This window comes from Peromyscus eremicus, chromosome X (assembly GCF_949786415.1).
Source record: "Peromyscus eremicus chromosome X, PerEre_H2_v1, whole genome shotgun sequence".
NCBI classification, from domain to species: domain Eukaryota; kingdom Metazoa; phylum Chordata; class Mammalia; order Rodentia; family Cricetidae; genus Peromyscus; species Peromyscus eremicus.
Window position 1 is genome coordinate 86,706,571 of NC_081439.1, and position 287,976 is coordinate 86,994,546.

At 38.0% G+C, this 287,976-nt stretch overlaps 3 protein-coding genes and 1 pseudogene across 3 annotated transcripts; 3 read left to right on the forward strand and 1 right to left on the reverse strand.

Moving 5' to 3' along the window:
- The first annotated feature begins 23,127 nt into the window (after positions 1-23,127).
- On the forward strand, positions 23,128-130,168 carry Nrk (Nik related kinase). The gene is made up of 28 exons (XM_059250356.1): positions 23,128-23,184; positions 30,404-30,469; positions 70,715-70,771; positions 72,014-72,085; positions 75,730-75,855; positions 77,408-77,518; positions 79,012-79,102; positions 81,510-81,640; positions 84,546-84,600; positions 85,945-86,023; positions 87,002-87,177; positions 88,955-89,018; positions 89,447-90,605; positions 93,058-93,156; positions 96,514-96,581; positions 98,894-98,988; positions 101,279-101,376; positions 102,622-102,983; positions 104,138-104,438; positions 106,295-106,475; positions 107,286-107,357; positions 109,291-109,434; positions 112,810-112,968; positions 115,741-115,841; positions 117,730-117,879; positions 120,830-120,965; positions 124,021-124,160; positions 127,198-130,168. Exons 1-28 carry the CDS (start codon positions 23,128-23,130, stop codon positions 127,291-127,293), a joined length of 4,446 nt encoding a protein of 1,481 aa, XP_059106339.1. The 3' UTR covers positions 127,294-130,168.
- A 34,123-nt stretch (positions 130,169-164,291) lies between these two features.
- LOC131900122 (small ubiquitin-related modifier 1-like) lies at positions 164,292-166,508 on the forward strand (annotated as a pseudogene).
- Positions 166,509-201,274: 34,766 nt separating this feature from the next.
- Serpina7 (serpin family A member 7) lies at positions 201,275-208,397 on the reverse strand. The gene is made up of 5 exons (XM_059251590.1): positions 208,391-208,397; positions 204,250-204,897; positions 203,027-203,300; positions 202,235-202,382; positions 201,275-201,478 (listed from the first exon to the last, which is right to left on the reverse strand). The coding sequence occupies exons 1-5, from the start codon at positions 208,395-208,397 to the stop codon at positions 201,275-201,277; spliced, it is 1,281 nt and encodes a 426-aa protein (XP_059107573.1).
- A 69,500-nt stretch (positions 208,398-277,897) lies between these two features.
- Positions 277,898-279,200, forward strand: LOC131900123 (glutamic acid-rich protein-like). Its single transcript, XM_059251500.1, has 2 exons — positions 277,898-278,378; positions 278,910-279,200. The coding sequence occupies exons 1-2, from the start codon at positions 278,145-278,147 to the stop codon at positions 279,198-279,200; spliced, it is 525 nt and encodes a 174-aa protein (XP_059107483.1). The 5' UTR covers positions 277,898-278,144.
- The last annotated feature ends 8,776 nt before the right edge of the window (positions 279,201-287,976 follow it).

Below are 287,976 nucleotides of genomic sequence, written 5' to 3' on the forward strand. Positions count from 1 at the left end.
AGCTTTCGCTATGGCCTGCTAATAGCTCTGACCCCCAGGCAACTTTATTTATTAACATACAAATAAAATCATATTTCAGTACAAATAAAATATCACCATAGTAGGCCTGAGCTAATGACCAAGCAGTTTAAATAATATAAGCATCTGTGTGTTTATTTTATAAGTGGGCTATAGGATTGCCGGAGCTTGGCGGGACTCTGAGAGAAAAACTCAAGCTACAACAAACTGTATGGCCTATGGCTCAAGCTTCTGGTTAGCTAGCCCTTTCATCTTAAATTAACCCATTCCTATTAGTCTGTATGTTGCCATGTGGTCATGGCATTACCAGTATGCTGGCATCTTGTTGCTCCTTCCAAAGTGGCTGGCATCTCCCACAACTCCACTCTTCTTCTATATCTCTGCTTGTATTTCCCATCTGGCCACAAGCTTTCTTGCCATAGGCCAAAGCAGCTTTATTTATTAGCCAATTGGAGGCACACATATTCACAGCATACAGAAAGACATCCCACAGCACCCAATCATAAAATTATTTTTGTTGCTATTTCATAACTGTAATTTTGCTACTGTTATGAATTGATCCACAGGTTGAGTACTGCTGCCTTGGAGGGAGTAAAAGAAAGGGAGAATGAGGTGATTATATTATAATCTTCAAAAAATTAAAACAATTGTAAAAAGTGTAACCTTCCTTAATCTCAGTCTATTCATCCACAAGACCAAAATTTTGACAAAGGCTTCATGGTGCTATTATAAAAATGAAATGAAGTAATGTATGTAAAGTGACTGGTTCCCTGATTCAGAGGAAATGTTCAATGAATGTTAGTCCCGTTTCATTCTGTGTATCATTAACTGATCTTTCAGTTAAAGAAGAGTATACCTGCATTGGGGAAATTATCCCCATTTCAAAAAACTGTCCCACACCAAAACCAGTTTGAACTTAAAATACGTCAGAGTGAAGCAGAGCATAATTAGCATATATTACTATCAGGAAAGCACTTCTGTTTATAAAGACTTTGGCCACTTTAGACATGGTAAGATTCTTTTAATACTATCCATTATTACATTATCCTAGTCTTTATTCTATTATTAAACTAGGTGAGGATATGTCTTGGGTTGTGAACTATTCTTAATATAGCCCTGCTTTCTTCTACACTTTTTATTTCACTTGTCAAAATATGCTGTTATTCTATTTGTCTAATTGATTTTCATATCATATATACAATTATAACTTATTACATGATATTTTACAATTACATCAATAAACTTTCCTTAAATGAACAAATCCCAGTTTTTTTCAATAAACTGAAATACTATTCTGTGACCAGTTCCTTCCTACTTGCACTGGTGCTTCAGTCTATGAAATTATTGCAGGTATCTCACTTATCCTACTTACCAAAATCACAACCTCCCCTCACTCCATACATACTTTTATGCTCCTTTTTTTTTTCATTTTTTCCAACGCCACAAACACTTCTATTCTACTACCACTGGTAAGTCATATGCTTGAACTTATTTTAAGTTTGTGGTTAAAGGATTTTATTAAACTAGTAACAAACTCTATCTTGTGAAGTAAGATTAGATTTTTATCACAGAGCAGAAGATAGTCATAAAGTCTGAAATTCTAGAACATAGTTAAAGATGCAGATTCCTAAGAAACTATATCCAAAACTGCAATTTTATTTACCTCCTTCCCCGTAACTCTTTTTTAAAATGCAAAAGGGAACATAAAGCTCAACCCTTCATACTGTAAAGAACTTTTCTCTTTGCTGCTGTGAGAGGGTAGCAATAGGCAACCTATGATCTTCAAAGCATATACTAGCTCAAGCCATACTCTGAGGTATTGACCTCCAGACTTGTGGAGGGAATTTTCCAGGCTACCACACATTTTTCTCCACAAAGAACATGCTTCAAAAACAGCTCCTGTTTTTCTCCTCATCCAAAGCTTGGTGGGATGCTGGCATGGCACTTGATCTTACAATGCTTTTAGGAAATGCAAGTACTTAAGAAGGTGCTAATTTATGTCTTAATTAAACACCATCAGGATGCATCATTTATAGTGGCTCTATGTATTATAAGGAAACTTAGAAACTTAGTCAGTCCAACAAGTGAGTGCTGTGGGATGTCTTTCTGTACACTGTGAAAATATGTTGTTCCCATTGATAAATAAATAAGCTGCTTTGGCCTATGACAAGGCAGATTAGAGGCAAGTGGGAAACCCAAGGAGAGCGACAGGAAGAAGAAAGGCAGAGTCGGGGAGATGCTAGACTTCCAGGAGCAATAGGTAATGCAATGCAGGTAAAGCCACGGAACACATGGCGATACATAGATTAATAGTTATGAGTTGAGTTAAACTATAAGAGCTAGCTATCAAGAAGCCTGCCATAGGCCACACAGTTTGTAAATAATATTAAGCCTTTGAGTGATTATTTTATAAGTGGCTTTAGGACTGTGGGGCTATGTAGATGTAACCATTTTGTTAAATAAGAAACACACAGACAATTGCATAGTTAAAAACCCAAGAGGTCAGAGCAAAAAGCTAAGAGCTAAAAACTTTACCCTTCACTGCCACTGCTGTCCTCCTCAGCAAGCGACCAACTTCCTGTGTGTTTTTCCTTTTTATTGACTTTCTATTCTGCCTTCTCATTGGTTGTAAACCCAACCACATGACCTCCTCGTCACTGCCCTCATACAGACCTCCAGGTCTTCTATGGTTGGTATTGAGATTAAAGATGTGTGTCTCCATGCTGGCTGTATCCTTGAGCACACAGATATCTGCCTAGCTCTGCCTCCCAAGTGCTGGGATTAAAGTCATGCACCACCACCACCTGGCCTCTGATATGGCTTGCTATAGCTCTGACCCCCAGACAACTTTATTCATTAACATACAAATAAAATCACATTTCAGTACAAATAAAATATCACCAGGGCCAGGTGGGACCAGAGAAAACTTTTGACTACAAGTATCTACTACGAGTCAGGTAATAGGCTAGGCAGTAAAAAGCAAGGCCTTTGCTACTCTAGATCTCTGTGTAGAGAAATTCAGGACAAATAATGTTGAAAGACACCAGAATGGGAAATAGGACATCTCTTGGCATGCACTGTAATGTCTTGGGGCTTTTTAGTAAAGTTGCCCATTGTTGAAATCATTAACAATCATATAATCCTTCAATCACTTTAACATTAAAAAGTCACATATTTGTTATTTTTATAAGACACATTAATTGTTGTGTAAAAGATGCCCCCCAGCTGTTGGAGGATGGATATATTATAGAACAAGTGTTGGCAAAGTGGACAAATTGTTGGCATGGTGTGAGAAATAAAGAAGAGCCAGGTTAAAAAAAAAATCCAATAAATACAGGCTTGTTCAGTGAATGCTGAATACTTGAATAGATCCTTAGAAAAGGATTAGCTGGTGCCAGATAAAATCTGTACATATACAGCACTGAATAGAAAAAGTAGCATCAAAAAAGCTTAGATATGTGACTTAATGACTGACTTATATTGAGGTATTAAGAAAATGTATGATGGTAGAATATCTTTAGGTTTGTGGTTTTGTGTATGCTCTCCAAACTTTTAAGATGTCATAGACTAGTGGCTGGCAAATTATGGCCCCACACACTAAATCTGGCCACCACCTGTTTTTCTATGATCCACAAGCTAAAAACGGTTTTTACATTTTAAGTGGTTGAAAAAAATAAAAATAAGAATAATATTTCATTACAGGGAGAATACTGTGACACTCAAATTTTAGTGTCTGAAAAAATTTCCACACGAGCAGTTATGTTTATTTACTTATGAATTATTTCAGGTGGCTTTGGGGTTATAATGACATAGTGAATTATTTACAATAAAGACTATATGGTCTGGAAAGCATAACACTTTTGCTGTCTGATCATGTGTAGAAAAAGTTTGCTGACCCCTACCATAAAAGATAATACCTATGAAGTTTCACAGAATTGAATCTAAGACTCCACTCACTAAAGAGCTGTGAACATCATTTCCTTATATGAAAAGAGATGTTAATAGTACCCCTACATAATTCAAATGAGGTAAATAATGAAAATGTTAGCACAGTGCCAGTCATCTTTTAAACATTAAATAAATGAAGATTACTTATTACAATTCTGACTTATTCTAAGAATCAGAAACAAAAAGCTTGGAAGTACGGAAAATGAAATATTGCTAAATGGAAGTTCTGATGTTTTTGCTGAGATGCATCTGACAGAGAAGATCTTGGCCTGAAATCTGAAGAACTGCCCAGTACTTGCAATCAAGTCATCATCAAAACTGTATATAAATAAGCTGCTGACATACTGCTGTAAAGATCATTCCATAGGAAAATGATAATTTCTCATTCTAGTCTAACTGGATGCTGTACAAAAATGGTGACTTCAACTTTTAGTTGGCATATTAGTAGTGTTAAGTGAAAGCCTTATCAGTCTGTTACAAGGCTAAGGTGAAGTCACATACAATGGTGCTAGCTGAAATAAAGGATTCTGAAGAGACATGAAATGGAACAAATGGCAAGCCTTGGAATAAGCCTCTTTTCTTCCCTCCCCCCTTTTATTGAAAATAAAGTCTTCTCTCACACAATATATCCTAATTACAGTTTCCCATTCCTCTACTCCTCCCAGTTCCTCCCCACCATCCCTCCTATCTGGAACCACTCTCTTTCTGTCCCTCATTAGAAAGAGCAGGCTGCTGAGAGATAATGTTAAATATAATAAGATAAAAAATAAAACCTATTACTTCAAAGTTGGACAAGACAGACCAAGAGAAAGAAAAGAGCCCAAGAGAAGGCACAAGAATCAGAGGCCCACTCATTTGTGCACTCAGGAGTCCCGTAAAAACACTAAACTGAAAGCCATAATATATGTGCAGAAGACCTGGTACAGACCCGTGCAGACCCAATACATGTTCCTTCAGTCTCTGTGAGTTCCTATGAGCTTTGCTCATGTTGATTTAGAGGGTTCCATTTTGTTGGTGTCCTCCATCCTCTCTTGCTCTTACATTATTTCTGCCTACTCTTCCATGGTGTTCCTTGAGCTATGAGAGGAGGGATCTGATGGAGACATTCCATTTAGGGCTGAGTATTCCAAAGTCTATATGTCTGTCTGCCTACTCCCCCCTCTGCATAATAGTAACATCTGGCCGTGGGTCTCTATATTTATTCTCATCTGCTGCAGGAGGAAGCTTCTGTGATTGTGGTTGAATAAGGCACCAATCTGAGTATAGCAGAATGTCCTTAGGAGTCATTTTATAACTATGTTTTGTTGTTGTTGCTGTTGCTGTTATTGTTTTAGACCATAAACATTTGGTTTCACCTTTGTCCCTGGAGATCTAATCTATTGTTCTTAGTCACTCACACAGTATTGGGTATGGGTTCTAGTTCATGGGGTGGTCCTTTACGTCAAATCAGATCTTGGTTGGTTACTCCCACAATTTTTATGTCACCATTGCCCTAGCATATCTTGCAGGCAGGACACAAGATCAAAAGGTTTGTAGCTGACTTTGTGTTTACATTTATCTTCTGGTAGTGTGTAGAGTACCTTCCTGTACCAACGACAATAAAACTTGGGGTAAAGGCTCTATTCTATATTCAATGAGATGTGTAGGTGTTGTCTTCAGCATTGTCACCCTGATGTCAGGTTGTGGAGAGCAGCTTATTGTCTCAGCAACAGCCTGGGTTGTTTGGGGTTTCTCATGGGACCACTTTGGCCAACGAATAAATTAGATGTAACTCAATCTTAGTATTGGAAGTTTCATTTGGTGACAAGAGATAGCCAGTTGAGACTCTGTCTCCCCCATTATTTAGGCCTCTTTTTTTAATGTCATCCTCTTTCCAATAAACCCATACACCTGAGAGAAAATATTGAATATCATGCAACTTCATTAAGGCACACACAATTGAAGAAAATACTACTTTTTATTGGTTTTAGTTTAAAATAAGAATTAACCATATCAATTCATTGTAAAGCATTCTCCATAATCAAGTGTGCTTACAGTTCTGCAATGAAGAAAAAAACAGCACAGAAATCTTTTTTTACTTAAAGAAGAAAAAGGAAAAAGATGGAAAGGAGGAGTGACAGAAAGAAAGGGAAGGAAAGAAAGATGGAGGAAGTGAGTGAATGAAGGAGGAAGAAAGGAGGCAAGGGAGGAAGATTGGTGCATCTATCAGAGCAAAGCATTGGAAATATAAGAATTCTTGGTAAGCAGCTAGTGCAAGCATGTTTGCAGCAAGCATTCTGTAAATTTATTTAGGTATTGTTAAAATGTAGAATATGCATACATACACATATTATATATGTTTATATATGCACAAAGTGATGGAAGAAAACATAGACAATAACCTAAAAGATGTAGTTATTGGATAGAACTTTCTGAATATAACTCCATTTGCAACAGGAATTACAGCCACCGGTTGACAAATGGAACCTCATGAAACTAAAAAGCTTCTGTTCAACTCAGGAAGCAATTAGTTCAGTCAAGAAGAAACTCACAGAGTTGGAGAGACTCTTTACCAGTTATACACATGACAGAATAAACATCTAAAAACACACAAAGAACTCAAAAACAAAGAGGCAAGGAAACAAATGACATGATTTAAAAATATGGGCTAGAGTTCTAAACAGAAAGTTCTCAATAGAAGAAATAAAATTGGCTGTGAAATGCCTCAAAAAGTATTCAACAACCTTAGCAACTAGAAAAATTCAATTTTTAACAACTCTGAGATTTTATCTCACCCCAGTCAGAAAAAATAAGGTTAAAAAAAACAAACAACAAACAAAAACAAAAACAAAAACAAAACCCTGACAACAAATGCTAGTAAGATTGAGGGAAAGGGGAACCCTCATTAACTGCTGGTGTGAATGCAAACTGGTACAGCCACTCTAGAAATCACTTTGGAGAATTCTCAAAATACTAAAAGTAAACCTGTCAGGTGACCCAGCTATATCACTCCTTGGCATATGTCTAAAGGACTCAACATCCTACTCACAGATACTTGCTCCGTCATATTCATTACTGCCTTATTCACAATAGCTAGGAAATGGAAACAACATAAATGGCCTTCAACTGATTAATGGATATAAAAATGTGGAATATTGTAGCTGGAGTTTTCCTGTGTCCACCCGGCTCCTGCAGCTGCTCAGACCCAAGTAAACACACAGAGATTTATATTACTTATAAACTGTATGGCCACTGTGGCAGGCTTCTTGCTATCTAGTTCTTATATCTTAAATTAACCCATTTCTATTAATCTATAAGTTTCCATGTGGCTTGTGGCTTACCGGTACTTTTACATCTTGCTTCTTCTGTGTCTGGCTGACGACTCCTGACTCAACCTTCCTGTTCCCAGAATTCTCCTCTCTTTTTGTCCCGCCTGTACTTCCTGCCTGGCTGCTGCCCAATCATCACTTTATTTATTAACCAATCAGAGCAACACATTCACAGCATACAGAAGTATATCCACAGCAGAATATTATCTGTAAAGACAATTGAAATGAAAATTTCAGGTCAATGGATGGACCAAGAAAATATTGCATTGAGTGAGGTAGCCCAGACCTAGAAAGACAAATAGAGGAGTAACCACAGAAACTAAGTGGGAAGAGAGAGACCTTGAGAAGGGAATAGGGAAATAGCAGGACATCAGTGATATGAAACAGCAAATGGAAAGATGGGGAGGGGGCCTCTAACTGGGGAGTGGGAGGGAGATCAATACAGAAGGAATAGGAGGGAGGAAGTGTAAATAACATCAAGGTTCATTGATAAGGCCTCAGGAGTCATAAATAATTATATTTACCTAAAATTATACTGTAATATATATACACACTTTATGTCACTTAGGCTGACAACTCCTCACATGTACCATAGACTAACAAAATTTCCTATACCAGTCACAAGAAACTTCCTTTCAAGTTTTTGCTCAGGGTACTCCAAATGACTCCAAAAACAATATAGGCTATTGCTGTTGTGCTTGAATGCCACTTAGAAGTTGAAGGTAAGCCCCTATTGCTGAAAATGCAGCACACATAGAAAATGGGACTTGGATTGTTCAACATGACTGTAACAGAATAGCCTCCTTCCTACAGTCTATATTCTGTAGTACCAGAAAGTACTATTCAAGCTACCAAGGGAAGGAAGAAATTAACAGTCCTATCAAACTGGGACATCAATGAACCATAAAAATGACCAATATGGTAAGATATCCATAAAGGTCAATAGTGGCACTAACATGTTGGTGGCAACCAACAGCTATCTAAATGGACTTCATGCCTAGTAAACAGGACTCCATAAACAATACCTGAAAAATGACAACGTCAATAGACATGTTTTGTGGTTTGAAAAAGAATTGCCCCAATAAGCTCATATATTTGAATTCTTAGTCACCAGGGAGTGGCACTATTTGTGAAGGATTAGGAGGTGTGATCTTGTTAGACAAAGTGTGTCACTGAAGGTGGGCTTGGAGTTCTCAAAAAGATCACATAAGGCCCCCCCCTCCCCCCCCCCTCTCTCTCTCTCTCTCTCTCTCTCTCTCTCTCTCTCTCTCTCTCCGTAGCTAGAGTTTTCCTGCCTGGCCCATAGTCAGGACAAATCTCTCTCAACTGCCAGTCCCACAGCTGGTCAGACCTGACCAAGTAAACACAGAGACTTATATTGGTTACAAACTGTATGGCCATGGCAGGCTTCTTGCTAACTGTTCCTACAGCTTAAATTAATCCATTTCTATTAATCTATACCTTCCCACGTGGCTCGTGGCTTATTGGCATCTTCACATGCTGTTTGTCATCGTGGCGGCTGGCAGTGTCTCTGACTCAGCCTTCCACTTCCCAGCTTTATTCTCCTCCTTGTCCTGCCTATACTTCCTGCCTAGCCAATGGCCAATCAGTGTTTTATTTATTGACAAATCAGCAACACACTTGACATACAGACCATCCCACAGCACTTCCCCTTTTCTTTTCTTTTTTTTCTCAAAAAGGAAGGTTTTAACCTTAACAAAGTAAAATTACATATAATTTGGGAATTTGGGCATAGCTTCTCTTACTACTTCCTGCTGGAGGGGGGCGCTGTATCTTATGGGGACACAAACAAAATTTTAGAATTATGGAATAGTCCATGAGGCTGTATTGTCTGAGCCAGTTGCCTTCAACCCGACCTGGACATTGGATTATCTGGGCCATGGTGTCATCAGAGACCTTTCAGGGGGTCTTGGCTGGTCAAACCTGATGTATCTTAATCTGGAACAAATCCATAGCCTCTGGCTTTCTGTGGGAACAAAAGCAGAGTCTCCTTTCCAAAGCAACATATCCTTATATCCAAATTTTGAAGTCAAGGTACCTTTAAAATATATATTTTGGCATAACTCAACAGCTTTTATGATCAAATGTTTTTCTGCAGTTAAAAATCCCAAAGACAACACAATCCAGATTCTCTGTGTAATATCCATTTTTACATGGCTTATTTTTTATACTACCTATACTGTCTCTTTAAAGACTTTATTTTTAAAAACTATTTATTTCTTTATATAACTGTATATATTCCTTTCTCTCTTTTAAGCCTACATACATTTTAACACACATTGTAAACTATTACATCTGAATCTGTTTTATTGTGAATCTATTGCTTTAAACTGCAGCAGCTGTGGCTGCTGGCTCCGCCCACCTCAGCTTCTCAACATGGCGGCAGTATGTTTACAACCAGCTCTGGGAGCTATCGTGGGTCTATGCTTTTATCCAAGCAGCGTATAGCCCAGAAACCTCTCTTCTTGTTTTGTACTAGCAAAGACTAAATCCACCACACAGCTTAATGTGCCACTTGCAAAGGCCTCATTCCTGCCATACGGCAGGTCGAGCATGCACGCTAGGAACTCGCCAGTAGCTCAAACCGGCAGCTGCCGCTCATTTGAGAGAGAAAATTAGGAAGCTGTTTTTAGCTCCGTTTTAGAATCTTTTTTCTCAGTTTTTAGGTGGAAACTCTTGCCACCACGTTGGACGTCATTTGTAGCTAGAGTTTTCCTGCCTGGCCCACAGTCAGGACAAATCTCTATCACCAGCCAGTCCCACAGCCACTCAGACCCAACCAAGTAAACACAGAGACTTATATTGATTACAAACTGTATGGCCGTGGCAGGCTTCTTGCTAACTGTTCCTACAGCTTAAATTAATCCATTTCTATTAATCTATACCTTCCCACGTGGCTCGTGGCTTATTGGCATCTTCACATGCTGTTTGTCATCGTGGCAGCTGGCAGTGTCTCTCTGACTCAGCCTTCCACTTCCCAGCTTTATTCTCCTCCTTGTCCTGCCTATACTTCCTGCCTAGCCAATGGCCAATCAGTGATTTATTTATTGACCAATTAGCAACACACTTGACATACAGACCATCCCACAGCACTCTCTCTCTCTCTCTCTCTCTCTCTCTCTCTCTCTCTCTCTCTCTCTCTCTCTCTCTCTCTCTCTGCTTGCAGATCAAGATGCACTCTCAACTGCCACATGTGCTACCATATATGCTGCCATGCTCTTATCCTCTTTGCCATGACAATGATGAACTAACTCTCTGAAACTGTAAACAAGCGCCCAATAAAATACTTTCTTTTATAAGAGTTGCCTTGATCATGGTGTCTCTTTGCAGCAATAGAACAATGACCAAGACAGACATGTTAATGCAAAAGGATGAAAATCTCATGGGGTCCTGTCCCTACATGAAGCACTGCAAGCAGCTAATGAGTTCTTAGAGAAGGAAAATGAGTCTCTTCTGTGATGAGCCCCATAATTGTTTATCTAATACAAAGTTGTAATACCTGAAACCATGTACATATAAACAACACATGTAGACTCAGTAGGTTTTGCAGAATATAATGCAATTTTAATAAAAAAAATGATCTGGATTTTGGCAGATTGACTAACAAAATGCCCATAAAATTTTTAAATGAAAAAAAAAAACAGTAAAGTGATACAGGTATGATCTTTATTGAAAATAACCACTGATAAGAGTTTATATGTGTTTTTAAGTGCACAGTAAATTTTAAGTTAACTGGTATTCCTAGTTTACAGAGAGTGGGAATATCAGTGTAAAGATAAGGCTAAAATTTTGTTGTTGTTGTTTATCTATCCCTCTATACAGTTTTACTTTAGTGTGTTTTGAAATGAGGTTTTACTATTTTTTTAATTTTTAGAAAATTGGCTTTTTCTTTGTATTTCCATGACTACTAATGAAGTTGAGTAGTTTCTCACTTATGTATTGTCATTTTACAAATCTACACACTGAATGTTGTAGTTTTATCCAATTTCCATTGAGCAGATTATTTTCTCTCTTATTTTGTAAATGTTCTTGTCTATTGAGGATATTAATGATTGGTCATATGTACTGTAGAATTTTTTGATGTGTACTCAGTACTTTAGTTTTCAATATAATCAATACTAATCATTTAGATACATTATTTATTTGAACAAATTAATTAATTTTTACAGCCCTACAGCAATTTCTCCTGCCTCCTTCCAGTCCCTCTCCTCCACCTTCCCACTTCTCAACCCCCATCTACTCCTCCATTTCTCTCCAGAAAATGGCATGCCTCCATGGTTATCAACCAGCCATGGCATATCAAGTTTCAATAAGAGTAGGCACCTCCTTGCCTATTAAGGCTGGACTAGGCAACGTCGGAAGAGGAAAGAGTCCCAAAAGCAGGTAACAAAGTCAGAGACAGGCCCTGCTCCCACTGTTAAGAGCCTCACAAGAAGACCAAGCTACACAAGTGTCACCTATGTACAGGAGGTCTAGATCACTCCCATGAAGGCTCCCTAGTTGTCAGTTCAGTTTCTGTGAGCCCCTATGAGCCCAGGTTAGTTGATTTTGTGGTTTTTCTTGTGTGTGCTTAACCCCTCTGGCTCCTACAATCCCTCTCCTCTCTTCTGTAAGAAAAACTGTAAATCTTTTCTTGCATTTTTTTAAAAAACTGATGTCAGTAATTTATATGAAATATGATAAATCAATGATAACAAATATAGTATATTCATACCCTCCTAATCTTACAAAATACAGGATAGCAAACTATCTTTGTATATGGTTGCATATATTAGTGTGATCAAAAATAAAGTTATGGAAATGAAAACCCTAAACTATTAATGTTTATTATCTCAATTGAATAAGATGAGGGCAAGGGGAAACTGGCATTTTCTTCACACTTCCTTGTATGACTTGACATGTTACAAAATCAATAAAAGTATATATGGCCATGAAAAGTGTAAGTGGAAATGTCTGAAAGAGCACCACTATGCTTTCAACATCCTTGGGGGAAAATGCATATAATGTGGGGCAAGCACCGATCTCTGAACTTGAAAGCACTCAAAGATAAAGAATCAACTAGGTAGGTCCTGTAACTTATGGTTGGACATGTAGCACAATCATTTAGACACATTTCCAAAGGTGAATCACCACCCACCTCTTTCAGATATGCACTAGCAGACCTTGAAGACGCTCGTTAATGTTGCAACACTCCAAAAAGTAAAACAGAGAAGACTGAAGCAGTAGATATTTGCAGACTGTGATAAGAGTGTTCTTAGTATGGTGATGCCTTGGCATGGTGGGGGTTAAGGAGAGAGGGAAGGAGTGGTGGCGATGTCTGCATTGCTTGGTGCTTGCTCCATATGTATAAATAGCCAGCTATGCCTCTTCATTCTAGCCCATGTAGCATTTGTTCTGTGACCCTACATAAAATATAGTCTCCTGGGTGTGACTTAAGGATAGTACATGCCCTTGCATTAGAAATAGAATTGCAGTGTCCTCTGGATAAACAGCTCAAGACCACAATGTGCAGTACAAAAAAGGAACAATAATACCATAGCTTCAAACAATTAGAAAAGTCGGTTTCTTTAGTCTGATTTATCTTTTAACCCACCTTATTTTCAAGTGCAAGTCCAAGGCAGATATTTATCCAACTTCAGCTTGAAATAATTCCAGTTTTAGAGAAATGTCTCCTTTAGAAAACAGCTATTTACAGTGACAATCATCAGAACTTTCGTTCTTTAATTGCTCCAAATTTTACCTGTTTATAACATCTGTCTGATAATTCTTTTTCTTTATGACTTCCCATTAAAAGCATCCAAAGATGGCTTCTGAGCCCCCTCCCCATTATGCAACATCTTCCTTTTCTTAGTCAAGTGACAGCTCTCCTTTTTGAAAAATGCAGCTCTCTGGGACAGTTACTCCTCCTAAGGGCTCTTTACATAGTTCAGCAAGCAATTTAGACAATTGCCCTAGATCTGGGTGTTTTATTGGCCTGTGTTATCACTGTAACACCAGATTAATACTACCTCTTTAGAGTGGGTTTCTGAGATTCCATCTTTGTGAACTTTTTTTCTCAGCTCAGCTGCAAGAGTTTTACTTATATCTCTGTTAAATATAATTTGGTTGGTGTAAGCCAATAATTCTAGGCTCTTGAACAGTGTGATTCTCTTCAAAATGGAGCTGCAGTTTTAATGTTCCAGCTAAAGCCCAGAGAAAATGCAAACCATGCGGGAGAGGAAAAGTGGGAGGAACAAGGAAACAAAAGCCAGCACAAACTGCCCTTCATCTCTGCTTATTCCTTGCTCCATTTCAATTCGCTCCCTGCCTCCCTGTCTCCCTTTCCTAACCCCTTGCTAATTCATCATTCCAGTTTCCTGTCAGCCCTGGTCTCATCTCTAGTTTTATCTTCTCAGCTTTTCTGCTTCACTGCCTCCCAAACCTAGGTCCAATTTATTGCTTCTCTCCTCTAACCTGTTTTGGCCTTGGGACCCTTACGTTTGAACTAACCCTAAAGACGACTTCATGACTCAGCCAAATCACTTCTCTAGCTCTACTCCCTTCTTTTTCTGACCATAGTCAGAAAAATACATAAATCTGTAAATGAGTAATTCTGCCAACTTTGGGTTCATCAAGAAAAGTTATATCCATGCCTTTCATGTTCCCACCGAAAACATCAATGAATAAGTTGAACCATGAGCCAAAAATACAAAATCTGTTTCACATTCCTTTTAGAATAGCTCTGCTTTAGAGTCTACTTCCCATTTTCTGAAGTTTAGTGATCTAATATCTTAAGACCACTATCTCTATTGGTCTACATAGATTTAATTTTATCTTAATATGAGATACTTTTGAATTTTAATTCAATTAAGCCTCACATTCTAAGCACTTGGTCACATGCTTTTACGAGCTATCATAGCTGTATAATATAGATACAGAGTATTTTCAATTATACAAAAGTTCTTTTGAACAATGCTATTCTAAAATGTTTGATTATTCTAAGAATAATCTTTTTAAACGTTTATTTATTTATTTAGGTTTTTCGAGACAGGGTTTCTCCATGTAGTTTTGGTGCCTGTCCTGGATCTCGCTCTGTAAACCAGGCTGGCCTCGAACTCACAGAGATCCGCCTGCCTCTGCCTCCCGAGTGCTGGGATTAAAGACATGTGCCACCACTGCCCGGCTTAAACATTTATTTTTATTTTTATTTCTGTGTATGATTGCGTCTGTGTAAGTGTATACCTTATACATGCAGATTACCAGTAAGACCAAAAGAGGACATCAGATGACCCTGGAGCTAGAATTATAGGCAGTTGTGAGGTACCTGATGCGGGTGCTGGGAACCAAATTCAGATCCACTAGAAGAGCAATACTACCAGTTCTTGACCACTGAGCCATTTCTCCAGCCCTTCTTGCATTTTTGTATGAATATTCTAAGTTCACTTTATTTTACATTGATTCATTTCTTTCTGTTAAACTGTTTTCTTTTGTTAAGAAGCCTTTAATATGCTCATTATTGCTTTGATTCTATTATTCTATTTTATTCAATAATAGATCATGAAATCATATGGATATGTAATATATGTGTAGTGTGTGTGTGTGTGTGTGTGTGTGTGTGTGTGTGTGTGTGTAATGGTTCACTTGATAAGTAACCCAGGCAACTAGTTATTTGGTGCTTCATAATATGTCATCCCTAAAGTTAATTGCTTAAAAAATATTTTTTTCTCTCTCATGTTTCCTATATGTCAGAAATTTGGGAATGTATTCTTAAGGTTTGTCATGTTGCATTTGGATGTTGGTTATTATATTGGCTTCATTGGGAACTTAAAATCTACTCACAAAGTGGTACACGGCTGCCAACTTGGTGGCAGCTCTTGGCCATAGATTTCACCGTAAGGTAAATTTCAATGTCCTTGAGGTTTAGAAAATGGCTTCCATCATATTGTACAATCTGGAAATTTTAGACATCTTTGTGGCCTGATTTTACAAGTCATACATGAGCATGATCTCCATATTCTACTGACCCCACAAGGTCAGATATTAGATAATGTGGGAGGAGATTACATAAAGTGAATGCAGATGTGTAATTTATTAGGAGCTGCACTGAAGACTAGCAATTACACCACTCAAAACAAGAAAGGAACTAGTTGGTTTGTCATAGCCCATTATAGGTAAACTTTTGCTTTCTCCTAGGGAGCATCTCTTAGGAGCCATTCTTATAGTATTCTGTGAGAACGCCTCCCAGAATCAACATCCAATTTATTATTCTATACTTTCCGGAATCCATCTTTTTTTTTTTTTTTTTTTTTTTTTTGGTTTTTCGAGACAGGGTTTCTCTGTGTAGCTTTGCGCCTCTCCTGGAACTTACTTGGTAGCCCAGGCTGGCCTCGAACTCACAGAGATCCGCCTGGCTCTGCCTCCCGAGTGCTGGGATTAAAGGCGTGTGCCACCACCGCCCGGCTGGAATCCATCTTTTTGTCCTGTTGTAAATTTTGAATTTTGCCTATTTCTAGACTTGTGCCCCTTCTATTATGCTTCAAAGAGCATAACTATGGAAACCATAGTTTTTGTTGTTTTTTTATTGTAATTATATTTTATTTTCTGAGCCTAGAGATTTGTTATTAAACACACACACACACACACACACACACACACACACACACACACATACAAATGCCCCTACCAATTTTCTTTCCTCTTCAACCTCTGTATAAAACTATGTCACTATATTTTTTGGTTCAGTAAGTATTCATTCAGAAATTGAGCTTTAAATCCTCTTAATTATGTTTGGCTGATTATTTAAAACTGAAATATTGCTTCAATGATACAAAATAGTACATAGGGAATTATGCTACCTTGTCTAATCCATGGGATCATTATCACTCTACCATAAGCTCAGCTCCCCCAAAGTATGTGATTCTTCTTCATAGTTCTTTTTTTACACAAAGCATGCATGTACACACACACACACACACACACACACACACACACAAAGAAATTGTGTTATTTTCCCAGCATTTAATATATTTAAATTATTTAAATATTATTTTGGTTTTTTTTATTAGGAATTTTTCATTCCTTTTACATACCAACCACAGATCCCCCCTCTTCCCTCCTCCTACACCCCCAGCCTTCCCTCTCCCAACCCACCCCCCATTTCCTCCTCCAACAAGGTAAGGCCTCCCATGGGGAGTCAGCAGAGCCTGGTACATTCATTCAGAAGAGGCAGGTCAAAGCAGCCCCCCCCCCCCCCCCCCCCCCCCCCCCCGTCCAAAGGGTGAGCAAGGTGACCCATCATAGGTAGTGGGCTCCAAAAAGCCAGCTCATGCAACAGGGATGGATCCTGATCCTACTGCCAGGGGAGCCTTAAGCAGATCAAGCTACACAACTGTCTGCTTATAGCATTTAAATATTTTTAAGAAACTTGACATACTTTTGTTTATCTGATGAAAATATATATGAATACATGCATGTGTATTTTAAGTATGTAACAATGAAGAATTTACAGTAATTTATTTTTTCCATCACTCTTGGATCACGTTTTCTTAAAGTGTATCTGCAGAGGGCAATTTATTGATATCTACATATATATGCATAAATATATTCTGATTTTGAACAAAAAATATCCTTGTTCTTAAAAATTGATTTTTGTTGTGTGTGTGCATGGTATAATTACTGCTTCTCCCACACAGTGCAAGGATCTGGAATTAGGAACATCCTGTCCAGCTAGGTCCTTCTATCAGTCTGTAGTGTAGCCCCAACAACAATGTTATGTGTTTCCTGTATCCTTTATCTCCAGAGTAATGCTATCCATCCTGCTTTTAGGATAAATTCCTTTTCCACATAGACAGATAATTTCTTGAAGTTAAGTGCTAGAATTCTGTGGGCTTTTCCTTTTTCAAAAATATGTGTTTTCTAACTTTGCACTGCTAACATTAATTATTTTTTTAAAAAATCCTGACTGGTATTATTGGAGATTTTTAGATACCCGTAAATTTCAAATTTCCTGTGTTGTCAATATGTACTGTGCTCTCAGCCAAATCCAAATTATTAGGTCTGAAACTGTCAGAATTTAGGGAACTCACTTAAAGTGGGAACATAACAATATCAATACAGTATTACTAGACTATCCTAAAACCTTAAGCAATAGTCACTAAAGCTCACCATTTGTTAGTGGTTCACATTAACATGTTCCTTTGTGTATCTGTATCAAGCAACAGCAAATGTGTATCCTGAAGTTAGTAGGCTAGGGATTTGAGGTGTATCTTCTAAAACAAAAAAAGAAGAAAAGGAAGCTTGGCGGTGACTTTCAGAAATCTGGCTATTGATTTTGGTGTCCCTGCTTTAATTCTCTTATAAAACAATTGACTTTATTTTTAAGAGTAGCATTCCAGTTTTCAATAGCAATGAAATCATGTTCATCCAGGATCAGGTTTCCAGGGCCCCATTTTAGAAACAAGCATATCAGACCAGGCTGAGGTTAAGAGTATTCCATGACAAGCACCAGAAGCTCTGCAAACTATGGTCCGAAGGAACATTTCATGACCTTTAGCCTGACAGCTAGTGTGCGGATTGTTGCTTTATCCCCAGAGGAAGAGCACATAGGAAATATAAAAAAGCATGGTAGCAAGATTGTTCAGAACTGTTGTAGAAACTGGAGCACTGCAAAGATGTCTCCACAAGCAAAATCTCATCAAGTCTTTAGCACAGCATTTCCCAAAGTTTTCCTCCCCTTACTAGGACTTCTTGAGACTTTCAGATAGATAGGCTGCCCCATGTTAATTCGAAGATAATGGACCAGTAGTGTTGTGAATTGCATATGTATGGATCTTCTTTTCAAGAGGAGTGTTATATACCCTTGCTTTGCTATTCCTTCTTAGGACCCTGTGCTGTACACAATAAACTTACGCTAATAGAAGTTTTTAAGACATTAATTCATTTTTAGAAGTGACTTCCTAGAGAAAACCTAATAACTGACAGACGTTTTGTTTACAGTAGTAACTCTTAATCTTCAGTAGCTTTCCATGGCTTCACTTAACCACAGTGAGCTATGGTTCCAAAGTATCAACTGGAAAATCCCAGAAATAACAGATTTATAAGTTTCCGATTACTTTCATTGAAGGATGTTATTATAATTGTTCTGTTCTGTCATTAGTTGTTGTTAATTTCTTGTTCATAATTTGTCAATTCAACCTTATAATAGGTATCAAGTACAGAACAAGAATAGGTATCAAGTATAGGAAAAGAATAATAAGTGTGTATAGAGTTCAATAATTGCCGTGAGTTCTGACACCTACTGGGGGTCTTGGAACGTATTCTCTAAAGACAAATGAGGAGGTATTGTACTTAAAATTTTTAATAAAGAATTTTATAATATTCAAAAATTTTAAAGTAACATTATATATCTATTGGCATATATTCATGATAGTAAACACATAAATGAAAGAAAAGGAACAACTGAAAATCCTTTTTTTTTTTTTTTAAGATCATCTTGCCTCTGCTTCTAGAGAGATCTGGAACCTCTTTAGAAATTACTTTTCATGAAATATGTCTGTGTTTTTAGTATTATCGTTCGTGACTATTGTAATTAGCCAAGTCTATGAAGAAAATGAATATGTAGTTCCTTTCACAACGATGGAATTACAGATTTGGAATTTGATTTTCTATTAAAAGGCACATTGACTTGTGAGAGAGGAGATGTTATCAAGACCAAGGAAGACAGAGATTCACACTGGGCCCCTGGGGGATCAAAACCATTCTTTACATCACTTTACAGTGTTCTTTTCAAGTGACTAACTAGTTAGCTGTTACTTTGCATTTAGTGCGGCCCATCTGTTAAGGAGGGTTTCTCACAAACACAGCCTCCTTTCAAGCCCTCACTGAATACAGTTCATTCCCCGCTCAAAATCTCTCTGAGAGAAATGTTAATGGATTTCAAAAATATTTTTAATTATTCTTTGAGAATTTCACACATGTATACAATGTATTTTTATTATGTGGACTCTCTTCTTCAATTCCTCCAATATCCCTTCCACCATGTCTCCCTCTAAACTGCCTACACTCTTTTCTTTATAATCCACTGAGTCAAATTAGTGCTTCCCTTGTGTGTATAAGTGTAGGACCTCCACTAGATCTTGGACAACTTACCAGGAGCCATATCCAGGAAAAAAAAAACTGGCTCACCCTCCCCCAGCAGCCAACAACTGCTAATAGCTTGTCTCCTATGGGGCTCATGAAGCCCCACCCCATCTGTGGTGGAATTTCAACTCAGAAGCTACGAGTCTTCCAGTGGGGGGTTTTTAGGGCACTGAAGGGTGCTTGCGAATTTTCTGGACACACATTCAGCTTCAAATTCATGACATTTCCCTATTAGGTACTCCCCTCCTGGTGCTCTTGGTTTCTAGGCTTCGCTTGGGCAATGCCTATGTTCCATTTCTTTTTATAAAGTCCAAGATATTTCTGTTAGGAGAGCTTGAGGGCTAAATAGGGGAAGGGGAACTGGATAGCTCGGGGGCCTAGCTAGTGTCATCTGATCTCACATACCCTTGGGCTTCCTTGAATCTGGCTCCTCTTCACACAGTCTCAAAATATGCACCAGCCCCTTCCAGAGCCATTGACAAGTGGTCTCTGGAGGCAGAGCGCCTGAGTTGGAAGCCAGGATCATCTAATTACTACCTGTGAGGCTTTAAGCAAGTCAGTTCTTCTCTCTCTGCCTCAATTTACCAAACTAAACAATGAAGACTATAATGAATACATTAGAAAAATGTTGGCAAAATTAAGGAGATAATACATGCAGAGCTATTAGTGTGACGCATATGGTAAACATTTTTAAAAATTTAGTTATAAAATACGTCAACAACCAAAAGTTTAAAAGGGCCTAGGATCTTAAGAAAACATAATGGGTTAGAGGAAGAAAGTGTGGAAAAATGTGGGACCTAAAATGTGGGCAGAGAGATCATTTCTGGGTAAAACACAATCTGACAAATTCCTGGACCCTGGACAAAGTAGGATTACTTTTATGGCGGTTGAGGTCAGGAGGGAGGGAAGGAGGAAGGGAAGGAAGGAGAGGGAGGGTGGAGAAACATGTGGGAAGAGGATAGGGAAACTGCGGATTGTGGGGTGAGGGGAAGAGAAGTCCTCAAGTTGGAAAACAGGTGCTCTGTTTCAAGACTGAGGTCTGAGCTGAGCCTCCTGTTCGGGTGCTATTTGTATCTGCTGGTGCAGTAGTCAAGTTGACTTTCTCCAAGTGAGCCTCAAAAATCCCCATAATGCCACCTTAACAGGCTAAGTGTTCACATTCATCCTTGCCTTCTTTCTCCTTGAAAATTATAACAAGGACAACAACAACAACAAAAAGTAAAGGTTTCTCTGTGGAGTTCTGGTTTAACATCTAGGTTCTGCTCTCCCCACCCACAGGAGTCCATCCAGACACTTTAACTAGACCTGTAGAGTCAAGAAGTTCCTGCAGCTTCCAATATGCGACTAGAAAGCACAAAGATCTAGTCTAAATTCTCTTGCTTGGTCCCAATTTGCTTTGCTAGGCTGAAACAGTTGGCCACGGGAGCATTTCCCCACCCCCCACATTCAACAAACAACATCGGAGGTAAAAATGTCAACTTGTGAACATGTCTTCCCTTTAACAAAGAAAGATTGTCTTAGGATAATCTTCAGAGTTCCTTTAATTGTGTTTCTTGATTTTCCTGGCTTTATTTTTTAAAATAGTACATACATACAAAATTGTAATTTTCTATGAACTGCAAATCTTCCCTTTTAAAGTTATGAAATGTTATTTTTCCAGCTTACACTTAGGGAAACGCAGAAGCATTTTACTGGTCATTGAGGAAATCTTAAATTGTTTTAAAGAAATTGTTTTTTGTGTGGCAGAGTTGTCAAGATTTGAGTTCTTTCAATGTGTAATTTATGTGAATACACACACACACACACACACACACACACACACACACACACACGTAACTTGGTTTGAGAAGATTCGATTCAGAACACCCAGGCTTGTTATTTTGGAGGAGGTGGTGGTTGATTTATTCTGTTGCCGTTAACAGAGAATCTTTAAGTAGCGAGACCGGGTTCCTTGGACAAGCTGTAGCCATTACAGAGCTCAGGGAGACTCTGAGATAAAGGATCGTAAAGAAGTCAAACTCTAGCGTTGAAACGGACAGAAAAATAAACAAAATCCATTAACATATAAGAAGAATAATTACAAAAGTTCGGAAGCTGGGTCAAAAATGATAAACTCGAAGCCAGTGGGAGGAATTGTTCGTATAAATCTTCTTAGGATAGGTAACAAAATTTGTTCATTAAAAAAAGAAAGAAAGAAATAGGAAACAAATTCCTAATAGCATTGCGACTTAGTGTTCGGGTACTCAAAGCACAGTAAGCTAGCTCCGGGGAATGCAAGCAGCTTCAGGACATTTTCTAAAGTGTTCTTTGCAGTGCGCAAGAGTTTAGAATGCGGTTAGTTTTATGCATTGGCTCCCTTTTCTGTAAATGCTTCAAGAGGCAACTCACTTAAGGCTAAATCACGTTTGTCTTGTAGGAACCAAGTGTCAGCCTCCTTGCGCTTTGTGGGGAAACAGGGGCGCACAGCTCCGGAGCCCTTAAAAAGTTTTGCAATGAATGAGTGAATGAATGAAACCTGACCGAAAAGCTGAAGGCTGGAAAGCAAGCAGAAACTTCCTGGGCTCACTGCGAGCTCAAAGCCTGCAAACTTAGGACCCAGGACAGCCAGGGCTGCTGACACTTGGGTCCGTGTCCCTTAACCCAAACACCTGTTCATAGGTGTGGTTTTGACTAAGCAGCGTCAGCCAGACGCCAGCTAGCCCCTGGGCTAGAGGAGATGCAGATGTCTCCAGGGGGGGTCGAAGGAACTTTGGTTGTCCTTTCTGTACTTCCTTGAGCTGCTAGGGGCTTTAAAGATCAAGTTGTGGCAGCCCTGGGGACTCCGTTTCCCCCTTCACAGTAGGGGATACCCAAGTCTGATCCCTAATCCAATGGGCGAATCCTTTCCTTCTCGATTGATTTCCTTTTTTTTTTTTTTTTTTTTTTTTTTTTTCAACCAAGGGAGCAATTACATTAGAGGGAACGAGAAAGAGAACCCAGACCACTAGGAAAGTTACAATGTTTCTTTGGGGGAGATGACGGTGCGGGTTGTTTGGACTGTGGCAGAGCTGTGGGGCCCAGACTGGGAGCGGCGCTGAGAGGGACCGGTTTTCCGGGGCTGGCAGCTGCCTAGCAAAAGTTTCCTGTGGAACAGTGGCCGGCGGGGGCGGGGGCGGGGGCGGCAGGCGCAGCCCAGGACCCGGGGGCGGAGTGCAGGCGGCTAGGGGCTGGCCCGAAGACCGTTACAGAGCCTCGCTCGGCCCCGGGGCCCCCTGGCTCGCCTCCCCGCTGCGCGGCTGCCCACCTGGCGACGTGACGCTCCACCAATCCCCTTCGAGCTCCTCCGGGCCCCTTCGCCTTGCACCGCCCCCCTCCTCACCCTGAAAGGCGCACCCTGACCGGACCGCCCTGCGCTCTCGCCGCGGAGCACCCTTCTGGCTTCTTCGTCTCTGGACGGACGGACGCTGGAGCTCTTCCCTTGCCCTTAGCCAAACTTACTTTCCCGCCTCTCGAAAACTCTTAGCTTCTCTCTCCTCCTCCCTTCAGCTCGCTCTTTTCCACTCCATTTCCCTCTCCTCTCCCACGCCACAAACCCACCTCCCCTCTCCTCTCTCCCATCCCCTCCTCCCTCCCCGGGACCCCCCCCCCCCCAAACTCTTCTTCCTCCTTCACCTCAAAGACTCAGTCCTAGCGCGCCTGCTGGGCTCGGTCTCCTGCTCCGGTTCTTCTCGAAGTCATGGCAGGACCTGGGGGTTGGAGGGACAAGGAGGTGACAGATCTGGGCCACTTACCGGTAAGTAAAGGACTCCGGGCCATCGCCCTCCTAGTGCGCTTCTTTCCGAGGCTTTGGAAGCCTGGGGAAGAAAGCCCACACCCTCCAGCAGCCTAGGCCAGGACTTCGACGGGCTGTGGCTCAGGATGGGCCAGGGAAGCGCCTATGCACAATCAGCGTTCCTGGGCTCCTGGTTGAGGTGAAGGCCACAAAAAAGCAAAGGGACACGGTGAGGTTGGGGAGAAAGAAGTGGGTCCTAAAGGGTGGGGCCCTTTCTAAATAGAGCCCGCTTTGTCTAGCAGCGCCTGGGTACTTGTAATAGCAGCGTTCCTGGAGAGGACAAGTGGCTGACCACCCCCTTTGCTTCTTTTGCCAGTGGAGATCTCTACCTATGGGTGACCCCTTTAAAAAAAAAAGTAATGAGCACTAGAAAATTGAAGCATTGGAGTCACACTGCTCTCACTTTGTAGTAGCGGTTTCTAAAACTTGATTCTCACCAGTAGAATGTTCTCGATTTAGTATTGCTGGAGCGAAAAGAACTCGACGCCGCCTGGATAAGAACTGAATTCTGTACATGCCTTTTAATTTTTAGAACAATGTATTATGTCCCTTAGATGACGAAATATAATTCTTTGTTCGTTGTTATCGTGTACAGGGTTTTTTTGCTCCATGTCCAGTTGAAATTGATTGGTGAGCTATTAAAGTCATCATAAACAGCAGACTTACTACTGTAACAACACCGTTTATTTCATTGGCATCTGGTTTCTGGCTGATGCTGGATCCCACCCAAATCCATTTTTCAAGTTCCCTTTTTAGATTGGCATTTCACTTGCACCCTCTCTTGAATGCAAAGGGCCCCTGGACTCTCCAAAGGAGAACGATGCAGGCACTGTGCTGGAAGGATCGCCAAGCATGTGTTGTTCAGGGCATTGGCCTCCGTGCCTTGAGAAAAGCTAAATATTAACCGTGCAGTTATAGGACTATTCAAAGTCATCTTGCCTTAATTAATTTTGTGGAAGTTTGGCATTTAAAGATACCTGTTGTTAATGATGGCAGATACCTGCCTCCCTAAAAATGGGACATTCCCAAGGCCTCCTTTTATAATTTTGCAGATGTGGTATGGTATGTGGTAAGGGGAGGTCATCTACTTGGGTAATATTTTAGCAAACTATTTCAGTCATTAAAGGACGTACTTCAATACTAAACTGTTGAATGGCAGCTGGTAGAATTGTTATTGTTGCAACTTCATAAAATAAGACGAAAGAATTAAAAAATATTCAACCATTTTTCATCCCACATACACCTGAAATCATTTCTTTTCCAGGATGTATACATGAGATTTCTGGATTATGGAGGCTTCAATTGGCGGATTGCCTTCTGAGCAGAATTTTCCTATTCAGACTAAGATTGATTTGGTCCTAAATAAGACTGTAAAGTCAGTGAGTGACCTACTCCCCTCCTCAACATTCTCAGGCTGTGTGTGTGTGCGCGCGCGCGCGTGTGCGTACGTGTGTGTGTGTGTGTGTGTGTGTGTGTGTGTGTGTGTGTAAGCACACATAAGCAAGCTGAAATAAACTACTTTCTAAAAATGGTTAAATTGGGGGATGGAAAAGACCTTATAGAAATGATAACACAGGGAGTTCCAAACCCAAAGAACACAGACAACAGAAAGTAAAGGTGCCTACCCACAAATGTCAGCGAGAGAGTCCCTGGATTAACTAACCTGGTCATGGCTTTGGGACATACAGATCATGAGGAGAGTCCATAAGAGAAGCCAAAAGGCTGAAATCTTTATATTACAATTCACTAGAACATTAGTGTTCTCAAGATTAGATTGAGGGTGGCCATGGGTATAGGAGACAAACATGAGATTGGTTTGTAATGTTGGGGAATATGGAAAAGACAAAAACATAGGGTACAAATTATATTTTCCCTCATTTTAAATCGTCATGGAAGGTTCAATTTAGGAAAATTATATTTCAGAATTTTATTTTAGAGTAATTTTCTGTACCATCTGAACGAATCATGGGTAATTCTGCCCTCTCCCTAGATCCAAATTCCAAGAAAAGAAATATAGCTGAAGAGCAGCATGCTCTTCAATATTTTCTTTATATCAAATGTGTAGAGATTTAAAGTCATTGTTTCTTCGGTCACCGAGGTGTAGTTCTTTGTTTTGTTTTACATTTAACTTACATCCTGAAGACTTTGAAGTAAATGAATAGATGAACTGGTAAGTTAGATAGACATTTGCATTTTGATGCAGAGAGACACGATCAAGCAAAGAAAAGAGCATAGGGCGGTGTTCCTTGTAATAGTTATTTTCAATAGGACACATATGAAGGACAGAATATTGGCATATGGCCCTGCTAAGTGTAACAGTTTGGAAACAGCTAGATAATGAGGAGATATTCAAACCATGACGTGTCAAATTGGTCAAAAAGAATCTTGGAGGCCTGGATATAGACTGGCTGAGCTGTAGAGTGCATGTCTAACACGCACAGGCCCTGGGTCCAGTTCCCATATTACACAGGCACACATAAACGTATGTACAAATCTTTCAGAGTATAGAAGTACAATTAAATATAGGTTTTGGATTTATATATTACGTACCCTTTGTGATTGGTCAATTAAATGAACATAAACCAGAAGCCCTGGAGGGTACAAGCTTGGGCAAGAGTACAAATCGGAATTTAAAGAAAGGGATAGGATTTGAGTCATGGAAGCGGAAGGACCATGACTTTGGGGCTAGTGCAGGCTACATAGGGAGTTCCAGAATAGCCTGAGCTTCCAAAAAGACCCTCTCTATAGCACAAAACAACAAAAAAGTGATATAAATTATTTGGTATTTTTAATTAGATAATATTTTATGCCTAAAACATTAAGCAATAGTGAAAGTAGAGGAGAAAATTACATAAATTTCACACTTGTAAATGTTCTTTTCATGTAATTATAAAGCCTTTTGTCTAGGGCCTTAGACACATAAAGTAAGAAAGCCATTAAATATCAAGGAATAGGTCAATTTAATCATATTTACTCTTTGTTTTTAAGATAGGGTTTCATGTAGCCCTGGCTGGCTTCCAACTATTTATATAGCAGACACTGGCCTTGAGCTCCTGGTTTTTCTGCCTTTCTTTTCTAAGTGCTGGTAGTAAAGATGGGTCACCACATAATCATACTTGTTAATGACCTGCTCTAACGTTTCCCAATTTTTAACTGAATATATATTTCTTATAGGAGAAGAAAAGTACAGAGGTTTGTGGTTTATGCTTCCTTTCTTTGCAAAGAGAGTTGCAATGTTGCATGTGTTTAAATTATTATATATTAAATTTGTATTAATTTATAATTTATTATATATGTATGTATAATTAGTAAGCCTGCATAACTCAATCTTCTTCATCTCCAAATCTAGCTAGTCTTTCACTATGATTGTTCCCCAAGCCTTCTCTGCCCAGTATGGTAATGACATTCCTTGTGGCTTTGGCCTTGGTATTTGACACTCCCCTGTGTACTCCTAATCTATATTGGGGTCAGGATTAGACAGGCTTTGAGGACAGTAGTGGCAGAGGTGATCTGAAATAGTACATGATCCAAACACTATATTTGAAATACATTAAGCTTATATTTAAATATAACTTCCAGTTTTCCCAGTCTTCACTAAGAAGGCAAAAACATGAGTTCCGCATTCAGTCACGAGAAGCTTCCCACTTCAGCAAATCCCTTAGCTGCTTTGTGGAAGCCATTTTGCCTTCAAGGGCGCAAGGTTTGACATATCCTGCATACCATCCATTGCACGTAGAATACTGCCTCAGCTTGATGTTGCAATCCAATCCGTTTTCTAAGCCACATTCCCTGTCTCCAGGACAGTGTTTTTTCCAGAGGTTCGTGCACAGAGACAGAGTACGTGAGTTGATAATCATCTAGGTATCTTAAGAGAGTCGCCCAAGGGAACTCTGACTTCGTCATTCCATACTAGCCCTAAGGATTCTTTATTTTTAAAGAGGATTTCTAAATGAGTCATGTGGAGAGAATATTTATGAAGTAGTCATCTATAAAGACTCTGATTCTATTGTGAAGCTCATCCCTGCCACTATCTCTCAGTTTCATTCTAGTACTTATCTCATTAGAACCAACATTTTAGGAACTCTAGCCACAAGTTCTTTCCATGATGGAAGAAAATCCTCTGCTGTCTCTCTCTGTATACTGAAGTGTTTATCCCACTCCCCTTGCTGTGTAATCGGTGGAACATGTTCCCTAACCTTTATGTGAATGTAAGTACATTTGAAACTTCTTGCTACCTGTGTTGACCATGTGCGGCTTTTCTCTCCTCCTTTGTATAGGCGCATTCAGCTTTATTGATCAGGCTACGACTGTGTCTTCCTTGACCAGGAAACACTGCCTTCTAGTGGTTCTTTTGCTTCCTTCTTCTGTACCCTTAAGAAATTGGCCACTGGGGTGCTCAGCCTTTCCTTCTCTTCCTGCCCTCAGAAGAAACAACTCTCAAGCTCCAGCTTTCAAGGGCAACTCAATTAGGAATTTTAATTTGCTAGAGATAATTTGGATATATAGAAATATGTAAAAAATATTTTTTTTTAAAATTGCCTAATCGTTTCTGGCTTAGAAGTAAATTGACTTTTTTTTTTTATCTCACTTTTTAAGAGAAGATCTAGGAATTTGGGTTTCTTATTTTATAGTCCCAAATAAACGTGGGCTGACTGAAATGGAAAATGAGATATAAAGATTGTGTATTAATTTATAAATCAGCATATGTCTTCCCTCTTTCTATCTGAATTTAGTAAGCATTTAGTTGTAAAACAGAGATGAGACAGATTAACAACGTCACACAAAATGAATGAAAACAATAGCTTTAAAACATAAGAATACTAAGTTTGACATGCTTTTAAAACTTGAAATTTAAAAAATGTGCTATTTGATTTAAGGTGAGCAGTAGGGTAATTAAGATGGTGTCATTATTTGTGACTAGTGAACAAAAAGATTTCTGACATTAACGAAGCTAAAATAAGATTTCTGTGATTTGCACAGTACAGTTCCTCATTTTCTCTTTTGAGTACTTAGATACTTGACTTAAAATCTCACTATAAGATTGTTGTTGAAGGGCAGAAAGAGGATAAGATAAATTTCTGACTTTTTCTGAAGATTCAGAGATACCAGCTCTATCAACAGACGATATGAGAGTGCCCTAACATGGTATCTTTATCACGTTAACACAAACATACTTATAAAAATAATAGCTTATCAATAAGAGTTAGCTAATTTGTTTAATTGTTTTAAGAAGTAACCCGGACCTGCAAGATGGCTCAGCAGGTAAAGGTGCTTGCCCCAAAGTCTGAAGACTGGAGGTCAATCCCCGGAACCCACAAGGTGAAAGAACGGACTCCCACAAGTAGTCCTCTGACTTCCACATGTGCATTTATGGCATGTGTGAATGTGCCCACACACAGTACAGAATGAGTAAAATACACAAATAAATAAATGCATTTTTAAAAAGTGAGCAGTTGCTGTTTCTCTTAAATTGCTAATGGTGTAAACAAACTTCTCAATGATATCTTGAAAGAAATGTGCTAAACCAATAGTCCCTAAAACCTGGTTCTTAGTAACTCCTTTGTTGCTTACCTCTTCCCCATACATATCCAAGAGAGTCATAGCAAAAGTTATATACTAGATATTAAATATGCTTTGCTTATCAAATAATAAAAGCTGTCATTTAATTTTTTTTTTTTACTTTCAGTAGGTGGATGTACCTTGATCTATTTGCTTCTAATCATGACTTTATTGTGTTATTAATTTTAATGAGTGTTTTAAGAAAGTATAACTCTGGGTTGCTGCCCTGACAATGTTTTTGTCAATCCTGTGGAAACATTTGGATTTTAGGATGAAATAATCTGATATTTTTCCTATAAAATATTACAACTCAGACAACATTAAATATAATGCCTTCGTTTTCCATGTGTGCTAATGGAACCTGAGAGAATAAAGAAGTTTTCCAGAGTTATATAGTTAATAAAAACAGGTCCCGGCGGTGGTGGCGCACGCCTTTAATCCCAGCACTCGGGAGGCAGAGCCAGGTGGATCTCTGTGAGTTCGAGGCCGGCCTGGGGTACCAAGTGAGTTCCAGGAAAGGCGCAAAGCTACACAGAGAAACCCTGTCTTGAAAAACCAAAAAAAAAAAAAAAAAAAAAAAAAAAAAAAAAAAAAACCAGCTCTGGAGCTAAAACTCAGTTTCCCTGATTCTCCATCCATTTGGATACTTGTTGACTAAGATGAATTCAGAGTTGTCTTTTGCCTATGACAGTTTTGCTAGATCACATAAATATCACACTAATCTTAAGAAATCTATGACTTTCTTCACATATGTTCCTTTTACTAAGATGCTTTCCGTTTATTCTTTATTATAACATCATTAAATATTTATGTTCTATATACTTTCTGGATTTCCAAGTATTTGTTAATTTCTCTACCATTCTTGTATAAGTTGACATCTACTCATGGTTCATACAAAATTTTCTAAAATCTCTACTGTTGATTAAAAAACAAGTAAAATGTATGGAACCATGTTTTTGGTGAATAGAAAAACAATACTCACATTACAAGGTAAGGGCATAATCCTTGAGGATGCGTATGGAAGATTCAGAACTGTATCCAAAAATACATTTTCTTAGATATGAAGAGTCAAGAGACTATTGATCAATTTGTGCCATGAAAAGACACTCAGTTGATATAAATGTGAATGTAAGAAGCAAAACCAACACTAGCTGCTGTTTTTAGTTCAAAACTTCTAATGCCTTGACTTTTGCTTTGTTATGTGTATATAGAGATAGTAGTTATAAGGGTTATAAATGAGTTCATTAGACTTTGCATCCGATATCTACCTCTCATTCATGAATGTTAAACTTTTTAATCTATCTAGTTAGAACTCAAAAATAGGTAATGAGTGAATACTTCTTCAACAAGTGCATGAACTTATATCTATCTTACTTACCTATGTCATTTACTCAGAATTACTTACTTGTATATATTTTACAGTATGGTTGCATGAGTTCTTAGTGTTCTTTTTTATAAATGACTATAGTCAATCTAAGGACATTGTTACCTATTCTTTTGGGAAATGGGGTCATGAAAGAACATGTTTCAGGAGTGCCTTTTATTTTGTAAATTCCAAAGGAACAATGCAGATTGGAATCGTTTTTAAGAAAGCTGACCATTTTTGTTCTACTTTTTGTAGGACCCAACTGGAATATTCTCACTAGATAAAGCCATTGGTCTTGGTACTTATGGGAGAATCTATTTGGTAAGTGGAACTAGGTTATTTATTCATGCTTAATTTTTTTAATAACAGTAATTGTGAGTCAAACCCCAACAATGCAAATAAAATACTGCTAAAATATAGTGCATAAATCTGAGAGGTGAAACAACTTGAATATATCATTGAGATTTTAAAATTTATTGTTTATTAATGCAAAAATGGATTGGAAAAACTATGCTGAACCAATGAACATAAGACGTAAAATTAATAAACGGAAACTCTTTGATTGAAAGGGGGAAATCAAATAGAATGTACCAAAATAATTATATTACTTGTTTTATAACATGTATCAATGGCTTTTAGTTATCTATATTCAACTTTAAATTGAATGTTTTATTATTGATAGGCAAAGTTCATTAATTTTCTATAGTAGTTCACATGAGTCTGCAAATGTGTAGATAAAGTTTGCTAAAGAATTTCTCAAGAAAAGCTACACTTATTTAATAATTATATATTATACACTAAGTATTCCCCTAGGAACTATGATAATCTCTTGGGATGAAGTAATAAATATAACAAGTATAGTTCCTACTCTTCTGAGGCTTACAATATTGAAACATATCAGTAAGTGTGCATATGGATAGAGGCTTGTTTAAAACACCCACGTATGATATGTAAGTAAACGCACAGCTATGTAATTTTAATTGTCAAGTATTAACTGTTAGGAAGTTTATAGCAATATAGATGTATAAAACATGGAAATTCATTTAGATTGGAGGATCAATGTTGACCTACTTCCTGAAAAATTAAAAACTGATATCAGGAGGATAAAAATGAGGTGTTGTTGAGGTGGACATTAAGACATTCCAGAGGGTAGGACAGTAGTAAGGACTTGCAAGTAGCCTTGTCACCTTAGTCAAGTCTGCTTCTTGTACTTTAAAATATGGTAAACTTCTATTGTCTCTGTCTTGTAATGTTATAAAATATAAGGTTCTGCATAGGGAAGCATTCCTTTTTCCAAGGCCTTTCCCTTGAAACCAATATTACTGTCCCTAGGCTAACCTTACTGCCCACTGAATTCAGATCATATTTATGTGGACTGTGTAGCAATGCCCTGCTATAGACCTAAAGTAAACATCTTCTTTCCATCAAGACAAGGGTACCCTCTATAAGGACATGTTTGGAGCAGCATCTTCCCAGTGAGACTTCTTCTCTAATTTATCTGCCTATATTGGAGTGAGAGATGCTTTTTAAAAATATTCACCAAAGCACATTCCACATAGTAGCAAGAGCAATGTAGGCAGGCCCTAAGTATAGAAAGAAGCTTGGCAAGTACAGGGAACTGAGAGAGTGACAATAAAAAGGACAAAAGTTTCCTTTTCTTCAAATAGTTTTGATCTTACACATAAACGGAACTGATTATCTACAGACAGTAATAATGGCACAGAGCCAAGTATATATTGCTTATGCCATGTTTCCTGTCATACCTTTTATGACAGACACATTTATAATATGCATATTATAAAAATATTTCAATTCCTGAGGTGGGTTAATATATATATATATATATATATATATGTATGTGTATGTATATATATATGTGTGTGTGTGTGTGTGTGTGTGTGTGTTTGTAATTTTTTTAAGAAGTATACAGCCTTCTTCATCACCAAATGTTGGAAATAAGGTAAGAATAAAACATTCGTCAGAGCTGTGATGTCCTCACCAGAAGAGCAGTCAAAAAGGTAAAAAGGTTATGCATGAAATTTTTATTTTTTTGAAAACTATGTGTCTAGTATATAATTAATAAAATTCACTCATGAGTTAAGCAAATATTTATAATCATATAGCTATCACCACAATGAACATTTAAGTATAGATGTTATGTTAATATGAGCCAAGGAATCCCTTTACACTTAATTGTGTGGTATACCAGATGATGTGCAATGATTATGATTATTATGAATTTTGTTTTTACATATAATAAAAACCTATAATTGTGCTATAAGTTTATTTATATTGAATATACTCATTGTTTCCATACTTACTGGGATTTTTGGGGGGGATGTTGGGTGGTCAACTTCTTAGACAAAATACAAATAATGCTTTTATATCAACATTTAGTTTAACCATTTCTAGAATTTTAATTTCTTTTTTGAAAATCCAATTTTATATCTGGTATGAAGAGCTTAAGACTGAAGACCTGAATGTTCCTTACAGTTTGAGGTTTCCACTAATGAAATACATGACTTCTTTACTTCTGGAAGATATTTACAGGCATAGGAGCTCGATTGACATTTTCTCTCAGCAATATAAACATGTCACTCCATTTCTATCTGGTTTCCATAGTTTCTGAAGTGGTGTGTGTGTGTGTGTGTGTGTGTGTGTGTATGTGTGTCCATGTCTGTGTGATTCAGAGATGTCCTCTCTCATTTTCTTGCCCTGCCCTTCGTTTTGTCTGAGCCATAAATCCACACAGATGCCTGTATGTCTGTAATTTCAAATTTCATCCTGTATCTCACTTTCCAAGACTTTTGCAAATTCATGCTTGGTGCTTAGTAATTCACTTAAAAAATACATGATTTCTTCATGTCTGCTTGTATTTCTGTTCCCCCTGCAGCCATAGGTGAGCCCATACCTTTCTTCAGACTTAAAGCTTGTTGATTGCTTTGAAACTTCTCTCTAGATTCAAAAAGTATGATTTTGTAGATAGATTTTTTTTTTCTTGATGTTAGGCTAGGAATGGTTCTCTCTGGATTTCGTATCCTCATCCAAAGTGAGAAGTCTATCTAAATTTCTTTTAAATGAATGCTCATGATGCAGTCATTAGTTGTATGGTAGAACACATCAACTTCTAAGAATTTTATGTGAACTATTTAGATCCAGAGGTTAAAAAAAAAAAAAACAACTTTCCACTGTCCGATTTTCTAAGCAGAACCCAGTTTCGGGATGTTGATGATTAAAGCTCTATTTACAACATAAAGATTTCTTTCTGTCACTCACACGTGACTTTACTATTTTTCATTGTATCTCAAATTAATTTCTTTCTGTAAAAAGATACATTAATATTACCCTCATAGAAAACAATATGGAGTAAGTAGTCATCAGTTTTAAATTGATTATCCTCTTTACACTAATAGTTCTACTTTTAGAAGTTTTTAAGAAATTACTCCCAATTAGAAGAATAAAGACGCTCCCTGCAGTGGAGAGTTGGCACATTGTGGTGACGACAGCTCCTTTGAACCAGGCAGATCTAATTAATTCAACGCTTAGAGCTATGACAGGGAATCGGTCATTTAACCTCTGATTACACATTTCCTTTTGTTTATAAGACACAGTTCATCCTACTTACCTTGCAAACTTGAGTGAAACTTAGAAACAGTATTTAGAGAATGTTTGACACATGGTAGATCTATTAAGATGGCTATTGCTGCCATTATTGTTGCTATTATTTTCACAAAGAAAAATTCAGTGACACTGTAAATAATATAAAAAAAATTAATGGAAAGGAATTACCTTATATTTAGTATTTCACTGTTCTGTAAAACAGTATTTAGTAAAATGACAGAAGAATACTTACTGAGCTAAGTAACATAGTCATTATTACACTTATGTCTTAAATATGCAGATGAGAAATATTGAATAAAACTGTTAGATTAATAAGATATTGGATAATTTTTCTAGTCCATATTTTTGCTAGATTGTCTTTTCTGTCTATAATATTACATAGTTGAGATAAAAACATGTGTCTATATTTTACATAGATATATACATCTATTATATATTAGACATTACCAGCTGTTAAATAACTAATCTATACAATGAAATGGAGATATGATACCATTCAAAGTTAATGTAAGAGTGACTCACAGAGTCCTCTGCTCTTTCGGTACTGCCAACCACATCCCCTGCTGTTGTTTGTTTTGGTTAAAGTCTCTCCAATGTCTTCCAGCTTGTTTCCAAGGCCTCCTTCTCTGGCAGGTTTCCAGCTGTCTGCTGAGGTCTGTGCACCTAGAAATGAAGACTAAGTTTCACTCAACTCTACCTAGTAACTCTTTTCCCTTCCTTCTTCTAATTAGTCACCTATCTTCCAACCCTGTCCCTCTTCCCACCAACACAAGCTTCACTAGAAAATGTGGGTTTCCTTTTCCTTCTTCATTTTAGGAGAGAGAGAAAAGTACTGCTCTTCCCCTTTTCCCCAAGTGGGGTTAGAAATGGTATTTTCTCTCTACCTTTAACTACTAGTCTCATAGCTTCTGATTAGTAATTTCAATTGGAAGAATATTTGATATTTGGCGATGGAAGAATATAGCTGCAAAAAGAAAATCGGTTATGGCCTGGTAAGATGGCTAAGTGGGTAAAGGCACTTGTACTGTAAGCCTGATGACCTGAGTTCAGTCCCCAGAGCCCTTAAGAAGGTAGGAGAGAATCCAATCTACAAAGGTGTTCTCCAATCTTCCTATGTACCTATGACACATGAGTGATGCCTCCCACCCCTCCAGAGAGGGTAAAAATCAGTTGCAACTCATTCTTCAGTGAGGCAGGATACAACTCAAATTTCTCAAGGTGCGATGGAGGTGCCACAGTAATTTTATGAAATATTAAACAAAACACCAAGACCCTTTAGGGAGGAAGGGTGGAAACTGGCAACCTGACCATCTTAACTTCCACTAAGCATGTTACTTGAATTTTCTGTGTATTTATTCAACAATAACATAAATGTTCTAGACATGGTAATTGTCAGAATTCCTTGTGGCACTTCACATAGTGCCTGACACCACATATAATGTAAGCAAGTCTGACTATCATCAATATAATGACAATAATCTTGTAGTCCCTTTACCTTCCTACACACTAGAAGTTGATTAATTATTGGCTAATGGTGATTCATTGGAGTAGTTCCATGTTTTAGACCACCAAAGAAAATGTTCTTCAGCCTATTTTTCTGTTTCCTCCTCTATTTCACCACATGATAGGCTTGATAATGAGCTGAGTAATTATTATCCATTGCACAGGTAAAAGTTGGCAGTAGGAATACAAAGAATGCAAAGATGCATTGGTATGTAATATTAGTGAAACAGTCAACAGGATTTTCAGAGTGAATAAAATGACCTTGACCTTCATGAGATCTCAACTGCTAACATCTGAAACTTGTTCCTACATTACCATTTAGATGTGATGAAGACAATAAAAGGAGCTAAATGATTCAAGGCAACCATTTCAAGCAAAGGAAAATTCATCTGAAATATAGTAAAAATTTATATAGATGGTTCTGAAACTGAGGCTTACCTTGCACTTTGATCCTTAGAAGAACTTAGTGGGGAATTCTGCCACTTGGTAGTCAGAAGGTTAATTCAGGTAAATAATAGTGTGGCATTATAGTCATGAGCAAATTCCTGACTTGTTTTTGCTCTGAAAATGCACCACTAATTGTGGACATCTTGTTTAAAAACACCATCCAATGCATGGCTCTTAAATTTTAATTTTTTGTACATATTGCTAGACACATTGCTTGTATTTGCAAACCTTACCAAACAGGTGAGATTGAGCTTTATTAGTTACATTTTCTGCATTTGAATTTGGAGCAAGGAATGGGAAAAGAAAGGGAGGAAAGAAATGTCTTCAAAGTTGATGACATACAATTTATGATATTTAAAGTTAATTTCCAGAAATATGATGCTGACATTTGAGTTGCCTAGCCACTAGGTCTATTGGATGGGAGAGTGAATATTTTTCCTTTTAGGCTGAAATTATACTGTTTATTTGCCTACCAAATGTCTAGCACTGTGAATGCTTTCTTTTTAGGTAGGAAAGTTTCCTCACATCCTTGCCATTTTGCAAATATAGCTCAATTAAGTCAGCCAACAAATATGACTTGAGTGCCCACAGAGAACACAACACTGGGTATTTTATCATACATTGCAAGCCTCTGTAGCAGGAGCTGAAGCTGAAGCTTAATTGAAGCCATAGGCCTATCAAGCTGTTGTGTCTTCTTAATACAATATCCCAATTCCAGAGCAGTACCATGGTTCCACCTCCTTTCTGTGATGTTGCCCCTTTTTGATAATATGCCTCAGATGTAAGGATTGGTCTTTCTCAAGTAACATCAGAATGATCTAGCATAAGAAATGTTAAATGAATCTATTACAAAAAAGACATTGTTTTGAATGTTTAAAAAGTTCATGATAGAAATTTCCAAAATGTTATTGAATACATGCTATGTCTCATATACTGTGTTGAGGAGAATGTGATAAGATAATCAGAAACCTATTGGCAGACATTTTTCTTGGTTTACTTAACTGAGACCTCACATTCAATGAAGGAATAATTATAAGAGGAAGAAAAAAAAGAGAGATGAATTAGAGTGGGCAAATGAAAGGATAAAATAGGAATGTTATTTATTATTTTTTACTGGTTGTAGAGAGTATAATGAAGCTTTTGGTCAGTGAGATTCCAAGAAGAGTTTTTTTTTATCTTCAATAAGAGAACAGAGAGCCAGGCGTTGGTGGTGCACGCCTTTAATCCCAGCACTCAGGAGGCAGAGACAGGCGGATCTCTGTGAGTTCGAGGCCAGCCTGGGCTACAGAGTGAGTTCCAGGAAAGGCGCAAAGCTACACAGAGAAACCCTGTCTCGAAAAAAAAAGAGAGAACAGAGATTGAATATTTGTAGTGTGATGGTGAAAAGGGCCAAATAAATTGAGACTCGGGAACAAATTAATGGAAAGTACTGAGTCTAAAAGGCCTTGGAGAAAAGGATGTGTTTCTCTCTTGGCAATGGCATCTCTCAAACTGTGGGAAAGGATCTAGGCCTCTGAATTTTAGGTTTGCCTTGTTTTCCTGTTTCATCAAAACTTCTGTATCTCAGTCTTGAAGAAGGAAGAAGCTGTTAGTATTACAGAACAAGTCATGTATTAATTTCTGCCTCTAAGATATCATTAATGTACTCAATATAATATATGGAAGAGCAAGTTTTAAGCATATGTATAAATCACGTGCATATTCACAGAGCAAATTCCGTTCCTTTGGTTTTGTTTTAGCCGTTAGTATTTTCCTACTTGGTCACCATCACATCTTCTTAAATAAATGACAGTTTGTAAGGTAACACTTGCATTATTGAAATAATGCAATGAAATAAGAATGAGTCCCAATTGGTTTTCAGGCTTCTCAAAAGTCTATCATATTTGTGTACCCATGTCTAAGGTACTGTTGTGAGTGGTGCCAACTCTGCCTTTAGAAATTGTGTCATTGTCATTCTCTGAGGGTTGTAAAAAGAAAAGGAGAAGCTCTCAGAAATTTATTTTGCTCAGTTACTGCAGTGGTAAAAACTTACAAAGAAGCCTATCAGCAAAACTAAATGAAAAATATAAAGGACAACCAAAATATACAAACAGGTCTTTATGCTACAGTTTTATTTTCCCCTGCTTATCTACACCTATGTTATAATAAATTGCTCCTCTACCAAAGCATGAGAAAGGATGGGAAATGAGATATGAATTGTTGTGCTATTTAAGTAAGAGACATAATGGCATCATGGTGGTGGCTTATGCGTCATTTTTATTACAAAATAAGAAAGCATCTATAAGGTTGTCTTTTTTAGGCAGAGCCCCTTTATGAATAGGAAAAGAAGGTTGGATTGTTCAGAGTTCCCCTGAGGGAGAAAAGACTGATTATATTCTAAGCACTGCCAGTGGCGTTTTGTATAAATCATTAACTCTGAAGAGCAAAAAGCAGAAAAAAACGCACCACCATGATCAAAAAGCACAGGTCTTAGAGTACTCAGAGAAGGGCAGCTTTTCTTGACTTTGAGAAAAATACTGTAATATGATTTAAATACCCACTTTTAGTGACCTGAAGGTCTAATCAGCACATTTATCCTTAGTTCTGACATTGTCCCTTACTTTTCATTATTACCTTTAAATCTCCTAAGAGCACTGTGATATGAGTACCTTGTCCATTCACACATTAGGAAACATAAGATGGAAGAGATAATGAACAAACTGACAAAAGTAGTAAATTAGAAATGGCAAAGTAAACTCAGAATTTCCCCAATCTTTAGGTGTGTGCACTTAGAATAAAATCATTCTATCAGACATTAGGTAAAAATAGATGTTTGCCCCAAATGCAAAAACACACATGTTTACAAAACACAGCGCTCAGGTCACAATGAAGACCATTAAGGATGTATCCCTGGAACATACTTTGTTACCTTCCTGAGGAGCCTTAAGACAGTTAGTCTTTGGGCTTTTTCTGGAACTCAATAAAATTTCAGAACTGAATGAGCACAAACAGGTAGACTTTTAAGGGCACTCAAGTTTGTGACTGCATTCCTCCTTGGACTCTTAGAAATCATGGGATAGTTGAAAAGCAGTTGTTGTCGCCACTTCCTATTTTCTAGTGCTCAAAGTCATACTTCTGAGGCCACGAACATTTTTTCCTCAGCTACTGTTCCTACTGGTCACCTCCAGGAGAAAGGAAAACACTAAAGAGTCATTTAAAGGTAGGGCCTTGTGGATAATTGGTTTGTAATTGATGGGAAATTCCAACAAGAAAATTCAAAGGATGTGACCATGAAGTCCCATCCCGAGCTAGAGAGCCATTAGCAATTGATAGCTCCTGAAAGAGGGAGAGTCAGTTTCCTCGTGTAGCCTCTGGTAGACTGGTCATGTTCAAGTGGAAGTGCACATATCTAAGAAAATATGGGCAACACAAATTTAACTTGATGGGTTTTTAGAAGAGGGGCATAATGATGAGTAATGGGTATGGAAGGAGTTGGGGTAGGGCTCAAATATGATCAAAACACATTAAATGGGATTCTCAAAGAACTAATAAAAATAAAATTAACACTTTTAAGTGTGTATATTAAATATATCTATTGATGTACTTCTAGTCACATGTATAAAGATTAGGCTGTAGAAAACTTAGAGACCCTTTTATCTGCTTAAGGACATAAATTCTCCCAGGAAATACAGGAAAAAAAATTGCACATAGGGGTTACGTGGCTATAGCTTGGAAGGTTAGACAGTGGCAGAGGATGAGAGGTGAACAAGTGGCCATAGAGAGTAAGGCTTCGGCATTGCAGATGAGAATCGGGTGTGCCTTTTGAGATTCCCCTTATATTGTTCCCTTCAGATGGGGATGCAGGTTTCAACAGAACTTACTGCTTGAGGTTTCCCTAGTGGTTAACCTCTACAAGAGTTGTAATCAGCCAAATTCTTCCCACCTTGTCACAAAATAGTGTTGCAATGACAGTATAAAACCAGCTAGAAGGCTTCAAATGGATGTCTAAAGATTAAGTAGTCTTTAAAAGTGCTATGCAATTTCTATAGCGAGCAGGGCTCCAGGTGTATTTTTTTGTTATTTTGACTGTACTCCTGGAGTGCCTAATAAAGTGAATGGCACATGGGGGAGGGGGGAAACAGCAGGAATAAATAACAAGGGAAAATTTCCTGGTCTATTTTCTATTGTCCATATTTATGTTTGCATTTTATCTTAAGAACTATCATTTAGCAAAGAGATTATGATTTCAAAAGGGTGCATCCAGAAAATCAGTTTTAACCACTTTTGCGGTCTCTTTGGAACAAGCGTGGCACCTTACACACATGGTGCTTAGTGCGTTTTCTGTTGGAACTCGGAGGATGTGTACAGAAGTGACTTCCTCTCAAATGGCCCTTTATTGGGAGCTCTCTGCAGATGTACCTCGATGGAAAGAACTAGTGACACCCTGCCTAGCCTTTCAAATTATACCACCTAAGTAACTCTCTATTCCGACTTTTTTAAAAGGCGGTACTGTGTAGAGATAAATATTTCCAAAGGATGGAAATATTAGCCCTACTTTTTATTACTCTCTCCTGAATGAGTCATTTAGGAAGCTTGAAAGAGTATATTTTTTCTCAGGATACTGTAGTTTGCTGTAGTGCTGTTGGCATGGCCAAATAAGATGGTTTCAAGAGAGCTTCATACCTTCAGGAAGATGTCTAGAACATGTACAAATATTTCCTGACTTGGAAAATTGGCAGCCATTAGAAAGAAAAACACATATAAATAAGAACACACAAACGTCCTTGCTTCCCTTCACCTTCTACCCATGCTGGCCAGTTTTTTTAACTATCTTAAATTTTATTATGCTTTAAAAGAAATTAAATGGCCCAAAATATTAAACTCTAAAAGATTTAGTAGTGTATATATATATTTTTTTAGCTGCTCTCCTCCTCCCTCCCTCCCCCATTCTGTTTTGGTCTCTTTCGTTCCCTCTCCCTCTCTTTCACTCTCTTTCCTGCTCCCTTTCTCTCTATTGATAACAAACTTGTCTTGGTTTACTGGTTACTTTTCCAGCCGTAAGGTCCTGGGAGGCTATTATTAGTCAGTCAGTCAGTCTCTCTCTCTCTCTCTCTCTCTCTCTCTCTCTCTCTCTCTCTCTCTCTCTCTCTCTCTCTGTGTGTGTGTGTGTGTGTGTGTGTGTGTGTGTGTGTTTATGTATGCTTGATTTATGACTCTTTCATACTTTTAAATATATTGTACTTGGTATTAAAATATCCACTCCTGAACTGCACTAGCTGCAGAAATAATCATGAACAAAAGGGTGCAAATTAGTTGAAGTGTAAAATAGAGTAATGATATTGGTAGAGTGCAGAGTCTGTGTTTACTCCAACCAGTGCAGGGTAGAATCAGTTCAACTGATTTCTTCAACAATGCACTACCACCCCTGAAAATACACAAATCGAATTAAATGACATTTGAAGAGATAATCTGCTCAGTCTGTATAATGTTACTTGTATGTATGTTTTAAGTATTAGAAGGAAAGGGTCTGCTTTTTGTTGTTATATACACCTATAGCCTTACTAAAATGGAACATAGATGTTTTATATGCACCCAAAATGGTTTTGGGTACTTCTCAGGCACATCTGAATGCCTAGACTCAAGAGAAGGAGATTCCAGAACAATTACTTCCTGTCAGCTTCCTTCCCCGAGGCCCTTCAGATGGGATGCTCTGATATGAGGACAGAAATTTCCAGATAAACCATCCCCAATTCCTTCCACACATTTGAAAGTACCAGTGACATGTGCGAGTATGTGAAGTCAGGAGAGTTTATAGGATTCCTTTGAAACATGGCTACTTAACCTATGCAAGATAATGTTCAGAAAAAAAATAATAAAATAAATACACCCATTATTCTGTTAAAACTGTTATAAGGCCTTTCAGATGCTATAAAATAGGACAATTTGTATTTTTTAACTTTCTTAATTTTATAATTATTTATTATAATTTTAACAACAATTCTGCCTTTCCTTTCCTCCTTTCAAACACTCTCATATAACCTCCTTGCTCTTTTTCAAATTCGTGGCCTCTTTTTTCATTACTGTTGTTACATGCATATATGTATAAATATGTACATGTATATTCCAAAAGATAATTTGCTCAGTCTGTATAATGTTACTTGTATGTGTGTTTTAAGTATTAGAGGAAGGAAAGGACCTGCTTTTTTGCACCAGTTTTTATGTAGTCATGTTCAACTTTGCAAATACTAGTGGCTTCAGGATTCTTTTGAGTTATCTTTTAAGTTAATTTGTCGAGACTGCTACTCACTTGATGGAGAGTACAATTCAAGTGCATGAGTTATAGAAATAAAGATTCATTTCCTGAGTGCATATCTCTAGGTTTATAGGACTTCCTGTCTATTTGCCTTAAAACATGCAGAATGAGAGGTAAGCTAAATGTCTTCACTGATTCCTAATTGAGACTTTCATTGGAAAACAGCCGTGAGGACAAGGGCTTGATAACATGTATCATTTCTTTAATCTTCTCTGCAGAAGCCAAAACAAATTTGTTGGCCAATTGTATAGTTTCTGTTTTTCTTTATTTAAATATTATATTTTAATGACTTGATGATCAGGTAAGGAGTAAAAAATAAAGCATGTTGGTAAAAGGACAGAAAAAGAAGAATTTAAGAGTCTTTAGAGTTAGAGTTGCCACTTTGGCCCCCAAATGCAGAGTATTCAAGTTAAATTTGAATCTTATTGAATAGAGAATAATTTTGAGTGCAAGTATGCCTCAAAGGTGTATACTTATACTAAATGGACAGTTGTCCATCTGAAACTAGAATTTAGCTGGGCAAGTTCTGTATTTTACCTACCAGCTTTATACAGAACTAGCTTTACCCGGTCACAAATTTATTGTTTGCTAGCTCTGTATTAAGAAGTAAGAGGGGCCCTGTCTTACCCACCTGCTATGGTATGACAAGGAATGCTGAATCAGCTTAACTAAAACTGCTTCCAAAGAGTGGGGAGGGTTGGTCTTCTAGTCCCCAAACAGCTGCTACTCCTCCCTGATTCTAGCAAATGTTGTCTTGTGCTTCATTTGGAGCTCCATAGCAAAGCTGCTTTGCTGGCAGCTGTAGGGGGCACTAAGTCCAGGTGAGTAATTCTTTCCTCACTGAAGGGCTGAGTCAAGCAAAGGAGAGTTTTCACCTTGGCATACCAAGGAGAACATTCGCCTGCTCACTCTACTAGGCTAGAGAAGACAATCAAAGTTAGTCTAAATTATTCTGTGTTTTTCTTTTCCTTACTGTACATGTAGACAGGCTCTGGACTGGTGAACTCATCAGGATTTGTCTAGCTTAATTGCACCTGATATGGGTCCAATCACTTAGTATGATTGCAACAAATATAGATCAATAATGTTGATTTTTCTTCTGCTGAAAGACCATATATACTATTACAGAGATCAAGTAGACTGGCCACCAATGACTAGTGTTGTTTAAGACTCAATTAAATACAGTCCATTTTGTTGAGTTGTGATAAATCACTTTTTCTACATGTGGTACTAGGACCTTTAACTTAAGGAAACGTACATAAGACGCCATTAGTTTGTATATAACACAGAATGGAGGTAGACTAGCAGCAATGCTGTTTAAATCTAGCCATTACATCACCCCTTTCAAATATATCAGCATGGTCCAGAGATGCTCCCTCAAGTACAACTGACAGTCTCCAAAAGAATAGCAGACCTGTGAATTTTAGGAAAAATCCACAAGGAGGTCTCTAGTTGATGTGACACTGCTAGTTATTCCGTGTGGGTATTTGGTGAGTCCCAATGGAAAGAGAAAAGAACCCTGAGCAGTGTCACCATCCCAGGGACATTTGTTGGGCCTTCTACCACCATTAGTTCTCTTTCTAGTGGTTCATAAAAAATAGTTCTCAATTTAAAAGTAGAGAGAATTTATCAAGGTGATATGTAGATACAATTAATAAGTTTTGATTTCTAGGTAATAAAAAATACACAATAACTTTAATTGCTTACTTTATACCAGATTTTCTATACACTTTGTGGGATTTAAATAATTTACTTTCTCATACCAACCCTATCAAGTAGTTTTATGCGTGTTGTCTGTTTTCTTTATTTTTTTTTTTTTGGGTGTGTGTGTGTGTGTCACGCACATGTGGAGGTCAGAGGACGGCCTGCTGGAGTAGGCTCTCATCCTCTGACATGTGGGGATTGGATGCAGGTCTTTTGGCTTGGTAGCAAGCATTGTTACCCATTGCTTTCTAGCCCTATATATGCTATTCTTATTTGATCTATAAAACTGAAGGGTTGTGAAGTGAAATAAGTTACCTAAAGTCATGCAGCAAGTTGCTAAGTCAGATTTGCAACAAAAAATGGAGCTTCTTACTCCTTGACAGCTCAGGGACAACACGAAAGTTGGGCCACCATGGCCTCATGGAAGGCATGATGAGGCTCGAGTGTATACAAGTCTCCTGATCTCTATAGACTTCTTTTTTTTTTTTTTTAATTTTAGTAAGTCTCAAAGATTTGGGCCTGTCAAACAAAGATGAAGAATTAGAGAATTAACTTTTTGGTACTTGATGAAGTCAAATTACCTGGTATATTTTATGGAGGATATGGGGAACTATGTGAGAAATTACGTAGCCATTTATGACATGCTTATTCTGAATGGTCAATGTTTAGGGATTAAATTTTGTCACAAAGAACAAGCTTTTTTTAAAAGAATAAATTTTATGTGAAACAATTCAACAGCAAATTGTCCAATGCACAATGTGTTTTGAAACTATCCAGAACAGAAATAAATTAGATATGCTATTAATATTGTATAGCACCGTTTCAAAGGGAAAAGCTTTCTTCCAAATAATTAGACAGTAAATATATATATATACTACTTAAGAGACTAATGTTCTTTTTTTTTTTTTTTTTTTTTTGGTTTTTCGAGACAGGGTTTCTCTGTGTAGCTTTGCGCCTTTTCCTGGAACTCACTTGGTAGCCCAGGCTGGCCTCGAACTCACAGAGATCCGCCTGGCTCTGCCTCCCGAGTGCTGGGATTAAAGGCGTGCGCCACCAACGCCCGGCTGAGACTAATGTTCTTGATAAGAGTTCTACCCAGGAAGATAACTGTTTCATGAATTAAATTCCATGTCACTAACAAAAGTTAATGCAAGAACTTATTTTGACTCACCTTTATGTAATCAGATTTATTCTAGTTCCCATGCTACAGTGGAAGCACATGCTTTGGTATCACACTGGCCAGTATTTAACTTTTTATGAGTTAAGTGGTTTCTTGAGTAAATGGCTAGAGGGTGGGTCATTTAACCTCCTTTAAGCTGAGTTTTACAAAACAATAGGAACAGGGAAATTCATTATGTAATGTAGTTGTTATTATCCCTGAAAAAACTTGCAAAAACTTTTCTCCAATACTAGAAATTGTATAATAAAATATTATTATCATTGAGAATGGGGGAAATGATAGAGCTACAGACAACTAAGGAATGCTCAGAATGGAAAACTTTTTCTTCCCCAGGGAAGACTACTACAAATGGTTGTCTAATACCAAAGGTCAGCCTCAAAAAATACATACAAGTAACAGTATGTAGACTGAGCAGGTTATGTTTAGGAACATATATGTATATGACAACAATTAATTAAAAAGAGGTCATGAATTGGAGGGAGCGAAAGCAGGGATATATGGGAAGGGTTGGAGGAAGGAAAGAGAAAGGAGAAATGATGTAATTGTATTATAATCTCAAAAATAAAATGAAAAATACTGCTGTGAAAGCTGAAATAGATTGGGAAGCATCAGACTCTACTGCAGGTCAGAGTGGGAGGAACTCCTGAGACCCTGTAGGTTCACCATTTATTTACAAATAAAAAACCCAAGCTCTCAACATGGAAATTACATGCTAAAGGTCAAATAAGTAAGTATGTAAAACCTCATACTTTATAGAAAATTCATGTTCCTAGTCTTTACTTACACTCAGTTATTAATACTCGAATGTGCAGGCAGCTGTGATCTACATATCCTGCCTCTTTCCAGAGAGCTGAAATGAAATATCTCACTTTTCCCCTGCTTCTGTACCAGATTGTCAATCATTAAAACACTAGTACAGGCTGATAGTACTAGCTTTTATTACTCTACCAGGGGAATATAATTCTTTGGAAATTAGATGTGATTCAAATGTTTCTCTGATATCTTTTGAACGATAGCCACAAGTAAACAATATTAATCAACTTATGTAAAGAAGTTTTATTGATAGTCACCAAAATTCAATGAGAAAAAAAAGAATTTTCCATCTTGGGCACACATTATTCCCATGGCATGCATCTTTCTCTGGATAAGTTCTTTTGTTTTGTATCTTCTCTCCTGAGTCTTTTCTCTCTAGATACTAATACTGTTTAGTGCAGTGAAAAACTTCGACTGCCATGAATTTCTTCAGATTTTCTGGAAAGAATCTGAAAATATGGGAAGAAAATTCGTTCCTAACTTTCTATAGCCTCTTTCCACCACGTTTATGTCCATATGCTATGTATTATTATGTCAAATCTTAGGTAATTTGTCCTAGCTAGTAGGACTATAAGGCAGTAATAGAGGGAGAATGAAAGATACAAAATGGACTAAATTTTAGTACTTCATTCTTTCCAGAGTCATCCACAATTTGATATGAACTAAGTAACTGTTTCAGCAACATTGTAAGCAGAGTCAGTAGCAGGCCTGGACTTGCATCCCTCCAATGGAATATAATCTCCTTATTCTTGTCCTGCACAAGTTCTTAAATTGGAGTGCACACCAAAATCCCCTGGAGAAAGCCCTTGCACAAACACATGTCCAAGGTCTACATGAAAATATTTCCGTTGGGAACTACTGCTAAGCTCAACTTCAGATGTGAACTAGAAGTCTCAGAGAGGGCTTATTGACTTATTCAGAAGCCAGGAACCTTAAGCATAATAAGTTTTGAGAACGTAGAGATCTGACTCAATGTAGTAGGATTTGCTGGAAAGGTAGACCAAAATCATTTCCCACAGAACAACTTGCTGCATTTCTCCAAATTCCCATCGTTGGACAGTCATACACTAGGTCTTCTTGCCAGAAATCACCTTTTCACATGCATCTTATAAATTAAGAACTGCATTAAGCCACTGATTAACAGTTTAGTGCATGAGATTAGTTCTCACCTTAATCCCAAGGGAAATGAGGTCCATGGCAGGTAAATTATTTCTGATGGCTGTGTGAGAATTAAGAGGGAGAATTTCGTAACAAGGAGAGTTGCTCCCAAGAAAAGCAAAGCCAGATGTAGCACCTCTGTAAAAGGAAAGAGCCTTAAGGGCTATGTGGGAGGGGTGGGGGATGAAGGCAAAGTACACTTTGCCAGAGGTTATCCAATTGCCCTTGAGGAAGGAGCCTGGTTCTCTCACTCCTACAGGCTCAAGTCTCTTTTGCTTAGAATGACCCTCCACTGACCCTAGTTCATTTAAATGCAAAACAACCAAAAGAGAGACTGAAGGACTTAATCCTAGCCCTTAAATTACAGAGTATCAAACAGCTGATTTGTCTGACCAATTCAGAGAAGAGACAACACACACTGTATATTCAAAGCAACTGTTCAAATTTATTTGTCATTTCAGAAAAATTGACTACATTAAGCCAATGGAGAAACAACTTTCTCAATCTCTTTGAGCACAGTATTTTATTTGCTTACCTGAACCTCATTTTAGAGTTATGAGGCCTTTTCATTCTCTTGTGGAAAGGGGAATTGACCATTGGGTCAGATACTTTGAGACCTTTTTGATACGGTGAAAATGTTGAAGTGGTCACAAGCTAAGGATTTAAACTGAAGGATGTAGAAAATGGGGACATGGCCATGTAGATTAGGTTGTTTTAAATTAACTGTTGAAGAGAGAAATGCTGAAGTTCTGTTTGTGGGTATAAATGGAATTTGGAGACTTTGACATTGGTAACCATAACTTTTACTATCACCTTTTAAATCTCTCTCCAGTTATCAATAAAGCCTGTTTTTCTAGATGTCTTCAGAGTACATATAGTTCAGAGACTATGTTCCCTTTCAAATGTGGTTTTGATTAATCCATTCTTGGATCATCCAGTTTCTTTTTGGTCAGTTAACTTGAGCCTTGGACTTTAATATTTTTTCCTTTTCATATTTGGCCATGTAAAAGGAGGATTAAAGCACATATCAAATCTAAGCAGCAGGATTTAAACCAAGCCAGACTCATGGACTTACTCCTCCCTTCCGATGTTAGACATCTATTCCCTAAAGCATCACCAATGTTTTCAATTAAGGAAGCCAGTTTAAGTGGCATGTGGACCAGTTTCTTAAGGGAAGCCCAGAAGCCAGTTCTAAAGTCTTGGCAGATAATAAGACAAAATTAAAATCTATTCACTTTGGATTTACTGGAAATCTGCTGAAACTTCTATGAAGCCCCAAGACGTTAACAGTCCTGATGGTAAAGGAAGGAGGAATGCAGTGTCTTTCAAAAATTTTTGAATACCCCATTACATCCTTTGGAAATCTATCACCAAACTAATGGAATTACAGAAGTGGGTATTTACATGTGTTTATTTCCCTTCTCTTCTGGCCAAGCCTGTAACATTCATTGCCCCATCGTGGTCATCCTTTTAGTTTTTCAGTTATGACCGGTGAAGTGGTTAATTAGCAGATTCTACTTGCACATATTAATTCCTTTTATGTTGTCATTTTCAAAGTCAGGCTACTGGATCACCAACAGCATCAGTATCACCCCAAAACTTGTTAGAAATGCAGAAGATTTGGTCCATTCCAGTAATATTGAAACAAACAGAGTTGGGAGTGCCAACTGGGTGAAGCAGGCACCTTGATTTAACAAATGATGTCACTGATGAAAAGCATTTCTTAGTCGTAGTCCACCCTTGAAGCTGACATTTTTCCTCTCATGATACATACAACCTTCAGTTAGAATCAGCTACTAAACAGAGGAAAACACATTTTTCTTGGAGTTTCAATATCGTTTGGCAAAACTTACTTAAACTCCCTCCCAATCTCATGACTATGCAAGACACACAAACTCAAACACACATTCACAACACACACACACACACACACACACACACACACACACACACACACGCACAAAGATGCAGGTTAGAAAACAAAAATGTTTATCATTATTTAAAAATTCCAACATTCCATGAAAGGGAAAGTGAATTGTCTTCTTTCCACTTGGAAAATCTGAAGAAAAAAGATGAACTAGGCATAAAATTTTCCAGGTTAAGATCTTACAACATATAGATTTAATGAAGAAATGTAAGACTCTCCTTCACAATAAAAATAAATTATAAGCCATGAAAGTATGTCTTTGGGCATGGATAAAAGCAAACACCCTGACTCTCCTGCTCCCACAAATCCCTAAAAGTTTAGAAATACATGCGGCCCTGGTTTTGATTATAGAATTAGTTACTTTTCTCTGCTTGGCATATGTATTCTGTTAGTGAATTGGAAACTTAAGCAATTTGTTCCTTACATCTTAATACACAGTCGAGTAGCATTTTGGGACAGTCTTCACAAAGTTCTTTCTTGGCAAGTTAGTGATGGCAGCTTAATGCACTGGTTTGGAGTAGTGTAACAGCATTCTGCAGTAAATTTCTCTGTGATGATGGCTTAGAATGTACTAAATGTTTCTGCAGAGCTTTCAGATCTGGAAACCTGGGCAGGATTTTTTTAGAAAGGGCAGAAGTTGACAGTAGTGATAGAAAAAGTTGTAAGCTCTCATGGTAAGATTTACAAAGAGATAATTTGGAGATGATTTGAAGACTTTTGTTATTTTCTTGTCAAATATATTCATCCATTGTTCCAGTCAACTTTGTGAATGCATTTGAGTAAATAAGGGAATAAGAGAGAAAGAATGTTTGTCAAACCACGTGTTTGACTAAATTAATTCTTGGTTAGCTTACACTGGCTGAATATATCATTCAAGACACATAGCCTCAAGCTACTGCTGAAGTTTTATATATTCCTGTTAAGAAACTGAGGCAATATTAACATCTGTAAGCCACATGAATATAATATTATATATAGTTAATGAACTTCAGATGAAACATACTCATTTTAGTCACAGAAAGTAGCAACCTTTATATACTCTAGAATATGTCACCTATGTTTCTCCAAACCTTTACCCAAGTTGACTGAATCCAGACTCACTATATTCTGGTATATAATATCTTAAATGGGTATGCCATTTGATAAAGGTTCTTAAGTTCTCTCGGAGATTGGCTTTTGGTAATTACAGGAAAATATCAGATTCCAAAAATATGGATATTTGACAATATTTGCATATAATAGCTTTGGATTTATATTGTGATGCACATGCTAGTTGTTGAAGAATATTCATGGAATCAAAAATAATGAAAGAGTCAGGCGGTGGTGGCATATGCCTTTCATCCCAGCACTCAGGAGGCAGAGGCAGGTAGATCTTTGTGAGTTCGAGGCCAGTCTGGTCTACAGAGTGAGATCCAGGAAAGGCACAGAGCTACACAGAGAAACCTTGTCTTGGAAAAAAAATAAATTAAAGAATATAAATGTTCACTATACTACAGGCCATTCTAATTTTGGTAAAAGGGAATAAAATAGACCAGACTACGATTTAATTACCACAGTACTACTGTCTGTGAAAAAGAAAAAGAGTAAGGAGCTAGGGTCCACTTACAGTGATAAAAAGGTCCAATTTTCTTAGACACAGAATCAAATACATTTGAGATTAGTCAAGAACCTTAACAAATATAATTCATTAAACATATGGTGAAAGGAAATGTTACATAATGATTGAAAACTTGAGATATGGAGTCAGATATTTTGGATCTATATATTGGTTCTGTCACTTAAGTGATTTTACTTTCCTCATCTGCAAAGTGGGTATAATGATATGACTTGGCCTATCAAGTAGTCATGAGATTTAACTAAGTTTATTTTTGTAGCAGCTTTTAGAACTAACATGTTATGTACTAAGCCATCAGAAGTTTTGTCATTGATGTTAATTGAATCTAATGACTGTTTGACATTGTACAAATCTAGGACAATACAATATCATATTAAACATACTAAAGGAATGTAAAGTGTTTATTTCCTTTCTAAAGCAGTTATTTTATTGATCTATTCTGTTTTTTGGACAACAGATTTTTTAATGAGGGAAGAGAAAAGAAGATAGGGTAATGGAATATATGTTCAATGAATGTAGAGAGGGGCTATTAAAGAGAGAAAAAGACCAGCAACAGGAGAGCCAGGTGGTAGTGAGGGAGGTGTAAAAATAAGACAAAAGTATGTATGAAACTGTTATAATGAAACCAATTACTTTGTATACTAACTTAAACTGGTAATAAAACGGAAAACAGTATTGCTCTATCTTTGGTTGGTATCTTAATCCTCTAAAAATACAGGCAGTTGGTTAAGAAGCAGAAGCTTAATACAGATCCTGTCTGTGTTTCACAATGCTCTTCATAGCCAGCTATCAAGCAGCTGGATGTAAACAGCTTAGAAATCCAACCCTGCTGTTTGTCAAAGGACTGGAAGTGATTTATAATATTAATATGTGCAATGTCAAGGTGAGGGATGAGAAACAAAAATAAAGGGAATTATTCCAAGAATCTAACATAATAATGAGATGAATAGATAGAATAGAATAGAATAATTTTAAGAATAAATTTAAGAATAAATCAGGCACCACTTAGTGATGGTGATACAGTCTGAGAGAAAGGCCCTTAGTGAATGTCTTACATGTTAGAACAGTGCTATACACACACATTTTAATTTTATGGGGCCCACTTCATATATACCATCCAACATTGGCAGAGGCATCATTATGAAGCAGATTAAAACTCTTTTATGACATTTATATCAATTTACAGAGAACTGGTATTTCTTCATAGAAAAACAGCTAATTGTTTTGTGATCAAATCTTAATTGGTTAAGCCCAATCAGAAGGATTCATTGTCTGGGCATAGGTGTTTTATTACATAAATAACTTACGAAACAAGTAGAACGACAGCAAAACAAATTAAAAAAACTATTTGCAGGTATTTGTGGATAGGTGGGCACCAATTCAGCTGCACTTCTCATAACCTCTATGACTGTAATGAATAGTCAAGACTGGCATTTCAAAATATGTAAACAAGGCACATTCGTGGTGCCACTTCTATTGCTTCTATGCCTCTTCTCTGTTCCTTTCTTCCTCCTCTGTCTTTTTTGTTTGTCCCCATTGCTCTCTTTGTTGGTGAGACTCTGACTCCTCTCTCTCTCACTCCTCGTTCCTCTCCTCACCAGCAAATGAACTCTGACATATTAGAAAACATTCAACAAACACAGGATAATAAAATGTTTTTGGTGGTCCCTCCATTAAGCTAAAGATTTAGCAAAATAGAAAATTCAATTAACTGATATATCAATTATCAGAACTGTAATATAATAAAACATACTATATATATATGTATATATATATGGTAGTAGTTACATGATTACATATATTTCTTAAAACTCATAAAAATACACATTAAAATGTATGGATGTAAATTATCCCTCAGTAAACATATCCCAATTATAACCCAGTAAGCCTATCCAATAATTGTGCACCATGGAGCAAGGAATGTTACATATCCCTTTAATCCCAGTACTTGGGAATTAAAGGCAGGAAGATCAGGGATTCAAGGATAGCCTAGGTTACAGAAGACCCTGGAGAAGAGTCAAATAACCAGGAGATTTGCTGCAAGATAGTATCTTCTATATATGACAGGGGAGTTATATCCATGAAATCTCACAATACAATTGCCTAAACTTAACTTGAAATATAATGCCAATTTGACATATCAATATAGATGGGGGAAATCCTACAATGCCCCACTCCTCCATGAAGAGCTATAGGCAATTAATGGCTACTGAGAGAGGGAGAGGGAGAATCAGTCTTCTTCAGAGATATGCCCCCTGTATAGCTTATCCAGTTGCAGTGGTCATCCCTAAACACATGTACATATAACAACATTAAAGGGATTCAACTGGCTATAATTATAAACACACACACACACACACACACACACATACACACACACACACATACACACACGTAACAATTATAATTATAATTAAAGAACAAGAGGCCATGAATTTTAGAGTGATGTGTGAAAACACTCAAGGAGTTGGAGGGGGAAATGATATCAATACAGTACTCATATATGAACTGCTTAAAAATAAAGAAAAATGAAGACATGAGACAGATGTGTAGATGAATCTTCTCAGGTAACAAATAGGAAGGCTGGGAAGGATTGCTTTTGCCCAGGAGTTTGAGGCCAGCTTGGACAAAATAGCAAGACCCCATCCCATAAAAATAAGAGATAAAATTTGACATGTGAAAGAATTGAGACTGAGGTCCCACAGGCATAATTTCATGCTTAGCCAGGAACATACTTCCTCCAAGTGACACCATCAGGTTACTTTCGTTTTCTGTAGTTTGTTTATGTGTGTATAAACTGAAGGGGCTTGATTAGAATCTCATTAAGCTAAGGCGGTTCTCTGTTGAAGTGACCTGATTTGCAGGGTGATGGGGGAATAGAATTGTTTAAGTATCAGAAAGTAAATCATCTGTCAGAAAAACAGGTGGAATGGATAATGTCATGCGAAATTTGAGAAACATCTGTTTGCCTATAACAGTGCCTGGGTCAAGATGGAGCCACCTGGCTGAAATGATGTATCAGGTTACAAAAATCAGAATCTGGTTGACACAGGACATTTTGGGCAGTGTGGGGGCGGGGGGGGGAGACTTACCAGTTTTATAGTTTTAAAGACTGTTTTACTTTAATTTCTGAGGTTTTGTTCCCATGCTAGTATGGAAGAAAAAAGTTGAATTAATGAAAAGTCACCATCATTTTGAGGATTGTGCTCAAAAGAATAGATTGTAGCTAAGATGAGTAAGCACTGTATTCTGAATCTGAATCTTTTACTTTCTTGCTTTGCTACATTGGCTTGCTCAAACAGCTCTCTTTCATATAGGGAAAGGAGAAAAACTCGTGTGAAATTTGAATGATTAATGCATTTATGTAATTTTTTAGTTATGTTTTACAGAACTGGTTTTACTTTCCTAAGCATAACACAAGCATACACAAAATAAAAACTGTGATAAAAATGATGATTTTGAAAAGGAAATAATAAGAACCAAGGCAAAGTACATTCTCTGGTATATACTCCCAGAAAGCTTTTCCAGTGATGAGTACACTTATTTCAATGACTTTAGAAATCATTTTCCAAAGCTGATCCCATGGATTTTCAAGTGCCTCAGGTATTCCCTGCTGTATTATGTTCACTTAAAGACACACAAGCAAAATCATGTTACCACATTCTATAGTATTTCTATGGGCATGTAGCACAATATATTTAACTTTTGAGTGGAAAAGAAATAGTTGGGGATTCATTTTCAGGCAGAAAGTTTAGAAAGAATACAAAACTGGTTGGTGGTAATTTTGAAATACTACTTGATCTTGAATGGAGTCCTTAATTTTATTTTGAAGCTCAAGCCAGAACTTGCATTGAATGTAGTAGTTCTATTTGATTTGTCATGGTTTAGTGCTTACTATCTATGGGACAAGCACTATGACACTTTTTGTATTTATCTTTTTCTTTCTAATTTCTAAAACAAACCTCTGTGGAAAAGTTACTCCTTTTTCACAGATGAGGCAACTGGTAATCAGGAGGAAATGAAGAAATTTGCCTTTCGTATAACCAATAGTTTTGAATACCTTGCTATGAGCATATTTATTTCTTGTGTATCTTTCTTGAATAATATATTTAAATATTTTATCAATACAAGTCCATGAAAAGCTACATAATTATCTTCTCCTATTGCATGAATTGTCTTTATACTTCAGTTTTCGAGACAGGGTCTCATGTAGCCCAGGTAGGCTTCATACATACTATGTAGCCAGGGGTATAATTGAACTTGTGATCCTCTTGCCTCTGCCTCCCCAGCCTTATAGTTTACTTTTTATAAGTTCAATTTATCTATGTTTACCTTACTTCTTTGGGCTTTGGGGGTCATAGTTAAGAAGAAATAAGTTTCCTTCTACTATTTTTAGTTTTATCTTTTGTATTTAGGTAGTTCAGGCATTTGGAGATACTGGCTATATAGAGTAGAAAGAAGAGGAACTTTTTAAAAACATAGTTTTAGTATTATTTGTTAAAAGAATTTAACAGTTTCCATTGGCTTGTGCTGCTGTTCTTGTCATCAAAACCCAATACACTATAAATATAAATATTTTAACTTATTTTGTGTAATTGTCTGTGCTGTTAATTACGCTTGCTGTGGAGTTGGTTTAGACATGTTACCTCCATAGAAATGAGATAGTAACACACAAAGTGGGCTTACTTGCTTTGAAATAATTTCATATTCACGAAAGAATAGTGGCTTTTAACACTGAATATAGTATGGCCAGAAGTGGTCATTCACACTTGCATTACTACTGCTTTGAAGACCAATGCAGTATTGCTGTCAGAATGAAGCATGCCTGGATAACAGAGTTACTTTCATGCTATGTTGGGCCATAAGGTGAAACCCTGTCTCAAAATAAGCAAGCAAAACAAAATAAAAACAAAACCATGAAAAAACGAGAAAGAAAATGTAGTTGAGTAATAAATTAATTTTCTCTGCCGTAGTTTAACCTTGAATTTGGATTTAGTCGGGAAGCTAGTTTGGAAAAAATATATATATGTAAGTGTCATCATTGGTGCCGTCTGTAAAATCCAAGAATTCCTCACTGATTAGCCACTAAAACTTCAAACAGGAAAAGAAAAGGAAGCCAGATAATTATCCTGTACTAATTAAACCTAATCATAAGACATTTCATAAAACAAGAATCACAGGAAAGTCATCACCCATATCTAAAAGGAAGAAAAATGTATTTTAAAGTCTCAGACATACTTTCTTCCTCATGATTTTCCTTTGACTGAGATTATCCAGAGATGTATTTCAAAGGATAGCGATGGGTGACAGAATATTTTGGTACCAGGATATGGATCATTTGATGTACAAACAAACTATATAGAGAAAAAGTTAGCTCCAAAATGAATGTATTTGTGGCTTTAACTTTCCTAAGTCAACATTTGTGATGAACACAATTAGTGACAGATGTTAGACCCAGTATAGGGACGGTTGTATTTACTCCATCTTTAACACTTCTCAGCAAATTTGCTGAACTTATTTCTAGTAGGCAATATATTTGTGGCAGAGTAGCACTACATAGTACATAGCAAGCTCATACTTTTTTTTCAAACTTTCTGTATGATAAATGGTTGGTTTGAAAGTAAAGATGTTAGTCATTAGAAAGATAAAATGTAGCAAGAAATATTATATCCCATTCATTATTTGGATTGGCCTGGGGGTGGGAAATTGTATTGTATAGATGATAGACAAGGAAAAGTAGGTACTTTGTGGAATGGTATAATATATAAATTTTATGAAACCCCAACCCAAGTCATTGCATCACATTAATTACATTTGCTAAATATCATGAAAAAAGTTACTGTGAGGACACCAGGGATGATTTTAAGGATGCTAAAGTTGCAAAAGTTAAAGGGGCAGTTTTGTTGTTGAATACTATTGAGGAAAAGAGCCCAGTTGCAACATCCACTATTAAGACTGACCACCTATCAGTCTATTGGGTTAGTTGAGCAAACATAAATATATGCAAAATTGTCATTTTCAATAACTCCTTACTGATGTTTAGTCAAAATATTTCGTACTTTCAGTAAACCTGTCTCATTTTTTTTTATCAGTTTGCTATAGTTATAGCAGCATTCAAGACCTTCTATGTACTTGAAGACAGTCTTCAAGTTAACATTGGACATTTTCTCCTTGCAGTGTAACAACACTACTACCTGCAAACTTCCTTAGAAAGACTGTCAATTCAGTAATATCAGCCAGCATAACATTCTTCACTTTTAATGATGATAATATTCAAATTGATTAAAGTCAAGTCTATTCAGGAAAGTCTCACTTTCTATAATTTCTCAGATGAAGTAAGGAGCCTCGCAATCTCAGAATTGTATCTAAGTGACTTTTCTTTTCAACCTGAATATTTTTCACAGTGTCATCTTTTACCACCCCTCATAGTGATTTATAAGAATTATATAAGCAAGGCTTATATCGAAGCATTTCCTAGACACTTTTACTATAGAAGTCAATTTGGTCTTGAATGCTTGAGTCAATTTTTGCAAGAGAATGATCTTCTAAGGTTTTACCCATACAAGGGCATTCTGTGGCATAAACATACTTATCATTAGTGTAGAGATTTAAATTTGGACCTTAAGGTTTTTCTATATTATTACTATTTTATTTAGATTATATACTTTAGAGATACTGTGAATTTAATTTCTTCATTAAAGGATAGACCATACAATTATCAATACAATATGAAAGATCCTACATTTCTCAGTGACAGTTAATAATCAGAGATCTAAGTGAAACACGAAAACATTATTTAGCATATAATACTGCATAATATATTTAGTTACCTCATAAACATAGAGGAGATCTCGAGATTTCTACAGGCCAAAGTCCAGTTATGACTTGGCAGTTTTGCAAATCAAGTCAATCTGTTTATTAGTAAAGTTCTCAGGTGTTTTAACATCAAGTTTCTAGATCCTTTAAAGTTAAAAGAAATAAAATATTAACACAGAATATCTGAAACCATCAAGTGTAATCATTATAGAAAGAAATCAAAGGCTCATAGAAATCATTATTTGTTTTAACTAGTGGCAAAGACAATTGTTTCTGTCTTTGTGTGCAAAGTTAAATGAATATATACATAAAAAGTGAAATGCATACTCAACACATGTATATTTATATTTCTCAGTGGTTGAATAGTTTTCGCTGTTTCAATTTGATGGTTAAACTTGTCAAAACAATACTAGATTCTGATTGACTTTCTATAAGGGAACACTTGGTCAGGACAGAATTAATTTAGTAGGATAAAACTAAGTCATTTAGGGAACCTAGATTTTGCTAAAATAGTAGAGACATTTCATAAATTCAAAACAAAAAGAGCCAGTTACATGAGTTACTTGGCTCTACACATTACTCAGTCTCCTAATATTCATCAAATATCAGTTAACATAAAAACCACAACTCTGCCTGATTTTGTCTCTTTCACAAGAACGAAGCATTCCCTCCTTTCTCCTCTCTTCTTTATTCCTTTTTTCCACTCTGGTTCCCTTTCTCCCAACTCTTGTGTCAGGAAGGCAGCTTATGAATAGTCAACACTTAAACAGTCCTAAGTTACCCAGTCAGAGTATAGAGCTGTCCCCTTTTACTCTCCTGTATAGCAGTGCTTCCCTTCATCCTTGTGAGATGTTTCCTGCCCATCTCCCCATCTCCCGTTTGGAAATTGCTTATTGTATTCCTTTGCAGCTGCATAAAGAAACATTTCGCAAGGATTCTACTAAAGCAATGTAATAATAAAACAATGCATCTAAGTCATTACTTGTGATTGTAGAATGAGAATAGTGAATGCGGAAGCAGTGGGAGGCAGAAGTACATTCTGAGGAGAGAATATTGATTTTTGCCAGAAAACAGAGTCATTAAGGAGGCCTTGAGCTCAGTCTTTCAGCCCCATGAAGGCTGTAGATATTCTTCAACTTGTCATAGTTTACAATTAAATAAAAGTATACAATACACGACAATAAGAACAACCTCTAAACTACAATGCTGACAGTGACTCATGACTCTAATACTAGCAAAGACCCTTAGAGACAAAATACTTTTGTGTTAGATCCCAGAAGTAGACTTAGTGAGTTGTTTTTTTAATTGCCCTGTTGAAGTAGAAATATAGCAGTACGTTCCAGTAGCTCTTAGGGTATGCAACAAATGTTGAGGCCCATACAAGTGGCAAAGCCTGATGCATTGCAGTTTATGGAAAAGCTGTAATTTGGCCTGGAACTTAATGGATTTGGTATATTAATATACAAAATCAGAGTGCTGAAGTAAAATAAACCATTCTACTTTGTCACCTTTCTTTGTAAGACTCTAGCTCTATTTCTGTATCTGAAGAAGACTTGTTTAGGAAGAAAGTAATTAGTCTTGCAGCCTTATCAACATGCCTGTGGCAAAATACATGGCAGAATCTTCCCTTCATTTATATCTTGCCAATACTGGCATTCTTGGGGGGGGGACCTTGAGGGGAAAATACACTTCAGTCTTATTTTCCTCAAAAAAAAATAGGCTCAAGGAATTCCTCACTTTGTGAGTATTCTAGGTGGTACAGCTTTCTAACAATAAAAGTTAGACACGTTTTTTAGAAAGGAAACAAATTCAGAAGATACTTTGATGAGAGTATTTTACCTCTCTTTGTGAAGTCTCAAATGGATTTGCTTTCTTGGTTTACATTTGACTTTTATAAGCAATAAGGGGTTTAATACATAGTTAAATACTAAGGTTTATTGTTCTAATATTAAAGTACAAGAACTTTTAGGCAAAGTAATAGAAAATATGCCCTAAAATAAGTGAGATAGAATTAGTAAAATTACAAGGAGATACTAATACAGTACATGCAAAATTACAAAGGAAGTCTTTGACCTCTGTCTCAGAATTTTTATAGATCAAGATGGCAAAAATTGATAAGAAGACAATTAGGATGTTTGATCTCTTTGAACTATGATGAATTCTGCTACCAACAGGTAGAGAATAACCATTCTTTACGTGCACATATGGGACATTTAAAAAACAACTATATAATTAAGTATAAAGAAAATATTACATTTCAGAGAATCAATATCCTACAGAACATACTCTAGCTAAATTCAATAAAATTTAGAAAGCAATTTCAAAATGCACTAAAAATCTTTATGATGCATTCGGAAATGGGACACATGCCTGTGTCTGAAATTTGGAGGCAAATTACTACTTTGCTATAAACTCAAAAGCTTGTTCTCTCAGATACTTATCCAATCCAAGAGTGTCTTTTGTTTGTGATAGTGCATATCAAATAATAATAAATTCACATCATAACTCATAAATATTTGCTGAAGGCCTGGATGAAATATTGCTAAATATATTAGTATAATTGACTTACTTGTAAGGAGATTATTTAATCTCCTTGTAAAAAGAGTTTTGTTCAAATTCTTTGGCACCATTAGATTATATATAACACATCTGGCTTGCTGCATAGTTTAAGGGGGATATGCAATAATTTTTAAAAACTACAGAGACAGCATGAAAAAATAAAAAATAACACCAGAATAGGACATGATTCAGACTGTGTCTTGGATCTGTTGTTCATCCTGTCACTGGTTGTGTAGATTAAAAGTTTGGGGATTAGTAGTGAAGAAAATAGTAAAAAAAAAAAAATTTGACACAATTTGAATTTGGAAAGAAAAATCTCAAAATTTTGAACAAGGCAAAGTTGTACTCTACATGCTCCCATGATATTTTATATCGTTCTTCCTTTATTCCAAATCTGAGAATGTTTTCGCATAAATGTGTGCTTCTTTTGGGTGATTGTCTTAATCCCTTTATAGTACCTTGCGTTTCAAGATTGCCTTACTAAATAGAACCACCATTCCTCAGTGATTTTCTTAAATAAAATCTGTTCCACCCCCACGTAAAAATTATTTTCTGGAAGTCATAGACACCCTCTCCACTTCTGACATACTCAGGGTTGTTGTGTTTAACCCTCTATATGCAGACCTGGTAGAGTTAAGGCTCTGCTTTTGAGTGGGTAGATTGTAAGGCAGAGCTGCTGCTTTTGGTTGTTGTACCCTCTCCTCACCCATCACCCAGCTGTTTCAATGCTTTTCTTTCACTAGTTGGGCTGCTTGATAGAATTGGAGACACTGTACCTCACATCTGTCGGAACACATGGAATACATTCTGTGTGAGTGTTAACTGATCCATACATTGCATAAAGAAAGCAGTTTTATGTTCAAACATTGTGACAGTGTGATAAAGCATTATCCATTCTGTGCTAGAACCTGTGCTTATAAGGGATTTGTTTCTTTGCCCTTGCACATGCCCTGACACAATGTCTCATGGTTAAGCCCAGAAATATCGTAGTTAAAAAAAAGTAACAACTCTGTGACAGTGAGAAAAAATAGTAACAGAGGAGGGAGGGGAAGGAAAGTGAAAAATCAAGTGGCTTCTGGTATCCAAATCCCCTCTTATTTTTGTAATGTGTTGTACTTCTGAGGGGAAAAATCATTGTTGTAGGCTTAAAAGCATATACACAGAGAGCTATGTAGTTCTCTTTTACTTCATCATGTTCTCACTATTTTAATGAATAATGATGCTCAGAAGTGGATTTGAGATAGTGTGGGCCCTAGAGTCATCCATGTCGTAGTTTTCTTATCATAAAAATGTCTAGATTGTAGACTTGTCATTTTAAAAGACCCCCCCCATGTTTATGTGTTCATAAACATGCCATGTATATGCAGCTGCCAGTAGGGACCAAAAGATGGTGTTGGAGTTGGATCCCCTGGAGCTAGAGTTACAAGTGATTGTCAGCTACCTGATAGGGATGCTAGAAACCAAGCTCAGGTCCTCTGACAGAGCAGCTAATGTTCTTAGCCTCTGAGCCAACTTTTCATCCCTGTGGACTATCACTTAGAATTTGTGTTAATGGCCCGCATTGAAGGCTTTATGATGCCACCTACTTGTAAGAATGAACTTCAGTGATTTTGTATTTTTGTCACCTTTAGACCTGGCTTATCATGTATTGAGGGCATCTCTTAAGTTACCTACTAGCCACTATTCACATATTTCTAGTACATACACACACACACACATACACACACACACACACACACACACACACACACACACACACACAATTTTAGCCAAGTGTATTGAACTTTATTGTTCATTTTGTGCAATTTGTTGTTTGAGTGCTATACTGTCAGAGAGAGCAGCTCCATTTGCAAATGATGTTACTACATATTTTGACCTATTTTTCCCTGCAGGAGTAATAACAAGGGTAATAAAAGTCACTTGAAGCTGCTGTATAAGCACACATAACTGCCTCAAATTACAGGGCAGATCCTAAGCTACAAAGCCACTGGAACCGCAAAGGCCCTCTTCCGACTGTTTCACAGTTCTAGTGAGCATGACCATGACTGTCCCAGATTTCTGGAAGAGGAAAAATATTAATCTGTCTGGTTATTCTGGTGCTTCTGTAGCTTTTTGCTTACAAAGTCTGGTTCAGTATGAATCCATTTACTACAGCTAGCCAAGGTTTGTGTAACTGAATGGTTTGCTATGAGAGAAAGAGGTGAAGTACTTGGGCACTCTCACCACTTCAGGCTGCTAGACTTGATCATGTGTATATATATATATATATATATATATATATATATATATATATATATATATATTGTATCTCAACACATATAATACACATATTATAGTCTAAATTCTATATAGTATATTATGTTATATATATTATATACTATATAATGCAGATAGTTAATGAAGGTTTCAGTATAGTAGCACAGATGAGGATTAGGAAATACTACCTGACCAACCTTGTGTGGGTTTGACAAGAGCCTTGGCTCTGCTTACTTTTAATAGGTCCCTGCCCTCTGACATGGACTAGCATGTATCTTTCCAAGCCCTGAGGCTTTCTAACTTAAGAAAATTGCTTGGAACTTTTAGTGGCCTCACAGTGGAACCACAGAGAAGATTATAGGGTTGAAGAAAGGAAATTCACCTACTGATAATCAATGGCCTTTGGATTCCTGGAGTACCGTGCAACACTGCAGCATTTAACAGCCTGTGTCTAGAAATTTCAGTGTATCGTTGTGATTATTAGGCACTACTGTCTCTCTAAATTTTCTCCTAATTTGTATGGCATAAAAAAGTTATCTATAGCCCCACCACCACTCACATGTCTACACTCACCACTTAGCCCATCCTCTTCCTTTTTAGAGGCATACTGCAATTAAGTTGGTTTAGCCCAATACCCATTTGCTGAATGCCTGTGACCTAAAATTACATAAAAATTAAAATTGCCCTTAGACATCTGTCATCTAGTAGTAGATGGATAGGTAAATGATTCTTTAGGTAAAAGGAATGTATGAGATCTCAGACAATAAAGTATCAAGTCATTATATAATTTAAGTTTACGTAGCTTAGGTAACTAAAGTACAAACTTACCTTCATTTTATGCAAAGATATGACATAGCTTTGTAGTGGCCTGTAAATAACTGTTTCATAAGTAATATTTATAATAAGTAATATTTATGATGCTTTAAAACAGTTTCTTCGTTAGAATTCTTAAGAGAAAATGACTCCTTTTTAACCTCACCCTTTAACTTGCAATGCTTGCCATGAAAGTTATAGTAGTTTGATTGTAGAAGTTTTACATCCTAAGGCTTCTGTAGTTTTTATTCAGTTTCAGGCTCCATCTGCTTCTAGCCACAATCATTTGCCTACTCTGAGTTTCTTTAAGGTGGGCAGGGATCACACCTAGGAAGACTTTTCCAATTTTTTTCACATTATTAAGTCTTTAATCTTAGATTTTAGGCAGAGTTAATTTTTACAAAGCACACATTTCTTGAGTACATTAATATTCCTGTTGTGGAATCACTGGCTTATTTTCCAGATTCCATTTAACTGAATATTATTTTTTTTTTTTGCAATTCAATTCAGTTCTATGTATCAGCCACGGATTCCCTTGTTCTCCCCCCTCCTGCCCCCCTCACCTTCCCCCCAGCCCACCCCCCATTCCCACCTCCTCCAGGGCAAAGCCTACCCCTAGGACTGAGATCAACCTGGTAGAGTCAGTCCAGGCAGGTCCAGTCCCCTCCTCCCAGGCCGAGCCAAGCGACCCTGCATAGGCCCCAGGTTTCAAACAGCCAACTCAAGCAATGAGCACAGGACCCGGTCCCACTGCCTGGATGCCTCCCAAACAGATCAAGCCAATCGACTATCTCACGCATTCAGAGGGCCTGATCCAGTTGGTGACCCCTCAGCCATTGGTTCATAGTTCATGTGTTTCCATTCGTTTGGCTATTTGTCCCGGTGCTTTATCCAACCTTGGTCTCAACAATTCTCGCTCATATAAACCTTCCTCTTTCTCGCTAATTGGACTCCCAGAGATCCACCCGGGGCCTAGCCATGGATCTCTGCATCCAGATCCCTCAGTCATTGGATGGGGTTTCTAGCACGACAGTTAGGGTGTTTGGCCATCCCATCACCAGAGTAGGTCAGTTCGGGCTGTCTCTCGACCATTGCCAGCAGTCTGTTGTGGGGGGAACTTGATACACATGCTCTGCCAAAACCTTTGTACCAATGAGATGTTCATTCAAATAGAGTAACATATTCTACATAATGTTCTCTGGCAGCCATTCAGTCTAATGTAATGATCACCATGTGTGTTCTTTCAGTATACTAGGCTTTGTGGGAATGAAAATGGATGAGTCTGGATAATTTTGTCATTTAGTAATTATCACTTATCTAATAATACCTGTATATTTGAGTCCCTTAAAACATATTTTAAAAAATCTAAATTTGAAGCCCATAAAATTCATTTTTCTTCCAAAATATACTACAGATCCTTCTTGGAGAGTGATTGATATTTCATGTATGGCCTCAGTTTTCACCCTCTTTCTTCAGTATGTCTTTGCTGATTTTAATCACACCTCAATTCTCACCCTCTGTCTTCACCATAACTTTGCTGATTTTAATCACGGCTCAGTTCTCACCCTCTGTCTTCATGATATCTTTGCTGATTTTAATCACACCTCCAAGCACTGATTACTCTGAACACATCTGCCAATTTGGGCTTCTTGAGCTACTTTGTATGATGGAGGGATAAAAAGGAAAACAAAATGAGAAGATATCCATGTAAGAAACAGTACCTTTATTACCAGTCTGACGTGATAGTTACTGGGAGGATATGCTTAGAAGCAAGAATATGACTTGCTAACCTTTGAAAACCCTCAACCAACTACATGCTCTTATATTTCTGCATAGATCTGTTGATAGAAACTATTCTATTAGCCATGTTATCTCAACAAGCACTCCAAGATACTGCTTATGGCTGCCCTGGTGGTGGCCTTCAAGGGTCAGTTGGATGTTTTCCTAGGGATCAAAACAGATGATGAAGGATAAAACTATGTAAAGGAAAAACAAGTCACACAGTTATAGAATGGACATGAGTAGTCTTTCTCCACCACAACCCCAACTGAAAAGAAAGAATGCCATGGAGATTGTATGGTTTCAGTTTGCCAACTGAAAGCAAAACAAATAACTGGAGGAACTCTGAATGACTGAAGAGAAGGAAGTTTTTCCACAACAATTTCTTTAACTACATAATATAAAAATTGTCTAATGAAAATTACAAGGCCATCAAGAACTATCCTATATTCTTTCTAGGGGAAAACATAGTAATTAACAGTTGCAGAATGATGGATTTTACCAACACAGCTGTCACAACTGCTATTTTAAATCATTTGTTATGGTTTAAAATGTATAATCCCCAAGAAATTGATCATTACTGCAATTCAGTGCTGATTTTTCAGTGCCTTACCAATTTTGAGGCTTGCATCAGACTATTAGCTAACAAAAGCCAGTCATAAAGTACACAACTAATGGCTTATTTTGTCAGTGATGTCTTCTCTCTCCCTTTCAGTGAGATTCTATTTTTTCCACTGACATTTCTGATATGACTAAAACAGGTGTGCTCTGACATTCCGTTTTCATTTTTCTGCTGTATGGTCATTCCCCCATTTCCTAATTTTTTTGTGTTTAGTACGTTGAGTGTTCCTACTCAGCATTGCCTGACAGTATTTACTTATGAAGTTCTATCCACTTGAGACCATAATTTAATCCCCGATTTTTTTTCAAATGATGTGCCATATTCTGTAGCTATAGTTTTCTTGCCTGGCCCACAGTCAGGACAAATCTCTCCTACCCACCAGTCCCACAGCCGCTCAGACCCAACCAAGTAAACACAGAGACTTATATTGCTTACAAACTGTATGGCCATAACAGGCGTCTTGCTAACTGTTCTTATATCTTAAATTAACCCATTTCTATAAATCTATACCTTGCCACATGGCTCATGGCTTACCGACATCTTCACATGCTGCTTGTCATGGCGGTGGCTGGCAGTGTCTCCCTCTGCCTTCCTGTTCTCTCAATTCTCCTCTCTGTTAGTCCCGCCTATATTTCCTGCCTGGCCACTGGCCAATCAGTGTTTTATTTATTGACCAATCAGAGCAGCACATTTGATATACAGACCATCCCACAGCACTTCCCCTTTTCTTTTTTTTAAAAAAGGAAAGTTTTAACTTTTACATATCTCCAAAGCCAGCTTGGTATATATGGGAATTTGGGCATAGCTTCTCTTTCTACTTCCTGCTGGAGGGGGGCGCTGTATCTTATGGGCACACAAAGAAAATTTTAGGATTATGGAGTAGTCCATGAGGGTGTATCGTCTGAGCCAGTTGCCTTGAAACCATTCTGGATGTTGGATCATCTGGGCCTTGGTGTCATCGGAGACCTTTCAGGGGGTCTTGGCTGGTCAAAGCTGATGTATCTTAATCTGGAACAAATCCATAGCCTCTGGCTTTCTGTGGAAACAAAAGCAGAGCCTCCTTTCCCAAGCAACATATCCTTACATCCAAATTTTGAAGTCAAGGTACCTTTAAAGTATACATTTTGGCGTAACTCAACAGCTTTTACAATCAAATGTTTTTCTTCAGTTACAAATCTCAAAGACAACACAATCCAGTTTCTCTGTGTGATAGCCATCTTTACGTGGCTTATTTTTTATATTACCTTGAACCTATTGCTTTAAACTGCAGCATTTTAAGACTGAAACAGCACTGTGGCTGCTGGCTCCGCCCACTTCAGCTTCACAACATGGCAGTGGTACGTTTTTCGCCAGCTCTGGGAGCCATCAACTCTCAGAAATAGTGGGTCTATGCTTCTATCAAAGCAGTGTGTAGCCCAGAAACCTCTTTTTTTGTTTTGTATTAGCAAAGGCTAAATCCACCACGCAGCTTAATGTGCCACTTGTAGAGGCTTCATTCCTGCCATACTGCAGGTCAAGCACGCACACCAGGAACACGCCATAGTAGATAGTAGCTCAAACACGCAGGCTGCCGCTAACTTGAAGGAGACAACTAGAAACTGATTTTAGCTCCGTTTTAGAATCTTTTTACTCAGGTTTTAGGTGGAAACTCTTGCCAACACGTTGGGAGCCATTTGTAGCTGTACCATTTCCATGAAGGTTTTCTAACTATTCTACTGGAAATCAGCAAACAACTGGAAGAGACATTCCTCTTCACCTAAACAGCCCCAAAGGCAAAGGGAAGAATTTAAAATAAAGAGGAAGAAAAGCTTATGGAAAAGATCTGTGCCAGCAGAAAGGAAATAAGGGCTTGGAAAGGTGGTTGACTTACTGGTCAAATAGAAGCTGGTAAGGCTAAGTGTCAGGTGATGAAGACACTGAGAATTCATATATTTATTCTGTAGTTATAAGTTCAGCTAAACTTGCTTTTGGAACCTTAGTGTTTAAATTAGCCTTACTTTATTATTTTCAAAAGACTTCCCAAATTGTAATTATTCTTTAGTATAGCAATTGAAGGAGTCTGACCACGAAGTGGTAGTGCAAGTTTTCTTGTAACCCTCACCATTGTGTTCATGACTGCCCCTTAAATTTTAAGAATATCAAGGGGTAGTCTTCAATGAAAGAAATAGTATATACACTTATATACATATACAATATATATATATATATATGTTTGTATGTGATCACTGCCTTAAATTTATGGATATGTAGCATTTTCTATTAATAAGATATGTTAAGAATGCTGGTACTAATTTTCAAGCCATTGAAAACCAACAGCACAATAATGAACACTGCTTTTCCCAGAGGAAGCAAACTAAATAATGCTATTTATTTGATTTCTTAAATTAATTAAGAACACAAATCTTTGCCAAGTTGAAATTAGCATACTGAAGGATTTATGTTCTCTCCTGAGTTATTTCACATAGATCTGTGAAAAGAATACAGGTTTAGTTGTGAAGGCATTATAATTTGTTTAGGACAGTTACTTGGGACCTTATTTATGTCTATTTTTATGGTAGCCTGTATTCATTGTCTTGAACCCTTTAACAGATTCTATTATGGATTCAAGACATATACAAGTAACAAGTCTCTGAATTTTCTTTTCCCTGTTATAGGCATATAAATTTTAAAAATTGTGACTTCAGACAGTTTATCTTTCTAGTATTTTTGAGTATTTTATATTTTAAGAAGAATTATTATTTCAGTACAACTAGTAATTTCTGTATATTATTGATATTTCCATATGTAAAGTGGACAACACAATCCAATTTATATTTGGGCTTTTCAATACTCAGTAGAGCTGAGGAAAATTCTTAATATTTTAGAGTACAAAGCCTATCTGATTTCTTAGCACTTTCTACATATATTTACAGAAAATTTCACATACATAGAACACCAATTATACCTGAGAAAGTAAAGGCCACACTGAACCCCACATTACAAATGCTGCACTCCTCTCACTAGGGCAAAGCTTTCAGCCTTTATCAGCAAACAGCTTCCACATAATCAGCAAACCACAAGATGGCACTACTGAACAATTAGTTTATTTCAAAAAGGTGCTTCAAGATTCTGTAATGGCTGGTCAAGAATAGCAGTCTCCTTCTTCAAAACTAATGTCAGTCACTTCCAGTGAATTACAGTATGACATGGAGAACAGTGACTTGATCATGGAGAAACTTCACAGGTCTTACATTAAGTGATCAAAGTCAAAACATAATTGTTATGTTGTAATACTCTTTACCCTGATACATGTGTATTGTTGTTTGTTTTGGCTCTTTGCTCTTTTGGGGGGCCTGACACCCAGCTCCCAAATAGATCACACATGGAGGCTTATTCTTAATTATGAATGCACAGCCTTAGCTTGGCTTAGTTTCTAGCCAGCTTTCCTTTTCTTAAATTAGCCCATCTACTACCTATGGCCTATGGGCTTTTCCTGTTCTCTTACTTCTGAAAATCTTACTTTTTATCTGTGGCTTGCTGTGTAGCTGGGTGGCTGGGTGGCTGACCCCTGATGTCCTCCCCTTCTCTGGCTCCTAGATCTCCCCCTTTCTCCAGTTTTCTCCTTCTATATATACACTCTGACTGCCAGCCCCGCCTATCCTTTCTCCTGCCTTGCTACTGGCCAGTTCTTTATTAAACCATCAGATGTTTTACACAGGCACAGCAACACGACTTCCTAGAGTTAAACAAATGCAACATAAACAAAAGTAACACACCTTCAAACAATATTCTACTACACATGTGACAAAAGGGACACTTCATTTATTTGTTCTTCACCCCAAGTGTGCAGCCTCAGTATAATCACAAGAAAGCATCAGATAAACTAAAGCTGAGGTACATTATTCAAAACAGTTGACCAAAAAAATCACAAATAAACCGTAATAAAGTTTAAAGGAGTATCTTGCCAATATTGACTTTTAATTACTATACTATGGTCAGTGTAATATACTAACATTATAGAAAGCTGAAAAAGAATACATAGGAATTCTGCATTTTTAAACTAATCTCTGAGTTTGAAATTATTTTGTAGTAAATATTTAAATAAAATCAGTGTACAAGGGAGAATTCTGAAAAGTTACCTTAATAGCAACAATTTATAATTATGTATTTTTGAATATACTAGACATCTATGGAAGCTTGTAATGATTGTGTCTTAACCTAATAAATGATTTCAAGACCTAGGGTCTAGCTAGTTTCCCTTCAGGAATAGCAAGTAAATTCTTGAAACTTCACTTTAGTGTATAATTGTACTACAAAATAATTGTGCGCAATTATAAAATGAGCATCAATCAAGATCAAGAGGCTATTAACAAATGGATTCTTTAGACCATGAGTACCAGCACTCACTGACATTCAAGTACCTCACTAATGTGTGCCTACAAGTATGGTGGTGATGGAGTTCAAATTTTGCAAGGTTTTAAATTTTACTCTCAATCAGAGAAGATGATACATGATTAATATCTTTGCTAGTATGCCAAATGCTTTATATTTCACAGAATAGTAGTATGAACAGAATAGCAGTTTGACCCATGAATAACCTCTTAGAATCAAAGAAAGGAAAGTTGTAATTCAATGTGCCTTCGGAGAAATGCAGGTATAACCAAATAAGGTCACAATCTGAAGTACAAGGTGAACTTGGAATTTGTAAGAATACTGTTCAACCTAGTATATAGTCCAAGAGTAATTTTCTGCTAGAAAACTATCATATAAGGCATTCCACTTAACTTACTCATAGTAACACTGGATTGGAATTCTTTTATTACCACAGAATAAAATATTTTTTTAAAAATCAGCAGCCACAAAATAAACTCTAACTAAAAAAACTATATGTTCACATTAACACTATTATAAATCTATGATTTGCATTTAGGCTAAGACTGTATTGTTAGAAATCAATTGTGATTCCAATAAGAAAAAATCTTTCAGAACATATTTCATAAATGTGTCACTCTTGCCAGTGGACATTATGGAAGAAATTGTGTGTGTGTGAAGAAATACTAATAGGAAGATATCTCTGCACAGTGCATATACATGTAGGTCAAAAAGTATAGAGTAAAATGTCTTCTTTTTGTTGTTATCTTCAATTGAAGATTTGTACTTTTCATATGGGTTCTTTGGTGAAACACAAATTGAGACTATTACTTATATTAAATAAATAATAATTTTACATGATCAATTGTGTCCACAGATTAATATATGCACAAACATCTAAGCCACCCAATAAACTTGCTTCATTTTCAGTGAAGTGCTTTGGATTTATGTAAATGTTGATAACAGCTATGTTCACTACAAACACATATACCTATTTATTAGCATGCTATGACCTTGACTTTATTTAATTATAATATATTTCACTTTATTAGTTTCTTGATAGCTGAGTAAATAACAAACATTTGACATTTATCACTATCCTTTCTTTCAGGGACTCCATGAAAAGACCGGTTCGTTAACGGCTGTTAAAGTAATGAATGCTCGGAAGGTAATCAATACTGTGTCCTCTCTGTATTCTGCATGCTTAATACACTGTGTATATGGGATAAACAACTCCAAAAGTATTGTTTTGAAGTCATGATTTTATATATTAGTGAGTTAATATGGAATAATTACAGTTATGTAATCACAGTTAATAATGTATTACACTTACTGGTTAGTTTTATTTCCACATTAAAAATAATTCACTCACACCATAAATTCCAAATATTTGATATTATAAGCCAGTTGGGGAAATACCTATCTTCCCCTCTATTTTCAGTTGATTATCAATTGTTGGGGATAGCAAAGACGGTATTTCCTTTAGTATTGTGTTAATACTGTTCTGCTCTGTCATATATTTTTCTCCAATAATTTCTTTTGAGAATTGAGGCCATTAGATCCCCAATGACAGGTAGAAGAGAAGAAGTTGTCAGAGATGCACATTTTTCATATATTTTCTGACAGATAAGCAAGAGAGACAATTTAATTGGCACTGTTCCTGCTAACATTCATAAAATTGTGGCACAGTTCATAATTTATTGTCAAAGAACTTGCAAAGGACTGATTTCTGCCCTCTTTCTTTAGCTTGAGTAATTCACTTTCTCAAAATAATATTAACATGAACATAACAGAAGTTAAGAAATTTTTATTGCATTCTATCCTAAAGGAAAAATATTTGAAAGACTGTAGTTTAATGGAACTGCTCTATGCTACAATGACACGTTACTTTGAAATTAGTGAAGAAAGAGTCAAGTACTTTTCTTTTGCCAGTAAATGTCAAGTGTTGCAGACCAATGTGTGAGTCAAGGGATTTGTAGGTTTTGCAGATTTATAAACCATAGTTTCCAAATAACCCACCATTTTTTTTAGTAAGACTCTATAAAATACTTAATTCCTTGTTTTAGCTTAGGAGTTCTAGAACCACATTAAATCTTTGTTGAAATATTTAAAAATTAAGAATGTAGATACTTAATATTTATTGCCTGCGTTTGTAAGAGGAAAATAACACTTTACTATTATAAAATTACCATTAATGTGTCAGTTACATCCATTAACATGAGTTTAGTGACCAGTTTACACATGTCATAAGAAACTAAATTTTTAGATTAATACTATTATTGGAAAGCAAAAAAGGAATAAAGTTTTATTGATCTACAATTTAGTGCTAAAGCAGCACAAATTATTTTGGCATAAATGATTGTAAAATCATACTAGTAGGTCTAATAATATTTTCTTGGTTGTTTTCCAGACTCCTTTGCCTGAAATAGGAAGGCGGGTGAGAGTGAATAAATATCAAAAGTCTGTTGGATGGAGATACAGTGTGAGTACTAAATGTCTTCATTAGCACCTCCATAGTCTTGACTTGAATTTTAGGTTTCAGCTCATCGTTATCTCTACATGGGCTCCCTCTAATATGCTCCTGCTAGAAATGATAAAGTGTATATCTTCTACTACGCATATAGTAGTTGAACACTAACATCTGTCAAAGAAGAAGGTGTAGTAAATTATTGGCTGTAGGGGAAAATTAGAGTGTGTCTACAGAGTATAGAACCTTCTCATTGGCAAGCAACAGAGGAAGAGCAGACTGTACCAAGAACGACTTTTTCCTAAAAGTGACCTTAACAAAGTCATTTTTACATGTTACACACCTTCTTTAGAATGAATTTCTGTTGTCCAACTATTTTGATCACAGACATATTGCATATGAGCCAAATTATGCTTACTATTTATATTGCAAAACTAATAGTAGAAAGCCAACATGGTCCCTATCCTAACAATCTTCAGACATTTGTCCAAAATACTTGAACACAGGAAGGACTATGAAACACTTTCTCCTTGCAGAATTTTTGAGATCTCCCTTATCCCAATGATGACTGGCTTTAGAATAAGTTCAAGCATACAGAATTATAGTTTTCAAAAGACCTTGTTTTCTATCAAAATATTATATGAGCCTAAAACCAAAATTATTGTACATATCAATATAAATCATTGATTAATTTTTCTAATTTTCTCTCCTGCAGTCAAATAAATAAGGTTCAGATATTTTTCAGCCTTTATGCCTTAATAAATATAGTGTCATGTACATTAAAAATAACTCTTTCTAATAACACAAACAAACTCATTTAGAGTCTTTCTAGGTATATGAAAAAACCCATTACCAAATACCTTCATGATTTATCTGTTACACAACAGGCTTTTTTGTTTATAATGTATCATAACAGGAAGCAGTTATAACTGGCTTTAGTAGATCAAAAACCCACTAAACAAAAGAAAACTAGAAATTATTTGGTCAATTCTGTTTTCCTCAAAAGTTTATATTAATAAAAAGATTTTAAAATCTCCAAGAACTTTCTGGTATTCTTTCCATATAAAAAGGGGATTTTAATTGTAGCATTGGTAAATTTACAAAGGGAATTCTGGCATCCTTGAGCTGCCTTCTGACAAAAAGCAGGGTATTCAGACTAGTCTGGGATCAACTGGCACAGGGCCAGGAAACACTGGAGCATCATATTACTGGGAGATGTGTGAGAGTTTTAAATTACCCACTTGGCCTGATGGATATTATGTACTTGTGTGTTTCTTACAAGCTCAACTTCCCGTTAATTGAGAGTGGCAAACACACTAATGCTTTCCAAACATATCTGATCTTCATTTATTTGTTTTGGGAGAGTTTACATTTATGTGGGAAACCCACTCTTGGAAGTTTTATTTTTTTTTAAGTCATGTATTTTGAATTCTGTGATTATGTTTTAGTAAAGGAACATCGTTGCTAGCTAATCAGTTAGCATCTCTAAATCAGCTTGATTACTTTGGCTAAAAAGTGTGTTAGTTGCACATACATAGATCTCCTATGAAGACAGAAAAATGTTCGTGTCTTCTACGGTATTTTTTTAAGTAAATGGAACCTTGGGAAGATAAGTGGGTTTCCTACTATGGAAAATCAATGGTAAAAAGAAAAGTATTACTAATACTCTTTTCTAAGATCGACTTATCTTTTGATAGAGTTGTCTTTTGAAACTATGCTTTTCACCTCAATGATCTCACCTAATCAGGTGGATTCGGTTATCAATAAATTGATAATTCTTAAAAGGAGTGCTTCAACATCCCCTAAGCACCAGAACGATATCACCATTCTTTATAATTGTATGCTGCCCACCAAAGGATATATAAGGATTCATTGCTATTGATAGATGTGTTTTATGTATTGATAAAAATTTTGAAAGAAAAAACGCAGTTGTTTAGATTAAAACGAATTCCACATATGCATCTCTGTAGCTATTGTGTGTATGTATCATATATTACATATATGCCTTGTGTATTTATCACTTCAGTCTCTAGCTACTTTACTAGCATGCACAACTCTGACAGAATGTGTACTACAACCTTTTAACAAGAATCTATGAAAATAATCAGTGAGATTGGATCATTACATGTTTTACAGACATGATGATTAGGAAAACAAAATATTTATAAGCTTACTTTACAAGATTAACATCAAGTGAACCCATACCTTTAAAATGTATTAAAGGCTAATCACAACTTTTTCTACTAGCTCTATAAATGTATGAGCAAAAATCTGACTGAAAATAGATCAAATATATTAACACGAGAGCTATAAAATGCTTTACAAACCATAACATGATTAGAAAATAACATAAAAGTAAATACTTCTGATTTTGATTTGATGAATCTTTAGATATGAAACCAAAAGTACTAACAATAAAATGATAATACGTTGGATTTATCAAAAGTAAAAATGTATGTGCTCCAAAGAAAACATGAAAGTGTAGGGCAACTCAGAGAGTGGGTGAAGATACTTACAAACCCACTATCTAGTAAATAATTTGTATCTATAATATCTAAAAAAGAAACCTTACATTTATATAATGAAAAAACAACCCAACATTTAAATGTGCAAAGAATTTTTTATTTCAGTGTTTTGCAACACACACACACACACACACACACACACACACACACTCACACACACACACTAGCCAATAAGAAATTGATAAGATAATTTGAAACTACTTTTTATCAGGGTATTATAAATTAAACCACACAATACTATCATTTTACTCTCAAAGAACAGATATAACAACTATTATTGGTGAGTGTGGAACAATCGGAACTTCCTATATATGTTATGTTGTTAAGATAACGTGATGCAGTTGCTGTTGAATATGAGTTTGGCATTTCATCATAATATTAACTATACTAGAATCATCAGAATGAAATGAAAGCATGTACATTAAGAAATTTCACATGAGTGCTCATAGAAACATTATTCATAGTACAAAGAAGGTAGAAATAACAAATGTACCCATAATTTGATTGATTGTAAACCAAAATAAATGAAATACTAATACTTTATGAGTGGATATGTCATGTATAAACCTCAGAAATAGCTGATCTGAAGAGATTACATATTATAAAATTTCATTTATGCACTTTGGATATAATGTAAATTAGTGGTCTCTCAGAACTAAGATGAGTGTGGTAGAATTGGGTGTAGGCTATGAACCAAAGTTTATGGAGTTTCATTATAGAGGAAAAAATGTTCTATGATTGCTGTGATGATATTAATATATTATCTAAGTTACTAAAAAATTGAGTGTTGCATTTTAAGTGACCAAAGTCTATAATATGTGAATTGTATCTCAATAAATTTAGAAAAATATTAACACCACTTATTGAATACTTTCTTGAAGTGTAGTGATGCTGTTCTAGGATTACATTTTAAGAACTTATGGACTATGAGATCTTTAGTTCATTCTTTCTTTTTACTCCCAAATTATAATTTTTCAGAGATTTCCATTCACTGTTAATTCTTGGTCTTATTTTGAATCACTATAGAATAGACTGTTACTATAGTATTTTCCTTTATAAATATATTATACTTTTGAGACTAACTGCCACCAATTTACATAGCTTAAAGCTTTGTTGTCTGCTTTTACTGCTTAGGATGAAGAAGAGGATCTCAGGACCGAGCTCAATCTGCTGAGGAAGTACTCTTTCCACAAAAACATTGTGTCCTTCTATGGTGCGTTTTTCAAGCTGAGTCCCCCTGGCTATAGACACCAACTTTGGGTATGTTTTTCTTTGCCTTTGTCTTTTTCCATAAGAAAAGTCCAGTGCAATGTGATATTTGTTTTCCTACTAGAAAACTTAAGCCCTCAACTGTTCAAGACAGTATGGCAAAATGTATTCTGACTCCTTTAGACAACATAATAAGAAATGGAAAGAGTAAGTTAAATGCCCGCCTAAGAGCTTTCTGATTGGATGGAGGAGGACCAAAACAAACACTGTTAATTTAAAATGCAAATTGTAAATTACAGCTTTGCTCTTTTTCCTTTTTGCTGGTATCCAGGTGGCTTGATGGGCTAGAAATAATAAGCAGATGAGGATAAATTTGAATTAGCAATTGACATGAACAGATAGCTACATGTTAGGTGTTTTGACATATGTGCACTTATGTATAAATATAACTAAATGGTTCATTAATTTGTCATCATGGTTGGACTATTATAAATTCCAGATCAAAAAATAGAAATTTCAGTAACTTACTGGAACCTAGTCTAACTAATACACAGTTACTAGAATTTTTCCTGTACTCTACTATCTTAGATAATGAGTTTTAGTCAATGATATCTTTAAAAACAGAGTATTTGGGACATAAACTGGAATAACTTTTTTTAATAATTATAAAAAGTTTTCAAGATCTTCTAGTGTCAATAAAAAGTCCTACTACATTCTACATAATGGATTTTGGGAATTTGGACAATTGACGATAGAGAAATGCTTACAACAACACATTACAATGAAATTCAAATTTTAGCATGAATCAGGAACTTCTGGAGAACTTTCTATAACACAGAATGCTGGCCCACCTTCACAGACATTTAAATTGAGTAATTCTGGAATATGTGTGAAGTGTGGACTTTCTAGTAAGTCCATAGATGATAGTGATGCTTCTAGTTTAATAACAGCATTCTTAGAACCACCAAATTTAGAGATGTTCAAATTAACCCTGTTTTTCACAGATGTTCAGGGAACTTGAAGTATGTATTCTCTGATAATCATAGTTAAAATTTTATTAAATAATGTTCCACATCTTCATGGTTACTATATTTAATATTTCTGTGCGTATTATATTTTTCATAAAATATTACAAATTTAACTTTCACACAATATGTAAAGTTATTAGAAATATTAACTCGTTATCAGATACATTAGTACTCTGTTCATTCAGTCATTCTAGCCCATTGAGAAATGAAAACAAATCTAATCTTAACAATGAGCTGTAGATTCTTTGAAGACTTTCCACATCCAGGCAAACTGGTCTCTCAAATATTCCTTATTTTATTTTCCACTCCAGTCAACAGTCAGGTTTCTTCTCTTCACAAACTTCTTTTTAAGGTCAAGGGCATTTGTTCTTTTATATATATATATATAAACATAAATTATCTTCCTTCTAAGTATCTCAAACTGCAACCTACAAAATCTACATGCCATGGATTAGTTCAAATCCCACCTGCTAATGAAACATTCAAATGTGCCTCCTGGTTTACCTAATTTCACAAATTCTCATTCCACTGTTGTAATTTTAAAAATATTTTATGGTTTTATGGATCCTCTGTAGATTGTGATGGAGTTATGTGCAGCAGGCTCAGTCACTGATGTGGTGAGGATGACAAGAAATCAGAGTTTAAAAGAAGACTGGATTGCTTATATCTGTCGAGAAATTCTTCAGGTAAGTATTCAAATAACCCTTGCCCCTAATCTTAAAAGAACCTAGCTCCAAAACACATACATACATACACACACACACACACACACACACACACACACACACACACACACACACACACAAATGCGGGGGCACATGCACACACATGATTGTGTGTGTGTGTGTGTGTGTGTGTGTGTATGTGTGTGTGTGTATTTATACTGTACACCTGACTAAGAATTTTAGACATAACCTGCGGATATGGAATCCTCAAAGACCCAAAAGCTCAAATCATAGTCTTGAATGGCTCTCTGTGAGATTCATGCTACTATGTTCATCAAATCATGGGACTGACATTATGGCTTAATTATTTTTTAAGCATAGTACTATCATCATAGATTAAGATGAGGTCTAATCAGGAAAAGTTAGTGTTCTACAATGTGGCCCCAAACCATCTGCAGCCTTTTAAAAGGGCATATATCAATTTGAAAATAGCCCCACACTTCTCCTTACTTCTCACATTAAATTGGATGAAAGCAATGAGCTTCTTGGTCAGCCAACTTTAATCGGTGTTCAATGCTTAAGTCATTAAGGGTCACCAGAAAAGGATATTAATAAAATGAAGATTACCCTCAACACTTTTGGAATGCCATTCTTCCCATTTTGTCTGAATTTATTTGCAATAACAATACAAATGCATTAAGAGTGCAAACCATATACCAAGTTGGGATTTCAGTTCATCACATATCAGTTGTGTGTGACCTTTAATCAATTTCTTGATTTCCCCAGGTCTCATTTTCCTTACCCATAACATAGGAGGATAGCATATTTCCCAAAGGGATTCTAGGATAACTTAGCAATGACTCCATCTAAACATTTAGCACAATGTCTGGCACAGAATAAAATCTCAATAAATGTATTATTAATGCCCAACTAGTATGTGACATGATCTCACTGAAGTGCAACACTGCATACCATGGCATGGTCTAGCCAGGTCATGGGGTTCTTTCCGTGGTGAATGGGCTGCAGCCAACATGGTAAGCCAACACAAATTGTACACACTTTAAAATGAATTTCCATATTCCCTCAAATTCTAGACCTACAGACCTCACCAGAAAATAGTTTAGACTAAACAAATGTTTGGATAAGAAACAGAACAAAACAGTTCATAGTTAAGATGTCCATGTCTTTACTGTCATGGCTAGTCAGAAATATAGAGACTATAAAGGAGGATAGAGTTTCCCAATCTATATAAATATTACTTTTTGGTGTTCTTTTTCTTTCATAAGTATTCTGATTTATTTTCCTTTCCTTATAGCCAAAAGTAGTATTTCTGGGAACTGGTTGTAGTCATTCCAGCCTAAAGAAAGAATTTTGTTTGAAAAACCAAATGTGGACCATTTTTCTTAACAAAAGCTTTTTTTCTCCAAAAGCACTTAAAAGCCCTACTAGAAAACTGAAAAAAAAATACGTATCTATATACTTACCTGACTTTTAAAATGTGTATGTATGTACAGGGCTTAGCTCACCTTCATGCACACCGAGTAATTCACCGGGACATCAAAGGCCAAAATGTGCTGCTGACTCATAACGCTGAAGTAAAATTAGGTAAGTTCACTCTGGCAAGGGTTAGATGAGGTAGAAAGTGAAGAAGAATGACTTTGATCATATAAGTGCCAATATATTATTTGGGCTTTATTGTTTGGCAGGAAATCGGCATTAAAGTAAAAAGGATATGCCTAATGATTTCTTTGAAAATGAAGATAAACTATCTTTAAATATAATATGAGTTGTACTTTTTGGTCATTTATTGCTTTAAACTATGTTAGAGATAACTTTCATACTTATTATAGTGATTGAATCATAGTAGGTGTTAAATATTTAAAAAATATTCTTGCCCATAATAGAGCCGTATTTTGAAGACTATAAATAGCTTTCAATTGTTTAGACCTAAATTGCTTATTTGCATTTATTCCTTGAAAATATGTTGTCCAGGCGGTGGTGGCGCACGCCTTTAATCCCAGCACTCAGGAGGCAGAGCCAGGCGGATCTCTGTGAGTTCGAGGCCAGCCTGGGCTACCAAGTGAGTCCCAGGAAAGGCACAAAGCTACACAGAGAAACCCTGTCTCAAAAAAAACAAAACAAAACAAAACAAAAAAAGAAAATATATTGATCAGAAGTGAGGTTGCAATAATATGGAAACCAAATTCTGAATTTCCCATTTTCTTGCTACATAAACAGACCAGAGGAGAGATTTTGGGCATTAAGAATATTTTATTGAATATTTGTGGAACAAATGAGATAGTAATTGTGTGTTCTTGAAATAACAGTAGTTTTGAGAAAACGTACCATGTCTCATTTGCATAAGCTACAAAACTGGCAACATCAACTGCACTGAAACACACATTGGAATATACAGGATTGGATACTGCACTGTCAAGCTGTATGTACCCTATATTCACATGCTTGGGTCAAGTTGCTGGTAATGCCAAACAGTCTTAACATGAAACAGAAATTGCATGAACAAAGTGTCTTAAATATCTGTTTCAAAGTCTATTCACTAATGTAGATGTACTTTGTTCATGAGGCAAATCCTTAAACACTTTGATATCGATTTTTCAGATAACTTCGTTTTAAGCAATACACATGAACGTAACGATAGCCACAGAATTGACAGCAGGGAAGACATTATAAAGTGATAATAATATCCATAATATATTCCTTGTATCATTAAAGAAAATACAAATGATTCTATTGTTGAATTTTATTTTGATTTTGTTCTTGTTGTTGCTGCTGTTGCTATTATTTTGAGACAGATTCTCTCTGTGTAGCTCTGGCTATCCTGGAACTCACTCTGCTGACTAGGTTAGCCTTGAGCTCACAGCTCCTCTGGCCTCTGTCTCCTGAGTGCTAGGATTAAAATTGTGCACCACCGCACCCAGCTTCATTGTTGAGTTTTCAACTCTACATTTTATCGTAATTTTTTTTCCTTTTAAAAGCTTGTCTTTTCCATGATTTCTTCTAGATTTTACCCACTTGCTTTCCCTGCATATATGGGATAGATCAGTTTATGGTCTTCCTAGGTGTTTATTGGCTTTAAAGTTGGCTATTAGAGAGAGTAGGGAGGTTGAGCTATTCTGTAAAGAAATATTTTTTTAAAGTTTAGATAGAGACCAAAGATCTTCAGAAATATTTGGAATATTCCTCCCTCTTGTTAGATACCCTCTGAAAGACTGCCTTAGACTATTAATTTTGTTTCATTTTTCTTTGATTCCACTAAATTATTCAAGCTGCTTTTCAGTTATTTTGTTCACCATCTTCCAGATTCCCAGAAACCATTATAAATTTGAAAATCTACTTCATATTTCATCCCTGCCTTATTGTTTTTGGAATTAATAACCCCAGTCTACTTCAACCCTTTTCTGTCTGTTTCTCAGGATACCATACTAAATATTTTCTTCCAATGTATCCCACAGATGAATAAGAAACTGAACTTTTATAACACAAAACTAAGATATAGACAGTCTGGATAATTCTGTACCTGATTCAGAAGACCTGTGTACTTATGTAACTTACATCAGGAAGCTCGCTTTTCCTTATCAGTAGAATTGGAGTTTCAGGTGTCAAGCATGAGACTTCCTTCCTAACTGTTAAAAGTACTTACATTACCAAGATGTGGCTTGTAGTGCTATTTATCCTGCAGCTTGGTGGCAGTTCCAAGCTCTACATATGCCGTATGCCACATTTTGCTAATCAGTGGAACTTTATTTTTAATATTCATGATAAACATTTATCCAAACCTACGTTAAATTTATAACAGCGCTGTTGGGTCTCATTCCAACATAAATAGCAGCTAAAGCTCATTTTCCAGTATTCCTGGAGAAGACTTCTTGGTAAAGTTTTCTGGGCCAGAAAGAAAATTTGTTATCCATTGCGGCTTTTGTATTGCCTTTCCAAGTTAAAGCAATAACTTATTGAGATTTGTGTTCCTGATTAATTATTTTGACATATGTAGTGGATTTTGGAGTGAGTGCCCAAGTGAGCAGAACAAATGGAAGGAGAAATAGCTTCATTGGTACACCATACTGGATGGCCCCTGAGGTGATTAATTGTGATGAGGACCCAAGACGCTCCTATGATTACAGAGTGAGTATCATAGTTCAGACAGTGAGGATTCAGATTTGAAAAAAAAGTTTACATTTATCTTATTTTATTTTTTTAAGATTTATTTTATTTATGTGTGTCTATGTGTCTCTGTGTGTGTGTACACACATTTGTGTGCAGGTGTCCTTAGAGGACAGAAAATAGCATGGAATGCCCTGTAGCTGGAATTACAATTAGTTGTCAGTCAGGTAACCATGAGTGCTGGGATCTGAATCCAGGTCCTCATGATTAAGCAGCAAGTGATTTTAACCACTGAACCATCTCTTTAGCCCCAACTTTGTCTATTTTAATGATAAGAGGATAAAAAGTAGATCTTCCTTTTAAATAACCTCTAATCAGAAATAGTAGTCTCTATTCCTATATGTGGTTTCATAGTATGCATAAGAATAATATTTTCTAATAATGAAGACAAAGTAGAACATTGGCACTTTTTCAGACTCAAGAGGGAATATCTAGCTCAAGTTGTTGGCAACTTCTTTATAAAAATATATTAGATGGCTTTATTTGGAAATTTAACTTCCAAGAACAGAGGCATTTCTTTTTTTTTTTTTTTTTTCGAGACAGGGTTTCTCTGTGTAGCTTTGCACCTTTCCTGGAACTCACTTGGTAGCCCAGGCTGGCCTCGAACTCACAGAGATCCGCCTGGCTCTGCCTCCCGAGTGCTGGGATTAAAGGCGTGCGCCACCACCGCCCGGCCTACATTTCTAAACTCAATAAAATGAAGCCAGGACTGGGGTCTCAAGACTGTAATCCCAACTACTTGGGCGGTTAAAGCAGGAGTATCAGGCCTGCTTGAGCTACAAAGTGAGTTTAAGGTCAGCTTTGTATCAAAATTAAGAGTGAAAAATATGGTTGATGATACTGGCCAGTAGGTCTAACATTCATGAAGCCCTACGTTTAATCACCAGTTCCACATGTAAAGAATAAATGTAAGGCAAATAATTAATCCTTGTAAGTTCAAAAATAAAAATAATAATTTAATTACTTGGTGTACTGGAGAAAATCTTTGGCATTTGGCTCATTTCCAGAACCACAGAAAGTCAGTGGAATAGACAAATGAACATTTCTACTGAAATCTCAAATTGAAATGCACATGTCTACTTATATATATACAAACATATATTCTAAAAAGTCAATATGGAAAGGAACAAAAGTCCCCATTTGCTAGAAACTAGAGAAACTTCTCTCACTTGCCACATCATAAGTCTTCCAAACAATTCACTGTGACCTCTTTTTACAGAACTTAGGACTCCATACTTGAAATCAATCAATTTACATTTCATCTCTGCCATTTCCTCCAATGCCCTTTGCTTGTTCTGTAAAGTAATTATTTACTGAGAACCTATTGCACTTTCTGCAGTACAGTGGGATCTGGGAAGACTATAGAAATAAATCTCTTTAACTCATTTACTGCATGACTTATATCTGTATCAATTTTACAGACTTTCAAGTAATTTAATAATCAAAAGAAAACTTAAGATTGCAATATCTTAAAAAGCAAAGGTAAGGTATCTATAAACTGAGGCTCCACAAATAGTGGTGCCCTTTACCCTTTCCTAAAGCTCCATTTTATTTAAGTATGGCATCTGTGCTCATTCACCTGCATGCTGTGTGCACAAACAGGCACACGAGTAGAGTTCGAATGAAAACTTGTAGAAGTCATTTCTCTCCTTTCAACATGTGGATCCTGATGATTGAACTCAAACTGGCAGGCCTGGCAGCCAATGTCTTTACCCACTGAACCGCCTCACCATCACCCTTTTCATACTTTGAAAAACCAAGTACAATTGATAATGATGGAGATAATTTATCAGAGCTTCATAATGACTCTAGGTTGAATTGATAATATTCCAAGAGCTAATGAAATATGTATCCAATGATTTATATAAAATATATCAGCAAATATGGTTTATATGTAGCATAATTTGTATGTTAATGTTTAATAAATTATTAAATATATCTACATGTTTATTAAACATACATATATGCTACGTGTACATATACCCATATATGTGTACATGTGCATGCATAACAATCCTATGAAATGGTGCAATTAAAAAGCATTCTACGGGCTGGAGAGATGGCTCAGCCATTAAAGGCTAGGCTCACAACCAAAAAAAAGCATTCTACAATAAATGAAATTGAGATACACAGAATTAAATTGCTGGACAGTGGCGGTGCACGCCTTTAATCCCAGCACTCAGGAAATAGAGGCAGGCAGATCTCCATAAGTTCGAGGCTAGCCTGGTCAACAGAGTTAGTTCCAAGACAGCCAGGACTACACAGAGAAACTATGTCTCGAAAAACCAAACCAAAAAAAAGAGAGAGAGATAGAGAAAAGGAAACAGAATTAAATCAGTTACTCAAAATCACACGCTATGGTTCTCCATATTAAGACTTCTTTATAAAAAGTTACTTTTTATATTTAAAGTGCAGCAATAGTAGAACTGTAGCCAGGATGAACTTTCCTTTCACTGAATATCGTTGCTTATGAACCTATGGTATAGTGAGGTGCTGGCTGGTCACAAACTCAGATAAAGCCTTTCTGTAACTTCAGTCTCTAAAGAAGCTTTATTTTGCCGGGCAGTGGTGGCACACACCTTTAATCCCAGCACTCGGGAGGCAGAGGCAGGTGGATCTCTGGGAGTTCGAGGCCAGCCTGGTCTCCAAAGCGAGTTCCAGGAAAGGCACAAAGCTACACAGAGAAACCCTGTCTCAAAAAACAAAAAAAAAAAAAAAAAAAAAAAGAAGAAGAAGAAGAAGAAGCAGCTTTATTATAGAAAACCGATGACATGGCTCACATGGATATCCCATCCCAGCCAATGGTTTTGAGATTCTTAATACTAATTTCCCATTTTAATAGTAGCTTTCTTGTTGTCATTTTTAGAGTGATGTGTGGTCTGTGGGAATCACTGCTATTGAAATGGCTGAAGGGGCTCCTCGTAAGTACAAATGTTTGATATAGTTGATCTACTTCAAAGACTGTGCAAGTATATTTTACAAATCTGTCTCTCTAAAATGATGCTCACACTTGGGACAGTCAGCTTTTATTTAGCTACACATGTGACATATCATGTACCAAACCATAAATGGTCATGTTTTCAATGATGAACAAATGCTTTTGTTAAAAATCACCATGTGTAAATATATGATATATATCTTATTATTTTATGTTCCTTATACCTTATCCTTTGATATCTACTTTCTGTCCATCTCTTCAAATTTGGAATGTGATAGTTGGCATTAATTCTATTTTAAGGTTTTAAGTAACAGAACAAAAAGGGACCAAAGAGCAAACTCATAGGAGGGCAGAAGAGTTTTGCATAGAAATGGAAAATGGCAAGCTTCTTTAGAAAGTTGAGTGAGGGCCAGGAGATTTTGAACTCACAAGGAGATAGGCCATCTGCCTAGATAATTAATGAAAAGTGCTTTAATCATGAGCAACTCTAGATAGCCTCCCTATCAAAACTTTCTCTTTCACTGCTATCCTTTATTGCCTGGAGTATTTACTCTGCATGAAAACGATACTCGTCAGTTTAACTGCAGCAATCTTCTAGGTTATGATAATTATTATCTCAGAGGGGATAGTTTTCCAAAACCACAATTATCAGATGGTCTTCCAAGATTTAGGTAAGAAAATTATCATCCTTTGATCTTTTGTACATCAGGCTCTCCCAGAGAAAAAGAGAAAACGATGAAGAAAAACTTAGTAGGGAAGGGAAAGGGTGCTTTACCAATAGAAAACAGAACCTTTTTTAGTTCTCAGGTTATATGTGGGAACTTAAGCACATGGGGCTTTTCCACTGAGGCTGGAAGATTTGTAGTAGCGTTCAAACATCATAACACCACAGGCCACAAGTTGAAGAGATGTGCTTCTAAGCCTCTCCCTTTTTTTGTGACAGTGTGAATCTTCTGCTTGATGGTGAGCAGAATATGGACAAAAATTCCTCCTGTATACCAGGCCAGTTTACTTACATCTGGACCATATATTTCCCTAGCTTTGCATTCTCCCGGACATTGTATAAAGCATTTTAATATTATTGACCATTTTTCTAATAGCCATTTTTTAATTGATTTGTTAAACCTAGTAATGGAGACAGTGACTTAATGTAAGGTTTTTATTCAAACAAATTTTCCTCTTAGTTGTTGTACATTTATTTATAACTGTTCATCTCTTAGTGTTAATTTAACAGGATATGTGAGTGAACACTGAGCCTATGGACTGAGCAGTAGGCTCTGCAGTTGCCCTTTACTTTCTTTCTGAATTCATCTGTTTCCCTTAACAGCTCTGTGTAATCTTCAACCCCTGGAAGCCCTTTTCATTATTCTACGGGAATCTGCTCCCACAGTCAAATCCAGTGGATGGTAAACATGAATTTCTTAAATATATTGATTTAGTATTTTATAACAAAGTTTTCATTAATTTGGTCATTCTTGTTTCAACATTTTTGTCCTGTATTCCAGTATCTTAACATGGATGTCTAAACAGCCAGTTTTCATCAAGATTTGATTAGCTAGAAATAAGTAGTATCCTCTATCCTTTTTCATTAATAGACATTTTCAGCTGCTTCTATAGCAATGAGGTAAAGCAATGGCACCTGTAAGTGATATTTTTCATGGTGTCTAGACATGCAGTCAGTAATGCAGATATGCAGTCCTATTGGTTAGCCCATTATTTTAAACATCCATAGACTTGAAGAACTCCCTCTGCATTGCTACAGCCCAGGCAACCATGAGAATTCTGTTCTATGAAGCTGGTTAATCCAGTTAAACTCTTGCTTAATAAAAATATTAGTAAGAGATGAGAATTGTTCTTTCATTGTTGGCACTTTTTCTGAACTTAACTCTTTACATAGATTTAAACTTTTGGACTGTATCGCTTTTTATGTGCCATTTTACAAGCTTAGTTTGTCTTGGTTATCGATACCTTCTTTTGGAATCATAGTGAAGCCTCTGTGGTAGTAATGGTTTGAAGTAAAACATTCTGACTCCAGAGGATGCCTGTTACAGCATATGACCAGTCCACATTCCCTGACAACATATGCCACGTTAATCTTTTAATTGCATCTTATTACATGAGCTTTACCATGTACATGATGCCAAATTCATTGAAATTTCTATTGCAGAGTAGAAAAGTCTGTTGACTTGACTTCTGTTTCTGAAGTTTAAATAACCTCATTGTATAATGTATATTGTTACAACGCTGGATATTTGCTAATTGAAAGACAAATATAAATCGAACATGTCTTTCAGAATATTTGACCTTGAAAGTAGCACAGTAGTAGGATAGGAACAGTGCAGCAGGTGACAATGTCTTTCATCTGTATGCTTCATTTATTTCAGGTCCCGTAAGTTCCACAATTTCATGGAAAAGTGCATGATAAAAAATTTCCTATTTCGTCCTACATCTGGAAATATGCTTCATCACCCATTTGTTGAGAATATTAAAAATGAACGGCACATTGTGGAGTCATTGACAAAACATCTTACTGGAATCATTAAAAAGAGACAGAAGAAAGGTAGAGACAGCAAAGTTTTGTATCATTCAGATAAAAGATTTAATTTGTGGTTTTTAGTTTCATATTTGTTTAAGAATTTAATTGATGGGGGCTGGAGAGATGGTTCAGCAGGGAGGGGTAGGTCCTGAGTTCAGTTCCCAGCAACCCTGTCACATGGCTCATAACCACTTCAACTCCATCCCAAGTAGATCTGACACATCTGGCCTCTGTAAGCACCCACACTCACATGAACTTATACACACACACACACACACACACACACACACACACACACACACACACTTAAAAACAATCTGAAAGTTAAAAACACAGAGCCTTTTGACATTTATATTTTCAGTGCTATATGTCACTAATTCACATGATTATCGCTTTTGTGAGCATTTATCTATGAAGTTATTCACCTTTTCCTATTATACCTATCAAGTATTCATATTTACAAAACTAAGCCTCAGATTCAAATAGAATTTTGTATTGTGGCTATATTATTTTAAGTAAACTTCTAAGTAAAGAAATTTAATCAACTCTTTGGAAATAAATGTGTTCATAATTTGCACATTTAATGACTTAGTTTGAAATAATTTGTATATATCATGTGAAGTTAATTTTATGTACTAATTACAAACTCTGAGATATAATTAAAGAAGCTAATTTATGTACACAAAGGTAAGCTTGCACTTATTGATGCCAAAAGTGACAAGATTATTTTACTCAATGTACGAGAAAATACTCAGGAAGCTCTAATTTCATATTTTCTAGAATTTTCTGCATTTGATTTCAGGGACTATAGACAGGGTCCAGAGTAACTAGGGAGTGAAGAAGAGGGAACTTGAAAAGGATAGAAAGCATGCTAAGATCTAATCAGCTGTGGCAGTGACTGCAGTATTGCTTGTCCCATCTACAAAATTATGTGTCCTGTTTTCAAATGGGGACCTACAGGGCACTTTATGATCATCTGATAATGAAGTTATTGGGACCAGCATCATACAGGTCAGCCATCGCAAATTGCTACAGGAACATCAGCCATAATTTACTGAAATCTAGAGTTACAAGATTTCAAAAAATATTACCTACAGGAAAGTTCCATTTATTTGGAGATTACTCCATAAATGTAATTATAGCTGTCCTAAACAATTTAAAACGGGGAACTGAAAGAAAACTCTTCCATTTGTAAGATTCCACATTTCAGTAGTAACAGCACAGCTGATAGGAAAGACGAATGCTATATGTTAAGTATAAAACAAGCAAAGGCAGACTGCTTAGAGCCTTACATAAAGAACTCCCTCAGTCAAGGTGGTTACCTAAGTGAAAAGCACTTAAACAACTTCATGGACAGCCAAGGTGTGTACGCCACTACAGGCTTGGGATCCTGCATGTAATTCAGCCTCTTCTGGAGCAGACTCGGGAGCATCAATGACCATATGGGGTAGCCCAAATGTTCAAGGCTCTACAGGTCAAACCCACACCATAGAGTTGTTCTTGTCCCTCCCCACCCTTTTATTCTATTCTGCCTTTTATCTCTTTAGAACTGCAGCAATCAAACTGCCAGAAAATTTCTTTCTTATGGCCAGAGAAACTAATCTGCCTGAGGTATCTCTACTGGGTTTCAAAAGTATAGCTTGAGAGTTGACACCACCAGCAAAGTATGTTTGAAGAGCTGTCTTATTTGTTACTGTCTTACCTGTGTGAATGCACTCTACATCCTGAGCCTTAGAAGCTGCTAAGCGACTAAGGAGAATCACACACTGTTTATGCATCCTTTTCTCTTTTTCATTATAAGACATACCTCTGGTCTTCGAAAGAGAAGCAGCTATTGAGGAACAGTACGCCACAAGGAGATTCAGGTGTGTTGGGAAAACTGAATATATAATTAGATAGCAGCATGTTACCTAAGAAAATAGGTTTAATGCTATTGCCTTCTGCTCAAAACAACTTAATCCTTTCTGGTATAAAACAAACAAATAACAAAACCAGTATACTTCTGTTTCTATGAGATATTGTATGAAAATATTAGAGAATTTTTGTTACTATTCCAAAATGACTTCATACATGTCAACAGAATGATCATGTGCAATACCACCCTACATTAAGGATTTAATCCATTAACGTTACACATATTAATTACCTAGAGACTATTTCAGACTTTGCAGGAATTATTTGTTATCTTTGTGGAGGGGGGCTCTATCTTTTAAAAGTTAAATCAATTCTCATGCATGACCTAGTTCCACTGAACTCTCTTATTATATGACAGTCATCTGTGTGTTTATTTTAGAGGACCTTCTTGCACTCGTGAACTCCTGAGAATGCCAAGTAGCAGCAGATGCAGACCACTTAGAATCCCGTATGGAGAACCCCCTCAGCCAAGGTGGTTACCTGATGAAGAAGAGCCACGGTTCCAAGCACTTCAGCAGCTGCAGGGGGCAGCCAGGGGGTTCCTGCCTCTCCGTGCTGAGGAAAATACACCCAGGCCTTTACAGAAGCAGCCTCAGGCACCACAGCGCCTCCTACATGTGGCAGCTCGGGTGTTCAGGCCATTACAGGCTCAGGTTAAAGCTAAGGCATCCACACCTCTATTCAAGCGGATTCAAGCACCTCCCCGACTAAAGAAAGCAGCCCGGGTGCTCATGCCACTCCCTACTGAGGATAAAGAACCAGAGATGCAGGCTCCTGTACCCAATGAACAGCAGGCCCAGCCTGAGGCCTTAGAAGCAGGACAGCTTAAAGATTTGGACCAGGTGCCAGAAGAATTTCCGGGGCAAGATAGAGCACCTGAACAGCAGGGGCAGGGCCAGGCTGCTGAACAACAGCAGAGGCAGAATCCACTTCCTGAGCAGAATCCGGAGCAGAATAGGGCACCTGAGCAGCCAGAGGTGCAAGAACAGGCTGCTGAGCCTGCACAAGCTGAGATTGAGGATAAGGAACCTGAGGTACTCCAAGTACATGCCCAGGTGTTCCTGCCTTTATTGTCGCAGAACCATCATGTGCTCTTGCCTCTTCACTTGGACACACAAGTGCTAATTCCAGTAGGGGAACAAAATGAAGAGTCACCTCAGGCACAGGCCTGGGCTCTAGAGGCCTCACAGGCTATTGGTGCAGTTCAAGCACTGATAGAGGGACTGTCAAGGGACTTGCTTCAAGCACCAAATGCATTTATCTCAAAACCACTTGGTCCACTGCAAATCTTGCTGGAAAACTTGTCATCAGATGCGTTTTACACTCAACCAGAGCAGACACGGAAGAAAAAGTCCAAAGTTGCTAGTCTAAAGCAAGCACTGGTGAAAAGATTATCACCCAAGAGGTTCAGGGCAAAGTCCTTATGGAGAATTGAGGAATTTGCACTTTCAGATGTAGAAGCCAGCAGGAGACGGCGCCAGCGTAGATGGGAGGACATCTTTAATCAGCATGAGGAGGAATTGAGACAGGTTGAAAATGTAAGAGATTTTGATATTTGTCCTGAGTGAAAACTATTAAGAAAATGTGCTAGTTAGTGCCTACAATTTTCCTCCCTGAAGCACAATGAAATAAATACTCCATGCTCTACCAAAGATTTACTAATTTGCACTTCAAATGAATCAGTCTGAAATCTCCAGATAGTTGTGATCAAAAGAGGAAAAATTGCTTTAATAATACAAGTAATGGTTTAATGTATCTCTATAGGAGTTTTGCCTTAATTATTAGGGGTTTGTTTTGTTTTACCAATTACTCCTTAAACCAGTAAAGGGACAGCATACAAATACTTAAAATAATTATTTTGACTCTTGAAACATTCCTAATTTAAAATTCCAAAGTTGCCTCCATTTTTATTCCTCAATATATAACTTTGTGGGACTAGAATACAGCTCCTCAGACAAGAGAATTTACTGCTCCTGCAGAGGACATAAGTTCAATTCCCAGAACCCCACATAGCAGCTCATGACTGCCTGAAACCTTCTGTCTTCCATGAGCTTCTGCACACATATGGTGCAAACGAATTAAAGTAGACACATACACATAAATCAAAATAAATTTTCTTTTCATTTGAAGTTGCTTATTTGTTATTTCTTGCCATTGAATGCTGGACTGCACTGCATGTGTGAATTGCATTTATTTGTACTTTGAGACATTTAAATTGAGATTAAATAAAAACAAAAAGTCAGGACTAGAGAGCTGACTCAGAGATTAAGAGCACTTGCTCATTCAGAGGACTCAGGTTCAGTTCCCAGTACCACATGGCATCTAACAGTGATCGATAACTTCAGTTTCAGAGAAAATCTGATACTACCTTCTGGTCTCCACAAACACTATGCACATACATGTTGGTAAAAATACATATACAAATAAATTAAAATAAAAATAAATAAATCTTTTTAAAAATTAGAACAAAACTAATTTCCAAAATGCTCTGTAGTAGTTGTCATATTTATTACTTATCTTCTTAATGCACCCATGCTTTTATGCAATTATTCAATGATGTGACTGCACAGACCAGAAAACAAGTAGAACTTAACTTCTCATTTAGGATCAGTCAATAAAACTTCACTTCTTCAAACTCCCATATGTAGGTGAATAAAATTTGACAGGCTTTGTTGAATTTTATCTGGCAATATTAATCTGATATTGAATAATCTGTAGGTTTGACAAGCAAATTAGTAAGATCAGGAAACAGGAGAATAGTTGTTTTCTAATAATTTTTTACTATTATTTGTATAAAAGGAATTATTATATGATGATTAAACAGTTAACCACATCCACTTAAATAATAACTAATGTAGTGATTACAACTGAACCTTGCCTGAGTATCTAGATAAGTAATTATTTAGGTGTGTGCACATTAAATCAATTAAACAATTGATAATTCCCTGGCACATTTACATGAGACAAGATTTTAAAAACCAGAAAAACAATGACTCCAAAGGAGAAATGGATGCATCACTCCCAGAATATAAAGAGATAGAAATCATATGCAGAAGAGGAGACATGAGTCTGAAATGGTGGTATGTAACATGAATTAAGGCATCTAACTGCTAATGACTGTTCTCAATGAGCTCTCTTAACCAATTAGAGCTAATGGGATTTGCATCAGTGAACAAGACTTGTATTTATCCTGGAAATATGCTTAATATTAACAGAAGAGAACATACTTACTCTCATTGTTTTGGATATGTGTGTGTGTGTGTGTGTGTGTGTGTGTGTGTGTGTGTGTATGAGAAGCGATTTCAAAATGTAAATAAGTCAGTGAACAATTGTTACCATCCTATGAGCCTAGGTTCTTACATAGGCATTCATATCTTTATATGTATTCCTTAAAAATAACTTAAAAGAAATAAAATTCTTCATACTAAAGACATAGTTCTTTTGAAATACATGAATATGAAATATATGAAATTTAATTAGAATTTAGAGACATGTCTGAGTGCTTTGCTATACTAGAAAGGAAAATGAATACATTTTTCCTTATAATTGGACTGGATAATGGTGGTTGATTCATTTGATTGAACAATTTCTTAACTCTGAGAGCTTAATTTAAGGAGGACTATTTGTACCTCTGTATCACAGATCTTCCTCTACTCAGGACCAAATGTTAGACTTATAACAACTCACCAAATGTGAAAGTTAGGTTGTGATTATGTGCTAATCAAGTGGTAAATCAGGATTCCTAATTTAGAACCCCTAGATAAGCTTCAGGAACCTAACAGTTCGCCTGCAAAACTATCCAAATGTGTGTGAGCATTCGGTACCCTTCCTCAGCTTGAAAAGGGATCCTTAACCAAAAACTGTTAAAAGCTCGTGTTTAAATAACTTCATTTGGAAATTATTCATCACAGATTAAGATGATGATTCTGTTGTTCCTATCCCTTGCACTCTCACGGTCATTTAAATATTGATATGATTTTTGTTTCAAAGGATAAAGAAGATGACTCATCAGACAATGATGAAGTGTTTCATTCAATTCAGGCTGAAGTCCAAATAGAACCATACGTTCCAAATCCTACAGGAAATGAGGTAAATTTCTCAATATGAGATGTTATGACATTAATAAGTACCTAGAAAAGTGCCTCTTAAACTTAATGCTCTCAGGATCATTTTATAATCTTAAATATTGAGAATTCTGTAAAGCTTTTTCATTATGTCATTAACTACCTAACTTACTGAAAATTAAAATAAAAATAAAAAGGTACAAATACATTTAACATGGTAAATAAATATAAATGAAAAATATTTATCTTGCCCAAAATATTATTATAGGGGTGTCATTGTCTCATATTTTCAGATCCTTTTAATCTGCCTTGCTTAATAGAAAACAGCTGGATATTCATATCTACTTCATAATTCAATCTGTGGCCATATGGTGTTTTGCTTGAAATATATGTGTAAGAGCTGGCTTGTTACTTATAGATTGCTAGAAAATTTTCAGATAATTGTGACTGTTGTAGATTTTCCTTCAGATACTTGTGCATATTCTTTGGTAACATGCCCAAACTAGACAAATGGAATCTAAAATCATATTCATAAAATTTTGTATAACTAATTAATTTGTATTAATGTAATTAATTTGTATATTAAAATCCATTGCAATATCTTGTACTATGAATAGATATTTCACTTTATACATGATTTCTAAATTCATGTATTCATCAAGTGGAAAATATTAGTTCACAGATTCTCCCAAATGTTTACATTCCATTTTACAATATCAAAACAGCACTACCAATTTTACCAGAAATGTAACTGAGTATTCATAAGCTGTCAAGTACTCAGTAACAGATACTAATTTACAATTTTACCTTGAAAGCTCATGTTTTTATCATTGCTGGCAAATGGCATCACTTTGATTTTTCTTAAGTTTGCAAACTTATTTCATTTAAAATATCTAGCATATGCACATAGTTCAAGTAAGAATGCTTTTCAGTGTTTTTTAAAAATACAATATTTCATATCAAAATGTCAGTAGTTCAAAGTGTAAGATAACCAAATGTCATCCTTATCTTGGTAGTGTCTGTTCTTGGTGCACTATTAGTTACAAATCTGGGTCAGTTAATCTATGATTCATTTTCTCACACACACAAAAATTAAATGATTACATGTCAGGGTGACTTCTGTTTTGATGACCACATCAAATAATACAGTATTCATAACACATATTTGTGAGACTGAGGATCTGAGTTTACTTGTTATTTAGATATGGTAGCATTCTCATGACTTGCATTCTTAACAGCCAACATCCCAAATTATTTTTGGTCACTGAGATTATTTAGTACATGAATAAATAATACTAAAATTCCTCTGGTGACGGTAGTTTAGGAGTCACATTGTTAACGATCAGCACAGATACTTCACAAGAGTCTACTATGAAATTTTTCAAGACTTTTGAAATATAGTTTCTTAGATACTAAGTCTTGATTGACTAGTTAAGATTATTGGGGGAGTTTTTTTTGGTTTGTTTGGTTGGTTGGTTGATTGGTTGGTTTTTCGAGACAAGGTTTCTCTATGTAGCTTTGTGCCTTTCCTGGAACTCACTTTGTAGCCCAGGCTGGCCTCAAACTCACAGAGATCTGCCTGCCTCTGCCTCCTGAGTGCTGGGATTAAAGGTGTGCGCCACCACTGCCCGGCAAGATTATTGTTTTATAAGTACTAAATATTTACAGAAGGAAGATAAGTGGGATTGTGTCAGTTAGTGAGAATAGTCAATAATATCTCCCTTGCTGCCTTAACACATGGCTTTGCTTGTATTCCCAGATGGTAGTTATTGACCCTGAGCAAGACATGCAATGAATGAGCGTTGTTTGGTTTGGAACATGTTTTGTCTTAATATATGCAATTTACACTAATTATTTTCTGTCTCCCATTTTTAATAACAAAGAACGTCAAGTCATATTAATCCTTGCCTTTTCATTTTTTGCTATTATACACATTTAGTGTTTTTTGACATTCATTTAATAAGTATCAGTTTCTTGACACTGCTGTGGTGACATTACGTATCCGTAGTCTCAGCTATTGGGAGAGGCAGAGGCAGGAGGATCATTTGAGCTTGTAAATTTTAGGACAGCCTGGGGAACATAGGGAGACCCAGTATAGAATAAAAATAAAAATATTTGAATAAAATAGAAAGTTCCTGATATCATCTTCATGAAAGACATAGAGTTGATCAGGATAATACCAATTGTCTAAACTCAAATAAGAAAAGTTATTCAGGAAGATGTTCATCATGCATACTGCAAAACATCTGGTTACATTTGGAATTGCTTGTTAGCCAAACATGAAATACCTACAGTGTTTTTGATTTCTCACCAATCTATCTGTTGAAGTACAAGGACAACTTTGATAAATCACTTCATAGGGCACACTGATGTATGAAGGCTAAGTACAGTTCTAGGAATCAGAGGAATTTTTTTTTTTTTACAATATGCTAGTTTGTGTTAAGTGAAACATGATGCAATTTCCTCTTTAAAGAGTCTAGTGACTTTTTTTACTGCATGTTAGAATAGCCTATTGGGGGGCATAGCAGAAAATTACTAGGGGTAAAACTTAGTGATTTAAACCTAAATGAGACAAGGCAACAGACTATGGATCTGCCTGCTATTGTTAACAGAAAGAAAATCTACTCCATTAATGTAAGCCAACATTGTATGTGCTCTTTCTTGAGTATTTTATTATAGTAAATGAGTGTATGGTTATAAAAAAAAACAAAATAATTTACTTAGAGGCAAAAAGTATTTGGAACACTTATGACATACTTTCTCAAAGAAACTATAACGAATTTTATGTGTGAAAATTTAGAGTTAGTTTAGACAGGCATGAGATTGAACTTAAATTCTTAATTTTTGGTTGAAAAGTAAACTGGTTTTAGATTTTTATTTTGACCTGTAAATTTTTAGAAATGTCATTATCTTTTTCTAGGCTAATGACGACTCAATAATAAAATGAAAAGGGTTTTTTTTTGTTGTGGTTATTTTGTTTTGGTTTTTTGAGACAGGGTTTCTCTGTGTAGCTTTGGAGCCTGTCTTGGAACTCGCTCTGTAGCCCAGGCTGGCCTCAAACTCACAGAGATCTGCCTGCCTCTGCCTCCGGAGTGCTGGGATTAAAGGTGTACACCACTACTGCCCAGCTAAAATGAAAAGTTTTGATTACATTGTTTCCAGAGTCTGCACCTATGCTAATGTTCAAAGAAAACATCAGAAATTTTGGTCAATAAGTTCTAAGGTTATATTTATAAAAAAAAAATTGGTTTAAAAATTGTGTTTTTAAGTTAGATTTGGGGGAAAATATATGTGAAGAAATTAATTTCCTAATAAATTAATAACACAAAAGAATTTATGGTCAAGAACTTCATCAAACTATTGATTTTGTTGCATCTCTAAGGTCCAAGAGAGATCGGCTTCTATTCCTTGCAACCGGAATCGTACACACCGTGTGAAATTTTCTTCAAGGTATGTGTTTCTGTTTGTAAATTACTTGTGAGGTAAAAAACAAAATTTTGTTTCTTTGAAATTAATTTCCATGTGCAGTCAAAACTAAATTATCACTCACATCATGACAATTTGCCAAAATTGGCTTACATTTAAAAACCTAACTGCAGTGATCCAATAAGAATATCTTCCAGTAACAGCTTTCATAGTCTAGTCCATGTGACTCAATTCAATAATTACCTAACGATTTTGAAAATATAATAAAAGAAGTAATCACAACAACTTTATTTGATACTATTCATTTAGCGGTAGGATTTAATAAATGCCAGGTAAGTTTTCTTATGTGTACAACATATTAAAATAAATTATCCATATGTTCAGAAGCTAATGCCACAGAACCAGAAAGCCTGAAAATACTCTGAAGTCAAAATCAAATATGTGAATCGTTGTCCTATAAATAAGATGAAATGTGCAACATAGAAACTGTTCATTGTAGTTTTAATCTTTGTAGTATTGTTGGATCCAGTAATTTTTAAAGATTATGTTCCATAAGTCAGGTGTTCTGTGCAATGCATTATATGTGAAAGACAATTTTTAAGATGGACCAAACTCACATGAAGAGACCTTAGCCTAGGTTCATTCAGTCATTCATTCAGTAAATATTTATTGAGCATTCCTTATATTAAAGATTTTAGACAGGGCCAGTGAGGTGCCTTGGTGAGTAAAAGCACATTGTATCAAGCTTAATGGCCTGAGTTCAGTTCCCACAACCCACACAGTCAAAGGAGAGAACCAGCTTCCATAAGTTGTCCTTATGATTTCCACATATGTGACATGACATGTTTGTACTTCCAGGTGTGTGCACACGCACACACACACTGAAAAAAGTATGTCATAATCAGTATTCCAAACATTTTGCCCCTAAGTAAATTAATTTGGATTTTATTAATTATATACTCGCCACATAATACAGTAAAATGTTCAAGAAAAAAATACAAATGAAATAAAATTAAAATTAAAGATACTGCACAGTATGGGCAGATGACAGAGAATTCATATATAATAAGCACAGCCATATAACATTGTTTTTTAAAGCTTTTGACTTTATATCTTCACATGAAACCTGAGGGAGAAACTTTTAAAAATTAGAAAGTAAGATTGGGAACTCTTCTTCTCTATACTCAAAACCTGAGTTACCATGATACTTCTGACCTCAAAGAGAAAAAATCAGATTATTTTTAATAGATTGTTAGTGCCATCAAACATAATTTTAATACAATTCCGTATATACAACTTAATGTTAATTTGAGAGTGACTGGTAAGTTTACAAATGGATTAATTTATTATTAACAAATGTGTTTCCTTTAAGTATGTTTAAATTTATAAAAAGCATAAAACTATAATGAACTCACAAACAAAAATAAGTTTATAAAATTACTGTAAATGAGTCGAATTTTTTCTGAAGTGATGGGCCATACTAATGTCTTTTGTCTGTTATAGAATTAATTAACAAAGGAAATTCGTCCTAGATAGAAAACTGAAAGCAAATAAAAGTATCTACACTGGCACTTGAACTTAATAGTAAAAATGGATGTGTTTATGTATCCAAACTTTTACCTATTCAACCAGGAACAATATATTTAAAACATGAATTATGGGAAAATAAAAACAGGCTAACAGTGGAATATCTGTAATTAAAAAAACTCTTTGTACTTGCCATATTAAAACTCTATTATGTGGGCTGGAGAGATTGCTCAGAGGTTAAGAGCACTGGCTGCTCTTCCAGAGGTGCTGAGTTCAATTCCCAGTACCCACATGGCAGCTCACAACCATTTGTAATGAGATTTGGTACCCTCTTCTGGCCTGCAGGGACACATACAGGCAGAACACTGTAATAAATAAATAAATAAATCTTAAAAATAAACTCTATTATGCACTAGAAGATTTTGTTTGCTGATGTTATCTGAATAATTTTATCTGAATATTGCTATGAACACTTACAGAAAGTATATTCTATGTGAAAAAAATGTATACTATATTGAAAGGTGCTTTCTTTTATTTGTTTCCACACATGGAAACTGTTTATCATAGATAAACTAGGTTTCAGAAGTTACAATTTGAATATAATATCCAAGCTCTACCTTTTTTCAGTGTGATATATAATTTTAAGAAAATCTTTCTGTTTTGAGTTGTATGTGCTCTTTAGCATTTTAGGATGTGGCACATGCCTTCCTGTCTTTCTTTTGTTTTTAAGAGATGAAGGTAAAACATAATATGCTTATCATCATTATAAACACATCTTCGTTAAACCTTTTGTCTGTTCATCATTTTAGTGTCTCTCAGCATCCTCTTTTTGAAGAAGTTCAGCAGCCCATGGACGTCAGACAGAGGAGTTCCCTATATCCTCAGAATTACCAAGCAGCATCAGGTGATTCAGAACTCAAAGTTAAATACATAGGCCTAGTATTTAACAGCTTATGTTTCAGAAGTAAAGAAGAATTTCCAGAAAGAATAAATGAAAAATATTAAGGAGACCAAGCAGTATTAAGACAAGCAGTTGGTTTGATTCAGTATTTGAGTGGTTAATGGTGACCTCTGAGAAATGGAAAGTGATCATTTCATTTAGTTCCTATACAACATGAGATAATATGTTAAAGAACTTGAAAGACTATTCAACTAGCCAAAATTTATTAGCCTACATTTACAATATAACAGAATAATTGTGAGAATAAGCCTTACTTGTCATTTTATTTCACCTCTCCAAAATATGATAGACAATATCACATAAATATTTCTTACATGATACAAAGTGATGGCTTTATTCAAAATACATGAAAAATTAATTGATCAAGTAATACCAAGAGTGCTTCTCAAATTTTGGTATCAATTTCAATCAAATATTTTATTGATGATGTGCATTTAATAGACTTGAAATTTATACATTTTTAGACATTATGAGAAATCAAAAAATTGTGCATTAGGTCATAAAAATCTGACATTTTCCAGTTTTAAGCATACAAGATAAGTTTAATTAGAGGACATTTCCTGACCAAGCCTTCACATTATTTATAAAAATTGCAGCATACAGATTTTTGCTAAATGTTTATATCATAAGGGATATAGAATACCAAATATTCAAATTTCTGAATTTTAAAACCCTATTCCAGCTTAGGAGAGTAATATGATGAAAGAGTTCTTTTCATACTGTATTCTCACATAGAAAGATGTTCTGAAAAGGTAAGGCAAAATACTAGGAATGTTTTCCTTCTAGTTTGGTCAGGTATAAATTTGCTAATCTATGGCAAACACATCAGTTTTACAGTTCACTCACTTGCCTTTCTGAAATAAAATAATCCATCAACATAGGAGAAGGAAGCAGTACTATGTCTGCAAATAAGAGCTACACCTTTCAGGGCTGAGACTCTTGTTGTGTGTATGACACAGAGCATCTGAGATTCCCAGCAGATTAGGCTTCCTCAGAGAGGAAGTCACCTCACTGTCAATGTGCCAGAGAAATCATCAGACACTCCACCTTTGCAGTCGGTCTCCTTCTGCTCTAAAAGACTTGAAAGAATTACTTCCTGAAAAAATAATAAACAGCAAAACTGCACATTCTAAGATATGGAGTATAACATTCTAAAAAGATAGCAGCATTACAAATGCATGGGTTTTAATTTGTAGTGTTTAGACTTTGACTATATATAGTTAGTTTTCAGATAAAGGAAGGGCAGTAATATTTATAGTTAATATCCCTAGAAATAAACATGGATCCAGTATTCCTTTGGTAAACCTTTTTATAATAAGTATGTTCACCTAGACGCCACTGATTTCTGAACCTATTAAATATTCTCACTGGATTTTTAATGCAACTTATTATTTACCTCATCAGTTTTCAAAACCTATATTGACAAACTGGAAGAACTTGTATTTTAAATAGAAATATTATCATAATGGAATTATGCTGTCCAGTGTGACAGTAAATAGCCACACCACATGTCATTATTAAAATGAAAACTAAACCAAAACTGAAATAAACATTTGAACAGCCTATTTCTTAGGTGCACTGGCTACGTTTCAGATGCTCAGTAGCTCCCCTGGTGGTCTAGTGGTTAATATTCAGTACTCTCAAATGTCCATTAGCCAAACAGTCACAGAATGTTTCCAACACCAGAGAAAGTGGTTTCACAAATTATGTGTGGTACATTAAGTTTTATAATTTTCGTTATTTCACTCTTCATCTTTATTGAAATATTTGGAGGCCAGGTGGTGGTGGCGCACACCTTTAATCGCAGCACTCAGGAGGCAGAGGCTGGCAGATCTCTGTGAGTTCAAGGCCAGCCTGGGCTACAAAGTGAGTTCCAGGAAAGGCACAAAACTACATAGAGAAATCTTGTCTCGAAAAACAAATATATATATACTTGGGAAGTCATAACTTGGTTAAAACCAGGAAGGTTAATAGATTTATCAAATATACACTAAATATTGAAGACAAAAATGCCTTGTAATTCTACAGCGTGAACAAAACTTGAGCCTGCTAGTACCCTTGAAAGCAGAACTCAGAATAACAGCCACAATAGGTTTTAATATGAGGTGATATTTCCATAACAGAATGACAATGGCTGAAAGAAAAACAGTAATGTGTTTAATTGATCCACTACACACTGAAGCAGTTGTGAAATCGCTGTTGTTACTAATGTACTTTTTTTGGCACTCCATAGAGTCATCTTCTGAGGAGGAGAGTCCTGTGACTAGGAGGAAGTCCCAGTCATCGCCGCCTTATTCTACTATTGATCAGAAGTTACTGATTGATATCCATGTAGGTTTATCTCATGATGCATTTATGCCTATTTTTAGTATCAGTTTGGTTTGGCCTATTCTTTCTGACCTTAAAACATGGAGGTTAGGCATGGACAAAAGGCTCGACTCAGCACTTTTTTTCAGAAGATTAGGGTTTGTTTTCCAGAATAAATACGGTGACTCAAAATATCTGCAATTCCAGTTCCAGAAGATTTAACACTCTATTCTGGCCTTTGCATATACCAGGCATGTACAAGGTGCACATACATGCATACAGACAAACACTTATACACATAAAATATTTTTAATGGAAATATAAAGGAGTTTAAATGTGTCTTATAATCTTTATTTTTAAAGATCACATTGTTAGGCAAGTACTCAGAATATAAAATTTTGAATTTAAAATTGAAATGGGAAAAAGCACTTATCTGATTAAACAATATTGTATTTTCACATTTTTGTTAGAATGTGTTGATGAGAGGTGCTGAGGATATAGTCTGGTGGTAGAGTGCTTGCTTAGCATACTCAAATCTCTAGGTTCAATCCCAGTACCACACAAAATAGAGAGAGAATATAGGGAAAGAAGATTGACAAACATACTTCCAAAAACTAAGCTATGACCAAGAGATATAAGTTACATTTTCAACTGTTGTTTAATAGTGTTCCTTAGATAATGAGACAAAATATTAATGGAAAAATAGTGTCTTCTGATTGTAGAAGTAAAAGGCCTCCCTAAACTTTTTCAGTGTGCTTTCAGATCATATTGTTTTATTCTCATAATACTCTATCATATACATGTTTATGCCTAACATAAGAATTACACTTGTATTCATTAGCTTTTCGGAGGCATTATAAATAATTTAAGATACTATATGGCATATATAGACAAAACTGGGAAAATAACCTATTTCAAGAGTGATACTTTAATCTCAGTGTTTGGATAAACCAAAAGAAAAATCAGATTTTGTGTAGAGCATACTGTCCAGCATCAAAAGCAAATGTCTACTCTTCAGCAGGCAGTAGGGTTAATAAACAGTGAGTAAATTTGCTGTGTGATCTACAAAGTCCACTACTAATTACTAATGTTTGGATTTGGGCAACTCATCTTCACTAAAATATTTGCTCTGTGTATTGGGTGGACATCTTTGTTTCAGTAAAGAATATAATTTTAACATGTTTTAAAATGTCATTTTGGAAACTTCCAATATCTAAAAAAAAAAAGAGAAGCTATTAGAGACTACCTTAACCTTTCTTGTGCACACAGGTTCCAGATGGATTTAAAGTGGGGAAAATATCACCCCCTGTATACTTGACAAATGAATGGGTAGGCTGTAATGCACACTCTGAAATCTTCTGGGATGACTGGTTAATTCCTGCACCTGTCGTTCAGCCACCTGAAGAAGATGGTGATTATGTTGAACTCTATGATGCTGGTGCTAATACTGATGGTGATGAGGAAGCTTCTAATGATGCTTATGAAGATACCTATGACCATTTCAATGGCCGTGATGACTTGAATAACCAGGTTGATCAGGCAAATGTCTGTAAAGCCCGTGGTGCTGGCTATGATGCTGGGTCTGTTCGTGACATAGATGATAATCTTGATGCTGCTACCAATGGGCCAAGGTTCGTTTGTCTCTGTCATTATACCATAGATGCCTATAAGTTCAGAACTATTGGCATATTTGATTTATTTTTAAATGTAACATAACATTAAGAGAATTAATTAATTGTACTTACATATTGGTAAGTGTTCGGTATTGTAATTTAAATTTTTCTGGTGTAGAACATGTAACTGAGCTATTTATATACAATTTAAATTCAATTATTTATTAGTTTCTTGATAACTGGGATTGTCTCAGTGTTTCTCTTTAAATTAATGCCACTAAATCTCCCTCCCTATAAAATCACAATGAGAAATGGGGTAAAAAATGAAGTGTTCTACTACTATTTGAAAGAATTGCTAAGCATTTCCCAGAGAGTTGAGATTTTGTCATGTATCTAAACAGTTTAGGATAGTCTTTATTCGTTTAATTGGTGAAGTTACCAAAAGTCCTTTTGTATATTTTCCCCGGATATAAAATCTAAAAAGAATTCCATTTTCGTACAGATTTTCTTTTATAATGACCATAGGTCAATATATTTAATATTGTCTTCCATGCAAAATGAAGTATATTGGGTATTTAAAAGACTTAACATTTATAACCCCTGATTATGTGATTATCTTACTCATCCTCTAACATATGAAGCCTATATCACTTGAACTTTCTGGTGAGAGTATTGACCAGGGTCCATAGCAGAGCTCTTGGTATGTATGTAAATAAGTGAAAGCATATGTTAAAATTAACATAGTATAGAATGCTGAAAAATGTTCTAATATCACTGTGATCACTAAGATGATGGTAAGTTATTGATAAACTATTCAATTATTTAAGAAAATGAGTATTTCCTGCACTAACGGGTCACGTGTACCTAATAGCAAAGTGCAGTTCATTTTTCTCTGTCACCACAATGATGACAAAGAATTGACAATGGCTATCATGTTAATTCAGTATTTAATATTGGCAAGGAGTTGAGGAATTTTTCATGTGTGTATATAAGACCAAAGCATTCACATCATATAGCAAAAACATTCCTGAGCATAATGTGAGTGTGTGTGTGTGTGTGTGTGTGTGTGTGTGTGTGTGTGTGTGTGTAAAATCTGATTTCTCTTTCATTTTCTGGCTTTGATTTGTGTTTTTATTGAATGGCCTTCTTTCATTAATATGTCCTTATAACAGAGCAAGCTATCGCAGAGGGGGAATATTGAAGCACACTGGTGGAGGTAATGTACAGCAGGGGGCTTTCAGACCCTATAGAAACAATGGAGCCAAAAGTTACCGTGGCAACTCTGCTGGGGAAGCGAGTGCAGCCTTTAGAAGCCAGGATGGACATGGAGCCAGTGGAGGGAACAGATATAGAGGAGCCAATGGAAGCAGTGAAGAGCGTGGAGCATTTGGATTTGACGAAGAAATTCACTCACAGAGGGATGGTGCAGGACTGGATCAACATATATTTCAGGATTTTGAACATGTACAGGAGGTAATGAAGCATTTGAAGGCAAGAATGTACTTCTCTTTTAAAAGTATATCAGCACATGTTATGTAACATTGCAGCTGTTCGACACTGATTATATTCTTGTATCCCAAATACTGAAATAACTAAAACAATACGATTAAATTATAAGTGCATGGGATCTTCACTACATACAATTTGATGGTTCCTATATACTTTCAAGAACAAAAACCACTGTTTTATTTTGTCATTTTAAGTTAGATCATACACTTGGGGAAATATTTCAAGGTACTGGTAATATTATTCATAGCTGTAGAATACACTAACTGAAACTTTCCAAGTATTCAAATCGATAACATTTTAGACACATACAATAGTGTGCAGCCATTAGCATTAACTATTTATTAATATTTTGTAGCACATAAAGTGATGGATTTCATTATGGCATTTCCCTAATACTTAGTTTTTGTTGGTCCCCCTCTTCCTTTCATCCCCGCTCAACTATACATTTTCCCTCCATTCAACTCGTAGGTCGCATGTATTCTGTTGACCCATTTCCCCCATTACTCTTCCTTAAAATCTCTCTCCCTCTCACTGACAATCTCTTCTGGTTCTATACTACATACACACACATCTATACTACATACATACATACATACACACACACACACACACACACACACACACACACACACACACACTAAAATCTAGCATCTGTGTGTTTATCATAAAGAACTGGAAGTATGTTTTCCTCTGAGTAGAATTATAACCCTTAATATAATAATTTCCACACCCATCCATTATTTTGAAATTTTCATGACTTCATTTTCTTTGTGGCTGAATAAAATCCCATTGTGTATGAGTACATACCACATTTTTGTTTTCCAATTAATCAGTTAGACATCTAGGCTGGTAGATCTTTAATCTTCACAAATAATTAACTCCTAATTCTTCCCCCTGACCTTCAATAACCTCAACAGAGAGTTGATAATTTTTTCACATATTGAATATAGAATCATAACACTTGGAGGCTTTTATCCTTGAGTGTCTACTCCATCAATGGAAGCATGAAATATGTTTACTCTAGGATTGTTATAAGTTGATTATTTTTATATCTTTTGTTTGATCATTTGAACCACATGCCCCTCATGGTTCTTCTTACTATCAGTTCTCTTAAGCCATCTTTTTTTGTTTTGTTGTGTTCTCATTTTTTGTTTTGTATTGTTTTGTTTTAATTTTTTTACAGTTTTAGGACCAGGATCTAGCTCTGTAGGCCCATGCTAAATCTGGAACTTATTATATAGCCCAGGCTGGCCTAAGACTCATGACAACAGCCTTGCACATGCCAGGAATATATGCATGTGCCTCCAGACCCAGTTCTGTAGACATCTTAAATTAGTGGATAAGATATGCTCATGGTGTGCTCTTTTTTCAAAGTGGTTATTTGGCATATACATTTTGGGATTAGATTCTTTTCAATCTTTAGATCCCCTACATACCAGCTCTCTAATCCAGAAAACTTTTAATTTCTCTAAGATTTTTTCCTTATAGCAGAATCAGAGACAATAGTATTTATTTTTTTATGTTGTGGTAAATGTTCATGGAGATAGATAAATAAGGGTACTAGCATAGAACCTGGTAGATTTCCACAAATATTAGATCTAATATTGTACATTTGGCAACTTAATGCTCCTTCTATTTCTCCCTTCACATTATCCCAATAATAGCTTACTTCTCTGATGACACTGCTGATACATTTTAGTAAATATGGAGTTTTAAGGATGACTATATTACAGATTTTGCATTCAAATTTTCAAGTCACCCATAGCATGTTTTCCTGATATTAACCAAATAGATTAAAATGGCCTTTGGTCTCCTTACAGGAATCAGATGTTGGAACTGAGACCTCAGACTCAATTGTCTTGGATAACGCATCCCTCGCACTTGATGGTGACAATCCCAATGAGATATCAGAGTCAGCAGCAACAGTGGGTTTTCCTATGGTCCACTCATCTTCCAGAGGGTCTGCTTCTGCTTCTGATACCGACATTGCGAGTGACACCTGTAAGTATGTCTGGTATGATATGATCTTCCCATGCTGAATACTTATACTTGCTCGTACAGTAATTCATGGTGTGTGGTAAATCAAAGAATTTGAATATTGATTTGCTATAAGATAAGATTGATGAATGCCTTTAAAAACATTATTCCTCAGGCTGGCAAGATGAGTTGTAAGGTAAAAATATTTGCTATCAAGCCTAACAAGTTTATTCCCTTAGACCGACATGGTAGAAGGAGAAAACCAACCACAACATATGTGCTTAAATAAGTAAACCATACATAAGTTTTTTAAATTACTCCTCAGTGAAATCTTTTCTTTTTCCTTACATTTTTGGGAGTCTCATGTAACCCAGATGGCATTGAGCTCATTCTGTAACTGTTATTGACACTGACTCCCTCATCTTCCTGGGATCACAGGCCCTTGCTATCACACCCAGCTATCACTGAATCTTTATGATGAGTAGATTTGACCCGCAATTAAGAAATTGAATCCTTCATTCAATTATTGGTTTTGCAATATAATCAAAGCCACAAATCACATCCATACTCAGCAATGTATTTTAACCACCACGATTTGCATTTTCTAAGGAGTTAAGAATTTACTAAAACTTACATAAAAGATGAAATACAATAAGGAAACCAAACTTTGAGGGCCATCTCCGTTATGGAAATACTTGGCACATTTAGTATATAGATCAGTGATTTGTCCTAATGCCTTTCCATTTGTACTATAAGCTGGATTTGTTGAGGTGCCTGAAAAACCCCCTCAGCTAGCATCTGAAGTAAATGTTAACCCACTCTGTGTCTCCCCAGCATATAACAAACCACTAATCCATGTGTATGAAAAGGAGTTCTCATCTGAGATCTGCTGTGGCTCTTTGTGGGGTGAGTTTGAGTTTGGTTTTGTTTTAGATCCATGTTCATGTAGAGAACTCGTGAAGCTTGTAGAAGTAAAACATTTTACCATTGCCAGTCGATTACAGATGAATTGATAGGAATTGCTTCAGGGCTGCTCTGGCTTGTTGAATTAATGTCTTCCACTTTTTGCTTTTTAACTTGAGTTACCTGGAGGAAAATACAAAATTAGGCTTCATTATGGTCATTTGACAATTTGAGTTTAATGTTTTCTAAGTTAGTACATACTTATTAAAAGAAAGATTTCTGCAGGATCTTGCAATTTTTAAGTACAGAGGATGCCTGAGTTCTCTCTATAAAATCTTAAATTTGACAGACTTTTTCAACTCTTTGTTTCTGAAAATTATGACCATAGCAATAGAGCTGAGATTATATATACATTGTCCCAAACTAGTCTGCATAGTACATTGCTATAAAATAACTTAGTACAACCAAGGTCCAAAGTAAACATCAACTTCTAACTTAACATTTCATAGATTTTCGCCGGTGTGTGATTGAACAGAAAACGGATTTTAAAAGAAAAATACAAAGAAGTAGGAAATTTAAATTTAATAGGGACTGAGCCCTTAGAAGAAAATGGTCATCCTCAATGATTTTCTAATTTAGTGGCTCAGACAATAAATAATGCATGAGCACTAAAAATGTAGTTGATGTCTAGAAAATGAACCAAAATTAACTATATAGAGAGAGACTAAATTTGCTTAAAGGTAATATTCAGAAGGTCTGATTTGTAGATGAATTGCTAAATGGTCTTATTAATAAAAACCCGGAGCCAGATATTGGGGTGAAAAACTGAGAGATCAGAGAGAATAAGACAAGCCACAGACAATCTCACCTCACCAACACCTCAATCTCCAAAGAGATCTACTACCTGTATGTCCACACTATATGCCTTTCTGTTTGGCCATCTCATTTCCTCTCTCTGCCCAGCTACATCACTTCCTCTTTCTGCTCAGCTCTGTCACTTCCTGTCTGTCTATACAGACCTCCAGACCTTTATGGTTAACTAGTGTTGGAATTTAAGGCATGTTCCACCACTCCTGGCTTTGTTCCCAGTGTGGCCTTGAACTCACAGAGATTCAGACGGATCTCTGCATCCCAAATGATAGGATTAAAGGCATGTGCTACCATTGCCTGACCTCGATGTTTACAATCGTAGCTGGTTTTTTCCTCTGATCCTCAGATAAACTTTATTGGGGTATACAGATACAACGTCACCACACTGATTGATTCTGGAAATGTTTGTGACAATTAAAATATAGCGCTATGGTATACATAATATTCTGTATGTCAGATAGCACAATAGACAGCAGGCAGTAGAATATTGCTAGTATGTATGGACATCTATTTACACATTTTAATGAAACACACACTGTTAGGAGTATACATAGTTGAATAGTATGAGATTAACAAGGCTAATATTAGCCTGAAATTATAAAAGTCATCTTATATCGACTAGCAAACTGGAATAACCAAAGCAGTTATACATATATATTTAGTTAGAAAATCAGTAAGTAAAGAGTAAAGAAATGTGGGATTTACATATACGTAGTACAGTATGATTCAGCTATGAGAAAGAGTAGAATCATATTTGTAGGAAAATAGGTTATAACTGGATGTTGAAGTAAGCCAAATGCATAATGACAAAAATCATATTTCCCCTCATACGCAAGATCTAGTTTCATTTTTCTTAAGGTCCTAAGCGTAGAATGGAGACTGTTAGGGAAATGGAAGCAGACCCAGAAGGAGTGAGAAGGAAAAATAAGAAAGGGTAATGAGAGTGATTCCAATTAAATTATGTGATAGAGAAGTATAAAAACATCATCGTGAAAACCCTTTCTGTAGAATTAATACACACTAATTGAAATAATCAGCTAATACAGCACTTTCTGTATCTAAACAGGAGTCAATTTGTTGCTGGGCACCCGATCTAATCTGTACCTGATGGACAGAAGTGGAAAGGCAGACATCATTAAACTTATAAAGCGAAGACCATTCCGCCAGATTCAAGTCGTGGAGCCACTCAATTTGCTGATTACCATCTCTGGTTTGTTTAAGTTCTAAAATTAACTGAGTAATTATGCGGAGTAATTGAACTGCAAACTAGGTTAAAGGCTTTCTTGGGTGAAGGTGTTCATAGGAAAATACTTTAAATATAACTAATTGGGACAGCAGAATCTCCTACTTGTGTTTTCTTATCCATTTAGACTTTAAACAAACTCTCTTTGATCTTGATGCACTTAACCTAGGTTGGAGATCAAGAAAACTCCATTTGCATCCTTGAATTTCTTTTCAGAGTTGTTTCCAAAACTTCAGAGCTGTAATCTCACTCACAATGAACTACACCAATATCCACCATCTAGCTTTTGATGTGTCCAAAACACAAGTCGATGAGTAATTGGGTAAAAGAAAGACATGTCCCTGTCTCTCCCTAATATTACATGGGCAAACAAACAAGATTAGTTACCAGAATGGATTCCCTAAAAACATCTACACCTTTCCCAAACAGTAGTTGATTTTCATAATCTTTCATAATTTTCATAATCAGAACCTGAAACTTTGACTGTGAAAAAGCAAGTAAGTTGGTGTTAAATTAATTGTGACTACTAAATGAATGAAAAATAAATAAATAAAATGAGGACATGACTGCTCCTAGGTGTGGAGGAGGAGAAAGTTTATTGTAGATATGAGGGAGAACACAGCCAGAGGCATCTGAGAGAGTCCAGTGTGGACATGACCTGCAGACTGAACAGGGCCATATGAGGAAAGAGGGGAGGGGAGAAAGGGGAGCCTGGAGTGGCAGCTGAGAGGCCAAAAGGCCAAAAGGCAAAAGTAAAAGGACTGGTGTAGCCAAATGGCTGGGTTATATATGGAAGAGAATATATAATATGGGAGAATATGTGTATATGGGAGAAGGGCAGCCCAGCCCTTGAGCTGGAGACTTCAGGGTAGGGGGTAGAATATGCCAGCCAGGAGGACCCTGTAACAGGTAGAGACTGAGGGATGCTGGGAGAAGCTGGCAGCCAGTTTCTGCTTTGATTTGTTAATAAGCACCTTAGTTAGCCTTTTGTCCTGAGACCTAACACTAAACAGGGATTAGTATCAGAAAATCCAAAGACAACTAATGAATTAATGGGAGTGGTTAACCTAAGATTTGGCCACCAAATAAAACCATATCAACCACTGATATTTATATGAATTTTTGTACTTCATAACATATAAGATACATGTAGAATATATATTAGTGTGCAAATTGCTGTGATTCGATAAGATTCATTCTGCTTCAAGGTTTAATTAAAGGCAAAACTCTTTAGAGATAAACTCAGACTTCATAATATTTTAATCATATTTCATGACTAATCATTTGTAATGGTTTCAGGTACACTGGAGCAATATTTAGTTTTGAAAACATCTGGGTAGCTTGGAGATTATACACATCTGGATGAGAAATTTTTTTTTCAAACCCAGATATACCTTTTTACAATCCTTAAACTTAACCCAATTGTAATTTGTTTTTGTTTGGTACTGGGTTTTAAAACTAAGGCTTTTTGCATGGTAATCAAGGATTCCTCAGCCTATAAATTATTTTTTGTGACAAATACTATAAAAAAGTCATCCTCAGATAAAGATCCTCAAAGGCTACTCTGAAAAGAATTTACAAGGATGCAATGTGAAGTTATTCAGTAGCTTATTCTGTTAAGTATAAAATGACAAGTGTAATTTTCTGAACCCTAACACCTCTTTAAAATTTCCCTATAAAAACACAGTAAAATTAATCACATTAAGAATTTTAGTACTAGGCTGAGCTTGGAGGCACATGCTTTTAATCTCAGCACTCAAGAGGAAAATGGATCTCCAAGTTTGAGACCAGTGTGATTTCAAAAAAAGATTCTTATTATTGGGACTTTTATAACAATATTAAAAATAACAAAGAAAATGAATAAAGTCATTATATAGGGCCTTTAGTGTTCAAATAAATTATAAAAATTTGATAGGATTAGTAATTAGGAAATTACTAATGAGTAGAATATAAAAATTGTCTCAAAAGGTTATATTTATATATTTATGAATATCCATGTATATACATATACATACGTGTGTAACAACAATTGATGACAATAGAAGCCATGGATTTGAAAGAGAGAAAGGAGTGTTATATGGGAGGGCTTGGAAGGAGGGAAGGGAAGGAGAAAATGATGTTATTATATTATAATCTCAAAAACTAAAATAAATAATTCAAGCATTACCTCAAAGAGGCTGAGGGTAGACTGGTGATTGCCAACAGCTGGACTGAATGGAAAAGGGGATGAAAGGTGATATAAAGTAACAGATACATAGTGGGTAAAATTTAAATAAGAGTACTACATTTTGTTGTTCTATGACACAATAGGTGAATGTAAGGAAAATAACACATTATGTGTCTCAAAATAGTTAGAAGAGAAGAATTTGAATGTACTTACCATAAATAACTTTTTAAAATTAAGTTAATGAGTATGCTTATTTCCCAATGTGTAGCCGGAAGGTTTCTCTGGTCACGCCTGGTCCCACAGTCTCGCAGTTGCCTATAAAATAATCATTCAGAGGCTTAATACTATTTACAAACTGGATGGCCTATGGCAGGCCTCTTGCTAGCTAGTCTTTATAACATAACTCGACCCATAACTATTCATCTATGTATTGCCACGTGTTCTGTCACTTTACCTGCATCCCATTACATGTTGCTCCTAGGATGGCAATTTGGCACCTCTCCCGCCTCTGCCTTTCTTCTTCCTGTCTCTCTCTCTCTTGGATTTCCTGCCTGGCTATAACCTGGCCAGAGCAGCTTCTTTATTAACCAATCATAGCAACACATATTCACAGCATACAGAAAGACCATCCCACAGCACCAACGTCTACATTAATAAAAATACCACCTTATACATCATAAGTATATAAAAATAAAAGCCTTAAAAGACAAGTAAAAATTAAAAAGATAAAAGAATTAAAGAAACAAATAAATGTGTCCAATTCATTTATAAACATGCTAGGTTGACAGAACTCAAGGAAATCCAATTTCCTGGTCGCAAAAGCCCAGTTGGCATTCAGACATCTTCTTATCTATTCATATTACCAGGAACCACCTCTAGGTCTGGGAATTGTAGAGGAGCCAAGACTTAGGAAAGTTCAAATGAATGGATAGTCACTGGGTTGGGTTGGCTGCCTAGAGACAATCTTAACCTATCCTGGTGGAATCCACTTCACCAGATAGGCACAGAGGCAACTAGTAGAGCCCAACAGAAGACACGAATATCATGTTAGTTTTAAAAAGTGACTTTTAGTTTAACGAAAATTTGGTTTAAAGAGCAGCACAGCCCTACTGCTTTGTATTTCTAGAATGTAAAAAGAGGGAGAAAATTGAAACAACATCATGTTTTCCTACCAGGCCGCAAGAACAGACTTCGCGTGTACCATTTGACTTGGCTGAGGAACAAGATTCTGAATAATGATCCCGAAAGTAAGAAAAGGCAGAAAGAAATGCTGAAGAAAGAGGAAGCTTGTAAAGCTATTGATAAGCTGACTGGCTGTGAACACTTCAGTGTCCGTACGTCCATTTCACATTTACTATTGCTATAGAGTTTATGCTTCCATTTATGTGGAGAGGTCCATAATTGCAAAAGACAAGACAAAGAAAGGAAAGAATTTGCAATTTTGAATGAAAATATGAGTGAATGTCATCGAGGCATTTCCTAGGCGTTTTCTATATACCTTTGTACATACCTATTGGCTGAAATAGCTCGGAGTTAAAGTTGGTTTATTTCTTCTTTCTTCCTTTCCTAGTCACACTTAATATATGAAAGTAATATTGTCCTTACTATAACTGTTCTTGATATATCTTTAGCAACTTGCAGAGATGTATGTAATATTTCCTTTCCTTTGAATGGCAATAAAATATGATCCTATTTAATACTTTAATACCAGGAAACTTCATAGTGAATCTGAAAGTTTTTCTGTGTTCTGTTGACTATTGCTCCTAATACTATATGTTTCATTATAGAATGTTTTCATATCATGTATCTCTTTATAAATATCTCTGTAAAATAGAGTAATAACCCCTTTGGGCCTCAGAATACTGTTCTGAGCCTTTGACAACTATGAAATAATGTTATCACAGTCTATTCCATTTCTGAATCAAATCCCCTCTATTCTTAGTTTCCTTTTACTCTGAAGCGATTGACCCTTAGAGCAGAATTGGTAGTGTAAGTGAACGACTGCTGAAATCACATTATATAAATTGCAAGAGAAAAATTATATCGTAACTGACTTTTTGCTTTCACATGTGTGCACATATATACACATATAACATTAAATGAAAGCATTTGTATCTAGAAAGCTAAAGTATAGGATAAATCCTTTATTATAGCTTCAGATAACACCACTGCTGCAATCATATTATATAAATATGATAGCCCTAAAGGTGAAAGATATTCCAAGATGCTAATCCAAGAGTTTATATTGTACAACTACCTCTTACTAAGTTGGCAATTTTTATCTCAATGACAGATCTTTACAAAGGTAATCTGGGAAATCTGTACTCAAGTTGAATGGATAAATGAAGTCCATTTTCCTAGCTGAGTCCATTCCAATCATTGGTACTACTACCCAGGACAACCAAAAGTCATTTCTTCCATTGACAAGTAGAATGGTAGGAGAGATAAAATAAAAGAGGTGGAAGAAAATACGGTCAAGAGACAGAATATTGGTGAGAATCAGAACAAAAGCAGTATTCTAGCCAAGGAAGAGGGATGTTCCATAAAACAAGCATACACTTTGTATAACTTTTATTTCTCTATCAATAGTGCTATTGAAATTATTTACATGTTATGAAATGTATTTTTTTAAAGTGAACAACTCAATAACCATTACTATGATCTTACTTACATAAAAGTTCAGATTTTTCTCTCCAAGGAAACCAGTACTCCATTACAGTATTTCCTTCCCTTTTTTCCCACTTGTTTTGTTTGTTTTTAAAGACAAGGTTTCTCTTTGTAGCCTTGGCTGTGCTGGAACTCACTCTGTGCACCACCACTGCCCGGCCCCTTTCCGACTTTTTGTGAAGTACTAGATAAAGATTAACCTATTTTTTCTCTATGTATTTGCCTTATCACAGAAGCTAACAGAAAAATATCCATGTATTATGTGGTCTTCTGTAACAGATTTCTTTCACTTAGTGAATCTCAATTGTATTCAGTTTGTCTGTATTCCCATTGTTTAAAAAATATTTGATTCATATGCCGGTTTTGCCTGTATGTATGTCTGTACACCATGTGTGTCTGGTGTCCAACAAGTTCAGTCAAGATTCCTTGGTCTAGACTGTAGGTCCTAGAGTAACAGACAGTTTTCAGATGTCCAAGTAGGGTGCCAAGCACTGATCTTGGATCCTGTGCAAAAGCAGTTTGCTGTCTTAATCATTGGGCCATCTCACCAGCCCCCTTTACTTTTTCTTCAATACAATTTACATATGTAAGAAAAAGATGTATGCTACTTGTCTCCTTGAGTCTGGTTTGTTTAACTTAATATAATAATCTCTAGATATATCTACTTATGAAAATGATATAATCTCATTCTTTCTTATGACTGAATTAAGTGCTACTGATATAATTTATAGTAAACATTGAAATCAGAAAATGGGTGTACTTCAACTTTGGACTTTTGGGAAGACTTTTCTGAAGAGTCAGAACATTTATAAGATTATGTGTGACATTTAGGAATGGCCTCTTTATTTCTACAGAATAGATCATTGAGATTTCAACATGGATTGAATTTAATCTGTAAAGATTATTTTAGATAGTTACATTTTAAGAAAATCTACCTATCCATGAACATGGAAAGTTTTTCCATTTATTTTGACTTTCTGTAATACTTATTCTCTGTTAAGAATGAAACTCTGAGCTTTGCACATACTACCAGAACACTTTATCACTAATGTACACTCACAACCCTTGGATTTTTCAGATAGGCTCTTGGTATGTAGCCCCAGGATGGCCTCAAACATAGAATCTTCCTTCCTGAGCCTCCAAAAGTGATAAAATAATAGTTATGTCACCCAACCTTACTACTTTATTTTTATTCTCTTATTTTGCTATAGTGTATAATAAGAATAAAATGCACTTGAATGCTGATAAATACAATCCATGGAATTATTCGGTGATATTAATATTGAATGAAGAGAATACAACTCCAGCAAAGTAGCTATTCTAAAAATATGCAGTTTTGCTTTTAACACTGTGGTTATTTCATTTGTGATAATAAATATAAATTCCTGAGTGTTCTTGTTAATTCTGAGGTATGACTTTTTTGTATGTTGCCATTATAGTTCAACATGAAGAAACAACATATATCGCAGTTGCTTTGAAATCATCAATTCACCTTTTTGCATGGGCACCAAAATCCTTTGATGAAAGCACTGCTATTAAAGTGAGTGACCTTTTCATTTGCATCATACTGTTTTTCTCTAAAGAAGAAATTATAAACAAAATAGTAGTTTGGAATGTAGATGTGGAAATATATACCATTCGGCTACAGTTATTGCAATTTGAATATATCATGTCAATAATTATCATTTAACCCTTTTTTAGACAATCCACAGGCGCCACAGCAAGGGAGAGTTTGAGGGAAGTCCCCAACCCCTCCCCTTACAGGACATCCCCACCAGCTCCTCACTCCCATTTCCTGTAGTCAACATGAAGATCTTCTCTTCTAGAAGCCCAAACACAGGCTTCAGGTGCCACCCCAATGACTTGAAGCTGGGAAAGTCCCTGTTCTCTCTTAGTGGGGGGTGGAGAGCAGAGGGAAGGTAAGATGGTAAGATGAGATGTGGAGATGCTAAGAAAGCCACGTTGGAAGTGGGGAGAGAAAGGCTTTGCTCCAACTATCCTTACAACAATACATGGGTGGGGGAAGGAAGGGGGGTCTGTATTTCTTCTGGTCTGAAACACACTTCTCTGTAGTAGTGTTCTGGGACATAGGGAGTAGGCACAGTATGCGTTACATCTTACTACTTAACTGAACTTGTATGGATCGGCTATGGAAACTAGCCATCTAATGGCCCAAACAAAATGCTGCTGATTTTTTTCCTTTCCCATAAATTCAGTTCTATTTAATCAGGATAGATTTTTTTTTTTAGAAAAGCCAAGTAGCTATTTTGTCTTGCTTATTATAGGCATCAGAATCAGTGGGAGCATTTGTTAAATATTTAGATCTCAGACCCAACCCCAGGCTGAATTAATGAGTCTGCAGTGGGGCCTGAGAATCTGATTTTAACAAATGTTCTCAATGATACTGAACTACTTGGTCCACATACAGGTTTCAAAAAGGACTGATAGGACCACATCCTGGTAATCTTCAAGGTATTCATGAAATGCATTTGTATCTTAGGTCAGGATCTATTTATATGTTATAATTTTTAGGACAACACATCACATATATACATTGATCATTGTAAAACACATATGAATACTCCTCAAGAACTATTTCCACTGTTTGCAGAGTATCCCTTTTCTAGATAGAATAGGCTACTCTATAGACAATTGGTCTACCATGACAGATAGAGCATCTCTGATCTGATCTGCCTAAATTGGGTCTTGGCTCAGCTGTCAACATTTGGATATGAGTTAATTCTTGGGTGTCTGCTGACTTGTCAGCGCTACCTGGTATGGAACTGGAAAACAAAGAGATAAGTACTAACAATATGTCTAGCTGGTTCCTGTCTGAGTCCTCATTTCCATTCTTGATGCCCACCTCATGACCACATTATTGTGAATCCTGTGATGCTCAGTCCTTTACATAATCTAATCTTAGCAATGAATCCTGTTTGCCCTTTCGTTTCCTTGGACTGTACACCATAGGTGTCTTAGAGGATAATCTGTCTATCATAGGTTAATGTGTATGGCCTTTTTCATTCCTTACCAAGTATGCATTGATCAGTCAGCAGACTCCGAAGGAGACTACATGTCCTATGAAGCCTATATACGAATATTGGCAAAAATACAGGCAGCTGATCCAGCGAACCGGTTTAAGAGACCAGATGAGCTCCTTCATTTGCTGAAGCTCAAGGCAAGGAATTTAAGGACAGCTAATGAGAGAACAAGGCCATATGCGGTTCTGAAGGTCTTAACCACTTGGTCATTGTAGGTTGTAGGAAGCCCTAGATTCAATCCCCAGGATCATAAATCAGTCAATCAACCAATCATAAACAGCCACCTGAGTTTTATAAACTCATAAATATGGCAAAAGAATAGGGAAATTTTTGCATAGTCAGAAAGTCATTTTGGCCTTTGGGCCATATTTGCTTTTATATTTTCAGGTGTTTCCAACTCTTGATCTTAAGCCAGTGACAGTTGATCTGGCTATTGGTTCCGAGAAAACACTGAAGATTTTCTTCAGCTCAGCTAATGGATATCACATCATTGATGCAGAATCGGAAGTTATGTCTGATGTGACCTTGCCAAATAACGTAAGATAATACCTTCAGTTCCGTAGAACTTATTGTAAACACTTTGAATTTTTCCAGTTATCAAAATTCTCAAAGGTTTAAAGTATAATTTTCCTTTATTTCTTTTACTTTCTAAAAGTGATATTTGTTTTTACTTCATGTATGTTTTGCCTGCATGTACATGTATGTCTGAGGGTATAGAGATCTCTAACGGGTAAGTTTAGCGTGCCAGAAAGTGTTGCTACATAAATAAAAATTACTAATGGCTTCATATTTCAGATATTTAAGTGCAGTCTGCAGACAGATTTTGTTTGAACATAATGATTTTGTTAATAATGAATACATGTAACCTTTAAAATCCAGTTATATTGATTAACCAGAACTGATAATCTCAAGCCCACACCACCATCTGGCCATTATCAAGTGGAACTAATTGAGGGCTGCCTCCTTTTAATGGCTTTGTGTTCTACATTCACTATCCATTCATCTTTGTACATTTATACTAATTAGCCCTAGGATGCTTTGCAGTTGGCTTTAGTATTTCTATACCCTGCAATATACTAATATACTTTGTTAAAAAATCAATAGCACAATTACATAATTATGTGCACTCCCCTCTTTATTGAATTATCTGTAGACTATAGCAAATTACTTCAAAATTCATTTATGATATTCATTATATTTGGAAATTTCTGATGACAAGATTCAGTATTTTTAAAGTAAATGCACCACAATTTTCAACATGTAAATAAAGCCCAAGATCTAATCTGTGAATGGCTGTACAAACACTCATTATTAATATAAAGAGCTTGACAATAACATCATACCACACCTACATCATACAAAAAATTGATGGTAGAATTGATTTTTCCTTGTTGACAGTTATATTTAAAATTGCTGTCTTTACCAGCAATTGTTTTTCTCTTCATCCTTTATCAATATTTAGTTTGTTGAATATTAAAATTTCAGCAGCTTATCATTACATAAAATCCTTGGACAAGACATTTATATACTTTAAATCACTCAATTTATGTGGTATTTTGAACATTTTTAAGAATACAGCCTGTGTCTCTAATAATGCAATTAAAACAATTACATAAAACCAATCAGCAGAACATTGATGAAGACATTTTTAAAGGTATTTTGGTGAAACTAACAATCATTAGTTAGTAACCTAGTAGTTGCCTACATAGACAATTTACCGTTTGTACTGTGAAAATATTAAACACAATCTCAGCCAAAACCACAAAGTAATTTTGATATAACTATGTTACTCTTCATTTAAGTTATCTCTGTAGCTTCCTGCATCTTATATTTCTCATCATAATAGATAGCCTTTATTCAGAAGCCAGTGCAATAAGGAATATTTGAGTGTTGGTTTAAGTCTACATTTATTGAAAAGTCCAACCAGGCATATTAATACACACATATAATCCCATAACTTTGGAAGTAGACAGGAAGTTTGGGAATATTATGGCCAGCATTGGCTATTTAGCAAATTTGAGGCCAGCCTGGGATACACTAGTTACTGGCTTGAAAAATAAAATCACTGAAAAAGTTTAAATCTAAATAATAAGCAGGGAAATTATTTGCTTTAGAAAATCAGTTAATTAACTATAGAAATGAGAATGAAAAAAGTAGGGATTCTACAAATCATTTTCTGACCTAATTAGGATACCTCAGATATATGCAAACATATTTTTAGACAAATTCCCTAGTGTCTTGACCCACTAAAATAGAAAGGACTCTAATATGAAAGGAGGTGTCTTCTGAAAGAGAATGTCCTAAAAATAATATTTTCTCCCAAGTGCTAGATTACAGAGACTCTAATGGTGCGGGGAGCCACACATGCTAAGAGTATCCGGTTGCTTCAGCAAGCACCTTAGAAGCAAGGAAATTACCTCGGAGGCTGTCTGGATTTGCAGCAGTCCCATTTTATTACAAATAGATTTTTCTTGAAACAACCTTATTTCTTGCATTTTCTTTCATTCTTTCTTATCTTTTTTCTGATTCAACTGCTCATGCAAGTACCCAGGGAACGCATTAAAATTGCGTTTCGCCTCTGGATTCCTATTTTAGTTTTGAGGATTGTTGTTGCTGAGACATGGCCTCAAGCACTTGGCCTGAGTACGCTGGCTTTGGCAAGTATAGTTTCTGACCTTCCCCACCCCCGTAACTTGCTAATTTGGAAAAACAGCAAAACACATTTTTTAAAAAATTTATCAGAGAAATACTGTCAGTGGCATAATATCTGTGCTCTAAACAGATTTCTGTCCCATTTATGAATGTGAAAATTTACAAATGCTTAGTTATCTCTTAGTATTTCCTTATTCTGCCAACCAGTACTTCTGAATTTGCATATAGAGCCTATATTAACATTATGTGACTTGAATGAGATATTCTGCATTTTCTTGAATATGGGACAAATATAATAAAACAAGCCAGGAACAGTATTAAAAGTTGTCCCTTAAAACATTTTAAGCTTAAGCTCTTTGAGGTTTATTTTCCTTTTTTCCATGAATTTGCTGATGACCAAGAATTATATATATGATTTGATACTTAGCTCACACATTCATTATGAAAATATTGCTTAATTTCTGAAATGAATCTTAAATTCAGGACTGTATTATTTTTCCTATTACAATGTACAATACTTTTATGGCATTTCAAGAAATTTCTCTATGTTGGAAGTACAGCTCTACTTTTTTTCCAAATTATTATCCTAAACAAAAAATAGAGAATATTAAAACTGATGACTTAATGGAAGCTAGCTCTTCTCAAATGTTTAGCTCTTCTCAAATTCATTCTATTGAACTGAGAAACAGAGGTTACCTTCCTCCCTGCATGCTGAGCATCTTTTGGTCTTCAGTTAAAGTAATAGTTACTTCAATTAACATAATAGTGATAAAATTCTGTACACAAAAATCTTTATAAAACATAATCCCGGTACCTGGAAATCATTATATCGCAGAATATCATCATTTTACCTAATTGCTTGGGAATTGGCGTGATGCTCTCCTTCAACGCTGAAGGTGTCTCTGAGGAAGCCAATGAACAACTCTTCAAGAAGATCCTTGAAGTCTGGAAAGACATACCGTCTTCTGTAGGTATGTACCAAATTCCTTTTTCTCTCAGATGATCCAGAGAAGCTTTCAGAGAATGAAAATGTGTACTAAATAAGGTTTCCAGGACTGTTTTTTTTTTTTTCTTAAAGCACTGAAGGGTAATTTAAATTATTACATATACAAAAGTACTTCTATTTTGTCTAGTCATCAGTGTTCTGTTTATAGAGTGGTGTTTGTATGAAATCACTTATATAAAAAGACAGAACTTTCTGGGATACCTGTTTGTTGCCACCCATGTGGCAAAATAGAGAATTCCATTTTTTCTGCCTAGGGCTGCTGGTTTGGGAAATTAAAATAATTTGAGATTCTTTTGTCCATTTCCAATGTTTAGTGACTAGAGAACAAAATACACACAAACAGTTAAAATGTTAGAAAGGGTAAAGGGTAGAATGATAAGATGAACGACAGCTCTCTCCTCCTATCGTGTGTGTGTGTGTGTGTGTGTGTGTGTGTGTGTGTGTGTGTGTGTGTGTCTGTGTCTGTGTCTTTGTGTGTTTGAAGAGACACTTGGAAAGAGAAGGAAAAGCTGTCTATCCAGAGGCCAGAATCCCTCAAAATGTCTACAGTGGGTAGAAACGTGACACCCACAGTATTTTAATGACCAATTTGAAAGAACTCATTTTTGGACAATTTTCTATGGGGAGATAGTTTTTTGCATTGCATCTGCAGAATCTTAATTTTTTCATACATAGTCAATGTTAAGGATTCTCCTGAAAACCTGCTCTAATTTCTTCAAACAGGTAAGAATTCACAAATGGTTTAAAACCGTTATAAATGACAGACACTAAATGCTTATGGTACAAATTGATGGATCTAGGGCAAAAGAAAGTAAAAGCGATGAGTCATGTTATATCTTTTATAGTGATACTTTCGGGAATAATATGTCAAGTAGAAACTAGTGATGCAGCCTAGGGAAAGAATGCATCCCAGAACCTCAAAAAGTATATGAACCAGAAATGAAAATCAGGTAGCCAAGTCAAAATAGGAACCTGAGAATAACCCTGATATTCAAGCCACTAGATGATCATAATAGTAAAAGGGATTTTCAATGTCTACAATATCTTTGTCCCCGGGCAAGAAAATTTCTAACCTAGATCAAAAAGCTATGGTAGAATTTGAAAGACACGTATATATAAAGCAAATTATAGCACTACAAATACATGATATTAGTGTTTGTTTAGTGCATAATGAGAATGTAGTATAATATAACACTGATGTCAAGGAAATTATTCAATCTGTTTTCTAACTGAAAACAACTTGCTGTTTACAACTAGCTTAAATCCAGAGTTTCCTAAACTACATTTTACAGTTCTTGAAACTATGATGTTTTCAATAACAAGGACAATGTTCTTTATTCCCAGATAATTGTACAGAAGTTTAAGAATTGTAGAAAGTTTTACCAAAAATCTCTACTTCCAGATTTTAGAGTCTCATTTCAGAAACCAAGCTAGTTCAGTATGTATCTAGGTGAAGTGGATCTGTGATGATCTAACACTGGGTGGTGGACTCAGTAGACAGGCTATGTTAAATTAGACAGTTTTTCTCTGTGTGGCTGTTTAGAACAATACTATTTTAATATAGTAGTCATGTGAGTAAAAAATTAAAATTCGTATGTGCTAAATAAGTTACTAGTTACTGTAAGCCAGGCCATTGGTTCTTTATACTTTCTGTGACAAATTTAGTTAGGGCTTGAAATTACACTAATAAAGTTATTTCAAGACAGCTAATTTTCATAGTCAAAATATGATAGTAATTTAGTGACAATTTTGATATCAAAATCACACAGGTAAGTAGGACATGAGTGGGGGTAATGAAGGGCGAGGGGCAAGGGAAAGCAGTTTGCATTATAATAAAAACTGGGATAATATATGCTTTGCACTTTTCTTTGAGAGAAGCTACATTCCTCACAGTACGCATTTGCTAGTTACTTTTATAGTTTACCTAGTCTGCCATAAGTTATTTTATGTAACTTTAATGTTGAATACAGCAGGTAAATTTTGGTTTAAACAAGAGTACCCAAGAGCATTTGATGAAAATGGGAAATTTTTCTTATAAAAAGACATAGCTATACTAATGCCAGTTTCTCCCTTCAAAATAAAGGAAAACAGTCAGATTAAGAATTTTGCTTTCAGTCATCAAAGTGCCACATTTTCTATTTTAACTGCAGTTAGTTAAATTTTGTGTCATTTTAAATGTTACAATGTAATTGATGTGTGGAAATTTTCTCCCTCATAAATTTCATAGAGAATAGTAACTTGAAAGTCAGATATTTACTAATATTACTTCTTCAGCCATAAAATACTTCACAGAATCAATGAAGTATGTGGATTTTTCATAATAAGCATTCTGTCAGATAGTATTTTCATAAATGATAGTCACAAAGGATTATAAAATAGGCCTAAAAAGTTTAAAATGTAATATAATTTTCCTCTACAAGAAAAAGCCTTAGATGTATAAAATTACCCTCAGTTCTGCTTATAGCAGAAATGTTTATTCAATTAAATTAGTTATTACAGTCATTAGTTGAATAAGATTTTATTTAGTAATAATTATTAGTTTTAATTCTTTTCAGGGCTGAGAACTGAACCCAGAGCCTTGCACTCTACCACTGAACTAAATCTGTACCCCTTGTTTTAGTTTGTTTATGAATCAGTTTTCCATCTGTGTTACAATACAGTTCTTTATTGGGTCCACTGTACTTTGCCTACACTGTTAATGCTTTTTTAAGCCGTGGGTTGATTTGAATGTTTACAAAGTTGTTAACCCTTGTGTTAGACTGTGGTCTTACAGTATATGAATACAAAGATGAACAAAGATCTAGCAAGTCAGTGTTGATCGCTGCGGGAATCTATAGATAACTACTCTGAGTACCAGCCCTAAGCAGCAAAACATCCAAAATGGCAGACTTCAGAGTAAGGTCAAAACCAGATGGGTTTAACCATACCTGTAACTGTTAACTTCTTAATAGTTAACTGTAGTTAAGATTTTTATCTCACTGCTACAAAAATGAAATGTTCTTTTTCCATTTGTGTTGTAGCTTTTGAGTGTACACAGAGAATCACCGGGTGGGACCAAAAGGCTATTGAAGCGCGGTCCCTGCAGTCCACTATTCTCGAGAATGAGCTGAAGCGCAGGTCAATCAAGAAACTGCGATTCCTGTGTACCCGTGGTGACAAGGTATAGTTCACAGCCTTCAGTAAAGCAAAACGAAACCAGGCATTGACACTAATTAGACTTTCTGCTCATAATATTTAGGAATATATATTTTTTAAACTGGCAATTTAAAACTTTAAATTTTTAAATTTTTATTAATAAAAACAATTCTCTTTTGCAGCAGAAATAGATTTGGCAAATAATGTAATTTTTGTTTCAAAAGAACCCTATTTTTGAAGTAAAAATCTCTAGTAATATCCTAATTAAACTTTGATATTTTATTTGGCATGAACTTTCATTATTTTTGATCCATAGTCATTTTCATTTTCATACAAAGAAATTTCAGAAAAATATGAGAGTGAGTCTGCCTTCATAGGATGATTTAAATATTTTAGTTTTAATTACCATAATTTAATTACACATATTATTGACATTGATTGTGCTATTTCAGTACATGCCCTCCATGTGCACTAATCAGATCTCCCTTTATCTACCTTAGTCCCAGCATCATTCCTAATCTCTAGATAGATAGTTTTAGCTTTGATAGATGAAAGAAAACATTAATATTTTCTTTTTAGCTTATTTCAATTAACATAAGTTCTCTAGTTCTATGTATTTTGCTGCAAATGGATGATTTCGTCTTTGGGGGTTTTTGTTTTCTTGGTTTTTGTCTATTCATTGGTTGATGGGTACCTAGATTTACTCAAAAGTTATTGTGGATAGTGCTCCAATCACCATGGATATGAATATCTCTGGTAGGTTGGTACCCAAATCCTGTGGATACATACCAAGATATGAGAGCCAGAGAACATGGCAAGTTTATTAGGGTTGGTTGTTTGTTGTTGTCTTTTTTGTTTGTTTGTTTGTTTGGTTGTTGTTGTTGTTTTCATACTATTTTCCGCGATGGCTATAATAATGCACTCCTACCAACAGTGTGTAAGAAATCCTCTTTTGCCATCTCATGACTAGCATTTCTTTGCTTTTTGAAAATCTTCTATTTCTAGCTTTCAGCATATTCCAAGAATAAAAGAAGGAAAAAGAACTTACGTTTGTTGAATATATAATTATATGTTAGGCTTTATGCTTGCTATTTTAAAAGCTGTCTGAATTTATCTTCACAAGTAGGTATAATGACTATTTTACAGGAAAGAAAACTAAAATTGAGACTTGGAAATTGTCTGTGAAATTTGATCCATGTTAACTACTAAAAATAGCTAGATAGGAAAGTTCATCACCTAAGTTAATATTTTAAAAAGTAATACTTTGAAAAATAATTTTAAAAGGATTAAGAATCATTACCAAGGATTACACAGACTTCAAATTAATAGAAGAGAAAGCAGGACAAAATCACTGCATGTCAAGGAAAGGTGCCCAGTTTGGAATGTAATGCTAAGAACCAGGGTTTGCGATCAGAGAGTTTGGGGTTGCAGTTCTGGCTCTATCGCCTAACAAGATGTGATAACCAGAGAATCTGAATTGATCTTTCCTATGTGTCTTTTTTCAGGGGATGGGAGAATGCTGGGAATAGAACCCAGGACCACACATGCTACACAAACTCTGTACCATTGGGCCATTTCACCAACCGTTGTTTTATCTTTTAAAAACTTAATTCCTTTATCTCTAAGATGGAACTATTAATAACTGTTTGGGGAACAAAGGTGAAACTCTTACATAATATGTATATAGTAAGCGTCTTACAGAGTATTTGGCACATGAAATGTGTTAAAGGTAACTAGTTTATCTTACATTCATCATCATCATCATCATCATGCCCTGCTAAGTTGAACTTTTCATGACGTAAGAAAGCTTTGTCTTCCATTTGACACTTATGTCTATGTTCTGTTTCAATTTTCTTTATTATGGAAGAATCCACATTTACACAACATGTTCCTCCCTGTCCCACTGAGTTTAACTCATTATACTAGGGAAAGGAAAAAATGTTGCAGTTCAATTATAATCTCAAAAAATAAAAACAAATTCATTCTAATTCAAATTGTCTTCCCTTTTAATACAAGGGAAGAATGATTTTTTCTGTCACTTACCACTTCTGCTTATATTTAAGAAGTTATAGAAATTTTCTACTTTTTTATGATTTTCTATTTCAGTGAAATGAGTAGAGGATTTAATTCTCTTTCTTCCCTTCAAACTCTCCGGTATACTCCTCCCCATCATTCAAATTCATAGTCCCTTTTTTCACTAATTTTATATGCATGCATATATGTATATGCATATGTATTCCTAAATATAACCTATTCAGTTCATATAATGTTACTTGTGTGTATGTATTGAGGGCTGATCTTTTGGCACTGGACAACTGATTGGTGTCCTCTTCCTTGGAGAAAAACACCTCTCCCACTTCCAGCTCCCAGCTTCTCTCAGTTGCCTGTAGTTCTTTACATAGAGTGGAGGTCTTGTGGGATTTCCCCAGTCCAATTTGGCATGTCCATTGGTGTCATCCTTGCTCAGCTAAAGGAAAGTGTTGTTAACTAAAACTAATAAGGAACTTCAGCCCATGAAGACCACCTACAATAAATATTATATGGCAGTTGGTAGCTGCTAAGGAAAGGAGAATCATTATTCTTTGGGGAGGGCACTGGTAAGTTCCCATGATCTGTGGATGGCCTCACTCTTGTGCACATATGGTCAGCACTGATTGAACCCAGTGGGTTATAAATTTTAAAAAGAGAATATGGGAGGAAACAAGTTGAAAGGGTTGAGGGGGCTGAAAAAGTGATCACGTGATCATAATTAATTGTGCAGTGTATGCAAGTCTCAAAGAATAAATTTTAAAAGTGAAAACAAAGTCAAATAATAAACTATATGAATTATAATTCTATAGACTATGGTGAAAAGGTTACTTTGAAATACACAATTTAAATTCCAAACTAATCAAATTTATGTTCCTTAAAATAAGGAAAAGTTATTCAAAACAAAATGGTTTAATATTTAAATTACATCAAATTGTAGTTATAAACTAGTACATAACTGTTTGTTTATTAATTATCTAGCTAAAATGGATTAGAAAATCACTGATGATGTTTTTCTCTTATTTTTTTTAAAGCTGTTCTTCACTTCTACACTGAGCAATCACCACAGCCGGGTTTACTTTATGACCCTTGGAAAACTTGAAGAGCTCCACAAACATTATGCTGCTTAAACGGTTCCAGTGATTTACTACAACATTTACATCCATCACATTCATGCCATTGCATCTTAACATTTCAGTTTTACCATTAGAAACACTTTAATCAGGCTTTTAACGTAGCAATAATAGTTTCAATGAGAAATGCAGCTTTATAAATAAAATTAATTACAGCAAGCTCTATGTACTCCAATGGTGTACAATATCTTTTGCACGAACTTTGTAACTTTTGTTACTGTGAATTCAAACATCACTCTTAGGACAGTTTGGACAGTATCTGTATTCAGATTTACAGCATGGAGTAAAGAAACCTGTTATACATTACAATTGACTTTCAAATGAATTGGCCCTAAATAAGCTTCTTCAAAAGAAAAAAAGTGAAGGTTAGATTAAGAAACAAAAACAATGAGTTTTATAGCCCAGACTAAGGTTGAACAACCTGCATGCACAAGGAAAATTACAGTGATCAAGGGGGATATGCCACCCGATTCTTTTTCACAATAAATCCACAGTTGGAGACCAGTTGTGATTTTTTTCTGCCCCTTGTTAAACTGGTTTTCCCTATATAAGAAGAAAAGACAGCCTCAGATGTTTGGTTGCCCCTTCCTAAAGCTCCAAATATATGCAGTAGCTGTTTTTACAATCTAGACAATCTAATCAACCAAACAATACATTTACTAGTTTGAATACAGGACTGAACTCCAATACACATGTACTGTAGAGAGTTTTTTTTTTTTTTTTTAATACTTCAAAGTCGGCGTCAAATTCTGTCCCCATGATTGGGTGAGTTCTGAATTCTATTATCTAGCCAATACTGTGACCATCAGAGAGCATTGAATATTTTGCCAGTCCTACATTAAACTATATAAAATGCCCTTCCAGTTATTACACAAAGCAGTGTTACAGAATGAAAAGAACATTGATAGCTAATACTTACATTTTCACATTTTTATCACTGCAAACTGAGAAATTAAAGTAATTAAGTGATAATCTCAAATTTAGTCATTTGTTGTAGACTTTAAAAAATAACATTCATTGTATACTAAAGTCTGCAAAATGTAGTGAAATTCATGCCAGTCCATACCCAAATATTTTATAGACGCCAAAAATAGGTGATATTTTCTCACCTATGGTAACTGCTACCTGGTAAGAAAACGTGATTTATACCTATCCATCCTCAATGCCATGGTTAGTTCTGGGGCAAGAGAAAAAACTCCAGAACCTACCACAAAGTATACCTCAATAAGTCCTCTAGTTCTGCTTCTAAAATCTGAAGACTTTGCTAGTGGGATAATAATTTTTAAACTACCTGGTTAACCAAAACAGAAAGCAGCTGACTGTGTGTGATTTCCTGACAGTATATCATTTCCTGGAACCTTTGTGCCAGAAATGAAGATTTGGATTTTCCTTATGACTTCTCTCAAGAGTGTAGGAGCTCAGTGTTCAGCTTACAGGAGAACCTGAATCCACAAGTTAAATGTGATTCACATTTCTGTTACTGTGACACAATAATGTGATCCTAAAACTGGCTTATCCTTGAGTGTTTACAATTCAAATTACTTTTTTAAAGCTCAGTAGTTACTTTAAATAAACAAACATTAATGTCAAATCAACACTTTAGAAGTAGTTTTCTTTTTTTAAGAAAAATTTGTACACCAAAGGCCATGGGGAAATTGGTGCAAGTACCTCATCGCTGAGCAAATGGAGCTTGCTATGTTTGAATTTCAGAAATTTTTCTCATTTAAAGTAGTATGTAGGAAAAGCCTTTTAAGATTTTTTCTTAATATTTACTCAAAATTAAGCTTCTAATAAGTTTTATCTTAAAATCATATGTTTAAGGCAGTAATACATTTAAAAAATCTGTTTTAGCAGCTCAACTCCCATTATTCTCTGTGGCAGTTATTCCAGCAAGCATAGGAAAATAGCAAACAGAGTCTACGAAGTTACCCCAAAGCAAGCACACAGGAAAGATTACCAATGCATTGCTGTGCTTTGAAGGCTAATGTGGTAATGAAGAAAAGACATTTGGCACCTAGCAAGGAAAAAGAAGCTTCAATCATTGGGTGGCCAAGTATGAAAGAATGAAATATTTGAAGTAGTTCATCAGTAATAAATGTCACCAATGAATATTTCCAACTTAGGTATAAATCTGTGTGGGATCTATATAGCCTTTGGCAGGTGAATCAGGAAAAGTGGAACAATGTCATTTCATAGTCATTATACTTTGTAATAGGAGAAATGACATATGTACTACACCTTGTAACAGTACCTAGAAGGCCCAGCACATCACAGATGTGTGGAGAGGCACCCCTGAACACCAGTGCAACTAGAAGTATGGTTTGAAGCATAAACGTTTTGGCAGGTTATGAACAGCATTGGTGAAAGTATGGTTTGATTTCATGGTGATTTAGTTTTCTTTTATTACCAAAGCACCTGTAATAAAAGATACAATGTGAAATGTTTGAAAACTAGAAAACGCTAAAAAGGATAGGGCTGATAACAAAACTTCTCAATAAATGAATTAGTTTAAACAAAGAAAGATGCTAAGAGCAAAGAGCAAGAGGTAAAAATCATCAAAGAACTACAATAAGCAAAGCACTATTTCCCATACACCCCCATCCCTTCACCTAAACAGAATGCAGAAGATTAAATTCTTTCTGAGGTAAACCAAGACCTAAATCATGTTTTCTGCCATGATTCATTTATTGGAGGACTGGACAGATAGCTAGGTCAGTAAAGCCCATGCCCTATGGCTCTAAATTCAGTCCCCAGAAATCACATAAAAATTCCAGTCCCCGTGCTGAAGAAGGGTAGACAAGTAGATCTCTGGAGCTTGCTTGCCAGCTAGTTGAAACTAACTGGCCAATGAGAGACCCTGTCTCCAAACAGGTGGATGGCATTCCTGAGGATGACACTGGATGTTATCCTCTGTTCTCATTCTCTCTCTCTCTCTCTCTCTCTCTCTCTCTCTCTCCCTCCCTCCCTCCCTCCCTCCCTCCCTCCCTCCCTCCCTCTCCCTCTCCCTCTCCCTCTCCCTCTCCCTCTCCCTCTCCCTCTCCCTCTCCCTCTCCCTCTCCCTCTCCCTCTCCCTCTCCCTCTCCCTCTCCCTCTCCCTCTCCCTCTCCCTCTCCCTCTCCCTCTCCCTCTCCCTCTCCCCCTCCTCCCCTCCCTCTCTCTCTTTATCTCTCTCCCTCCCTCTCTCTCTCCCTCCCTCCCTTCCTTCCTCCCTCCCTCCCTCCTCCCCTCCCTCCTTACTTCTCTCTGTCTCCCTTTCCATCACACACATATACACAAGCACACACATACACATACATACACAGGCACACACACGTACAAACACACACAAAACACAATTCATTCATCTGAGACAGTCTCCATAAGATAAGGAATAATGCCACACACTCTCAGTGGGATCTTTAAAGTACTTTTTGATTTGTTTCAAGTTATGTGCCTGTTTGAATCACTTACATTCAACTTGTATGGAGTTAATCTTTGAAACTAATTGTTTGATCAAAAACTCTGTGATGTATCATTGTTTGGCTTCTTAAATAAAAATTTGCAGTTATTGATTTGTATCATTATTAAAATACACAAGCATGGTGTCTTGGAATTTGGGCTCATTAGAGGAATAATATCTTTAAAATAAGTAAGAATCTACCTATTAGAGGATATTCGATGGTCTCTCTGTTGTATGGTTCTGGTCAAGGAAAGCTGTATTTATCTACTAAGAGCTCTTTCTATAGACTGGGGATATGAGCCAGTAAAGACTTTGACATTGACACACGGAAGTGTCAATGTGGAGTCCTGAAGCAATGGTAAAACTGTTGTAAACTCAGCACCGGGGGAGGGGGTGACAAGTGGGTTCCTGGAGCTTGCTGGCCAGCCACTGTAGCCAAATCAGAGCTTCTGATTCAATAAGACAAAAAAATAAGGCGGCAAGCAACTGAGGAAGATGTCCAATGATTATCTATGCCCTCCAAGTGTACATGAACATATACAGGAAACATACACATGCACACACAATATCTAGCAAAATTGCTCTGAGGCTATACCTGTGAAAATAGAAGCTAATGTTTCCTCTAGATAGGCAGAACATATAGACATATAATCAAATAAGATAGAGTATGACACATTTTGGGTACACATGGAACACTGTGGTGGACACATAGGTATCTCCAAGTTATTCAGTATGGGTAAACCCAAGCAAATGTCAATACTAACTTCCTTCATATCCTACCCCAGTATCTTCATGTCTGGTGAAGAATGAAAAGTAGGAACCTTATCCAAAGAGGAGAGTACATATTTATAGTTTATTAGCAATGAAAAAGGGGGTTGTAAAAGCTGATAACAGAAAATAGAAGAGAGCATAAACATGGCATTGTCACATGTTATTTATAGTCAGAAACATATCAACCTGATTCAAATTAATAGTTCCAAAAGAAAATGAATTCTTGATTTATGTTTTCAGAAGCTGGTCAATACTGTAGATAAATGAAAAACCAGATTTGGAGCTGTCTTATGGCTTTACCACCCATATGCTAAAGTTCCTCATTTGGTCACAGGGAAAATGTTCAATAAATGCATGAAATAAAGGAAAATTAGGGGCTTCGGCAGTGGGAGGCTGAGCTTATTCTGCATGCTGTTTTATTTGCAACCACTTGAAATTCAGAAATTCATTTGCTGTTTATTCCAAGTATCATCTGATCCGGTGGTTGCATGAATATGGCTCATTTTGGTTCATTTCAAAAGATCTCACAAACTTGCAATTTAAAGATAAGTCAACAAAATAATCTTCGTAATTTATTATTTACCTTGAAAAGAAACACAAAGGAGGCCATTGTGACCTTTATATAGTTCAAGGCTCATGGGCAATGACAAAGTTTTCTTAGTTACATCAAACATCACAAAAATAAGACATTTACTTTCTGGTTTTATACAAACATTTGTTTTGTGTGTGGTTCTTTTTTTACAAATTTTATTGTATCATCCTGAGATGTGTTTAAATGTCTTGAAAAGTTTTCAATATGATTTTGAATATGTCTTCATCCACAAATGTTACGTTACTATAAACAAATAAAATCCATACATTCATTGAAGGTAAATTTTTTTAGGGAGGAAGCCAATAAAACAAGCATTCCATACCAGAAAGATGAGTCTCTCAAGTTAAAAAGCAATCAACATATTGGAGTTCAAAACTGATTGAATTACCAAAATGTAAAGTTCTTTTCCATAGGTAAAGTTAAAATTATATGACAAGCTGGGAAAATATGGGCTACATTTGATACTGCTCCACTAGTCTGTTGTCTACACTCATTCAAATAAATACTTGATTCCTTGAAGTGGCTTTGGGGTTTCCTGGGCATGAGTATCCATGAGAGTCTTTGGGCTAGGTGCCCAAACACCTTGGATAACATTAAAATGGCCTACCTCCTCCCTGGGTAGTGTGAATATATGGATTACTGCTGCTTTGCAAACTGTGGTTCCTCATATCCTATCCTACTCCCAATGAAGCTTTCTCCAATAAACCCTTTAATTCTGTCTGTACCCCATCCCCTCCCATGTATAATCAATTACCTCTTTCCATTCACTTTTAAGAATGACCTAATATAGTCATGCCAACAAACTTAGACTTTTTTTTGGGGGGGGGTGTGGCTTGTTTTTATTTACATTTTTTTTAATTTTTATTTTGCAATACAATTAAGTTCTACAAACTTAGACTTTTAAAAATAGTTTCATTCATGTTCCATTAACAACCCCTTTAAGATTTTTAGGTAACTCTCCATGAGCTGTGTTGTGTTACTTAGCCTAGGGAAAAATGAATAAACATACATCCATTCCATATAGGACCTCAATGACAGATCATGGGAATGATTACACCCAAGTACAGCTTGATGAATCATTGGCTGTAGCCAGAAGGTTTCTCCAGTCCCACCTAGCCTCACGGTCCTGCAACTGCTTATAAAATAATCACTCAGAAGCTTATATTAATTACAAACTATATGGTAAATGGCTTGAGATTTTTGCTAGCTAGTTCTAACATCTTAAATTAACCCATTTCTACTATTCTATGTTTTGCCACATGGCTGTAGCATTGCCAGTCTGCTGGCATGTTGCTCCCTGAGTGCCAGGCTGGTGTCTTTCTCTCTCCTCTCCTTTCTTCTCTCCATATACCTGCTTGGATTTCCCATCTGCCTCTAAGCTGCCATAGGCCAATGCAGCTTTATTTATCAACCAATCAGAGCAACACATATTCACAGCATACAGAAAGACATCCCACAGCACTTCCCCTTTTCTGTCTAATCAAAAAGGAAGATTTTAATTTTAACATAGTAAAATTATGTATAACAAAACAGTTATCAAGCAAAAATTATAGTTACACTATCTAGTCTACCAGTTATACCACTCTTGGGCATATACCCCAGGAATGCTCAATCTTACCACAAGGACACATGCTCAACTATGTTCATATCAGCATTATTCATAATAGCAAGAACCTGGAAACAACCTAGATGCCTCTCAACTGAAGAATGGATAAAGAAAATGTGGCACATATACACAATGGAGTACTACTCAGCAGTAAAAAAACAATGATATCATGAAATTTGCAGGCGAGTGGATGGAACTAGAAAATACCATCCTGAGTGAGATAACCCAGACTCAGAAGGACAAACATAGTATGTACTCACTCATAAGTGGATACTAGATGTGAGGAAAGGGATGGCCAGACTACAGCCCACAGCTCCAGAGAGGCTAGCTAACAGGGAAAGACCCTAGGAGGAACACATGGATAACCCAGCGAAGGAGAAGTGGGTAAGATCTACACGAGCTGACAGGGTGTGGGGGGTGGCAGAGGGCGAGGAGTGGGGCATGAGAACATAGGGAAATGGGAGGGTCGAGCTGAAACAGGGACAGAGTGGAAGAGCAGGGAAGGAGATACCATGATAGATGAAGACATCATGGGAATAGGAAGAGGCAAGGTGCCGGGGAGGCTCTCAGGAATCCACAAGGATGACACCACCTTGGACTGCTGGCAGTGGTCCAGAGGGTGCCAGGACTGGTCTACTCTGGTGACCGGTCTAGCGAATACCCTAACTGTCATCATAGAGCCTTTGTCCAGTGACTGATGGAGGCAGATGCAGAGATGCATGGCCAGGCACCAGGCTGAGCTCCAGGAATCCAATCAATGAGAAAGAGGAGGGATTCTGCAGGAGGGGGACGTCGAGATCATGATGGGAAGACGTGCAGAGATGACCAGCCACACTAGAGGAAGCCCATGAACTGTAAACTAGTGGCTGTGGAGCCCCCATGGGACTGGACTAGGCCCTCTGGATACAGAAGATGGTTGTTTGGCTCGAACTGTTTGGGGGACACCCAGGGAGGGGGATCCGGATCCATCTCTGGTGCATGGGCAGGCTTTTGGGAATCTGGTGCCTGTGGTGTGATGCCTTGTGCAGCCTTGGTGCAGTGGGAAGGGGCTTGGACCTGCCTAGGCTCAGTGTGCTGGGCTCTGCTGACTCCCCATGGGAGACCTTGATTTGGGAGATGTGGGGTAGTTTGGGAGAGAGGCCTGGGGGTGGGAGGAGCGAAGAGGTAGGATCTGTGGGTGGTATGTAGAGTGAGTAGAAAACTTCTTAATAAAGAAAAATGGAAAAAGCACTTTAAATTAACAATGATGATCTCTTTTATACAACAGCTGGAGGATAAGCAAAGCTTCTGTCTAGAACTAACATAAACACTGTGTCAGAAGAGTCAAAATTGAATCCTCAATTCTTTTCTGGTTTTTGTTTTGAGACAGGACGTCATGTATCCCAGGCTGGCCTCAAACTTACAATGTGGACTGTGTTGATCTTGAGCATGTGATTCTCCTTCCTTCACCTGATAAGTGTTAGAATTGCAGGATTGTCCCAGTACACCTGGTTTTTATGCAGTAATAGGGATTGAACCCAGGGCTTCCTGCATCCAAGTAAACACTTTACCAGCTAAGCCTTATCCTCTGCCCCTCTTGATATTTTTTAACTTCATTCTAAATGTGGAAATTCAGTATTCCTTGGAATTTGTTTTTCTTCAAAAAATCATAAAGCATAATGTATTATAGATCATAATTTTATTTTATTTCTAATTGTGCATTCTTGCTGCCCTCACTAGGGCACTATGGTTGACCTTAACACCTTTCATGTAATGACTTGGTCCCTTTGTTTTCATTTACTGAATGTTCTATTGGACTAATTTTCATTACGGGTTTTATTTACTTTATTGCAATCCCTTTCAATGTTGCTGTATCCACTTAATTTATTTTTCCAGAGAGAAAATAATGTGACATAGGCCAAATCTCTTGTAACATGAAGCTCTAAAAATATATAGAAAAAACTGAGATCTGAATGGCTAACACAGTTGGAAATTTGCATTGTCCATAATTGGCAGGGCACTCATTCTCTGACTATCCTCTGCCTTTTCTTGTAGATTGTTCTCTGTCTTTCCAAATTTACTCAAACATTCTCAACTCCACTCATCTTCCTAATCAATAGAATTATCCAGCAGTCTTTGCTGTTCTGTTTGGGCAATATGAAACAGTAGATGGACAATAATGTAGTTTCCCATAAATATGAAAAATAACCAAAGTATTGATATCTAGTATCACTGTATTCTTCAACCTTCCTATGGTCTTGGAATTAAATGCCCACTTTTTCGATATAAATATGTAGGTACGATAGTAGCTTTGGACTGCTAAGGATGATGTAGCAGTTAGTTTATGACGTCCCCTGTGCTATATGTTGGAGAGAAAATTAGAAAAGGTATGTGTGTGTGAAGTCTTACAGGAATTTAAAATACATGGTAGGTGCTCAAAAGAGACTTAGTGTTTACTGTACTTGACCTAAGGAAACCTTGATCACTTTGCTGAGTTAGTGAAGTGACACTAAGGAGAAAAGACACTGGAGAAACAATATGTTGCCGGGCGGTGGTGGCGCAGGCCTTTAATCCCAGCACTCGGGAGGCAGAGGCAGGCGGATCTCTGTGAGTTCGAGGCCAGCCTGGGCTACCAAGTGAGTTCCAGGAAAGGCGCAAAGCTACACAGAGAAACCCTGTCTCGAAAAACCAGAAAAAAAAAAAAGAAACAATATGTTGGTAAGAATTCAGGAGGATGAACCCAAGCGCATCAAAAAATAAGAGAATAGTATAGGAATCTTTCAGTGCACCTTCCCTAGCACAAATGTTTGTGAAACTCAAGGGGAAGGAAGTCCTGCATGATCTATGGATATGTTTACTGTTTTAAAAGAGTAATGATGCAAATGTTTGATTTTGCCACATGTTTAGATTTATTTATGCCTGCCACATTGGCACATACCAGCACCATTAGTCTGCCCTTACCCTTAATTCTTATAAGAGTTATCCCTAAACTCTTGTCAGCTTCTTTCTGGCAATAACCCCAGAACCATCATGCTTCATCAGCATTATAGAGTTGTTCTGGTATCAAAGGCTATCTTAGATGATGACCCAGAATTTGCCAATAACTGAGATACTTTGTAATCGATAGATGCTTTATAGTACAGAAATCTTAAACATTAATCCACTATCTTGTCTTAAGTAGTTAAAAGTCTGTCTGTTGAGTAAGATTTCAATTTTTATTCAGTGTGTCAACTTTCTGGGTTTTTTGTTTGTTTGTTTGTTTGTGTTGTTCATTGTGGCCTCAGGGTTCATTGTTATGTGGGACTCATCCTATCAGTACAACATGAAAATGTGTTTAGGTATATGCAGGGACTTTTGAATGTTCTATTAATTATACCTTCTTACTTTCAGCATACAACAATGTATTTGTCTGTTTCTGTTTGGCATATTGGAGGTAATTATAACACCATACTTTTCTGCAAGACATATTGTAAACCACTGTCAAATCACACTAGTAACTTCTGTGTTATAAACATCAATGTTTTCTTTACTCTTATCAATGGTACATCTACGTGTATTTACAAGCATTTTGCCATTACAAGCAATATCTGTATAACACAGAACAGAAAATAGGCCAAAACACAGTGAGGGGAATAGAGGGAACCACTCACTGGTGTGTATGCATAGAGCTCACATGGACAAATCTGTGCAGAGAGATTATTTAATACTTTATGTTTTCCTAGGAAGGGTGCTCAACCTACATTTAGAGTTCTCAAGACCCAAGGACTATAAGTGAATCCATGGTTTGTCATCTTGTAACAATTCTGGGAACATACTGTATAAGCCTTGTATCACAAACCAGGAACGAACTGCCTTCATTTAAAAACTTGCACTATGACAGAAACAGCTCTAGACTTTTGTAGCATTTCTTATAGATTAAATATGAGTATTTATGACTTAATGTAATTTGTGGCTTTGTATACCTCCATTGATTATAAGCTTATTTACATGCATGTGAAAATATTATCTACAAAGGAAAACTTATATGATAAAATTCCATTAAAACTGTAGATTTTAAAGCCGGGCGGTGGTGGTGCATGCCTTTAATCCCAGCACTTGGGAGGCAGAGCCAGGCGGATCTCTGTGAGTTCGAGGCCAGCTTGGGCTACCAAGTGAGTTCCAGGAAAGGCGCAAAGCTACACAGAGAAACCCTGTCTCAAAAAACCAAAAAAAAAAAAAAAAACTGTAGATTTTATAACCATAGCTCTTATTCAGACAATTTTTTATTATCTCTAGGTCATAGGGTGTTTTCTTCATGCTTCTTCTCATAGACTTGAAGATTTTGGTTTTACTTTGACGCCGTTAAGTCTATTTTGGTTGGCTATTACAATGACTAAGAGATAAGGACATAGGTCTAGCCTTCTGCATATAGATATCCAATATTCACCATTGATTGCTCAAAAGGCATTACTGATTTTCGGAAAATGTTTTCGGTTTTCTCCCATCATTTATAATGTTGGATGGATAAAGGTCTGTCATTTGTAATTTTAATTATGTTGATATATGATCTTTCTATTCCAGTTTCTTCAAAACTTTTGTAGTGAATAGATGCTGCACTTTTTCAAACACACTTTCTGCTTTTATTAAGAGGATAATGTTTGTGCTATTTTGTATTTATAGACTTGTACATATTGTACCAAATCAGCATCTCTAGAATGAAACTAGCCTAATCAAAAATAAAAAATAAAAAAAAGGAAGCACTAATGGGTCCAATCTTGTGAGGAGTTTCCTGTGAGTACTCACAGCTGATCTCACTTCATGGTGGTAAAACACCCATGTGTCATCTGGAAAAATATTCCACATTTCACCCATTCTTTCGGCTCTTACACTTTTTCTCACCCCTCCTTCACAAATGATCTCTGAGCCTTGATAGGAATGATATAGATGTTTGATTGTTTTCTCCCATTTAGGGCTAGTCATTGGGCTAGCATGACAGAGCAATACTCAATTATTCTAACCAGAAGTATGATTGGTTATGAGTCTCTACAATAACTACTGTCCACTACAAAAAGCTTAACTGAACAAGAAATGGCAGCAATAATTGATGATTATTATTATATACAGACATGTTCAAAATGCAATTTGACAGGCACATTATAACATTTAACAAAAGATGAGTAGTAGCTTCTCTGGGGTATATGATCTTCTAAGCCAGAGGTTGTTTGACTTGCAATACCAAATATAGAGCCTCTCCTCTGGAGTGTGCCATAAATTCAACTTGAAAAAGTTGGCTATATCCATAACATCTCTACCATCATTGAAACACTGAGCACATTTTGACATGCTGATGGATTTAACATGCTGTGTCTGTAGCTGAACAAGGACTTTGTGGCAATTCTTCCCTAGTAGCATACATAGTACCTCCAATAGTGAGAATGCTAACCAGCTGAAAGCAAACTTCCTCTTCAGTCCAAATTAGATTTCTTTATGTCTTTCAACCAGAGATCCCATCTTCATGTCTACAACAATATGACTTACCATCTAGTTCTGTCATACAACCAACAATAGACTATTAGAATGTGGTTTTAGAGGCTTTCCTACCTGGGAACTCCCACAGTAGTCTACCATTGGCACTGAGATTTTCATGTGCTAACCTTATAGCTTCAGAGGGAAGCTTTAGTCATCTATTCAAAGCACCTTCTTTCAAAATTCTAACAATTATCATAATGTTTATAGACAAAACCTTTTGTGGGATTTTTCCTCAGGTATTTTGTTACTTAAAATCTGTACCTCACCCAAACATAACATTCCCAAGAATTTAAAATCTGTACCTGCCATTCCACCTTGTAAGAATTGATTGCCCATCATCACTTGCTTAGGTGTGCTTGCACACATTTCATATGCTTTTCTAAACATGTGGAACACCCAGAGCTTAGCTTTATATAATGAAGCATCATTATAGAAAGTGGGCAGAATCTGAAAAGGCCAACAACTATATATTCCAGCAAGTGTCAACTGGTCTTAGACTTTATTAGCTAAGGGCATTTAAAACATGTGATCAAGGTCCAAAAAAGTTTCCACTGCTTCCTTTTATTGTTTCCTCAAAAGAGCAATGTGGGGCCCAGCAACATGGATGAGAAACACTATTTTACCTAATTCTGTAGTTCACTATCATGGTCTGTAAGCCATCCGTCCTTGCTTCTTCATTGTCGTGTTGTTTGTGAGAGAAAGATCACTGATAGAATATACAGGGAGAGAGAACATAAAAAGATAACAAAGATGACAAACTTCTGATTTATTCACACTCCTGAAAGAAAGGTCTAAAGTTACTGGAAGGTGTTTTGTCCTTAGGTGGGCCAATGCTGTGGAATAATCCTCATATCCACTGTGAAGATTTGTCACTCAAGTTGGTTTCATAAAACCAGTAGCCAGGCAGGAAGTATTGGTGGGGCAACCAAACTAAGAATGCTGGGAAAAGAAAGAGCAAAGTCAGGAGTCAACAGCCAGACACAGAGGAAGCAAGATGAGAATGCCATACTGAGAAAAGGTACCAAGCCATTTGGTTAAACATAGATAAGAATTATGGGTTAATTTAAGTGTAAAGCTAGTTAATAATAAGCCTGAGCTACCAGCCAATCATTTATAAGTAATGTTAAGCCTCTAAGTGGTTATTTGGGAATTGGCAGGTGGGAGAGAACTGTCTGTTTACAGGCCAGTCTGAAAAGGACCACATCAGAACATGTTCACATGAAAGTTGTGGGCTTATCAGCCTCCCTGTCTTTGTTCAAAGTAATCAACTCTAAATTAGGGAGAAAAGTTGCCTCAGAGATGGTTAATCTCCCATCCCTGGAGTAAAAGCCTGACTTCAGCTTCTAAAGTCTCCGTTCTTCTTTGTTGAGGCTCTTTCTCTCTGTGTGCATTTGTCTGTCTCTGTTTTGGTTTCTGTCTGTTTCTGTGTCTCCACCTCTGTCTCTTCCTCTACTTCTTCCCTTCCCGCCTCCTCCCTCTCCCCTCTGAGTATCTGTGTGTGTGTGTGTTGTTTCCTCACCTTTAATGAATTATCTTTCTTCATCAACTGTTGCTGTCTGCTACCTGAGATTTTTCCCTGCTGCTACCCGTTGTGCTTAAGACTTATTGTAGCATCAATCTTAAAGAGTCTTAGTAATAAAATCAAATCCAGGGCCAGGTATTGGGGTGAATGCTGGAAGATCAGAGAAGCAGAACAAGCCACAGCTACCTCACCTTGTCTATTCCTCAGCTGATCCTGTTTCCTCAGACTAGATGCCTCTCAGCTGAACTGTTGCTCAGAAGCCTAAAAGCTTAACCAGTCCAAAAGCTTCTAGTTTCTGGTCTTCACACCTTATATACCTTTCTGCTTTCTGACATCACTTCCTGGGATTAAAGACATGAGTCACCATGCCTGGCTATTTCCAGTGTGGCCTTGAACTCACAGAGATCCATGCCTCCAGAAGGCTAGGATTAAAGATGTGAGTGCCACCATTTTCTAGCCTCTGTATCTAGTGGCTGTTCTGTTCTCTGACCCCAGATAAGTTTATTAGAGTGTACAATATTTTGGGGGAACACAATATCACCACAAGTTGTCCTGTCTTTTAAGTTTTGAACTGGCAGAGAAAACAAACCTGATCAAGGCCCCTCAATGGTACCTAGATGTTAACACTAGGGCTCTACCAGGGGAGCTACCATATATTCCTACACACACATACACACACACACACACACACACACACACACACACACACACACACGGACATGGACACACACACAAACACAATAGGGTTGGTTTCTACTACTTGGACTGACAAAAGCCAAAGGATATCAGGATCATGCCCTTTCTAGTTGGGCAACTGCACATGACCACTCAGCACAAGCAGTGTTAATGCAAGGTGCAAAAATGGATGTACAATAACAGAAAAAATATATAGTGGATTATATTGCATAGACTCTTTGAACATTAATAATGCTTGCTTCTGTATTCTACATGGCACAGTTGAATATTGTCTCTTTACTCAAAGCTTCTTCATCTGAATATTCACTGCTCCTTTCTCTAATTCCCCTACTGATTTGACTCCAGTTCTTGGAATGGAATAGTATAGGGTGATACAGAAGAGTTGCCTAACCTAGAGCAGAAAAGGGCAAACATGGCACTTACCTGAGCTCTCTTGGGACAGCTATTTGTTATTTGGATTTCATGGTTCTACTGTAGCCTGTTTTAAGTAAGTGTTAGATCAGATGTAGAAGGTAGAAGCAGCCTTTAGTATTAGGAACACTTGAACCTCTTCAAATAATTCTTAGACCTGTGTCTATGAACTATGTAAACCACTAAGTGGTGCTATAAGCTCATGTTTGAGAACCATCCAGCCTGAGTTCAGTTATTTTGTTACATATAATGATACTCAGGATTCTTTAAGTATAGCAAAAACCTATAGGCTATTTTTTCCCTCCAAAGTTTCACCATCTTGTTTGAAATGAGCACTCAGAGGCTAAGGCTTGAGAGTGGTAGGTATGACCATGCAGAAGGACTAGGGGTGAAAGACACAAGGAGCATTTCATTTCATGATCTCATTGCATACCACATTATTTATAACAACTACAAGATTGTAATACAATTGCAACACCAGAGAATATCATCTTTTTATTCAAAATTCCATTCTCCCTGCATTTAATTTGCCTATGCTCTTTGAGTATTGAAAACATATGTAAAAACTTGATGTACGAGAAGACTTGAAAAAATAAATGCCTGGAATGTATACTATATTTACCAAATCTTTGTTAACTACCTCAAATGTATAATTTGAAAGCTCTACTTTTTATCTAATTTCTCAATATCTTATTATCTAGAGTAGTTAGTGATGATAAAGAGAGGCATTGTCTCACAGGCATTTTGCTCTTGGGACAACTGGCATAATCCAAAGACAATATGGTTGCCACAAGTGGGTGAAGGTGGTGCATTGTCATTCAAGGGGTAGAAGCTACGGAGAGAAGGATTCTTGGAAGGGAAGTAAATAGGAGTAGAAGGGGGATGGGGAGATGGTGCAGTTGGTAAATTTCTTGCTTTCTGCAGAAGCCTCAATTCCTAAATTCATCACAGCCTCAGGGAAGGCAAGCAGGACAATCTCTAGAGCTTGCTGGCCACCCACTCTAACTGGACCAATGAGTTCCAGGTCCAGTGAGAGTCTTTGTCTCAAAAAAGAAATTGAAGAGTTATTGAGGAAGACATAGGGACATCTATCTCTGGCCTCTCCAATGTTAAGTTCTGACTCATACACATAGACACACACAGACACAAGTACACATCCACATGCATACACACACACACACACACACACACACACACATGTATGTATGTATGTATATATGTATGTATGTATGTATGTATACAATGGAAATGAGGAAGAATGAAAAGAGAATAAGTGAATTAAGCCAATCTCAGAAAGACAACCATCATATTTTCTCTCATACATCATTTGTAGATTTCATATAGTAATCTAAAATCATGTATGAATATATTAAGCAAAAATAGAAATGAAATTATTGTGGGGGAAAATGGGCACAAACGGAATGGAGAGGCATGAGAAAAGTAGGATGAGAAGGGGTAAGAAAAGAGGGAGGATGGGAGGATGTGGCAGGAAGACATTATACAATATTATACAATGATCATTATAAGATATATACCTGACTGATAAAAAATGAACAGTACAGAGAGTAAAAAAAGCTTTGGGAGTGAGGGTGGTGCTCCTTGACACAGGATCTTGCTAGTAGAGCCTGCAATAGCTCTAATCTTCTGTTCCTCCTGTTCCTGCTTCCTGAGTCCTGTGATTACAAACAAGCTTGATTTTGTTTACAGCCAGTGAATCACATACATGTATCATCCCAGCTACTCAGAAGGTTAATAAGATTCGTCTATTTCATAACTACTGTAATTATTAAATTACAGTATACAGACATGGTAGGAATTGAAAGCCAGGCTGGACAGCATAGATCTTGCTCCAAAATATGTTCAAGGTGAAGAAAAGATATTAATAGAAATGCCCAAAGACAATTAATTTTAAATAGATTTTCCTGATATTAATGCCTCTCTAGAAACCCAAATGTTCTGAAAAATTATGCACTATGCTACAGAAATATTGAATCTCTTCCCTTTAAAGCACTGTGTATGAGCACATGTATATGTGAATAACTGCATACATATAATAGAGAATTTTTCGTTTATTGAAATTAGTTAAATGTGTTAATTTATATACATTGCTGTGACCAAATTACAGCAAATTAATCTCCGTAGTTTATTTGGTTACTCCAGCTTCATACAGAGCAAAATAAAGTTTGGGAAAGTAAAATAACTTGATCAGAAGCATCAAATTTAATTCTGAAGTCTATTTTGTTTTTGTTTTTGTTTGTGAGACAGGGTTTCTCTATGTATCCCTGGCTGTCCTAGAACTCACTTTGTAGACCAGACTGGCCTTGAACTCAGAGATCCACTTGCCTCTGCCTCCCAAGAGCTAGGAATAAAAGTTTGGGTCACTACCCCTATTAAAATTCAGGGGCTGTTTTCCTTTTTGTGGTGCTGACGATTACATTCACAGACTTACACATTATTCATGAGAAGGAACCTTGAGCTACATCCCAGACCTTTAATTGCTTTTTCCTCGAATATTACTAGATTATACTATTATACTGTATAGAACAGTTTTAAAGTAATAACAAAATCAAATGGAATCAAGTCTGTGCTTTTAACTGCCGTCTTAGCTCATATTCTCTCTCCCATAAAAGTTACCGTATCTAGAGAGGAAAGGAAGGTGGGAGGGAGAGACAGAAAACGGCTGCTTACACAGCCAGTCTGGTCTACAAAGTGAGTTCTAGGACAGCCAGGGATACACAGAGAAATCCTGTCTCACAAACAAAAACAAAAGCTACTGAGAAGTAGCTTAATTGAGAAAAGTTAGGTTAGAAGCTGCTCTATCTGTCTGGAGTCTGATATTGGCTTCTTAATACTGAGCACTAAGTTTCAACATGAATATCCAAAACATAGCACCAACCCTTAGTTGCAATCAGCCAAGTCAGTATTCTTAGATGGGGTTGTAGCTATGCAGAAAGCCCAGTGAGTCTGTGACGGCTTCTGGGGTTGGCATTACGCACCTATGCAGAGTACCTCCATTGAAGCTCCATTTAAAATTTTATTTTTATTTTGAATACATCAATTAAAACACATGAAGTCAATGTAAAACAGGTCCTGAGTACGATGTTGTCTATACAAACTTAATTAGTTTTATTTTTGCTAGTTGTTTTATTTTTGTTGTTGTTATTTGGGGTTTTGATTTTTCATTTGTTTGTTTTTTTGTTTTACAACAGGGCCTCACTGTGAAGCCCTGGCTGTCCTGGAAATTGCTATGGAGACCAGGTTGGCCTCGAACTCACAGATTCTGCCTGCTTCTAACTTCCAAGTACTGACATGCAAGACATGTACTACAATACCCAACAAAATTATGTTTTAAAATTAGCTTACAAAATAGTGAATTTTTACACAACTTTTCATTTAGGCTGGCTCTGCTACCAACTCGTCCTCCCCAACCTGTCATCCGTAGATACAAGTTCATACAATATGTTTCTACTCAAACATTGGTCTGGGAGCTTAACAAAATTTCTAGCTTTATTTTCATGTTGATGTAATTCAAGCTATTTTTAGATTTCCCTTGAGAGCTCTTTGATCCATGTTTCATTTATAAGTATATTGTTCAATCTCCTTAGATTTGAAAATTTCCCAGCCATCTTTTTTTTGCCGAGGACTAGTTCAAGGTGCACTTTGTGGCCTATAATGTGAGATACTTCAATATTTCATTAATGTCAATTCCTTCTAGTTGATTTTACTAGTGCTTTTCCGATTTACTGAATCCTTACCAAGCTTCTGGACGCTTAATCTATTGACTACTGACAGTTTTATGACATCTCCCAATATAGAGGTGGATTTATCTATTGCTATTTGTAGGGTTAGCAGTTTTGTGTCTCCTACTTTGATGTTTTATTGCTAAGTGAATGCAATTTAAGGATTATTATGTCTGGATACCTGACACATTTATTATCTGTAATGCCTGTTTTTGTCTGTAATCATCCTGATTCTGAAATTTGCTTTACTGAATGAAATTAATAAAAAAAAATCCAGTTTTCTTTTTATTCACATATATCTTTGTCATCCCTTATCTTTCAATTTAGCTGTCTTCTTATTTAAGTTTGGTTTGTTAGCTAGGGGTGATAATGAGCCCCATAGTCTCAGCTACTCAGGATGCTGAGATCAGAGAATCACTGGAGTCTAGAAGTTTGTGACCAGTCCAAGCAACATAGTGAAAACCTGCTCAATAAACTAATTAAGTTTGTATCGACAATATGTTACACAGGACCTGTTTTACATTGACTTCATGTGTTTTAATTGATGTATTCAGGCTATGTCCTTTATCACAATTAGTACATTTTGATTAGTAATAGTAACTTCCATGTTTATCTTCCATTCATTGCACTTGCTCTTTTTAGCCTTTTCTGGTTTTACTTGAGCATACATTTCATTCATTTTTAAACTTCTTAAGTTACCTTAAATAACCTTAAGTTTCAATAGACATCTTAATTAGCCTAAACCTGCCTTCAAATAACACTTTCCCGCTTCTTATGCATCACACATAACTTTGAAAGGAAGTATCAAATTCTTCAGGCCTGGCCTTCCTGGCACTTGTACCATTCATTTCCCATCCTCATATGTTCCAAATCTGTAATACAGTGCTGTCTTTATTACTTTAATCAGTCTTGTGCCTTTTAGAGCAATTAAGGAAAATACAGGGTTTTCTTTTGCCTTCATCTGTATCTTTTCTTCTGGAATTCTTCCTGTTTCTATATGAAACCATATTTTTTTTTTACTTATAGAGTCCCTTCTCCCTAAAGAAAACATCTTTATGTTCTTTGAGCAGTGGTTCTCAACCTTCCTAATGCTGCGACCTTTTAATACAGTTCCTCATGTTGTGGTGACCCCCAACCATAAAATTACTTTCCTTGCTACTTCATAACTATAATTGTGTTACTGTTGTGAATTGCAATGTAAATAGCTATATTTTCTGATGATCTTAGGTGACCCCTGTGAAAGAGTCATTTGACCCACAAAGGGGTTGCGACTTACAGGTTGAGAACCACTGTCTTTGAGTAAAAAATGCCTGAAAAGGAATTCTTTCGTTTTTTGTTTTGTCTTTGTATTTTACTTTATTTTGTGATATTTGAGATTGACTGAAGCCTTAGCCCATGATAGGCAAGCACCATACCTGAGCTAAGCCATGGCTCCTTTTAGCTTATTTAAGACAGGATTTCATTAAGGTTCCCAGGCAACAATGATTTCACTCTGTAGCCTCAGCAGGCTTTGAATTTGCAACCTTCCTGCCTCAGCCTCTAAGCAACTAGGAATATAGACCTGTACCAAAAGGCTGAGCTTTTCTTGAATTTTATTTTATGGTTACACAATTTTAAGTCCTTTGTTGTTCTTTTTTTCCACCACCAATTTAAATATCTCCCACTTCTCTCTGTTTACATATATGGACTATTATTTTTTAAACAGCCAAGTACACTGTCATTCCAGCCAAGTGGCAGACTACAGAATAGAATGCAGAAGGGGCGGTGGAAAGATTTGAAGAGCTAGAGGTAGCGGACGGTCCCAAGAAAACAGCGTCTTCCAGACACAACTGGACTGATACACACGGGAACGTCCAAAGCCTGTGACGACAGCACATGCAAGACCTGTACAGGCTCAAACCAGTCAAAATCCCAGCAGACACCAAGTCCCATGCCTAACCAAGAAGCTATTTGCAGTTGATACCTACTGGAAAAGGAGGGAAGTCAGTTTTCTCCAAAGCAGTGGTAGTGGGAATGTCAGCCACACTCCCAGGCAGGCCCCATCCCCAGGAGTACTTGGCCAACACAAAAGGGACTTCAGAAGTTTTTGATGCATTTTCTTTTTCTTTCTTGTTTTGTTTTATTGATTTTTTTCACTTTCTTTCGTTTGTCTGTTTTGATTTTTGGGGGGGAGAGGTTGTTGTTGTTGTTCCTATTTTGTGGGATTTTTTTTAAGAGAATGAATATAAAGTTGGGTGGGTAGAGAGTCAGGGAAGATGTGGAATAAGTTGGGGGAGGATAAAGAATGTGATTAAAATATACCACATAAAAATTTAAATAAAAATAAAAAATTAAAAAGTTGACTAGGACACCCTCAAAAAGAGAGGGGGTGGGAAGGAAGGAAGGAGGGAAGAAGAGAGAGAGAGAGAGAGAGAGAGAGAGAGAGAGAGAGAGAGAGAGAGAGAGAGAGAGAGAGAGAGAGAGAAAGGGAGGGGGAAAGATCTGGTAAAATCTGTTCCTGTGGAAAGCAGGTCTTGGCAACGCATACTTTTTCTTTCTCCTGCCAAACAAAAGTGGTGTCCTTTGGGCTTTCCATTATGAAAAGCTGACAGGATTTCTGGAGATAAAACTCAGAAACTGTAGTGATCTCACCCTCCCTCATCCTGGGATTTCTCTGATTCCAGAGGTTTCTCCTCACAGTATTCCACATCACCATTTATGTTTTCCCATCAGGCTTTAGTGGATTCTGTCCCCAGTTAAAAAAAAAAAACTTGGATGTGACTCTCTGGGTTCTCTGTCTGTCTATATTGAAATGTGGTATTTGCCCTGAAAATTCAGCCTGATAATTTTGTAGTGTTTTGAATTGAAATGGGATTACATCACTTCCCTTTCCCTTTCTTTCCTTCAGGCCCCCAGAGCTACACACCCTCAAACCTCTCCCATACCCTCCCCTGCAGTTTGTTAGCCTCTTTTTTAAAATTATATATTTAGTGAAAAAAAGAAATACAAACAACTCAAGTGCAAAGATATTATTTGTTTTGACTTCATTCAACTTTCAGTTTTTGCGTGCATGGGAATACTGGTTGCTCAGGTTTTTCTGTGTTCAAGATTAAACCAGAAGTCAAAATTGATCTTTTTCTATTTCATTTAATTGGCTAAATTTAATTTGTGGTTGTTTATTTCTTTTCTGTGTGTGAAAAAGACACAGCCTGAAACTTAAAGTGTACAATAAAGTAGTGTGCATTGCTTCCAACATATTTCTGGAAAGTTTCCTCCTGGCTGAACTGAAAGCACACCAGTTGAGATTCTAGCTGCCTTAACTCCTCTTTCCTCACTCCCCCAGCACCTGGGAACTATTAATCTCCTTTCTGCTCCTAGTGTTTGACCGCTTTATACATGTCATGGAAACGGAATCATGTAGTGATTGTTCTTTTGCGACTGGTTTGTTTAACTTAGTATATTGTCCTTAAAGTTCATCTATGTTATAATATATAAATCTTGATTTGAAAATAAAGTTCAAAGCCAAAACATACCAACAGTGTGCAATTTTAAATAGCTTTTCTTCTGGTAAGTCTCACTGAGAAACTGATTTTGAAGAAGAGATTTGAAGAGAGTGGAAAAACATACTCAATTAGATATCTGGGGAAACAATCCAAGTGGGGGAGAGCCAGCGCAAAGAACCTAAAATAAGAGCATACTTGATATATCAGCAGAAAATCAATAAGGCCACATTGATGGAGTAAAAGACAAAAGGAATATTCTAGGAGCAGAGATTAGATGAGTAAGTATAGCAGACAGAAGCTGAAGGCCCTGTAGGCAATGATAAAGACACTGTCTTTGCCTCTGAATTAAATTTGACTCTCTTGGAGGGGGTTGAGACAGGAGAGGTACACAATCTAATGTGCACTATGAAAAGAGTACTGTGCGTGCTGTGCTAAAAATAGACCGTACATACGAACTAGTTGAGCCTCAGATGCAAATAGAATTCACATGAACCAATGATTCATTGCACAAATACAGCCTGGATATTTGTCCAGATTATATCAGTGGAAAATAGGATAGAAGACAGAGGAAAAACTGCAGTAATTATGTTCCTATAGTTCTTGGATTTTAGGCTGTGCAAACTAGAATCAAAACGAACCTAAAATATTAGGTACTACAGACTAAGCCTCTTGCAAATCGAATACTCTCAAATTAAAAGTAGCGGCAGTGGTGCAATTGGGAATTAGCCTCATCAGCTATGCAGCAAATTGAATTAAAGTTATAGCTGTGTCCTCATTCAACTCTAATTTCAGAGGAATGCAAATGCTCATCTTTTGAACCTCACCTGTCATCAGCAAACTGAAGTCAAAGTCCTAAGGCAGATTTTTCCCTACTTTGATAAGTACTGTTTTATGGAACCCAAACCATGCCAATTCATGTATGTATTTGTGTGACTGTTCTTTAAATATAATGGCAGAATTCAGAAGTTGCAACAAAGAGTATGGGGCCTATAGTACTGAAATTAGTTATTCTCCCTTCCTTTCTGAATAATATGGTTTCATGTTGCTAACCTCAACTTCTACCTATAAAATCCTAAAATAGATAGTAAAACCCAAATTAAGTTGATAAAGGTCAAACTAGAAGTTAATGAAGAAGAAAACTAAGAAACAATGGGGACAATCAATGAAAAGAAAAGATGGTTCTTTGATACATCTTTAGAACAATGGAACAGGGGAAAGATTGCAGATAATAGAAGTGAGAGAGGTGTCATCACAGGAGCCACTAGGGATTCTAAAGCTATTACAAAGTTTATTCTGGAGAAAATAGAGTAACTAAGGTGCCTTCTGTAATGGGGAATGCTACAGATCCACCTGGCAAGGCAATGGTGCCCAATTGTTTGTTCAAACACTAATGTACATGTTGCTATGAATGTTTTTTTTCTTTTACATTTACTTATTTATTTCCTATGGAGAGGGTGTTAACATGTGCCACAGAAACACATGTGGAGGTCAGTTGACAACTCATAGAAATTCATTTTCTTCTTCCACCACTGCTACCTGAGTCCCAAGGACCTACCTCAGATTGCCAAACTTATTGACAGTTGCCCTTATCCATTGGTCTACCTCACTGGTCCACTAATACGTTTTCAAATGATGATAAATATCTTGCAAATAAGTCACTGTAAATAAACATTTCCCTTCTGCTTTAGTTAGGTTTCTATTGTGACACTGTGACCAAAGGCAACTTGCAAGAGTGGGCATGTTTTGCTTACTTGCAGTGCCACATCACAGTCCACAATCAAAGAAAGTCGGGGCAGGAACAAAATGCAGGAACTAAAGCAGAAGCCAAAGAGCTGTGCGACTTACTAGCTTGACCCTCATCGTTTGCTCAGCCTGAATTCTTATGCAACCCAGGACCACCTACTTAGAGGTGGCACTGCCCACGGTGTCCTGTGCCTTCCCACATCAATCATTAATCAAGAAAATGCCCCTAGAGGCTTGCCTACAGGCAATTCCTCAGTCAAGGTTCTCCCTTGCTAGGTGACCAACTTGTGTCAAGGTTACAAAAACTAACCAGCAAAGCTCCAAGCTGTCGACGTTATAGACCCCCTTTCACTTCTGCTATTTGTTTATGCAAGTGTAGGGATCTGAACCCAGATCCTCATGTTGGCAGAACAAACACATTATCTACTGAGCCACCTCTCTGTATCTAAAGCGTTTTTCACTTTAGAAAAATTATTATTATTTTCTGTGTGTATATGTGAGTATGGTGTATGTGTGTGATTTATGTATATATGTGTGTGGGAGGTTCTACAGGTCTATGTGTACATTTGGTTTTCTCTGTTGTTCTATGCCTTGTTTTTGTAATGCATTTTATTACTTTTAACTGTGTATTTGTGTGTGGCCCTATATGGATATATGTATGTCAATATCATATCTCATAAGAAAAATGTAAACTAAAACTACATACCAACTCAACCTGATACCATGTAAAAAAGCAAAAATATATATCAAATTTGACAATCTCAAATCCAGGCAACAGGATCTTTTCTTGAGGGAAAAGAAAAATAAATGATATAAATTCATTTTTGTTATTTTTAATTCTGTGTGTGTGTGTGTGTGTGTGTGTGTGTGTGTGTACTCATCCAAGAAGGCCAGAGACATCAGATCCCCCTGGAGCAGGAGTTAGGGTTACAGTTGGTTGTGGGCCACCTAACATGGGTTCTGGGAAACAAACTCAAGACCTCTGCTCTTAACCACTGGGCCATCTCTCTAGCCCCCTCTGCCTTAGTTCTTCATGACAAGATATGTCCTCAGTCTAGAGCTCCCAATCCTTACACACACACACACACACACACACACACACACACACACACACACACACTAAGCTGGAAAACAGCAGTCTCAGAGACCTCCTGTCTGCAACCCACTCAGTACTGGGGTTAATGGTGTGTACAGTACCATGACCGACAAGATCTTCATGCTTGCACAGCAAGCTATCATAACTACTGAGCTGAGCCATCCCCTCAGTCCCATAAAACAATCAAATGTTAAATGTATGAAAGTAGAAAAATAAAATACTATAGTAATCAAATGCATAGATAAAGAAAATTTAATGGAGCTAATAAGATCTAAAGACAATGAAGGCAGCTGAGCAAACAAGACACTCTTTAATATGTATAAAGTTTCATTTTGTGTAGATAAAATCATTCTGGAGACTGATTGTACAAAAATGTGAACTAAACAATATCTACTGGGTGATATATTTAAAATTAGTTAACATGGTAAATCTTATATTACACACATTTAAACATGATAAATAATTTAAAAATGAACAAAAACTTGAACAGATGGATATATGTTTATAAATGATGCTTTTTGTAACATACCATATGAAAAATGAGAGCTAAAACTAGATTAATGTATCAACTCAAACCTGTGAATATATCAAATATATTTTTAAAGTTGCCAATGCCAAATACTGACAACAGGCTCTTTTCTTGAGGAGAGGTGGGACTATAAAGTAGTATGCTAGTGTGGAAGACACTTGGAAATTTTCTTACAATGCTGAATTTAGCCCCCACAATTTAATCACCTATGTAAATATAAAAATCTGTACATGACTATTTATAGCAGTTTAATCCATAACTGTCAAAGCATGTTATCCTTCAAGAAGTGAACAAGCAACCAAATTGTGGTTTTCATTTACAAATAAAAATGAATGAACTATCAATTTATGAAAAGATAAAATGGGAGAAAAGTTACTGCATGTTTCTAAGATAAAAAAAGCCAGTTTCAAAAACTACATATTGTGCTGTGGAATAATGTTTTTGTACATTTAATAAAATGCTGATTGCCCAGTAGCTAGGCAGGAAGTATAGGTGGGATAAGCAGATAAGGAGAATACTGGGAAGAGAAAGGCTGAGTCAAGAGATGCCAGCCCACAGTCCAGGGAACAGCACGTAATGGCACACAGGTAAAGCCACAGAACACATGACAACATATAGATTAACAGAAATGGGCTGAGTTTAAGTGTAAGAGCTAGTCAGTAGGAAGCCTGAGCTAATGGCCAAGCAGTTTTAATTAATATAAGCCTCTGTGTGTTTACTTGGGTCTGAGTGGCTGTGGGACTGGCAGGTGAGAGAGATTTGTCCTGCCTGTGGGCCAGGCAGGTGGGACACAGGAAAACTTTAGCTACAAATGGCGCCCAAACATGGGACCTAAAACCTGAGAAAGCTTAAAAAAAAAAACCGCTTCTAAAATGGAGCTAAAAACAGCTTACTAGTTGTGTCTCTCAAGCCAGCTGTGAGCTACAGTATGGTGGGTTCCCAGTGGCATGTGGGCTTGAGTGCAGCATGGTGGATTTCCACCATAGTACACAATGGAGTCTCCAAGCTGCAGAGTGCATTGCCTTGTAACCGATTTAGCTTTTGATAGTACAAAAAAAAAAAAAAAAAAGAAAGAAAGAAAGAAAGAGGTTTCTGGGCTACATGCTGCTGGATGGAAGCATAGACACATTGCTTCCCATAGTCAGCAGTGAGCCTGGTTCCCAGAGCTGGCAGTAAACATAGTTCTGCCGTGTTGGGAAGCTGAAGTGGGCAGAGCCAGCAGCCAAAGCTGCCATTTCAGTCCTAGTAATGCTGCAGTTTAAAGCAATAGATACACAATAAGGCAGATTCAGATGGAACAAAACTTTAAATGGTTTACAGTGTGTGTAAAAATGTACGTAGGCTTGGAAGAGAGAAGAAAATGAATATAGACAGTTATATAAAGAAATAGTTTTAAAAAATAAAGTCTTTAAAGAGACAGTAAAGGTAGTATAAAAAATGAGCCACATAAAGATGGATATTACACAGAGAATCTGGATTGTGTTTGATATTTTTAACTGCAGAAAGACATTTGATTGTAAAGGCTGCTAAATTAAGCATATATATATATATATATATATATATATATATATATATATATATAGAGAGAGAGAGAGAGAGAGAGAGAGAGAGAGAGAGAGTATCTTGACTTCAAAATTTGAATCTAAGAATGTGTTGCTTTGGAAAGAAGGCTCTGCTTTTGTTTCCACAGGAAGCAAGAAGCTATGGATTTGTTCCAGATTAATATACATCAGGTTTGACCAGCAAAGGCCCCCTGAAAGGTCTCCAATGACACCATGGCCCAGATTATCCAACATCCAAAATTAACTTCAAGGCAACTAGCTCAGAGAATACAGCATCACAGACTACTCTAGTCAGGACTTGACCATAATCCTAAAATTTTCTTTGTGTCCCCATAAGATTACAAGCATCCTCTATCAGTAAGAAGTAGCCTAGAAAACTATACCCGCATTCCTCAAAAATGGATTATAGATGTTTGTCTTTGTTTAGGTTATTGGTTACAAATTGTTATTTGTCATAGTCAATATATTGCTTAAAAAAAGAAAGAGGAATATGATATGGAAATATAGCATGTAGATGTGATAGAGTAAACGGGTGGAACCTACTTTTAAAGAACAACTTGCTTAAAATATTTTACATTGCTATGGATTATAGTTTATTGATACAAATTTAAAGTTAATTTTGTTATATTGTATGTATATTTCTACTCTTGTTTAAGGTGTTATGTTTGTGCAGCTCATTTAAATTGCAATGGATAATTAAGAAATACAGATTAATAATTAGTCTTCTACGATCGTCAAATTTATAGTCATGTTAAGTTTTTTTAGGTATACATGGATATAATTCAATTAGGTAGGTAATCTTCAAACACTTCAAAGACCTACAGAATATGGCACTTAAAATGTTTTAAAAACTTAGATCTTCTGGACAGTGAGACACATCTGCTCCTGGCAGCACCAATTTACTTCAAAGAGAAAGATGGGCATTGAAGGCACTCCATAGGGAGTTTATCTTCTTGGCAAAAATAGCCATTTGGGCAAGAAACTGTTCTTGCCTGGCCTGCTTGACAAAATGTTGTATCAACTGGACATGCAGGACCAACAAGAAGGTGACCACTGAACTTTGGAAGGCAAGACGGTCCTTCAGGTTCCTGCTTCGCAGAAGAAACTGCCAAACATTCTACAGGACAGAGGAAGAAGCAACTGAGAGACTCTAGGTCTGTGGGCTGATGATGGATACCCCAACAATGCAGAAGAACTTTGGGTGACTGTCCAGGCAGGCAGCTGTCTTTGTCATTCTAGATTTTTGAAAGTTGCTTACAGTGCACTTCCTGTTTACTTAGGTAATATTATTTCCTGAGGTCTTTGATGTAGTTGAAGACTAGATAGTTATAATTATGGTTTTCCTTGGTTATGATAAGAGATAAGGTAGATATGAAACCTTAGACTCACAAATATAGGATAGATAGAATATCTTCTTTAATTTTGCCAAATACTAATAGACTATATATTATAACTATAATTCTTGCTTGATAACTGTTTTGTTATATATAATTTTACCATGTTAAAGTTAAAACTTTCCTTTTTAATTAAACAGAAAAGGGGAAATGCTGTGGAATAATGCTTTTGTACACTGGTTTAATAAAACACTGATTGGCCAGTAGCCAGGCAGAAAGTATAGGTGAGATAAGCAGACAAGAAAAGTTCTGGGAAGAGAAGGCTGAGTCAGGAGAGGCCAGCCTGCCATCCAGGGAGCAGAATGTAATGGCACACAGGTAAAGCCACAGAACACGTGGCAACATATAGATTAACAGAAATGTGCTGAGTTTAAATGTAAGAGCTAGTCAGTGGTGGGCCTGCCTGAGCTAATGGCCAAGCAATTTTAATTAATATAAGCCTCTGTGTGTTCACTTGGGTCTGAGTGGCTGTGGACTGGGTGGGACAGGAAAACTTTAGCTGCAATACTGTATAATCCAAATCATATGAAATTCTGGACAAGACAGAAATATGGAAAATGTAAAAGGTCAGTGATTGTCAAGGTCTTAGGATAGCCTGTGTGACATACACAGGTAGAATACAAGGGACTTTTAGATAGTAATGAAACTACCCCGGATACCTGCAATTAAACATTTTGATATAGATATGCCATCATGCATTTATCAAGTCCTTAGAATTGTATAAGCCCAATAATTAAAGTTAATGTAAGCAATTATTTTTAGCTATTAATAATGCAAAAATATTTGCTGTGAATTGTATGAAATGGACAGCATTAAATCAAGATGATAATTATTGGTGGAACTTGAAAGAATTAAGAATAGTTGGAACTCTGTTCTATTCCTCAGTTTCTTTTTGCAGCTCTAGTAATTGAACTAACGACCTTGTCCATTCCAAAAAAAAAATGTTGTACCACTGAGCTATGCCCTCAGCCCCACTCAACTGCTTTTACAAACGAAATGTTGTTCTAGAAAATGAAGCCTTCTAAAGTTGTGTGACATCTCTAAATAATCATCAATAGATTAAAGGAGGAGGACATGGAGAAATCAAGCTATTACTAACCTGGAAGCTTCATTCCTATTGGCTAACCTTCATAGTGCTGAGACTCTATTCACACTACCTGGGGAGAAAAGTCATCATCAATCTTACTCAGTTGTACAACATGTGAGTTATTAATAATGGCTATCTTTGCAAAATATACCCATCGGTGCAATAGTGATACAAATGTTATGATGTAAACTAGCCATTTTCTGATTGGATTTAACATCCTTGCCATAAGTGGGACCCCATGATCAATACTATTACCTGGGGAAAAAACCTGTGATTGCTCTGTCATAGGCCCTAGGTAAGAACTTAGTTCTTTTATTCTGCTAAATGAATAATAATAACCTGCCCCTAAGTTCTTACACTTACACTAATAGATTTGGGCATCTATCAACTCTCATCAGAGAAGGTTCTTTTTGCAGTAGATGGTGATTAATACAGAAACTCTTAACTGTTAATGCAGAGAAGAAAAGACCATGGGCTGCTCAGCTCTAAATGTGACATCTATAACACACCTCATTTCCCCAAGGCCCAGGGAGTGGAAAGATTGTAAGAGTGAAAGGAAGTGAATGTCTCTAGTGGAACATGTATTTGCTGGACATGACAGCACAGTTGTGCACATGAACTCCCAACAGCTGTGAGAATGTACAAGCCTTGCACAAAATCGAGCCAACCCAAATCCCAATGTGGATGAGGGAGGGGCTCATGAATTCCCACCTCAGTTTGAGAAGCTATTGACAACACACAGCTGCTGGGAGAGTTAGTTTTCTTTAAGGATGCAGCATAAGAGAAGCTACCCATGCTCCAGCAGATGGCACTGCACCCGTGGACATACTGGTAGCACTGAGTGGACTCCATAGGTATTAAACTTTTTTAAAAAAAGAGAAAAAAAATCACATGAAGTTGAGAATGAAAAATGTGGGTAATAGGGGAGGAATGGGAGAGATGAGAGTGTAATGGATCTAGAAACATTATATGCATACATTACTATTAAATAAAATATGTAATTAATAAAATAAAGAAACCTATGGCAAATAAAAAAAAGGTTGCCATATAATCAATAATGTGGGAGGCTTAAAATAAAGTCAAATGCTTGTACATCAAAAGTAAAATAAAAGCAGCGTCAAAGTAAAAACAAATTACACTTTCTAGAGCAGATAAAATAGAAAAGATTGGCATCCATTACTGTTGGCAAATGTGTGAAACTACTATAACATTTGTACATGAAGGGTGTACACAAAACAGTACTACTGCTTTAAGAAACAGTTCAGCAGATTCCCACAAAATTAAACATAGTCTCAACACAGAATCCAATAATTCCACTACTATGTATTTACTGTAGAGAAAGGAAAATCTGTGCTCACAAAATACTTATGTAATAATGTTAATAGCATCTTTGATGTGTACTAGCCCCATATGTGAAAATTAACCCACTGTCTATGAAAAGGGATTTAAATAAGCAAACTATAGTGTATTCGTATAGCAGAATATTACTCAGCAATACAGGAAATATATGCTACATATAACAATGTAAGCAACTGCACTTACGAGATGTGACTGGGAAGAGAATTTAAACTGAGGAATTGCACATAGATCAGATTGGCCTACAGGCACATCTGTGGGAGAGATTATCTTGATTGTTAATTGATGTAGGAAGATAAAGCTCATTGTAAGTGGCACCATTCCCTGGTTTCAGGCTCTGGATTGTGTTAGAATACACAGGGCTAGCTAAACATTAAGCAGCAAGCAAACAAGGATCATATGTCCATTCTCTATCTACTCTTAACTATGAATGTGATGTTTAAAGTTCCTACCCCGACCTCTCACAATAATGGACTGTAACCTGGAATTGTAAGCTGAGTAATCCCCTTTCTCATCAAAGTTGCTTTTTCTTGGGGGTATTTATGACAGTCACAGAAATAAAACTAGAACAGTAAATTAAAATACATTAATTTGAACCTCATCAACTCCTACTCTATGTCCACTAGGAAGGGAGTCATGCCAAGGCTTTTGGGAATCGATGGATACAAAACATTTTACTCTGAACAGATGACTTTGACAACTGTTTGTCACATACACTCGCAGCTTTGTGGAAGAAGATGCCACATGCCATGCAGGGCCACGTGGGACTTGAACTTTGGGACTGACAAAGGCTGTGATAGGGAAATCTCTGGTGAAAGATGGATGAAGTGATTCCTACTTTCCACAGGAGGCTGATTTTGATTAGCTTCACAGACCATGGAGAATGTGAAACCTGTCCAATGAAGACTAGATTGAACACCACGTGATTCAGCCAATAGGGAGCCTAGCCTGGAAGGACCATTTTCTGGCTTTCATGGAGCATTCCTGGAATGAGTATGAAAACTCATCACTAAAACTTGGGGCTCTGTGAGACTCAAAAATACAAAGGTAGCATAAGGCATGTCAAGATTTGCAATAAAGAATTTAGACGTGAAAGGATTTGTCCATGAAATATTGAATACAGTTAAATTTAATTTAAGATTCGATTAAACTGTGGGAACTCTCTGGGTGGATTGTATTATTTCTCAACTTGAAGGTGGACTTTTGAAACTGTACGCATGTGTGAAAACTTATATAACTGTGTACTACAAATACAAGTATCTTACTTCATGTAAATTGTAGTAAAATATGAATATACACATGGAGGGCAGGTAAAGTAGTGGTGGAGATAAAGACAAGATGAGATGAGATGGTAGGATGGGGGCAGGGACAGGGGATAGGATGGGATGAGAGGAGACGAGACGAGATGAGATGAGATTGTAAATCTTTTTGCAGGAGTGAAGATCATGAAAAAGAGACACTTGTGCCCCTCCCTTCAGCTATTAGACTAGAGAGACAATTGACCTCAAGGAATTGGAACTTCCTTAGGAGCCTCCCAATATGAAAGAAAAGGTCTGGCTTCTGAGGCCCAGCACAGGGCCTACTTGTCTTGCCAGAAAATGATTTGACATAGGGCTGACAACTTCATGTAGATGATGATGTATTGATTATGGATTAATGATGAGGAAGATCAGATCCTGACCAGGAATGCTTAGTTATGCATTGTCTTACATCCTATATAAAGCTGAACCTCACGCTAGTGGCCCAGAGATGGATCTGGGAGAAATAAGGCATCACTGGACCACTTGTTTTGTTCTTCTTGTCATTGTGACCACATTGAATAAATCTTCTTTCCTTGCTATTCACCATTACTTATATCAGATACATTTCTGTGACTATAAGAAAACACTGTGACCAAAAGCAATTTATGGGAGAAAGAGTTTATTTCAGATTAGGGTTCTAGGGGGATAAGGGTCTATCATGGCAGAAGCTTGGCAGGAAGGGACAGACATGCTGACAGAAGCAAGAAACTCATAGCTCATATCTCCATTAACAGGCAGGAAAGAGAAAAAACTAGAAGTAGGTTGATGCTATGAAGCTTCCAAGCCTACTCTAATGATGAACTTCCTCCAACGAGGCTGCACTTCCTCATAACCTCTCTAAACAGTACCAGGAATTGGGGACCAAGCTTTCAATTATTTGAGCCTGTGAGGACACTTAAGTAAACTTCCATATTTGTATCTTTACATGGTCTAACCCCTAGAAAATCTGGAGGTCTGTACAAACAGGCAGTGACGAGGCGGTCATGTGGTTGGGTTTACAACCAATGAGAAGGCAGAACAGAAAACCTATTTAAAGACAAACACACAGAAAGTAGGTCTCTCTTGGCTGAAGAGGCTAGCTGCAGCAGACGGGTAATGCTCTTAGCTCTGATTTCTTGGCTTTCTTCTTTGCATTGGTTCTGTGTTTCTTATTTAATAAGATGGTTGGTTACATCTACAGGCCCAGGCTCCAAATGTAATGTAACAGCTCTGGGGATAGTAAGATAAAATTAGTGGAAAGGGGGAAGTTGCAGACTCAAATGCTGTTAAACTTTTTTTTTTTTTTAAGATTTATTTATTATGTATACAGTGTTCTGCCTCCATGCCAGAAGAGGGTGCCAGATCTCACTACAGATGGTTGTGAGCCACCCTGTGGTTGCTGGGAATTGAACTCAGAACCTCGGAAAGAACAGTGCTCTTAACTGCTGAGCCATCTCTCCAGCCCCTGCTGTTAAACTTTTAATTTCTGCTTTGCAAATTGATTAAAAGAATGTGATGTAAAAAAATAAGGAAGTGACGTCATGAGACAGTTCCCTATATGACAGAACAAGATAGGATATATGTATGTTTATTGAAATGGCATACTAAAGTAAAAAAAAAAATGCTCAGGATACAGAAAGGAAAAATAGATATAGCCCAAGGCAAAAGTACACAAAAGGATATAAAATAATAATAATAATAATAATAATAATAATAATAATAATAAATAATGGTTGCAGCCATTGATTTTAGACAAGAGTAAGGGAAGTTCATAGTTAAAATAAGCATTAGTTGATATGGATACGGTGTTGCTAAGTAGCTAGCAGTAGTGATAAATCTAAAAATTCTCCATTTTGTGGGAAGTTTGAAGTCAGAAGACTGTAAAAAATATTTAATGGATGAGTAAAAATATAATGTTCTTCTCACAGCATTAAAGCTTACTTTAAATATGAGGTTATCAATTTATTGTTGGGCAACACTTTCTCCAGTAATGATTTTAGGTAGGGGCATGGAAGAAAGTACAATTAAATAAACTTTGAGACTTTCCTACCTAAGTGTACTCAAAGGACAAAGTACTTAGCAAGTGTTATTTTGAATCTAAAATGTCCCCAACATACTCATATGTTGAACAGTTGTACCCAGATTGTGTCACTATTTTAGGAGGCTATTGGATATTTAGAAGGTGGAACCTTGCTGGTAGATTTAGTAACTAGGGGAAAGCCTTTCAAAGTTTTCAGCCAGCCCCTCATTCTTGCCCCTGTGAAAGAAGACGACACCACACTCTTCTGCCATGATGACCATTGTGGACACTGCTGTCAAGGACCTCCTTGCTGTGATGATCTGAAATACCCTGAGACTGTGAAGTACAATTTTCCACTCTTAAGTTGTTTCTGTCAGATACCTTTGAAGCAGGATAGAAACACTGGGAAACCGAAACATGAAAAGGGAAAGGAGCGCTTAACCCTGGAAGAGGGGCGCCTATTGCCAGCTGAGTGTCAACAGTTCCACCATCATTGATAACACTTGCTGGAAGGTTGCCTATGGAGAGACAATATTCCTTTTATCTGAAAGTATTTTAGGAACTGGAAAGATGGCTGAGAAGAGCACATGCCTCTCTTGCAGAGGTCCCTGCTTTTGTTCCCAACACCCACAGGTGGTGCACAGACATCTGTAATTCTAGTTCCAGAGTATTTGATGCCCTCTTGTGGCCTTCACAGGCATTGCACATACATGGTCCATAGACATATATGCAGGTGAAAGGCCCATATGTATTATGTTAGCTGCTGTTGTATTGCTGTAAAGAGATATCATGACCAAGACAACTCTTATAAAAGTAAGCATTTAATCAGGGCCTTGATTATAGTTTCTGAGGGTGAGTCCGTGATCACTCTGGTGGGAAACACGGCAGCACACAGGCACACATATGCTAGAGAAGTAGCTGAGAGCTACACCCTGATCCACTGGCAGCAGATAAGGAGAGAGGAAGAGACCTTGGGATGAATATGGGCTTTCTAAAGCTCCAAGCCCACTCCCAGTAACACGTATCCTCCAACAAGGCCACACTTCCTTCAACAAAGCCATACCCTCCTAGTCATTCCCAGACAGCACACTAATGAGGACCATCGTGCAAATACATGAGCCTATGGGTGTGAATCTTACTCAAACCACTACATACCACTAACTGCCTCCCACCCCCACCCAAGGAATTTGGTCTAGAAAAAAAAACTGTTGAATTCTTTAAGCTGGGCTTACTGGACCAGACCATCTGAGTAGGAGCATAGACAGGGGTGCTAAGGGAAACGTGGACAGTAACAGCACAGTACAAGAAGTTTCAGAGAGGAAAAATATCGGTGAGTGGCCTAGAGACTATTCTTGTGATATTTTGATAAAGAATGTGGCTTCTATTTGCCCTTGTCCTCAGCCAGAGGCTAAACTGAAGAACTTTGGATTCATGGAATTAGCAGGGGAGATTTCAAGGCAGCCTAATATTGAGTACCATCATGTAGTTAGTAGAAATCACTCTGATGCAGATCTACAATGCAAGTGGGACGAGGAGAAATACAAAATGTGCAGTGTGAAGAGAAAAAGGACACCGGGAAGAGTGATGCTCGAGCTAAATCCTGTGCTCAAGGAGATCAAAAGTTTAAAGAAATGCTTGATCCTAAATGGAATAAAAGGAGTGGCAAGGTCATCACAGCTAAATTTCCAACTTGTATAAAAGAATTGAAGGAACGCTTCAGGGGTGGTGGAAATGTTCATGCTCAACAAGGCAAAGTTTAGACAAATACAAGTAATCCAGGGGCTCAAGGTTCAGTCCTAGGTTGCAGCGGAATTTTCCAGCTTTGGGGCCACTTAGTTCTGACTTTAGAGTCAAGAATAAAGAAAGAGGTTGTGCAATCTCCCTCCATGTCTAAGGAAAGCTGCTGAGGCTCAAAGAGGCCAATGCATGAAGCTGCAAAGTTGAAGCTTTCCAAGACTCTAAGATGTTGGAAATGCCAGAATGCTGGGATACCTGTCAAGTAAAGTAGTACAGTTGGTGTGAAACCAGCTCAGGAAAGAGAAATATGCTCTAATAGATAGGAGTTGGAGGTCTGAAGAGCATTTTGACATCAGACATGAAAGTACAGAATTTGTAATTTGCCCTGATGATTTTCAGTATTGCTTTGGTCCAATATTTCCTCATTATGTGCCCTTTCCTACCTTTGGGAATGGTAATGTATATTCTGTGCTATTGTATGTTGGAAATAAGTGATCTGGTCTTTTATTTTGATTTTACAGGGGATTACAGTTACAAGATTTCCATGAGTCTCAGAATAGACTTTGGACGTTTAAACAGTGCTGAGTCTGAGAAAGACTTTGGGGACCTTTGCACTGGAACTGAGCACATTTTGTATTAAGACACAGCAACAGGCCTAATGAGGCCAGGAAATGGAATGTGATTATTTGAGTTAGATTGACACACACATACCCCACCATGGGCTCTTGTATTTGCAAGCTTGGTCTCCAGTTGATAAGCTGTCTGGGAAGGATTAGGAGGTATGTCTCTGTTGAAGAAAGTGTAGCCTTCTGGGAGGAGATGCGTCACTGGAAGTTGGCTTGGAGGTTTCCAATACCCACACCCAACCCAGAGTCTCTGCCTGCTTCCAGTGGATTGGGATATAGCTCTCAGCTACCTTTCCAGCACCATATTTGCCTGTATGCTGCCATGCTCCCAACCATGATGACAGTGGACTAAACCTCTGAAACTGGAAGCAAGTCCCAATCAATTGCTTTCTTTTACAAGACTTGCTATGGTCACGATGTCTCTTCACAGTGATAGAACAATAACTAAGACACATATAAAATAAAAACAAATAAAACTTTTTAAAGAAACCTATTTTAAATAACCATGTTAAAACACCAATATACTATGCTTAAGACCTAAGTGATATATGGTCTTTCTTCTTTCCCAGCAGTAAACCTACAATTTTCTAAGAATCTCATTAAGAAATCTCATTTGCAATAAAGGACATGCCTTTACTTCACACCTTTGTACAACCCTTGTGACCCATGGTTTATCAGATTACAAAACAATCCGAGATACAGAACCCTGAAGACACCTTGTAATTTCACTTATTGAAAAATGAAGGAAAATAGAGAGTGAGAGTCTGCCTGCCAGAGGCCACTGTGGGGCAAGAGACCCCCAATAAAGCCACTGTCACCATGTCTGACCAGGAGGTAAAACCTTCAACTGAGGACTTAGGGGGACAAGAAGGAAGGGGAATACATTCAACTCAAAGTTATTGGGGTGAAAATGACACCACATCTCAAGAAACTCAGACTCACAGTGTCAAGGCAAGGAGTTCCACTGAATTCACTCGGATTTCTCTTTGACAGAGAGAGAATTATTGATTAGCATACTCCAAAACAACTGGGAATGGAAGAACTGGGAATGGGGCTGAAGTTCATCAAGAACAAACAGGGGATGAGGGAGCGTCATTGGACAGTTTAGACAATTCTCTTTATTTTTTCCTTTTCTCTCAATCCGTTTTTATTTTTAAAAATGGTTCTTTTACAATGTGATATTCAAAATGAAAACAGAATCCTGACACTCCAGCTCTTTAGAACATCTACTAATCTGAATTCTAGTGTTCAATATTCATTAATGGTTGTTTTTGTTGTGCTGCATTTTGGTGATCAAACCTCAGCTCCCTTAATAACTCCCTTCTCCCTTTAGAAAAAAAATTGTTGTGTGTGCACAGAGAGGCCACCCTTTTCAGGACAATTCATTTCCAGGTTTGTGATGATAAAAAGAGCGGCCAGTGGGAGCTTTCCCATGACCTCCCAATTGGCCCTGAAGTTCCAGCATGCAGTTGCTTCACTCCTGGACTGTGATTTTTCAGTGGAAGAGGGAAGTCTTTCGGAGAAGTAAACTGTGGGAAAATGACCTTTCCTCAACTTGAAGCTCCTTGTAAAATCTGAGGGTCTGGACCAAAAGAAGAGTATAGTATTTGTAGTCAAGATGACGGATACAGTGAAAGTAACAACAACTCCAAAGATGGCTTCACTGGAGAGAGAGAAAAAAAGAGTAAGACAAGCTGTCTGAAGGGCCAGGAAAGTCTAATTTTCATCAGCAGTTAGTAAAGCAGTTACTCATGCAGAAGTGTATGAAACAGACACTGCTCCTTTTGATCCTGTTTGTACTTTTTGGCCCAGGACATGAGTTTTTAGAGACATCGTCTGTACCAACTTCATTAAAAATAAACAATATTTTTAAAAACCATAAAAAGGAAGGAAAATGGAAAAAAGAGGGGGAAAACTCTCTTAGCAACCCTTTGAAATGTAATTTGACAGCCTCTAAAACTGCATATTTTGTTACTGCTAAGATAGTTAAGACTCTTCCTTAAATAGTCAAGATGTGCACTTGGGTGCCTCTTTTCTTTCCAGGAACGCTCTTTCTTACTAACGCCTGTGTTTCTGTCTATTTCAAAAACCTCTTCTTAATAAACTCCAGCTTTAGTGCAGGGGACATGGTTGAGTCAGCAAAATGCTTGCCACACAGGCATGAGGACCTGAGTTCAGATCTCCAGCACACGTGCAGACAGAGCTGAGGATCACAAATTCATAATCCCAGTTCTGGAGAAGGACCTCAGGGAGTTACTGACTAATCAGTGTAGCTGAATCTGTAAACCCCAGATTCAGAGAAAGATCAATCTAAAAAAAAAAAAATAAGGTGGCTGAACCAGGCATGGTGATGCATATCTTTAATCCTAGCAGTTGGGAGGCACATCTCTGTTAACTTCAGGCCAGTAGCCTTGCCTACCTAGCAAGTATCATGATATCCAGGGGCTACATAATAAGAGCATGTTTCAAAATTAATTAATAAATTAATTAGGTAGGTAGGTAGAGAAGTGATTGAGGAAGACACCAGATGTTAATTTATGATATCTACACATTCATGCACACGCAAATGCACCCCCACACCCCCTACACATAGACATTCACCCACTAAACTGCAACTCCAGTTCATATTGGCTCATTTTTTCCTTTGATGAAGTCAATAATCCTATTTACAGCTGTGTTGATGTCGCTGTAAAGAAGGTCTCAGATTGCTTCAGGGAGCAGTGGGACTGTGCCTCTCACTCATGTAATAGAAAATAACTCAAAGAGCAAGTCAAGGGCACACCCAAGAAAATGGTTGTAATGACTAACCATGGAGATTTCAGCCAGATAAAATGCTCACATAGAGAGGTTATTTAAATGAGTTACCTAAGAAAATGCTTTTGGAAGGGGAAAAAACCATAGTTTTAAAGTAGTATAATTTCCACATGCTCTATTTAGAAAAAGTAAGGTATACAAAATTCAATTTTAAATGCCTTATATCCCTATCTCCCCCTTTACCTCTTTCGCCCTCTACTATTCAGGCCTAACTACTGCTAACAGCTTAGCATGTATGTTAGCACATCAAAAATGTAGTGATATACTCAAACTAATTGTTAGATTCTCTGAGACTTTGAAACTCCTCCTTGAGAAAAATTGAACTGAAAAAGTGCCCTGTCCCTATCTTCTACCTATGTAATGATCCAAAATGTCTTTTGAGCATGATATCTATTGTAAGTTACCTGGCTAGGCATTATGTAGTTTGCCAGATTCGCCTAGGAGATAATTAATAGAATCAGGGTTTGTACTCAGGTACCTTTGACTTCAAACCCCCCAGCATCCTGATCCTGGTCCTGCTCCTTGCAGGCAGGGAGTGGGGGAGGGGGACACACGGAGCCTGGAGTCAGGAAGGGAGTGAAGCAATCTCGCAGGGGGGGTTCCCCACAGTAGACTGCACTGTAGACTCACAACCAGCAAAGGGGCCTTGTGTTTGTCCATAACAGATGGAGAGCAAATATGACTTTTGTGACGACATAGTGGGGAGAGGACTAAAGCAAGCCCTTGCAAAATCTCCGTCAGCAAGGTTAATCATTATAGAGACACAAAACAAGTAAATGATAGGAACAGGCAAAATCAACTTAGCTCTCATGGGGGTGGGACATTTCTTCCCTGATTCTGGGAAGTGTAGGATATCAGAGAGAAAACAGAGAGAAGAGATTAGTGTTTCCAGCATGCAGAGCTGGCTGGGAATGGCAATACCAGCTTTATTGTTCTCGTAGCTCTTTCGTTTAAAGTAACTCAAATTTCTAAAGGTCTTATAATAAAAAACTCAGAGCCTGATATTGGTGTAAATGCTGAAAGATCAGAGAGACAAAGGAACAAGCTGACTCTTGCCTCTAGGACTCCTCAGCCTGAAAAAGTCTCAGCCCATAGACCTCTAGCTGAATGAGCTTCCTCAGCCTAAAAGGCTTCAGATCCTGTCTCCTCACGTCTTATATATATATATATCTTTCTCTGACCAGCCATTAAAGGCATGTGTGCTTCCCAGTACTGGGATTAAAGATGTGTGCCACCACTGCCTGACCTCTATATTTAATCTTGTGGCTTGTTCTGTTCTCTGATCTTCAGGCAAAGTTTATTAGAGTGTACAATATATCACCACAATTTAATTTTTCGTATTGAGAATTTTATCAATAAATTTCATGTGCTTTGATCAAATCTATCCCCATTCCTCCCTCTCCAACTTGCCCCCTAGTCCCCACACCACTATTCCTTCCAAATTTCATGGGCTTTGTTTTTTAAGCTCCCTGAGTACACTTAGTACTGTCTGTGTAGACTTGAGTGTAAAACCATCTACTAGAGCATGGGGAGTCTTCCCAGAGGCACAGCCCTCTAGAAAACAGTCTTCCTCTCCAAGCAGCTACCAGGTTCTAACAGCTTCTTGTCACAGCACCGCACTTACTTAGGTCACTCTTTTGTGCCACCCTTAGAGTCTCCAATCCATATGGAGTCGTGTTTCGTTCTGTCTTGTAAAAACATGCCCTTCTGGGCTTTCCACTGGTGTGTGTCAAGCACAAGAGTCAATGAGTGTGTCATCAGAGGATTTGTAAGCCTTTCCTTTGGATGGAGATGTTGGGATTCTAGTATCATATTGCAACTTCCTAACTGGCTTCTGGGAAACCGGTGATTCCTTCTCAAAACCCAGTAAAGCTTTCTGATTACATCTGTTTATTGCTTTCTGTTTACCTTGTGGCTGGCTTTCTGCTGCAACACTAAGTAACTTTGGAAAGAGGCCACTATTGCTGTCACTGCCCCTGTTACAATCATTTCCCAGGAGGCAGCTAAAATCCCAGTCCAGAGGAGACAGTAATAATTATACACCTAAATACCCATGTGCCTTTGAGTGAGTGCCTTACCCTTCTCTGACTCTCTTTCCTTGTCTTCATGAGGGGGACAATATTGGTACATTTCTATCTCTGAGTAATGTTTTATCAACATTATCACTATTTCTACAGCTTAATAAATTAGTAGTTTGTTTCACTCTTGTGTATGAATCAAAAGCAGTTGTTTATGACAGATGGATCATTTTGTTAGTTCCATGGCAGGAGAGAAGATATTATAAAGAGAGATTCTTGTGCCTCTCTTTTTGGCTATCGGATTATTGAAACTATGAACCTTGAAGAATTAAAATTTTCCCAGGAATTCCATTCCAGGGGGACAGAAACAGCTGCCATTCTAGCTAGAGGAGGAATTTGACTGCCCAGAAAAGATTTCACACAACAGTGACAACTTCAATTAACATATGTGTATTTCCTGGGTTTTGTTTCATCCTTTTTTCTATAAAATTCTAACACTGCTATAGAAAAGGAGGAAATGTATTCAGAGTCTCTCTCTCCCTAGCTTGGCTAAGCTGTTGGAAAAAAAAAGGATCCATTTTTCCTTTATTTTCTTCTCGATGTCATTTAAGATGTGAAGAGGCTTATGAATCTTTGTCACTTAGTGATTCGGGTGTCCAGGCTCCTTCCTGTCTTAGGACTGACTATTCTGTACCCTCTGGCTCTGGAATAGCCCATATCCAACAGACTAAATGAGAAAAGCAATGATGGGAATTTCTGCCTCTTAATGTTCTTGACACAGATCTAATACAGATCTTTCCCAATATATTGATATGAACAAGTCACAGCATCCATCTAGATTTAAGTCAGTCTGAGAAACACAAACCACGGATATGTCACTGTTTGTCAACAACAAATTTGTCCAATGGAAGTCTGTCTTTTAAAACTGACATTCTGGTTTTGTTGGCAGTATAAATATCTCAAAACTTAGCAACCTTTCGCTCTATTTACAGGGAAGTAGTTCTGTGCACAGCCAGCATACCTAGCCCTTTTCTGAACAATTGTTCTCGGCTTTCTTTCTCTAGTAACTCAGCCCATTCTGACTTTTCTGTGGGCATGTGTCAGGGTATGTGTGCATGTGTGTGTATGTATGTGTTTGCCTGTACATGTGCACGTGGAGACCAAAGGTCAACCTTATTTGTTGAGACAAAGTCCCTCACTGAGCCCGGAGTTCCATGATTGGGTAGACAGGCTGTCCAGAGAACCCCAGGAAGTCAACTATCTGTGCATTTCCCAAAGCTGAGATTGCAAGTGTATCCCTCCATACCAGGCTTTTATGTGGTTGCTAGGGACACAAGCTCCTGTTTGCAAAGCAAACACTTTACCCAGAGAGCCATCTCCTCGGCTCGTCTCTGCTTTGTAAATGTGTACTCATATCTTTTAAAACGTAAGCAGGTTTTCACCATCGTTATTTGCTCAAATATATTTTCTCTCTCTTGCCCTTTGGGGTCTCCTCTTATTAAAAATGTTGATCCACCCAATACTGTACTTTACCCACAAGACTACGTTCCATGATTTGCTCTGTCTTGTTCGGTTTTCTCAAGATCAGATTTATTTTCTAATTTGTCTTTAAGGTTTTTAAGTGATTTTAGTCTAAACTTCCCTGGGAAAGATTAACTCTCCCTATCTCAGTAGTCCTTAGTTGTCTATGGTTGTTTGTCTAGGCGTGAGGCCTGTGAGGTTAATCACTTACGTGTTAGCATGTCTAGTTATGCTGTCTGTGCTCAGATCTTGTTTAGGTAGCTGTTTTGTCAAGGTATCATGGATAAAGCTTCCCTGTCATTTCTTTTTTTAATATTTTTTATTTTATAATTTAATTTAATTTTACTTATCAGCCACAGATTCCCTTGTCCTTCCCTCTGCCACCTCCCCCCTGCCTTCCCCCCAGCCCCACCCCCATTCCCATCTCCTCCAGGGCAAAGACTCCTCTGGTGATTGAGTTCAGCCTAGTAGATGCAATCCAGGCAGGTCCAGTCCCCTCCACCCAGGCTGAGCTAAATGTCCCTGCCTAAGCCCCAGGTTCCAAACAGCCAGGTAGAGCTCCAGGAGTCCAATTGGTGAGAAAGAGGAGGGTTTGTATGAGCGAGAATTGTTGAGACCAAGATTGGAAAAAGCACAGGGACAAATAGCCAAACGAATGGAAACACATGAACTATGAACCATTGGCTGAGGGGTCACCAACTGGATCAGGCCCTCTGGATAAGTGAGACAGTTGATTAGCTTGATCTGTTTGGGAGGCATCCAGGCAGCGGGACCGGGCCCTGTCATTTCTAAGAAACAATCTCATAGCACATTGTGTAGCCCTCTGGTTCTTAGAATTTTTCTGCTCCTTCTTCCACAATGTTCCCTGTCCGTGGGTGTAGGAGTTGTATTGTTTATATAGCTATTGATGCTGAGAACCCCCTGATCAGCTGCTCTCTCTATTTTGACCAAGGTGTTTGATGGGAGATGGGAGGTACACCTATCCTTGAAGGATGCATATTTAGAATACAGTTAGGAATGATGCTGGTAAGGTGGCAATAGCAGGTTAGTCTGGTTAATTTTGGTGGGCAATTTTTAAATTTGTTTTAATTTTTATAATAAAGTATATGAATTAGTTTATACACACATATATATGTATATACATATATGTATGAATTATGCTAGTTTAGGAAAGTCATGGTAGTAGGTTCTCCTCTAAGATCTGTGATCTCACTGGCCCAATGTAGTCTAGTACCAGGTATGATTTCCCTCCTGTTGAGCAGGTCTTAAGTCCATTTAGACAGTTATTAGTTGCCACCGAGCTATGAATGCCACTATTGAACCTTGCCATCTAATTATTACTGTAGTTTAAAGGTTTTTTTTTTTTTTTGATTTTTCGAGACAGGGTTTCTCTGTGTAGCTTTGTGCCTTTCCTGGAACTCACTTGGTAGCCCAGGCTGGCCTCGAATGCACAGAGATCCGCCTGGCTCTGCCTCCTGAGTGCTGGGATTAAAGGCGTGCGCCACCACCGCCCGGCAGTTTAAAGGTTTTACAGCCAGGTGGGACTCTCAGTTCCTTCCCTCCCTTGGCAGCTTACACAGCATCTTCAGCCACTATCTGAACAAGTTGTGTTGAGCATGAAAGAACCTTCCTTTGATCTTCGTTGAAGGATTGAGTCCATCATTTTAAATGACAGGTCTCAATGGACTTTTGTGGTTACAAACTCTTTAATTCTGAAGTTTTTGTGCCTGGGATAGATTTTTATATATGGTATAAGAGTCCTACTTCATTCTTTTGCATATAGATATCTAGTTGCCCCAGCATCTATCCTCTTAGACCATCATTTCTGTTTTAATGGTCATGAAGTCTCTGTTAAAAAAATCAATCAATTCACCATAAAAGTACAAGCTATTTCTAGACTTTCATTTCTATTCCATTGATTAATCTGCGTGCTTATCAGTGCCAGTACCACACTGCTTTTTATTAAGACAGGTTTTTATAAGATTAGAAATAGAGATAGGTAAGCCTTGCAACATTCTTGTCTTTGTGTAGGAAGGATGTTAAAATCTTGCTAAGAATTGCAATGAGTATACAAATTGATAGAAATAATAATAATATCATCTTAACAATATAATGTTTCTAAAGAACCCTGGATAGCTTTTTATTTCAGGTCTGTTTTGATTTCTTCCAACAATGTTTCATAGTTTCAGTGTACAAGTCTTAAATTCCTTAGTAAAGTCTATTTCTAGGAATTTTTGTCTCTATTGTATGAGTGTAAACAGAATTTTCACATTTTCTTTGCAATTGTTCATTTCTGATGGATACCTACAGGACTTACTTTTATGTGTTGGCTTTTCATCCTGAAATACTACTGACTATATTAACTAGCTTTAGTGGTTCTCTTAGCAGTTCTGCATGTTATAAAGCATACGAGAATGTCATCAGCAGCAAGTTAGTTTATTTATTTTGTTGTTGTTCTTTATTTCTTCCTTCATCATCATTTGAAAGGCAGTTATATCAAGACTGAAGACTAATCTTCCCTTCTCCACATTCCATTTGCTTCCGTGTCCTTTACTTCAAACTCTCCTGTATACTCCATCCCTCCCTTCGTTCCTCCTCTTTCTCTCCCTCCCTTCCCACGGGCAATTGAACTCTATTCTCTACAGGAATTTTGTTGGAGCTTGAAAGATGAGATTTGATCATTCATATCTTTTCTTCTTCCTAAAAAATTTTATTTAGATATTTTTCATAAAATGTATTTGATCACAATTTTTCCTTCCCCCGAACCATATATTTCTCTTTCTTACCTTTGAAGTTATTCTTAATTTCTTTCTGTGGAATTGAGGTACTAGCTGATATTCTTTTACTTCATCCTGAAGTTAATACTTCATTTAAGGCAACACTACTAATAACATATTCCTTTTAATTTTTTTTCTGTCTAGGAATATCGTAATTTGTCTTTATTTCAATGGATAATTTGCTGGATTTGAGAACTCTCTGTTGATACATTTTTGCTTTTCAGTATTGTAAATACACCTTCAAATTCCTTCAGCCTCAATGATTTTTGATGACAAGTAAGTTAGTACTAAGAAGATAGAACTGTGAAGTTGCTTCTCTACTTCTGTATTCAAGATCACCATTGCATTTGTCCTCTGAATGTTTGACTATAGCGTATCTCAGTATGAATCTCTTTCACTTTATTCTAATTTAAATTTATTAAGCTATATGTGTGTGTGTATGTATATATATATATATATATATATGTATACATACACACACACACATCTTTCAAATTTCAGCTAGATTTCTCCATAATTACTTGTTCAAAGACCTTTTCTTCCTCCTTCCTTTAAAGGATTCCCATTATTTATATGTTGATCCAACCAGTACTGTACATCATTCCTTCTTTTATTTCACCATTCTGATTCTCAGATAATCTGTCTTCACTAGCCTTGTCAACTCTCTTCTGCGTATTCAAATCTGCTACTGAACCCAGTAAGAGACATGGATGGTTGTATTTTCAACTACAATGTTCGTAATTGGTTTGTTTTTATGCTTTAATTAGTGATGTACCATTTCTTGGCTTCTTTTAAATCTGACAATGGCTCTTTGAGTATAAATTACTTATTTTAAAGACCTGGTCTATATGTATGTTCTACCAGGATATTTTCTATTAATTTCTTTTTGCCCCTAATATGTTGGCTATATTTTCACATTTCTTTACATGCTGTATAATTTCTTATCAAATGCTGAGACTTTTTAATTTTATGAATGGCAATTGTGGAAATCAGATCCTATCTCTTGGATTTGGTTGTTATCTATATTTAGTATAATTGTAACTCTTGTTTATTTAGTTATTACTTTTCTAATTTTTGTGTTAAAACACCCAACAGAAACAATTTAAAGAAATTATTTATTTCTTTCCATGATCTCAGAGAATTCAGTACATTTTTGTTGGGGAATGAATAGTAGAACAGTTTACTCAATAGTGGTAGTAGTATGTGGCAGATGTTCATAGGATTTTCACATTACAGCATTCAAGAAACAGAGAATGAGCCAGGAATTGCTAAGCATCATACTTCCATGAAGCCAGCTCCAGATAAACACTTTGTCCAGTTAGGTTCCATGTCCCAAAGTTCACATAAACTCTAAAAATAGTGCCAACAAGTAGGACCAAGCATTCAAGCTATGAGCTTCTGAACTACATTTGAGACTTCAACAGTTATTTTTCTTGACTAGTTTCGTAAAGCCTATGTTCTTTTTGTGTGTGTTCAATAAAGGCTTTCCTATATTAGGTTAATGGTCAGTGTACTTATGAAGACATGTCTTCAATACTTAGTTTGGCTGTTATAACTCTTTTTAGATGCCATTTCTTGTTTGCACAGAGCAGGATATTAGGTTTATGTTTTAGTAATTTCTTGAGGATGGATCCATATGTATATGTACTTATTTGATTCCTAAGAATATACTAGAACATTTGAGAAGTCATATGCCCAAAAAGACCTCATTTCTACCCCTTTTCCCCAACATATGTTATCTTTAAATAGTTTCAACAACAATTTCTTGGATAGCCATCTCATCAGTGAGATAACAAGGTAAAATAAAAATTCTCAGACTTCCCTCCAGGGAGCCATCACAGACATAAAAAAATAAAAAGTAACAGCAATTCACTGAAAAATGCCCATTCTTCTTGTGGTACATCTCTTTAGAATACGAGCTGTTGTCTGGAAGGCCAGAATTGAGTTGGGGAATCGATGCAATTTAAAAATTCACAAATCACTCTTTCTATTCTAATTCTACCAAATTTTTCTTAATTATTAATTTATCTAGTTTCTGAAGCTTTTTGATTAGTGCCTGGACTTTAGAAAAAGTGATTATAACCAATATTGTTAGTTGGTTGATTTTGTGGTATTATAGGATTGTAGAGTTCTCTATTCTAATATCTTCTCTATGATTGAGGCATGTCAATTAACTCTTTTACGTAAAGACATTTTCATATTGAATTCTATTTTGGATTCAGAAGTAGCTGGCATTTTAAAACTTATAAGGCCATTACAATGGGATGTATTTGTGTCTCCGCAGAATGTATGTGTTGAAGTCTTCGGCACCAATATAAATGTATTTAGAAACAAAGATTTTTTTGGATACAACTAAGATTTAATAAGATCATGATGTTGTGGCCCTAATCTGATAGGGTTGGTGGCCTTATTGAAATAGAAAAGAAAATCACTTTCTCTCTTCATACATAGAAGACCATCAGAGAATTCAGTTAGAAGGTAAATGCCTACAAGCCAGGAAAAAAATCTTTACCAAATATAGATGCTACTGCTGGATCTCAATCTTAGACCTCAGTCTTTCAAAACTGTGAAAAAATAGATTTCTATTCCTTAAGTCACTTATTCTATAGTATGTAGTTGTAGCAACCTTAGATTACTAGTACAACCATTAATGGTTAAATTATTGCTTGTTTCCCTTAATCTCAAACGCATCTGATTTTTTATTTACCTTGCTAAAATGCCACAACTAAACAAGTCTTCACTACCAACATTATCTTTAGCTTCTACAGATTCAACTACTGTACATCTTTGATATGATTTCCACGTTATCACACATGATAAACTCACCCAATATTTTTCCACTATACATGGTTGGTACCAATATGTCTTTTTTCAATGTCTGGTTCTTTCCTTCACATAAATTTATCACTAAGGCAAATCCGCACAGTATAAGGTTACATTATAGATATATTCTGCCTCAACATGGCAATTGATACACTTCTTAAGGCATTTTTAGCTGCTTTCTAAATCTGCTATGCTCTTGTAACTTAAAACAATGTAAGGTTTTTTTTTCCATTTAATTAATAGTACAATGTAAGTATTCCCAGATAAATAGTAACCACCCTGGTCATTTTTTGTCAACTCGACAAACTACAGTCATTTAGGTACAGGGAGCATCAACTGAGGAACCTGCCTCTATTAGATTGCCTTTAGGCCAGTCTGTGAGGACATTTCGTAATTAATGACTGATATGGGAAGACCCAGCCTACTGTAGGTGGTGCTGCCCCTGGGCAGGTGGTCCTTGGTGATATAAAAAGGCAGACAGAGCAAGCCCTGTGGAGAAAGCTAGTAATAAGCAGTGTTTCTCCAAGGCTTCTGCTTCACTTCCTGCTCTCAGATTTCTGCCTTCAATTCCTGCCCTAATTTTCTTTCATGATGAAGTGTGCTGAAATAAACCCTTTCCCACCCAAGTTTTTGTGGGTCACAGTGTTTTATCACATCAATCAAACCCAAGCTAATAGAAAAATTAGTGTGAGGAGTGAGATATTGCCATGAAATACCTGATTGTGTTGTTTCAGAGGAGGATGTGGAAGTGTTTGGTATTTTAGGCTGGAAAAGCCATTAGTTCTCAGAGTTAATGAACTATCATGGGAACTTGGAAGATAATGTGGAGAGCGGTGCAGATGATGGAGACCTTGCTTATGAGTCTAACAGAGAAGTTTAAGTTGAGTCTCCTAAAGACTCTGTCAGAGCTGCTCGTGTGATATTTTGAATTAAGAATCCATGATTCTTGTCTCTAGGGCTAAAGCTTTAATTAAGGGACCAGAACCACTGAAACAAAACTTTTACTTTACAGAAAAAATCAATGTTGATGGGCTGGAGCTGAGAAATTAGCAATGATTAACAAGAGACCAGCCTTGTTGAAGTGGAATCTTCTGGAAGTATTCCCTCAGGGTCAGCATACAGAAGGTGTGGTCCAGAAGGAGCCAAGGCTGCATTTCATGCCGGCAGCTGAACTTGGTAATTTATAAGAGTCTCCCACGTTACTGGTTTGGGCCACATGAGAGCTGCAGGATTTGAAGGGGTCATGAAAAAACAGCTGAGGCTTGGCAACATGTGGCACGGTCAGAGTTACTAAAGAGAGGACAGGAATCTATTGGCAAAGGTGCAGCCTGTGAAGATCCAAGCATATTGGAAATGCCAGGACTGTGGGGTGACCACCAAGAACAGCAGCAGCTGTGGCTTGGAGCCAGCCTGAGCTATGAGTCATGCTATGTGTGCTACCAAAGGCAGAGCCAGAGTGGTGGAGCTGCTTAAGTATGGAGACCAGAAGATTGTGAGTGATCCCAGATATTTACACTGTTGGGAGCAGTTTTGCCTTGACTTAGTTGTGACAGCGCTGTTTATTTCCCCTACCTAATTGGATCAAGAAAATATTTCAAGTATTTTTTTATTTTATGGGAGCCCACAGTTAAGAGACTTTGGACTTTTAAGGAGACATTGGGTTTTTAAGGAGAGTGTTGAAATTTTTAAAAGACCATGGAACATTTAAAGTTATGTTATGTTTTATATTGTGATATTAATCTGACATCATCTTAGAGACAAACAAGAAAGGAAAGTTTATGATTTAATAGTGATGTATTTGTGTGTCAAATGACAATGGGTCAAGTGCATTGGTTAGTTTTTGTTTGTCTTGTTTTTGTTTTGTTGTCAACTTAACACAAGCAAGAGGCATCTGAGAAGAGGGAATTTTAATTGACAAAATGCACCCATCAGATTGCACTGTGGGTGGTGCTCCCCCTGGACAGTTGGTCCTGAATGGTATAAGAAGCAGGCTGAGAAAGCCAATAACCAGTGCTCCTCTACGTTTTCTGCTCAGTTTCTGCCTCCAGAAGTTCCTGCCTTGAGTTCCTGCCTTGATTTCCTTCCCTCAGTGACAAAGTGTGACATGAGAGTTATAAGACAAAATAAACCATTTCCTCCAAAAGTTGCTTTTGGTCATGATGTTTTATCACAGTGATAGAAAACAAACTAATATAGGATCCACATAAAGGGTTTCAATATATTTTAAAACAGGAGGGCAGTTCAACTTGCCACCAAGCCTGATGACCTGAGTTTAATCTCTATGACTGAAATGGTGAAAAGAAACATTCTCACAAGTTATCTTCCAATTTCCACATGTGCAATATGGCACACACTTTCTCCTCAAATTAAATAATTAAATAAATAAATAGGTAGATAGATAGATAGATAGATAGATAAATGCAATTTTAAAATGGTACACTGAAGAGGTATCTCAGGAGGTAAAGTGATTTCCTTACAAACATGAAGACCTACAACCCATGTAAAAAAAATTCCAGGTATGGGGGCTCCCTTGTAATCACAGTGCTAGCAAGGCTGAAATGGTGGTGGGAGACAAGTGGAGACAGGATGACCCCTCATTACTCAGCCTGCCTAGGCTGCTTGTCCAACTCCAGTCACTAAGAGATCCTATTTCACTAGGAAGGAGGCTAGCTCCTGAGGAACGGCATGTAACCGGAATGATCTCTGTCCCCCACCTGCACACATATGAACACAGAACCCAAAAAACCCAGAAATTATGATAATTATGGACACAGTTAATTAAGCCAAGATCATGTTCATCTTTGTATCAATGCAGTCATAAAACAATTTTATTGAGAAAAATGCTTATAAAGTTATAGTACCTGGGATCTGTGCAAATAGCTGTGTAGTCCTGCTGATACCCTTGCTCTTTCATAAGGTCTCTACTGGTTTCCTATGACTGATACAGCAAGTTATCATAAATTCTGCTGAAAACAACAAAAAGTATCTCCTTACATCTCTGGAGATCATAAATCCAAAGTAGACTTACTGTGAATGAATGAAGAGATAAGCAGCATTGTATTCTATCTTGAGGTACTAGGAGAAAATTAATTCATTCCTTGACCTATAGGACCTTAATCCAACCTTAATGCCAGCAATATTGCATTTTCACAGCTCTCTCTGCTTCTCTGATAACATTACCTTCTTCAGTGATTAAATACCCCTCTGCCTCCCTCTTAAAGGAACATTTATTAGCCACCTGGATAGTTGAGGCTAATTTCACCACCTGAAGATCCTTAATTTTATTCATCTGCAAGGTCTCTTTTTTCATGTAAATTAAAATTCACAGGTTACACAGCTTAGAGTATTTACAACCATGGGAAATTTTATTCAGTTGAGGACAAGAATCAATCATATTACCACATTTAACTGCACAGGAATAGATAGACATTTTAGCTACCCCTCACTGGCAAAGACATTTTAGCTACCCCTCATTGGCTGTACATTTTCCAGAATTCTCCTTCACCATGCAGCCAAGAGTAAGGCAGATAGGAAAACTTATCTTATTTGGACACTACTGCATAGGGATTTGAGAAAAATTAAGATAATGTATGCTTAGTATAATGGCTGGCACAGAGTAAACTCCTGAAATAGCAGATCTATTCTCCTTCTAGCCATTTGTATTGCTTGTGTGTACCCTTCCTCTCCCACTACCTCTTTTGTTTGTTTTTGTTTTTATGGAAGCTGAAATTTTTATTAACTATAGATCATTACACTGAGTGAATATTAATTCCATGTTCTAATTGTCTCAATGGCTTAAATGATTTTAGCCAGCTCCTTTATAAATTAGATTCAATCAGCATTTTGTTTTCACAGTAATGTGCAGGATGATGAGCTGTGCTATGAATAGCAAATGTGTCATCTTTGCCATTTTCCAATTTGCTTCATTTGCATTACTAGAATTATATTCTGTCCAAAGATTTTTGCAGGAATCGCAAAGCAGTTGTCCATTTTGTAGTTACTGATTTTGTTTTTTTTTTAAAAAAAACCTAGATGATACATCCATATATTTAACTAACTTGGCACAGATAAACTATAATTATTTTTAATCAGTTTAAAGTCTTCCAAAATTGTCCCTTTATTACAAGATCTCTGGAGTCTAAAGGTTAAGTGAAGGCACTTGTGTCAATGTATTTAGCCAATATCTGTAAGCTTTCACAGATTGCTATAGATAAATGTACTTCTATATTTTTCCTTATGCTTCTCAGTGAAACTTCTTGGACACTACTGAGTTATAGTCATACTTATTTTGGTGAGCACTGACTTCATCTGTATAAAGCTTCACTCCTAAGAAGGTTTCTAAGCCTCTTTATGGAAGACATCAATTCTCTGCTTCCCAGACAATTTTTGCATATGATACAAAAATTTCTCAATAGGCAGTGGTGGTACAAACCTTTAATCCCATTCTCAGGAGGCAGAGGCAAGCAGATGTTTGAGTTAGAGGCTAGCCTGTGCTATGAGATGGTCTTTCTATATGCTGTGAATATGTGTTATTCTCGTTGGTTGATAAAAAAGGCTGATTTGGGCTATAGCCAGGCAGAATAAGGCTGGGTGGGAAAGCTAAACAGAGAGATGGAGATATTTAAAAAATAACTTGACTCCAAAATTTAAGTCAATAGGTATGTCACTTTGGAGGAAAGGTTATGTTTTTGTTTCCACAGAAAATGAGAGACTATAGATTCATTCTGGATTAAGAAAAATCAGGTTTGATCGAGGAAGACCCCCTGAAATCCTAACTACAGACTTGAGAAAATAAACCTAAAGTAACTACAAGATATGTAACATGTATTTTACCTGCCCAAACATAAAAAAAAAATTATCTTTAACTGGCTCAGCCAAGCGTGGTGACATGAACCTTTAATCTCAGTACCAACCATAGAGACCTGGAGGTCTGTATAGACAGGCAGTGAAGAGAAAGTCAGGTGGCTGGGCTTAGAGCCAATAAGAAGACAGAACAGGAAGGCAATAAAAAGACAAGTCAGACAGGAAGAAGCTCTCTCTCTCTGGGGAAGCTTCTGCTGGTGGTAAGCTAAAGCTAGGTGGCTCTTGCTCTGATCTCTTTGGCTTTAATTCTGTATTTGGCTCTGTGTTTCTTATTTAATAAGACTGTTTAGAAATTTGGCTACAAATGGCACCCAACAGCTCGAGTTTCCACCTTAAACCTGAGAATACTTAATAAACAAGTATTCTAAACATAGCTAAAAACATCTTCATAGTTGTCTCTCTTAAGTTAGCTGTGCTTGAGCTATTCTAGGGTGGGTTTGTGGCATGCAGGCTGGACCTATGCCATGTTACACAGAGGTGTCTCCAAGCTGCGTACTATGCTGTGTAGTGGATTTAGCCTTTGCTAGCACAAAAAAAAGTTTCTGGGCTACACTCTGCTTTGATAGAAGCATAGACCCACTGCTTCTGAGAGTTGATTGTACACATGGCCTCCAGACCCAGAGCTGGCAGTAAACATACCACCTCCATGTTGGGAAGCTGAGGTGGGCAGAGCCAGTAGCCACAGCTGCCATTTTAATCTTAGTAATGCTGCAGTTTAAAGCAATAGATTCACAATAAGACAGATTCAGATGGGATAAACCTCTAAACGGTTTACAATGTGTGTAAAAATGTATGTAGGCTTGGAAGAGAGAAAAAAAGTAATATATGCAGTTATATAAAGAAATAGATAGTTTTAAAAAGTAAAGTCTTTAAAGAGAAAGTAAAAGTAATATAAAAAATAAGCCATGTAAAGATGGATATCACACAGAGAATCTGGGTTGTGTTGTCTTTGAGATTTTTAACTACAGAAAGACATTTGATTGTAAAGACTGCTCAGTTAAACCAATATGTATATTTTAAAGGTACCTTTACTTCAAAATTTGGATGTAAGGATATGTTGCTTTGAAAAGGAGGCTCTGCTTTTGTTTCCACAGAAAGCAAGAGGCTATGGATTTGTTCCAGATTAAGACACATCAGGTTTGACCAGCCAAGACCCCCTGAAAGGTCTCTGATGACACCATGGCCCAGATGATCCAACATCCAGAACAGTTTCAAGGCAACTGGCTCAGACGATACAGCCTCACGGACTACTCCATTATCCTAAAACTTTATGTCCCCATAAGAATACAACACCCTCACCCAGCATGAAGTAGTATGAGAAGCTATGCCAAATTCCCAAATATACCAAGCTGGCTTTGGAGATGGAATTGGCTCACACCTCTAAACCCAAGCATATTGCTAAGAAAAAAAAAAGGTTGAGAGATTTTCCTGTCCTATATCAGAAGAGCCCTCTGGTGTGGTACAGAGAAAAACCAATATTTTTATTTAAAGTAGGTTGATTATAAATGCAATCTCTTTCTAAAGAAGAAAAGGGGATAGTATACATATGACAGGATAAAAGGGTAGATTTATGAACCTACTTTTAAAGAGCAACAACTTGTTTATAAATGTTTTATTTTGTTATGGATTTTAGTTTATTGATAAAAGTTTAAACTTAATTTTGTTATACTGTATATATATATATTTCTACTCTCATTTGAGGTATTATGTTTATGTACCTCATTTAGATTGTAATGGATAATTAAAAATACAGATTAATAATTAGTCTTCTATGGTAGTCAAACTTGTAGTCATGTTAAGTTTTCTAGATATAAATAGATGTTTCAGATAGATAGGTAATCTTCAAACACTTCAAAGACCTACATAATATGGCATTTAATATGTTTTAAGAACTAGACTTTTCTGGACAAAGAGACGCATCTGCTCTTGGCAGCACCAAATATGTCAAGGAAGATCATGGGCATCGAAGACACACTATATGGAATTTATCTTCTTCTTGGCAAAAATAGCCATTTGGGCAAGAAATTGTTCTTGCCTGGACTGCTTGACAAAAAAAAAAAAAAAATGTATCGACTGGACATGCAAGACCCATAGGAAGGTGACCACTGAACTTTGCTTAGCAAAATGGTCCTTCAGGTTCCTGCATTGCAGAGGAAACTCCCAGACATTCTACAGGACACAGAGAGAAGTGACTGAGAGACTCTAGGCCTGTGGGCTGAAGGCAGATGCCCCAAATTTACAGAGGAACTTTGGATGATTGTTCAGGCTGCCAGCTGTTTCTGTCTACTCTTGCAATCCCAAAAGGATATAATATTACCTGAGAAATGGCAGAAGGTAATATTATATCCTTCTGAGGTCTTTGAGGTAGTTGAAGACTAGATAGTTATAATTTTCCTTGACTATAAAAAAAGATAAGTTAGATATGAAACCTTAGACTCACAAATATAGGATAGATAGGATATCTTCTTTAATTTTGCCAAATACAAATAGACTAGATATTATAAATAGACTAGATATTGTAACTGTAATTCTTGCTTGATAATTGTTTTGTTATATGTAATTTTACTATGTTAAAGTTAAAACCTTCCTTTTTGAAAAAAAGAAAGAAAAGGGGCTGGGCGGTGGTGGCGCACACCTTTAATCCCAGCACTTGGAAGGCAGAGTCAAGTGAATCTCTGTGAGTTAGAGGCCAGTCTGGGCTACCAAGTGAGTTCCAGGAAAGGCGCAAAGCTACATAGAGAAACCCTGTCTTGAAAAGCCAAAAAAAAAAAAAGAACAGGGGAAGTGCTGTGGATATGTTCTATATGCTGTGAATGTGTTGCTCTGATTAGTTGATAAATAAAATGCTGACTGGCCAGTAGCCAGACAGGAAGTATAGGTGGGACAAGCAGAGAAGAGAATTCTGGGAGGAGGAAGGCTGGGAGGAAATGCTGCCAGTCGCCACCATGAGAAGCAACATGTAAAGTACTGGTAAGCCATGAGCCATGTGGCAATGTATAGAATTATAGAAATGGGTTAATTTAAGATATAAGAACTAGATAGCAAAAATCCTGAGCCATTAGGCCAAACAGTTTAAATAATATAAACGTCTGTGTGTTTATTTAGATCTGAGTGGCTGTGAGCCCGGTAGGACCAGGAAAACTTCTGGCTACAGTGTACAATACATAGTTTATATTTCTATTAACAACTGTGAATCTCAAAATATTTTATATTGGTATGGATTTTAGTTTAGTGGTACAAATTTAAGTCAATTTTGTTAAATTATGTGTATAATACTACTCTTATTTAAGGTATTATGTTTATGCAACTCATTTAAAAATGTGATGTATAATTAAAAATACAGATTAATAGTTATCTATAATAGTCAAATTTATAGACATATTAGTTAGGTTTTCTAGGTATACAAAGATACATTTCAATTAGATAGGTAATCTTCAAATACTTAAAAGACCTACAAAATATGACCTGTTAAAATATTTTAAGAACTTAGACTTTTCTCAACAGCTCATGTCTGCTCCTGGCAGCACCAATTACTTCAAAGAGAATGATGGGCATCAAAGAAACTCCTTGTGGAGTTTGCTTTCAATGTGGCAAGGCTAGCCATTTAGACAAGAAACTGTTCTTGCCTGGACTGCTTGACAGTATGCTGTATAAACTGGACATGCAGGACCCAAAGAAAAGTGACGACTAAACTTTGCCAAAACAAGGCAGGATGGTCTTTCAGGTTCCTGTTTCACAGAAGAATCTGCCAGATATTCTGCAGGACACAGAGGAAAATGACTGACGAAGTTTGCCAATATAGGTGAGACAGTTCTTCAAATTCCCTGCTTCACTAAAATGTCTGCCAGATACTCTAGGCCTGTAGGCTGAAGATGGATGCCCCAATGATACAGAAGAACTTTGGGTGACTTTCCAGGCAGCCAAATGTCTCTGTCATTTCTAGAGTGTTGAAAGTTGCTTACAATGCATTTCCTGTTTACTTAGGTAATATTATATCCTTCTGGGGTCTTTGATGGAGTTGAAGCCTAGATAGTTATAATTATAGTTTTCCTTAGTTATGATAAAAGACAAATTAGATATGAAACTTTAGACCTACAAAGATAGGATAGATGACAGAGTATTTTCTTTAATTTTGCCAAATACAAATAGATTAGATATTGTAACTGATTCTTTCTTGATAACTGTTTTTGTTATATGAAAGTTTACTATGTTAAAGTGAAAACCTTCCTTTTTGATTAGACAGAAAGGGGAAAATGCTGTGGGATGGTCTTTCTGTACACTGTGAATATGTGTTATTCTCATTGGTTGATAATAAAGGTTAATTTGGCCTATAGCCAGGCAGAATAAGGCTGAGTGAGAAAGCGAAACGGAGAGACAGGGAGAATAAGGCAGAATCAGGGAGACACCAGCCAGCTACTGAGGAAGCAAGACATGTAGAAGATGAGGTAACAAGCCACAAACCATGTATGGAAATTCTCAGGAGCCTTTGTAAGTGCAGCGGATCATGAGGAATGATTGTGTGTCCAGTGAGACAGCACAACAGATAAAGGTACTCATCACCAAGACTGATGTCCTGAAACTGAAATTTGGGACCTAAAGGGTAGAAAAAGAGAACCAACTCCTACAAGTTGTCCTTCGACCTCCACATATGCACTATAACATTTGTGAAGCCACACACAGACATATACTGTGTGTGTGTGTGTGTGTGTGTGTGTGAGAGAGAGAGAGAGAGAGAGAGAGAGAGAGAGAGAGAGAGAGAGAGAGAGAGAGAGAAATAAGAACTATGTTCATAGAAGCTTTGTTTGTAATAGCCAGAACCTGGAAACAACCTAGCTGTCTCTCAACTAAAGAATGGACAAAGAAAATGTGGAACATTTACAAAATGGATTATTACTCAGCTGTTAAAAAAAAAATCCCCGGGCGGTGGTGGCACAGGCCTTTAATCCCAGCGCAGCACTCAGGAGGCAGGCAGATCTCTGTGAGTTCGAACTGGGCTACAGAGTGAGTTCTGCAAAGGCTCCAAAGCTACACAGAGAAACCCTGTCTCAAAAAACAAAACAAAACAAAACAAAGGACATCATGAAATTTGCTGGCAAATGGATGGAACTAGAAAAAAATCATCCTGAGTGAGGTAACCCCGACCCAGAAAGACAAACATGGTATGTACTCATTCATAGATGAATATTAGCTGTAAATAAAGGATAACCAGGCTACAATCCACAGACCCAGTGAGACTAGGTAACAAGGGGGGTCCAAGGGGGGAAGTTTGGATTTCCCTAGGAAGGGAAGATAGAAGAGATTTTGTGGATGGATTGGGAGTGGGTGGGGATGAGAACAGGAGGGATCAGGTAGAAGGATGGAGGAGGTGAATATGAGCACCAAGTGAATCACTAATTTAGGGCCTGCTCCACATGAGAAGCCAGATGTTTGGTACTATAAGACAAAAAAAATCTATAACTGGGAAGTTGTAGGCCCTATTGAAGAAACCACTGCTCTTGTTTTGGTTAGTGGAAGTGATCTGCCTGTCGAATTACCTAATTGCTTTCTAAGCATTTGTGTTCAAGCCCAATGATTATTGCTGCTCTGAACCATGCTCAGGAAAGCTTCTTTTTGAATGGGTACTAGTTACTTCAAAGGCTCATGATTAGTCAAATTGCTAGTGAGCAGAAGCAAGTACCACTGTAACGTAGCAATCTAACATCCAACTCTAAATGGATGAAAACAATCATATATCTGTATCAAGCCCTCCAAAACTGCAAGGGTTTTCATGGGGAAGGGAGCAAAATGAATGTAAAACCCAAGGAAGGGTGTAGTATTGAAGAATGCTGTCCTCGGCACATGTCATAGACATGATCTTCTGATTGAGCCTTTTAATGTTTCATCATAGAAAGGAGTGAAATCAGCAGGTTCTCAACTGACGGTACAGCTATTCCGCCTATCTCAGCATTCACATGTGCTCCAGAGGTACCCCAGTGCAGTAGAGGTACAAGATTTAGAAAAGGAGGGCTCCCACTTTTGTCAGATGAGACCCAATTTCCTCTCTTCAGAGCACCCTCCCACCCCCATCCCATGCCCCATCTGTCTCTGGTCTTCCTCAGAGGCGCCACCATGCTGTTATTTATCACTGCGTCCTTGACATTGAAACAAAATCTTGTGGCTTCAAGGAAAGCTGTCTCCATGTCCTCTATCACACCCTAGACTGTTCTACAATATGCCAGCTCAGAACACTCTGGGGCTCCTGGTCCTGGGGTTGGTGGTGTGATTTGCTTGCTCAGCAAGCATGGCTCCGGTGTCTGCGCTCAGTTTAGCAGGCTGCTCATGGCTGGATGGAAGTTTCTCTAGCCCTGGGCAGGCATTCTGGCAGCCTTTGCATGGCTGTGCTGTCTGAATGCTAGGGTGATTCTGAACTCTCCAAGCAAGCAGGTTACCGTGATGCAGGAACCTTCCCTTCCTGCTTGCTGAGAGCCTGGGGTAACTCAGCCAGTACCAAAGCCACCTGTCCCTTTCAAGCATCCAGAGCCTGGAACATGTGCTCAGCTGTAGGCATGCAAGCCCCCTTTCAGATTCCACAGATGTGGTGGAGTTTCTCTAAGCTCCATTCCAGACATTTCTTTGCCCAGCTTTCTTTTCACACTTTCATCCACTTGGTGTTATCCCAAGCTAGTGCAGTGATAAGCCATTGTCATCTAAAACAGGCTGAGGAGGTTCTCCAGGAGTGGGCTCCCTACAGTGCTACAGCCCTCCAGCTTCCTTGGGCCTGAGGGATGCTAGATTTGTCAGGCTGCTGCAGGGCTGGGGGAGGGGAGTTGAGGGGGTAGCTGGGAGAAGGGAAATACTACATGTCTCACTGTTTCAAGCTGAGAGTCAGTCTGTTTTCTTGAGTTAAATGCTCTCCGGACTTGTTGCAAGCTTTAGTTAATTTTAAGATCTGAAAAGCTTACTTTGCACCCCTATGCCAGTTTGCATGGCCCATGCGTCGGTGTGTTGGATGCTTTCCTCTGCCTTTCCCACAGGTATTACTTGCAGCTATTCTTAGCTTAGCATTTGGCCCATGTAATTACCTGCATTTACAAAAACCAAAAATAATAAAAAATGAGTCAGCCTGTGGCAAAATAATAGAAAAAGAGGGCTCCATCTATATGATACTTGGGAGGTCATCAGCCATGTTGGTGTGAGAACTTTCAGTGATACAGCTCTTCCAAGACCACCTACATTCTTGTAACCATTCATCTCTGCTTCTGAAGTCATCCCAGTGAATGCGTAGGTTCACCAAGATTGACTTGGATGGACTTTTTCTTTGATCTGACATTATCTGAGGTGAATAGACATTTGTTTACATCTCACTAGGAAAGCTCAGGCAACAAGGATCTTCCTTTATTAGCTTCCTTTACTAGTGTGCCTTCCAAAAGTCTAACACCTATGTAGACAAGCCAGGAATGAGACATAGCACTTTAGAAAAATAGCAGCAGCAGCCAAAAGGAGAATTGACCCACATGTGCATGAGGACAACCTTGTATGGTGTAGGGAGAGTAGATGCTAATCCCTGCCTAAAGCTTTTCGAGAGAAGCAGAGGAGTGGAAGATAAGTTGGCATTGGGCATTTGAGTAAAGGGACACCTATGAAGGGCAGGGCAGGGCAGGGCCAATGGCGGTAGGAATGGATAAATGCCAGTGTTGAAATATTAGCAGAAGCCACCGTGTACACATGTTAACTACCTTTGAGCATGAAACTAATACAAGAGCAATCCCTTGTCTTCCTTATTAGTTAAATCATGGAGTAGTTAGAATAAGGCAAACGACAATTTCAATTTGGACCACACATTCATAGAAAAGGAAAAAGAAAACTTCCTAAGTCACTAAACTTGCCTGGGAGTTACTAATAAATAAAGGAGCTATTAAAGGGGTTGCATGTTTATGATCATCAATATGGTTTGTTACAAAAAAATAATATATTTTACTTCAAAGAAATGTTCAATTTGTATTAGGAAGATCTGGAGAAATATTATACATATATAATTGAGGAGAGAGAGAGAGAGAGAGAGAGAGAGAGAGAGAGAGAGAGAGAGAGAGAGAGAGAGAGAGAATTGGCTTCCTTCATTGCTGGGGGCTGGAAAGTAGAGAATCAAACAGACCAGCAGGTAGGAACCAGAAGAACAATCTGGTTCTTCACTGCTTCACTGTTAAGTTCAAAGTAGTCCAGAAGCGGAATTCCTTATTTTTCCATAGACCTTCAAGTGAAATGTAGTCACTGGTAGTCTTAGTGGACTGAAAATCACATCAGAATAACAACTTCACAGCAGCATCTAGGGCAGTAACCAAAGTCAAGGTAGCACAGCCAAACTGAACTGACATGGAAAATTAGCCATCACACTCAAATAAGAAAATATCACACAATTTTGTATGAAGTTTCTTTCCATAGAAAATAACCTAATGTAAATTTTTCTAGATCTAATCCATCATTTTCTCCAAAGTGATGCTATGTGCAAAGCAGTCAAAACCCCAAACCCAGGGGTTCTCTCTACACAGACCAGACTTTCAAGGAACTTCTTATAATAAGGAAAAAAAAAACGTAACTTACAGTTTCAAGAGCCTGCAGCTGTCACTTCTGTTTCTGACAGTGACTTCCTTTTGTTCCTTGATAGTCTTATGAAATGGATGGCCTCAGTTTAATATTAACAGGAGTGCCACAGGTGTTTTGCCAGGATAACACAGGATAAGCCACCAGCTTTATGCTATTTCTGTTGCTGGAAGCTAGAAACAAACGGTAACAAAGACAGTCTTCATTCAACTTTGAGAAACTTTGCACACAGTTCAAACCAAAGGAAATGCTGTTTACCATGGCTATGCTTTAGAATCGCTGAGGTTCTTGAAAAATATTCAGGCCAGATCTCATCTCCAATTACTCTGCTTCAGCTGAATCTAGCCGACTACTTACGGGGCAGGAGGGGCTTCTTTGTATATTTTTTTCATATGGGACTAGTAACATATACACAAATATATATTATTAATGTACATTAACTGAATAATATGGTGGGGGTTTGTTATTGTATTTTTACACATGTATATCGCATACATCAGTTAAATTTATGTCTCCATTACACTAACTTGTATGTCCCTCCCCTCGCACTGATCTCCTACTTATTTTCTGTTAATTCCTCTTCTAAATTCATTTCCTTTTTAGACCTAGAGTCTACATAAGAGAAAATGCATGATACTTGACTTTCTGAGTCTGGTCTTATTTGTTTAAAATGATCCCCAGTTCCATTCAGTTACTTACAAATAAATTACTGAAAGAGATTGCATTTAGATGCCAGGGTAAGAATCTACAGGCATAGGTCACATGGAGATATTGAGTCTAGTTATAGGAATGACAGATTACTTTATCAAAGAGGTTATATTTGAACTAAATTTTCTGTGGATGAAGGGGCAGGAAGGAAGGGTTAACTAAAAAAAAATGATGTGTAAAGATGCCATATAAAAATCTACAACTTTCTATTTTGTATTTTATTTTTGAAATTATAATTACATTATTTATCCTTTCCCTCCAAACTCTCCCACATTCCCTTTCTTGCTCTCTTTTACATTTATTGCCTCTTTTTTCATTAATTGCCTAGGACTATATTTATATGAATTTGGGAGTATTTCGTGTGTTCATTCTGCTTTTTTTTTCTTCTCTTCCTCCTCCTCCTCTTCCTCCATAGTAGTTTAAGAAGGATTCCCTGTAGATGTTTGAATGTCTAGTAGAATTCTGCAGTGAATCCATCTGGTACTGGCCCCTTTTTTTACTGGAAAGCTTTTTATTATCATTTCAATCTCCTCATTTATTATGGTTTTGTTTAGGCTGTTGACTTCTTCATAGTTTAATTTCAGGGGTTTGGCTGAATCTAGAAATTCATACATTTCTTTTAGGTTTCCCAACTTAATGGGGTACATATTTTAAAAATATTCCTGTATAATATTCTGTATTTCTTTGTGTCTGTTGTAATTTGTCCCTGTTCCTTTCTGATTCTGGTAATTTCTGTCATCTCTTTCTTTTTATCAGTTGAGCCATGGGTCTGTCAATCTTGTTTATCTTCTCAACCAACCTTTGGGGTCTTTGATTTTTTTATATTGCTTGCTTTGTGTTGCATTGATCTCTGCTCTGATTTTTATTATTTCTCACCACCAACTAGCTTTGGATTTGGTTTGTTCTTGTAGGTTGGTTTTTCACTTGTGTCAATAGGTCACGTATTTCTGCTTTTTCTGATTGTTAAATGTGGGCACCTGGAACTATAAATTTCTCTCTTAGGACTGTTTAAATGTGTCCAGGTTTTTGTTTGTTTGTCTGTCTGTTTAGTTCTTTATATGTTTTAGATACTAACTCAATATCAGATATGTAATTGGTAAAAATATTGTTTAGTTCTGTAGGATGTTGCTTTGCCTTACAGAAGCTTTTCAGTTTCCTGAAGACCCATTTACTAATTGTTGGTCTTAATGTCTGTGCTAACAGTTTTCTGTTCAGTGAGTAATTCCCTGTGCAAATGAGTTTAAGTCTATTCCCTACTTTCTTTTCTTTCAGATTCAGAGTATCTGGTCTTACATTGAGACCTTCATCCATTTGGACTGGAATTTTGTACAGGGTAATAGATATGAATCTATTTGCATTCTTCTACATGCAGCCATCCAGTTTGACCAGCACTATTTATGAAAAATTGTGTCTTTTCTCCAGTGTGTATTTTTGGCTTCTTTGTCAAAAACCAAGTGTCCATAGGTGTGTGTGTGTTTTCAATTCAATTCCATCAATCAACATGTCTGATTTTATGTCAATACTATGCTGGTTTTATTACTATAGCTCTATAGTACAACTTGAAATCTGGGATATTGATACCTTCAGCAGCTCTTTTATCATTAAGGATGTGTTTTAAATAGCCTGGTTTTGTGTGTGTGTTTCCTTATAAAGTTTTAGGTTTTTTTCTATTTTCTGCAAAGAATTGTGTTGGAATTTTGATGGAACTATCACTAAATCTGCAGAATTTTTGGTAGGATATCACATAGCATCTTTTTTTACATTTTATATTTGACAAATGTATTAGTCAATGTTTTCTAGAGGAAGAGAAATGATAAAATTAGTATATATTTCAAGAGAACTGATTAGATTGGCTTACATGAGAGGTAGTCCTATAATGACCTAGAGAAACTAGGAACCCTATAGCTTCTCAGTCCACAAGGCTAGATGCCTCAGCAGCACCAATCTGTCAAGGAAACCCTAGTAGACTCCTTGAGAGCCTCATATCTTCAGTGTACACTGGAAGTCTGAAGAAGATGAATTCCCATATCAGCAAATGATGCTAACAACAGTAGCAACCAAGCAGATGCACTTACCACAGCCTGGCTCAAACAATGCACATTTACTTAGAACTTCCTCCATTCTTTATATATTCACTCAAGGGTTCTTCGGTTCCCCACAGTGGGCAAAAAAACAACAACAGATCATTCCTTTAGTCTCCCTATATCTGGGTCTCCACAGTCCACACTCTGAGAAACTCTTCTCTCTGTTAATCCTTTCAGGAAAAATCCTTATGAACCCCTGCCCCCAGAGGTGTGTATCTTAGTTGATTCCAGATGCAATCAAGTTGACAACCAAAATCAACTATCACAATAAGATTTTTACATTATGTATTTTACTTTTTGAGATTGTAATATAATTACACAATTTGCCCCCTTCCCTTCCCTCCTTCCAAACCTTCCCATAAATCAAAGTTGGAGGAGAACCTATAGCCACCACTTAAGTAAACTATCACAATAAGATTTAAAATGCAATCTTCTATCAATTTTCAAGTATGTAGTACAATTTTATTGACTCTGTTCATGATTCTGTACAATAGGTCTCCAGAAATGCAAGCATATAATTTTGTGATTTTTTTTTAAAAACCAATCTAATGCCATGTTTAGTTGTGGTCTTCATCTTTGTCAGGCAGCATTTTTTGAAGATGTGAGGTGTGTGTATGTGTGTGTGTGTGTGTGTATGTGTGTGTGCATGTGTGTACATGTGTTATATTCCTGTTTAGATATTTACGTTTATCAATTAATTTTTATGACTGAACACCACTATGTTCTATGAATATACTACAATATATTCAATTCCATACCAGTGAGCATTTGGGGCATTTGAAAACATTCCTTATTACTTTAATACTGCAACCTTCCTGACACATGTCTTTAGTACATGTTTGATGTTTGCTTAAAACACTGTTCCTCATCTGGGTGGCAGTGGTACACGCCTTTAATCCCAGCAGTCGGGAGGCAGAGCCAGGCAGATTTCTGTGAGTTCAAGGCCAGCCTGATCTACAGAGAGAGATCCAGGACAGGCACCAAAAATACACAGAGAAACTCTGTCACAAAAAAAAAAAAAACAAAACAAAACAAAAAAGTAAAACACTGTTCCTCAGTCTAGACTCTGTCTGGTTTGAACATGTGCAGGTCTTATGTGTGTTTCCACAGTCTCTATGAGTTTGTATATATTTATTCACTAAAGGAGCTATAGGAATGCCTGTTAAAGCATTATTTATGGTAGCTTGGGGGTGACATCTGGTTGGATGAAGTAGGTCACTTGGGGTGTGATTTTAAAAGGTGTACCTTATTTTCAGTCCCATTCTGGCTGCCAGGAGGTGGGCAGATTTTCTCCACCATATACTCTCTGCCATGATGTTGTGCCTCAATAAAAACTCAGTAATGGGGCCAAGTGATCATATACTTGAACCTCTGAAACCTTAAGCCCAAATGAATGTTCCCTTCCTTAAGATACTTTTCCTTAGATACATTGTCATGGTCATAGAAAATCTGACTAATATACTTGCTTAAGGTTTGCTTGAAGTTCTGGTTCAGAGATGATATTTTGAAATACTGGCTTGTTCCCTTAAAATACAGTAAACTAACTTTAATCATGATCCTCTATGGCTGTGTGTCCTGTGTCCCCATTAGGAAGAATGCAAAGCTCAGCGGAAACAATGGATGGACAGAATAGTGACTTTTAATAACCCACTGGGAGACTCTGCTTCCAGTTTCTACAGTGAAAAGCTGGAAGAGGGACATCTTGTAAATCATAAAAACTGAGGGGTGAATATTTTCTCATGAAATTTAATTTAGAGGCATTCAACAATGAGATATGGATGTTGCTTAGACGTTTCAGGATGCCTGTGCTCATGGAACAGAGGGTAGGAAGAAGAATCCCTGTTCATTTTGTCCACCCCATAGACAGAGGGTGGACTAACATGGAAATTTTGGTTCAGAGATGAATACAGATAGTATCACCACACACCAAAAGAGTGAAATTTTCACTACTTACAGAATGATACTTCTTCAGGAGAAGGGCCCAAGCTAATCTAAGAATGGCTTGTGTGTTATTTGAATGAGATGTCCCCCAAAGTTTCAAGCATTTGAATACAATGTCCCTAGTTAATGGTCCTGTTTGGGGAGGCTTAGGAGGTGTGTCCTTGTTAAAGGAAGTATGTAACTTGGGGCTGGGTTTGAGGTTTTAAAATTTTCCCGTCATTCTCAGTGCTCGGTCAGCTTCCTGCTTGTTTTAAGATATGAACTCTAAGCTGCTGCTCCAGCTACCATGCTTGCCTGATGCCATGCTCCTTTGCCATTGATAGACTCTTATACTCTGGAGCCCTAAGTTCATACAAACCCTCCCTACTATAAGTTGTCTTGGTCATGGTGTTTTATCACAGCAATAGAAAATTAAGCAATGCAGCCCACGAAAGCAGGGAAATGACCCAAATGTTTGATCTTATGGTTCTTATGGAAGGAGTGTCTGTGAGTATTTGTAAGCATTGCAGCTCAGATGGAAAGGGATCCTGGCAGTTGGGAGCCAAGGACTACTATAAAGTCACATTAAGCTTAGCAGCTTACAGCTAGCTCTACTCCAGTGAAAGGCTTCCCCAATGTAACAAATCTGCTCCTTCAGGGAGGAGGGGGGTTCCCCCAGGGAAGTTGTTACAGTTCTGCTCAGGCCCCCTGGAGTGTAACAACTCCGCTCCACTAGGGGCAGGTTTCCCGCTGAAATTGTTACAGTTCTGCTGTACTCTGCCCAGGTACCATCTCTGCTCTGCCCAGGTACCATCTCTGCTCTGCACCAGGTACTCCAGCGAAAGTTGTTACTTCTCTCCTCTGCTCTGGGTAAGAAGGTCTCACTCATTCAAGAGATTTATTGGGAGGGAAGAATCCAGGAGAGTGGCTCCCTCAGCCAGGGTGGAAGAAGGCAGCTCCCAACTAAGAGGTACAGGGCTTATATAGAGCTTCTTTGGGGCACAGTTTTTCCAGGGTGAAGATTTCCAGGGTGAGAATGGGTTGGATTTTTCTCCCTGAGTTTGGACAAGCTCACAGATCAGCTGGAATACGTGCTCAGGGATTGGTTGGTTTTCCTGCTCAGGGGTTGGTTGGTTTTTGTGCTGAGTTGGTCAGGAGCAGAGTGTGTTTCTTTGTCTCTGGTTTCAGGGCCAAGGTGTGTTTCTTTCACTGGCCCCTTTTAAACTTTGGCTCTGGTTTCAGAGCCAAAGTGTGTTTCCTTCAGTGGCCCCTTTTAACATGTTGGCTCTGATTTCAGGCCCAGCGAATTGGCTCTGGTCTCAGGGTCACGGTGTGTTTCTTTGGCTCTGGTTTAAAGGTCAGGGTGTGTTTCTTTGGCTGGCCCTTTTATCCTACACTATTTATCTGTGTAGAAAGGGGCTTATATAGTTTGAACCTGTCATAATTCCGTAATAGAGACGGCATTGCCTTTCTTATCAGCTATCTCAGATGTGAAGTATAAGAAATGAGGTAGAAATTAGGCTTAAATGATAACAGCTATCAACAACTGCAGTCAGACTCTCCATTACTCCATGTAGACAAGGGTCATTGATCCAAATAATCAGGAAGGGCAATAGACTGTGTTACACAACAGATTCCAGCTTTTTTTGTTTGACACTCAAAGTGATTAATAAGCTCTTGCCAAATTTTTATGAGAAATAGACATAAGAAATAATATTTACCCAAAATAGAGCTGAGCATTTGTTAAAGATATGGTTCTGTCATGTACTGTTACAGGTTCATGCACACATACACATGATAAATACATACATACATATGTATGCACATAAATGTAATTTTAAAATTTAAAGAAAAGACATCCCTGCAAGTAAGATAGTCCTTGAAAGGACTAAACGTCCAGGTTGTCTACTAACATGACTTCTAGATTCTAGAATATGTCCTTGCTTGAAGAGATGGTCTCATACTACAATGATAACAGCTGCATTACTTTTAAAATTTATATACTTTCATAGCCATTTGTAATCAAAATGTCACAATTCCCATTTTTACCTATTGTACACATTGTGTTATGGCTGGGATGATTAAAATTACTGACATTGTGTGTTAAAATTCTATTCCCCAGGGTGATAGTGTTAGGAGACAGTCTTTTAGATGTTAAATAGGTCATTAGGGCAGAGCATTCATGAAGATCAGCATACCTTTAAAAACTCTATGTGAGCACTGTCTAGCTTTTGTTCCAGCATGTAATGTATATATAAATTAATAGAAGAAGATGGATACCAGCAAGCTAAGAGCACCAGCACTAAATACATTGACAGCCTGTTCTTGGACTCCAAGCTTATAGGAATGTGAGAAATGAATTTCTGATGCTTATAGCCACCCAGTCAACGGTACTTTGCTAAAACCACCTCAACTGAAGCCGGGCGGTGGTGGTGAACGCCTTTAATCCAAGCACTCGGGAGGCAGAGCCAGGCGGATCTCTGTGAGTTCGAGGCCAGCCTGGGCTACCAAGTGAGTTCCAGGAAAGGCGCAAAGCTACACAGAGAAACTCTGTCTCGAAAAACCAAAAAAAAAAAAAAAAACAAAAACAAAAACAAAAACACCTCAACTGATTTAGACATGTAGCAATAGCTTATTATTTGTTTTTATAGAAATACATATGCTACTATATAGTATCAGTAATTTTTCATTTTATTTGTTTGTTGTTTTAATTTTTTCAATGTTAGGGATTGAACCCAGTGTTTTACATACACTAGATACACTAGGCAATTCCTACACCACTGAAGCCTTCATTGAATTTATTTTATGATAAAGAAAACACTAGATATGAGATATACCGTCAAAAATATTTAAAACTATATTGCAACATTAGTAAGTACAGACACTGTTTTATAGATTTCTAGAACCGACATGATTGATATTATTCAAGTGTTATATACATTAATAACCATTCACCATTTTCTGCTCGCTATAGCAATGAAAATCCTACTTTCTGTTTCTATAAGTATGACTAATCTAGATGCCTCATACAGATGGATGATACAGAGATTTGAACATCCATGACTATCTTATTTGGATTAATGTCCCCAAGCTTTACCTGTACAAAGAGGAAGATTTCCTTCCTTTTATGTGCATGTCATATTGTCTTCATCCCTCTATCATTTATTCAAATAAACCAACTTTAATTTGCTTTATTTTTTATTTAAGAACTTTTTTATTCATTTTACATACCAACCACAGATCCCCCTCTCATCCCTCCTCCCGCTCCCCTTTTCCCCCTCCCCCGGCTCACCCTGCATCCTCTCTTCCAAAAGGGTAAGGGCTCCCATGGGGAGTCAGCAAAGCCTAGTACATTCAGTTGAGACAAGACCAAACCCCTCCCCCCTGCATCAAGGCTGAGCAAGGCATCCCACCATAGGTAATGGGCTCCAAAAAGCCAGCTCATACACCAGGGATAGATTCTGATCCCACTACCAGGGGCCCCTCAAACAGACCAAGCTACATAACTGTCTCCCGTATGCAGAAGGCCTAGTCTGGTCCCATGCAGGTTCCACAGCTGTCCGTCTAAAGTTCATGAGTTCCTACTAGCTTGGTTCAGTTGTCTCTAGCTTGGTTCAGTTGTCTCTGTAGATTTCCCCATCATAATCTTGAACCTCCCTTGATCATATAATCCCTCTTCGATCTCTGACTGGACTCCTGTAGCTCAGCATGGTGCTTGACTGTGGATTTTTTAAAATAATAATTTAAGATTAAAATATAAGTATATCTTTTCCTCACTTCCTTTTCCTCATTCCAATCCTTCCCATGTTCTCTACCCTTTGATTTCTATCAAATTCATGACCTCTTTTTTTAGTTGTGATACATTATATATACATATGTATGTGTCTATAATATATACATATATATTATATGTATATATAAATGTAATCTGCTCAGTCTGTTTACTGTTACTACTATATATGTGTATGTGTGATTTCAGGGCTGACCACTTTGTATTGGATAACTAATTAGGTGACTCATCCTTGAAGAAGATTAGTCCTCTCACTTTCAGCATTTCTTAATTGCCTGTAGCCTTTGTCTAAGCGCAAGGCCCCATGAGATTTTTTCCTCCTCCACAATAGCATGCCTTTTTGGTCTTGTCCTTGTTCAGGTCTTGTTTAGACAGCTATACTGTTGAAGCTTCCCTGCCATTTCCAGGATACACATTCTCACAGCAGATTAGAATTTCGTACATGAATGCTAAATTTACATCATTTCCACCCTTTATTCTCCACCATCCACTTCCTCTTATATCTCTTTTACTCCTTCTGAAGTTCATGACCTTCTTTTCTATAACTATCATTTTTATATTAATATATATTTCTAAAAGCAACTTGGGGAGGAAATATTTCATTTTAGTTTATGCTTTCAGATCACAATCAAAGCCAGGCGAGGAACTTAAGCAAGAGCAGAAACAAAAATTGTGGAGGAAAGCTGATTGCTGGCTTGCTCCCAGGCTGACATCCAACTACCAGATCCATATGCCTAGTGATAGTATTGCATACAATAACAGAGGGAATTGTCCCATATCATTAAGCAATCAAGAAAATGCCTCATAGACATGCTTACCAGCTAATCTCTTGGAGGAAATTCTTCAATTGAGGTTCCTTCTTCCAAGGTGTGTCAAGGTAACAACCAAAGTTAACCATCACGTTGACTGTGTTGCTTTATGGAGGAATGTGAGAGATTCTAGAACTTTGGATAAGAAAAATGGTTAAATGTTCTAAGCAGAGCTTAATAAGCCATTCTAGTAGAAGCCTGGATGAAACCCACAGAGTGAAATGTTGTGGTCTGAATGTGAAATTTCCCCTATAGTCTCGCACATTTAAAAACTTGGGTCCTGGTTGGTGGCACTGTTTGGGGCTGCGAGTATGTAACTTTTAGGATGTGGAGCTTTGCTAGAGGAAGTGCATCACTAGGGGCAGGCTTACATAGCCTCATCCAACTTCCAGTTTGCTCTCTCAGCTTCCGATTTGGTGAAATGTGATCAGTAACTTTCCCACTCTGGTCACCTGCTGCTCTATCTTCCTTGTCATTATGGACTTCTCTTTTGTCACTATAAGTCAAAAATAACTTTTTTTAAAGTTGTTTCTGGCCATGGTATTTTGTGACATCAAGAGAAAGGTAACTAATAACACACACACACACACACACACACACACACACACACACACACACACACACAAGCATGCACATGCACACATACACGCCTACTGTATCCATTTAGCATTGCTAATATAGACATGTTTAGAGCTAACTGCTTGGTACTGGATAACATATCAAGAGGACCATCCTTTGAGGAAACTGATCCTCCCTTCCCCAATAGCCATTGACTGTAGTTCTTCATCTAGGGGTGAGGCCTTGTAAAAGTTTCCCATCCATGTTGGCATGCCTGATAAATGTTATCATTATGCAGGTATGTTAGGCAGCCATACTGTTGAAGTTTCACGGGTGTGTAACATCCCTATCATGTCTATAAGACATTATGCAGCAGCAGACATACTGGTCATCTGGTTCATAGAATCTTTCCACCCCCTCTTTGCACAATGTTCACTGACTCTTAGGAATAGGAGTTGTGTTGTAGGTGTATCTGTTTTGGTTGAGTAGCCCATATTCACTTATTCTCTGCATATCGATCACTTGTGGATTTCTGTAATCATCTCCATATTTGCTAAAAGGAGCATCTTTGATAAGGGGATAAAGCTACACTTACTTGTGTATATAACGACAAGTATTATAATACAGTTCAAAATTATAGTGCTTTGATGGCAATGGTAGTGGTAGGTTCTCTAGGGTCTATGACCTCTCCAGGTAGGAAAATTAGCTAGGTTTACAATATCTGGCATGACTTCCCTCCCATTGAGTGGGCCTTAAATATAATTAAACAGTTGTTGATTACTGCAAAGCTAAAAGTGACACTATTGCATCACTACCAGGCTGGTCATTGGTGTGATTCATAGGTTTTACAACTTAATAGAACTATTGATTGCTTTTCTCCCTTGACAGCTTGCATAGCACCTCAGACACTATGAGATCTAGTCCTCAGGGAGAAGGTTTCCAGGTCAGTTCCAGCTCAATTCTTCTAAGTCCTGTGTCTTAAATGTGCAGTATCTTCAGCAATAAGGTCTTACATTGAAGTTCTAAGAGGCAACCAAGGGCAGCATCAATAGCCTATGTTGTTTGAGGGGCATCTTGCATTTTCACTATATTTCATAGGATTTGGTGAGGTTATAACAGCATGGATACTATTACCATTTACATTTTACTCATAAGGAAAAGAAGTGGTAGTGTTTTTGTACTCTGGCAAAGATCACAAAGAAGTGTAAGTAACAGAACCAATATTGTAATCTAACTACAGTGAAATGAAATATCAAGTCAAGAATGAACTTTTTTCTGTACCATAAGTCATTATTCTTCTCTGGGTTTCCAATTCCTTATCCACAAAGCCAAAGTAAATATTATAGAAAAGATATTTAACCAATATTGTAATCTAACTACAGTGAAATGAAATATCAAGTCAAGAATGAACTTTTTTCTGTACCATAATTCATTATTCTTCTCTGGGTTTCCAATTCCTTATCCACAAAGCCAAAGTAAATATTATAGAAAAGATATTTAAGCCTCCCTGCAAATATGTCTAATAAGAAAAGATTAAAAACTGATAAACATATTTCTAAGCATATTTATTTATTTTAATATGGAAGCACATATACATAGTACTTACACATTCATTGTTATTTTTCTATTAGTGAAATATTGGAATAGACAGAATTTGGTTATTACACAATTAACTCTCACTGTTATATCTGTGCTCTAAATTCTAATATGGGTACTTGAATACATGATGTTGAGAATAAGTCTACTTTGGTGGGTAAAGATAGAATAGCATACGTAGGCAGTGGAAGTTTTGGGGACACAAATATATTTTATTGAGGAATACAGACAAAAATACAAGTTAACTAGGAAATTTCCATGAGATCAAGTGGGGCAGATATGCAATATTTGGAAAGAATCTGAAAAAATAATGAATACAGTATACAGTGCAAATGAATTTTCCCTCCATCAATACTTTATGAATTAAAACAAGGATACCTGCTAGTGAGCATTTGGCTTGTGTGAGGAAATTCATTTTTCTCCATTCTTTTCTTGAATGCATGTTAGGTAACAAACGCTACATCCCTAGATAAAAGCACTCAATCTGTGGCTAGACAGTATAGTGAAAGAAGCTTTATTAGTGCTAGCAGTAGCTATAATCACAGACTCATTCTGAATAGGTAGAAAGAGCAGACATTATTGTAAAACTCATATACAAGCCAAAGCATTTGCATGTTCATTGATCATGCTATTGGAATACTGTAATATGAAGATGACCTGCATTACAGCTATTGTCCAGATGATATATCCAAAGGCATTTGTAATCCCAGTCAAATTTTCTAGATTTAGCTAATTGATGAGTAGCTTTACAGTGATTTACTAACATTGATGCTTCCTCTAGTCTTAAATAACAATCATTCATTGACTATCTACGTGTTTGGTCACAGGATTAGCCACTTCCACAGCCAATGTAGTCCAGAAGAGGTCCACAGCAAGTACATCAAGCTATGTTAAATGTTTATTTCCCATTATAATATGTACGCACTCAATGGCCTCTTCCCCAATTACTCTTTTGCTGGGTTAACAACCTTCCCTAAAAAGAGAATGCTTCTGGTCCTTTTCTCCAAAATCATAAGTAAGAATGTTCTATCAAATCGGATTATAGGGTGAAGAGGAGCTACTTCTGGCTGATCCAGAGACACAGCTTCAGGAGCAGCTCCTTCTTTGGTTCCCTCTTCTCCAATGTGCAGCACAGCCTTATGGAAAGCCTGTGAGAGAAGAACACACACTGAAGGTACCCTGAAAAAGTGGCAACAGCCTTTGGGGTGTGTAAGAAGTACAAAAAGAAGTACAATGTATTGTGTTGATGGTACTTGAATATGAATATTACATTGATGAGTGTAATTAATGAATTTCTGTGATTTTAGGACTACTTGTTTGGGTAGCATCTCATTATCCATCACCTTCCAATCTCTTGAAGTTATCTTTTTGGTGTCTTTCTCACATCCTCTAGCACTGTGTCTCACGAGTCACTTCTGATCATTAAGAATTTCTGTTGCATTAGTCATCTTAGAACATGAGGGTTAGGGATGGAAATTACATTTATTTATATATATTTTGGTGTTTGGTCTGCATGTGTGTTTTTGCATCATATGCATGCCTTGTACCTGCAGAGACCAAAAGACCAGATTTCATGGGACTAAAGTCACAGACAATTGTGAGCTGCCATGTTATGTTGGTGATGGAAATTGAACCTGAATCTTCTGGAAGAGCAAACAGTGTTCTTATCTACAGAGCCATCTCTCCAGCCCCAGAAATAACTTATTGAATAACTAACTAACTAAATAAATAAATAAAATTACTTATTTTAAGAAACAAGAATGTCTCTCATATAATACTGACCTAACAGAATCACACTGCCAATGTAGAAATGAGATTCCTTTATTGACTAAATGATATAGGTGAATTAATTGACTCTCAATGTTCTTTCCAGCTCATACAGTAAAAAACATCCACCAACTTACATAGGAAAGTTTTAGACCATTGTCTTCTGTGATTCCAGGAAAGTCAGCACCTTCAGCAAAGGCATCCCTCATGCCCATCTTCTGAAGTGTACTTCCAAGGTCATATGTGGCAGAAATGGAAAACTTTGGAACAAACAACTCAACCCATCTGTGTGGAATAAGGAAAGGGAGACATGACAGTCACCACACTAATCACACTTAAGATCTCAAGACACCCCCCCCCATTCTATTCGGCTACTCCTGAACATTGACAACCATTAACATGGTACCATAACCACAGAAGGTATTATTGTAGAAGTGGTCTCAGACTCAGAAAATGTTGGGCTGCAACATATGGTGTCCTGACCCTTTGTTATCAGAAAAATGTATCTCTGTGGTACTGAGCAAGGACAGGGGTCTAATGGCATGAAGATCAAAGGGTAGTGCACAGGGATTTTCATGGTGTTCTATCTTGAAGCTCTAACTAAGAATGACTGCTAACTCTGTGCCAACATCAATTCTTATCCATCCCAAAGCTCTATTTGGTCCCTAAAAAGGTATCAGCATCCTAGCATACTCACTTTGGGGAGCTTTATGGAAATTTCTAATTTGACAAATGTCTCCTTGGCATTTTCTCAATATGCTTAGAGGAGATACTGTGGAAAGTATCCAGAAAAGTATCAGGCACACACATCATCATACTACTGCCAAGTGCTTCTGGGTAATTTTCCTACCTCTAGGTTTCTTCTGAATGTAGCCTCACCTCCACTGATAGGCCTACCCACAGCCCCTCATACCCTCTAAATTGTTTACCCTTTCTGAAGTAAGTGGTTCCACTTCTTCAGTGTCTTAGATGACATGGCTGCCTCCACCCACTCCACGTGTCCCTCCTTTGGAAGGACAAAAAGTGCCAGAGCATTCTCACTATAGTCCATTTGAAGTACAGTGCAATTCAGCTCTACATCCACAAAATGATAGTATTCTTCTAGCTGGTGCATCATGGGCACTTGTACTGTGTTGTTCTTGTCCACTGAGAAGTTGGAACTCGCTTCTGTTTTAGATACACGAAAAGGATTTGCCCACTGGGCTTAAAACAAGAAAGAGGAGAGATGTTTCTTTGAAACCATTAGTCATTCATCTAATAATTAACACTGTATACTGTCAACCAGTTTTCCAAGTGACTATAAATAAGTGACTCACTAAGGATTAGAAAAACAAAGTCAGCTGACATGATCAACCAACTACCACATGGCAAAAACAGAAGTCCTCTCCAATTCTGCTGGACTTCACAGTCTATTTTTTAGAAACACTATACTTTCTACACCCATCAGAAACGAATGGTATTCTCCTTCCATGAAAAGGTATATGAGTGTCAAGAAAAATGGGTGAAATGAGATAACAAAGTGTTCTGCCATTTTAATCATATACAGGTGTGTGGCTTATGCACAAACTCACTCATCCAAACATGAAAGACAGGTTCTATAAAACCAAGAGTAATCATCTGGGCACAGTGCTTTCAGAAATCACTATAAGCTCTAGCTTTAGGGCTAGATAGCCTTGCTGGAAAAGTTAGCACCGAAAATTATCAATGGTATATATTTGGATACTTGTAGCATAATCACACATAGTAGGTACTTAACATATAATAAAAGTTATTTATGCAAGGCATCCCAATGTGCACAGAAGTAGAGACCACATTATGCCTAGATACAAATTCAGTTGACTTGCCAAGCACAGGCTTTTCCCATCTCATTAAATAATTTAGAAACTATAGTTATTTAGCCTGATATGATCAGAACATTCATAACATTGTCAACTGAATCTTTAAAAGTATTATCTCCCTAGAAATTTCATGGGCTCATACACAAAGCTGCGTGTCATCCTGGAATGATACAACATAATGCGTAGATACAGACAATAGTGACAAATCACTGTGGTATAAGGGACACCTACTGATGCCAGTGATAAGAGATCATTAATTCCCCCTAGTTCTCTATCTTAACACTAGACTGGAAATTGATGTCTTAATGCCTTACCTTTGAAATGAATATAGTTCACCAGAATCATGATAATGTTCAGTCTAAGGTCTTCAATTAAGCCTATAATTTTCCCTTTGCTTTGCTTCTCCACATAACTGTTGATCTCCTGCTGGACTGCAGAAACATTGGAGAAGTCGGTAGGAAAGACTTCAGTTTCATAGAGGGTCTTGACATTATCCAAAAACTTTGCCAGTGGTTTCAGCTGCTGCCCAATGAAAACTGCATTTCCCATTTGCAATTCCAGTTCATTCTTTGGGAAATTCAATGAACAGATCAAATGCTGGAAGCCCTGATGAAATTCTGTTATTGGAGTATCTGTGAGGTTAAATCCCAAAACCTCCAGAATCTGAGTTTGGGTGCTAGAGCCAGATACAAAAGAAAGCATAGCTAAAGCAGCAGATATGCTCACAGGGGAAAAAAAGATGTTCCAATCTGGGTTCTCCACAGAGAACCTACGATACAGCCTGAACGCAAAGTCAGCATTGATAGATGACATCTTATAGAGAGTGGCATTTTGTTGGGGCAAATGACAGGTCGTTACTTTGCCTTCAGAACTGTTATATTGTGCACAATGGATTGTAGCCTGAAGCCCAAATACCAAGAAAAACAGATAGAGGAACACTGACATTCTGGAGTGAAGATGATCTACAAAACATGAAGTGAGATAACCATTGGGGGAGCTTAGACAGATGAAAACTTTCTGATCGAGAGAAACATAAAAGTCACCCACCTTGATTTATACAACTAAAGAAAGTATTTGAAGGTGTGTTCAGCAAGGAATAAAGGAGATAAATAGTCTCTCTCTTCTCTAAAGACCAGTGACATGTCTACTTTGGAAAGAGAGTAGGAGAAATGGCTTGCCTAGGCAACAGAAATACAATGTCATGAATTCATTAACATATGAAAATACTGAAACTCATGGAAATTGAATCACTTCCCATTTGAATGAAGGGCAGTTTTATGGGTATGAAGAATCATTAAACACAGCAAGCACTCCCTCTGCTTATGTCACATGTACATTAGAATTTTGGTTTGTGTGTATGTGTGTATTTTAAGTTGGTGTTTTCTTAAGATAACATTTGTGATGTGACCAAATGAGAACAACTCCTCCAAGAAATGACTAGTTGGAATGGAAGAGTAATGTTTTTTCGAGTCATGTACAACATAACAAGCCAAAATTCATGCACCTGCGAAATGTATGGGAGGCACAAGAGTATTTTCAAATGATAGGAAAGTAAGAGTATAACATTCTTGTTTTAGAGACTTCTTTCTTTTAGTACTATCTAAGGAATCACTTCTCACTTCTAACAGATCTTAACAATCTTATTCTTATAAGTATGCATGCCATTTTATATCAATTAGAAAGGAAGTCCTAAAGTTTTCTAAGTGTGAAATAGTACAAAGAAGCAGGGAACATGATGTAGAGTCAAAAGTATTCATACACCAGTGGTTAGAAAAAAGATCCATGGAATCAGTACAGGACCTCTTCCTAAGCCTTTCATTTTCTTCATGAGTGGTCTCAACTTAGGTACTAACTGCTGTATTATAAATGTCCTTCTAGTCCATACTGTCTTACTGAATTGTTACTCATCTACCCAGCTGCTATTGGACATATACACCCTGTTTGCCCATTCATACTTCAGCCTCCACTGGGAAATCCCAGTTTCCAAATGTAAATATATTCTCTCTCAACTCCCCAACCCACTTCTTCATTTTCATTCCATAGTCCAATATATTGCACCCCTCTTTATAGGCAGACCCATATCGAAGGGCTTGCTTCATTTTTATTCCCCAAGTATAGTGACCATGATGACCAATGAATACTTCCTGAATTCTTATCAAAACTTTTCTTTTCTCTCCATCTCTACTTCCAAGTCCCATTGCCTAAGTTTAAGGCTTTAATGATTTTATTGGCTCCTAGCATGACAGAAGGCCACTTATCTCCTCCAGCCTTCCTTCATCCACTTCTATATCAAATTTCCCAGATTTTCACCAGAGTACTCTTCCAATCAAAGTTATCAAGGCTGGTTAGAAGGTCAGTTATCAGATGAGCACTCTTAGACCTTGCCTCCTGAATCTGCGAACTTCAAACTCAGTTATTTGGAACTCTGGCTTGGAAGAAATGTTCAGTGTTCCCAAGGAGAAAAAATACTTACAGAACATGCCCAAGAAGCCACTTGCATCTCTCAGACAGCAACGCCTACCTTTCCATCTTTATAACATGCCCTCGATTGCAAAACTAGAGCATTCTCAGTTACAAATTAACCATGACATGAACGCTGGGATGACATTTCCAAAGCTGATGCACAAAACCAAGGCCAAGTGGAAAAAAAAAGCTTAAAAAAATAAGGTTTGCACTCTGGGTAAAATTTTAGATAATATTTTGGCTCCTACATACATCCCTCATTTAAAACAGTTCTTATTGCCAACGCCAAACAGTGCTGGAACAGGATGACTTTTGAGAAAAAGATATATACAGACAGAGACTTGTGGAATCTTTCTAATTGGTGCTATAGGATGGTTTGTGCATAAGTGGAGAAAATGCTGTCAAATCCTGGACTTTTTAATGCTCAAAGGGAAACTAGTCATGTCTTCTGATCACTAAAGTCCACTGCACCCTCCCCTAACCCAAGGGCTCCAGAATATGGTACAGAAGGAACCAATAATGTGGAATAAAAACAAACATCTTCTACCTGAGATTAACTGTGTGCTATACACAAAGAAGCAGTAGAAGCTGGGCAGTGGTGGCACACATCTCTAATCCCAGCACTTGGGAGGCAGAGGCAGGTGGATCTCTGTGAGTTCGAGGCCAGCCTGGTCTACAAATGAGTTCCAGGACAGCCAGCACTGTTACACAGAGAAATCCTGTCTCAAAAGACAAAACAAAACAAAACAAACAAACAAAGGAGAAGAAACAAAAATAATTAGATTTCATCAAGAAACTCCAGTTTAGCCTTGACTCTGTCAGTTTCTAGGTATAGTGATAGTAGTAACGGTAATTCCTCCTGCTATTTGATCAAGCACATGACACGACACAAAGCACCTGGCCCCCCAAACAGCTACCCTAGGAACTACATTAAGGATCAATGTGGTCAGTCAACAGCATAGATCACAGACATGCACATGGCTTTCAGTGAATCCATGTTGATATCCATAGGCTAGGCTGCCACTGGGTATCATATTGGTGTCCATGGCCCATGTTACCCAGGAGGCCATGTTGATGTCTGTGTCCTGTGCTGTTGCTGCTGCTGCAGGCTATGATGGTGTCCATGGCCTGTGCTGCAGCAGAGGGCTGTGTTGATGTCTGTGATCTGTACTGCCACTGGAGACCATGCTGAGGTCCAAGTGGCTCATGCTGATGCTGGAGGTTATATGGTTGTCCATGGTCTGTGCTGTGGCCAGAAACCATGTGGAAATCCATGATCCATGCTCCTGCTGATTATAAAGGGCAAGGGGGCTTCCTTTAGGAAGCTTCTTTTGTAGTGGTATTGATGACTGGAGACTCATAGTTGAGAGAGACATAAGGCTTCTGTGAGAACCCTTATCCCCACCCTACTCCACCCCAACCCCCCAAAAGTAACAGCCCAGACAGGAAGCCATTGAAGAGAATTCTTAAAAATTGTGATAAGGATGCTGAAGTGTAGCTCTCCACAAGCAATGGCTTCTGGCAGGGGTAGAGGTGGGAAAGGACTCCATTTTCTTTCAGGTGCTGGCCACTGGGAGTGTGAGCATGCTCCAGTGACTATATGGGCAACACAAATTGGATTTGTTTTTTTCTTTCTTTTTGGGGAGAGCAGTCACAAGGGTGGGGGGCAGACCTGGGAGGAATGGGAAGTGAGTGTGATGGGGTGCACGTTGTGAAATTCCCACATAATCAAGACTAATATTATGTTAGAGAAAAAAGGATCAATATGTTAATCAAGGGAGTGGCGAAAGTAACTAGGACTAGTTCAAGTTAATCCTACATATAGTCTATGGAAGGACTTGAAATCCAAGGTAAATTGGACACACTTTAACTGAAGTCCATTGGAAAGACACTGGGAGATTTTTGGAAAGGAGGTAAGTACAGTGTAGGTGACTATACCATGTCACTGTTTCTTTTCAATCAAATATAGTAAAGTCCTACTGTATACAAAACAGCACATTCAGCACTGAGATTTCAAAGGTGAATTTGGAATATTCATCCTCCATCAAAGTGGCCTTTGTGATATCATGGCATCACTGCCCAAACTCAATAGGTAAGGTGACATCTCACATATAGGATGGTCAATGGCACATATGTTACACAGAAAGTCATGTCTAGATTGAGTCCCTTGACTACCAGTTCAATTCAAACTCAACCCTGATAATAAAACAACATATTGTGTGTTTTCTCAGATGCTATAAGCTCCAGTAAACCCTTGCAGAAGAAACAAAGAAAATTTAAAAAGAAAGAAGAAAGAAAGAAAGAAAGAAAGAAAGAAAGAAAGAAAGAAAGAAAGAAAGAAAGAAAGAAAAGAAAAGAAAGAAAGAAAGAAATTTTTTAAACCTGTGCCCTCTGGTGGTATATTTAGACAATGGCACAGGTTCAGGCTTTCAATGAAAATTAAGGGAACCATGTCGGACACACACACACATATACTAGAGGGAAACATAGGCCCAGAGATCAAATTATGAATTCTAAGCCAGTCTGAGTTACATAATGAGATTCTGTCTCAATGACAGAAAACAAAAGCAACAAATAAAAAAAACAACTAATTCAAGGACACCCAAGCACTTAGTCCCTCCTGAGGACAGTGGGCAATGGCCTAACACTAAGCCCCACTTCAAAAAGTTTCCTGTACCTCTACACTGACATGAGGAAGACCAAGCCTCCAACACAGGAACCCTTAGGGGACACATTTAAATCACCCCAAGCCATACAAAAGTATTGACTAGAAGCTGACAAATACTGGGAATCCAGAAAATCCATTTCATTGTCTCCATTTCATCAGCAGAAATCAGTTTCTCATCTCACTTAACTGCCACTCCATCTTGTGGTTCTGTTTTCAGCAAACACATTCTCTTTAAGATGAAATGGACACCTCTTATAAAGTCATATTTAACATAATTTTAGCATTGTGTTAAGCTGGTCTCAATAGCATCACGATATAGATGTAGAGAAGATAATGGATATGGAATGGTAAAATTAGCCGAGTGGCTTTTCTTCCTGTTATCTAAGTCTTAAAGGCAAGTCAAGAACTGGGTCCTTAAGCAAAGTGAATCAAAACTGTCTTAAAAGTGTTAGCATATCAATTAATTCACTCAGATCTAATATTATGCATGTTATTTTTGATAAATGTCATAATTTATTGCCATACAATATCTTCCAAGTTTTATTTTACAAATGTTTAATATTTCTTCAGTTACTTTCATTTGTAAATGTCCCCCTGGTTTTACTTGATATTTGTCCTCCCAAATAGTCTAAGAGAAATAATGGGATCTCATTCTGTATTTAGATGTAGAGAAGAAATTAATGTTGGGGTCAAACCACCAGATAAGGCAGATAAGGAAATATGACCATATATGGTATATGTTAAGGGCAAGGAGAATATAGAATGAGTAGAAATAGGAGAAGAAAATTAGGGTGCTAGTACCAATACATACCTATATCAATATTACGTATTTATTCTACTTTTATTCCTAAATTCACTCATATTTACATACATATATGTTAATTGTACTTAATTTCTCAGCATGACAACTGCTACACAGAGCAGGAATGAACACCATCCAGAGATAAATGAAAAGGCTATCTTGGTTCATGGAGGCTTCCACAGCAATTTACTATAAACTGAGTTGTTTTTAAACAACAAAAATGTATTTCTCAACATCATCAAGGCTGAGAAAGCCAAATTCACAGTGTTGAAAGATTCTACATCTGCCCTAATTTTGTTTCTTGTTAATATTATAAAATATTCTGACAAAAGAAATTTTAAGGGAGAAAGGGTTCACTCCGTTTACAATTCCAGGTGACAGTCTATCACTACTGGAACGTCAAGGGAAGAGTCTGAAGCAGCTAGTCACACCAACAGTAAAGAGTCTCAGGAATGAATGCATATATGCTTATTACTCAGCTCGCCCTCTCCGCTCTTATACAATGTGGGACTCAACCTCAGGGAATGGTGCTGCTTAGAGTGGACTGGGTCTTATCATATCACCTAATTCAACCCAGACAATCCCCTAAAGACATGCTCACAGCCTTTTCCAGGTGATACTATATTTGATAAAGTTGACATCTAAAACTAACCATCACAGAATGCTTTTAGGTTCATAGATGGTACCTTCTACCTATGTCTTCATGATAGAAGTGATCAAGGAATAACTCAAGGCCTCTTTTGGGAGGGTGCTAATCCCATCCATGACAGCTATGTTACTATAACCTCATCCTATCCTTAGGAAGCCCTATTTTAATACTATCATCTCAAGTAGTAGGGTTTCTTTTGTAAAAATAATTTGTGTGTTTGTGTGTACAAGTTTGTGTTCATGTGAGTGACAGTACATTTACATGTGCCTGTTTAAGACAAGAAGACAATCTTGGGTGTAGTTCCTCAGGCTCCTTCCATCATCCACTGCTTTTGGAAACAAGGTCTCTCACTGGATCCCACTGATTAGAGTATCCTGGCTGGCCAGTGAGCCCTGGGCAATCCATCTGTCTCTGCCCTCATGATGCCTGCACTGGAATTACGAACATGTACCACCATTGCCCGGCTTTTTTACATTGCTTCTGTAGATCTAAGTCAGGTTCTCATGCTTGTGCATTAAGCATTTGACTTGAAGCTCCAGGGTGTAGGATTTGAACTTGAGATCTGAGGAGAACACAAACACTCAGACCAAAGCAGGGACTTGGCAGCCTCTTTGGTAAAAAAGGATTCACGTGTTTTGAGTTACACGTGGCAAAGCAGCGTTGTGAGATGTAGAAGGATGCTTTTCATTACTCAGAAGTGAAATATGAACGCATTAACAACTAAGGTGGCCAGTTGTTCTGTGGGAAGTTTGTACAGTGCTGTGCTGGTTGGTTTCTGCCAACTTGACACACATCTAGACATATGTGGGAAGAGGGACTCTTGATTGATAAAATGCCTCTATCAGATTAGCCTCTGTAGATAATTTTCTTGATCATTGATTTATGCGGGAGGACCAAGATCACTGTGAGCAGTACTACCCCTGGGCTAATGTTCCTGGATTGCGTAAGAAAGCAGGCTGAGCAAGCCATGGTGGGGGGCACTATTTCATTGTTTCTGCTTTGGTTCCTGCCTCCAGGTTCCTGTGGTGGTATTGTGTTCCCCAAAATATTGTGTATCCTAATAAACTTATCTGGGGTCAGAGAACAGAAAAACCACAATATGAAACATAGAGGTTAGGTAGTGGTAGCACACACCTTTAATCCTAGCATTCCAGAGACAGAAATCCCTCTGGATCGCTGTGAGTTCAAGGCCGCACTGGAAACAGCCAGGCATGGTGACTCACGCCTTTAATCCCAGAAAGCAGCCTTTAATCCCAGGGAGTGGTGGTAGAAAGTAGAAAGGTTTATAAGGCATGAGGACCAGAAACTAGCAGCATTTGCCTGGTTAAGCATTTTGGCTGGTTAAGCTTTCAGGCTTCGATCAGCAGTTGAGCAGAGAGCCATTGGGATGAGGACACAGAAGCTTCCAGTCTGAGGAAACAGGACCAGCTGAGAGGAACTGGCAAAGTGAGATAGTTGTGGCTTGTTCTGGTACTCTGACCTTCCAGCATTTACCCCAATAACTGGCCTCTGGGTTTGATTTTATTATAAGACTCTTTAAGATTCATGCTACAGGTTCCCAGCTTGAGTTTCTTCCCTGACTTCCCTCAGGTCTATAAATTGTAAGATGGAATACACTGCTTTCTCCCAAAGTTGCTTTTGGTCATGGTGATTCATCATATAAATAGAAACCCTAATTAAGACAAAAAGTTTGCTAAAACCAAATACATGTCCCAGACAGCTTTTCTTTGAAGGATGATGTAAGTCTGGAATCCTCTTTGCTATCTGATGTTTCACCATGCTGTCAATGGTAGTAGCCAACTTCATGCCTCTAGCTACAACTGTTCTCTGCCTTCTGATTCTTTCCTTTCTGTTCCAGGTTTAAGAAGTTGTGACAGGACTAACACTGCTCTTCCCAAAGGTCTCATTTACTGAGACATTGAATCTGTATGCCTAGGAAGGTACAAAAGCTCTGTGAGACAGAGGTGCCATCCTGCTTTCAAGTCCTGTAGCATGAATCTTAAAAGGTCTTATTAATTAAAACAAATCTGAAGCCAAGTATTGGGGTGAATGCTGGAAGATCAGAGAAGCAGAACAAGCCACAGCTTCCTCACCTCACCAATTCCTCAGCTAATCCTGTTTCCTCAGACTGGAAGCCTCTGAGTCCTTATCCAAATGAATCTCAGCTGAACTGTTGCTCCAAAGCCTGAATGCTTAACCAGCCAAATGCTTCTAGTTTCAGGTCTTCACGCCTTATATATCTTTTTGCTTTCTGGGATTAAAGGCCTGAGTCACCATGCCTGGCTGTTTCCAATGTGGCTTTGAACTCACAGAGATCCAGAGATATTTCTGCCTCTGGAATGCTAGGATTAAAGGCGTGTGCTACCACTGCCTATCCTCTATGTTTAATATTGTGGCTGTCCTGTTCTCTAACCCCAGATAAGTTTATTAGCGTGCACAATATTTTGGGAAACACAATACCACCACAAAGTTCCATTTTCCCTTACATGTCCCTCTTTCTTACCCCATGTCCTGCAAGTTGAGGCTCACACTGCGCTCTAGAAAAAGCCAAAGTACCCAAATCATTGTCCTGCTTCTCTACAGTAGTGTGCAGTCAAATGTCTACTGAAAATCCTTTCTTCCAGAGAGCAAGTTTCTTAGTCTCCACTAAGAAAAGAAGCACCACTTTCCCTAATAAATATTGTATATGGGAAAATGGATTCCTCCAAAAACAAATTAGAGATTTTACTCTGGAGGCCTAAGAAACTAATAATAAGTGGCCTCACACAAATACAACATTGAGATAAAAGCATTAGAGGCTTAATACACCTAAAATCCAAAGTCTGACATTCTTCAAAATCCAAAAAAATCCAACATATTACCACAAGCAGAAATTTCATAATTGTGCTTATATGAAGGGTCAATGTCAAAATGCAGGTGTACAAAAATTTTGTAGAAAATTACATACAGGAAATGCATATAAAGGGCATATAATATAAGGAAATTTCATTTTTAGACTTGAGTCCCATTGCCAAGATATACCATTATGTACACACAAATTTATCAAAGTCTAAAAGAACTAAAAAACAAAGTATGTTTTTAGCATCTAGGATAAGGGATACTTAACCTGTTGATTTATGCATGTGTAGCACACCACAATGGAAATGTGCTTTTGATACCTTAAATGATTCTCAAAGCAATCTTATGGAGCAATGAGGGAATCAATTTATTAATTTGGTAAATTATAGAACTACTCTCTCAGAATGACAACACATCAAAAGTCACACCAGAGAGCTCAGGATCAAACCACCTTTACATCTCAGAGAGAGGTGATTGTGATCCAGTTTTGTTGTGAGATAGAAGTTCTCTACGTTCCCTTCCACATTTAAACCAAAGGAGTAAGGACCTCTATGCTCTCATGTTAAGGTGGGACCAGATGCAAAATTTAAAAGCATTGCAATTTGTTTAAAGTTATGAAAGAGATCTATTGTATTATTTTTTCTGAAATCTGGGATTTCTGAAGCTGTTTGTAATGGTAAAACTTTTTTTTTAAACTAATCTGGTACACAAAATATTGTTCTTTTTTAAAAAAATTGATGTAACCCCTGATGTCTCTATAATCTTAAGAAATATTTTAAATCAGGTCATGGCTTAGGAAGGGCTAATTGACAAATCATAGTCTTATTTTGTTTACTGAGAAACTGTTAACCAAATTTCTACTCAGAAGCATGTCACCAGGACCGGTGACCAAGGGACAAGTATTGAGAAAAGAAAATAGCTTTAATGAAGATGGTAGAAACTTGAAAGGGGAAGAAAATTGGTCTCAATTCCTCCTTTTCCAAGCTCTTAGGGAAGTACTAGATTTTTGTACATAAACCAGTATAGAAGCAACATGCAGAAAACCAGCATCTTCCAGATGCCTTGAGTTGGGCAGTCTGGAGTTTTATAGTGATCAAGTGATGATAGAATCTAAATGACAGTTTATTTTTAACTAGAAGTAAAGCACTTCTGCTGTGCAGAGTAAAAGTCACATTCTCACAATGAGACAGAAAAAGGAATAAACTGAGGTGGAGTTATTGATAATAGCATAGTTGCTTTTCAAAATATTATTCTTATGCACTCTTTGGAGGTTTTGTGTAATTTGAGAAGTATTCATTAAATACCTTATGCTTCGGTTTATTTCATTGATTTTTTTATTGTTAGTGGTGATGATGGATTGGTTTCTTTTTCTTTCTATTTTTTTTAACTCTGGCTTGCTTGCCAGGCTGAGCTCAAACTCAACAGAGATCCATCTACATCTGCCTCCCAAGTGCTGGGATTAAAGGCTACATGCTGCATGACTTCCAGCCTTGCTTTTTTAAAATCTTTTCTTCAACCTATTCAAAATTCATTTATTTCAACCTTACCTGCTTTTAAAATAAGTATGCTTAGTAACACTAAAATATTCAAACAATTTCCATCTCTTTTTTTCTGAGAGGTTTATAAACTATTAAGATCTGGTTTCTATACTGTTTTTAATGCCTCTGTCCCTATTGACATGAGTCTTCCCTGGGTTGGAATCAGAAGGATAAACATTATAGTGTACCATGCCTCAAAGTACCAGCATATTATAACACTTTACTTTTTCTGGCAATGGTGAAATTTATCAAATACACAGAGTTATCAGTGAATCTAAAGTTAGCCCGGAAATCTAAAGTCTCAAGAGACAGGTGACTAAGATAATCCACTGGATAAGGACCTAGGTCATTCATTGGACACAAAATATGTCAATCATCACCTCTCAGCAAATGCGCTTCAAGCACGTTAGAAAAATAGAACGGTGTTTTATGACTCATCCAGGTTCCGCCCATGTCAACTGCCAACGTAAATCCTTCTCGCTCATCTGAGGACTCAGCGTGAAGTAACAGTTGTCCTCACCACCTCCCAGAAGGCTTCTTGGCCAACTGTGTCCCTCTCCGGAAAATAGCTGCAGCCCAACCATATTTCTTGGCAGGTGTGTGCCGAACCATGCTTTATGTCCAAGAGCAAAGCCCATTCCCAAGACATCTGGTTGGAGTTGGTAGACAAATGAGCCCATATCAGATTGTTGATGAAGGAGGTTTGCTGCCTGAAGGATATGAGTCCTTAGTCCCAGAAGCCATGATCCCTGTGGCTTTGGAAGCAGAAGTGGAAGAACCTCTGGTAGTGGAGGAAGGGGAGGAGGTCATTTGGCTTCATGTACAGCAAATAGATGATGATGATGATGAGGAGAATCAGGCTGAGGTCATGGAAGATTGTGACTGGATTCACAATGTGGAAGACGATGATGATGTTTATTATGAGTATACAGGCACTGGTGAGTTATGTGCGATGGGACTTTGATTTTGGCACTTTAGTTGAGATATGGTATGTCCTCCCATACAACATATCTTTTGTAATGGCTACATCCCGCTCATGGGCTCATGTAGGCTGTGTGGTGGTTAGACACTACTGTGAACCTGGGAAAACACTCAGACTGAGGAAACAATATGCTTTATTAGTTTGTAAATTCAAATAAATATTTTTCTTGGGAGAGGGCAGCAAATATCACCAGACCCAAGTGGCTGTGTTTATTCTTGTTCCAAGAGTCAGAAATAATTAGCTGCACAGGATGTGAGATCTATTGCAAAGAGAGGGGAATGTTACTGAAAACTATCAACCATTTACAGTCCAGCCCTCAGCTATAATCTGAGGACAATGGAAATGTAGTTTCATCCCCAAGGAAGGTACCCAGATATTTGTTGGTATTTTGTTTCTACTTTTATACTGAGAGTACAGTGCTAGGTATTATTGCTGATTGTAAACTAGAATTTTTTGGAAGTTCTAGTCTTAATTTCTGTATATTCCTTTACTTATAGAAGGAAATGACCATACATATGAATGCTTCCATGAGGAGACCAGAGAAGCTGTAGTTCAGGCAAATGCTGAGAATGAAAATGAAAACCAGGAGATGGAAGATGACCGTAGTCAAAACTAAGCTGAAAACAAAGCCTACAATCCAGGTATCTATATGCAGTGTATAACATCCAATCATTCCTGTCTATGTACACACACACACACACACACACACACACACACACACACACACACACTTTCCTTGGTAAACCAAATAATGAGAACTGTTTAAAAAATTAGTTCATAAATTCAGTTTTAAGTTAATAATGAACACTAGACAGCACAGACTACAACATGTTCTTAAATGTTCTTTATTTTCTTTTTAAAAAATTATTTGTGTGTGGTTGAGTGTGTACATGTGTATGTATATGTGTGAGGTGTGGCTAAGTGTGGTATATTCATACATGGGATGTACATATGTATGCAATCAGGAATCAGAAGAGGGCACATCCCTTCATCACCTTTTGCCTTTGTGGCACCATCTATGACCCTAGAGTTCAAGGTTTTCTGGCTAAGTTGGCAAACCAGAAAGTCCTAGTGATCCTGTCTCTCCTTCTTTCAGTACTGGAGTTAGAGGTGTGCACAAGGCCATGACTAGCTTGTTACATAGGTGTTAGGATAAAAACCAAGATCCTCATGCACATGTAGCAAGCACTCTTAACTGCCAAGTCGTATGTATAGCTCAAATGGTCTTCTTTTCCTTTCATTCAGCTACAGCTATAAGGATCAACAGAAGATTTGCCACATTGGGTAGTTGAGCCCATGATGTTTTGAGAACCCAAAACAAGTGGCTAAATTAGTATTTACATATAGTAATTGAGACTTCCTCCTGTAGGAACAGAAATAATCTATTTTAACAGGAAAGAATGTTTGAGGTTGCGATGACTTACAAAATTATAATAACTAGAATCACTGTGATTGGTATCTAGTATTCATTTAGTCAAAATTATTACTATTTCATCTAACAGTCAAAAAAAAAAACTTAGTCATAGGAAGGTTATTTTCCCAATGAATTTATAGTTAGTTTATATCTTATTGTATCATTCCATTTATCCTTTTTACCAGTATAGAATCTGTGGGTTAAGAGAGTATGATTTGTGAATATTTTACAGTGTCATAACGTAGACCACAGTGTCCTAGAACTTTTTGTATAGGTTTGACTCAAAAACTTCCTGTCTTCACATCTTGAGTGCTGAGATTATAGCTGTGCATCATCATGACTAGCTAGCAAGTTTTTGTTTTATTGTTTCAATAGAAAACTATACTAAAATCCCAGAATGGGTTCTCCAAACCAAACAACAAAACTGATTTTTTTTTTGGTTTTTCAAGACAGGGTTTCTCTGTGTAGCTTTGGTGCCTGTCCTGGATCTCGCTCTGTAGACCAGGCTGGCCTTGAACTCACAGAGATCCACCTGGCTCTGCCTCCTGGGTGCTGGGATTAAAGGCATGTGCCACCGCCGCCCGGCTCCAAAACTGAATTTTTCAATGCTTGAAAAGTGAGAAAAATGAAATTGCTATGGTAGGAGGGGGATTGATTTCATATTCTGTATAAACACTTTCATTCCCAAGGATCTAGGCTATGATGGAGAGATACTGTGGAAAAATCATGTTAAAACAGTGCACACAAGTTGGGTTGACTGCTGTCTTAGATTTGCAAAGTAGCTAGCACATGTTAATGCTCTACAAGTGCTAATTATCCCTTATTACTTCCTACAGCTTGAAGGCATAGAAACGAATTCAGGAAGGAAGAAGCCCATGAGAATTTTATTAACACTGATTGTGGTTCAAAGTTCATCACCCTTTTAAGTTAACTTTACTGTTATCTTATTGTTTTCCCATATTATTTTCCTATAATAAACAATGTTTATTCAGTTCAAAATAAAAGTTTTTAAAAGCATAAGCAGAAGATTCTTTGCATAAATAACACTGCCTCCATTTATTAATATTGTTTTTGTTTTGGCTTAGCAGATATTAAAGGGAATCATTTGCAACTATGTTTTAAATTCTTTCATTAGTAGCCCCCAGCTACTACAACATTAGTGTTAAACAATTTATTTCAAGAGATAGGCAGAGGTCTAGCTTCTATTCAAGGAAGCTGATGAATGAATATACTGGCTTGCCTGGAAGCCAGATGGTGTCATTGGACAGTGGTGGTGGTGGTGGTAGCGGCGGCGGTGGCGGCGGCGGCGGCGGCGGCAGCAGCAAAAGAAGCACTATCTAGGTACTTGGTAGAAATGCAATTACACAAGTCCACTACAGACAAGCTGAGTCAGAAATGGTCAGGCTAAACTGAAAACCTGTTTTTCTAAGTCTTTGGGGTGATTCTAAAGCACATTAATGCTTGAAAAACCACTAGATTACAGCAATGGGAGGCCAAGTTTCTTCTTTATGAGTGTTTGTTAATTCACACGAGACTCTTTTCAGTAAACGGAGCAGGGAAATAAAGGCTGAGGATGAGACTTGAATTCCTCAGAGTTGGGTCATAAAGATGTGGAAGCTTAAAGATTATGTTGTGGAAGTGGGGAAAATAGGTAAGGGAGAAAGCTAGTCCTAGAAATATACCAATGTTATGATGTCATATATACACATTTTATAATGTATAAAAGAACCATATACTAATGACAGAGTCATACGAGTAGAAGAGAAGGGATACATAGAAGAGATGCCTGTGTGTGTACACTGCACAGAGGTGTGTAAGACAATAGTAAACATCTTATTTAGGAGAATGGCTATCTGAGAAGATAAAGGATGGAGAATTCACTTGGAGAAGGTACTCTTGGTTCTATAAATCTGTGATTAAGTATTCCTACAAAATCAAAACAAGCCGGGCGGTGGTGGCGCACGCCTTTAATCCCAGCACTCGGGAGGCAGAGCCAGGCGGATCTCTGTGAGTTCGAGGCCAGCCTGGGCTACCAAGTGAGTTCCAGGAGAGGCGCAAAGCTACACAGAGAAACCCTGTCTCGGAAAAACCAAAAAAAAAAAAAAAAAAAATCAAAACAAACAAGAGAAGTTTATACTCAGACAGTTCTGAAGGTCACAAGTCTGAAATCAACTTGCTAATCCAGGAACACTCACTCAGTAGGCTTAGGAAAGAATCCTTGCTTCTCTAACTTCTGGTCACTTTTCATGTGATTTTCTCATGTTTTTCTGTTTCCTCCAGAATGGATATGGCCATTACCATCTTGAATCAGAGCATCTATGCTAATTTACATCTCCAACCTTCTGATATCAGGCTTACTATCTTTTCCTAGTGGAGGGATGGAGCATATTTCCCTAGTAGAGGGATTATGGGGATCAAAATCCTTGAGAGATCTTCCCAAGACTCCTCTTTCCCCAACATTATGTAGGAGGTGGAATGTCGGTAAGGTGTGGGGCTCTGGTGGCATAGCTCCAAGTATGAGGCCCATGAGGATTCTTCAGAGGCATGGCATTTTATGTGTCATTCATGAGGTGAATGGAATTCTTCGGCTGTTTCAGGTAAATTGTTCAGATAGCTTGGTGAATCACCCATATAGAACCTCAATAAGCCCATTGGTTTGCCAAGCTGTATTTGCATGGAATCTTTTCTTTGGTTGGCTAGTGCTAGATCTGTGGTGGATAGACGGTTTTTTACATCTTCTGAGGAAAGCATGGCATACTTTTTTCCTTCCTACCCTTTCCTTTAGCCAAGAACACTAATCATTGGATTTAAGATTCAACAGAAATCTACGGTAATTCCGTCCTGTATTTCTTTGTTTTGTTTTGTTTTTTAAACTTTTATTGATTCTTTGTAGATTTCACATCATGTTTCCCAATCTCATTTCTCTCCCTGCCCCCTCATATCTGCCCTCTGCCCATGCAACCCCCCGCCCCAAAAAACAAAGCAAAATTTAAAAGAAACACCAAAAAAGCAAACCAACAACAAAAAAATAGGAGGAGAAGAATCTCATCCTGGAAGCTGTAGTGTGGCCTGTTGAGTCGCACAGTATACCCTTTAGTCCATTCATCTTTACTTGTAAATATTCATTGCAATGAGTCATTGATCTGGTTCAAGGCCTCTGGCCTCTGCTACACTGATACTGGGCTCTCACTGGGGCTCCTCTTGGATATCCTGTTGTTATCTTGCATCATGGAGATCCTGCAGTTTCGGATCTGTAGTTTCTTCCCCTTAACATGCTCCTACAGATCATAGATGAGGTGGATGTTGGAATGGGCTAACTCATAGGCCTGGTTCTGGGCCTGGGTAGTAGCTGGGTTGGTCAGCCTGCCGGCTTTCCCTCTTCTTCACTACCCAGGCGAGCTCTCCAGCACTGCCTCAGCTAGCTCACACGATGCAGCCTGCAGCAAGGGTCAAGGCCAGGTCTCCTGCTCTCAGGTCCTCAGATCTAGTTCACCCACACTCATACCACCAGGGCCAGCTCTACTGTTTTGCCTAGGAAAGGAGCAGGGCCCTTTCTCCCCATTGCTGTAGGGGGTGTAGGGAGACTGGGGGATCAGCTCTCCTGCTCTCATACCCTCAGGACTCGCTCACCTGTGCCCCTCAAAACAGGGTCAGTCAGGTCTAGTGTGCTGTCCAGATGGGGTGCATGGCTAGCTCTCCTGTGTGCTATAGTTGGTGAGGGGTAAAGCTAGTTCTCTCACTCTTTCGACCCCAGGGCCAGCTCTCTCTCCTGCTGCAGGTGTGAAAGGGCACGGGGGGGGGGGGGGGGGGGGCATTGTTCCCTCACCCATGCTACCACATGGCAGATGGAGGAGGAATGAGGTGTTAGCTCTTCTGCCCTCATACCCTCAGGGCCAGCTTACTTAAGTCCTGACAATAGGGTCAGCTCTAGTGTGCTGCCCAGGTGAGTTGCAGGCCCGTGGTGAGGGGTGGGGCCATCTTTCCTAAATTCAGGGGCCAGCTCTCATGCTGCAGTATCCAGCTATCCCAGGGCCAGCTAACCCAGGGCCGGTGAAGGTTGTGGCTGGCTAAGCAGAGCCCTCAGATTTCCACATGGATTGGTTAGAGTAACTTCCTGTTGCCTACAAGATGTAGGACTCTCAGATGCTTCTCCAGCATCATGTCTGCCTGCATACCATCATGTCCCACCATGATGACAATGGACTAAACCTCTGAACTGTAAGTGAACCACCCCAATTAAATGTTTTCCTTTATAAGAGTTGCCATGGTCATGGTGTCTCTTCACAGCAATTGAAACCCTGACTAAGACAGACACCAACACGGTTTCAGGTGTCTGACCAGACCCTGGGCATCTGCGGAGCCCTTTGTGTTAACAAGGGCCATGAACATCACCCCAGACCCAAGCCACTGCAGGGCCACCTCATCCTATGTTTCTTAAGTCAAAGACACCATCTCCAAATAAAACCACATTTATAGGTAGTAGATATTAGAATTTGACATTCCTTATTTTAGAGAATGAAATTTAGTCCATTAAAAGGAACGTAGAGGACTTCCATTGCTCTTATATGTTAAGTAGTGTGGTAGGCACATAGTATAAATACAGTTGATTTCATATCTATGGATTCCACATCTATGAATTAAACTATGGACCAAAAATGTTTGAAAAACAATTGTGCTATAAATAGATTTCTCTTTTTGTTCTTTAAATAATTTACATAATATCATACATTATAAGTAATTTACAGATATTGATGACATACTAAGTTATATACAAATGTTACATGTTTGGCTATATTTTTATATGACTTGAACATCATGGAGTTTACTGTCTTAAACAAGTCCTGAAAATAATCTCTAACAGATACTGAAGGATTATTATATCCTCTATAATATTGTGTAAGACTTAGATATTTATAAATGAAAAAATGACAAAAATTAGAGGGAAAATGGAAATGGAGCTAATATCTACCAGACATTTAAGGAAAATGAAGCCTTAAGTAACTTTTTTAAAGACCAGAGAAGGGTAAAGGCAGGGATTTGTCAGTAGAAGACCCTGTTTCTACATTTACATAAGGCTGCTTACATACTTTCTCTTTAGCATTCATACTTTCCACTTCTTTTTTTTCTTGCTAAACACCTCAAAATGTACTCTTGTCAGATAGTAGCATTTCCAATTGCTTCAGAGAAACATATCTCTCATCCTTTTAAAGTCAGAATGGTCACATGAAAAGTCAGTATAAATTGCCATCACTACCCTAAAAATTAATTTAAACATGTGCGTTGGGAAATGGACTGTTTTTTTTTTTTTTCTAGAGATATGATGTGCATGTTTTTTGGTTGCTGACAAATGACCAGCAAAACTGCTTACTGCCCCCCCCCCCCATTCAAGCTGATATGGATTAGGGAACAACATTAACTTGGCAGGAGAACTTATGAGAAGGAACAAGAAGCTGCAGACTTCCTACTTTCTCAAAAGAAAACCCATTACGCTGGCTTATATGCCAAGAGCTGTGTGAGAACATCCAGAAGCACACCTAACGAGCTATAATAACGGGAGCACTTTGAGTCAATTCCAGCATGTAGCTGTTTGCACTGGTGCCCAGGAAGAATGCAGTGCTGCCCTGGGAGCACTCGCAACCCCGAAACAAACAGCATGTGATACTTGGATGTTTAAGTGGGCAATCGCGAATTTTCCAAGATAATCACTAGGTTAGCTTGAGTTTTCATCTATATAAATATTTGTTTTGAAAATAATGCTTAAAAGAGACTTATAGAAATAGAGGGTCAACACTGTAGCTTGAGTTTTCCTGCCTGGCCCACAGTCAGGACAAATCTCTCTCACCTGCCAGTACCACAGCCTCTCAGACCCGACCAAGTAAACACAGAGACTTATATTGCTTTCAAACTGTATGGCCATGGCAGGCTTCTTGCTAACTGTTCTTATAGCTTAAATTAATCCATTTCTATAAATCTATACCTTGCCACGTGGCTCGTGGCTTACCGGCATCTTCATATGCTGTTTGTCATCTTGGCGGCTGGCAGTGTCTCTCTGACTCAGCCTTCCACTTCCCAGCTTTATTCTCCTCCTTGTCCCGCCTACACTTCCTGCCTAGCCAATGGCCAATCAGTGTTTTATTTATTGACTAATTAGCAACACATTTGCCATACAGAACATCCCACAGCACAACACCAGGATCATTAGAAGACAGTGTTAAAGGACTGCAAATGTAGGATTTGAAACTCATTTTCAAATGTAGCTTTTAGGTAAAGAACCTCTGGCAGTTGAATTCTATAGCCTAGCCAAGCTGTATCATGGGAAACTCGGAGATCGGCACAGTCAGCTGGCTCCAGTAACTTCCTAGATAAATAATCCCAAACAAATACTCAGCGGAGGCTTAGGACTGAGGCTGACTCACACAAACATGAGCCATGGGTGCACAATGACCCACAGAAAGTCTTCTGAGACAAAGGGCTCCTATCTGTGGATTACCCACATTATTGAACATGATTGAAGAAGAGCTCCTGGCTGAGATAGCAAACCTGGGAATGGCACTTGCATGAGGAGGGGATCGAGGAACACTAGAGTAACTGAATAGAAGATATTTCCAGAGAAGGGACAGAAGGGTTGGTCATGGTCTGGGACCCATTAATACTTCACGTGAGTGAAAAGCTGGGACACTGTCGGTCTTCCCAAGCTGCATCTTCTGTGATCTTCCGCTGGGCTGGTGATCTCAGAATGATCCCATTTATTGTCTGGAAGTGGGACCTAATGCTACAGGTTGTTCTAAGAAACTGACGTAAAAGATGACTTGTGCAAGGAAGTCATGACAGGGGCACTGCTTAAAGCCAGTACACAGCCTTCAATGTCTGCTCTGTAGCCCAGAATCATTTGCTTCAAAGCCAGAAAAAAATCCATGAATATGAGAAGTGTGCTAAATATATTATCAGTCACTTCACATTTATAGACCTTCAGTGTCATGGCAAAAGCTATCACGATGAGTCAAAGTGGGCATCCCAGCAGTTGCTCTTCCATGTACGTCCCCTACAAAGGAAATATGTTCATGTAAAATGGGCATGTAACACCACTTCCAGCCTCTCCACCCAACCAGATCCTACACATCATTTTCCATGGACTAGCTTGATGGGTGCTTCTGATCCTTCCTTCCACACACTCTCCCCAATCCATGCATATGTAGAAGGAACCAATGTCAGGAGAGAAAGAGCTCCCGAGATGGAAACAGCAGAACACAAGTGCAATGAAAAGGGGAAACAGGTAAAGCAGGAGGGGGTTCTTCAACTGGGGAGGGGCAGAGGGGACAACACAGAGGGAGGGAGCTGGAGGAGGGCTAGATAACACTAAAGATGTTGGAAAAAGCCATATGGAATCATATTTTATGTTTACCTAAGACTACATAATTCTTGTGTGTGTTGTATGTGTATGTATGTATACATAGTTACACAGTTCAGATGAATTTATGCCACTTGGGAATCACAATGCTCCACCCCTAAAGCCATAGACTAACAATAACACACACAAAAATGGCTTCTGCCTTTTTTCAAGTTGTTAGTCAGGGCAGTCCAAGAGACCTCCCAGAACATGATAGTCTACTGCCATTGCCCTTGGTTGCCTCTCAGACTTTGAGGGTAAGCTCCTATTGCTGAACACACCACACACTTTGGAAACAGGGCTTGGAGGTTTCAAGCTACAACTGACCAGGAAGCCTCCTCCAATACTGCTAGAAGGTGCTATGCAAGCTGTCAAGGGAGAAAAACAATGGATAGTTCTAGTCAGCGGTAAAGCCTATGAGCCGCAATAACCACCAGCAAGGCAAGATGTCCCCAAAGGTGCAGTAGTGGCACTTATATATTGGGGGTAATCAACATCCTTATAATTGTACTTTAGGGCTGCTCAAAAGCAGGAAATTTGTGCCAAGTACTGTAAACCTAGCCAATTGGTGAGGTCATGGGCCCCAGAGAATGTCCAACTGCCATTTTCCTAAACCAGTATAATTTCTAACTGCATTGTAAGTACTTATCCTTCTACCCACAGGTAAGTGTGGTTCTCACCCCTCATCTTGCTTTTGCAGCAGACAAAAGCCACCACAGAAAGCCTCAACTGGTAAAAATGCAGAGAACAACTAGCCATGGGACGACCAGCCTCAGTTGATAAACCTACAACACAACCTCTACACCTAATGATCAGGAAACATGGCAGACAACAGGTCATATAGATTGTAAGAGCCAGAGAACCAAGATGTTTGCTTTGAGGTTGTGTCTTCTATATACAACATCTGCTGCATTCATGCATGGCTCCAGTGACTTTGACCTGATAAGGGGAGAGCGGTTGAAGAAAAGACATACATACACACAAACAAAACAGCAGGGGTTGGGTGGACTGGGATTTCTGCTGGAGAAACCACAACACCCTGGAGCTTCAGCATGTTTAATATATATAGTTGAACAGGGAGACAGGATATTGCATACAGCTGAACAAGGAGTCAGTGTTTATGGTATACAGCTGGATCAAGGAGGCAGTTTTAGCTAATCTGAGTAGGAGCATTGTTGTTTTATCTAAGTTGTTCTATTACCAATTAAGACTCAGGAGTCAGATATTGGGCTAAAAGGCTATAGATCAAAGAGTGGGGGAGTGACCAGCTGACCTTCCCCTTTTTTTTAACTGGATTCCCAGTAGGTGCGTCTCTCTCCACACATTCTTTCCTACTACTTCTTGTATGTCTATAGGTCTCCCTGGGTCCTCCGTACACTCTATGGCTAATTCTTGTCAATTAGTTGCCAGCTCTGCCCACTGATCCAAGGTTAATTGATGTGGAATGTCCTTCTGTATGCTGCGAATATGTGTTGCTTTTATTGGTTGATGAATAAAGCTGCTTGGCCTATGGCAGGGCAAATATAGCTAGGAGGGAAAGCCAAACTGAATACAGGGAGAAAGAAGGGTGGAGTTAAGGGAGATGACAGCAGCCTCTGGAGGAGTAAGATGCCAGAGCATTACCGGTAAGCAATGGGCCACATGGTGATACACAGATTAATAGAAGTAGGTTAACTTAAAAGTAAGAGCTAGCTAGTAATAAGCCTGAGCCATCAGCCAAACAATTATAATTAATATTAAGCCTCTGAATGATTATTTTATAAGTGGCTACAGGACTTGGCAGGATGCAGAAAAGCCGCTGACTACATTTGGTGCCCAATGTGGGGCATGAACCCATGATCCTGAGATTAAGAGTCTCATGCTCTACCAGATGAGCTAGCTGGGCTGTTAATAACACAGTCTCAGAGTTTCACAGTGTGATCAAATATCTCACAACAGAATAGTCTCTGTACTGGTGCAATATTCAGGTCATTAATATCCAGGGAAAGTAGCTATGGGTGGACATTTTCTGTAATCACTCAGCTCCCTGAGAAAGGCTTCACCATTTCTCTCTGAGCTTCACCTCAAGGCCTTTGCCATTTCTTCATGGGTCTGAAGCTCTGAGGTCTTTGACATGACCCAGGCCAACACCACCCACTCACTGAGAATTTCACTCCTTCAGAACTTCCTACAGACAGGGAAGCTGCACCCATGAAATCTCAACAATATCTCATTTGAAACAAGACCTGAACAATGACAACACCAGTTACCTTGGAGACATGACTGCAGAAACTCTGACAAGGCCCCAGCCCTAGATGAAGAGCTGCGGGCACCTAATTCTTGCTGAGTTGGGGAAAACCAGTATTCTCCATGGACAAGCCCCATGATCGGTTATTCAATCCCAAGGGGTCAGCCCCAAACACATATACAAATGGACAACACTGAATGGACCCATCAGGTTGTATTTATATGTATGCATGTGTGCAAAAATAATAAATAAGAAAAAGAAAAAAACAGTATTTGAAAATGAAAATAGAAGTCAGGTTTGGGGGTAAATGAAGGAGAGCAATGGGAGAGGGAAGAGGGTATAATAGATTTACAAAGATCAAAGTATATTATACATACGTCTGAAATATCTTGTAAGGGCACCCATTATTTTATGGAATTAATAAATGCTAGTGAAAATGAAAAAACTGACTGTCCTATACGTCACTTTATTCCCTTCTGTGTATTTAAACTCCTTGGAATTATTTGGGACATAGGCAACCTATAACTGACACACCTCCTAAGAAAAGTGCCTCCCCCACCTCTCAACAGCCATCAACTGCCAACAGCTCCTCAGCCAGAGGTGGAGACTTGTGAGCCCTCCTCCACCCATGCTGATGTGCACATTATATTTTTATATTTGTGTATCTACAAGCCTACCCTTTCAGACACCCCAAGCATTATGAAATTCTGAATATGTAGGGCCTTAAAAACATTTGTTTTACTGTTTTCACCATTGTATATGTTCAATTAATATATTAAAATTAAATGAATAAAATTTACCCAAAATATACTTTTTTCTGTCACTAGTATTGATTATTAAAAAATGTGTAACCATTGAGGGAGAAATGCCCTTCCCCTCATGCCCATCAATGCCTGAGGCAGGTGGGAGAGCTGGCCCTGAGGCCATAAGAGCAGGAGAGCTGGCCCTGTCCCCCACCAGCTGCAACACTCAGGAGAACAGGCCCTGCACCTCGCCTGGAGAGCACAATAGAGCCAATCCTGTTAGCAGAGGTGTAGGTGAGTCAGCCCTGAAGTTGTGAGCATGGGAGAGCTGTCCCCATTACTCGTTTGTCATGTGGCAGCATGGACATAGGAGACATGCCCCCCATCAATGCCTGAGGCAGGTGGGAGAGCTGGCCCTGAGGTCCCTGCCCCCATCAGCTGCAGCACTCAAGAGAGTGGCCCCTACGCCATGCCTGGGCAGCACAGTAGAGCTGGCCGTGAACGAGTAGGTGTGGGAGAGCTGATCCTGAGGACATGAAAGCAGGAGAACCGGCCTTGCCCCTTGCTCATCTCTGCATAGGGTGAACTACCCTGGTAGTATGTCAAGGGAGAGCTGGTGGGCTGACCAACCCTGCAACTACCCAGGCCCAAAAACAGGGCCCCAACATCCACCCCATCTGTGATCTGCAGGAGCATGTGAAGGGGCTGGACCTGCAGATCCAAACCTGCAGGATCTCCATGACACAGGGCAACAACAAGATAACCAAGAGGAGTTCCAGTGAGGGCCCAGCACTGATAGTGTAGCAGAAACTAGAGGCCACAAACCAGACTCTTTGCAATGAATCCTTGCAAGTAAAGATATAGAGATAAAAGGATAAACTGTGTGACTCTCTGTGTCACACTACAGCTTCCATGGCGAGATTGATTTTTCTTTCTTCTTTTCTCTAAAATTTTACTTTATTTGAGGGGGGAGGTTGCAAGGGCAGAGGCTGGATATGAAGGAACAGGGAGATGAATGGGATGGAAATGCATGATGTGAAAGACCCAATAAATAAAAAAGAAAGTTAAAAAATGTATAATCACATAGTATTCCTTATCACCAAGTGAGACAGAAGGCACAGGTCCTTTGATCACCATTGTTTATATGGAAGTGCAAAACAATAGAAAGTTATTTATGTAGGTAACTGGGCACAGGATTTAAGGCCTTACAGCTCAACTCTACTTCCTGTCTCTTCCCTGCTTCCTGTTCCTCAGAGATGAGGAGTCCCAGCTACACACTATTTTCACCATGGAGCCACTAACTGCCATGTTCCCCCTCCATGATGGATTATGTCCCCTCAAACTGTGAGCCAAAAGTAAATCTTTCCTTTTTTATGTTGTTTCTTACCAAGTATTTCATCACAGCAACAAGAAAAACAATCACACAGCTCTACTAAATATTTAGTTTACTTATTCCCCAGTGGCCTTTGGGACATACCTTGAGGAGTTTGTATTGCTTTTTGTTACCCACATGACATTTTTAGATGAAACCGATGTACATGCCCTAATCTTAATATTCCCTATCTGTAATTACTTTTTTTGTTTGCTTGAGGACTGTTGGAGTATCCACGTCAGACCATGGCCTGAGGTATTCACATGCATATAGATGTATCCTATCAATGTGAGGGATGGAAAGCAGGTGGAGACAAAAGATTACAGGCTTACCTGGGGCTAAGGGGCTAGAAGGGTGGTAGTCGGTCTTCCCACACGGATAGTGTAAAATGTATAGCAGTCAAAGAATTATAAATTCAAACTTAACCTCTTGGGTCCTTATATGATGGAATTATTATGGAATAAAAAGTATTACTAGTGGATGGGGCCCAGGTTTTGTGTGTCTTGGTTCTTGATCTCTTATCCATAGCATTAAAAATAAGAGCTCACACAGATTTGCTGAAAGAACAAGATAACTTTATTTGGAGCAAAGTGATAGTTGTAGCTTGTAGAGTCATGCACTGTTAAGACTGACAGCCTGCCATGTGAGTGAGAGTTCTCAAGGGCCACTTGAGGCAGGCAAGCATATGAGTTAGTTTGGTGTACCCATTTGGGTTTAGATTATGCATATTCTCTTGTAATAATTTACCTGGAAGGCTTCCTTCCTCCACATATACTACATGTACACTCTGTGATAGTTTGAATGTAATTGGCCCCCATAATCTCATAGAGAATGGCACTATTAGGAGGTATGTCTTTGTTGGAGTGGTTATGGCCTTGTTGAAGGAAATGTATCTCTACACGGATGGGCTTTGAGATTTCCTATGCTCAGGATACTGCCCAGTGTCTCAGTCGACTTCCTGTTGCCTGCAAGATATAGGACCCTCAACTACTACTCTAGCACTGTCTGCCTGCATGCTGCCATTCTCCATTCAGTCCATGATGATAATGGACTGAACCTCTGAAATTGTAAGCAAGCCACCCCAATTAAATTTTTTTCATTTATAAGTGTTGCCATGGTCTTGGTGTCTCTTCACAGCAATAAAAACCCTAACTAAAGCACATCCTTCTCCAAATAATACATTTAGCAACTTCAGAACTCCCTCCACCCCTAACTCATATTGGGCTATACTTACTCCTATATCTGGACAATATTGTAAGCTTATCTGCCCCAGCTAACAATCAAATTTAGACAGTTTTATTCAAGTGTATTGCTGACATATTGGGATATAAAAAAAGTGAAGGGCAATTCTGGCCTGAACTAGGTTTGGGTACATGCTCAGTAAAGCAAAACTGTGTCCTCTAGTAACCTCTTGGTAAGAATCCTATTTACCATCGTATGGGTATATGCAATTAGGTGTGAATATGATTGAAATTGAATGTATTGTGGGAAGGGTCCTGCCGAGAAGAGAAAGGAATATATACCCTAATCTATGGATCAAGACAGAGAACCCCCCAAACGACACTTCTTAGTAACCAGCCTCTCTTCCCCATAGATCCATAGAAAGAGACAGCCCGGGGCCTTTGAGTGTTCTCACTCACGTGACCTACTGTCAGGCTTAATAACATATCCCTCTAACAACCTAAACTACTGCTTTGCTCCACAAAATAAGTTATCTTACTTCGTTTGCAAATCTTTGTGAGCCTTTCTTTGCCACTTTTTGGATAAAAGGTCAAGAACCTGGAAACAATCAGCCCACAGTCAATAACCAGTAACAGATACACATTGCTTTATTTAACAGGTAATTAGTTGACTGAAACATTTCAAATCATTATGTAGATGTCATGCAGGCCTCCAATTGAAGTCTTGTCCTGAGCCTTGTAAATTTCACAAATGTTACAGGTGGGTTATGTTAAATATTTAGTCTACTCTTTCCCCATGGACCTGTGGGGCTGTTCTTGGTGTTTTGTGCCGCTTTATACTGAACACATGACTAGGTTAGAGAAAACAGATGTGCCTTTGCCCTAATTATATTCCCCATCTTCAATCTCCCTTACTCCACACAAATACTACAAACACTTAAAGTGGCAGTGCTGAAGGAGTTGACATGGCCCATTCCTGGAAATTAACTGTAAGCGTTCCCTGCCTGTTTTGTGGCTACCATTGTTGTCCAGAAGGAACCGAAACTTCTTTGGGTTATTGTAGTGGTGGGAATAGAAATGTCCTCCATAATTTAGGGTACTTGAACACTTAGTCTCCAGTTGGTGATGCTGTTTGGGTCGGGGGAGGGCGGGTAGGTGGTCTAGCCTTGCTAGGGGAAGTACATCACTGGTGGCTGGCTTTGAGAGTAAAAAGCTTCTTACTACTTTCAGCTCACTTTTTCTGCTTCATGGATGTGGTTGAGGATGTAAGCTGTCAACTTCCTGCTCTAGCTTCCATGCCTCCCTACCATGAAAAACTCATCCCTCTGGACCCATAAGCCCAAATAAACCTTTCCTTCTCTAAGTTGCCTTGGTCATGGTGCTTTATCACAGCAGCAGAAGACTAAGTTATGGAGTTATGGAGGTGCTATTCCTACATCAATAGCAAAATAATGTAATATTTAATTATAATCATAAACCTGGGAACTAAGCTTTACTAGAGTTTGGGGTAACTGGAACACTTGAAGTCAGGCAATAGCATACTAGTCATGATGAAAAACTTCCACTGCTGTACTAGTAGGTGTGAGAATCAAGGGTTGTTTCACAATCTATTTTCATATTTGTACTGCTGGCATTTTCAAGATGAACAGCCTCTTAAAGAATCTATTAGTAAGATTTCTGGAAGTAACATGTCAGGTGTGATATTCTTAGGAGCGCTGCAGATATTATCTCAGTTAAACTGGAAAATTTGTTGTTATTTATGTGGGTGTTGGGGTGTGTGCATGTTCCTATGTGTGCTGGCACGTGTGTATGGTGTACAGGTAAATGTTCAATGCATTTTTCTTCAGAACTTTCCATCTTATTTTTTGGCACAGGGTCTCTCACTGGGACCCTGGGCTTGGTGATTCAATTAGAGTGGCTGGCTAGAGAACCCCAGAGATCATCAACCTTCCTCCATCTCCCCAGCACCAGAATTATGACTGTCAAAACACCTACATTTTTGCATGAATGCTAGGGGTTGAACTTGGGTACTCAGGTTTTCATGGAAAGTATTTTTTTTACTAAAATTCAATAATAATAATGAGAGACTGTGATATCTGAACCAATGTCCACACCCTCTTTCTCCTTTACATAGGAAGATTAAAGACTGTTACAGTCCATAAAACAGTTCATTATCTTCCTCCAGGTCTGGAGTGATGCTTCTCGAAAGAACAGAATACTTAAAGATTTAATCTTGTTTCAAACTCCTTTTTCCCCCAAATCTGATTTCCAGGTGCATGCAGCATAGACGTAGAAGCTCTCATCTTTCATGTTATCATCACTTATAAGATGAAGACCCTGACATGGTTCCAACACTGCTGAGACTATCAGGCTCCCAGCCGGGTAAAGAGAGTCTTCTCTAAAAGAGTCAGTCCTTGAGAATACTTCATAGTTTCCTCTCCTGCCCTTTGAGAAGCTGTAGCAACTTACACATCCAAAGTTCTTAGGACAAGATGAAGACCGCTAGCTAGCTCTCCCCAGCAACTCTCTCCCTGTGTTCAGAGAGCAGTTTGATCTCCTCCTTGGTCTATGCCGTTTCCCTTTGGCTTGCAAGCCGATACATTAATTCAAGATTTCATTAAAGCCTTCCCTATATTCTTGCATACTTGGCTGGGCCTCCTTTTTGTTGCCTCTAGTGCAAAGCTCCTGTCTCCAGGAATTCAGTCAGTGAGTACATAACCTCCTAAAGTAGAGTGTCATTTATTAAAAAGATCACCTGTTGCATGACTTTCTCAGGGAGAGATATAATTAATATCTATCTGACCATAACCTAAATAAATATAAACATCCCAAAGAACGACTCATTGAAGTCAATTTTAATGAGTAAATTGAGTTTATTTGGAGCTACTTATGGAGTACTGGATGATTATAACAGCTGTTATTTTTCTAAAGATCACCTATCATATCACTCACTCCCCCATCTCTGCTTATCATGTTCCTAACTTACATAGCTCTACGTCTACAACAGAATGGATACAAGCCTGAGTTCAGAGCACTACCTAGTGTCAATGCAGAGGAGGAGATATTAGACTCAAATAATATATGCCATAAACAAAACAAGATTCTGGGAGTTACAAATTTACATGCACTCTGTTCTTACTCTTATTAAGGATTCTCCTGGTCTTGGCAGACTCTGTCTAACTTTGGGAAGAATGGCTTTTTTTTTTTTTGCTGCATTTGGTTGCACAGAACAGCTAAATGGTGTCTGCAGTAAGACAGAGTTACTCTGGCTAGGATTTGAAGGACTGGTTCTACGCTCTTAATCATTTTTCCCCTATCGCCCAGATCCAGATCCACATCACAAAGATTTTGCTCAGGGGTCAAAGCAGTTCATAGGGCAGAGGTTTTTGCATCTTTTCCCTCAGAGAGTTAATCCATCTGCAACAGAGTATGAAGTCAAAGCTTATGGTCCTCTCAAAAATTAATAGAGTCTGTGGTTAGAAGCAACTAAGAGGAAATAGAATCATTACAAATAAAAGTTAAAGTAATAGGCAAGCTATCTTACCAAAAGAATCAAGGATAAAGATACTTAAGAAGATTCCCTGTTGGGGTCAGAAAAATATCAAATACAGCCTAAAACATTATTCCTTCAAAGGAATCTGAATTTAACTGGAATAATCTGTTGAGCGATGTATTCCCCAAACAGCAGTGAATAGAGAGTAATGGCTGAGTGTGGTCAGGGAAAGAGACGATCAAAGTGAGCCATGACAAAACCACTCTCCTCCCAGGGTGACTGTGGGCATCCATATGAAGGCAATACACCTTCACAAAGACCGTCAATGACATACTATCATGTCATAAGGGAGGGAGAAGTAGACATTGTCAAAATAATCCAGCCAGTCAATAAACAAAAAACAAATGATAGCAGACTTCAAAGGGGAAGAATTAACACCCAGAGTTGCTGCAATATATGTATTGTGTAAAATTTGGTGTTCCTCACAGAAAATAGAAGACATGTAAAAAAAACACAAATATGTCTAATTCTGAGTCTGATATATTCCTATTTACAGTTTTACAGTGTCACTCTACCTGAAATAGTAAGAGATCACTAAATACCCAATACTCAACATCAGGTACACTAAATCAAACTGAACTTTTAAAATCACTCAGTCCCTCAAAAGACCATGGTGTGATGTGCCAGGTGACATAAGTCTTGAACTCAGGAACAGTGAATTCGTGGAGACTGTGAAAGTAGCCTTTGTAGTAAAAAGAGACTGAGTTGTTTCTAGTCCTTGCCATAAAGGATAATAGGCAGGAAAGCAGAATAAAAGTGACCATTTGCAGCTAGCTGCTTCCCAGGCATATTTGGGAACAGGAATATCTAACTCTGCCAGAATCCTGTCACTAATGATCTGTGGTTAATAACATCTTTTCTTTTACAGCTTGGTGGGGGAAGCTCCTGTGTCCTAGGACCACACATATTAGTACATATGATTACTAAGATGCCGGCATCCTCTAACACAAATAGCATGGTTTACCAATATTTTGGTCATTGGTTAATACACTTTTTTGGTAGATAGCAAGTGGTTTTCTTGGCCACACAAGGCCAGAGACCTTCTGTGATGAGGAGAAATCCTCTTTTACAACGGAAAGACCAACGTAAATCCAAAATTTGAAAAGAAATATGGTACACTTGAAGACATGATAATGAGAGGAATAACAATCCCCATAATGAAATCCGAACTTAAAGACCTACAAAAGCCTTGCCCTTGATTCAGTTGCTTTCACACCCTCACTGCTAACCCTGTTCACTGAGTTCATTTCAGAAAGTGTAACTTTCTCCCTTCCCCTCTCTTTCTATCCTGTTTCTGACACCAGACAGAATTCAAAGCTTGCTGAAAGTTCTCGGGTGCTGGATTCAAAGGGGACATGGAAAGCTGGGAGTAAGACATTTATTACAAGAGTGATTAACATCACGGTCAAACAGGAAACAGCATGTTGGGGAATCAGGAGTTCCGGTCCCCAAATCAAAGATAGACAACATGTCAGGTGCTCCAGGGAGATTCAAGTCCATGGAGTAGAAGTGGGGTCCATTCTTATAGGTGTTTGAGGAGGTGGGAATGTTTGGGGTAGCAGGGAAAGCCATGGTGGGGGAATGTATTGTCACAGTAACCACTAATAGCTCTCTGCTGCTTGAGTCTGGCAAGCTTATTTGAAAAGTCCTGGTAAGATATGTAGGGAGTCTGCTGGAAAATTAAAGGCTTACCAGCAGACTCTCCTTCAATTGCCTGCCAGTAGCTGTGAGACTGGAGTGAAGGAGCTGATGCTGTATGTATTGTGGCCTGAGCAGAGGTCTGCTTTATGCTCTAACACCTGATGACCTTGATATTCACCGACACTTTGAAGCTGTCCAGTCTCCATACATCTACTCAAAGTCTTCCACTTCAGGCCGAGGCTCTCTGCTTTCTTTAACTTCTAACTCAGAAAGTATAACTTTTCTCTCCTTTTCATCTCCTTCCCCTTGGGTGACTGCCAAGATCTCCAACTTGCCTGTCCTGATATTTTCTCTAATTCCAATAAATCCCTTAAGCTCCCTTCTGAGTCTGTTTTTAAATCTTTGAATATATTCTAAAAAGACATTCAGGCCCCTCAGTCTAACTATCAGACTATTGATTTTTTAGAAAATGCTCCTTTAGGAATTTCCTGATGGGAGAAGGAAAAGGCTGAATCCCGGTACCAGCCAGAAAGTGATCTTACCTCCCAGGAAGGTATTTTGTGAGATGCTAACATCTAGTCAGAGGACCTTACTGGAGACACCAGAGCCCAGTGATGGTTCAGTGATGGGCAGGACCATACCTTGACCAGAAATGCTTAGATGTATACATCCCTGGCCTTCTGTTTATGCTTTATCTCACTTCAGAGCCCCAAACATGGATTGGGGGGCAGGGAGCAGTCACTGGATCTCTTTGTTCCTTTTCCCCAATGTGACTGCATTAAATAAATCTCTTTTTTGGGCTCTTCCTTATTAATTTGGCTATTGCAGTTCATTTCTTGAAGCTGAAACTGGTTTTTTGGAGTACAGACTGTGACTCCAATCTCAATAACAATAATGAAATTATAAATCACATAACACAAAGTTATAATTAGAAGATAATCCTTCCTCTGGAAATCACCTAAGGCCTTCATCGTTGGTGACTGTGTCTTGTCTTATCAACTTTTTTCCAACCAATGAATAACAATAGGACATGATCAGAGTCTCTAGGAGACTGTGGAGACTGAAGAGATAATAAAACATCTTTATATGGAACAGGTGGATAAAAGATGCTACTGTTGCTACAGAATCAGTGATTAAGTATGTTCAGAAACCAAGCAGCTCAAGTTAGGCTATTGAAAGAGAGATAGACAAGGCTGTTGCAGGCGCCTTACTTTCAACTCCACAATGTTATTCATCAGCTCATACAAAAGGCCACCTAGAAATAAGAATGGAAAGCAATTTGACATTTATTATTTCATCAAGCTTATTCTGTCCCTGAGAGAAAACAACTAAATGGCAAAGCTGCTTCTCCATTGAAAACAAGCACAGCCGATTTCTGCCTATTTTTAGAAACGCTATTGTGCTGTGGTCCATCTAAATGAGCTGAAAGATGCACTGTTTCCTTCCCTGGTCCTTTCCAAGGTATCATTTATCAGGTTTATGGGAGATTACGAACATAAGTCAAAGAATCCTTTAAAATGAACTCCTCAGATGTATAATAGCCACATTTCTACAAGAAAGATGGTGTATGAAAACAAGGTACAGTGTGTATACGACTCCAAAATGCACCTAGTTGGGTACCAGCCTTTCTATAAACACTATGTACAAGAAACTACATATAGGACTAGGAAGAAATCTGACACCACATTAAAAAATTAGCAACTCACAATCAGGCTTTATTTATCAGCCTTCTAATTGAATCTCTATGGAAAGTCAGATTATAGATTAAAAATATCAATTATACACACACACACACACACACACACACACACACACATTAGTACAGGATTCTGTTTTTTCCTTCAAAATGAAAGATAAAACAAGAATAAGCAATTAATTTTTTTATTATGTTGAAGTTTAAATTTTTTTCAATCTCTTATTTATTAAATTTGTTCTTTGTATGAGCTGACAATTCTTTGGATTATGGTTTTGCTTACAATCAATTTAAAACTTAATGTGACAGTCTTAGTAACTATACTACTTCTATAATCCTGGGGCACAACACATTCAAGCCACCAGTGCTGTTAACCTGATGCCATAGTGGTTTTCTTTGTTGTATGAAAATAGTCTTGAAGGCTTGGTTCAGTGCTGTGGATGTATCTCAGTGTGGTACAGCATGTGCTCAGCAGGTTGAAAGCCTGGCTTCAATCCACAGCACCAGAACACCACATACGCCTGTATGAAGCTACTGTAAGTGGTTGATGTTTCAATAGAAGTAGTCCTTTTATAGTTCTCGCCATCACTGAATGGCACCACAGAATGGAAACAAAACTTTTACCATGTGGCCCACTGGGGAACATTCCAGGTCTTAACTGCTACAGAAACACAATAACAAAATCTATGCATTTGTTCTTGTTTCTTCTCTAAGAATCTTTAAAAACAGTAAATTAGTAACTATAACAACATATGATTTACATTGTAGCATGTATGCATGTAACTGGTATAATTTGGGAGAGGCTTTGATTTTTCTCCAGATCATAATCTAAAAAAGCATGCTTTGCCTCTCGCCTGTATGAACTTGTCACAGGCTCAGACTCTTTTTGTATAATGATGTCAAAGAGCAGCATTTTTTCCCTAAAATGAAATTTTATATTGTGTGTGCTCACTAAAAACAACTGACAATTTAGGAGTAAATTAATTTTGTGGGATTATTTAGACAGTGTATTATACATATTAGAAGAGCCATTGTTTTCAAATAGACACTTAAAATGAGTTGGTCTTATCAGGAAAACAATTTACTTTTCTATCATTTACTTCAAAGGTATGATTTCTGTCAGATTTAAATTTTACAAGTTGTTTCCATACCATATAATCTAGTGTGTATGTTATTAACATGTTATATCAATAAACTGCTTAAAATTTACTATATGGAAAATTTTTAGTCATCAAAGTTTTAACATCATTTGTGAAAAAAACCAAAACATTTATAATTCAGAAAAGTGGTGTTTTTATACAATGTATTTTGCCATGGGAAATAGTTAATAAAAATATAATAGTAATCAAATTAATTTATTGTAACAAGAATAAATTAAGTTTATTCATTTTTAAGATATATGGGTATCTTTTCCCCTCCTTTAACTCCTTTCATAACAAACCTCTTCCCCTCCCCCTCCCTTCCCACCGAACTCTTGAGTTTTCTACTTTTTTTCCTCCCCCATCAAGTTCAGTTTGTTTTATACAAGTACCCTTGTGAGTGAGGCCAGTCCTGGTATGTGGTTGACCTTCCAGGGGTCACCTCATTAAAGAAAACTGACTCTCCCTCTCCCAGCAGCTATCAAATGCCAGTAACTCCCCGGCTAGTGGTAGGATTTTGTGCCCACCTCCCCCTTCCATGCTGGGATTCTGTCTGACTTGAGCTTGTACAGGTCTTGTGTGTGCTGTCACAATCACTGTGACCTCATATCTGCAACTGCCCTGCCTGTCATGTATGGAAAACACTGTTTCCTTGATGTTATCCACCACCTCAGGCTCTTACAATCTTTCTAACTCCTCTGTTAAGAATATCCCTGAGCCTTGGATGTAGGGAGTGCGATATGCATGTCCCATTTAGAGCTGAGTACCCCATGGTTTCTTATTTCTCTGAATGTTGACAAGTTGAGAGCCTCTGTTATTTGTCATCTATTACAAGGAGAAGCTTCTATGGTGAGGGCTGAGAGATGTTCTGATCTATGGTAACAGCAATAAGCCATTTTAGTGCTATGTCTATTTAGTAGAATGATGATAGTATTGGGTATTCCTAAAGTGCTTATGACCTATCTTGCCACAGTTTCTTGGTCCCTTTAACAGTACAAGCTATGGGTTCTATCTCAGGGAGCAGCACTTAGATCCATTCAGAAAGTAGTTGGTTATATTCCCATAACATCCATGCCACTATTGCACCAGGAGATACACCTTGTCAGGCCAGGTGGTGTTATAGTCTGCAATGAAAGCTAGCCAATAGGGATGAAATTTTCAGGTCAGTACCAGTTTGATTTCTCCATGGTTGGTGACTCAAGTATGTGGTGTCTTTAGCAATAGAGTCTTACTACAAAGTTCTGAAGAGCAGTAATTGGCAAGGCTGAAACCACTGAGCCATCTTGCTTGCCCCATATAATAGCCTTATTTTTAAAAAAGGAATAATCTGTGAGGAAAACCAGATGTCAGTTATTTCAGTGAGCTATCATAATAAAGCTGAAAGAGTAGCTGGAGTAATAGCTCAGTGGTTAAGGGAACTTGACTTTGATACATTTGCAGAGGTCCACTGTTTGGTTCCTATCACTCACATGGTGGTTCACAACTGCCTGTAATTCTAGATCAGTGGTTCTCAACCTTCCTAACTCTGTGACCCTTTAATATAGTTCCTCATGTTGTGGGGACCCCCAACCATAAAATTGTTTCATTGGTACTTCATAGCTGTGTCCAGCTGTGTATTAAAGCTATACCATGACCAGGCCAAGGGTCAGTCATGTGGGAAGCTATCTAGCATGAACTATTTGGTGTTACACAGCTTAATATTCAGCCGTGTCTTGTCATGAATTTCTTGTGCTCACAATTCCCATAGAATGTGTGTGTGAACTTCTTTGCTAGGGGCCAGTACTTGGATAAGGTCACGTAGGCAAAGACAATCTGTCTGGAGACACATAGCTTTGTTTCTTGTGCAATGAAGCTCAGACCATTCCTTTGCCTTGAGGCCTAGTGGCTGTCTAGAGCAACTGACTAAGAACAAAAGAAGTTTTTACATATCAAGGTGGAAGGTAGGGTGGAGCAACATTCCTGAGGAGGCAGAGACCCTCATGACTAGGGGAAGAAGGAACAGGCATTTTCTGTAGAGGCAGACAGAACAGCATGACCAGGGAGAGGGAAGAACACAAAGATTTCACAGATGGTGAGGCAGAACTCTTGTAGAGTTCATCAGAGCCAGGAGTAGAGAGCAAGTAAAGATGGAGGGTGAAGAAACAGAGGACGAAGATGAGGCTGGAAGCATAAGAACTTGGTTGTTAAAAGGACTATGAGAGGGCAGTAAAAGGGGACAAAGAGGAACTGAGTATCAGGATAGAACTAAGCTATGTAGACAGGATTTCATCCCAGAGAAATTAAGTTAACAGACCTAAGAGAATAGTGTACGTAGATTTTTTTTCCCTCAGATATCCCACGCTGGATGTAGCATCTTCCCCAGACTCTGGGCAATCCATAGCTACTGTTACAAACCATAATGCAAATATATGATATGCAGGATATCTGATTTTCAACTCCTGTGAAGGGGTTGTTTGACCCCTGAAAGGGGTTGCAACCCACAGATTGAGAAATGCTGCTGTAGATCAAGGAACTCCAACAACCTATGGCCTCCATGGATACTTGCAGGCATGAGATGCACATTAACTTACACAGGAACACACACAAACACATAAATAAAATTAAGTAAATCATTAAAAGAAAGTTCAAAGAAAAGAAAAGGAAAAGGAAAAAGAAAAGGAACAAAGTTTTCACAATTCCCTGGGTGGGCAAGTCCTCAATGAATTAACTTACCTCCTCAACTTAAAACTTTCACTATCTCTGAATCGTACCAGAAACAAAGTTTTTCCACATAGGCTTTTTGGAAACATTCCAGGTTGAAGGCATAGCAGAAGGTTAATAACAAAATCTATAATTTCATATGTGTTCTTTCTTCTCCCCGATTATTTTCCCTCCAGGAAACAAATGTAGTTTATTTTCAAATAATAGGCAATAGTAACATATTCTTGGTTGTTAATAGCAATGCACAGAGTATCATGAATTTTTAACAAGATGTCTTCTAATATCCAACAATGACCAAATCCACAGTCTGAGGAGCACCTCTGAGATTGTAGGAGAGACTGCTCCTAGTACACATTGCTAAAAGTGTACATCTTAATCGGCATAACCCAAGACAAAAATATAGGTTCTATTATAAGAATATAGAATAAAAATTGAAATCCAGATTCACCTATGAAATAGGAGAAATGATGAGATTTTTTTACTCAGTGATACGAACACAATTGGGTGAGAAAATTACCAGTGATAAAGTTAAGATAAAGGGTAGTTCCCTAATGCAGAAAACAAAAAATGTCCCAGAGGCAAAAATATAGTAATGAAGGAGGTTCTTGGACATATGGCAAAATAGACTCCCTTTTACTTTTCTTCATTTACCATTTATCCAGTCTAGAAACACTGGCTTTGTGCTGGTCTTTGCCCAATACTTGGTGGGGTATGTGGTGATATTTTGTTTGTGGGTTAACAAATAAATCTTGCCTGAAGATCAGAATGCAGAGCTAGCCACTAGAGGCCAGGCAGTGGTGGCACACACATTTAATCCTAGCACTTGGGAGGAGGAAACAGGAAGTGATATGGCTGGATGAAGAGAGGAGGTGATAAGGAAGGGTGGAGACAGGAGCTTGGCCTTTTCAGGCTGAGGATTCCTAGAGGTAAGAAGTCTTTCTAGTGGCTGGCTGTTCTGCTTCTCTGATCTTTCAGCTTTCACCCTGATATCTGACTCCAGGTTTTTATTTTAAGACCAATTAGAATTCATGCTACAGGTACACATCTTAGCAACAAGAATAAAAGCTGAAAAATGAAGGGGAGTATAATTGCTTTAACCCACTATCTTGGAAAAAATAATTCCCTTCCAGCAGAGCCACCGTACTTAGATCACATGGTACTTTTGCGTTTACTGATAATAGAAATGGTAGTATTAGAAAAACTATGAACTTCCTAAGCATTGGTTTCTGTGTAATTTTAAAAATCCTTTGTGTTGTGGAATATTATTTTAACTATGTAAAGATGTATTACATTTGTTTATGCTGCAGAATATTACTTTAACTGTGTAAAGGTGTGTTACATTTGTTTATGCTACCTCTGTTTAAAGATATAAGGATGTGTTACATTTGTTTTTGCTGTATTTGTTTAACTATGAAAAGATGTGTTGCTGTTTTACCTTACCTGCTTAATGCACCTGATTGGTCTAATAAAAAGCTAAATGGCCAATAGAGAGAAATCTCTTCTCAGGAGAAGGAGGAGAAGAGAACAAGGGACATGCCTAGGACAAGAAGCCGGGCAGCTGCCAGCCAACCAGACACAAGAAGCAGTGAAAGTAAGATATACAGAAGGAAAGAAAAGTAAAAAGTCCCAAGGCAAAAGGTAGATAAAGAGAAACAGTTTAATTTAAGTTAAAAGAGATAGCCAGAAATGAGCCTAAACTAGGCTGAGGATTCATAATTAATAATAAGTCTCCATGTCATAATTTGGGAGTGGGTTGGTGACCCAAAAGAAAAAGCCTGCTACATCTTTGATCTCCTTTTCTTGATTTCTGTCTAATCTATCTGTCTGTCTGTCTGTCTATCCATCTATCTATCTATCCATCTATCCATCTAATTTATTTAAACTTTTCTCATATCATATATTTTGATCATATTCTTTTCCTTCCTCCAACTCCTTCCAGATCCTACTCACCCAACCTCATATTCTTTCTCTCTTTCAGAAAAAAAGACAAAAAAACCAATAAGACAAAATTACAAAAATTAAAAGTACACAAAAAACGATAGTCTGTTCTGTGTTGGCCAACTACTCCTGGATGTGAGGCCTGACCTGGAATGTGGTTGATATATCTTTATAAGACATAAAATTGTGTAAAGTAATAACTATAACAATATATCATTTTGTATTTTGTTTGTAGCATATATATAATAGGTATTGTTATAACATGCAGTAGTATAACACCAATAGTAAAAGGGTATGTAGCTACATAGAATAATGTTTCATTATGTCAAAATGTATGTCATTATTTTGTACAACCAATATATACTAATGAAAAGAGGGAAAGGAATATTTCTAGATCTAACTGGAATACAGCAGTATAAATCTGAAGCTGATTCTCAAAGATGAAGCACACAGTACATCTTAGAGCAATCTTTAAAATAATAATAAAAATTTAAAAATTCAAGGGACTGGTAATGTCTCTCAGTGACTGGAGTACTTAATTGCCTAGCCTGTACAAAGCCCTGGGCTGTATCTCCAGTAACATACAAAACCTGGCTGGTGATGCAAGCTTATAATCCTAGTACTCAGAGGACAGGCACAGAAAGACTTAAATTGAGAAGTCATTTGAGACCACATAGAAAGCTCAAACAAAGTCTCAAGTACATGGAACCCAATCTCAAAAAGAATTAATCAAAGTATATCACAGCTTTTAGTTTTTTAAAAAAAGCACAGGTTTTCTCTCATATGCAAAAATATTGATTTAAATTTCTATATTATACATATGCACATGGGTGGGAATACTATGAAGTGCAAAGAAAGCTATGAATGGGGATGATGTTATCCTAATGGAGCGGGGAGGGAAAAGAGAGACTAATGCAATACACATTATACATGAATTAGACGCAAGAATTATTTGGAGGAAGGGATCTGCAAGAAATACGGTAGGGGGATGGCAAAGGGCAGTGGGGGAAGAGGATAAATAAGATCAAATAATGACATCTGTGTATGAAAAATGTCATAAGCAAATTAGTTTATATTCTAACCTAAAAAATAACTGAGAAAAATATTTACACTAAGTGTAAAAGAAAAAGAGGAGAGGAGGGAAGGTCAGGAAAGGGAGGGGAGGGGAGGGGAGTGAGGAAGGGAAGGGGAGGGGAGGGAAGAAGAGGGGAGGGGAGGGAAGGGAAGAGAAAAATGGATTGTGATTCTGGTTCCTGGTTCAAAACTTAAGTTGTTTTCCTCACCTAACTATAGATTGTGAGAAAAGTTTTTACTTAGTAGACCTCATGGGAGAAAATGTCTCTCCACACACCAGACTTGTACAACTGAAGCTTTGTCGTCCCAGAAAGGATTTGCTGTCAACAAGCCAAAGCCCTGGCCAGCCATGCTCTCCCATACAGCTGCCTCTGTGGCCCAGTTACCTGGATTTAGTAATGTCTCTCAGGTATGTTTGGCAGATGCTTTTGTCAGGGACCTTTGCTGAAATCTTTTGTGAGAGATGGGAAAGGAATGTTTTTCACATTTCTAGATAAGCACTCACCTTTGCTCTCCGCGTTCTGCTCTGATTTCTTTTGACGTGAGTGACACAACCCACATGTCTTTGTTCATCTATCCAACCCTCAACTAGTGCTTTTCTGTGGACAAAAAAAGAACATAGAGGAGCCAGAACTTTCTCCACATTAGTGACTTGCTTGTTGCATTAAGCAATTAAAACCTTGACTGTTCTCTTTATTTTGGTTCATTGTCTCAAACAGATATTCGGACACCTCGGAACTCAGCTCTCCTCCTTCTCAGTTTAACTCCTGCCAAATGGGTGCAGTGATCTGGGTAATCAATTAACCCCACTGTCATTTAAAAAAATGCTTGAGGAATGCAGAGTCCTTTGGGAAGTGTTAGACTCTGCAGAGCATCTGGGTTGGGGGGGGGGCGGGAATTAATGGATTTGGTTTCCATGAGCTTGAGGGTTCCATAGGTCACTTTACTAGCTATGATATGACATTAGAAAGTATTAGAGAAGTCTATGGGACATTCAAAGGTGTCATCAGATGTTTGTATAAATATTTCAGTGCCTAAGGAAACTTAGGTCTTTCTATTTAATCCTTAGCACTTTAGCTGAGTTCTACTAGCCAGTAGAGAAGGAATCCAAAGAAAATGTCCGAAGAAAGTCAGTGAAGCAGTGTCATAGCTCCAGTATGGGACAATGACTATAGGGTCAGAAATAGGGAAGGGGACAGGTTTCCTCACAAATGGAGTAACTGTAAATTTGTCTCTGGTGCAAATACACACATTGTAATACAGCAAGTTGTATAACTTCAAAAGGAAAAAGATCTGTAGTACCCAAGAGCCCTGAAAAGAGCTTAGAAACCTCACTTGATCCACTGTAATCCCTTTAGAAGTAAGCCTGCTGAAGACAAGGGTGTGGATGTTGCTATGAACACCCTCCTTTACAGTTCCCTAACAGCAACCTTAGCCATGACAACAGAATGTAAACAGCAGTGGAAGAGCAGCTGTAACCATCTGGAGGTTGTGTCCCCCAGGGAAGTCCAGGCTCTACTTTCAACTATTCTCTCTGCATGGGCTCAAAAGTTCCAGCCAAGAAAGAGCCATTTCCCTCAGCCCATAATCAGCACCCTGCCTCTGCCAAAGCCAGCCAGTTGGCCCTGCTTAGTTTTAAAAGTGGGTAGCACCTGTGATTGATGCATATCCTGATCTTTGTGCCCCTCTCTCTCCCATCTCAGCCCCAGGAGCCAGATGGCAGGTAAGAGACCTGTAGGTAGGCCACTCCAACACCACCTACACTCACTGGACTAATGAGAACTGGTACAGTTAGGGCCACTTTAAGTGAGACATGGAAAAGTGTAAACCCGTATAACTCACTAATTACATAGTTAATGGCTTGACCATTTGACCACGCCATTGGCAAGCCTCAGTTGGCACATAAAACAAACCTGCCTGGTGGGGACAAGTCATTGATACAAAAATTATTTCTGTTCCTAATAAGATCTTTGTTACCTGTGCATATGCTCACCAGAACATTTATGTTAACAAGGTGAAATGCAGTTGATGAGCAGATTGGAGTTGACAACTAAATATAGAGGCTAAAGTGTCTTCTGCCCTAGAACAAATAGATGTGTGACCATAAGCCATTCTGACCCCATAAAAGGATGTCTTATATAAATTCAGGCATCAAACTTGGTGATGAGGCCTTCAGCAATAACATTTTACCATAAGGGTAATCAAGAGCAATGGTAAAATAACCTACAATGTTGTGGGGGGGGGCATGGTGAGATCTCACTGAATGGCTAATAGCAAGGCAAGAGAAAGGATAGGTGGGGCTGGCGGGCAGAGAGAATATATAGAAGGAGAAATCTGGGAGAAGAGAGCTAGCTGCCAGAGAAGGAGCCATAGAAGAGGAAGACTTCAGGGGCCAGCCACCCAGCTACACAACCAGCAAGCCACAGAGTAAGAGTAAGATTTATGGAAATAAGAGAACAGGAAAAGGTAGATAGGATAATTTAGGATAAGGAAAGCTGGCTAGAAACTAAGCCAAGATAAGGCCGGGTATTCATAATTAAGAATAAGCCTCTGTGTGTGATTTATTTGGGAGCTGGGTGGCGGGGGGCCCCTCAAAAGATTGAAAAACAAACAACAATGGCCAACCATCCCACGAGAAATCAACAGGCCCTAGAGGAACAAGGACCACCTTAACCATTTGGAATAAGAGGTGAGTGACTGGTCTCTCAGGTAAACAAACTGCCCCAACCCATTCCCTTAAGCTCCAGGGGACATCCTGTGCCCCTCCCCCTCCTGTCTCATTCCCACCAGCCTGCCAGCAGGTAAGAGTCCTGCAGGCAATCCACTCCACCAGTGCCTACACCCACTGGACTCTGTAACATACAAGACATACTCCACCTCCAAAAATACAAGAAACCCATCATCTTGCCACTGAGCAATCAGCCACCACAAAAATCAGCAGCCCGGAGAGGAACAAGCACCTCCTGCACCATTTCTAACAAGAGGTTGTTGTGCCCAGAATGCTACCCCCAGAGAGACCACCAAAGACGAGTATGCCGGAATGCAAAAGAAAGATTTAATTCAGGATATCCAAAAGCAATACAAGCCTAGGCAGGGATTTTGTCCAACAGATCCAACGTAGTGGAGGCTGGAGGAAGTGTCTGCCCCTCTGCAAGCTCAGTTTTTTGTTTTTTTGTTTTGTTTTGTTTTTTTTTTTGGTTTTTTGAGACAGGGTTTCACTGTGTAGCTTTGTGCCTTTCCTGGATCTCGCTCTGTAGACCAGGCTGGCCTAGAACTCACAAAGATCCGCCTGCCTCTGCCTCCCGAAGCTGGGATTAAAGGTGTGTGCTACCACCGCCCGGCATGCCAGCTCAGTTTTTAAAGGCAAAAACCACAAGTTTACATCAGTTAGGGATGCTAGTATGGGTACAATTCTGATCCGATTGTTTCTAGGGACTTCTAGAAATCATGGCTTAATCTTACTTCTAAGGGGGTGGTTGCCCGTCACCATTTCTCATTGTCTGCCCTCAGGTGGGGACATTTCTGTGGTCAGTTACCCTGGAAACCAGGGTTGGAACATTCCTTGGTTAAACAGTCATCACCGAATGAATACCTTGTGACTCTGTACTTTGCACTTTCTAATTTCTGGAATCTGGGTTGACTGGTTCCAGTAACTCAAGGCCTGTTCCAGTAACTCAAGGCCTATACCTAAAATAGAGAAAGCTTAGGCCTTATTTCTAAGATGGAGGCATTTTGTTCTCATTTTGTTCTCACAAGGTGATTGACTGGTATTGCAGCTAAACTGCCCCAATCCCTGTGCACTATGACCCAGCACATCCCCCACCCATCTCAGCACCAGCAACCAGGCAGCAGATAAGAGTCCTGCAGGCAGGCCACTCCACACCACTTCCTATGCCCCCAGGGACCCTGTAACCAACAAGACACACTCTTCCGCCCAACCTCACCAAACCCATCATCCTCCCCCTGACTAGCCATCTCCGGAGAAATCAGAAGCCCCAAGAGGCACAAGGACCACCTACAGTATTTATAACAAGATGTAGATGACTGGTCTCCCAAATAAACTGAGCCAATCCATAGGCCCTAAAGTGATGGGTTTTAGTGGCGCTCTTACCCTTCGAGGAAAAGTCACAAACACGACAGAATCCACTAACAAAAGTTTTATTAAGACAAGGAGAAAGGGATAGATGTGATCAGGCCTGTGGAAGGACATGTGTGTGAAGAGGGTGGGGGAACATGGGGCCTGTCTTTTAAGGGCCAGCTTGCACCTGGGCACACAGGCCCACATGGCTACTCCACGCATTCATGTAGATCACGTGGCTGGGGGCACCATTACATGACCATGCAGCCATGGGGCATTGGATGCATAGGACATATGACAGAAAATGACTAGGCGGAAATGACTAATTGTCCCACAGGGCATGCGCGATCATGGGGGCGTGGTTGGAATTCCTATCACTAAGCCCCAGAGCACATCCCATGCCCCCTCCCCTATCAGCCCCAGCAGCAGGCCAGCAACCATCAATACCCACTGGACCCTGTTACCTATAAGACCCATTCTGCCACCTAAACCCACCAAAGGCATCATCCTCCCTGTGGACAAACATCCCCAGCAAAATCAGCAGCCCCTAGTGGCAGAAGCACCACCTGCACATTTAGAACAAGAGGTGAGTGAGCTAATTGCTCCAATCCCTAGGCCCTAAGCCCCAGGGCACATCCTGTGTCCCTCCCCCACCCATCTCATCCACAGCAGCTAGCCACCAGGTAAAAGACCTGCAGGCAGGCTGCTCACCACCACCACCACCCACTTGAAACTGTAACCTACAAGACCTGCTCTGCTGCCAAAACCCCCCGAACCCATCATGTTCCCCCAACCAACCATCCCCCCCCAAAATCAACAGGCCCTAGAGGAACAAGAACCACCTGCACCATTTGGAACTAGAGACGAGTGACTGGTCTCCCAGCTAAACTGTCTCAATCCCACTAAGCCCCAGGAGTGCCCTTCCCCCTCTGATCTCAGCCTCAGCAGGCAGCCAGTCAATTAAGAGTCCTGCAGGCAGGCCACTCAAACCACCTCTGCAGCATCTGACCCTGTTACCTACAAGACCCATTCCTCTGCCAAACAACACCAAACCCATCATCCTCCCTGTTTCTGTAGAAGCCCCACCTCTCTGCCCGGACCCTGCCCCTCAGAAAGTCCCAGCAAACATGGCTCTTCCCTCAGAGATGCTCAAGACCACTCCCACAGGTTATTTAAACTGCCCCTCCCCCACCCCAGAAAACAGATGCATGGTTTTTCAGGCTCTAGTCCCTGTCTCCTCTCTGGGGGGGCCAGAGAATCACCTGGGAACGCTTTACCCATTAAACTGGGGCTTTTTCTAATTTGGTCTGATTTGGATTGCTGTGTTGGTGGAGAGGCTTATCAGGGTACAAAACTTTACACTCCCTTGACCAACCATCCCCCCAAAAATCAGAAGGCCCTAAAGGAACAAGCACCACCTGCACCATTTGGAACAAGAGGTGAGTAACTGGTCTCCCAGCTAAACTACCTCAATCCCTAGGCTCTAATAATAAGTGCACATCCCAGGACCCACCCCTCCCATCTCATCCCCTTTAGCCAGCCAGCAGGTACTGCTGTCACCCACCAGACCCCATAACCTACAAGACCCACTCCACTGCCCCCATCCCTAGGCCATGAGCCCCAGGACACATACCATGCCCCTCCCTTTCCCTTCTCAACCCCAGCAGCCAGGCAGCCAGTAATTGTCCTGCAAGCAGGCAGCTCCATCATCACTGAAATCTACTGGATCCTGTAACCTACAAGACCTGCTCTGTCACTCAAAACCACTGAATCCATCATCCTCCCTCTAACCAAACATCCCAGGCAAAATCAGCTCTCCTAGAGGCACAAGCGCCACCTGCACCATTCTGGAACAAGAAGTGAGTGACTGGTCTCCCAACTAAACTCTCCCAATCTAAAGGCCCTAAGCCCCAGTGCACATCCTGTGCCCCTCCACCACTCATTTCAGTCCCACCAATGCACCAGCAGGTAAGAGTCCTGCAAGCAGGCTGTTCCACCACTGCCTACACCCACTAGACCCTATAAGCTATAAGACCTGCTCTGCCACCCAAACCCACTGAACCCATCATTCTGCCCCTGAACAACCATCTTCAGCAAAATCAGCAGCCCCTAGACTCCAAGCAACCAACAAATGGTGCTGGCCTTACTAGGTGTCAGCATGTAGAAGAATACAAATAGATCCATATCTATCCCCATGCACAAAACCCAAGTCCAAGTGGGTCAAAGACCTCATTATAAATCCAGTTACACTGAACCTGTTAGAAGAAAAAGTAGGAGGTAGTCTTGAACACATTGGCACAAGAGACTACTTCCTGAATATAACACCAGTAGCACAAATACTGAGAGCAACAATTATTAAAGGGATCTCCTGAAACTGAGAAGCATCTGTAAGGCAAAGGACATGGTATGTAAGATAGAACAGCAGCTTACAGAATGAGAAAAGATCTTCACCAACCCCATATCTGACAGAGGGCTGATCTCCAAAATAAATAAAGAACTCAAGAAACTAGACATCAAAATACCAAATAATCCAATTAAAATTGGGTTAAAGATCTAAACAGAGAATTCTCAACAGAAGACTCTCAAATAGCTGAAAGACATTTAAGGAATTGCTCAGCATCCTTAGTCATCAGGGAAATGCAAATAAAAGGACTCTGCAATACCATATTATACCTGTCAAAATTGCTAAGATCAAAAACACTGATTACAGCTTATGTTGGAGAGGATTTGGAGCAAAGGGAACACTCCTCCATTGCTGGTGGGAGTACAAACTTCTACAACTACTTTGGAAATTAGTATGGCAGTTTCTCAGAAAATTGGAAATCAATCTTCCTCAACACCTAATGATAACACTATTGGGCATATACCCAAAGGATACTCAATCATACCACGTGGATAATTGATCAGCCATGTTCATAGCAACATTGTTCATAATAGCCAGAACCTGGAAACAACCTAGATGCCCCTCAACAGAAGAATGGATAAAGAAAATGTGGTACATATACACAATGGAATATTACTCAGCTGTAAAAACAATGACCTCATGAAATTTGCAGGAAAATGGATGGAACTACAAAAAAATCATTCTGAATGAGATAACCCAGACCCAGAAAGACAAACACGGTATGTACTCACTCATAAGTGGATACTAGATGTAAAGCAAAGGGTAACCAGACTACAACTCAAAGCTCCGGAGAAACTAGCAAACAAAGAGGACTCTAAGAGGGATGAATGGATTGCCCTGGGAAGGAGAAATAGATGAGATCTCCTGGGTAAACTAGGGGTGGGGTGGGGTTAGAGGGGGAATGGAAGATGGAAACATGAGAGATCAGGATGATTGAGTTGAAGGAGGGACAGAGAGGGAGAGCAATGAAAGAGGTATCTTGATAGAGGGCACCATATTATGGCATTAGGGAGAAAACTGGTGCCAGGGGAAATCCCAGAAATCTACAAGGGTGAACCCAGCTTAGACTCCTAGCAGTAATGGAGAGGGTGCCTGAACTGGCCTTCCCCTGTAATCAGATTGTCGTCATAGAACCTTCATCCAGTAACTGACAGAAGCAGATGTAGAGATCCACAACCAAGCTGGGCACCAAGCTCCAATAATACTGTTGAAGAGAGGGAAGAGGAATTGTATGAGCCAGGGGGGTTGAGATCATGACAGAGAAACCAACAGAAACACCTGATCTTAGCTTGTGGGAGCTCACACTCTAGGTCAACAGCAAGGGAGCCTGCATGGGACCAACCTAGGCCTCTTCACGTGGGAGATAGTTGTGTAGCTTGGTCTGTTTGTGGGTCCCCTTGCAGTGGGATCAGGATATATCCCTGGTGCATGAACTGGCTTTTTGGAACCTATTCTCTATGGTGGAATGCCTTGCTCAGCCTTGATGCAGCAGGAAAGAGGTTGGTCCTGCCTCAACTTGATATGCCATGCTTTGTTGACTCCCATGGGAGGCCTTACACTTTCTGAGGAGTGGGTGGGAGGGGGTAGAAAAAGAGGTTAGGGAAGGGAATGGGAGGAGAGGAAACTGTGATTAATATGTAAAATAAATTAAAAATTTATTAATTAAAAAACAGATTGGGTCTTCAGAAATAGCTATGGTTAAGAGCACTGGCTGCTTCTTCCACAGTACCCAGGTTCAATTACCAGCATCCATATAACAGTTCACAGTCTTCTGTAACTCCAGTATCAGGAGGTCTGAAACCTTCTTCTGGACTCTGTGGTCACCAGGCTTGCACGTGGTGTATAGACATATACGCAGGCAAACATTTATACACATAATAAAACGAATTTTAAAAACCCAATTAGGTCTAACACATCTATAAAACATCAAAATCAGAAAATAGTACTTATCAAGTACCTCTGGAGCATTCTACAAAGTAAGTATTATAATAGTATAATACTACTAACCTTAATAAAGTTAAAGAATGAAAATAGCACAAATATGTTATTTTACTATAACATGGAACAAAATTTGGAATAGTTAGGAATACTATTATAACTAAAACAAGCCACAGATAGATGCAAAATAAACAACACACACTTAGATAATTAAGAGTCAAGGAGGAAAGTAAGAAGGGAAATTAGAAAACATTTTAATATACATGTAAACAAAACATGATATACCCAAATGTAGCAATTGTACATTAAGTGGTGTTTAAAGAAACAATTATCACAGAAAATGCCTAATTTTTTTCAATTCAGGGTTTTTCTGTGTAGTTCTGGTGCCTGTCCTGGATCTTGCTCTGTAGACCAAGCTGGCCTCAAACACAAAGAGATCGAACTGGCTTTGCCTCCCAAGTGCTGGGATTAAAGGTATGCGCCATTACAACACGGCGCAAATGCCTATATTAAAAGCTAGACCACAGAACAATTATTGAACAATCTATTTTAAGATACTAAAATATAAAGTTCAACTAAAGCAAGAATAAGTAAAGTATAATTGATCAAAATACAGTATAGGGCTGGGGATAGTTCCACCTGAAAAAGAATTGTTTTGCAAAACCTGAAACTCCAAGTTTGATGCTGAGAACTCACATAAAAAAATAGCTGCTGGGCAGTGGTGGCCCACAACTTTAATCCCAGAACTCCGGAGGCAGAGCCAGGCGGCTCTCTGTGAATTCGAGGCCAGCCTGGGCTATACAGTGAGTTCCAGTAAAGGTACAAAGCAACAAAGAGAAACCCTGTCTTGAAAAACAAAACAAAACAAAACAAAAATACCAGATATAGGGCTTATGCTTGTAATCTAGGATTCACTGGTCAGCCAGTCTAGCCTATTCGTGGATTGTAGGCAAGTAAGAGACCCTGTCTCAGAAAACTTGCTTGATCTCTGAGCATGATCATACATAGGGACTGGCAAGCACACACACACACACACACACACACACACACACACACACACATTTGCAAATAAATTTTAAAAATCAAGTATCTAATAAGAAAACAAAAATCAATATAACCAAAAAAAACTATTATTGAAACAAATCATCTATAAATCAATAAGAAGTAGAATGGATAAAGCAATGAGAGAGACATGGCTAAGGATAAAAAGTTAGAGAGAGAGAAGAGGGAAAGTGAGAAAGAAAGAGAGAAAACAGGTTATTAGAATTTTTGAAAGAGAAATATCATACTGTTTATAAAGAAACTGAAAGATCTGTCATCAAATTTAGGAGGCAGTTTAGTATGTGGTGGTACCAACCTATATTCTTTCACTTGATTTTGGTTGTTGGTTATATTTCATTACAAATCACAGTGATAATGATTGGTTGGTAGAACTTAGGAAGGCAATAGAGGTCTACGTAAGCAGCAATGGGAGACACTGTGCACCATTAAAAATGCTACCATTGTGCTCTAGTCACATTGGCCATTTACCCGTGTAGACATGTTTGACGATAGACAGATAAAGGGAGAAGTAATGGTTACCAGAGTAGTTCAAAGACACTATGTAAATAAGGTGGAGACTAAATAGGTAGGGTGTAGATCTTTACTGGAATTCTGTAGAACATTATTGGTGGTAGCCTATAGTAAGGAACTTAAATCATTGGGCATAAGCCTCTTACACTTTACCACTTTGCTTCTTGTCCATACTAAGGTGAACCTGGTTTCCTCCATCACATATCCTCAATACGATTTACTCTGTCACCACAGGACCAAAACAACAGGGCCAAAACCATGGACTGAAACGACAGGTAAAAATAAACCCTCAATCTTTGTTAAATACTTATCTGGAACATTTAATCACAGGAATATAAACCCGACAGACACACTCCCATACCCTGTGTGATAGAGAACTGTAGAGCACAGGGAGTTTGCAAAACCATGAAAACACAATGTTATTTGTTTCTTGGCTCCAGTACCCCAGCATGGTTAATCACCCCATGGTTTACTTCAGTTAAGGGTAAAAGCAGTATTTGTCATGTGACTGATTTTTTTCACTCCTACCTGCTCTCAAAGGAAATTCATATGCATCTCCTGATGCCTGAATAGACTTGGACTATGTCATGCCGGTTGTATGTTCTATATCTACATAGAAACAGCACCTATGGAGATTACCAAACCAGTGTAGAGCTGTCCCAAACCAAATGTCATAAACAATCTGAAGCTAAAGTACACTGACATTGTGTTATATGCTTGCATATGTTGTGGAGTTGGACACAGACAGGCTTTACATTGTCAATTGGAATGGCATCTGCAATGTGCATCATTCTTTTTCACTGTTGAGAGCAGCATAGCTTGAACCCTATCTTGAACCACTAAGAGAACTGTCTTCTTCAGGATGATACAGTGACTTTTGTGTCTATACAGCAATGTGATTACTATTCCCTAGGTCCACTGTTTTTTGCCCTAGAGACAATGGGCATGAAGCCTCATTTACTTTCTTCACTATGGATATTATGGCATAAGCAGTAGAACAGTGGTTCTCAACCTGTGGCTTGTGACCATCAGAGAACACCTATTTCTAATGGTCTTAGGAACTGAGACATAGCTCAGTAGCAAAATTACAGTTATGAATTGGCAACAGAAATAATTTTATGGTTGGAGGGGGCAGAGCACCACTACATGAGGCACTGTATTAAAGGATCTTAGCATTAGGAAGGTTGAGACCCACTGCACTAGAGGTCAGTGACTCCATATTAATTCCTTTTCCCAGTTTTAATGGAAAGTAGTCTGGTCTTAGAGGACATCCAAGTTGAATAAGGTATGTTTGTGGTTGTTAGTGACACCATCACATTTGACTTAATTCCATTCATCAAATGGAACAAGATAACTAAAACAGCAGTTTAGGTTTAACATTGTATAGCTGTGGCTCTTTACTCCTGTCCCAAACCTGAAACTGATATTTGGTGCTGTACCTTCATAGTCCAGTGTGTAGCAACAACATGTGTGGATGTGTGGTGGTGGAGAGGTGTGGACCAAACTGGCTTTCCTCACATAGTGTTGCCATCTATGACATTTTAGGATCTTCTTCTTTCCTAAAAGGAAGTCCTTTAAGGCACAAAATTTGAACTGGAAGTTCTAGCTTCTACCTGGCTATTTTGGTGCTCTTGTGGAAGTGGATCAGTAGGCAAAGGAAAGCATTAGTCTACTGAAGGGACAAAAGGGCCTTATGAAAATGCAAAATTAGAGTTACTGCCACACAATCAGAAAGGGGTAGAAACCAAGAGATTTCAGAGAGTTTTTAGTACGTAGTTTCTAGTCATAATGATAATTAGGAAATTATGACACCATACATTGAAAAGGGGAAGAGAATGAAAAGTTCAGACACTGAGGATAATGAGTAAATATCATGACATTCATGGGACTGTCTATTAACCCTGATGCATAGTCGTTGCAGTGAACATAACTTAGAGTGATGGGCACAAGGACACCAAGCAGGTCACTATGTTGTCCTAATACAGTAGTTATCTCTTTTGTCATTCTGTTTCCTGGTCCATGTTGCTCAAACCCTACAGAAATAAAAATTAGGTCATACAGCAGAGTAAGAAGAAGTATGACCACTTAAGTCTGTGGTTCGCAACCTATGGGTCATGACCACTTTGGTTCAATGATCCTTTCAAGGGGATCACCTGAGAAAATCAGAAAACACAGACATTCATATTAAGATTCATAACAGTAACACAATTAGTGTTACAGAGTAGCAATGAAAATATTTTTGTGATTGGGGATGACCACAATATGAGAAACTATATTAAAGTGTCACATAATTAGGAAGGTTGAAAACCACTGATTTGAGGTCAATGGGATAGCGGCAAAAGATAATTATAGGAAAGGAAAACTAAAATAGAATAATGAAACAAATTCTTCATTTTTTTTAGGTAATCTTAGGAAGACTGTCCTTTCCATTTAACATGCTTTTCCTCTTTTTTTATGCATTTATGGGAAGATCAATGTGAATTTGGCAGTGTGAATTAAACACTTTCCAGGTCCTGTTTTATTTTTTTTCACTTTCAAATCTTTGTTCTGTAACAATGATAAATTTTCACTAATTGGCTCTTTTCTGTCACTTTTATTTTTACCACTGCTGAAATCTGAGTTATACAGTCATTGGGTATTTTTACGTTTTTTAGATTATCATTTTATATGTGTATAGGTGCTTTTTCTTGCATGCATGCCTGTACATCACGTGTGTACAATGTACAAGGAGACCAGAAATCAACAGATGCCCTGGAACTGGCGTTACAAACGGTTGCTAACCACCATGTCAGTGTTGGAATCGAACCTGGATTCTCTGGAAGAGCAATTAGTGGTCTTCTGAGCCAAATCTACTGCCCCTCTATACCTGTTATATAACTCTGTCTATATTGGCATAACCCATGTCAAATAGAAATCAATGCGGACGAGCTCATTCATATTGATATACTATCACTTTACTGACAATGTGAAATTTAAAAGACAGGGTTCCTATCACCTTAAAAGGTATCCCAAGACAGCAAGGCCTCAGGGAAAAAGGTGTGATTATGAGCAGGGCCCAGAATTTAAGGACCTTTATGGCTGATTGGACACAATACACGTCAATCACTATGTCTCAGCAAATGAGCTTACAGCTCTGGTGACGTGTGAGAGGGGCCATTATTACTCCTCAAGGCTCCGCCCCCTTATACCTGGCTCTCAGTCTTCTTGGGGCTGGCCTCAGCAGGAGGCTCTTCCCTGGTGCTCTGTAGCCCTTCTTTTATAGGTACTCTACAACTACCAGCTCCATCTGCTCACTAGTGGAAAACCTTCCCTGCAGTTCTCACTGCCTCCAAGGAGGTACTTGAGGCCAACAGCCTCTCTCCACTTCGTGGTAGTTACCTTAACAACGCCTTATCCCCACCAACACCTTCAAAGCTCGAAGCTTCAGTAAGAGCTTCATTGGCAGGAAATTTGTGCCATGTCTGCTGTTGCAGAGCGGGACCTTGGATTACCTGACCAAGAGCAAGAAGGTGGTAGGATGGATCACGACGCTGGACAAAGTGTCTTGCATGTGCTGCCAATCCATGAGGCTGTTGATGACATCGATGGAACCACAGGATTTCTGCGTTCACAGGCAGTCTCGAGAGCCATTATGGAGGAAGAGCCGGGACAGGAGGAGATATGGCCCGATACTGAGGAGACCTGCACTCATGTGGAAGAGGTCTGGCCTGATATCAAGGACATCTGGCCTGATGTCGAGGACATCTGCCATAAAGTCGAGGATATCTGCCCAGATGTCGAGGAAACCTGGCCTGGTGTCGAGGACATCTGGCCTCATGTCGAGGAAGTCTGGTCTTGCATCAAGGACATCTGGCCTGTTGTAGAGGACGGCTGGCCTGATATCAAGGAAATCTGGCCTGTTGTACACGACATCTGGCCTGATATCGAAGACATCTGGCCTGATGTCGAGGAAGGCTGGCATCGCATTGAGGACATCTGGCCTGATATCGAGGACATCTGGCCTGATGTCGAGGAAGGCTGGCATCGCATTGAGGACATTTGGCCTGATATCGAGGACATCTGGCCTGATGTTGAGGAACGCTGGCATCGCATTGAGGACATCTGCCCTGATATCGAGGACATCTGGCCTGATATCGAGGACATCTGGCCTGTTCTCGAGGAAGCCTGGCCTGATGTTGAAGAGGACTGGTACGTCTGGAATGGCGACAAGGAGAACAAAGTAGTTCAGGAGGAAGCTGAAGACGACCAGAACTACAATAATGAAGAAATGGGGGAGGACAATAAAGATGACGACTATGAATATGAGAAGAAAGGAGAAGATGAGGTTGAGGATCAGGGGAAGGAGATCATCCTGCATGCTGTGAGTTTACCTATGGGACTTTAGGTCCCTCTAGAGACATTTCATTTTTTTCTAATACATCATGCCCCTAACCTGTGTATACATGCTATGAATGACCACATTCTGCTTCACCCAAGACATGACAAGTTCAGTTCTTGGATGCCCAACTATTCAGGAGAGGGAAAGACCCTCCAAGAAGTCCAGACTCTGTCAAAGGAACCATAGAATGGGGAGGGTGAGTGCCTAATAGAAGGAGCTACCTCTAGGACGGCTGTCTTTTATAATACCTGAAAAGGGATTCCAAGGTATATTACACAGCTCAGAGGAAGCTGAGGAGGACATGTTCTAGTAGAGTGAGTCATTGACTAGCACTTCTGTAGTTTATCAGCTGCTGATCTTTGCAACAAAGGGACCAAGGCCACCAAGCATTAGCAAAGTTGCTTATTATTCAGCATCTGTTGGCATTGGTAGCTCATTTGTAGGCCATACACAAGTCTTTGAGTTTGAAGAAGAAAATATGTTCAATTTTTGGTTAAGAATACAGAAAGAAAGGTAGACTATTTTGTTAAGATTTAAAAACGTGGTTCATGTCAATGTTTTACAATTGTTAATTACCTCTTATTCCTCCTATAGATTGAGGGCAAAGGAAGCCATGGATGAAGATAGGATCAATGAATCAGTTCTTTGTGGACTTGAGATCATCTAACATTCTTTAACACGTGGAAAGTTATAATCAGTGGTCCTCTTCTATTATTCTTCATCCAAATATATGCATGTAAAACTTCCTCTACTGTTTAAGCATCCTTTAAATTAAAAATAAATACAATTTGAAATGAATAAATGGGAGAGTCTTTTATCAATAATACAAACTCATGTTGATTGATGTCTAATGCTTTTTGTTTTAGCCTACCAGCCATTGAAGCAGATTACTTTTAACTGTTTTCAGTCTTCCAATTACACTGTCAATAAATTTCATTAGTATGTTTAACCCACTCATGAAACAGAAAACAGACATGGAAGTCTAGCATAGTCAGAACTTTATTCATAGAAACTGACAAGTGACCCAGTTTGTCTGCAAGCAAGTTGGGGCACTTGAACACTTGGGACAACAACAGTCGCAGCAACACCTGGGAATTTGTGAGCAATGCCAACTCCTTAGTTTCATTCAAGATGTATTAGCTAGTAAATTCTTTAGTTGATCTGACAGAGCTTCTGAAGATCTTTAGTTTATCCTTCATATCAACATAGTGTGAGAACTACTGATTTAGTGTATTGCTTCCCTGTGATTGGACCAAGGTTATATCACTGAATTGAGACACTTTGAAATAAATTGAATAAAAAAATAAATACTAGATGCTGAATGAGGGATGATACAGGGAAATACTATAATGCAGAGAAGTCTAAGACACAGAGAAAGACCTAAAAAAGTAAATATAGGATAGTGTAGTCAAGAAAAAAAATTATAAAGGAAAAAGCTAACTTCTGGATAAATTATAATGTACATATAAAGTTTAAATATGTAAAGCAATAACTACAAGTATATATACATATATATTAAAGTGAATATGTGTGATGCATGCTTATGTAGCACACAGAGAATATTTTATGGGACTTAAAATACCTATTTAGGATTACTAGGTATATTTTTAAGAAAAAGGAAGTATTTAATTGGATAGAAGTACATGCTGGACTTCAACAGCATCATAGTACATCACTTAGGTTAGCTCAAGGATGTATGCATGAAGTTCTCACGATACATTTGTGTACATTAACAGTGTTTCTTGAAGAAAAATGAATAATAGGAAGTGTAAATTTTAAAAAATATTCAACAACTGGAATCTGCTTAAGGAAACAAGTGTAGTTGGATATGACTAGATTAGGGATCAGAAGAGAAAAGACAGGATTTTGAGGGTGGAAAGCTATGTTCCACAGGTATTTCAAGCTTCATAGGTACTCATTTGCCTTAATACCTTCTGTTGTATTCTATGGGAACACGTCTCATCTTACAACATTAAGTAGCACTATTCATGTGTGTACATATATCATTCTCTAGTGGTCAACTTTCTAAATTATTAGGACCTTTTTAAAAGTTTGACTTGTGCATCTTTCTTTTTTATTTTATAATTTTTTTTAGTTTTACATATCAGCCATGGATTCCTCTGTCCCCTGTAGTGGGTAGCTATTCCAGCTTTGATTTGGAAGTTCCAACCCCCATTGAGACTTGGGCAACTGTCACACCTACAAGCGGGGCCAACGGAGGCGCCTGGAGACCCGAGATCTGGATGGGCCAGCGCTCTCTCTGTTCCGGGACCCTGGACGGTGGAGGTGGGCCAAGCAGAGCTCCAGAGAACACTGCTGGACTGCGATACACCTTCCCCAGACCCCGTGACCTACCTATCCCTTAATTTGTAAGTTATGCCATTAAATAAATCTCCTTTTAACTACATGGAGTGGCCTTAATAATTTCACCAATATCTGGTGCTCATGTGGGGCAAATTCCAAAGGCCTGGGTGGCTCCCACCAAACTTACCTGCAAAGTTCCATATAAAGAGGGAACGCCTACATGGTTCTTAGCCCTGAGACCAGCGATAGAGGCACTCCCCCACTTCCTGATTGCCGGCTCTGGCTCCCGCCATCTGGACTCCAGCGAGCTGCAGTCAGCCAAGATCACCAGCAGGCCCTGCTTTGGAGCTGTACCAACGCCACCTGCTGGCTGAAAAGTGCTACTACACCCCCCAAAAACCACGAAAGGTAAGCATATTGTTTTAAGTAAAAGTACTTGATAATTTTACACCTTAAAATTGACTAACAAATTTTGAGTAATTCTTATAATATGGCTGAGAACATTACCTCACAAGAATTTGAAAACCTTTTTGCCTGTATGATGAATGACATCTTCCTGGAAATATACAACCTTCCTAAGGTATATCTGGCCTGTACCATTTTGGCATTCATCGTAATAATTCACACAGTGTTCAAACACTGGTTTAATAACAAGAACAAAGATGAGTCATTTTTGGGACTGATACAGGCTTTAAGAGATAGCAATGAAAGCTTACAGAAAAAGATTCTCTGGAATCTGCTTTTTTTTTTTTTTTTTTTTTTTGGTTTTTTCGAGACAGGGTTTCTCTGTGTAGCTTTGCGCCTTTCCTGGGACTCACTTGGTAGTCCAGGCTGGCCTCGAACTCACAGAGATCCACCTGGCTCTGCCTCCCAAGTGCTGGGATTAAAGGCGTGCGCCACCACCGCCCGGCGGAATCTGCTTTAAAAGACAGCAATGAAAGCTTACAGAAAAAGATTCTTTCTCTGGAGTCTGCTGATCAGGATTTACAAAACAGGCTTGTACCGAAAATTGATCTTATTGATAATAAATGTGAATATTTAATGGACAGAACACTAACTCTCCAGATACTATATAAGGAAGAAAGATTATCATTAATTGATAAGATAAGGTCCATGGAACCATGTGTTTCTGAGGAACATAAAAACTTCTATGATTCCGTGAGAAATCTGGAGTCCCTTGCCAGAGAGGAGGTTCACTCCCTAGAACAGACCCTAGGTGTTTGTTTGCAAGCCTTAGAAGAAACTCTCAGTCAACATGACAAGGGACCTAATAAGCAGAAGGGCAAGACCATAGAGGTTGTAACATCTCCAAATGGCTCTCACACAATGGCTTATCCTGTTATCATCCATGAGAAGCCAGCAGATGACACACACCCCGAGCCATATAATACATATACATTACAACCAATTTCAACAAGGGACTTTTAAAATATAAAGATAGCAGTAGTTATGTATGGGATACACTCCACATACATAAAACAGATGTTAAATTCATGGTCTACCTCACACAGAATCATCCCAAGTGACTGGCATCAGTTAATTTCAGCTGTTCTAGAATATAGCCAGCAGCTACAGTGGAAAAGCTGGTTGAGAGAAGAGGCAAAAAATTTAGAACAACAAGGTAAACTCAGAGGTTTTGTGATCTCCCAAGATCAAATACTTGGTGAGGGATGTTTCGCTGACAGAAACATACAAGCCACTTATGATGAGCATACAATATCCCTATGCCATACAGCAGCTCTAAATGCTTGGGAAAAAAATTCCAGAACCTGGAAAACCAACTGAGGTATACACAAAGATATTTCAGGGACCGCACGAACCCTTCACCGATATTTTACAAAGGCTGAATACAGCTATAACAAAAGTTGTATCAGATAAAGAATTAAGAAAATATTAACTGAGTCCTTGACGTTCAACAATGCTAATGCAGAATGCAGAAGAATACCTACACCATTAAAGATCAGATCAGCTCCTTTGGAAGAATGGATTCAGTATACTAATGGTGTTGAGTCTCGTAACTGCAGTAACGAGGCTTGGATAGGAGAGACAAATCCCAGAGGTGAAAGAAGGCCCCGTGTTACCAAATGTTTTAAATGTGGTACACCAGATCATATACGTAAAAACTGTATGTGGGATACTCCTAGAAGTAATACTCCTTTTAGGAATAGCCTAAACAGGAGACCCCAACCACCTCCCGGATTATGTAGAAGGTGTGGCAAAGGCCGACATTGGACCAGTGAGTGCAGATCAAAAATAGATATATGAGGCAACCCTTTACTGGCGGGAAACACCTCAGGGGGCCTCTTGCAGGCCCCCAAATCAAATATAGTATGAACATTCTCGGCCACTGTGGAAGAAATTCCTCTCCAGGACAACTGAATAAACCAATACCTAATGTAAAAACCAATACTGCAATGGATGATAAAACAGCTCTGATAGGTGGATTACAGTTTACAAAGAACACTACAAAACAAATATTTTGGCAGACTTCCATAAATGAACAAAGACCAAAGCTTAGAATTCGAATTAAAGGCCTGGTTATGGAGGGCCTGGTAGACACAGGTACAGATGTGACTATAATTGCACCAAAATCATGGCATCCGAATTGGCCTCTTCAAGAGGTAAATGTCCAACTTTTAGGGATTGGCACCCTATCTCAGATAAAACAGAGTTCAAGATGGGTTGAATGCATAGGGCCAGAAGGACAGAGAGGGAGGCTGAAGCCATATGTAGCAAATGTGGCAGTAAATCTTTGGGGCCGAGATCCTTTACAACAGGGGAATACCCAGATTAAAATTCCTACACTTTCAGAAAAGGAATACAGACCAATGCATGTTTCTAGGAATAATATCATGACATACTATAAAAATCAATCACCAACCATTCAGGCTGTTCACAAACAGAGCACGACTGCTGTTGAACTCTCAGAAGTACCAACTGCCTTACCTTTAAAATGGCTAACTAATAAACCTGTCTAGGTTGGACAATGGCCTTTGACAAAAGAGAAGCTACAAGCTTTAGAACAGCTGGTTCAAGAGCAGTTAAATACTCAACACATTGAAGAATCTACCAGCCCTTGGAATTCTCCTGTATTTGTTATTTTAAAAAAGTCTGGTAATTGGAGAATGCTGACAGATCTGAGAGCTATTAATAAAGTAATTCAGCCAATGGGCTCCCTACAGACTGGGATGCCCTTGCCCTCTCTGCTACCTAAAGAATGACCTATAATAGTTATTGACTTAAAAGACTGTTTCTTTACCATACCCTTACAAGAAAATGATAGAGAAAAATTTGCCTTCACAGTACCTAATTATAACAATTATCAGCCAGTCAAGAGATATCAATGGAAGGTCCTCCCACAGGGAATGTTAAACAGCCCTACTTTGTGCCAATACATTGTGCAGAAACCATTGGAGATAATTCGTGTGAAGTTTCCACAATCCATAATTTATCACTATATGGATGATATCCTATTAGCTGATCCAAAGTTAGATACATTAGAAAGCATGTTTGAAGAAGTAAAAAAAGTTTTGCCTCCCTGGGGACTGAAAATTGCTCCTGAAAAAATACAAAGAGGAGATTCTATTAATTACTTAGGATATAAGATAGAGCTATAAAAAATTAGACCCCAAAAGGTACAACTAAGGAGAGATCGATTGAAGACTTTAATGATTTTCAAAAGTTATTAGGAAGCATTTCCAACTTACTGGGTATCATGGGAATACCCAAAGATGGACTACAAAATTTGGCTAATACTCTAGAAGGGGTCAAAGAATTAAATAGTCCAAGAGAATTATCATCCGAAGCTGAGAAGAAATTGGCTCTAGAAGAAAAGACAATTCAAGAAGCACATGTGGATCGTGTGGATCCAGAACTTAAATGCATTCCTGTCATATTCCCCTCCAGGCATTCCCCAACAGGTATTTTGATGCAGAGGGAAGATATTATATTGGAATGGATATTCCTATCACGTAAACCAAATAAGAAATTAAAGACTTATATAGAAAAGATCTCTGATTTGATTCAAAAAGGAAAACTAAGACTTTGCCAGTTGACAGGAATGGACCCAGCAGAAATTGTAGTACCTTTAACTAATGAGGAAATTTCATCACTATGGAAAGATAATGAATACTGGCAGAGAGCCTGCAGTAACTTTTTGGGAGAGATTAACAACCACTATCCCAAAAGCAAGAGAACAGAATTCATAAAGAAGACGGAATGGGTCCTTCCTCACATTGTACGACAAAAGCCAATGTCTGGAGTCCTCACATTCTATACTGATGCAAATAAATCAGGGAAAGCAGGATATAAATCAGGAGACTTAAGTAAAATGGTACAAATTCCATACAGCTCTGTACAAAAGGCAGAACTGTATGCCATTCTTATGGTACTGATGGACTTCACAGAACCCCTCAATATAGTCACTGACTCTCAATATGCAGAGAGAGTTGTTTCACATATTAAAACTGCTGAATTTATTCCTGATAATACGGAATTAACTTCATTATTCATACAATTGCAGGAAATCATCAGAAAAAGGGAACATCCTATATATATAACACATATCAGATCCCATACAGGTCTGCCAGGACCTCTAGCACAAGGTAATGATGCGATTGATCAGTTACTAATAGGTAATGTGCTAGAAGCCTCAGAATTTCATAAGAAATACCATGTAAATAGCAAAGGTTTGAAGAAGGATTTCTCCATCACTTGGCAACAGGCTAAGGATATTGTGAAAATATGTTCTACTTGTTCCATCTATAACCAAATTCCGTTACCTGCAGGGAGCAATACAAAAGGTATACAAAGAAATGAAATTTGGCAGATGGATGTGTTTCATTTTGCAGAATTTGGAAGATTAAAGTATGTACATCATACCATTGATACCTATTCAGCATTTCAATGGGTAACTCCTATGAGTTCTGAAAAGGCTGATTCTGTGATTATACACCTATTAGAAGTTATGGCCATCATGGGAATACCTGTACAAATTAAGACAGACAATGCCCCAGCATATGTCTCCAATAAAATGAGACAATTCTTTGCTTACTACAATATAAAGCATGTTACAGGTATACCACACAATCCCACAGGCCAAGCAGTCATAGAAAGATCCAATCGAACTTTAAAGGATATGCTAAATAAACACCAACAGGTAACAATGACTCCTAGAAATAGATTGCATATTGCTTTATTAACCTTGAATTTTCTCAATGCTGATGAGAAAGGAACAACAGCTGCGGAGAGACATTGGATGACAGACAAAACTCCTGAGCTAAACCAACCGGTTTATTTCAAGGATGTGCTGACCTCAGAATGGAAACCTGGATATGTTCTATGTTGGGGAAGGGGTTTTGCCTTTGTTTCTGCAGGAGAAGAAAAGCTATGGATACCAAAAAAATTAATAAAAATTCAATTCGAACAGGAAAAACCCCTTGATGAGGAGAAGTAAAAGATCATCCACCAATGTGACATCTCTACAAGTTGTAAGAAAAATTTAACAATCAAAGGTTGGGGTAGGGTTCTGTTTTTGTCTTTCCAGGATAATGGAAATATCCATCTTCCAAAAATCATAAGGCCTTGGATATCCGGATATTTACAGCAGAAAGAAAGAATCTATTGGTACCAATCTACACACAGTAAAATCTCACTGTCTAACATCTATCTCTCTATCAATCTAGAAAAGTTGTGGTTCCAATTCAATTATAAGCCAAGCTGGATTTGGAGATGGAATTGGCTCACTCCTTTCTAAACCCAAGCATATTGCTAAAAGAAAAGTTTGAGAGATTCTTCAGTCCCGTATCAGAAGAGCCCTCTGGTGTGGGACAGAAGGAAACCAATAAAAAGGGACCATTGTCTTCTAGATTCTAATTCTCTACATGCTTACTCTTGATTTCTCAGAATCCTTTCTTACATACTATGTCCTCTTTAAATCCAAACCTTCCATTTTGATAACAAATAAGTTTTTCCAATAGCAATCTCAGAAGTCTCCAGAAGGAAGATGGGGCCCCGACAACAGCAACTCTACCCAATCCAGAATGATGCCATGGTAATCATCATCATACTACACTTCTTGCCAGAATTTCAAACAATCTTACCCATTACTCTTAGACTTGCTGCAGAACCTACAGTTAGTCTAACTGAGATTTATCTGAGCTTTCTCACAGTACCCAACAGAGATAACATCACCCCCTAAACAGCAGGAAGCAATTCTAAGAAAACGACGCCCCTTCACCCTTAGGTTTCATAATTCTCAGGGTTATGGATGATGGTTATAGGGTTTGGGGTGGAAGAAAATATTAGACTCAGTATTCTTAAAAAAAAAAGAGAGAAAAAAGGGAAAAGAAGAAATGGAATGGATGGGTATAAAATATTATGGTAGGTTATTGTATATACTAGTAAACAAATTTAGTGAAATAGCAGCCTTAGATAATTTGCACTGTAATTTGCACTGTTATGGATTCTTATATGTTGATACAAATGTAAACTACTTTTATATTCCTGTTTAAGATAATTTGTATATTGATACAAATACAGAACTATATTTGTTAATAATGTACATATATTTCTACTCTTATTTGAAATATTTGTATATTGATACAAATGTAAATTTATATCTGTCATACTTTATGTATGTTCTACTTCTGTTTTGGATATTTGGTATATTGATATATATTTAAGATTATTGTCATATTGCATATCACACTATATATTCCTACCTCTGTTATAAATATCTTGTGTATTGTCACAATTTTGAAGTCATCGTGCTTTACCATACATTTGCTTATAGACTGTTTACCTTGTTTATGTGAAGCGACCTACCTATCCCTTAATTTGTAAGTTACACCATTAAATAAATCTCCTTTTAACTACGTGGAGTGGCCTTAATAATTTCACCAATAGCCCCCCATTCTCCTGCCCCCCTGCCCTCCCCCCAGCCCACCCTACATTACCGTCTCCTCCAGGGCAAGGACTCCCCTGGGGATTCAGCTCAGCCTAGTAGATTCAGTCAAAGCAGGTCCAGTCTCCTCCTCTTTTTACCCATGCTGAGGAAAGTGTCCCTGAAAGGCCCCAGGTTCCAAACAGCCAGCTCATGCACTAAGGACAGGTCCTGGTCCCACTGCCTGGGGGCCTCCCAAACAGTTCAAGCTAATCAACTGTCTCATTTATCCAGAGGGCTGATCCAGTTGTGGGGTCCTCAGCTATTGGTTCATAGTTCATGTGTTTCCACTAGTTTGGCTATTTGTCCCTGTGCTTTTTCCAATCATGGACTCAACAATTCTCGCTCATACAATCCCTCCTCTTTCTCGCCGAGTGGACTCCTGGAGCTCCACCTGGGGCCTGGCCATGGATCTCTGCATCTGATTTTATCAGTCATTGGATGAGAGTTCTAGCACGACAGTTAGGGTGTTTGGCCATCTGATCACCAGAGTAGGTCAGTTTGGGCTTTCCCTCGACCATTGCCAGTAGTCTGTTGTGGAGGTATCATTGTGGATTTCTGGGGACCTCTCTAGCACTTTGCTTCTTCCTATTCCCATGAGGTCTTCATTTATCATGGTCTCTTTTTCCTTGTTCTCCCTCTCTGTTCTTGATCCAGCTGGGATATACCACTCCCCTAAGATCTCTTTCTCTTGACCCTGGCCCTTCATTACCCCACCTCACATCCAGTTTGATCATGTAGATCTCATCCATTTCTCTGTTGTTGGGCAATCCCTGTGTCTTTCTTAGGGTCCTCTTTTCTAGCTAGCCTCCATGGAGTTGTGAGTAGCAGTCTAGTCACCCTTTGTTTTACATCTAGTATCCTCCTATGAGTGAGTACATACCATGTTTGTATTTCTGAGTCTGGGTTACCTCACGAAGGATGGGGTTTTTTTTAGATGCATCCATTTGCCTGCAAACCTCATGATGTCATTGTTTTTCTCTGCTGAGTAGTACTTCATTGTATATATGTACCACATTTTATTTATCCATTCTTTAGTTGAAGGGCATCTAAGTTGTTTCCAGGTTCTGGCTGTTACAAATAATTCTGCTATGAACATAGATGAGCATGTGCCCTTGTGGTATGATTGAGCATTCCTTGGGAATATGCCCATGTGTGGTATAGCTGGGTCTTGGAAGAGATTGATTCCCAATTTTCTAAGAAAGCGCCATATTGATTTCCAAAGTGGATGTACAAGCTTACATTCCCACCAACAGTGGAGGAGAGTTCCCCTTGCTCCACATCCTCTCCAGCATAAGCTGTCTTCAGTGTTTTTGATCTTAGCCATTCTAACGGGTGTAAGGTGGTATCCCAGAGTCATTTTGATTTGTATTTCCCTGATGATTAGGGATGTTGAGCAATTCCTTAAATGTCCTTCAGGCATTTGAACTTCCTCTATTTGGAATCCTTTGTTTAGCTTTATAGCCCATTTCTTAATTGAACTGTTGGGCATTTTAATGTCTAATTCCTTGAGTTCATTATATATTCTGGATATCAGCCCTCACCTTTTTCTTAAAGCACCCATCTTTGTATTTCTTTATTTGGTAAATAATTTATAAACATTTCTTACAAAAAATACCTTACTTAATGCACACAAAATTCTAATTTGGATCACCGGTATTGGCATTTAAAAACACATTATCAGTAATGGTATAATAAGGACTAAGACACAAGAGAGAAAGGAATTCATTTTAGTGTTATATAGCACAAAAGGATAACTATAGTCTAAAATAACTTTTTATATATTTTTAAAAATCTAGAGAAGGAAAGTTTTAAGGTTCCCAGCACAGAAATCCAAATGTTTGGTAAGATAGTGTGAATTACCTTGATTTTATCATGAAACATTATATATAAATACCTGTGCCAAAATATTATACTAAACTCCATAAATGAATGTAATTAAACAATCATTAGAACTAAACTAAAGATAATATAATCTACATAGTAGATATTATCAGGAATTTGACATATTTATGGCAGGCACATGGCACAGAGACACATTGTAAGCCCTTTGTCACATTCATATTGAGTGGAGAGTCCAAATAGAAATTTATCTTAATTTCACTGAAGAGATTTCCATTGATTATAACTGGTTAGTTTTGGAATTTATACTGATATAACTTAAGACTTCCTTACAAATCTTCTGTGAATTATATTGATGTTCTCTCCACTCTACAGGAAGTATAGCCTTCTGTGATGATATTGTATTTGTGCTCTAACAAATAAAGCTTGCCTGGAGATCAGAGAATAAAGCCAGTGATCATATTAAATATAGTGCTCAGAAAGTGGTAGCACGCACCTTTAATCCTAGCATTTGGGAGGAGGCAGAGATTCATCTGGATCTCTGAGTTCAAGGACACACTGGGAACAGAGACAGATATGGTGGCACACAGCTTTAATTCCAACACTAGATAACCATAAAGGTATGGAGGTCTCTACAGACAGAGAAGAAGTGATAGAGCTGCAAAATATGAAGTGATATACCTGGGTAGAGAGAGGAAGTAAGATGAGAGGGCACAGAATGGCATATAGGCATGAGTATTCAGGAAGTAGCTCTCTATTGGGCTGAGGATTTCCTACTGGTAAGAAGTTGTGGCTGGCTTGTTCTATCCCTCTGATCTCTCAGCTTTCATCCCAACATCTGACACTGTTTGTTGTTGTTATTGTTGTTGTTGTTGTTGATGTGGTTGTTCTTTTTTTTTAATAAGACCGTTTAGCAATTCATGTTACAGAAATCCCTTGGAATCGTCTGAGATTACTTAGGGAACAGACCTTCATTTAGACAATCAAGTATTGTATTCAAGTTTAATTTTTTTATTTTCTTATGATTAAGTCTTTAAATTATATCTACACTCCACTCTTCATGACCACCTTCTTACAGGGTCCCCAACATGCCTCTCCTAACCTCATGTCCTCTATTTTTATAATCAGCAGAGTCATGATTGTGGGGACATTTACTGGAGCTTGGGAAACCTATCACAAGCCACACCCTACAGAAACCAACTGCCCCTCCCCTAACAGTCATCAACTACCTATAGCTCTCTTCAGCTAGAGGTGGGGAACTGATGAGGCCTTTCACAATCCCTGCTGGAATGTCCACTGTCTTAATTCTGTGCATGTCTTAGGAAGGCAACCACAGCTGCTGTGGGTTGATGAATGCAATGGCTTTGTCATGTCTAGAAGACACTATTTTGCAGCAGTCCTCCTAATCTCTAGCTCTTACAATCTTTCTGCCCCCTCTTACATAATATCCTCTGGACCTTGGGTGGGGAGAGAATGGGATATAATTCTCCTATTCAATGCTGACCACTCCATAGTCACTATTTCTCTGAACTTTATCCTCTTGGGAGTCTCTGCATTATTCTCCATTCACCAAAAAAGGGAGCTTCTCTGATACATGGTGAGAATTATACTGATATGTGGGTGTAATGATAAGTATTTAGAAGGTTATTTGATACTATGCCTATTTAGTGAGAGCAGTAGGTTTTCCCCTAGGGGCTGTGACTTATTCAGCCATTGATTCTTGGCCAGGCATAAGTCCTTTTGTGAAATGGGTTTTAATTCCAATTACAAAGCCATGGTTTACAACCATAACATTCCTGGCACTTTTGCACCAATGAACTTATCTAGTTAGCTCAGTCATTACCGTGGCCCACAGAATCACAGTTGAATAAGATTGCTGATAACTTTTTCCACCTACTAGCCTACATAGTACCTTCTAGCACTATGTAAGCTGGCCAGCTGGGAGGAACCTTCCAGGTCACTATCCCTTGGGTTTGTTTTGATTTGTTTTCATGTCCTATGACCAAATTGTGTGAAGTCTTCGATGGTAGAGACTGACTCTTAAGTTCTGATGGATGACCAAAAGCAATGACAATAGCCTGAATTGACCCAGGAGTCTCTGGGATGCCTATGACCACAACTTGTAGGGGTTCTCTCACACTTTGCACTAGGCTATTTGTTTGATACCCTATGGATTTTCAGAGCTGCATTATTCCCACACATGGGGCAACTTCAATTTAAACCCTTTTGAACATACATACATAAGGAAGCTTTTAAAATAATAGGTTTCTATGTGACCTTTTCAAGCATTCTTGGAGATAGCTCTCCCTCCTGCTATGCCAACATGTACCCTAGTCTTCCATCCATCCTCTCCCAACTTAAACCTTCCCCATTATTTTCTTTTCTCCCTTCATATAAATTGTAATCTATAACCCCCTGTTTTAATCTCTTTCTCATCCCATCCCATGGCCTCTCTTTATAGTTTCATGGCCTCTACAGGTACTCCAAGTTAAACACACAAATCTGAAACTTTGCTGTCAGGATCCACATATGAGAGACAACATAGGACATTTGTTCTTATTGGGCCTGGCTTACCCATATTTTTTTCCATTTTCATCCATTTTCCTGGAAATTTCTTAGTTTCATTTTTATCTGCAGATCAATAAAATTTCTTTGTATGTAGGTACGACATTTTCAATATCCACTCATATGCTGATGCATATTTAGGCTGTTTCCATTATTTGTGTCTTGTGAATAAAGCAGCCATTATCATTGATGAGCAAGTATCTCTGTTGTAGGATATAGAGTCTTTTGATTCTATGCCCAGGAACACTAGAGCTTGTCTACACATTAAATCTCTTTTTAGAAATCCACACTGATTTCCATCATGTCTGCATCATTTTACATACCCACTATAGAGAATAAGGGCTGTTCTTTCCCCCACAGCCTCACCAGCATTTGTTGTCATTTTATTTTTAATCATTTAAGGCATTCTAACTGAAGTTAGAAAATTAAAAAAATATTTAAGTTACATTTCACTGATTCCTTAGATGTTGAACAAGCTTTACGATATTCTTAACATTCATGTATATATATATATATATATATATATGAATATATATACATATATATATGAATATATATATATATTCCTTTGAGAATACTGTAAAGAGCTAAAGCCCAATTTTTGACTCAGTGGTTTTTTGATGCTTTGTTTTTGACTTTGTTTATTCTATTTATTAATTCTCTAACAGATGTCTGCAAATAAATAACTTCCACTTAGATAGTTAAGAGTCAACGAGAAAAGTAAGAAGGGAAATTAGAAAACATTTTAATATACCTGAAAACAAAACATGATATATCCAAATGGAGCAATTGTACGTTAAGTGGTGTTTAAATTAATGACCATCACTGCAAGTGCCTATGTTAAAAGATAGACTTTTGCACAATTATTAAACCTTCCATTTTAAGATACTAAAAATATTTAAAGAAAGCTCAAACTAAAGCAAAAATAAGTAAAGTATAATTAGTCAAAATATAGTATAAGCGTGGGCATAGCTTAATCTGAAAAGGATTTGCTTTGCAAAGTCTTAGACTCTCAGTTTTATCCTGAGAACTCACATAAAAAATACCGGATATAGGGCTTCTGCCTGTAATCTAGGGTTCACTGTTCAAGCAGTCTAGCCTATTCACTGGATTGTAGGCAAGTAAGAGACCCTGTCTCAGAAAACTTGCTTGATCTCTGGGATATATATGCATGATCACACATAGGAACTGGCAGACGCAAACACACACACACACACACACACACACACACACACACACATTTGCAAATAAATTTTAAAAACCAAGTATCTAAGAACAAAACAAAAATCAATATAACCAAAAAAACTATTATTGAAATAATTCATCTATAAATCAATAAGAATAGAATGAATATAGCAATGAGATATAGCTAAGGATAAAAAGAGACAGAGAGAGAAGAGAGAAAGTGAGAAAGAAAGAGAGAAAACAGGTTATTAGAATTTTTGAAAGAGAAATATCATACTATTTAAACAAAAACTGAAAGATCTGTCATCAACTTTAGAAGGCTGTTCAGTATGTGGTGATACCAACCTATATTCTTTCACTTGATTTTGGTTGTTGGTTATAGTTCATTACAAATCACAGTGATAATGATTAGTTGGTAGAACTTAGGAAGGCAATAGAGGTCTACGTAAGCAGCAATAGGAGACATTGTGTACCATTAAAAATGCTACCATTGTGCTCTAGTCACAGTGGCCATTTACCCATGTAGACATGTTTGGCTATAGACAGATAAAGGGAGAAGTAATGGTTACCAGAGTAGTTCAAAGACACTATGTAAATATAAGGTGGAGACTAAATAGGTAGGGTGTTGACCTTTACTGGAATTCTGTAGAACATTATTGGTGGTAGCCTATAGTAAGGAACTTAAATCATTAGGCATATGCCTCTTATACTTAACCACTTTGCTTCTTGGCCATACTAAGGTGAACCTGGTTTCCTCCATCACATATCCTCAACAAGATTTACTCTGTCACCACAGGCCCAAAACAACAGGGCCAAAACCATGGACTGAAACAACAGGTCAAAATAAATTCTCAATCCTTGTTAAATATTTATCTGGAACATTTAATCACAGGAATACAAAGCTGACAGACACACTCCCATACCCCCTGTGATAGAGACCTGTAGAGCACAGGGAGTTTGCAAAACGATGAGTAATCAATGTTTTGGGTTTCTTGGCTCCAGTACCCCAGCATGGTTAATCACCCTATGGTTTACTTCAGTTAAGTGGCAAAAGCAATATTTCTCATGTGACTGATTTTGTCATTCTTACCTCCTCTCTAAGGGAATTCACATGCATCTCCTGATGCCTGAATAGACTTGGACTACGTCATGCCGGTTGTATGTTCTATATCTACATAGAAACAGCACCTATGGAGATTACCAAACCAGTGTAGAGCTGTCCCAAACCAAATGTCATAAATAATCTCAAGCTAATTTACCCTGACATTGTGTTATATGCTTGCATATGTTGTGGAGTTGGACACAGAAAGGCTTTACATTGTCAATTGGAATGGCGTCTGCAATATGCATCATTCTTTTTCACTGTTGATAGCAGCATAGCTTGAACCCTATCTTGAACCACTAAGAGAACTGTCTTCTTCAGGATGATACAGTGACTTTTGTGTCTATACAGCAATGTGATTACCATTCCCTAGGTCCACTGTTTTTCCCCCTAGAGACAATGGGCATGAAGCCTCATTTACTTTCTTCACTATGGATATTATGGCATAAGCAGTAGAACAGTGGTTCATAACCTGTGGGTTATGACCATCAGAAAACACCTATTTCTGATAGATTTGGAACTGATAAATGGCTCAGGAGCAATTTACCCTCATGAAGTAGCCAAAGAAATAATTTTATGGTTGGAGGGGGAGGGCAGCACTACATGAGGCACTCTATTAAAGGATCATAGCATTAGGAAGTTTGAGACCCACTGCACAAGGAGGTCAGTGACTCCATATTAATTCCTTTTCCCAGTTTTAATGGAAAGTAGTCTGGCCTTAGAGGACATCCAAGTTGAATAAGGTAGGTTTGTGGTTGTTAGTGACACCATCACATTTGACTTAATTCCGTTCATCAAATGGAACAAGATAACTAAAACAGCAGTTTAGGTTTAACACTGTAGCTGTGGCTCTTCACTCCGGTCCCAAACTTGAAACTGATATTTGGTGCTGTACCTTCATAGTCCAGTGTGTAGCAACAACATGTGTGGATGTGTGGTGGTGGAGAGGTGTGGACCAAACTGGCTTTCCTCACATAGTGTTGCCATCTATGACATTTTAGAATCTTCGTCATTCCTACGAGGAAGTCTTTTAAGGCACAAAATTTGAATTGAATTTTCCAGCTACCACCTGGCAATTTTGGTGCCCTCGTGGAAGTGGATCAGTAGGCAAAGGAAAGCATTACTCTCCTGAAGGGACAAAAGGGCCTTATGAAAATGCACAATTAGAGTTACTGCCACACAATCAGAAAGGGGAAGAAACCACGAGATTTCAGAGAGCTTTTAGTATTTTGTTTCTTTTTTTTTCTTTACTTTCTTTTTGTTTTAATTTTATTGCATTTTTTTACAATATAATTTAATTCTACATATCAGCCACGGATTTCCTTTTCTCCCCCCAGCTGCTCCCTCCCCTTCACTCCAGGCCACTCCCCCATTCACATCTCCTTCAGTGCAAAGACACCCCCGTGTATTCTGATCAACCTGGTAGACTCAGTCCAGGCAGGTCCAGTCCTCTCTTCCCAGGCTGAGCCAAGGGTCCCTGCATAACCCTAGGTTTCAAACATCCAACTCATGCACTGAGCACAGGAGCCGGTCCCACTGCCTGGATGCCTCCCAAACAGATCAAGCCAATCAACTCTCTCACCTTTGCAGAGGGCCTGAACCAGTTGGGGGTCCCTCAGCCATTGGTTCATAGTTCATGTGTTTCCATTCCTTTGGCTATTTGTCCCTGTGCTTTATCCAGCCCTGGTCTCAACAATTCTCGCTCAAATAAACCGTCCTCTTTCTCGCCAATTGGACTCCTGGAGCTCCACAAGGGGCCTAGCCGTGGATCTCTGCATCCAGTTCCCTCAGTCATAGGATGGGGTTTTTAGCAAGACAATTAGGGTGTTTGGCCATCCTATCACCAGAGTAGGTCAGTTCAGGCTGTCTCTCGACCATTGCCAGAAGACACGGTGATCGCCCAATGACTAAGAAATGGATGAGATCTACATGAACAGCCTGCACATGAGTGGGGGTAATGAAGGGCGAGGGTTAAGGGAAAGACCGCTTGGGGGAGCGGGAGATCCCAGCAGGATCAAAAACAGAGAGGGAGAACAAGTATTTCGTTTCAGGTGATAATGATAATTAGGAAGTTATGACACCATACATTGACAGGGGAAGAGAATGAAAAGTTCAGACACTGAGGATAATGAGTAAATATCATGACATTCATGGGACTGTCTATTAACCATCATGCATAGTCGTTGCAGTGAACATGACTTAGAGTGATTGGCACAAGGACACCAAGCAGGTCACTGTGTTGTCCTAATACAGTAGTTATCTCTTTTGTCATTCCGTTTCCTGGTCCATGTTGCTCAAACCCTACAGAAATAAAAATTAGGTCATACAGCAGAGTAAGAAGTATAACCTCTTGCCGGGCGGTGGTGGCGCACGCCTTTAATCCCAGCACTCGGGAGGCAGAGGCAGGCGGATCTCTGTGAGTTCGAGGCCAGCCTGGACTACCAAGTGAGTCCCAGGAAAGGCACAAAGCTACACAGAGAAACCCTGTCTCGAAAAACCAAAAAAAAAAAAAAAAAGATATATAACCCCTTAAGGCTGTGGTTCTCAACCTGTGGGTCATGACCATTTTGGTAGAATGTCTCTTTCACAGGGGTCACCTAAGATCATCAGAAAACACATATATTCATAACAGCAGCACAATTACTGTTATGGAGTAGCAACAAAAATATTTTTGTGATTGGAGGATGACCACAATGTGAGAAACTATATTAGAGGCTCACATAATTAGGAAGGTTGAGAACCACTGGTTTGAGGTCAATGGGATAGTGGCAGAAGAAAATTAAAGGAAAGGAAAACTAAAAGAGAATAATGAAATAGATATTCTTCGATTTGTTAGGTAATCCTAGGAAGACTGTCCTTTTCATTTAACATGCTTTTCCTCTTTTTTCTTAATGTATTTATGGGAGGATCGATGTGATTTTGGCAGTGAGAATTAAACACCCTCCAAGTCTATTTAATTGTTTTTCATTTTCAACCCTTTGTTCTGACTCTAACCATTTCAACTGTTGACTATTTGGCTTTTTCTGTCTCTTTTATTTTTACTACTGCTGAAACCTGAGCTATACAATCACTGGGCTTTAAAGTCTTTTAGATCTTCATTTTATATGTGTATAGGTGCTATTTCTTGCGTGTATGTTTGTATACCATGTGTGTACAATGTCCAAGGACACCTGAAGACACCAGATGCCCTGAAACTGGATTTACAAACGGTTGCTAACCACCAACTCGGTGTTGGGAATTAAAACGGGATCCTGTGGAAGAGCAATTAGTGGTCTTCTGAGCCATCTCTCCTGCCCCTCTATAGCAGTTTTATAACTCTGTCTATACTGGCATAGCCCCATGTCAAACAGAAGTCAGTGCAGCCGAGCTCATTCATATTGATACACTATCATTTTACTGACAATGTGATATTTAAAAGACAGGGTTCCTATCACCTTAAAAGGCATCCCAAAACAGTAAGGCCTCAGGGAAAAAGGTGTGATTCTGAGCAGTCCCCAGAATGTAAGGACCTTTATGGCTGATTGGACACAATACACGTCAATCACTATGTCTCAGCAAATGAGCTTACAGCTCTGGTGACGTGTGAGAGAGGCCATTATTACTCCTCAAGGCTCCGCCCCCTTATACCTGGCTCTCAGCCTTGTTGGGGCTGGCCTCAGCAGGAGGCTCTTCCCTGGTGCTCTGTAGCCCTTCTTTTATAGGTACTCTGCAAGTACCAGCTCCATCTGTTCACTAGTGGAAAACCTTCCCTGCTGTTCTCACTGCCTCCAAGGAGGTACTTGAGGCCAACAGCCTCTCTCTACTTCGTGGTAGTCACCTTAACAACGCCTCATCCCCACCAACACTTTCAAAGCTCGAAGCTTCAGTAAGATCTTCATTGGCAGGAAATTTGTGCCATGTCTGCTGTTGCAGAGCAGGACCTTGGATTACCTGACCAAGAGCAAGAAGGTGGTAGGATGGATCAAGACGCTGGACAAAGTGTCCTGCATGTGCTGCCAATCCATGAGGCTGTTGATGACATCAATGGAACCACAGGAAATCTGCCTTCACAGGCAGTCTCGAGAGCCATTATGGAGGAAGAGCCTGGGCAGGAGGAGATATGGCCAGATACTGAGGAGACCTGCACTCATGTGGAAGAGGTCTGGCCTGATATCAAGGACATCTGGCCTGATGTCGAGGACATCTGCCATAAAGTCGAGGACATCTACCCTGATGACGAGGAATCCTGGCCTGATGTCGAGGACATCTGGCCTCATGTCGACGAAGTCTGGCCTTGTATCAAGGACATCTGGCCTGTTGTAGAGGACGGCTGGCCTGATATCGAGGAAATGTGGCCTGTTGTACATGACATCTGGCCTGATATCGAGGACATCTGGCCTAATGTCGAGGAACGCTGGCATCGCATTGAGGACATCTGGCCTGATATCGAGGACATCTGGCCTGATGTCGAGGAAGGTTGGCATCGCATTGAGGACATCTGGCCTGATATCAAGGACATCTGGCCTGATGTCGAGGAAGGCTGGCATCGCATTGAGGACATTTGGCCTGATATCGAGGACATCTGGCCTGATGTCGAGGAAGGCTGGCATCGCATTGAGGACATCTGGCCTGATATCGAGGACATCTGGCCTGATGTCGAGGAAGGCTGGCATCGCATTGAGGACATTTGGCCTGATATCGAGGACATCTGGCCTGATGTTGAGGAACGCTGGCCTGTTGTCGAGGAAGCCTGGCCTGATGTTGAAGAGGACAGGTATGTCTGGAATGGCGACAAGGAGAACGAAGTAGTTCAGGAGGAAGCTGAAGACGACCAGAACTACAATAATGAAGAAGAGGAGGAGGAGGACAATAAAGAAGACGACTATGAATATGAGAAGAAAGGAGAAGAGGAGGTTGAGGATCAGGGGAAAAAGATCATCCTGCATGCTGTGAGTTTACCTATGAAGCTTTAGGTCCCCTAGAGACATTTCATTTTTTTTCTAATACATCATGCTCCTAACCTGTGTATACATGCTATTAATGACCACATTCTCCTTCACCCAAGACATGACAAGTTCAGTTCTTGCAGGCACACCTATTCAGGAGAGGGAAAGACCCTCCAAGAGGTCCAGACACTGCCAAAGGAAGCATAGAATTGGGAGGGTGAGTGCCTAATAGAAGGAGCCTACCTCCAAGATGGCTGTCTTTTATAACACCTGAAAGGGGATTCCAAGGTATATTACACAGCTCAGAGGAAGCTGAGGAGGACATATTCTAGTAGAGTGAGTCATTGACTAGCACTTCTGTAGTTTATCAGCTGCTGATCTTTGCAACAAAGGGACCAAGGCCACCAAGCATTAGCAAAGTTGCTTATTATTCAGCATCTGTTGGCATTGGTAGCTCATTTGCAGGCCATATACAAGTGTTTGAGTTTCAAGAAGAAAATATGTTCAATTTTTGGTTAAGAATACAGACAGATATAAGGTACACTATTTTCCTAAGATATAAAATGTAGTTCATATCAATGTTTTACAATTGTTAATTATCTCTTATTCTTCCTACAGATTAAGGGCAAAGGAAGCCATGGAAAACCATAGAATCAATGAATCGGTTCTTTTTGGATTTGAGATCATCTAATATTCATTAACACATGGAAAGTTACCATCAGTGATCCTCATCTAATATTCCTCATCCAAATATATGCACTTAAAACTTCCCAAACTGTTTAAATATTCCTTAAAATAAAAATAAATATAATTTGAAATGAATAATTGCGAGAGTCTTTTGTCAATAATACAAACTCAAGTTGATTAATGTCCATTTCTTTTTGTATGAGCCTACCAGTCATTGAAGCAGATTACTTTTAACTGTTTTCAGTCTTCCAATTACACTCTCAATAAATTCCATTAGTAAGTTTAACCCACTTATGAAAAAGAAAACAGACATGGAGGTCTAGCAAAGTCTGAACTTTATTCACGGAAACTGACAAGTGACCCAGGTTGTCTGCAAGCAAGTTGGGCCACTTGAACACATGGGACAACAACAGTCGCAGCAACACCTGGGAATTGGTGAGCAATGCCAACTCCTTAGCTCCATTCAAGATGTATTTGATAGTAAATTCTCAAAGTGATCTGGCACAGCTTCTGAAGACCTTTAGTTCATCCTTCATGTCAATGTAGTGTGAGAACTGCTGATGTAGAGTACTGCTTCACTGAGATTGGACCTAGGTTATATTACTGAATTGAGACCCTTTAAAATAAATTGAATAAAACAATAAATACCTGATGCTGGATACATCTAGGGATGGTACATGGAAATACTACAATTCCAAAAGTTCGAAGACACAGAGAAAGACCTAAAAAGGCAAGTATTGGATAGTGTAGTTCAGAAAAATATAGAAAGGAAAAAGCTAATTTCTGGATACATTACAATGTGCATATAAAATTTAAAAATGTAAAGCAATAACAACAAGTACATATACAGTAAAGTGAATATGTGTGATGCATGCTTATATAGCATGCAGAGAAATTTCTATGGGAACGAAAATACCTATTTGGGATTACTAGGTATATTTTTAAGAAAAAGGAAGTATTTAATTGGATAGAAGTACATGGTTGACTTCAACAGAATCATAGTACATCACTTAGGTTAGCTCAAGGGTGTATACATGAAGTTCTCACTATACCTTTGTGTAGACTCACAGTGTTTCTTGAAGAAAAATGTAAAATAGGAAGGGTAAATTTAAAAAAAAAATGTTCAACAACTGGAATCTCCTTAAGGAAAAAAAAGTAGTTGGATGTAACCAGATTAGGGATCAGAGGAGAAAGGACACGATTTTGAGGGTAGAAAGCTATGTTCTACAGGTATTTCAAGCTTCATAGGTACTCATTTGCCTTAATACCTTCTGTTGTATTCTAGGGGAACACATCTCATCTTACAACATTAAGTAGCATTATTCACAAGTGTGCCTATATCCTACTCTAGTGGTTAACTTTCTAAATTATTAGGACCTTTTAAAAGTTTGACTTGTACATCTTTCTTTAAGCACTTATCATTGTATTTTTCCACTTGGTAGATACTTGATAAACATTTCTTACAAAAAATAGCTTACTTAATGCACACAGAATTACATTTTGTGTCACTAATATTGACATTTAAATACACATTATCAGTGATGAGATAATAAGGACTAAGATACAACAGAGAAAGTAATTCATTATAGTATTTCATAGCATAAAAAGATAGCTATAGTCTAAAACAACTTTTTAAATATTTTTTAAAAAATCTAGAGAAGAAAAGATTTAAGAAATCCAAAGGTTTGATAAGATGGTGTGAATTACCTTGATTTCATCATGAAACATTATATATAAATACCTGTGCCTAAATACCACACTATACTCCAGAAATATAAGCAACTAAACAATCATTAGAACTTAACTAAAGATAATATAATCTACATAGTACATATTATCAGGAATTTGACATATTTATGGCAGGCACATGGCACATAGACACATTTTAAGCCATTTGTCACATTCATATTGAGTGGAAAGTCCAAATAGGCATTTAACTTAATGTCACTGAGGAGATTTCATTGATTATAATTGGTTAGTTTTGGAATTTCTGCTCACATATCTTAAGACTTTATTACAAATCTTCTGGAAATTATATTGACGTTCTTTCCACTCTTCAGGAAGTATAGCCACAAATCTGTGGTGATATTGTATTTGTGCTCTAACACATAAAGCTTGCCTGGAGATCAGAAGATAAAACCAGTGACCATATTAAATATAGTGGTCAGAAAGTGGTAGCACACACCTTTAATCCTAGCATTTGGGAGGCAGAGATTCATCTGGATCTCTGAGTTCAAGGCCACACTGGGAACAGAGACAGATATGGTGGCACACACCTTTAATTCCAACACTAGTTAACCATAAAGGTATGTAGGTCTCTCAGACAGACAAGAAGTGATAGAGCTGCAAAATATAAAGTGATGTACCTGGGTGGAGAGAGGAAGCAAGATGAGAGGGCACAGAATGGTATATATTCATGAGTATTCAGGAAGTAGCTCTCTATTGGGCTGAGGATATCCTAGTGGTAAGAACTTGTGGCTGGCTTGCTCTATCACTCTGATCTCTCAGCTTTCATCCCAATATCTGACTCTGGGTTGTTTTTTTTTTTTAATTTTAATTAATAAAACCATTTAGAAATTTGTGTTAATCAAATCTTTTAAACTCTTCTGAGATTACTTAGGGAACAGAACTTCAGTTTAGAAAATCAAATATTTTTTTCAATATCTTTTGGTAAATTCATAAACATATATAATGTCTTTCAATTATATCTACACTCCACTCTTCACGACCACCTTCTTACAGGGTCCCCAACATGCCTCTCCTAACCTCATGTCCTCTATTTTGATATTCAGCAGAGTCATGATTGTAGGGACATTTACTGAAGCTTGGGAAACCTATCACAAGCCACACCCTACAGAAACCAACTGCCCCTCCCCTAACAGTCATCAACTGCCAATAGCTCTTCAGCTAGAAGTGGGGAATTGATGAGGCCTTTCACAATCCCTGCTGGAATGTCCACTGTCTTAATTCTGTGCATGTTTTAGGAAGGCAACCACAGCTGTTGTGGGTTGATGAACGCAATGGCTTTGTCATGTCTAGAAGACACTATTTTGCAGCAGTCCTCCTATGCTCTAGCTCTTAACAAACTTTTTGCCTCCTCTTACATAATATCCTCTGGGCCTTGGGTGGGGAGAGAAAGGGATATAATTCTCCTATTTAGGGCTGAACACTCCATAGTCACTGCTTCTCTGAACTTTTTTCTCTTGGGAGTCTCTGCGTTATTCTCCAAACAACAAAAAAGGGAGCTTCTCTGACGCATGGAGAGAATTATACTGATATGTGGGTGTAATGATAAATATTTACAAGGTGATTTGATACTATGCTTATTTAGCATAGTGAGAGCAGTAGGTTTTCCCCTAGGGCCTGTGACTTCCTCAGCCATGGATTCTTGGCCAGGCCTAAGTCCCTCTGTGAAATGGGTTTTAATTCCAATTACAAAGCCATGGTTTACAACCATAACATTCCTGGCACTTTTGCACCAATGAACTTATTTAGTTAGCCCAGTCCTTACCGTGGCCCACAGAATCACAGTTGAGTAAGATTGCTGATAACTTTTTCCACCTACTAGCCTGAATAGTAACATCTAGCAGTATGTAACCTGGCCAGCTGGGAGGAATCTTCCAGGTCACTATCCCTTGGGTTTGTTTTGATTTGTTTTCATGTCCTATGACCAAATTGTGTGATGTCTTCGATGGTAGGGACTGACTCTTAAGTTCTGATGGATGACCAAAAGCAATGACAATAGCCTGAATTGACCCAGGAGTCTCTGGGATGCCTATGACCACAACTTGTAGGGTTTCTCTCACACTTGGCACTAGGCTTTTTGTTTGATACCCTATGGATTCTCAGAGCTGCATTATTCCCATACATGGGGCAACTTCAATTTAAACCATTTTGAACATACATACATAAGGAAGCTTTTAAAATAATAGGTTTCTATGTGACCTTTTCAAGCATTCTTGGAGATAGCTCTCCCTCCTGCTATGCCAACACGTACCCTAGTCCTCCATCGATCCTCTCCCAACTTAAACCTTCCCCATTACTCTTTTGTCCCTTCATATGAACTGTACTCTATCACCCCCTGTTTTAATCTCTTTCTCATCCCATCCCATGGCCTCCATTTATAGATTCATAGCTTCTACAGGTACTCCAAGTTAAACACACAAATCTGAAACTTTGCTGTCAGGATCCACAATGAGAGACAACATACAGCATTGGTTCTTATTGGGCCTGGCTTACCCATATTTTTTTCCATTTTCATCCATTTTCCTGGAAATTTCTTAGTTTCATTTTTATCTACAGATCAATAAAACTCTTAGTATGTAGGCACCACATTTTCAATATCCACTCATATGTTGATGGATATTCAGGCTGTTTCCATTTCTTGGATATTGTGAATAAAGCATCAATTAACATTGATGAGCAAGTATCTCTGTTACAGGACCTAGAGTCTTTTGAATCTATGCCCAGGAACACTAGAGCTTGTCCATACATTAAATCTCTTTTTAGAAATCCACACTGGTTTCCATCATGTCTGCATCCTTTTTCATACCCACTAACAGAGAATAAGGGCTGTTCTTTCCCCCACAGCCTCATCAGCACTTGTTGTCAATTTATTTAAGCCATTGTAACTGAAGTTAGAAAATTTAAAAAAAAATTTAAATTACATTTCCCTGCTTCCTAAGATGTTGAACACATTTTACTATATTCTTAACATTTATATATATATAATATATATATATAATATATATATATTCCTTTGAAAATTCTGTTAAGAGCTAAAGCCCAATTTTTGATTCAGTGGTTTTTTTGATGCTTTGTTTATATATTTGTTTATTCTATTTATTAATTCTCTAACATGTGTCTGCAAATAAATAACACACACTTCGATAATTAAGAGTCAAGGAGAAAATTCAGGAGGGAAACTAGAAAACATTTTAATATACATGAAAACAAAACATGTTATACCTAAATATAGCAATTGTACATTAAGTGGTGTTTAAATTAATGATCATCACTGCACAATTATTAAACCTTCCATTTTAAGATACTAAAAATATTTAAAGAAAGCTCAAACTAAAGTAAGAATAAGTAAAGTATAATTAATCAAAATACAATATAAGCCTGGGCATACAGACCTGAATCTGAAAAGGATTTTCTTTGCAAAGTCTTAGGCTCTCAGTTTGATCCTGAGAACTCACATAAAAAATACCAGATATACGGCTTCTGAATGTAATCTAGGGTGCAATAGTCAAGCAGTCTAGTCTATTCACTGGATTGTGGGCAAGTAAGAGATCCTGTCTCAGAAAACTTGCTTGATCTCTGGGATATATAGGCATGATCACACATAGGGACTGGCAGACACACACACACACACACACACACACACAAACACACACACACACACAGACATTTGCAAATAACTTTTAAAAACCAAGAATCTAAAAACAAAACAAAAATCAATATAACCAAAAAACTATTATTGAAACAATTCATCTATAATTATCAATAAGAAGTAGAATGAATATAGCAATGAGAGAGACATGGCTTAGGATAAAAAGGGAGAGAGAGAGAAGAGGGAAAGTGAGAAAGAAAGAGAGAAAACAGGTTATTAGAATTTTTGAAAGAGAAATATCATACTGATTATACAAAAACTGAAAGATCTGTCATCAAATTTAGGAGGCAGTTTAGTATGTGGTGATACCAACCTATATTCATTCACTTGATTTTGGTTGTTGGTTATAGTTCATTAAAAATCACAGTGATAATGATTGGTTGGTAGAACTTAGGAAGGCAATAGAGGTCTACGTAAGCAGCAATCGGAGACATTGTGCACCATTAAAAATGATACCATTGCGCTATAGTCACAGTGGCCATTTACCTGTGTAGACATGTCTGGCTATAGATAGATAAAGGGAGAAGTAATGGTTACCAGAGTAGTTCAAAGACACTATGTAAATAAGGTGGAGACTAAATAGGTAGGGTGTTGATCCTTACTGGAATTCTGTAGAACATTATTGGTGGTAGCCTAAAGTAAGGAACTTAAGTCATTAGGCATATGCTTCTTATACTTTACCACTTTGCTTCTTGGCCATACTAAGGTGAACCTGGTTTCCTCCATCACATATCCTCAACACGATTTACTCTGTCACCACAGGACCAAAACAACAGGGCCAAAACCATGGACTGAAACAATAGGTCAAATTAAACCCTCAATCCATATTAAATACTTATCTGGAGCATTTTTTCACAGGAATACAAAGCCGACAGACACACTCCCATACCCCCTGTGATAGAGACCTGTAGAGCACAGGGTGTTTGCAAAACCATGAAAAAACAATGTTATTTCTTTCTTGGCTCTAGTACCCCAGCATGGTTAATCACCCCATGGTTTACTTCAGTTAAGGGGCAAAAGCAGTATTTGTCATGTGACTGCTTTTTTTCATTCCTACCTGCTCTCAAAGGGAATTCATATGTATCTCCTGATGCCTGAATAGCCTTGGACTATGTCATGCCAGTTGTATGTTCTATATCTACATAGCAAGAGCACCTATGGAGATTACCAAACCAGTGTAGAGCTGTCCCAAACCAAATGTCATAAATAATCTCGAGCTAAAGTACCCTGACATTGTGTTATATGCTTGCATATATTGTGGAGTTGGACACGGGCGGGCTTTACATTGTCAATTGGAATGGCGTCTCCAATATGCATCATTCTTTTTCACTGTTGAGAGCAGCGTAGCTTGAACCCTTTCTTGAACCACTAAGAGAACTGTCTTCTTCAGGATGATACAGTGACTTTTGTGTCTATAAAGCAATGTGATTACTATTCCCTAGGTCCACTGTTTTTCCCCCTAGAGACAATGGGCATGAAGCCTCATTTACTTTCTTCACTATGGATATTATGGCATAAGCAGTAGAACAGTGGTTCTCAACCTGTGGCTTGTGACCATCAGAAAACACCTATTTCTGATAGATTTGGAACTGATAAATGGCTCAGTAGCAATTTACCCTCATGAAATAGCCAAAGAAATAATTTTATGGTTGGAGGGGGAGGGCAGCACTACATGAGGCACTCTATTAAAGGATCATAGCATTAGGAAGTTTGAGACCCACTGCACAAGGAGGTCAGTGACTCCATATTAATTCATTTTCCCAGTTTTAATGGAAAGTAGTCTGGCCTTAGAGGACATCCAAGTTGAATAAGGTAGGTTTGTGGTTGTTAGTGACACCATCACATTTGACTTAATTCCGTTCATCAAATGGAACAAGATAACTAAAACAGCAGTTTAGGTTTAACACTGTAGCTGTGGCTCTTCACTCCGGTCCCAAACTTGAAACTGATATTTGGTGCTGTACCTTCATAGTCCAGTGTGTAGCAACAACATGTGTGGATGTGTGGTGGTGGAGAGGTGTGGACCAAACTGGCTTTCCTCACATAGTGTTGCCATCTATGACATTTTAGAATCTTCCTCATTCCTATGAGAAAGTCTTTTAAGGCACAAAATTTGAATTGGATGTTCCAGCAACCACCTGGCTATTTTGGTGCCCTCGTGGAAGTGGATCAGTAGGCAAAGGAAAGCATTACTCTCCTGAAGGGACAAGAGGGCCTTATGAAAATGCACAATTAGAGTTACTGTCACACAATCAGAAAGGGGAAGAAACCCGGAGATTTCAGAGAGCTTTTAGTATTTTGTTTCTTTTTTTTTCTTCATTTTAATTTTTTTAATTTATTTTTTTTCAATATGATTTAATTCTACATATCAACCACGGATTCCGTTTCCCCCCCTCCCCGCCCCCTCTCCTTCACCCCAGCCCACCCCCCATTCCAATCTCCCCCAGGGCAAAGACTCCCCCGTGTATTGAGAACAACCTGGTAGACTCAGTCCAGGCAGATCCAGTCCCCTCCTCCCAGGCCGAGCCAAGAGACCCTGCAGAAGCCCCAGGTTTCAAACAACCAACAAGTGCACTGAGCACAAGACCCAGTCCCACTGCCTGGATACCTCCCAAACAGATCAAGTCAATCAACTGTCTCACCTATTCAGAGGGCCTGATCCAGTTGGGGGTCCCTCAGCCATTGGTTCATAGTTCATGTGTTTCCATTCCTTTGGCTATT

Bases quoted from the DNA above. Each gene is read 5' to 3' on its own strand.
- Nrk (XM_059250356.1), top strand. From the start codon at position 23,128: ATGGCAGGACCTGGGGGTTGGAGGGACAAGGAGGTGACAGATCTGGGC. The intron at 90,606-93,057 runs GTAAGAGATTTT...TTTGTTTCAAAG, and splicing joins AATTGAGACAGGTTGAAAAT to GATAAAGAAGATGACTCATC. The intron at 120,966-124,020 runs GTATGTACCAAA...TTTGTGTTGTAG, and splicing joins AGACATACCGTCTTCTGTAG to CTTTTGAGTGTACACAGAGA.
- Serpina7 (XM_059251590.1), bottom strand. The intron at 203,301-204,249 runs GTAAGGCATTAA...TCTTGTTTTAAG, and splicing joins GAACTATATTCATTTCAAAG to CCCAGTGGGCAAATCCTTTT. The intron at 201,479-202,234 runs GTAAGTTGGTGG...CTTCTCTCACAG, and splicing joins ATGGTCTAAAACTTTCCTAT to GCTTTCCATAAGGCTGTGCT.
- LOC131900123 (XM_059251500.1), top strand. From the start codon at position 278,145: ATGTCTGCTGTTGCAGAGCAGGACCTTGGATTACCTGACCAAGAGCAA. The intron at 278,379-278,909 runs GTGGAAGAGGTC...CATCGCATTGAG, and splicing joins CTGAGGAGACCTGCACTCAT to GACATTTGGCCTGATATCGA.